The 288,358-nt window shown below is 39.5% G+C and overlaps 1 protein-coding gene and 1 pseudogene across 2 annotated transcripts; both read right to left on the bottom strand.

The window, feature by feature from the left end:
- Positions 1-14,850, bottom strand: part of LOC103122506 (uncharacterized) — a 17,858-nt pseudogene extending 3,008 nt beyond the window's left edge.
- A 16,825-nt stretch (positions 14,851-31,675) lies between these two features.
- Positions 31,676-236,027, bottom strand: PELI2 (pellino E3 ubiquitin protein ligase family member 2). 2 transcript variants are annotated; one of them, XM_007533119.2, is made up of 6 exons: positions 235,297-236,027; positions 169,096-169,225; positions 50,722-50,823; positions 42,900-43,097; positions 40,206-40,394; positions 31,676-32,315 (listed from the first exon to the last, which is right to left on the bottom strand). In XM_007533119.2, the coding sequence occupies exons 1-6, from the start codon at positions 235,371-235,373 to the stop codon at positions 31,749-31,751; spliced, it is 1,263 nt and encodes a 420-aa protein (XP_007533181.2). In that variant the 5' UTR covers positions 235,374-236,027; the 3' UTR covers positions 31,676-31,748. The 2 variants fall into 2 exon arrangements, with proteins under 2 accessions (XP_007533181.2, XP_060030908.1); XM_060174925.1 differs by lacking the exon at positions 169,096-169,225 and having other exon boundaries at positions 235,297-235,315.
- Positions 236,028-288,358: the final 52,331 nt, after the last annotated feature.

Consider the following 288,358-nt stretch of genomic DNA (forward strand, 5'->3'; position numbering starts at 1 on the left):
ATGAGACCCACAAGGAAAATACTAACTACATTGAGGTAATTAGAGAACTGAAAGCTGAAATAGCTGAACTGAAGAAAGTAGGTGAGGGAAGGGAAAGAAGACTAACAGAAGCAGAAAACAGAATTAGCCAGACAGAGGATGAGCTAGTGGAAACTAAGAAAGAGGTGAAAGAGCTCAAAAAGAGATTGAGAGACACTGACAACAACAACAGAAACATATGGGATGATCTCAAAAGGAGTAACATTCTTATAATTGGCCTGCCAGAGGAAGAAAGAGAGGAAGGGGAAGTAAACATTCTAGAGGAAATTATAAAAGAAAACTTCCCATACCTGAACAACAGAAAGGACATTAATATTCAAGAGTCCCAGTGAGTCCCAAACAGAGTCAATCTAGACCTGAAGACACCAAGACACATCATAGTTACAAGGAAAAGAAGTGAGGATAAAGAAAGGATCCTAAATGCTGCAAGAGAGAAACAAAAAATCACATAAAGCGGAAAACCCATAAGACTATCAGCAGACTCTTCACTCAAACTCTAAAAGCCAGAAGAGAATGGCAAGCTATCTATAGAGCCCTGAATGAAAAAGGATTTCAACCATGGATAATATATCCTGCTAGACTATCATTCAAACTAGATGGAGGGATCAAAACCTTCTTAGACAGACAACAGTTAAAGGAGGCAACCATTACCAAGCCTGCCCTGAAAGAGATTCTAAAAGACCTCCTATAAACAAGAACATCACTATAATAGTTGCAATATATCAGAACAAATAAAAAACTGTTTAATAATGGCACTACAATACATTAAATCAATAATAACAGTAAATGTCAATGGCTTAAACTCACTCATCAAAAGGCACAGAGTGGGAGGATGAATCAGAAAACATAACCCAAATACTTAGAGGAAAACATTGGTGGAACACTTTCCCACCTAAACCTCTAGGGCATCATTGATGAAACAAACCCAATTGCAAGGAAGAATAAAGCAGAAACAAACCAATGGGACTACAACAAATAGAAAAACTTCTGCACAGCCAAAGAAACTGTCACACAGAGACCCCTCACAGAATGGTAGAAGATCTTCACATGCCATACATCAGACAAGAGACTAATCACCAAAATATACAAAGAGCTCAGCAAACTTAGCACCAACAAAGCAAATGACCCCATCCAAAAATGGGCAGAGGATATGAACAAAACATTCACCTCAGAGGAGATCCAAAAGGCTAACAAACATATGAAAAATTGATCCAGGTCGCTGATTGTCAGAGAAATGCAAATTAAGATAACACTGAGACACCACCTCACTCCTGTGAGAATGGCATACATCAAAAAGAACAGCAGCAACAAATGTTGGAGAGGCTGTGGGGACAGAGGAACCCTTCTGCACTGCTGGTGGGAATGGAAATTGCTCCAGCCTCTGTGGAGAGCAGTCTGGAGAACTCTCAGAAGGCTAGACATGGACCTTCCATATGATCCAGTAATTCCTCTCCTGGGGATATACCTCAAGGATTCCATAATGCCCAATCAAAAAGATATGTGTACCTATGTTAATAGCAGCACAATTCATAATAACTAAAACCTGGAAGCAACCCAGATGCCCAACAACAGATGAGTGGCTGAGAAAGCTGTGGTATATATACACAATGGAATACTATGCAGCTATTAAGAACAATGAACCCACCTTAGCTGACCCATCTTGGATGGAGCTAGAAGGAATTATGTTAAGTGAGCTAAATCAGAAAGATAAGGATTAGTATGAGATGATCCCACTTATCAACAGAAGTTGAGAAAGAAGAACAGAAAGGGAAACTAAAAGCAAGATCTGATTAAATCAAGTGTAGGGCACCAAAGTAAAAACCCTGTGGTGAGGGGGAGGGTGGACATTCGGCTTCCCGGGGCTGTAGGGGGTGGTGGTGGTAGGGATGGGTGGGTGGGATTGGATTGGGATTTTGGTGGTGGGAATGGTGTTTATGTACACTCCTATTAAAGTGTAGTCATATAAATCATTAATTAATATGAGAGGGGAAAAATAGATTGTATGTCTCAAACTTTTTAAAACACAGAATGAGTCTTTTTAATACATAGGCTGAGTCTTTGACATGCTGACTCTCTCAAAAGTCTAGACCAGGTAGAACAGAAGCCACCAGTGGCACAGCTATATACAGGATGGTGGGTATTATACAGCAAATCCTAACAAAGGGACTTCTCAAAGTTAACCCAATTACCAAATAATGTGATAATAACAATAACTATCCATTGTCTTCTTGAACCCTAAAACAACAGGAACCTCACATTTCCACTATAGAGCCTATATTTCCCCCAGTCCTGGAACCTTAAGGTGGGGTGCAGTTTCCTGCATGCTTCTCTCAATTCATATCAAATATTGCATCCAATAATCACAACCTAATCAACCCAATGAGTGCCACCCCAGCATGCTTCATTTCAGACTGTGTCCGGAGACTTCAGGTGTGGAATGACAACCCTTCAGCTTCATCACTCGGGTGAGACCTTTCCTTTCATAGTATTCTCTAATTCCATTCCAGGTGGTCCACTTCCTAATAAAGTCCCCAAACCTAGACATAGACCAGGTACCCTGAGATAGAGCATATGTTCACACGTGTCCATAAACCAGGGCAAAATATATACCTGAAAGCAGAAATACATAATAGTCTGCAGTGACTACCCCCCAATATTTCATCTGTACTATTCCAGCCTTTAGGTCCATGATTGTTCAACAATTTGTTTGGCTTTGTATGTTAACTCTCTTTTCAGCCACCAGGTTCCAGATGCCAGCGTGATGCCAACCAGACTTCCCTGGACTGATGACCCCACCAATGTGTCCTGGAGCTCAGCTTCCCCAGAGACCTACCCTACTAAGGAAAGAGAGAGGCAGACTGGGAGTGTGGATTGACCAGTCAATGCCCATGTTCAGTGGGAAAGCAATTACAGAAGCCAGACCTTCCACCTTCCGCAACTGACAACGACCCTGGGTCCATACTCCCAGAGGGATAGAGAATGGGAAAGTTATCAGGGGAGGGGATGGCATATGGAGATCGGGTGGTGGGAACTGTGTTGTACCCCTCCTATCCTACGGTTTTGTTAATGTCTCCTTTCTTAAATAAATAAATAAATAAAATAAGTCTTAAGGATATTCTTAATGGCGGGTATCTAAGTCACTTAGCTTTTAATTATTCCAAAATTCCTAGCTTTCTTCTACCCTAAAATCCCTAATTTCATCTGCTCTAATTCTACTTTTTGGTTCCTGTTCACTAACCATTTTTGTCTCCTATTAGGTCATGGACAGCTTCCAGACACCAACTTACAGATGCTACCAAGCATGACTCCATCCCAACTTCTCTGGGCAGACAACCTCACTAATGTGTCCTGGACCCTTGCATCTCCAGAGCTCTGGTCCACTAGGGGGAGATAGAAACGGACTGGGGGTTGGGATCAACCTGTCAAGACCCATGCTCAGTGGAGAAGCAGCTACAGAAGCCTCCCCATAAACAACCTTGATCCATACTCCCAGCAGGGGAGAAGTGATAGGATAAAGAATATAAGAAGGCTCTGAACTTCAGCTCCAACAGCACCCAGAGAGAGAGAAGGAAGAGAGGGACATATGTAGGTAACTACAATGTTATAAATGGCTTAAAGGAGAAGAGAGGATTGAGTCAGAAAAAGGGGTAACTATGTATAAATGTGGACAGATAGTTGTAGAGAAGATGGTTGGCCCATGTCTATAACTTTAGAGGAACTGCGGTGGATTGCAGTGAGGAGAGTGAAGATTCAGAACTCTAGTGGTGGGAATGGTATGGATTAAACCCTTGTTGACATGTAATTCTGTAATATAAAAAAATTAATAAGTAGATTAAAATATTTTTAGAAAAGTTATGTGAAAAAATATTTTTTAAAAAATTCCAAAAGGTTGGGAACAAGACATCAGTTGTCTAATCATTGTCAACAGCTCCTGATGACTATTTATTTATTGCTTGAAGGGATGGAACATTTTTTTCCCAGAGCACTACTCAGCTCTGGTGTGTTGGGTATTGACCCTAAGGTATTTGGTGTCTCAGACATAAAACTCTTTTTGCATAACCATTATGCTATCTCTTCAGCCCAGGAATGGGCCTCTTAGGCAGACTCAGTGACTAAGAAATGTGACAAGTGTGGAAAATAGAATGGGGTTTCCTCTTAGATGATCTAAGGGTGATGAATTTGTCTAGAATGCAATTGCAGAAGCACACTGGCAAATAAATAATTTCCTAATTGCCAAGGCAATTCCAATTTAACTGGGGTTACATAAAAGAAAGTTTAATTTATTAGGAGTTGACTGACAAGAGAAATTTATTTAACTTCCTAATTGCACTGGGGAACAGTTACTTATGTGTTGTTTAAGTTTCGGGGGCACCGGCAGGCCAGGCTAGCTTCACAGTGGTGAACAGAGACCCGCGGACACACGGCTGGGCCGGGAAGCTGTATTTCTTTATTCACAAACAACGATTCATAAACTAACCAAAACTAATCACCACACAGATCTCTCCTGCATCCTTCTCCTCACGTGGCTGCGCCAAGAACTCTGGAACTCTGTAGGGGTTCCGGGGGCGGGGACAAGACAGCCTGCGAAACTAGCAGGGCTAAACCACAATCTCCTAGAGGTGGGGGGAAGGGGACCAAACCAATATGAAGAATACCAACATATTCCCCCTTTTCTTTTTAACTAAATGACCACAGTATCAGGGGTGTGGGGTGAACAGAAACCTATATCGTACAGGCATTTTCAAAAAAGAAACTGGCACAAACATGGAGGAACATGTAAGCAAGCAACAAGAAACAGTGTGCTGCCAAGGGAAGGCCTGAGGGGGGCGTTTTTGCCTCTGTGGGCAAAGCTGTATCAGCTAAAGAACCTTTGCTGAAAATTAATCCAGGCTGGAAAGGGACCTCTATACTATTAAAGATCTCTAAAACTATCTAACTGGGCAACACTGAATCAAAGTTCAGGACAGTCTACTTCTGAACACAAACCAACAATTTGAGTGGTGATGAAAGCAGTGCTACTCTAAAATTAGCATTGTCAATTACTACAGTGTGCCAAGAAAAGGTACAGCTAGTAGAGCCTAGGGTACTGGGTATAGGTGTACACATGTCCATAAACAAGGGACTATCATGTACCTCAAAGTAAAGTGCTTAATAGCCCTCTGTGATTAGACTTAAACCTAATAAGTCTGGGATCCTAGTAGAAGGGTCTGAAGAAGGCATCATAAATTCTCTAAACAATTAGACTTAGACCTAATAAGCTTGGAAATGTAGTAGAAAGGCCCAAAGAAGGCAGAACATATAAACCTAATACCAGGTTGGATACAACAAATGACAATCAATATTTTAACAACTGGGAGAAATTCTAAGCTCATCAGATAAAGAAAGGACCACAAAAGCTAGATTAGGGCAAGAGACTGCCCCACTTAGTATTGGTCTTTTTGGTTAATACCAGACCACTCCATCATCTGGGGCTCTAGTTAGAAAAATCCTTGTATTCTCACATAAATATAATGGACCTAGACCTCAAATAAATCCTTCTCTCCACATCACTGGTCACTTCCATGAAGAACGTCAGCATAGGCCCTCTTGTGGGCCACTCTAAGAACTTATCCTCACTATAAAGTTGCAATGGTAGGGATTACATCACTCTTCAAAGGGAGGCTGGGTCATCCTACGCTGCCACATAGGAACACTGGTCCTGAAATAAGGGCATCTAGAATATTCCTAGCTGTGACCATAAACTGTGAATTCAGAATGACAGGGATTCAGAGGTTAAACAGGCTCCTATACTAAATATGAATATATATGGGTCCTGGGTCAGGTTGATGAGGTAAACAGTTACTTTTATTTATAAATTTTCTTCAAGTTTTGAAACTACTTTCTGCCTTAATCCAACTATATAGCCTTATTCTCAACTCTGAAACCATCTTCCCAGACAATATTTTTTGTCTACCTCCATGCTAGATATCAAACTCAAGCAAAAACTACAAAAGTCATGGGCCCCTAAATAGACTTTCTCACTTCTTTCCACCCAAAGACCCCTATTATCATCTGCTCTATTCCTGCTTTTTGGTTCCTGTTCATTAATCATTTTGTCCTGTTTTATATCTTACTACCTTTCATCCACCAAGTTGCAGATGCTATTATGATTCCATCCTGACTTCCTTAGGCAGATGACCTCACCAATATGTCTTGGAACCTCACTTCTCCAGAACCCTAACCAACTAGGGAAAGATAGAAACAGGCTGGAGTTTTGGATGTACCTGCCAATGCAATGTCTAGTGGAGAAGCAATTAAAGAAGCCAGACTTTCCACTCTGCAACCCATAAAGATCTTTGGTCCATACTCTCAGAAGGAGAGAAATGATAGGGAAGATGGCCGGAGAGCTCTGAACTCCAATTCTCTCAGGACCTAAAGAAAAAAAAGGAAGGACATTCAGAAGTAGTAATAGGTGTAGGTATGACTTAGAAAGGAAGAGAGGGCAGGACCATAGTAAAAATGGGAAAACGTGTTAAATTATAGACAGTTACAGATATAATAGTCAACTCATATGTGCAACCTTGGGAGAACTATTATAGTTTCCAATGGAAGGAATAAGAATACAGAACTCTGGTGATGGGAAAAATGCAGAATTATGCCCCTGTTATCTCATAATTTTGTAAATCAATATTAAATCACTAAAAAAATTTTTTAAAGGGGGGCTGGGTGGTGATGCACCTGGTGAAAGCACACATTACAGTGTACAAAGACCCAGGTTCAAGCTCCTGGTCTCCACTGCAGGAGAGAAACTTCATGAGTAGTGGAGCAGGGATGCAGGTGTCTCTCTGTCTCTTTCTCTCCCCTACCCTTATCAATTTTTATGTTTCTAATAAATAAATAAATATTAAAAATAAATAAATTATTTTTTTTTAAGTAAGAAAAGGTACAGTCAAATATTTTATAGATCACTTTCCACACTAACACAAAATTACCTCTAAATCCCCTTTGCCCACATTCACCACATTCAGTTTTGACTGATATTAGCTTAATTAAGAAAGATGTGATGGTTATACAACACTGCAACCATATTAATGTACACTCAAAAATGGCTAACTGGTAAACACTGTGTTAGGTTTATTTTATTATGATATAAGCAAAGAATGAATGTTAAGGGCTAGGAAGATAACATAGTGTAACACATAAGCTATGCACATGAGAGTTCCCAGGGTCAACTTCCCTGAAAGGTATTATGGCCATTAAAAGGAAAAAAATAGTAATAGGAAAAAAATAGTAACAGGAAAAAAGTAGTGGTGTATCCAGTTGAGCATGTAAGTTATTATGTTCAAGGACTTGGGTTCAAACTCCCGATCCCTACCTATATGGAAAAGCTTCACAAATGGTGAAGAAGGTCCACAGATATTTCTCTTTCTATCTCACTCTCTATTTCCAATTCAATTTCCTTCGGTCCTTTCAGATAAAATAAAAAGGAGAAAGTGGTCACTGGAGCACAGAATCATCATGCAAGTCCTTAGCCCCAGTGATAACCCTGCTGTCAATAAAAATATAGTTAAGATAAAGGAGTGGTATATATATGATATATTTTGATGCACTGAATTTTACACTTGTACAGGTACAATGGTATCTCATTATTTGCTATTAATTGTTTCCAAAAGGCAGAAAGAGTGAGAGACACAAATGCCAAGTACTGATTTTTTTTTTTTAATATGGAAAGTCTTTTAAAAATGAAATAGTCTGTTTCTGAACCCACAGATTTTATTTGGGCTACATCTCAGGCTGGGCTCATCCTTGGGGAGACTGCTACCTTATCAATGTTGCCCTGGAAACAGTGGGTATGCACCAGGGAGACATGTTCCTATGTCTTTCTTTTTCTTTTCTTTCCATTTCTTTATTGGGGAATTAATGTTTTACATTTGACAGTAAATACAATAGTTTGTGCATGCATAACATTTCAGCTCTTAGTGTCTAATCCTTAACCAGCTCCACTTGGGTCCAGGTACTATGCCCACAGCACTTCACAGTGCCCAGTCTGCTACCCCGTGCCACCCTGGTGTCACCACCTAGAGAGAAAAAGGGGACTCCCCACCCAAGTGACAAGCAAGCATCAGGTCTACAGAAGCATTTTTCCATGTTGAAATGTATCAGTCACTGAATTTGATGAGTTTTGAAGCTGACAAGGGCCAAAGTATGACAGTATATCAAATATATAATTATTTTTAATATGATGCATACATATACAAATAAAAATATAAGTATATATAAATGTACAATAATTTAACCCATAAACTTATTAAATATGAAATGCTTTAATTCCATTTGTTTATTATACAAACTAAAAAAAAAAAGTGAGAGAAACAGGGAGTCGGGCTGTAGCGCAGAGGGTTAAGCACAGGTGGTGCCACACAAAGCATAAGGACCGGCGTAAGGATCCCGGTTCGAGTCCACCTGCAGGGGAATCGCTTCACAAGTGGTGAAGCAGGTCTGCAGGTGTCTGTCTTTCTCTCCCCCTCTGTCTTCCCCTCCTCTTTCCGTTTCTCTCTGTCCTATCCAACAACAACAATAATAACTACAACAATAAAACAAGGGCAATGAAAGGGAATAAATAAATAAATTTAAAGAAAAAGAGAGAAACAGAGACCAGAATGCTTTGAATGGTGTGGAAGGAATTACCTGAGCAGACAAGAATATAATATGCTACAAGAGACTTCTGAAGTGCTTGGCCTAGCATGTGAACACACTTGTTTTTATCTAGAGAAGAGACAGAGGTGCAGAGAGAGTGAAATATATCACAATACTGAAGCTCCCTTCGATCTGGTGGTAGGGGATAAGCTTGAACCTGTGGTGCATACATGGCAAAGCAACACACTATCCAGGTGAATTATTTCACCAGTTCGTGAGTGCATTTTTATTCTGGGGGATTCTCAAGATGAATGCTGAAGGAACAGTGGTAGGTACACCCTCATCTACTCTCTGACATTCAGAAAATTGACTCAAATTCATGCAGTAAAATGTTCATATCCAAAAGCCTAATTTTTTATTAGTGATTTAATAATGATTAACAAGATTGTAGCATAAGAGCAGTACAATTCCATACAATTCCCACCCCCAGAGTTCAGTGTCCCATCCCCTCCATTAGAAACTTCCTTATTCTTTATCCCTCAAGGATATGGACCAACATTCTTTCTGGTATGCAGAAGGCAGGAGGTCAGACTTCTGTAATTACTTCTCCACTGAACATGGATATTGTCATGTCAGTCCATACTCCCAAACTGTTTCTATTTTTCCCTCATGGGATAGGACTCTGGAGAGGTGAGGCTCCAGGACACAGTGGTGAGGTCATTTGCCCAGGGAAGTCAGGTTGGCATCATGGTAGCATTTGCTATTTTGTGGCTGAAAAGCATTAAGATATAAAGCAGAACAAATTGTTTAGTAATCAGGAACCTAAAGGTACAAATAGAGCAGATGAGACTAAAAGTCTTTGTGTGGAAAGAAGCTAGGAAGTCTACTTTAGGTATATTATAAGGGGCCCATGACCTCACTAATTTTTGTCTAAGCCCAACAGCTAATATGCAGGTGGGCTAAAAGTATAGTCTGGGAAGATGGTATCAGAATTGAGAATATGACTTGAAAGATGGGTCAGGGCAGAAAGCAGCTCTCAAATAACGGGAAAGTATATAAATATTGTGAACTGTAAATCCCACTGATGTGCCACCCTATGGCCCATATCCATTCATATTTAGTACAGGAGCCTGTGTAACCTCAGCAGCCCTGTCAGTCTGAGCTCCCATTGCATGGTCATAGCTGGGAACATTCTAAGCTGCACTCATTTCAGGACCAGTCTTCCTAAAGTGGCAGAGTATGTTGACCCAGTCTCCCTTTGGAGAGTGGGGCAGTTCCTACCATTATTGTTCCACATTGAGGGCAAGGTCCTATAGAGGCCCACAAAAGGATTTATGATGTTGTTCCTGTTGGAGATAACCAGTGATGGAGGCGAGAGGGACCTATGAGAGGTCTAGGCCTATCATGTCTATGTGAGAATCCCAGGATTCCCTCACTAGGGCCTTGGGTGATGGGGTGGCCTACTAGTAACAAAGAGAACTATTATTAAAGTATATTGGTCTCTTGCCCTTACTCAGCTTTTGTAGTCCTTACTTTATCTGACAATGTTAGCCTTAGAGTGATTGAGATATGTGCATTAAGAAGTAGGAAAGAGGGGTATCTATCTCTAAGTAGAAACTATTTGATTAGGTACTTTATGGTGTCTTTTTTTTAGGTCTTTCTATTTGCTTGCTGCACTTATTGAGTCTAAGTCTACTCACTGCAGACTATTGTGCACTTTCACTTTAAGGTATATGTTTTCTTTTATGGACAGATGTGCATATGTGCCCTATCTTTTGGGCCCTGGTCTATACCTAGGTTCTGTGGTTTTGTTAGGAAGTGCACCACCTGAATTGTAATTAAGGAGTCATATGAGCTAAAAAGTTCTCACCAGAGTATTGGAGCTGAAGGGTTGACATCCCAGGCCTGGCATCTCTGGACACAGTCCAAACTGAAACAAGTTGAGGTGGCAATGTTGCATTGATTTGGCTGAGATCAGCAGATGCAGTACCAAATAGTATGGATCAAGAGAAGCATGAAGAAAAATGAGCAAAGCCCCAGAGGATTTCTAGGATTAAGAAATATGGATTTTACAGAGAGTGAGAAAGGCTCCTTGCTGCGTTAGAGTTTAAGATGATAATAGATAAGTATTATTATAACCAAGTTATTTGGGAACTTGGTTTAGTTTGAAGATCCCATGGTTAGGTTTTACTGTATCACACATGACCTTACCTCTTTAGGGAGGAACCCAAAGATGTAGATACAGCTAGAGTCACTCTTCAAGGATCAGCCACACAGAAATGGAACTGCTAGATCATAAGGTATTTCTATGTGTTTTTTTTTTAGGAAGTTCCATATTGTTTCTGTTTTCCACACTAGCTGAACTAACTTCCATTCCTACCAACACAAGTGTTTATTTTTCTCAGCAACCACACCAGCACTTGCTATAACATGTCTTTGATGACAACCATTCTTTTTTAAAATTTTTATTTATAAAATGGAAATATTGATAAGGCAATAGGATAAGAGGGGTACATTTCTACACAGTTCCCACCACCAGAACTCCGTATCCAGTCCCTTCCCTTGATAGCGTGCCTATTCTTTATCCCACTGATGACAGCCATTCTAACAGGTGAGGTGATTGTTCATTGTGGTTGTCCCTGATTACAAGTAAAATTAAGCAACTTTCTCATGTGCCTGTTGGCCATTTCTTTAAAAAATATTTTTATTATATTATATACTTTAGATAGACAAACAAATTAAGAGGCAAAAGGGAAGATACAGAGGGAGATAGAGTGAGTTGCAAGACCACTTGTGAAGCTTCCCACCTGCAGCTGTGGACCGGGGGCTGGAGTCAGGGTCCTGTGCATTGTAATGCATACACTCTACCAGACTGCCACCACCATCCTCTGCTTGTTGACTATTTGTTTTTTTTTAAGTTCTATTTTAATAACCTCTAATTTTCTTTTTAATATTTATTTTCCCTTTTGTTACCCTTTTTGTTTTCTTAATTGTTGTAGTTATTACTATTGTTGTTATTGACGATGTTGTTGTTGGATAGGACAGAGAAAAATGGAGAGAGGATAGGAAGACAGAAAAGGGGAGAGAAAGACAGACACCTGCAGACCTGATTCACTGCCTGTGAAGTGACCCCCCTGCAGGTGGGGAGCCGGGGGCTTGAACCAGGATCCTTCTGCCGGTCCTTGCACTTTGGGCCACATGCACTTAACCCGCTGTGCTACTGCCAAACTCCCAATATCCTCTAATTTTTAAAATTATCTTTTATTTACTTATTGGCTAGAGACAGAAATCAGAGGGGAGTGAGAAACAGAGAGGAAGAGAGACAGAGAAACACCTGCAGCCCTGCTTCACCACTCACAAAGATATCCCCCTGCAGGTGAGGACCAGGGCCTCAAATGTGGGTCCTTGTGCATTGTAACATGTGCACTCAGCCAGGTGCACCACCACCTGCTCTCCTGTGGACCATTTGTATATCTTCTTGGAATACTGTCTATCCAGTTCCTCTGCCCATTTTTAAAATCAATTGTTGATCTGCTTGCTTGTTATTGCATTGTGTGAATTCCTTATATCGATATATATTTTGAAAATACTTTCCCTTACTAGGTAGGTTAATTTTCATTTTACTGATGGTTTTAAGGGATAATCTTGGGAGTAGGGCAATAGCACAGTGGCTTAAGTGCATGTTGCGCAAAGCACAAAAACCGGAGTAAGGATCCTGGTTTGAGGCCCTGGCTCCCCACCTTCAGGGGAGTCACTTCATAAGCAGTGAAGTAGGTCTGCAAGTGTCTCTCTTTCTCTCTCCCTCTCTGTCTTCCCCTCCTCTCTCCATTTCTCTCTCTCCTATCCAACAATGACAACAACAATAAAACAACAAGGGCAACAAAAGAGAATAAATATTTTTAAAAAGAGATAATCGTAACATAATTTGTAGCATAGATTTTCTTTTGTTGTTGCAAAATCATGGAACTCTAGCACTTTTCAAGCAATCTGGGACTTAAATGAATAAGGTATCGTGTTCTCTACTGTCACAAAACACAAATTCCCTGATGATCAGGACTGGTTTTATATGCTGTTTTTAGTTTTTCTTCTTGTTATGGCTGCTTCAAGGGTTGTGGTACAAATTCTTAATAGAGAAACTATATTTTTCCCCCTAAAAACTCAACAGCAAGGATTAAGAATCAGAATTGTTACTGCAGCTAACTCTGGGTTTATTCTTCAAGTGAGACAAATGAGTCTCACCTGGACTGATTAGGACGCACGATCCAAAAAGCAAATCACAGAACCAGGTGCTAAAAAAGGATCTAATTCCTGCTCCAGAGAGCTGCAGGTTGGTTTCTCTTTTATCACAAGATCTAGCAGCAAGATCTTTAATCTTCCTTTAATGCATCCTTAGTACACAAGAGAATTACAAGGAAACTGTGGGGACCAGAAGAGAAAACTAATGTCTCTGTAGCTGAGGCTCAGGCTGTTAAGTGACCAGAGAGTTGTATCTGCTTACTCATTTCCTCTCCCTTGACCCTGGATATATGGCCACATGGGTCAGAAATGAACAGTAAGTGTACACCCTAAGAGGATGTTCTGGTTTCTGGGACAGAGATTTACATTATAGCAGCTTCTACTTCCAAGTCCACATTGCTGCCACACAGTGGAAATAAGGAGACCTGGTCAGTTCTGGATCTCACCACCTCACCTGTTGAGGTACCTCTGTTACCTCAACACACCCCACAGCTAGGATGTTGTAAAGACTGGGGAGAAAAAGGGTGGGAGTATATTGAGCAGTGCAAAGTGCTTTCTAAACATAATTAGTTTTATCTGACACGAGAAAAATGTGAAACTTAAAATGTGAAGGGCCAGGAGAGAGCTCAGCCACAGAGAACAAGATTGTCATATCTGAGGCCCCAGGTTCACTATCTGGCACTACACATGCCAGAGTTGAATGCTACTCTGCTTCTTTCATACAAAAATGTACATGTTAGAGAAACATGAGCGATTGAGATATGAACTAACTACCCCTTGTGAGAAGTTTGAAATGTACCTCAACTTACAAATCACCTTAATTTTGTATAACAGAGATTTTCTTTCTACAAGGGGTTATGAATGCCAGGACTTTATATCTAACTTCATTGATTTGTTTTCCTTTGCCTAACTATTCTATTGGGGGAAATTATATGGGATATCAGAAAGAAAAGAAAAAAGATCTAATACCACTACTTAGCAGGTTGTTAACTAAACCAAGGCTGTGATAATGAAGGAAAACAGCATAAAGAAAAATATATAATGATGTGTAACTAGAGTAAAAAGATTTTATTGGCAAGTCAGTCTGAGTCTACTAAGACCTTGGCACTATCTTTCATCAAGATGTCACACTATTTTCAATGACTTTTTATGGACTTTCCCCAAATTAAAATAGCAATAAAAGTTACATTAATGCCTACACAGACATGTAAATATTGTTTAGTGATATTATAATATTTTAAGTCTTTTGCATAATCGGATTAAGTGACATGAACATGTAACTCCAGAGCTACTGTCATCCCAGGAAAGAGACCAACATTAGCAAACAAATTAATTCCTGGGTAAACCAGAGAGAAAGGAGTTAAGGCTTTGATCTGAGACTTATGTTCACACCATCTCCCAGTTAAGTTAAAGTAATATCCTCCTGAAGTGAAACCAGGATGTACATTACATTACACCCCTTGCATTACTGATAACTGTTCTTTCGAAGGAGACATGCTCTTGAAGTTGCTGGCCTGCTTTGAGAGGAAAAGCACATTGAGCGAGTGTGGGGAAAACTTGGCACTCCATTTTAAAGCAGTCTGCCACTTCCCCTTCATGACTTTCAGAAAATGACTTCAGCACCTTGAGCAGGGGGCTACCTTTCCTACTGTAATAATGGCTATTATGTCTATCAGTCATGCAGAGGTGTCATGAAATTTAATTTATTAGTTAATGTTTGTGTAACACTCTGCACCTCTTAGATGAAAGGTGTTACAGAAATGCTAAGCAGCTATATATTATCTAAACATCTGCCTCCTCAACACAGCTATCTGGAAAGTATGCATTGCTTCAGCACAAATGTTTTCTCCAAAAATGGATAGTATTGCCCAGGTCTTTCTCAGTTTATAAATCATGGCCTTCATCTTCAAGTATAGGGGATCTCAGTGAAGAACTTACCTGTACAGTTTTCTTTTCCATCTTGTCCCTATAATTGTCACTGCAAGTGTTACTCGTGTGTGTTACATGCAACTACCAACAGATCTTGCCCTTTTTCTTCCCATACCTGCCTCCTTCATTATTTATTCCAAAAAGTCACTGTAGTTTTACTTTTCCTTTGATGCTTAATTTTATGCATTAGCATGTTACATCTGATCTAATGAATTATGTTTTAAAATTGGCAATAAAACCAAGAGAAGGGAGCCGGGCGGTAGCACAGCGGGCTAAGTGCATGTGGTGCAAAGAGCAAGGACCGATGTAAGGATCCCGGTTTGAGCCCCCGGCTCCCCACCTGCAGGGGGGGGGGTCGCTTCACAGGCGGTGAAGCAGGTCTGTAGGTGTCTTTCTCTCCCCCTCTGTCTTCCCCTCCTATTTCTATCTCTCTCTGTCCTATCTAACAACGACAAATGACAACAACAACAATAATAAAGACAACAACGAAAACAAGGGCAACAAAAGGGAAAATTAATTAATTAATTAATTTAAAAAAACCAAAAGAAATCATTTGAAGTGTTCCTGAAAATAAAGAAAATGCAAAAGCAAGACTGGTGCAAGTTTGAACTTGTTTTAATGAGATTAAATTAACAGCTGAACTGCTAAAGGAGAAAACAGTGTTTTTTTTGTTTAAATCGGTATTAATGCTGTTAAAATTTTTGTTAAAATGCAGGCAAGTACAACATACCAAATTTGTCCCTGCAGAAATATCATAGTTATAAGATGTATTTGCTTGGATTTTGGTAACTTCTTCAAATACATCTAAAGAAATATAGTAAAAAGCACAGTTTATTGACATACTATATTCAAAGATTTTTGTTTCCTTATTTTCACTTCTACTTCAATTTTGAGAATATTATTTCTCTTGGCATATTTTCTCCAGTTCTATTGTTTGTGGCTATGGGACTGTCTTAAAATACATCTGGGATATGTTCAGCCATAATAAGACAAGTTGACATAATAAGACATAATGACTTCTAAAGGAGAATTCACTACTTATAATTCCCAAGAAAAAAGGAATATTGTGCCTGGGTGGGTACCTGGAGAGGCACCACTCAGGGGGCAGAAGGAGTGACAGGGAGATGCATGGCTCTTAGTGATTTCTGAGGGGGGGGGTGGGTTTTGAGAAAACTTAAACTGTATTTTTTGAATGATTTTGGCAGAACCTGAGCTTTCTGAGTGATTTATAACTGTTCAGTACTTGGCTTTGGGGAGACTCAAATTGAAGAAGTAGTGACTTGATGATAAAGGAAGTAGTTGGGGATGTGGATTTTGGATTGGACAGTTTGCTTATGAAAGGTGTGCTTACAGGTAAACTGTTTCCCTCATCTTTAAGAATTAGCTGTGTGTACAAAGTCTCCAAGACATCAAAGCTTAAAATATGGAAAAATTTTAAAATATGAGTGAAACAGTGATATTGTCCAGGAAAATCTCTAAAATAAGAGATCGGCTAAAATCTCTAAAATAAGAGATCTCAACTTTCATTTTGTGATACAATAGGTGCTTTCATTTGGGGGCAGGGTCTAGTACATGCTTTATATCACTACTGAATGGCCTCCCTCAGGTCAATTTCTTCATTCTTTATTTCAGACACACACACACACACACACACACACACACACACACACACACACACACACACACACGACACCATAGCAGTGCTCCATCATCCATGGTGCTCCCTTGCTGTCATCCAGGTGTTGGCTTAAGACCAGAAAGTCTCTCCTTGTACAATGTCCTTTTTATGAGCAAGGGTTCTTAAACTGGAATCACCAGTCCCAAAATCATGCTCATGAAAGTTATTGTTTTGTTTGATAAGGATACAACGTCATCTTTCTCAACACACTATTTTAGGAACTCAAACTATTGTGCACTTTTGCTTTAAGGTATATATTTCCCCCTAACTTATGGATACATGTACATATGACTTATTTCATGGGCCCTGGTCTATATCTAGGTTTTGAGGCTTTGTTAGGAAGTGCACCTGACTTCCCTGAGCAGATGACCTCACCAATGTGTCCTGGAACCTCACCTCTCCAGAGCCCTGTCCCACTAGCGAAAGATAGAAACAGGCTGAGGGTATGGATCCACCTGCCAAGATCCATGTTCAGTAGAGAAGCAATTATAGAAGCCAGACCTTTCACCTTCTGCACCCCATAAAGAATGTTGGTCCATACTCCCAGAGGGATAAGAATAGGGGAGTTTCTGGGGCCAGGTGGTGGTGCACCTGGTTAAGCCCACACACTACAGTGCGCAAGGACCCAGGTTCAAGCTCCTGATCCCCACCTTCAAGGGGGGAATCCTCACAAGTGGTGAAGCAGAGCTGAAGGTGTCTCTATGTCTCTCACCTTATCTCCTCCTCCCCTCTCAATTTCTGTTTCTATCCAATAATAAAATAAATAAAAATTTTGAAAAATAGGGGAGTTTCCAACGGAGGGGATGGAACATGGAACTCTGGTGATGGGAACTCTGTAGTTGCATGCCTGTTACCTTATAATCTTGTTAATCATTATTAAATCGCTAGTAAAAAATTTTTTAAAAAGAATAAAGAGGCTCTGTTCATAGTTATAATTTTGAGTGCTATAGAAGTGTAAATAATAGATTAGTTATTAACTAAAGAAAAATCAACACATATATTTTGTGTTTGTAACTAATAAATATTTGTCTTATAAAATAATCATTGCAGATAGCTAGTTTAGCCAGTTTCCCAGTTAACTTCAGGTGGACATTAGTTACTTGGGCTAGCACGCTATCCGAAGTGCCATTTTTCACTCATAGCAGAATATTTTTCCCCCAAGATTCTAAGAGGTATAGTTATAATAGGGATGTAATTCCACACAGTTCTGTAATTCCACCAGAGTTCTGTGTCCCATCCACTTCATTGCAAACTTCCCTATTCTTTATCCCTCTGGAAGTATGGACCATAATTCTTTTTGGGGTAAAGCAGGTGGGAGTTCTGACTTTTGTAACTGCTTCTCCACTGGACATGGCCATCGGCAGGTTGAGCCATACCTCCAGCCTGTTTCTTTCTTCTGCTTCTCCTTCTCCTCCTCCTTTCTTCTTCCTCTTCTTCTTCTCCTCCTCCTTCTTTCTCATTTTCTTCTACTTCTCCTTTTCTTCTTCTCCTCCTCCTCCTTCGTCTCTTTCCTCTCCTTCCACTCCTTCTCCTTCCTCTCCTTCTCGTTCTCCTATTCCACCTCCTCCTCCTTGTCCTCCTCATCCTCCTCTTCCTTGTCCTCTTCCTCTTCCTCCTCCTTCTTCTCCTCCTCTTTCTCCTCCTCCTCCTTCCTCTCCTTCTTCTCCTTCCTCTCCTTCCACTCCTCCTTCTCTTCTTCCACCTCCTCCTCCTCATTCTCTTCTTCTTCCTCCTCCTCCTCCTCCTCCTCTTCTTCTTTTTCTAATTCCCCCCCTCTCATTTTTAAAAAGGAAACACCAACAAAAACATAGGATAAGAGGGGTACAACTCCACACAATTCCCACCACCAGAACTCAGTATCCAGATCCCCTCCCCTGATAGCTTTCCCATTCTTTACTCCTCTGGGAGTATGGACCCAAGGTCATTGTCTGGTGCAGAAGGCGGAAGGTCTGGCTTCTGTAATTGCTTCCCCACTGAACACGGGCTTTGACAGGTCAATTCATACTCCCAGCTTGCCTCTCTCTTTCCCTAGTAGAGTGGGGTTCTGGGGAACCGAAGCTCCAGGACACATTGGTAGGGTTGTCTGTCCAGGGAAGTCTGGCAGACTTTCCCAAGCCTGTTTCTATCTTTTTCTAATGGGTAAGGGCTCTGAAGAGGTGAGGTTCCAGGAAGCATTGGTGAGGTGACTTCCCAGGGAAGTCAGGATGGAATCATAGTAGGATGGAATCATCTGAAACTTGGTGGCTGAAATGCAGTAAGATGGAAAACAGGACATGTTTAATAAACAGGAACCATAAAGTAGGAATAGAGCAGATTAAAGTAGGGACCTTAGGGTAGAAGTATGCTAGGAAGTCTATTTTAGGAATGTTCCTAGAAGCCTATGAGAGACACCATGTATTCATAGTCAAAAGATATAAAGAGATAGCGACCTTAGATCCTAGTATTTCTGCCCTTCCTTCCTCCCTCTTTGTTCCTCCTTTCCTTCTCCTTCCTTCCTTCCATCCATCCACCCTTCCCTCCCTCCCTCCCTCCCTTCCACCCTTTCTTCCTTCTCCCCTTTTTTTTTTCTCTGTTTCTTTCTTTTTTAGCTAGGACATGGATTAATTGAGAGTGGAGAATGGGAGATACAGAGGAAAAGAGAGACACCTGCAGCCCTGCTTCATCATCATGAAGCTCTGTCTCCTGCAGGTGGAGAGCAGGGGCTCAAACCCAAGTGTTTTCACATGGTAACATGTGTACTCAATCTGGTTTGCCACCACGCACCCCCCCCCCAGCCTCCTGTTTTTGAAACTAGATGTACCACTGGATTTCCAACTGATAAGAGGCAGTATATTCATTTTTTTGTCGTTTTTCTTGTTAACCTAGTTTAACAAGAACAACAACTAACAGAGTTTTAACTAATACAGTGTTATTTTTTAAATACCAAAGGAATATTTTTGCTCTGTGGTGCTATATTTCTGGCACTGAAATTGTTGGTTAATTGTTTAATATTAAATAGTGCAGTGATGAGGTAACATTTACTGACTGTACTTTGTGTTACATATTGTTCTCAGCACTTTCAATGAGGTGAGTCATTTATTTGTCATAAATTTATTTTATGTAGCATTACTAGCACTGATAAATGCAAAAAATGGGTCACTGAATGACTGTGACACTTGTCTCACATTACACAGGCCATAGGTGGTATAGCTGGGATCTGAACCAGGCAGACTGACTTGAATTTGTGTTTCTAGCTGCTATACTAATATTTCTCTGGCCTATCAACAGAAAAGCATTTTACAAATAAATCTAATAGCAAAAAACAAAACAAACAAACAAAAGAACAGGGGATAGTGTCTCTTATCTTTTAGGCCCTTTTGGTTCCAGATGCTATTATTTTATTATTTCTGTTTATCTTAACTTTATTGACAGATCAATAGATTACAGTACAGTTACTGTATAGGTATAGATTCTCATCTCCCTGTGATAGGTATTTGCAAAATACTCTCACTTCCAATTCAAGTCCTTTTCAACCATTATGCACAAGGACCACAGAACCCTGCCTCAAACCCCTCTAACCTTCAAAGAAAACCAAGAAAGTCCCTTTATATGAAAATCTGAGAATTTTCATCCATTAGGCTTGGGAGAAACACTTTAGAAGAAAGAGAATCAGTGGCTGGGTGGTAGCACAGCGGGTTAAGCTCACATGGCACGAAGCACAAAGATTGGTGCAAGGGTCCCAGTTCAAACCCCCCACCTCCCTGCCTGCGGGGGGGGGGGGTCACTTCATAGGCAGTGAAGGAGGTCTGCAAAAAAAAAAGAAGAAAGAGAATCCATGACTCTCAGCCTATATAGACAAATTTCTCCTTGTAATTGTATTTAAATTCATTGAAAAATGTTATTGAGTAAGTGATTAACACAAATACGTAGAGGAACTGTAATGTATAAAATAGTATACATATACTCTTACACACTCATGTATACATACAAACTCAATATTATAAGATGATAGAGGTATTAAAGCATCCCTGCTGCACATGGATTGAAGTCAACTTCAGGAAAATCTGCTGTGTGTAACGAGGTAAAGTCTTGGCTTTACATTTTTGTTGATAACTAGGCAACTGTCCCAGTCCCCAGTAGAATTGTCAAATCCTGCTTTTGACACTTATTTACTTGATTACTTGCTGAACTCCTGCAATTGCCACAGCTGTTGCTATTTTATCTCCTTGGATTTATGAGCACCAGTGTAGCTCCCTTGCATCTGCTTTGACTGTTGCTTTTTGAAATGAGCAATAGCACAGGAAAGGGAGGGGCTGCAGCTGGGGTGGTTCTGCAGGGCCAAAGGCAGCCAGGGAAAAGAACAATTATTTATTTTGCGATTAGAAAAGTAGCACAACTAAATGTGTACATCTTTTCCTAGAAATGTCAAGCATTTTTAAAAAGAGAGAATTCTGACTCAGAGCAGAAAAGCACAAGGAGATATACTAAAAATAGTGGCGGGGTTTATAACCTCTATAATTCTGCAGGAGAGGTGATGAGAGGTTTGTGTCTCAAATAGAGGAGTAAACTATGGAGAGAATACAGTGAGTGGTTTTCTCTCTAAAGAATACAGTTATTCTCTAGAATAACTGGGGATGGAACACAGTCTTTTGGTGATGGGAATGGTGTTTATGTACACCCCTATTAATTTGTAGTCATATAAATCATTATTTAATATGAGAGGGGAAAACCTGACTGAATGTCTCAAACTTAAAAAAAATTATTTATTTTCCCTTTTGTTGCCCCTGTTGTTTTTCATTGTTGTTGTAGTTGTTATCGATGTCGTCATTGTTGGATAGGACAGAGAGAAATGGAGAGAGAAGGGGAAGACAGAGAGGGGAAGAGAAAGACAGACACCTGCAGACCTGCTTCACCGCCTGTGAAGCAACTTCCCTGCAGGTGGGGAGCTGGGGGCTTGAACCAGGATCCTTACACCAGTCCACATGTGCTTTGTGTCACATGTGCTTTTCCTGCTGCGCTACCGCCTGACTCCGTCTCAAACTTTTTAATGCACAGACCATAGGCTGAGTCTTTGATATGTTGACTGTCTTAAAAGCTTAGACCAGGGAGAACAGAAGCAACCAGTGGCACAGCTATATAAAAATAATATCAAAGGAGATAAATTATGGTGATATTGTATATGATACAGCAAATCCTAATAAAGGGATATTTCACACTTTACCCAATTGACAAATAATGTGATTATAGCAATAACTATCTATTGCCTTCTTAAACTGTAACCAAACGTAAAAAAAAGTTTTTGATTGATAAAGCTGAAGTAAAGTCATTTTCATTAAGCCTGTTTTGTAATGTTTTTCAATTTAAACAATTTTACCCATTTAAGTTTAGGGATCAATTAACTGTCCATCTCCCCATCTCCCTGGACCCTAGTCACCATTCCAGACTGGTTTTTATGAATTCGACAATTTTAGATATTTAAGAAATTGAAATCATGCGGTTGCTTGAATTTGTGTTGGGTTTACTGAACCTGGCATCCTCAAAATACAAAATCACATATTGCACAATTCTCTGCTTTCTAAAGATGCATATTCCATTGTATGTATACATCATGTTTTCTTTCCATTGTATGGATATGTTGTATATGCATAGATATGGGTATTGTATTGATGTTATTGTTGAGTTGTATGCATTTCCTTTTTAAAATTTATTTATTTATAAAATGGAAACACTGATAAGACCATAGGATAAGAGGGGTACAATTCCCACCACCGGAGTTCCGTATCCTATCCTCTCCCCTGATAGTTTTCCTATTCTTTATCCCTCTGGTAGTATGAACCCAGGGTCATTATGGGGTGCAGAAGGTGGAAGGTCTGGCTTCTGTAATTGCTTAACCGCTGAACATGGATGTTGACAGGTCAATTTATACTCTTTACACATTTTAGGGATGTTATAACTCTTATCACATATGATCCGCAAATATATTTTTCCAACCCATAGGTTCACTTTTCACTTTGTTGATACTTCCTCTGCTGTGTAAAACCATTTTTAGATTAGTGTAGTCCCAATTATTTATGTTTCCCTGTGTTTGGGTGTCACATCTATGAAATCTTTCTGAAACCAATGTCATAAACCTCTCACCTCAGGCCTGGCAAAATAGCTAACCTAGTGTGTTTGCTTTGCCAAGCATGCAATTCAAGTTAGATCTTGGTCCCCACTGCTTTAGAAGTTTCTGATGCTGTGATGCCCTCCACACCCCCCCCCCCCCCCCCAGCAAAAAATGTTGGGCCAGAGCAATGAGGTCTTGGGGATGACAACATACAAAAACTTTTCCCCTGGGGCTGGATGGTGGTTCACCAGGCTGAGTGCACACATTACCACCCACAAAGGACCTGTGTTTAAGTCCTGGTCCCAACCTGGAGGAGTTCCAAAAACGGTAAAGTAATACTGTAAGTGTCTTTGTTCATCTTTCCATACCCTCAGCCTGTTTCTATCTTTCCCTAGTTTGGTAGGGTTCTGGAGAAGTGAGGTTCTGGGACACATTGGTGAGGTCGTCTGCCCAGGGAAGTCAGGATAGAATCATGATAGTATCTGCAACTTGATGGCTGAAAGATGGCAAGATAAAAAGCGAGACAAAATGGCTAATGAACAGGAACCAAAAAGTAGGAACAGGGATGGTGAGAATAGGGATCTTAAGGTGGAAAGAAACTAGGAAGTCCATTTTAGGCATGTTCCTAGGGGTCCATGGCTAGAGTAGTTTTTGCTTGCATTTGATAGCTAACATCGAGTTGGAAAAAAATATTGTCTGAGAAGATGGTGTCAGAATAGAGAAAAGGGCTAGAAAGTATGGTTAGGACAGAGAGTAGCTGCCTTCCTTAAAAAAAAGTATATGAGGGGAGTCGGGCTGTAGCGCAGCGGGTTAAGCGCAGTTGGTGCAAAGCACAAGGATCGGCATAAGGATCCCGGTTCAAACCCCGGCTCCCCACCTGCAGGGGAGTCGCTTCACAGGCGGTGAAGCAGGTCTGCAGGTGTCTATCTTTCTCTCCTCCTCTCTGTCTTCCCCTCCTCTCTCCATTTCTCTCTGTCCTATCCAAAACGACAACAATAATAACTACAACAATAAAAAAACAAGGGCAACAAAAGAGAATAAATAAATTAAATAAATATTTAAAAAAGTATATGAATAAAATTGTTTACCCCATCCACTGGACTCAAGAGCCACATATATATATGTACTTATATTTAGCACAGGATCCTGTGTAACCTAAGTCCCTGCTGATCTTTTCAGAGACTGGGACAGTCCCTACCACTGCTGCTTTATGGTGAGGGTAAGGTCCTGGGAAGCTCCACAAGAGGTTTTATGATGCATGTCCAGTTTCTCTGACTAGGACTTCTAGTACATCAAATATAAGCGAGGATATCCTCATCTTTGCATTGTTCTTGATGTAAAAGAAAACACATTCAGCTTTTCACAACTGTATATGTTATTAACTATGCACTTTTAAAAATACACAACTTTATGAACCCTCCTGCACTGCTGGTGGGAATGTAAATTGGTCCAACCTCTGTGGAGAACAGTCTGAACTCACAGAAGGCTAGAAATGGACCTACCCTATGATCCTGCAATTCCTCTCCTGGGGATATATCCTAAGGAACCCAACACACCCATCCAAAAAGATTTGTGTACACATATGTTCATAGCAGCACAATTTGGAATAGCCAAAACCTGGAAGCAACCCAGGTGTCCAACAACAGGTGAGTGGCTGAGCAAGTTGTGGTATATATACACAACGGAATACTACTCAGCTATTAAAAATGGTGATTTCACTGTTTTCAGCTGATCTTGGATAGACCTTGAAAAATTCATGTTAAGTGAAATAAGTCAGAAACAGAAGGATGAATATGGGATGATCTCACTCTCAGGTCGAAGTTGAAAAACAAGATCAGAAGAGAAAATACAAGTAAAACCTGAACTGAATTGGCATATTGCACCAATTGTCATCCAAAAAGGATGACAGAGGACCTAGTGGGGGTTGTATTGTTATATAGAAAACTGGGAAATGTTATGCATGTACAAACTATTGTATTTACTGTCGAATGTAAAACATTAATTCCCCAATAAATTAAAAAAAATACACACCTTTATAATGTTGAAGTATTTCCTTCTTTTCCTAGTGTGGGAAAAGGTTTTTAATAAGAATGAATGTTGAATTTGATCTAATTCTGTATCTGTGGAGATGTGACTTTAATCCTTTATTCTTATTTCACGCCAACTGATTTTTGTATATTGAAGCATTTTTATATCCCAGGTATAAATCCCATCTGGTTGTGGTGTATGATCCTCTCAATGTACTATTAGATTCGGTTTGCAAGTATTTTATTAAGTATTTTTTAAAGCTAGGCTCCTCAGAGATACTGGCCTACAATGTTATTTTCTTTGCTATCTTTCACTTTGGTTTTGTTGGTGGGGGTTAGTAAGAGCCTGAGAAGATTGGCATTAGTTCTTAATAAATTTTTAGTAGAATTCACTAGTGAAGGCATCTGATCCTACACTTTCTGTTTGAAGATTTCAGATTTCTGATTCATTCTCTGCAACAACTGACTTTATTTGGCTTCCTACTTCTTTATGACTTCACTGTGTTGATCTCTGTTTCTAGTAATTTGTTTATTTCTGGTAGGTTACTTATTTTCAGATGACTATTGTATATAGTAGTCTCAAGATTTTAAAAATATCTGCATCATCAATCTTTTAAAAAAATTATTAGTGATTTAGTAATGATTAACAAGATTGTATAATAACAGGGGTATAATTTCATACAGTTCCTACCACTAGAGTTTCATGTCCCATCCCTTCCATTGGAAACTTCCCTATTCTTTATCCCCCTGGGAGTATGGACCAAAATTCTTTATGGGGTGCATCATCAGTCTTAATGTCTCATTTCATCTCTGACATTAGTGAATTTTTTTTCTTAGAAATTTGACAAGTTAATCATTTTCAAAAATGATTCTTAGTTTGTTGATATTTTATAGCTTAATTAAAAATTTCACTTATTTCTGCTCTAATCTCGTATCTTAGTCATTTCCTTACTTCTTGCTCTTTTCCTGCTTCCTTAAGGTGCACAGTTAGGGGGGGTCGGGCGAGAGCGCAGCTGGCACAAAGCACAAGGACCGGCGTAAGGATCCCAGTTCGAGCCCCCAGCTCCCCACCTGCAGGGGAGTCGCTTCACAAGCGGTGAAGCAGGTCTGCAGGTGTCTGTCTTTCTCTCCCGTCTTCCCCTCCTCTCTCCATTTCTCTCTGTCCTATCCAAGAACAAACGACATCAACAACAACAATAATAACTACAACAAGGCTACAACAACAAGGGCAACAAAGGGGGAAAAATGGCCTCCAGGAGCAGTGGATTCATGCTGCGGGCACTGAGCCCAGCAATAGCCTTGGAGGCAAAAGAAAGAAAGACAGACAGACAGACAGACAGACAGAAAGAAAAAAAATGCAGTTAGGTTATCTGTGATCATTTTTCCTTTTTCAATGTGTCTACTACTGTGAATTTCTCTCTTGGTCAACTTTGGTATATTACATTTTTGAGAGATATTTTCTAATTTTCTCTTTAAAACCAATATAGCTGAAAAGTGTTTAGTTTCCACATTTGGTCTTTTGTTTTTTTGTGTTGTATTTTATCACTGACTAATTCAAGATTTCAAAGGTTAACTCTATTTTAAGAGTTCTAGTTTTAGCTCTTTGATCCATTTCTAGCTAATATTCTATGGGGATGGGATTCAAGTTTTATATGACTATCCAGTTGCCCCAACTCTGCTAATTGAAAACACTACTCTTTTTCCATGAATAATCTTGGCACCTCTGTTAAGATGTGAGATGCATCTTATAATTGTAACTCCTTCTGTTTTCCCACAATAACCTATCTTAAAAATTATGGCATTGAAAATTCAATAAAGCCTTGAACACTTAAGTGAAATAAAAGCCTAGAAAAATGTGTATTTTCTTTCTTTTGTTTTTGGGAAATGAAAAAATCTATTTTCTTCAACAATACTAAGACTCCTTGAATATCAATGTGGTGAGAAAAAGGTGTTATAATTACATGAATTTCTTATGAAAGACATGCTAGTTTAATGCTTAACGGCTTATAGATAATACTTGTGTTGTTAAAAATAAACAGATTATCACAGAGGCACGTATGACTGTAATAATAATGAGGAAAATCCATTAATTCTATGAGCCAGGTGAAATTATATCCTGGAAGTCTGATTTATTTGACAGTGATTGCAAGAAATAGTAATATAAGTGCCAATGGACTTTTTAAAAGCAAAATAAGGTTTACAGAATCTGGATTTAAATATGCACTGTGTAGAAAATAAAATAATAAAGTCAATTGTTTACGATCAATTTGGAAGTCTAGGAAATGCAAAAATCAAGTAGGCTTTTTATTCCACTTCCTAGTCAATGCCCTGACAAACCCAATGCCAACCAGAAACTGAACACAGTGATTCACAAACATACTGAGATCCTTTTAATATTTTTTCAAAGATTTTCCTGGAAAATGGCTTGTATTTCCGCAGGTATAACAGTGAAGAAATAAACTTTTCCATTTGACATGAAATATAAAAGAACAGTTTTACAAATATATCCATAAAATTTAACTGCTCAGAACACTATACATGGTAAATATCACAACCCCCTTCATCTCTAGACTATTTAATACAAAGAAGAAATCTGCCTGCCATCTGAGCTAAAAAGAAACAACTACGGTTTCATCAGGTTTATTTTTGTGTGTTTAGAAGCAGTTAAGTAGAATTGGAAAACATAGTTGCTTTTCCCCATCTCCCTCCAGGGATTCTCCATGAAGACGAAACTTACTTCAGAGGTCATAGGCTTGACTGAAAAGAAGTACTGAATTTTCTTTTGTTTTAGTGCTTTAGTAGTGCTTACATTCTTTTAAAAAGATTCTGCAATTGTCTCATTGGCCTTTGACTGAGTGTCAAAAATCAGTAAAAGGGTGGTACTCAATTTATTGCCCTGAAGGAAGGACTTCCTATCCTTAGACAAGGAGAAACTATGGGGAAATAAGATACAGCCAATGGAAAAGAGCCAATGGATCTGGCTTTAAATCAAGATCTGTAGTTTGTCTATTCAGAAATTTCACTGTTAGGAGGCAGAATTACAGAAGGATAACTAGATTTTAGCCAGCATTAATAATGGTTGATCACACACCCCCTTTCATGCAAATTCAAAGAATAGAATGGCTTTTAAAAAGAAATTTATCAAAATCATCTGGAATCTAAGTTACATTTAAATTGAGAAGGCAAAACATGCTCTGTCAACTATGCAAAGTGTCCAGAAACAATATTGAACTCCCAATAACAGGGGTTTGAGTTTTCCAACATAAGCAAAAATAAAGCATTGATGTTTTATGAAGAGTTCTCTTCCAAGTTTCCTAATACAGCATATGAAATAACTTAAAATAATTTCCCTATTGACACTGGAAATAAATTTTATTACAATCATGTGTATGCCAGTTCTTGGCATATTTCTGCATCCAGATTCAATAGTCTCCTTAATGGAGCCCATCGTTTTCCTAATGGCTTTCTCCTTTCTTTAAACCCTAACCCTGAAATTCTATAACCAGTTATATCACATGGCTTCCCTGAGGCACAAAGGTACCAAACTCTATAATTAACTATTGAGGAATGATAAATATGCTTTCTACTTATATTAAAAGATTTTAATTATTTTGGGCTACAAAAAAAAAGATCAAACCCAGAAAGCTTAGTAATTAATTACTCTGCAGTGTGAACTGTAGCCCTTTTTGCAAAGAGTGGAACCAAGTAAAGGAAATGTTAACAGTTGTGGCATGCTTGACCCGGCAGCACCAATTAGTAATAAAAAAAGAGTCTGGACTAGAAAATTATTCAGAGTTGTATCCCACCCACTCTGAATTTTGTTTGCAGTAAACTGACATAAACAACTGGAAAAAAAAAACCAACACCAAAAACTATGGGTATACATTACTAGGAGTTTACTAAACCTGTTCTTAAAAAGGCATTCTGGTCAGGCCGAGGTCAAGGATTTCCTATGTGCACAACTAGGGGAGTGGGGCCAATCTTTTAAAGTGATGGCAAGTAAGACATAAAAATAGAAATGAACTTTGAGAAGGGCCTTTTTGGAACTGTATTACTCTACAGTTGGTGAGCTAGAGTTCTTTACTCTCACCATTTTTCTCTCAACTCTGAAAAAGAAATCTCATTAGCCAAAATTGTGAGGGGATCTTAGGAAGAGGCCAAGATTAACTGGGTTTCCTTTTTTTGCAGACTTCCGATCTATGTAGGGTCCCTTCAGCAGAGTGGAAGGGAGAAAAATCACTTGAAAAATCAAAGGAAAAAGACATGATGCTAATTGTAGGCAGCTCACTGTTATCCCTTCTAAGACGTTGGAATTTATTATCTGAATTACAACTTAGATTTAACATCTGAGTCTTGTAAAAGTCAGAAATTTTTCAGGTTAGAAAATATTTTTATTCAGGGGGCATCTGTTGCATGTAAAACTGTTAGGCTTACACATAGTTGAAGCTTGAACAACAGAGGTTAGGGACACTGTCCAAACAGGAATCTTACTTTTTCCTTTGATGATTAGCATCATGTGTATGATGTTTGTTTTATCAGAGCAAACTGGTTTATGCTAGTATTGGGAATTGAACCTGGGACCTTTGGTGCCTTAGGCATCAAAGCTTTTTACATAACAGTCATACTATCTCCCCAGCACACCATCATGTGTGTTCTAATAGGATATTCTCACGTTTATGCTCATCACAATAGCAAGAGGAGGTGGCTATGAAATCACTCCAGTTGAATAGTATACATTACAGCAACATTTTATGCAGTTATTATGAATTTTTGCATCTTATGGTCTAAGTTGTTAATAAATTTAAACTTTTTATAACAGATGTGTTCATTCAGTGTAGTAGACAATAAAATAGATTACTGGCTGCAAATATTTTATGTAGTCAGGTCACACCTAGTTTTTATTTAGTCTGAATATTTCTAGGCTATGCAATTCATCTTCAAGATTTTCCAAACTGTTGCAAATCTCAAAAAAAATTTCCAATACATATTATTGGAGAAAAAAAATTGTACATATGTGGACCTGGACAGTTCAAACCCATGTTGTTCAAGAGTCAACTGCATGGTCCTTGAGATGGAAAATCAAGAGCCCAAACTTCTAGAGAAAAGTTATTTTGATAGGCAAATCCAGCACTTCTGGATGTAAGAGGATCTTATAAGATGCTTTTAGGATATCATGACTTTTCAAATCACCTTCAAACCATTAAGCAAGAACAGGAACCATGTGCCTCCTTTATCATCCTATAGAACCTAAAGAATCACAGACTAAAAAGACACTATCATTAAAATCTAAGCACTGGAGACCGGCTAAAGCAACAACATTCAATATGTTATTCTGGGAAATTCTATTTTTTTTTTTTTTACTTTCTTCAGGTCGAGTAAGTTGTACAGAATAGGGTATGCTATCAATAAGAGCACTACTGTGGATGCCCATTTAAACATTACCAGGAAAAAGTGTCCCATTTTAAACATTAATCTTCACAGAAATGTAAAGCTATTTTACAACTGAGAGTGAAATTTTAGGATAGTAAGTCAAATTAAGCAGCAGAAATCAAGAGTAAGACATTCAGATGGGTTAGAGTAATTGAAAACAGGTATGCAAAACACAGAAAAACCAATTCAATGGGTGCAGTACATTAGAACCATATAAATTAAAAATCTTTACAAAGCTAAAAAAAATTAGCACACATCTAAAATGGTCAATTTAAGAGGATGTTAGTTTAAATAAATACTTGCTTCATGTGGCAGGGAACCACTTTCTCTCGGCCAGCTCTGCCAGTCTCTTGTCCTAATGGATCTTTCCATGTTCTGGGAGCAGCAATATAACTGGTGCCCAGCACACAGAATGAGCATCCAAGAATTATTATTCAAAGTGAAATGAAACTAACAGAGAGGGATGGTGAAGCTCATATGAAATTCTGATTTAATTATTCTTCAGTAAACACTCATTTGCTCTCTCTAAATCAGGAACTTCAAATTATCTCTGCAGATGTACCACTTGGTGTTGTGTATATCTAATGATCACATTTAAATTTAGTTTGATTTGCAAACATTTTCAAAACTTACAGGGCTCTATATGCTGCAGGGGAAGGGGACAGATGGTAGAAAGGGAGTGAACAAAAATGACTGTATTGTGTTATGTTCATTTTAGGCTCCCAGAATTTTGGCTTCATAAAGAAAACAAAAGCTTACGGAACCCCAACAAGTGGTTTTAAAAAGCAAAAATCTTAGTTTCAATCTCTCACAGGACTTGAAATGTTCATAAAGCAAATAAGCTTAGTGGTCGAGTACTTTAGCCACGTTGACTGCTGCAATAATCGTCCTAAGTTAGTGCATTTTAAAAGCTCCCTACATTTTAGTCAATCAAACAGTTATGGCCATGCAAATTGCCTATTAGGGACACATCAATTTAGAAATAACAAAGGGTAGACTAAAAAGTTATGGAAAATTCTTTAAAGTGTCAAGTTATCTTATCAAAGTGTATATAAAGCAATTAAATTCAACCAAGTTCAAAAAATGTCAACATATGAGTATTTCCTCTTCCTCCAAATAAGAAAAGTAAATCAGAAAAATCTCAAGATTTTAAAGCAACCATCTGTGCCTAACTAAGGCCTCCTCTTGTCCACCAGCAATATTTTACAGAGCTGTCCCTTTGGTATCTGGTCAGATTCTTGTCTGTGCCAAGTACTTCCAGATACTGCCTATCTGTCAGTTATTATCTACCCTCTGCAGCCTGCAAGATAGGATGTACGAGCCAACAACTTTTGAATACATTTCTCCTACATTTGTAAAATATGATTTAAAGTCTTGTCTGTGTTTAGAAATGAAAAGACCTGCTTAGAGACCGCAGAGATCCAAGGTTAAAACATAGCATGATGTTTCAAATCCAATTATTAAAAGAGGATAGCATGGTTTACTAACACAGACTTCAATGATAATGCTGCTGTTCTGAGCATGCAACACACTGCAGATATCTGTTAAGTTCCTGGCATGTTTCATCAGTATGTACCCTCTTTTTACCTCAACCACAGGCCCCGCCCCTCCCCTTATTAAACAGTATTGTTTAAAAAAAAAGGTAAAATCTAGAGTTAGTGGCAAAATTTTCACAGTAACTTTTTAATAAAGATGCTGTCGGGGGGTATCAGTCAACTGGACCTTGGAAAATTAATTTGATGCAGTTCTGTTCCCCAACCAGCTGCGTGGCACAGAAAGGGCAGGCGGCATGAAATGCGTGAGTTCCGTGAGGCAGTGGGATCTGAGACCAGTATTTTGCAGACTTCTCTGAGCAGACGTGTCCACAGGGGGTGAAAGCATGAGTTGGTGGTCCTGCGTCTACATAAAATCCTGCCTCACAGCCAAGCCAGAGAGGTACGTAGGGGCCCACAGTCCTGCACATGGGACACTCCCTCTCATTGGCCTCTGTGTCGCTTCGATGGCCCCAGTTATGGTACCCATGTACGTGGCCGCAGCTGAGATATGCCCAAGGCTGCTTTTCCTCCACTACCTCTTTCCTGTTGATGCTGGGGAAGGCCAAGGTGTTGAGCCCCACAGGGCACTGGGGTCGGGCAGCATTGATTTCCTGCCGGAGAGCTTCTATGTGCTTCTGAGTTGGGGCATGAAAAAGGCCATCTGCTGTTCTCCAGAGAAGAGTGGCCCCACACAGGTCAATGAGGGAGCCATCCTGGAGGATGTTGGTCTCACTTTCCACCTACAACAAATTGAACAATTTTTTTTAAATGCAAAGTTCAACAAGTTGTTCTAGCATTCTTTTCTTTCAAACAGAAAAACACAAATATCATCTTAGAAGTAAATATAAAAAGGCAGTTCACGCCACTAAAAATAGGAAGGAGGGGTGGGGGGTTAGCTTATCTTCCAGAAGCCTCAGTTTCCTCATTTGAACACAGGGAGTAATAACATACATACCATATTTGAAAAGCCCCAGGAATAACATACCGAGCTTTACATGAGTATTGCACTTGCTTCAGTGAGCTACACACTGCCTCAGATTTTAATTTTTTCCTTAAGTTGACAAGACACTTGGGATGTCTATCACTCCATCCAGTAAAGATACACTTATTTTGATCAGATCAATCCATAAGACCCTTGTGGGGCCCTGTGACAATTAGTACAGGGTCCACAGGATTCTTGGCACTTTTTAGCTTTCTCCAGCATTCCCAATGGGTATTCCCTTGGGTAGTGACTTAAGCACCTCGTGTTTTAGTTTTCTTTTCTGTAAAATGTAGATCAGGCGATTCACTAACTTATCAGAGAGTTCTTAGACTAATGTTTGGAAACTGTGCTGTGACAAAGATAGCTATGCTTTGCACCAACTGCTTCCCAGACTGTTCAAAAGCTGACAGAAAGCCCAGGTAGACATGGTCAGTAGGAATTTGACTGCTGCTTCCCTGTGCGTCATGTGCTCCAAGCCCAGAGGACGCAAAGACCAGTAAGGCCTCTCTTCATCCTGAAGAGATGTGTCTTTAGTATCGAAGAAAGACATGGCAGAAGCAGAAGTCAGCAAAAGACAATATAGTGATCAAAGTGTCACATGGAATTCTTTAAAAAAATTTTTTTAAATGTTTATTTATTTATTCCCTTTTGTTGTCCCTGTTGGTTTACTGTTGTAGTTACTATTGTCATTGTTGTTGGATAGGACAGAGAGAAATGGAGAGAGGAGAGGCAGACAGAAGGGGGAGAGAAAGACACTTGCAGACCTGCTTCACCACTTGTGAAGTGAATCTCCTGCAGGTGGGTAGCCGGGGGCTCGAACCAGGATCCTTACAATGGTCTTTGCGCTTTGCGCCACGTGTGCTTAACCCGTTGTGCTACTGCCCAACTCTCCACATGGAATTCTGATGGGCTGGGATCTTGGTGCTTTTGCTCTCTATTTTTGTGACCTTGGGAAGCTGCTTTAAAGTTCATGTGATTCAGCTTCCTCTTTTATAAAATGAGGACTCTCTATGTTAACAACAGAGTTCTTAGAACAATCACTGCTATGAAGAAATCTCTGTGTAAATGTTTGCTCTTATTTACTGTGACAATGATAGGTCTAACCTGTTTAACTAATAAGCTAATAACTAATTAATTGACTGATTAATTACTTAATTAAAAGAGACAGAGACACAGAAAAAGACCACAGCACTGAAGCTTCATTCAAGTATGAGAACCTGGGTCGCATACTCGGCAAACTAACACATTATCCAAGCAAGCTATTTTGCCAGTCCAAGATATGTTTTTAATTTTATCTTTAACATTCTTTTAACCAGAACAGTTCAGCTTGGCTTTTATGGTAGTACTGGAAACACAACTTGAGACTTCAGAGCCTCAGGCATGAAAGTTTATTACATAGACTGTTGTGATATTTCCCCAGCCCTGAGAAATGGTTTTTAAAAGATTTTCCTAGAGATCTGCTGTTGTCAGTAGTCAGTGGGTGGGACAGATGACAGCAGGCAGGTGTGTGGAAAGGTCAAACAGCATGTGTGTTGAGAAAACAACACAGAGTTCTACAAGGTTCAGCCAACAGGGAAGCAGGGCCAGGTGGAGTCAGGGTGATGGGCTGGATAAGAGACCTCAGCTGGAGAGGTTAGTCCACCTCACATGCCCAAAGGGAGTCCCTGGGGAGTTCAAGGCAGCTATGAAAGAACAGCTCAGCCTTTCCAAAAGGTCACTTCCTGAAGGGTGGAGAGTTGATTTGATGGGTATAGGAGATGGTGGGGTTCTCCCTCCAGGCAAAGAGCAGCTCAAACAAAGCCAAGAGGCACACATACTGAATGCTGAAGATTCAGGCTCAACAGCCCTTAACTCCTGAGCTTAGGAAGAATCCAATAAATAAATAAAAATTTTAAAAACATTATTAAAATCTTTTACATGTCTGGCATGACTATCTACAGAAAACAAGTTTTTCCAAGTGCAGGGGAAGGGAGGGTAACGGATGGCAAATTTGGGAGAAGATCATAAATTCAGTTTACAGTTTATAGAGTGCTGAATTGGAGGGCTATGTTGAGTTTCTGCAGTGGTAATACACAGAAGGGACACTGACTACAGCTTGCGGAAGTACAATTGGGATCTACGTGCATCTAGAAGAAAGCCTAGGAGTAAATGAGACCAGGCAGGTCCTTAGACTGACAGAGAGGCTGAGGACTGAACCAGCTGCTCACCCCATCAAGGCTGGAACAGAGAAAAACTATTGTTCTTTGCCTCAAAGGACTTTGCGAGCTCTGCAGTAGATGAGGCCCAAGCTTCTTAAAAAAGAAAGATTATTTATTATTATTATTATTTTTTAATGGAAGGTGGTGCCAGGGATAGGACCTGGGCCTTCATACTTGTCAAGTCCTGAATTCTACTGCAGAAGGTTGGATTTCTTAATGTCAGCTAAAGCTGAAAGGTCATTCACCCTGCAAATACTTGAGGGCTGCACACAGGGCAGTGCACTGAATAGGTGCTTATGCACTAAGGAAGCTTGCCCTCAAGCAGCACCTCAATTTCCCATCCCAGGGTGGCCCACTCCAGGTACAGTCCTGGGTCTAGCAAACTCCTCTCATCATTCAGGTCTCACTGGGATGTTACTCTGTCCTGAAAGCTTTTCTTTAATAAGAGACAAAGCATCCACTCTAATAAATTATCAATCAGGAGTAGTCAGAAAAGGTTCAAGTTAAACAGAATGATATTTCTGTGTAGGACAGACACCATGCCCACCCTTTTATGAACCCTGGCATGCTGCTGCCCCATTGAGTATCTCTTCCCCCCTGCTGCTGACCTCAGGGAGGAGGTCCCATCTCAACTTTTAGCTGCATTCTGAGGTTGGAATCTGGAAGACAACATAATGGCTATGCAAAAAGACTCATGCCTGAGACCAAAGGTCTCAGGCTGAATTTCCCTCCCCACTACCAGAGCTGAGCTGTGTTCAAAAAAACAAAATTTCAGGCCAGGCAGTGCCGCATCTGGTTAAGCACACACATTACAGAGCGCAAGGACCTGGGTTTAAGCCCCTGGTCCCCACCTGCAGTGGGATAGCTTCATGAGTGGTGAAGCAGGGCTGCAGGTGTCTCTCTGTCTCTCTCTCTCTCTCTCTATCCCTCTCTGTCGCCCCCACGACTCTCAATTTCTCTCTGTCACTATCCAGTAAACAAATAAAATAAAATAAAATAAACAAATTTTATGGGTTGAGCAGATAGCATAATGTTTATGCAAGAAGACTTTCATGTTCAAGGCATGAAAGATCTCAGATCTCAGAGTCTGTACCACCATAAGTCAGAGTTGAACAGTGCTCTGGTAATGAATGAATGAATGAATGAATAAATGAATGAATGAATGAATGAGGAAAAAAGAAAAGAAAGAAAAGGAAAAAGAGAGGGAAGAATAGGGGATGAAAAGGGAAGGAGAGAGAAAGAAAAAAGAGAAAAGAAGAAGAAAGAGAGAAAAAATGGGCAAGTAGGGGGTAAGAAGGAAGCAGAGAAAGAGAAGGAAGGAAAGGATGAAAAAAAAGAAACAGGGTTGGTGGTGACCAACATGTTGAACAATCTCCTTTCTTTTTTTGCAGGGAAGTTCTTGTATAAAAATGACAGGTGGCGCACCTGGTTGAGTGCACATGTTATAATATGCAAGGACCCAGGTTCAAGCCCCCCAGTCCCCACCAGCAGGGGGAAAGTTTTACAAGTGGTGAAGCAGGGCTGCAATTGTCTGTCTTTCTCCCTTTTTAAAAAGATTTTATTTATTTATTAATGAGAAATATAGGAGAGAGAAAGAACCAGACATCACTCTGATACATGTGGTGCCAGGGATTGAACTCAGGATCTCATGCTTGAGAGTCCAATGCTTTCCCCACTGCGCCACCTCCTGGACCACTGTCTCTCTCCCTATCAACCCTTCCCTCTTTCTGGCTGTCTCTATCCAATAAATAAATAAAGACAATAAAAATTTTTTTTTTTAATGACAGGTTACCATAAATTGAGTTCATGGTCTTTATTTTCCATACACTTTGCACATCTAGGAGAAATGTTTCTCTGAAGGATTCTTGAACCTTGCAATATTTTCTAGCTGTATTCATCACACAATATTCTGACGATTCACTGCCTTCTCCTGACCACACAATCTGAGAAGTCCTGGACATCCTACTCACTATCACATCCCCTCGAACCTGCTCAGCTACCATAGCAGCTACCCAGTTGTATACGGTTTCTGTGTACAAGCCCTCCCCAGTTCTGACTGAGTTCTCACAACAATGCTGTGACACACACACTAGCATTACTCTAAATAAGTACATTTGATCCAGGCACTGAGAGGTCAAGTTCCTGTTGCAAGACTGCAGAGCTACTAAGTGGTAGAACTTGGACTTAGGGTCTAACTCTGGAACTGGTAACCTGCAGTGTGGCTGCTGAAACACTTGTCTATTCTAACTACTCTTTCTGTGTGTTGTTGCTGAGAACAAAATTATAACTTTCTTCTAGAACAGAGTATATAGGAGGCAGTACTACTGCGTAGAGGCAAGGATTCAGGTTTTATTATTATTTTTTTAATTTTTATTTTTTTTTTTAGAGAGAGAGGGGGCTGACAGCAGACCTATTCATCCGGAACTTAATGGACAATATAAGGGAACAATTCATCTAATAGAAGTCCAAAATATGTTGCATATAGTTGCTTCCTGTCCTCAGTGTGCATGTAGTCTGGCAAGTTTTGTCTGAATATCAAGCTCAGCATATAACTAAATCAGTAGACTAGTTTGTTTTTTTTTAACAAAAGCTCACCAGGGTTTCACATCAGTATAGCAAATGATGGAGGCTTGGCATTTTGTACTTAGTCCTTATTGTTAATCAAAATGTGTGGAGAAAAAAAAATTTCAGAAACTTAATTCCCTGATAAATAAATCAATAGACAGAATTGTACCCTACTCATATACCTAGTTAATAGACTGCATATGGTGACATTCATTTATAACATCACCCGAGTAGACTTTTCAGGCATTTCATTGTACTATATTGGCTTTATGTAAAACTAAATGAGGTCAATTTGCTTACTTATTTTAGGTGAAGTTTTGGACTAGTTTGGTGTATTGCACCAAAGCAAGAGACTCTGGGGAAGGAGGAGAGAAAGAGGGGTGGGTGTTGGGGGCTGCTCTGGGATCCTGGCACCAATCACTGATCTCATCTCCACAATATCAAATGCTTCCAATAGCAAAAACAGGACCATGGACTTAGAAGCTTAAACAGAAGCCCAGAGAATTAGTAGTTTTTTTGTTTGTTTGTTTGTTTTTTGCCTCCAGGGTTATCACTGGGGCTTGGTGCCTGCACTAGGAATCCGCTGCTCCTGGAGGCTAATTTTTCCCTTTTGTTGCCCTTGTTGTTTATCGCTCTTGTTATTATTGTTGCCGTCGTTGTTGGATAAGACAGAGAAAAATCGAAAGAGAAGGGGAAGACAGAGAGGGGGAGAGAAAGATAGACACCTGCAGACCTGCTTCACCGCCTGTGAAGTGAACCCCCTGCAGGTGGGGAGCCAGTGGCTTGAACCAGGATCCTTATGCCGGTCTTTGCGCTTTGCGCCATGTGCACTTAACCCGCTGTGCCACCATCCGGCTCCCTTGTTTTGTTTTTTAATCTTAGAGACAAAGTGTTCTCTATTTTAAGAAGATGGGATTACAGGGAGGCTGAGACCTTTATTCCCCACAAGGTCTCCCATAAACCCAAGATTATTCAGACAGACCTGGAACTTTTATTGTTAGCCATGTCGACTGTACACTATCATGCAGTACATGATGACCATGTACAGGTAGGTCTAAAGGTCACTTAAGGAACCAAACTTAAAATTTGCCCATATTTAATATCAACTAGGAATACAAACAATTCTTTTTCTTTTTTTTAAATTTATCTATTTATAAAATGTAAAAACTGATAAGACCATAGGATAAGAGGGGACAAACAATTTCTGGAGTTAAACACTTGTTAGCACATGAAGTGACCTGAGGTGGGGCACTGTATAAAAAAACAGAATGGGCAAGCAATTCATCTTGTAATGTACCCTCTGTGTCACACCCACCCTCTGTGATGCTCTGGTGTAAGCCATCTTGGGTGACAGTAGGTTTAGTTCCCCACAAGAGTACTGAGTCCAGACTTCCAGGGAGGCCAGAATTCAATTCCATCTGCTACTACTTCCCCATGGCACCATTAGCTTCTCTGGGCCACACCTTCCTCATGTTTGTCTCTAAATGTCACCACAGCACCTAAATCCAGCAGCCATTTGTATCTTATTGTTGTGGTTACAATGATTACTATCCAGTTGGGCCAACCTTCATCACTTTTGTGTAAAATTATTTGATGATCAAAAGTTAAAAAGTTATTTAAACAAACTGCATTCACAGTAGTGCTCTTCTTTATCTACAGTCTCTTGAAACGTGTTTAAACAATGTTTACTGAATTAGCTTGGCTCCTCTTAGAAAATGCTTCTCATATTTACTCAGCCATGATGCTCTTAGATAGGGCTTTATTGTAAAACACAGAAGCTGTACTTGTAATTAAACAATGACATAGCACAGGAATAAAAAAAAATCAGCTTTTAAAAAAGAACAATTCCATTTTAAGCAAATATTCAGTAGAGAACAGCAAACCAGGCTAGTAAAACAGCCCCCTCCCCAACCTGTCCTCCATCTTAGACTATCCAGAGGTCATTTTTTTTCCTGGAAAAAAAATGCTAGGTCTTCTATTCCCTCTATGTTCTTCTATAGAAGTTTGGAAACACACATCTGTTTCTCTTTTACCTAACAAATCATTAAAAGTATCCAATGAGGAGAAAGTTTACTAAGAATCTTTGGCAGTCTGCCACAAAGTTGGTAAGATAAGAAACCCAGAATTTCTCATTTTGATATTACTATTACTCTTCATAGAAAAAAAGGTTTTTTTTTTTTTTTTAAATAGAATAAAAGAAAAATCCTTTTAGGGCTGGCAAAATAACTCACTTGGATATTACACTGCTTTGGCATGCATTCAAGTCTGTCCAACACCTCAATGAAGAACTTTTGGAGCTGGGGTTTCCCAGCCCTTACCCCACCACCCCACCTTGATCTATCTGAAAAACAGCCTGGAGTGGTGAAGCCTGTGACCAAAACAAACAAACAAACAAACAAACAACAACAACAACAAAAACATACACCTGCTTTAAACATTTTAATAAGTAATATTTACAGGAATATATTAACATGCCAAGTCAATGCACTATGTGAATTACTTCAAGTAAAAATCTATAACTCTGACTTTGCTGAATTATGTAGGAAGTTATATTTTAACTTCTTTTTATATACTGGAAGGAAAAAAAAAGTTACTTCAGTAACTTCATGGTTCCAGAAAGTCTAGTAAATACATTACAGAATACTTTGCTCATAAGGTAGTAAGAAACAAAAGACAAATTTCCTCTTCAGTGGCCAAAGCTTAATCACTAAAGGAAATAAGGTCGTTTCCCTCTAACTTTCAGGGCTTAGAGACTTTTCAGTCTCCAAGGAAACAGTACACAGCACTTGAAACTGTACAAAGTTAGGAGTTTGGGGATGTGTGTTGATGGTCCTCCAGCTAGTGTCTGTAGCACGGTGCATTTTTTTAGGGTGAAGTCCACTCACCAGCTTTCCCCTTTGTTGAGCCGACCTGGTTTCTCGCAAGGTGTACACATCTCCACAGACAGAGATCTCACGCCAGACCCCAGGTTGGGACTCCTCAGTAAAACCACCTCTTGGATGCATCACCAGGACTCCATTTGTGGTGAGTCCATCCATGTGGCCATCAGGGTTTTTCCATTTTGCTGCCTTTTCCTGGAGAGCATGGAGCAGAAAAGACAAGCTAAGAATATTTTCACAGTGAAGGGATACCAGAATCTCTAAAACAGTGGGAGGGGCAGGGGAGTGCAAAGGGATGACTTTTCATTTCCCCTACTTAAAGCTGATAATCAGAACAACATATGCAACTACCCAACAAAAGGAAAGAAGTGGTTAAAAAAGATGAATGACTTATCACTAGATACACATTACATTCATCCTCAGGAACTTAAAACAATTAAACAAGAGTCTTATATCTTGACCTAAGAGATTTACTTTAAACCTCTCAGGGGATTCCACAAATCTAGTCTGTGTCCTTTAGCTCTATTTGTGAAGCCCTTTTATCCTACTATCCAAATATGCTTTGTGTGCATCCACACCCTGCGAAGTGTACAGAGTAGCAATGGAGAGAAAAGAATATCGAAAAACAGGGGCAGGGCAGGGTGGTGGCACACCTGGTAGAGTGCTCACAACATCATGCTTAAGAACCCATATTCAAGTCCTGGGCCCCAACCTGCTGGGGGGAAGCTTCAGGAGCAGTGGTGTAATTTGCAACTATCTCTCCTTTTCTTTCTCTCTGACTTTATCTCACCCTCTAACCCCAACAATACACATTTAAAATGTGCTTTTTACCCCACCTGCAGGGGGAAAGCTTTGCGAGTAGTAAAGCAGGGCTGCAGGTATCTCTCTCCCTACCCTCTTGATTTATGGCTGTTTCTACCCAATAAATAAAGATGATTTTTAAAAAAGTGCTTTTTATTTAAAGAAAAAAAAGCTTATCTAATAAACATACAAAATCAAGCTAGTGGGTTGCAGTTGCTATATTTTCACATTAATCCCTGTTGATATCCTCAGAGGTGGAAAGCACAAGCAGCTTATACATTTGTTTTTGGTTGGAACCTATAATTTCGTGGGTGGGTGGAAATGTGATCAATGAGAAGACTTTGCTCTAAAAAGAAGTAAGAGGGGTTGGGCAATGGCACAACCAGTAAAGAACACACATTACCATGCCAGAGGACCAAGGTTTAAGCTCTTGAACCTCACCTGTAGGGAGTAAGTTTTACCAGTGGTGGAGCAGGCTGTAGGTATCTCCTCTCTCATTTCTCTCTTTCTCTATCATTAAAAAAAAAAAAAAGAATGAAAGAAAGAAAAGAAAGGAAAGGGAACAATGGCTACCAGGAGTCATGGATTCACTTTGTAGGCATTGAGGCCCAGAAATAACCCTAATGGCAAAAAAAAAAAAAAAAAGAAAGAAAGGGGGGCGCCAGGTAGTGGCACACCTGGTTAAATGCATGTATATGGTTCAAGCCCCTGGTCCCCACTTTCCGGGGGAAAGCTTCATGAGTTGTGAAGCAGGACTGCAGGTGTCTCTCTCCTTCTATCTCCCTCTTCCCTCTCAACTTCTGGCTGTCTCTGGCCAATAGATAAAGATAATAAAAATTTTTTTAAAGAAAAAGAAAGGAAGAAAATATAAAATAAATATGTAACTATAAAAAAAGATGAAGAAGAAATGTTATCTTTTACTACTTCTTTGGCCGGAAGCTGTCATTTTGTGGGTGGATGTGTGGAAGTATGGAGCCATCAATTAGAAGACTTTGCCTGAGGAAATCAATGTTGTACAGGAAGGCACAGGCAGGACAGAAAGAACCTGGCTCACTGCACCAGAGGAATGCAAAAATTCATCAACCCTGGAGAGGGACTCCCTTGGTGCTTTTCTTGTGAGGTGTGATACGACATTTAAAAAAATACTGACCACTCTTGAGTGTTTATTTTTTCCCCCCATGCAATAATATCCTGACTCAGAAAGCGAACTCTATTAACACTAGATATTTACAAAATTTTTGGGTTTCATGAACGTGGACCTAAAGGCGGCTAAGACTTTTAATCACTTTTGTTTTCTGTAAGACCCAACAGGCAACACAGAAAATGTGCAATAATATTTCGTTTTGGAATAAGTAACTACCATTTTCCTTTGTGCACTGATTGTCTACATTTGACCATATGGTTTTCCTTTTGAAGTACCCCCATCCCATTAATTCTACTATTTATACAATATATGCAGTTAATATAGTCATGTGTTACTTAATGTTTCAGTCCATGATGGAAAGTGGGTATGATGGTAGTTCCCTTATTTCTTGGCTTGTGCCATTCCACCTCTATGACATCACACAGTGCTATTGTTACCAAATGCTTCATAGCATTTTTTTGCCATTAAGCAACAAAGAAGTGCATTATGTGTTCTGAATGGAATCACTGTACATGTTATAATATATAGTAAGGAGTGACTCTTTTTTATAATATATAGTAAGGAGTGACTCATTTATACTAAAAATGTCAACATTTTTGGGTAAAAGCTTGTCAAACTAGCTACCTGAAAGCTAAAATCTCAAGAATCTAGTGAGAGGCAGCATATTAAGCTACTGGGGGTGGACGGGGCAAAACTGAATCTTACACATGATAATGAGGTTTTCTCCAAACAGTGTACTTATAAATAGTACTTACGCCGAGAAATATGTTTTTGGAAGAGTCAAATCCAGCTGCAAATATCCGTGCTGTGTAAGGTTCATTCCTGTCACAGACAATCCTGCAGGCAAACCTGGAGATGGTGCTTTGTGTGATCTGGGCTTCGTCATTGTTCTGACTGCCTGAGATTGTGTCTGTCACAACGAAGTCAATAGGACTTTCTGTGGATCTGCCCACCTAAACAAACCAAACAAGATCATGACTCAACTGAAATGCTCACGTTACTGTATTGTTGTTCATATGGACAGAGTGACTCAGGATGTCTTAGACATTCTCTCTGTCCCAAAGACCAAAATTTAATAAAAGCATTTTAGTTCTAGTCCTCTTCTTGTTTAACTAGCTCAGCTTTTCTTTTTTATAATAAGGGGCACATTACAGTAACCAACCAGCAGATTTCACATATTTGAAAGAGGCTGAATTTTCTATTCTGGAGAAAACATTCTACATTTTGCACTGCCCCAAACAAATTTTATCTCTGAGCTCAGGAAGAAACTTTATTCTTGCAGCAAATCCTTCCTTTGTTTTTCTTCCTATTTCTCAGAGAAAAGAAAATAGGCAAGCTTTTTTTAAAAAGGAAGTCAATAAACAAAAGAATTCTCACCCAGTTCCAGGGAATGTCTCCCCCCACCCCTGCCACTAAGTAAATCTATCAGTGACTCACAGCACAGAGCAAGAAAAGTATCTATCTCACTAAAATGAAATAAATATATATTAAAAAAAAAGAAAGGAAAAAAGTTGCCAACCTGTCTGAGACTTTGAGAAAACTATGCTGGTTATTACTGGGGGCATAAAGGTGGTGTTGCAGTACAGAACTATGCCCTTGTAATATTACAGTTTTATCATTATTAAATCACTTATAATTATTTATTTACTTTTTTTTTTTTAACCAGAGCACTGCTCAGCTCTGGTTTATGGTAGTTTGAGGGGTTGAACCTAGAACCGCGGAGCCTCAGGCATGAGAGTCTCTTTGCAAAACCATTATGCTATCTACCCCCACCTACAAAATTTTTTTAAAAAGAAAAAAGTCAGCATTTCAAAGCTGATTTTCCAAAAACCTTCGGCAAGTCTAAAAAAATATGAATAATATCATACTGACTTACTTTCCATGGTAAATTTAAATGCCATCAGAAAGAATACATTTCATTATCAAGATCTTTGGTTCTATTTATTGAAGTTTTTCATATTCTGTAAATTCAAATGAGAAAAGTAATGCTCTGTCCTGTGAACTAGGAAGAGCAGTCTTTAAGTATATATTAAAAATAAAGAAGTCGTGGTGACAGAATAGAAAAATGTTTACTAATAATGTTCTATGAATAAGTAAAAAAAAAAGTAAATGTCATATATGCCATAGACTTCTGAAAATCATTTATATGTCTATGGATAATTTATTATTAACTATATTAATGTTCTCCTATAACAGTAGTAATTCTGATTCAGAAACTGCCAGTGAGAGGACTATACAGAGCCCCCAGATGTGTAAGTATAAGGCCACCCCAAAAGACAATTCCCCAGTGATCTATATCTATATCCTGATCTCAGAATCCTATCTAAAATATAACTGAAGGGATACACTTTTTATTCAAATGAATACAAGTGAAAAATAGACATCTTGTGTTATTTTCCTCTGTGTGCTTCCTGGAACAGTATCATTAAATTTCTTTTGTAAATCTCACAGACACTCTGATGCATAGATTATCTCTGTAAAAGGAGCAGGCAGCAGACCTCTATTTTCTCTCTTTTTTTATAACCCTTAATTTCTTGTGTCTGAAATGTGTCTGGAATAAAATAAACCACTTGGTTCACCGAAACTCATCAACTTAAATAGATGTATATAGCCTGAGTGTTTGCATTTCAGGTTTAGAAAACATACAACTTGCTAAAAAAAAAAAAAAAGGAACATAAAATCTAAATTAGAGATGTTATAAAATCATATCATATAGTTCATGTTTCTAAAGTTGCAGCAGTGTCCCTTTGCTAGATTCATTTAAAAGCTGGGTGAATAATTCAGAAGTTCTAGTGACTGATTCAGACTGCTTCAATTTTTATTTGTTTTCACCACTGGGGGTTTTCACTGAAGCTTTGTTCCTAACAAGATTCCATCACTTCTGGCAGATTGTGTTGTAGTAGTACTCCCACTACAGTATAGGGTGAGAAGGGGTGGGGGTGGGGGAAGCAAGAGAAGGAGAGGACAGAGGCCACAGCACAGCTGCAATGTTCACGAAGCTTCTTCCCCTTTGCATGATGCTCCCATGTAGTGGTCAGGGGCTTGAACTCGCGTTCTTGTACATGATCAGGTGTGTGCTCTACTGGTTGAGCTATCTTCTGGCTCCAGCTTCAAGTTATTTATTTATTTTTTACTCTTTTTTTTTTTTTTTCCTCCAGGGTCATTGCTGGGCTCGGTGCCTGCACCATGAATCCACCGCTCCTGGAGGCCATTTTTTCCCCTTTTTGTTGCCCTTGTTGTTGTAGCCTCCTTGTGGCTATTATTATTGCCATTGTTGATGTTGTTCTCGTTGTTGGATAGGACAGAGAGAAATGGAGAGAGGAGGGGAAGACAGAGAGGGGGAGAGAAAGATAGACACCTGCAGACCTGCTTCACCGCCTGTGAAGCGACTCCCCTGCAGGTGGGGAGCTGGGGGCTCGAACCGGGATCCTTATGCTGGTCCTTGTGCTTTGCGCCACATGCGCTTAACCCACTGCACCACCGCCCGATCCCCGCTTCAAGTTATTTTTAAGCCTTTAAAAAAATAGCTCTTAGCTACTTTCAAGTGTATAATTTAGTATTACTAACTATAATCATCATGGTAATCATAACGTTCTCAGAACTTAGCTGGAAACTGGTACCCTTTGATCAGTATCTGTCAATATCCTCACACCCAGGTCTTAGTAAATAGTGTTCTAGTCTTTAAGATAGATTAAAAAAAAAATCCTACATAAGTTTGGTATTGTGCCATAATTGTCTTTTTCTTTAACTTATTTTGCTTTAAAAAGATTAGAAAAATAACATTGTAAAAATATCTTATAAATATAGGATAGTATACAAAAAAAAAATAAAGGCTACTTCAAACTCAGGAGCACACCTGCAGTGATTTCCAAGAAGCTTAGGACTGAAGCAGAAGCTACGGAAGTGCTGGGCTACTCCACAAAACTTAAGAGCTCCCAATCACAGTCTCAATCTTATTACTGGCAACCTCATGGAAGGGGGCAAAACACTTTTTCAAGCGCTAAAACAAGTATTCCCTGATAACTAGAAGTAGAATGTTCCTATTTGATATGATTTGGTAGCTATTTTAGGGATCTGGTAGAGCCAGTTTTCTTTCCATATAAGAACTGGACTGTCAGAAAAGTCCTGCTGTATTTTTCTGTGCTGTTCTTTTCTGACAACCCAATAGATGGTAATAATATTCCCAGATTCACCAATTAATCTATCAAATCCCCACCTATATATGCTTAAACTAAAATCACAGTCTAAAACAATGTCACTGAAGTGCTTCTTGGCTACAGAGATCCCATCATGATAAATTAGTGTCTTGATGAATTACTGAAGTTGACTATAAAACATGACATTTCATTCCAACTGGAACATACTGCCAGGATCAGTTAACTGAAATCATGATACTTATTTGACTGGTCATAAAATTTGTTTACCAACCAGTTCATTTCCACTTAAATGTAACCTGTAGAGTGCTAGTATAATTTTTAATTTGGGACACAAGTTATTTTGTTGCTTTTGCTAGGAAAAAAAAATTTCAATCCTACAGAAAATGTACCTAACTTGGAAATTTGGGAGTTTGTCTTTTATTTTTTTAACTATTAGGTCAACTTTAAATTGTTTAAATTCAACCATGTAGGTAAACCAAGGTATTTCAGATTTTCATCTGATGCTCACCTACTGCTATAGTCAAGAGAGTCTTGTAGGGAAAATTTTACTCCCTCCTACTGTCATACATTCAGCATCATCTGGCACTTTAAAATTTATAAGTAGGGAGTCAGGAGGTAGCGCAGTGGGTTAAGTGTAGGTGCGCAAAGCACAAGGACCGGTGTAAGGATCCCGTTTCCAGTCCCTGACTCCTCACCTGCAGGGGAGTTGATTCACAAGCGGTGACGCAGGTCTGAAGGTGTCTATCTTTCTCTCCCCCTCCTCTCTCATTTTTCTCTGTCCTATCCAACAACAAAGACATCAATAACAACAAAAACAATAACTATAAGGGCAACAAAAGGGAATAAACAAATATTTAAAAAATTAGAAATAATGAAGAGCCTTGATTTGCTTGAGGCCTTAGTTACAATCACTATAGGTCATATGTTACTGAAATATATGGAAGGGCCTTCTTCACCTTTCTTGCACTGTTCTATCCATTGTCCTGCACTTATAATCTTTTTTCTAACTTCCCTCTTATGGAAAAAAAAAAGTTTCTGCTCTTATCCAAGAGAAGTTTCTCCAGTAAAGCTTGAGATCCCAAACACCCTGCCTTTCCCAAAGATTTTATTCCTGATGCTGCCCCCCACAACCTGTCTTTCCCAAGTCATCTCTCTTTTCAGATTAGATTATGCCATAAGCTCTCAAATTCTCTGACTCTGTGGTATGGACTTTTTTTTTTAATTTCAACTAGTCACTGATACTTAAAAAAAAATGCAATGGGGGCCAGGCAGTGGCATACCTGGTTAAGCACAGAATCCAGGTTCAAGCCCTTGGTTCCCACCTGCAGGGTGAAAGCTTTTCTAGTGGTGAAATAAGGCTGCAAGCAACTGTCTCTTTCCCTCTCTATCTCCCCTACCCCTCTCAATTTCTCTCTGTCTCTATCCAATAAATAAATAAATAAATAAATAATAAAATGTAAAAAAAAGGACAATGAAAATGAGTTTTTAGAAAAATGATTAACTCTTTGGATGTTTTAGTAATACCCAACTGCTATAAAGTTTCCAAATGCCGGCTCTTGATGTTTTTTTTCAACTCATTCTGTGTGATAAACAGCGACTCAGTTGGAGTAGCGCTGTTCCAGACTTGTCTCCTTTCTGTACAATTGCTTATCTTTGCCTGCAAGCTACAGTCTCATTTTCCTGAAGCCCTTAATGGTAACATTTTTTGAAGAACCTGCCATTGATTACTAGCTTCATTTCCTTACCCATCTCCTTAACTTTCTTCTTAACCTTTTCAAACTGAACTGTTCTTCCCACTGCTCTACTGAACCATTCTTTTCCAGGTTCCCAGGTCTTAAAATCAACAAGGCTAGAAATGGACCTACCCTATGACCCTGCAGTCTTCCTGAAGATACATCCTAAGGAACCAAACACACCCATCCAAAAAGATCTATGTATACCTATGTTCATAGCAGCACAATTTATAATAGCCAAGAGCTGGAAGCAACCCAGATGTCCAACAACAGATGAATGGCCAAGAAAGTTGTGGTATATATACACAATGGAACACTACTGAGCTATTAAAAATGGTGAATTCACCTTCTTTACCTCATCTTGGATGGGGTTTGAAGAAAGCATGTTAAGTGTGATAAGCCAGAAAGAGAAGAATGAGTATAAGATGATCCCACTGATAGAGCTAAGTTTAGAATAAGAACCGAAAGGGAAACATAAAGCAGAACTTGGACTGGGTTTGGTGTATTGCACTGAAGTAAGGATTCTAGGGGATTAGGGGGTTTTCAGGTCCTGGTGCACTATGGTGGAGGAAGAACTGGCCTGGTGGTGATTGTGCTTTATTGAAAACTGAGATATTTTATACATGTACCCATAATTGTATTTACTGTAAACTAATAATACCTAACAATTTAAAAAAAAAAAAAAAAAAGAAAAGGGGAAAAGAAAACACTTCATAATTAGTGTAGCATTGCTATGGTATCTTTCCTTTTTTTTTTTTTAAGATTTCATTTATTTATTTATTTTAATTTGTTATTGGATAGACACAGAGAGAAACTTAGAGAGAAGGGGAGATAAAGAGGAAGAGAGACAAAGCAGACCTGCTTCACTGCCTGTGAAGCGACTCCCTTGCAGGTGGGGAGCCGGGGGTATCTTTCCTTATCTCTGTGCCTCATCCCTTCTATGTAGGAAAAAACAGACCTCTGGGAGCATTGGATTTGTATAGAAAACCACTGAAAACCTTGATGGTAATAAATAATTATTAAAATAAAAGAATTTGTATGTGTTCTTTTTTTGTGTCTGTCGAGTGTTACTCTATCTTTCCTTGTCATAATACTTTATTACAATAAAAAAACCCTGAGTAGTTCTTCATATTCCATCTTCAGTTATAGTAACGTATCATCTCAAGAGTGTGTATTTTAAGAAACTGAAATGCAAAGAGAAAAGAAAATGCAGTTCCTCATAATAGTCACATATCCCTTTGCAATCCTAAAAATTTCCCTGTAGAGCAAATTACTCTCTTTCTTTCTCTCACTAACATATGTGAGTGTTTATTATGTACATGCTTACTATCCCTGAAGATCATTTTCATTATCTGTCTTTGTGGCTATATACATAGTACTTGGAGAACTAAATGCATTAATTGTGAAATTCAAATATGCTACAGGGCAAGAGGAAAAAGCACCATGCGAATGACAGTCTTGGGGTAAACAACCCAAACATCTATCTTACTAAATCAACTCCTTTTTTTTTGGTCACTGTTAGGGCTTTCCTTTTTGGGTTACAACTGAACAACTAATCTTTGTGAACTGCATGTCCTTTGTGCTATAAAGATGAGTTGCTAATCTTAGTCTCAGATTTATTGTTAGAACTAAATGAAACCTGCTAAAGGGTTTTATATGCAAAGAACCATGTAACTATCATAATTGGGCTGTTTCATAATACTGTGCCTAGTGGTGTATGAATTAGAATGGTTAAATATTGTTAAAATTAAATGCAAAAGGAAACAGAATTTGAATTATTCTGAGCAAAGAAAAAACTAGGTCATATAAACAAAACTTAATTTTGCTTATTTTATAAACATAAATAAAATTTATTTTTTGTAAATGCCTCTGATAATCATCAAAAAAGTTTTATCATCTTCCTAAAAATTGTATGATGATCACTTTTAACCAATCCCTTACAGTCTGGAAACTCCCACTGTGATAATTGATGATTGCAAAGTTTAAACAACTTCCTCATTTGAAGTGATGTGATCCAATAGTCTCATGTCTTTGAACTTTGTATCAGATTCGAATGTGGAAACTCCCTGTTTAAAAAAAAAAAGTTCTGTGGTGGAGGAGGAGGATGGGATGTAGGTGGGGAGTTAGAGTATTATGCAGAAAACTGAGAAATGTATTTTTTTTTGCCTCCAGGGTTATCACTGGGGCTCAGTGCCTGTCCTATGAATCCACTGCTCCTGGAGGCCATTTCCCCCATTTTGTTGCCCTTGTTCTTACCCTTGTTGTTGTCGTTATTAATATTTTTGTCACTGCTGTTGTTGTTGGATAGGACAGAGAGAAACTGAGAGAGAAGGGGATACAGAGATGGGGAGAGAAAGACAGGCACCTGCAGACCTGCTTCCTTACACTGTTCCTTGTGCTTTGCGCCATGTACATTTAACCCGCTGTGCTGCCACCCGACTCCCCAACTACTGTATTTAACTGTCTACTGTAAATCATTAATCCCCCAATAAAGAAAAAGTTGTTATATGCACAATAAACTCTTACTACTTGGTCTTTCAGTAAGAAAAAACAAAGAAAGAAAGAAGGAAAGAAAGGAAGGGAAGGAAGGAGGGAAGAAAGAGAGAGAGAGAGGAGAGAGAGAGAGAGAGGATGGGAGGGAGGAAGGGAGGGAGAGAGGGAGGAAGGTTAAGAAAGGAAGGCATTACCTGAAACATATCTGTGTCTTTATCATGCGTGTACTCAACAACCACAGTCTGGTTTCTTGACAGAGTGTACGATATACTGTGTTGACCTTTGCAGCTGATAGCCTACAAAAGAAATATAAAGGTAAAAAGGATGTATTAGAATTTCATTTTACCACTTAGCTACAATTCTGTTTGTGGTTAAGAGAGAGCACTCCACCAGGAAAACTGAATGCAAGCAGTATTTCTCTAAGTCAAAGCCTATCACTGTGCCATTCTCTGAATACCAAGAGTCACAAGTCTGGTTTTACCTTAATTTAAACAGAACTCTAATTCAAATTACCAAATTTTTACTAGTTTCGAGACTTGATATAATTGTTATTTCTAGGAAAAACATGTATTTTTTCTGTTACCTTAACCTAGCAGGAGGATATTTAATTTGATTATTATTTTTTTAATTCTTACACTATAACATCTAAGTTATTGATTTCCTCCCTCCCCCCCATTTTCTTTGCCAGAGCACTGCTCAGCTCTGGCTAATGGTGGTGTGGAGAATTGAACCTTAGTCCTCTTTGGAGCCTCAGGCATGAGAGTTTCTTTGCATAACTACTGTGGTATCTATCTCTGTCTCAAATGATATTTTCTTGTAGCATGTTTTCTTACGTGGAAGATCATTTATCAAAGACAGTCAAAGATTCACTGAGAATACTGCAAATATTCTATAAGTATTTCTATATAATATGTATTGTTTTAGGTAATAAAATATCTTATTTAAATTTTGCACAAGCAGTTGCTTAACTCAGATACTTATTGAATTGATACATATGGCAGCTAAGTTAGTTTTATCTTTTTAGTATATTTGCTGCTGAAGTGAGCACAGTTTTATCTTTTTTACACTTAGACTCAATTAATTCTTTTTTTTTTTTTAACCAGAGCACTGTTCAGCTCTGGCTTATGGTGATGTGGGGGACTGAATCTGGGACTCAGACATCTCAGGGATGAGAGTCTTTCTGCATAACCATTATGCTCTTTCCCCACCCCATCTATTTTTATTTTTTTTTGCCACTAGGGTTATTGCTGGGTCTCAATACGTGCACAGCAAATCCACTTCTGGTGGCCATTTTCTTTCTCTTTTTTGACAGATAACAGAGAGAAATAGTTACAGGGGAAACTGAGAGATAGATACCAACAGCACTGCTTCCCACTTATGAAGCTTCCCTAGACAACTCCTCAGGTGGGACTGGTAGCTTGAACCCAGGTCTTTGAGCATGGTAACAAATGCATGTTGCCAGGTGTGCCACTGGCCCCTTAATCAAATCTAATAATTTTTGCAATGTATGTAGACACCAATAACAGAGTATTTCTTATGGCCTTCTATAATCATAACCTGTGACCATATATTCATTGCCTCAAATTTTCCAAATTGATAAAGAAACTTAAATTGCACTCTAAATTATTTCAATTAAATTTTATTCATTCTACATTAACTTATTTTACTGTTTAAACACTGTTTAAGACCAAGGTAACATTGGGAATTAACTGGACATATATGGCACACTGGTGAAAATGTACTCTGACCATTTATGTCTGACTTCGAGTAAGAAAGCCCCTGCTGTGTTTTGGATGCCTCTGGACTTGGAGAAGATGAGGGCATGAGCAAGAAGCTAAAGGAGAAATGAATCCCAGAAGAGGTGCTGGTCTAGGTCAGCAGGTGATCCTCTCCCTTACAGCAGGGGTGGCCGAGGTACTTCAAAGTTTGAGTTTTAAGTCCTGGCAGTGATTTCACTGTTAACTCTGTCAGTCAACAGCCCTAAGTGCTAGAACCATGAAGCTCAAACAGGCTGTATCTGCATGGAGAGGAAGGAAGCATGAGATGAGATGACCATGGAAGACTGTGGCTTAAGCCAGCACTGGGGTTTGGAGTGAAAAGTGACAGACAAAACCAGGACATCATACTGAGAGTCTCAGAAATAAATGGAGAGGAGCCCGCTTCACCAGACGACTTAAATTTGGGCTCACACGGTCTTGCTGGCACATCAAAGTCTGGAATAAGGTCACATTTGGGTGGCTGAAGAAAGTCAGAGTTTAAGCATGAAATCAGTTTTTGTTTTCTTTCTGGCAGGTCTAAAAGCCATTACTTGTGTTAGAAACATCAATTCTTCAACAGTACTTTTTAACATTTAAAATATCACTTTCAGAAATGCAACCTTTAGCAAATTACAGATTCGCTGGCTTGAGTTGATCATTTCATTCATTTTAGAAATAAAACAAAAGCCCTCCCACGTTACCAAGTTATTTGGAAATTGAATTAGGAAGAGTAGGTAGGGGCTTCTCTTGGTTGAGACTTAGTTCAAACATGGTAACTGCTATATAATGTAATTTTAGTATCGTAACTCAAGACTGGAAATTAAAAACCTGGAAACTGTAAGAAAAACCAGCCCAACCAGCTTGCCTGGTAGGACAACACTGAGGGTAGGGCAAATAAACCCTTTAGAAGCTTTGAGTGCCTCAAAGGCAGGTCTGATTTTACCAGCTTCTCCATCTCCTCCAGAACTGAGGGAATGACCAGTATCCACTAAGTTTCAGATAAACAAAAGGATGAACTGCAACATATTTAAGAAGAAATTTAGGACTTAATTCTTCAGCTTCCTCTTCTATCCCTGTGCTTCATGCTATCAATAATGACACTTTCGGTTTGAATTTACTACAAGTGTGAATCCTGCTGGTTTCAAAATGTCACAACAGACAACCAAAGATTAGATGATTATGGAGCCACAGAATATAAGATTCCAACTTTAGCCTCAGAAGTTAAATACAATTATGCAATCACAGACATCCAAACTAGAGTCTTTCTGAATTAATGCAGTTATTAATTTGATGAGAACATATAACCTGTATTTCAGTCAAAAAGAAAAAGAAATTTGAGAAATTAAATGGTTTCTAGAAATTACATTTATTTATTTATTTATTTATTTATTTTTGTGGAGTCAGGGTCTCACACATGTACACTCTCATCATTTCACTGGGCTGACTTTTTCATTTAGAGAAAACACACACACACACACACACACACACACACACACACACACACACACTCACCCCTGAACTTTCTGTAGTGCCACAACATCTCTCAAGTGGTGCTGGAGCTCAAATCTAAGCAAGCAACATACATAGTGAAGCGCATATAAGCGAGGCAGTGAGTTTCAACCCATTTACTCCAAGTTTTATAAGGATCCTAAGTGAGGTTTAATTTATTGGATAGTGAGAAAAAACTAAAATCCATCAACTGGGCAGACACTGCTGGTCACCTAGTTTATTTTTCCCTACGAGCTAGACTAGCTTCCCATGGAAGAGCCTGAAAATGCTAACACAAGCAACCTAAATCTCCACTAAAGTTAATGTACTGAAATGGGACCCAATCTCCTAGTGGGAGTTAGGAGATATATGGGGTGATGCTCTTGGGATGGGAGACATCAAGACGTATTCTTTGCCTTTCTCTCTTAGTAGAAATAATCATACTCTTTGGAGCAGAGATGGCTATCATGCAACTTGAGAGGAAGGTTGAAGACTTCCTGAGAAGTGCATAGGGTACTGACATCTTTGAATTAAACATAATCTAGAATCCCTCCCTCCCACTTCTATAAGAAAAATGAGGGGCCAAGGCTGCTTTTAGTTTGATAGCTTGCTACTTCCAGTCTAAAGCATCATTGTATTTTTGACCTCAAGTGGTTTTTTTTTCTTCTTCTCCTGGGTATCTTATTTCAGTCCACAGCAAAATCATATTCCCAATTACTCATACAGAAAAGCCTCATGTCACCTCTGAGACCTCTCCTGCCACTGCTGTCCATACATGATTAGCATTAATACTATCATAATTAATCCAGCAGGGAGTCAAAGCTATGCTCAGTGATTCTGCTGCAACGAGTCAAAAATCAAATACAAAGTAGAACAAGGCATAACACTGCATTTTTCCTCCTCAAATACATAGTAGTTGTTAGGCAACTGGTGATTACAAATCTAATTTATCTCCCAAAGGAGTTTTACAATCAGCTCCCTTATAGTGTATAACTTTCTGCCCTGGAGATTATTAGGTGTAATCGAATTCATCTTCCCTCTGATCTCAGATGCATTTGGTAACTTGCCTGAACAACAGAACGGAGCAGAAGTGACATATGGGAGTTTGAAGGCTAGGCCAGAAGCCTTGCAACTGCCCCTTGCTGTACATCAACACTTGCTCTTAAGAGTCCTGAACGACAGGGCCGGGTGTTGGCACACTTGGTTGAGTGCACATGTTACAATGCGTAAGGACCCAGGTTCGAGTCTCCGGTCCCCACCTGCAGGAGGAAAGCTTCACGAGTGGTGAAGCAATGCTCAGGCGTCTCTCTGTCTCTCTTTCTCTCTATCCCCCCTTCCCTTTCGATTTCTGGCTGTTTCTATCCAATAAATAAACACAATAAAAAGATTAAAAAAAAAAAAAAGAGTCCTGAACGTCCACAGAAGTCTAGCTACGCAGAGGCAGCCACAGCATTAAAAGCTCAAACTATGTGGAGAGGCCCTAGAGACTGAAATACTTTGCACAGATCACTGATTCTATTCTTTCTTATGTTATTACTTTTTAATTATTAATTATTTTTATTTATTATTGGGTAGAGACAGAGAAACTGAGGGTGGGAGTGATAGAGAGGGGAAGAGACAGAGAGACACCTGCAGCCCTGCTTAACCAGGTGCGCCACCGTCTAGCCTCGCACTGGTTCTAGTCCTACTGTTGTAGACATGAGGAGGTGGGTACGGCACATATGAATTTTTATTGTGATAATCTTCCGCTGTTGAATGCATGAGTTGCAAAGGAAATATTCCACTATATATAGCATTTAAGGTTAATACAGAAAAGGAACCTGTAAAGCATCCAAAGCATTCTCCCAGGAGGCAAAAGTCCCCATGTATGCCATGCGGACAACATTTGGCCCTTAGTTTTAGCAGAAATAAAAGGGATACTGGGCAAGGCCAGGTCATAGCACACCTAGTTAAGCTCACACACTACCATGTATAAGGACCTGGGTTCAAGCTGCTGGTCACAACCTACGACAGGGGCGGGTGTGTAACCCTACCTTCATGAGCAGTGAAGTAGGGCTACAGATGTCTCTTTTATCTTCCCCTCTTCTCTCCGTTTTTCTCTATCCTATCATGTAAAAGTGAAAGAAAAAAATAGCTGCTGGAAGCAGTGGATTTGCAGTGTAGGTAGCCCCAGCAATAATTCTGGTGGCAATAGAAAAAGGGAGGGGGTATACTAGGTGGGCAGGGGAAAAGGGTTGTCAGTAAAGTCATGATGTGGGGCCAGGTGGTGGTGCACCTGGTTGAGCGCACATGTTATAGTGCAAAGGATGCAGGTTTGAGCCCCTGGTCTCCACCTGCATGGGGAAAGCTTCACAAGTGGTGAAGCAGTGCTGCAAGTGTCTCTGTCTCTCTCCCTGTCTATCATCCCTTTCCCTGTCTCTGACTGTCTCTATCCAACAAATAAAGATTAAAAAAATTAAAAACTCATTAAAAAAAAGCCATGATGTGTTTTTCTATGTAAAAATGTGTCTTTTTTTTTTTTTTTTTTTTTTTTGACAACACAATAGTTAAGTTAGAAATGATGAAGCCAAACTTTGGCCAACCACAGGTACCAGGTATACCAAGTGGGAGACACCTTATTAAATTGGAGTCTATCTTTTAAGGGGTTGCAGTAGTCATATAATTTGAGTGTGCAGGTGAATTCAAAATGTCAAATGAACCAAACTTCCTTTTCTTCTTCAAACCCACATATTTCTGTATTACTGTGTGTTTCTTAGAATCAATGACTCAAAAGTTTAATAATCCCACTTGTCTAGACATCCTGGATGCCAACTACTAGAGAACCAAGGTCACTGCAGCTGTTGGCAGTGTCTGATGAAGTCTAATGAATGGACTTTCAGAAACGGCAGCATCATGATAGTTTCTCTCCTGTGTGAATAGATATAATTAGTGCATTTTCTTTTTCCTTCTCAAAAGAAAGGTCCTACCACCTTGTGTAGCTTGTACTTGAAGCAGTCTTTCTCATATTAATACCAAGTTTTCACAGAGCTCTTCTGAAGAGCGCTGCATTGTGTACAGGAATGCAGATGTACTCTGATTAGTATATCTTGTCTTTCTGTATGCTACAAAACTTGTTGAACAAACGCCATACCACATCCTGTCCAACTGGAGTAGTCCTAGGAAATGTCCTGCAAGCTCTCCTGGGGGGGGGGGGGGAGTCAGTGGCTCCTTTATCTTTAGGATTCCACCAAGAAACAGAATATAATCTTGTGTTCTCAACAGCCTTTGACATAATGCCTACAACTGGCACTCTTGACACAGGTAAACAGAGGTTCCCTAGATGATTAACTTGTATGTTTCAGTTTATTTTCAGTCTCTTTGCTAATTTTGTAATATACCAGTCTACCATATAATTTAAACAAAGCACTTTCCCAAATGATTTCTGCTGAAAGGATCTAACACCATGGGAAAATAGCTTCTATTACCTCTTGTTGCAGTTTATTCACTAAATATAAGCATCTGATGTCAGTGTGTATCGTGAGAGAAAGAGAAAGAGTGACTTTAATCAATGTGGTAAAACATAACTAACAGTAATGCAATCTAGGAAAAGGATTTAATGGAACTCCCATATCTTTACTTTTTTGTTTTAAAACAACTTCTAGTATTTATGTTTACGGCAGAAAAGTGCACATTTATGATCAAATGGATAAATTTGCTGTAAAGTATACAGCACCTTGAAAATAACTGCTGAGCGATCTCACTATCTGGAGTATATGTACATGGAGATGCTGGGACATGATGGGGGTCAGAGGACACAGCATACACACCCGGGCACACGGCAGCTGCCCTATGAGGTCACTGGCAGTAAACACCCTGGCCAGTATCCACTGGTAATGCAGCACATGTCTGAACACAAAATAGAAGGAAAGATTCGTACCATTGAGGAGTTGCCTACTGGCTGCATCCCGCTGAGGTCTCACGCTTACCGTACTTTGCGAAAGGAGAATGAGACCACGTGTAGGCATTGCAGAGCTCAACTTGGCTAATGGGTTGATAGTGGACTGCAGGTCTGAATCCTAGTGTAGCCACTCACTAAATGTACCCAAGTCATGCATTACCTCTCTGAGTCTTCAGCTTTATCAGTAGAGGAAGTTAATGCCAGTAGCCCTGATTTCACTGTATTCAAAGCAGAGGAAATCCTATACACCTATGGTATCATCTCTCAACTGCAAACTTGTACTTAGAGCCCTGCTCCAGGACCCTATGAGTTTACCATCAGCTGATCACAGACCATAACATACACTTCACAGATTACTATTCTGTTTGGCATTAAATATATGTTAGCCATTGACTGTATTAATTAGAGATAATCCCAATATGACAAACATGTTTTTCCAGAACTAATGATTTTATGTCAGGCTGACAAGTATAATTAGGCAATAAATCCTCAATCAATCTGGTTCAAATTGCTACAGGGAAGATGCGGTCTCTGCCATCCTTGTCAATTTATGTATAAAATATGTATGAGTGCTATTTCTAAAGAGAGGAAGTGGCTAAAGGAATTCATAATTTATTTTGCCTGAACACACTCTTGAAATTTTTCTCTCTTTCAAGGAGTTATATTTTAAACAAGTGCCTAAGCCATGACTATGATTAGAAAGTCACAATGTTCCGACTTGGATTTCATTAACAATCAACAAGTGTTTTGCTCAATAAATAAATCAAAATGATAAGTCTATTTGTTAGAGGCAATGACTTTGAATTTGGCATCGGGCCACTCCCACAGCCATCTGGAATTAGCTAACTGAACTATACACCTTGGCAGAGAATCAACTGTAGGCATCCTGCTGGACTCAGGTTGGGGTAGAGAGGTCAGTTAATTCAGCAAAGACAGATGTGAGAGAGGATCAGAACATTTGAGAAGAACTATTACTGCTCATTGGAGTCACTCCTAATTACAGTGAAGCTGGATATGGCCAGTGGTTACAGTTATAAGAGATGACTTCACTTCTTCTTCTAGCGTTTGCCCTTCTTCCGTAGCCAGTTAATGGCTTTGAAAGTGACTGGGATCCATGTGGATTCAGTCGGCTAGGAAGGATCGTCAGTTTCCCCAATGAATGGGTACTCATGGGATGACTTCACTTAGAAAGAGTATAGGAAAGGGACCAGGTGGTGGTGCACCTGGCTAAGCGCACACATTACAGTGAACAAAGCTTCACGAGGGGTGAAGCAGGGCTGCAGGTGTCTCTCTGTCTCTTTCCCTATCTCTTCCACCCCCCTCAATATTTTTCTGTCTCTATCCAATAACAATTTTTTTTTTTAAAAAAAGAAAAAGTATAAGAAATATAAAGCATCAAGGGCTATAGTTGGAAATTTGGGCAAGAAATTCTTTGCATGCTTTAGATATGAAGATATCTCTCCACAAGAACTTTACCACCTATACCAGATGAAGCTCTTTGAGGGCAAGAATGCATATTTATTTATTTATTCATTATTTTTCACTAGTGATTTAATAATGCTTTACAAGATCATAAAAATAGGGGTATAGTTCCACACTGCACCCACCACCAACATTCTGTACCCCCAACACCCACCAACATTAACTGCCATAGTTCAAAGGAAGCCTTGGAGATAAGTCTGGTCACTTTTTAATTTTTTAAGTTTGTGTATGTATTTCATTCTTCTATATTCCATAGGTGAACAAAACCATCCAGTAGTTGTCTTTTCATCCTTCCTCTTTCTCTTTGTTACTTGAGTGCTCAGGTACTGTCTCTAAAACCAATCACGTAGGTACAGTTTTCCACCTTTCTGCAATAGGTTCAAAATAGAACCAATACAAGAAAACTGGAAATGGGGCTTTGAGGAAGCAGAAGGAAACAAGTACAGAAAATGCACTGAGAAAATAAAGGAGCAAACTAATAGAGACAGATGGAAGACTAAGAAGGAATTTGGACTTTCTGGAAGCTAGTAGTTGGGAGTGGACTGTATTAAAAAATAAAAATAAATGATCAAAAAACATGATGGGAAGCCAGGTGGTAGCACACCTAGTTGAGTGCACATGTTGCAGTGCGTGGGGACCAGAGTCCGGGCCCTTCATCCCCACCTGCAGGGGGAGGGCTTTGGGTGGTGGAGCGGGGCTATAGGTATCTCTCTGCCTCTCTCCTTCTCTGTCACCCCTCCCCTCTTGATTTCTGGGTGTCTCTATCCAGTAAATAAAGATAATAAAAAATTTAATAAAAAAACACATGGGATGCACATACAGCAAAGAAGCAAATTATCCAAGTGAACTATTTTGTCAATCCTGTCCCATAACATCTTTTAAAAACTATGTATTATTTATTTTTTGGATAAGCACAGAGAGAAACTGAGAAACTGAGGGAAGGGAAAGACAGAGTGGGAGAGAGATAAAAGACACATTCACCACCAGTTTCTTTCCCTTACCAGGGGTCTGAACCCAGGTCCTTGCACATGATAATGTGTATGCTTAACTGGGTGTGCCACGGCCTGGCCCGGCTGATTTCTGTCATCTCACTTACAGGTATTGGTCCTGTATCCATGAAGATCACTGCTGTTTAAAGGGCCAATACACTTCAGCTACTTCTCTATCCACCTAGTTTACCATGAAGCACTGAACAAAGTCTACGGTTCACAATCAAATGAGCATAGATCATTATATTTCACTTTTAAAACACTCGAAGCTAATCTAGTGCAAATCTCTTTTAAAAAGTAGGGGTGAAATACTATTTTGCCACAGAGAAGTGCTGTGACTGGCACCTGTATCTATATACAAAAATCATACTAGTAATTGCATTCTGTTAACTAGTCACCATACATGACAGTCTATTTCAGAAGGTGACATTGAAAGGACATGCTAAAATGTAGACCATGGAGAAATTTTTTCCATGCTGACTCGGTATGGAACAAAGCAAGGAGGAGTGAGGAAGGAACACAGTCCTGAGCACAAGGTGCTTTGAAACCTCAATGCACTCACAGCAGATATTCTTTGCTGGCTCTGCCAGGGTCTCTAACCCCATAGTAATGACCATGCACTGTCACCTGAAGAAGGATTTGGAGGCCAGGGAGCAGTGGTGGTGGGTAAGAGGTGAGGGAACTGACTTCTAATAAATTCATTCTTCAAATAGACTTCTTCAAAAAAGCATCTGCTTTTGACTAGCTTATGGCTATAGACATGAACAAGGACATGGGAAGAACTGAAGATAAGATTCTTACCAAATTTCATTATTTCAGTAAAAATCAACTCATATATTTGAAGTGGGGAAGAGAGAGTTAACTGCACTCCAATAATAACAAACTGGAGAAGTTTATGGGAAGAGGTAATAGACAATGCTCTAAAGGAAATGTGTGAATCTGTCTGCTGCAACATCTTCTATTTACATATTTGAATACTTAGGCATTTGCATACATATGAGCCACTTGAAATAGGCAGCTCACTGAAATAATAAACTCAAATAAATATGAACTATAAAATACATTTTTTAAAATGACTATGTTAAAAAAAGTAAAATATGTTGTTGTTTAGCAGTTCATTTTATGGACTTCTTTTAAAACAATGCACTTGTTTTTATAAAACAACATGTATCTTGTGTCTAAAGAGCACAGGAATCCACCATACACTGCATGCTACAGGAAATCAATTGTAAATACAACTCCTCACTTGTCGTCATGAGCCGGCAAACTTCCAGATGCTATAAACGGAATTCGACATAAATCATTTTATACTAAAGACACCCAAAGAGCTGTTATATAATTATTTTAATACATAGGCCAGTTAATCAGCTGTCAAAAAGCTCCCTTGAGTACTGAAGAATAAAACAACAGAAATTTAGCCTGGTTTAAAATGAAACAAAGTACAAAGTGGTATTTCTAGCAACAAAAGCAAAAGTCTTCATTCAAAAGATATGAAGATGGGGGATAATTTTCAATTTTTCCACTTTGTTTTACTTGGTTTTTTTTTTTTTTTGGTTTTTTTTTTTACTTTCAAGGCTTTGGCCTAGATTTAAAATCTACCCATCTGCTGAAGAATCTAATTTTCTTAATGGAATAAAACCAGTTCAGTAAGGCCAAACTATAGTTACATGAAAACATAAAAATATTTATTCTCCAAAGATGTTTATCTTGGCAGCTAGTATTTTTAAGATGTTGAGCCAATGCTGAAGACACAAACTACAATCCTAACACACAGTATGGTAAGAAATGGGCATGTTTCCTCAGGGGCAAAAGGGAACATACATGTACCTGCTGTACACAGACTACAGTATTCAGAAAGTGTTTGGTAGCGACTTAGATATATATATGAATGTCACTCCTCAACAGTTATTAAACAGCTTTATAAAAAGTCTCTTACTATTTTGGGTCACATTCTAAATCTCTCATTAAAATATTTTCATGGGGAGAGAATGGAGAAGGGAAGGAGGGGGGATATGAGAACAATGATTAGTTCTGGCACATGGCAGTGGCTCTGGTGATTGAGATGGGAATTTCTAGCACCCCAGGCATGCAAATCTGATGCAGCCTTGAATCTATTCATTTTTTCTTAAAGATTTCTTTTTTCTTTAAATTTTATTTATTTATTTATTTATTTGCCTGCAGGGTTATTGCTGGGGCTTGCTACCTGCACTACGAATCCACTGATCCTGGAGGCTATTTTCCCCATTCTGTTGCCCTTGTTGTTGTCATTATTATTGTTGTTGTCATTGCTGTTGTTGTTGGGTAGGACAGAGAGAAATCAAGAGAAGAGGGGAGACAAGAGAGGAGGAAAGAAAGACAGACACCTGTAGACCAGTTTCACCACCTGTGAAGCGACTTCCCTGCAGGTGGGGAGCTGGGGGCTAGAACTGGGATCCTTATGCCGCTTTGCACCACCTGTGCTTAACCAGCTGCACTACCGCCCGACTCCTAAAAATGTATTTTTCTATGCGATCCAGTTCTTAATATGTGAGTTCAGAATACTAACATTGACTGATAGGCATAAAAACATAAAATAGTTACTGCTTGTATTGCTATAATATCTTATTAAAAAAGCTTCACTGAAGTTTATCTGAGACACAATACACTGCATCGATTTAAAATGCACAATTTAATGTTTTGACATATTTATCCTCCTATGAAACCGTCGTCATAATATAAATGATGTACTTATCTCATGTATTTGTTTCTCACCCATGTCTCCTTTTTTTTTTCTTTTTCTTATTAGTGATTTAATGATGGCTAGGGAGATTATAAGGTTATAGGGGGTATAATTCCATACTGTACCAATCACCAAGTTCTATGCCCCCTCCCCATAATACCATAGTTCTCACAAAGTCTCAGAGGTAGTAGCACTTTTTTTCCCCCTAAACATATTGTGAGTAGTTCTATGGACACTGGGGTGCATATGGTCCTTTGAATTAGTGCTTGGGTCTTCTGGTCATCTGCCCTGGAGCAGTATTTCGGGATTACAAGGTGATCCGTGCCTCTGGTGACAAGCACCATCGTACCTTTGTGTAATTCCCCTTCCAGACTCTTCTTATGTCTAGGCAGTCACTGATTTGTTTCCTGTCACTGTTAAGAAATACATTTTAGGGAGTCGGGCTGTAGCGCAGCGGGTTAAGCGCAGGTGGCACAAAGCACAAGGACCAGCATAAGGATCCCGGTTCGAGCCCCCAGCTCCCCACCTGCAGGGGAGTCGCTTCACAGGCGGTGAAGCAGGTCTGCAGGTGTCTATCTTTCTCTCCTCCTCTCTGTCTTCCCCTCCTCTCTCCATTTCTCTCTGTCCTATCCATCAACGACAACAATAATAACTACAACAATAAAAAAAAAACAACAAGGGCAACAAAAGGGAATAAATAAATAAAATAAATATTAAAAAAATTAAAAAAAAAAGAAATACATTTTAGAGAACTGTACAGTAATGGAGTCCTGCACTATGTATTATGTTTTTCAGTGTGGCTTATTTTACCTAGCATCGTTATTGGAGGTTCATCATATATTGCTTGTATCAATAGTTCATTTTTTACTAGTATGTAGTAAGGATATGTCACTTTTTTTTCATTCACCTACTTATGAACATCAAGTTAGTTACAGTGTTTGGTGACAGTACAAAAAGACCTGTAAGAACACTTATGTACAGTGAGTTTCACAGATATGCTTTCATTTTTTTTCTGGGGGGGTAAATCAATACCTAGGAGTGAAATAACTACACATAGGTGTATACCTAACATTTGTTTATTCTTTTTTCCTCAGAGAGAGGAGGGAGGAGACCAACCATAGCACCAAAGCTTTCTTCAATGCTGTGGGGGCTGGGCTTGAACTTGGGTTCACTCATAGCAAAGCAGTACGCTACTTAAGTGAGCTATTTCACCAGCCCTGTATGCCCAAGTTTTAAAGAACCTATTAAACCATTTCCCAATGTGACTGCACATTTTATATTTTCATTAACAACAAATGTGAGTTCCAATGGCTATACATTCTGCTAATCCTTGGCATTGTCATTTTTTAATTCTAGCCAGTTATAGTAATATAAAACATCAGTCAGCCATGGTCTTACTTGTATTTCCCTAAAGACTAAATAACTTGAGAATTTCTGTATGTCTTCTTTTTGAAATTGAGGTACAGTTAGTTTTTAAGACTTTATCTATTTTAATTTAAAAAATTAAAACAAAAACAGAATACTGTTTAGCTCTGGCTTATGGTGGTGCGGGGAATTGAACTGGAGACATTGGAGCCAACCTCAGGCTTGAGAGTCTCTTTGCATAGCCATTATGCTATCTACCCCTGCCCACTCTATCTGTTTTAAGTGGAACATTTCACCTCTCTTCAAACTGTGTGTCATACCAACACTACCAGCAAAGAGTGAATGCCCCTCCAACACTAGTCCTAGTTTACTGAGTCCCCTGCTTCCTCTACTCCCATCCCTTTAGGCAACTTCAGTTCTGCTTCAAAGTTTCAGTACTTGCTTTCATCTAACTTGGTTTCTTTGTTTTATAAATATCTCTTATGAGAAAAGTCATCTACTTTTTTTAAACTTCCCTTTGACATATTTCACTTAGTAATTATCCTCTATGGCTCCACCCATATTGTAGCAAAAGGCATGATCTCCTTTCTTACAAGTCAGTAGGAATCCTCTGCAGAGATATTTTCTTTGGTAAAGCATCTGTTCAAATATTTTGCCCATTTTTAGGTTTTCTTATTAATTAAATTTGAGGATTCTTTATATATTCTGAAAACAAGCACTTCATCAGCAATATGTTGGAAATATTTTCTTTGGGATGGTAGCTCTTCATTTTCGAACAATTTATTTGAAAGAACAGATGATATTTTTATGACTAAATTATCAATTTGTTCTTTTATGAATCATGTTATTTTGGTGTTACATCTAAAATATCTTTGTATAACCCAAAATCACAAAGATTTTTCTCCTACATTTCCTTTTGGAAATTTTTAAAATTTATTTATTTTCCCTTTTGCTGCCCTTGTTGTTTAACATTGCTGTGGTTATTGATGTCGTTGTTGTTGGATAGGGCAGAGAGAAATCGAGAGAGGAAGGGAAGACGGAGGGGGGGAGAGAAAGATAGACACCTGCAGACCTGCTTCACCGCTTGTGAAGTGACTCCCTGTAGGTGGGGGGGGGGGTAAACCGGCAACTTTACGCCAGTTTGCGCCACGTGCGCTTAACCTGCGGCACCGCCCGACTCCCTCCTTTGGGAAATTATTTAGTTATATGATTCATTCTGAACTCATTTTCGTAAACAGTGAAAGGTATGGATCAAAGTTTGTACTTCTGCATATGGATATGCAAAGTGTTCAACACCATCTGTTTAACAGGCTATAGTTTTCAACAGAATTTCCTTTAGACTTTAGTTGAGACTCAATTGTCCACCTATCTGTGGCTATATTTCTGGATTCTATTCTGCTAATCTATATATCTTTACATCATTAATGTACGTATCTTTACTGTCTTGATTATTGTAGTTTATTAAAATAAGTCATAAAGTCATACATTCCCATTCTGCTCTTTTTCAGAACTGTTATGGTTTCTTGGGGGTCGGGTTTCTTTATTTTCAAAGGAATTTCGATAGTAGCTTATGAACTTCTTTTACAGTCCCCACCCCCAACCTCCACTCATCCCAAAAGCACTGTTCTGCTCTGGCTTATGGTGGTATAGGGGATAAAACCTGGGAACTCTGATGCTTTAGACTTGAAAGGTGTTTGCATAACCATTATGCTATCTTCCCCACCCACTGTCAACTTAAAAAAAAAAGGAAAAGAAAAGCTTACTAGAATTTCAATTGGGATTGTGCTGAATTTACAGGCTAATTTGGAAGGAACTGAAATTGTACTACTTTTTCTAATCTGTAAACAAGGTATGTATCTCTTTGTGTATCTGGAGATATGGTAAACCTCTCGGCAAAATGTTGTACAGTGTCTTTACACAAAGGTACCAGTCACACACATCTTTTGTTTGATGCATCTCTAAATGTAGTTGGTTCTTGGATTCACAATAGTTACATTCTACATAGTTACTGTGATTGTCCTGAACACATAGAAGAAAGATAGCACTAGATTTTTTAGTGTCTTCACATTTTTGTAAAGCACAAATGGTTGCCAATCAATGTGTGTTTCAGTTTAGGACTATACAGATAACTGTTTATAGTGTAAGAAATGAAACAAAAAGACAGCATAATGCCTTATTGTACCTCAAAATTCTCACCATGAAGCTTATCCTCACAAACAACACAGAAAATATCATGACTATTTAGGGGCTACAAATAATGTTCAGTAAATAAGTACATGAGGAGGAGGAGGGGGCAGGGAGCAGACCTTTGGTGGCGATTATGATGTGGAACTTTACCCTCATAATTTTATGATCCTGTAAATCATTATCATATCATTAATAAAAAATAAGTGAAAAATGTATATATTTAACCTGAAAATAATGATCACCTGTGTTTTATATTTTATGAAAAATAATATTGCAAAATTTTAACTTCATAGTTTCTGTAGTATCTTTAAGCATCTTTAAACTTTCTTTGCCTTATATTCTATACATGGTCACTCAGGAGAGTTAGGTTTCTATTCTTGTGGCTATTTTTATATATACGAATACAAAAACATGGTCATGTTCATTAACTCTCTAATAAGAGCAATAACAAGTGAGAATATTTTCACATTCCCTCTACCATACTCCCACACACTTTTAATTATTTTATTATACTGCAGTTTGCTTTTTAAAAAAAACTGTTAAATATTTTAAAATATGATAATCTCTGTCTCTGAGCTATGAAATTGTTAGACATTATTATACACACACTACCTCCTTCCTATTCTATGTTTGTCTCACCTTTTACTATTATTTCTGTTGGGTTGATGGAAAAGTAATGACACATTTTTTTGCAGAGAAATATATGTCATGATCTTTCTGACAACCCAATACATTATTGGCGAAGCCTACAAATAACATTTGTGTTTTACTCTCTGGAAATCTCTTTCTCATTTGCTCTGTTCCCACAATGAATGAGCACAATGCACTTAGTGCTCGAATGCCAGTCTTTCTGTCACAGACTCTCCAACATCAGCTGCTTGGTTGAATTTTACCTTGTAATTTCTAAGTATGGGTTCATAAAATTCTACAGCCTGAATTCTTACATGTTTTGCCAACACTATGTGGTAACTATTTTAAATAAACTTGGAATTTTGTTTAAAAAAAAATCTTGAGTCCACAGATGCTGAAATCCTAAGGCAAAGTAATTATGGTATCTAACATAGGACAACCCACAGGTCAACAGGCTGTATACAAAAATATTTTCCTCTTTGTGTATCCTTTTTAAAAACTTTCATATTCCAGCTTTATCTGGTGAGAATACCACTCAAAGATTATCAAAAATATCATGTAACATAAGAATCAATGAGCTTAGCATCAGTACTAGAGCTTCTTCCTGTTGTCACAGAGCTTCCATGTGGTGCTATGGGGCTCAAACCTGGGTTGCACATAAGCACAGTAGTCATTCTACCTTGTAAGCTATCTTTCTGGCTGTTTTATTGTGTGTGTGTGTGTGTGTGTGTGTGTGTGTGTGTGTGTGTGTGTGTGTGTGTCAGGGAGGGGGGAAAGGAGAGGGAGAGAGAAAGGAAGAGGGAGCAGTGTTCCATCATATGTAGTGTTGGGGACTGAACCTGGATCGTCCTGTTTGCAATTAAGCACTTTATCATCCGCGTCACATCCCTGGCTGCCATTTCTGGTCATTTTGGCAAATACTCTAACCTTGAGTACCCTCAGCTACTGCTAATTTTTGACTGGATGCCAGGTATGGTTAATTTTATGTTTTAGGGGTGCTGCATTTTGTTAAATATTCTGGCAGGCAATTAAGTTGCTTTGGATCAGTTTTCTCTCAAGGCTTATTTATAAGTTTTGTTAGGGAAAGTCCACAGCCGGCTTTGATTCAGGGATAATTTAGCTTCATTACTGAGGCAATACTCTTCTGTGGGCTCTATCCTGTTTCCTTTGCATTATGAGATCTTTCCACTCTGCAGGTGGAAACACTAATCCCCAGCTTTTTGTGAGGCACTGAAATCACTCGGCCTCCTACTTCTAGTAGTTCTTTTCTCTGCCTTGTGGAGTTTTACCCCACAATGAGGAAAGCAGTTTTCTGCAAAGTGCTCAGGAGACACTATCTTTAGTTAATCAACTTGAGTGTTTTCTGCCTAAGAATCCCACTCCCCATTCCATCACTCCCAACCTCCTCTGCCATCTCTGGCACTGCCTTCACGAACTCTCAACTGCCCTAACTGAAATCGTTCTCTCTTCAACTCCATGTCAGAGCTCTGTGTGGTTTCTGATCCGTGTGTGTGGGCCTATAAACTGCTGTGAGGCAATAAATGGATGTGAGGGCACCTCATTTATATCCTTTCACTTAAGGATTACAGTCCTGAGCTGCCTGTTGGCCAATGCCTGCCAAAAGTTATTTAATATATTTTGTCCAATGTTCCAGTTGTTTACAGCAGGAGAAGGAAAGAATTTTCTGTAGCAGCTAGTTCTTTACGATTAGAAGGAAAACTTTATTTTGTAAGAAAATCTCTCTGGAGTAGGTGGGTAAGAAGGGAGTAATGGAGGGAAGAGGAAAGAGAATCTAGTCTTTAAGTGATGACAAGTTTAAACTGAACACTGAGATATAACACTTTAAATAACATCAAGTATTTGGCATTCCTATAAGTTCTCTCTAATAGTATTTTCTTTTCTTCTGAGCACTTAATAGGAGTGGATATCTGTTTATATTACTTGCTTACTGTTCCAGCTCACACTGGGAAGCAAGCTCTCTGAGCGTAGAGACTTTTCCTACGATTATGCTTTTGTACAATTTTACAACGCACTTGGCTGCACCCATTCTTTAACTTGTTAGATGCTTGTCCCATAGTAGAAAACCCACTTGTTATAAAAATCACTTTTGGTAAAATCATAAATTATTTTCCATTGGTGCCCACTATGTATTACTGAAACAGAGCCCTACTTATGTATACCACAGACACATATTATGAAAGAGAAACATTTAAATTCCTATTTTGAAAGAGAAACAGAACTGTACACTTTGAAGTTTACCAGTGCCACTAACATGTAATTGTGCAGGGCAACTTATGTAGCTACTTGGGCATCTGGGAGTTGGAGCAACACTGAGTGTGAATCAGAAAGGGCAAAGGCTACAGAGGACAGAATGTATGTTTTCAAAAGCTGCTGTTAAAAAAGTATGATCTGGGAGTTGGGCTGTAGCGCAGCGGGTTAAGCGCAGGTGGCGCAAAGCACAAGGACCGGCATAAGGATCCCGGTTCGAACCCCGGCTCCCCACCTGCAGGGGAGTCACTTCACAGGCGGTGAAGCAGGTCTGCAGGTGTCTATCTTTCTCTCCTCCTCTCTGTCTTCCCCTCCTCTCTCCATTTCTCTCTGTCTTATTCAACAACGACAACAACAATAATAACTACAACAATAAAACAACAAAGGCAACAAAAGGGAATAAATAAATTTAAAAAAATTAAAAAAAAAGTATGATCTATAGTAATCAGTATGGGAAGAAAGGTATCTCAACTCTACCTGAGAATTTTGTTGCTATTATTATTTAAAAAGTTGTATCTAGTTAAATAGTGGCTTTATTCATCTGTTTATCAATCAGTTACTTCCCAAGAGTTCTGGACTACCATTTACAATGAGTAAGAAAAACCATATAAACATAAAAATTTTGCTAAAAGATCTAGGAATACATTAAGCCCATACATATTTCAATTGGGGCTTTTTGGGTAACCCTTTTCTCCAGAATTTAACTGATTTCTGATATTTTCAACTAACTTTTAAAGTGAAATTATATATATATATATATATATATATATATATTTGTTTTTTCTAATCCAAAATGACGTGACCCAAATTATCAATATACACCTCATAATAGGACTCATGTTAGATTTGTTTTCATGGAAAAGGTTACCAATATTATTTTCCAAAATTTCACTGAATGCTTGTTGATCTGGCGTAAGATGCAATAATGGATTACAGCAATTTACACACAAAAGGTGTTACAATAAAGACTTCACCATGTTAATGAACACAGCCTAGGAAAGTCTTTGCTTTGAGCAATCTTCCTCTAAATCAGGGCTATGTTACCTTAAGTAAGAAAAAAAAAATTAAAGACTTAACTGCCATCTTTTCAAGTGTACTGTTAAAGCACTTTACCCTGTGACTATTAACTAATCTATAAATTGTTAGCTCCTTACTGTCCTGGTATAGAGTGCACTTATTAAGTGTTTGCTAAGTGAATAAATTATTGAACCAGAACACCCTATCCTCTCAAGCATTCTAGCTGTCTGAGATATTATTAGTCTGTGTTATCCTCAAGTCAAATTAATTTAAAAAAAATTCTCAAAGCTCTATCACATAATCCACTTATGTGTCATAAGGAAAAGAACCAAAACGATTATGGTACACATACTTGGAGTCTCAAGCTGTCATGTCAATATAGACAGAAATACAAGATGAATATGAATTAAAGAAATAGAATATCACATATGTGGCTACTTTGGTTGTTGAAATGCCCAGAGCTTTAACAACTCATTCTGGTATGCTAAGTATGCTAGCTTTATACAATTAGCACATTTCAAATTTTGCATCTAATGCTCCCTGTTATTTAGACTTAGAGGCCTCTTTCCAAAAGTTGTAAGTGTCAAAAATTTGGGTTTTTGGCATTGGTTTTGCCAGACACTTGCAGAGGATATTAGGTGGGGTGGGACTAAAGGAATTAAATGGAGAGTCATCACTACAAGTCCACACTTACCCACTCTGGGTAGATAGACAGGTCACACCATCACTGTGTCACAACTGTCTGCCCAGGATAACAATAGTTAGAACTGTGGCATGGATGAAGCAGAGAGGCTAGTGGAAATGACTGCTACCTGGCCAGGGTCACTTAACTCCCATATATTCCAATGTCCACTACTATAAAGCACAGATAATGTTCTTTCTTAGCTTACATGGTTTTTAAGGCATGGAACAAAATAATAAGACAAATCTGACTTTTAAGTTTGTAGCACAACAAAAATATGATGCCACTCTCTTCTCAAGATGGTGGTTCCATTTGTGAGTGGAAACGGGACAAACATCTGTGTATGAGAGGACCTCTGTCAGTGAGGGGACCTTCACAAGGCGGGGTACACTCAGTCCCCTGTTGTGTGGGTAAGGGCAGCACAGTGTTGGCTATTAACAGTTTAAAATGGAATTTTTCTGGGGAAGGTCTTTGGATTAACTAGTTTGGAAATGCCTGGTAGAGTACAATGTTCTTTCCCTAAGAACATCACACACCCTCTGTCTAATGAAGAAAGGTAAGAAAGGCAAAAGCCAGCCTTGAACAAAAGATGCACTTTCTCAGCTTCTTCTCTGGCTCTGTCCTCTTCCTCTCACTTCTTTACTAGTTTCTCCCGACAACAGTTTCTCAAGCGCGCACACACACACACACACCACACACACACACACACACACACACACACACACACACACACACACACACACACACACACACACACACACACACACACACACACACACTTTGCTCTAGAAAACCTAATCATGGCTACCTCCCAACACTGATCTGTTTCGTTAATGATGGACAGGTGGAAATGTTTCCTGGATGATCCAACTTTCATCAGGGCCTAAGATTACATCAGAACAGCATTTCTAAGATCAGTCAATGCTTTCCTTAACTCAAAAGCATTTTGGGGCTGGGTGGTGGCATCACAAGTTACCAGATTCAAGTCTTCGGTCCCTACCTGCAAGGGGAAACATCACATGTGGTGGAACAGCGACTTCTCCCTCCTTCCTATTTATATCAATATCTATCTCTCAGAAAAGAAAAGTAAATGGCCTCCAAGAATGCTGGCAATGTGTATGCACCAAGTCCGAGCAATAACCTTGGTGGCAAAAAATTAGCAACAATAACAAACATTTAAGAGCATTTAAATAACATCAAGATCCACATAGCCACATGACACAGAACAGTTGTTAACTGCAACAGGCACTCAATAACCTTGGTTGAAGGAGCCAATGTACACATCTGACCGGGACAGAGCAGGTGGGGACACTTGCATCCTTTCCTAGTCTCTGTTCTCTCTGACTTCCCAAAGAACTGAACATACAAACTTACTTTTTGTCACTTATGCTATTCTAAGTGCTCTGTGAGTCTGGTGAAGGCAGCATGAACTCTTACTTCCTTAAAAGACATACCAGCAGCCCCTGTCCTGAGCCCAGTGTCATGTACAGCAAAGGGACTATTAAGATTGAGTCCTTCACCCTAGATCATTCAAATAGCACCAGTGTGTCATACCAGTTGTTGTAGTAAACCAACTATGACTTGGAATTGCTGCATAAAGATCCTGAGAGAAGGTGGTCCTTGAGAAGAAAGCCAAGATAGCAGGATTTAGAAAGAATGGAGAAGGGAAAAAATTATCTTGAGAGAGATGAGCGCAATTACAGTGATGGAGATAGGATCTGTGAATAAGAATAACCAAACAGTGTGATTGAGGCTATAGAAAAATGTGTAAGGGTGGTCTGGGAGGTGGCACAGTGACTAAAGCATTGGACTCTCAAGCATGAGGTCCTGAGTTCAATCCCTGACAGCACGTGTACCAGAGTGATGTTTGGTTCTTTCTCTCTCTCCTCCTATCTTTCTAATTAATAAATAAATAAAAATCTTTAAAAAATGTGTAAGGTAAGCAGATTATGCCAAATAACTGAACTACCTGGGGACTTGGTCTGACTTTTCTGTCCTCTCCAATAGGTATCTCAAATAGAGTAAATGCTTAATATTTTTAAATCTTAGTGTGTGGTAGTTTCTTTTTTTATATGTAAAATTTTATTATACAGATGAACATGAGAGAGAGAGACAGGGGACACAGAGATGGGAGGCATGTAAGCAAATTAAGGACCTCATGAATACAAGTCCTATGCCCTACTACTGAGATGTCTCCTTGGCAGACATTAATTTCTTAAACTTAGAATTCTCATATGTGAATTTCTGGGAAGTAAAAGACACCCAGATCAATCTTTTGAAACCAATAAACATTTCTGAGCATCAAATAATCCATTTCCTATACCTTACACTTTAAGTCCTCAACTATTGATGTGGAAGATCTAATGAAAATACAGTAACAGAAGTCAAGGAAACACTTGGAAGAGAAGACAGTGTATTTTATTTTTGAATTAGCAGTTGACCATGCTGAAGAGGTTTTATTTAGAGGAAAACTGCCCAAACAAACAAATGAACAAACAAAAGGGTGAGGGTGTGGGAAAGGGTGGGGGTATAGGGAAGGATGAGGAGCACAGTAGTTGTATACGAAGACATTTTTCATGCCTAAGACCTGAGATCCCAGGTTCAATCCCTGGGACCACCATAAACCAGAACTGAGCAGTGTACTGGAGTCTCAGTCTCTCTCTCTCTTTCTTTCTCCCCCACCCCTCTCACTCTCTTCTTTCCTCCCCCTCTCACTAAAGTAAAACATTTCTTTTTTAAAGGTTTGGGGCACAAAGAAAACTAAGGGATGATTTTTCTTCAACATGGGCACTTAACACTTTGCAAACAGCTGAACCAGTAGAAGAAACAACCTTCTTGGGTCTCTTCTCTGGTCCTAACCCCAACCAGAGGCATTTATTCCCCTTTAATCTTCTCAAATGGCTCCTCACGATTATAAATTCAAACCCAAATCCCTGAATTTGGCTTCAAAAATGTCCTCACATTACCCTCTTGGACCAGTCCCCAATGTCTGCCAGCCTCATACCTTCCCTCTACTTCCCACACCTTCCTCCTCAGCCTGGAAGCACATTTTCACAGTCAAGGTTAAATACAATGTTAAGCACTGGTCAAGGTCACCTCCGTGAGAAGTTTTACTTGACTCTCCTGTTGATAAGAAGAAAGCAATACTTTGATTTGGAAGTTATTTGATTGTTCTGTCCATCAATGGGGGGGGGGGAAGTAACTATGCCTACATTCTATTACTTCAGAGTTCTTCAAAGGCTCAAATGAGGTGATAAGAGTAGTTGCTCTAATCTCTTAAGTCTTAAAAAGTTGAAAGCTGAATATAAATGTGCATAAAACTTAATGTCCTCATTGTTTACTACACTGAATTGCCACATAGTTAGTAAGCTCATATGGGATGCTCAGTGCATAACAACATAGACACTGAAATTATTTTTGTACTCTAGAAAAAACCCACTTTTAATGGTCTGAATCAACTCAATGTCCTGAAAATACATCTTAACAAATTACATTAAATTTCATCTTGCTAAAAAAGATTTCCAAATGGAGCATCAGCACTTATGCCAGTTATTTGACAGCTAGCCTGAGAGGATTAAAATAGCACCAATTGTGTGTGTGTGTGTGTGTGTGTGTGTGTGTAATACAACTACAGGCATTTTAAGACATTTCACAAGTTATAGACAATCTGTTGTTTATATATTTCAAAATTTCCCAAATATACAGTAAAGTATTACCCTTCAAGACTGGGTAGTAAAAATCATGCACTAAGTGACTACTGTCTTAACAAAATTCTATGAAGGCATCTAACAAGGGCTGTCATGACATTTTTGTGAATATAATATAGAAATACAGCTAGAACGGCCAGGTGGTGGTGGTGGTGGTATACCTAGTTGAGCACACATTACAATGTGCAAGGACCTGTCTGGGTCTCAGCCTCTCATCCCCAACTGCAGGGGGGAAGCTTCATGAGCAGTGATGCAGGTATGCAGATATCTCTTTTTTGCTTCCTCTTCCCTCTCAATTTATCTCAATTTTAATTTAAAAAAAAAGAAAGGAAGGGAGAGAGGGAGAGAAGGAAGGAAGGAAAGAAGGAAGGGAGAAAGAAAGAAAAAAAAGGAAAAATGCCTATAAGGAGTAGGGAATTCTTTGTGCAGGCATCAAACCCCAGTGATAACCTTGGTAGTAAGAATAAAGGAAAGAAAGAAGAGAGGGACAGAAGGAAGGAAGAAGAGAGAAAGGAAGAGAGAAAGAAAGAAGACAACTAGAAGATATTTATCTTAAGCATGTTTTTTTTTCTTTTAACCAGAGCACTGCTCAGCTCTGGCTCATGGTGGTGCGGCGGAACGACCGTGGGGCTTTGGAGCTTCAGGCGTAAGAGTCTCTCTGCATAATTATTATGCTATCTACCCCCCCCCCACCTTAAGTAAATTTCTTATCTCGGTAAATAAATGTACATTAAAGATCTGTGTCAACCTCATAAAAAAATCTGATGGAAAATAAGAATTTTGTTCTAAACTCTACCAAATATAACCTTTGCAATCCAAGATTTTCAGATGTCAAAGAGAGTAACTTGATCCTAGTTTCAAAGATAGTGAGTCCACAAAAAGATTGAGTCAAATCTATGCAGTAAATAATAAAAATAGGCCAAGGTAAAACATTTTAAAAGATAAAAATGCAATTTTTAAAATATTTATTTATTTATTCACTTTTGTTGCCCTTGTTGTTTTATTATTGTAATTATTATTGTTGTTATTATTGTTGCTGTCGTTGTTGGATAAGACAGAGAAAAATCGAAAGAGGAGGGGAAGACAGAGAGGAGGAGAGAAAGATAAGACACCTGCAGACCTGCTTCACCGCCTGTGAAGTGAACCCCCTGCAGGTGGGAAGCCGGGGGCTCGAACCGAGATCCTTTCCCCAGTCCTTGTGCTTCATGCCATGTGTGCTTAACCCGCTGCACTACTGCACGACTCCCTAAAAATGTAAATTTCTATATGTAGGTTCAGACAATGGAGTCTCATGAATAAAAAGAGTAATAATAATAATAAGACTATTTCCTATATCATACCTTGAAATAGCATGGAGACAATCTATATATTCATAAGCAAGAGAAAAGCTAAATAAATTAACTGGGTTGAGGATACCCTGGGGCTATAAAAAAGAAACCTATAGGGGTCGGGCGGTGGCGCAGTGGGTTAAGCGCATGTGGCACAAAGCACAGGGACTGGTGTAAGGATACCGGTTTGAGCCCCCGGCTCCCCACCTGCAAGGGAGTCGCTTCACAGGCGGTGAAGCAGGTCTGCAGGTGTCTTTCTCTCCCCCTCTCTGTCTCCCCTCCTCTCTCCATTTCTCTCTGTACTATCGAACAACCAACAACATCAACAATGGCGATAATAATAACCACAACGAGGCTACAACAACAAGGGCAACAAAAAAGGGAAAAAATGGCCTCCAGGAGTGGTGGATTCATGGTGCAGGCACCAAGCCCAGCAATAACTCTGGAGGAATAAAAAAAAATAGAAACCTATAGTATATATAAGTAAAATTATATATAAGAAGGAAAACTCTAAACTCTGAGTGATAAAGGCAGGGTGAGGATATTACAGTCAGACTATTTACAATCTAACTGTTTTCTAAAGAATTCCATACATAGGTATGTTTTCTTTTAAAAGAATTGGAACATCTACACAACTGCCATTTATAACTTAAACACCGGTGTGTTTTATTTACCATGTTACTCCTCATTTTTGCATTTTTCCTATTTGAGGTACATTCTTGTTTTAAGCTTCACTTTGCTATCCAAAGGTGTTGCTTTCAACTTACTCTATTGTTTAATTCTGCATATTTTCCGCGAATCTACTCACCTGTCTCTAAATTACTGTTAACTTCATCTAAGCTGCTTTTATTAGCCTAGTGTAAGAACTTATTTCTCCCACAGTTTTACTGAGATATAAGTGGTATCTAATATTGTATAAGTTTATGAATATATAATGTATTGATTTGTGCAATGTAGTCTGAGATAGCTACCAATATCATACCCATACCTTATGTACTTATTCATTCTTTTGTGGTGGTAACACAAAGAACTGTTTTATTATTATTTTTTTGTTAACCAGAGTACTGTTCAACTCTGGCTTATGGTGGTGCAAGGGATTGAATCTGGGACTCTGGAGCCTCAGGGATGAAAGTCTCTTTGTATAACCATCATGCTATCTACCCCTGCCCAATTTTCATGTATATAATATAATATGAACAACAGTCATCATGCTGTATGCTAGATACTGGCTCCCCAGAACTTATTCATATTATACTGGGAATTTGTACCTATTCACCAGCATCTCTCCATTTTCTGTGTCCAGAAGTCACCATTAGCTTTACATCATTTCAGCTTTTAAAAATGCCACAGAGTATTTATCTCTCTGTGTCTGATGTGTTTCACCTAGTGTTACACCCTCAAGGTCCATTCATACTGCTTCATACTGTATTTCCTTCCCTTTATATGGCTGAATAATATTCCCGTGTGTGTGTGTGTGTGTGTGTGTGTCTATGTGACACTTGTCAACAGACATGGATTGTTGTATTTTGACTACTGTAAATAATGCATGGCATGAGAATGCAGATATCTCTTCACATTAGTGAGTTTGTTCCCCTTGGATATCACCCAGAAGTGATATTTCTAAATCATATGGAAGTTTTGCTTATTTGTTTACTTTCTAAGGAATATCCTATTGTGTTCCCATAGTGGTTGTACCAATTTACATTACCACCAACAGTACATAAGGCTTTTCTTCACATCCTCACCAATATTTGTTATCTCTTAAAATTTTGATGAGAAACATTTTAACCACTGAGAGATGATAAGTCAAGGACAGTGGTTTCAATTTTCATTTCCCTGATAATCTGTGATGTTGACAACCCACTGACTATCTATGTCTTCTTTGGAAATATATCTATTCAGTGCCCTTTGCATTTTTAAACTGAATTATCCCCTGACTTGATATATGGTTTGCAAATATTCTCCACCATTCTGTACATTTCTTTTATTGTGCAGAAGCAAGTTAGTTAGACGGAGTCCCACTTGCTAGCTTTTATGGCTTGCGTTTTTGTTGCCATATTGAAATATATGACCAATGTTGAGGACTTTCCTCAAGAAGTCTTATGGTTTCAGGCCTCACCGTTAAGTCTTCAATCTTTTCCAAGTTAATAGTTGTGAATGATGTAAAATCAGGTGCAGCTTCATTGTTTTGCAAATAAATATCCAGTTTTCCCTGTACTATTTATTGAAAAAATTATCTTTACCACATTAAGCAGAATTGGCTTCCTTGTCAAACATTAGCTGATCAGATATGTATAGTTTAATTTTATGTACACACATATGCAAATAAATATATGAATAGGCATATGTGTATTTTGGGTTGTAGGAAAAGTCATGAAGCTCTTTTGCATAGAAAAACATAGAGGAGATAGGAAGATACCATAATGGTTATGGAAAAAAAAAACTCACATGTCTAAGGTTCTGAAGTCCTATGTTCGAAACTACACCCCATCACCATAAACCAAAGATGAGTAATGTTCTGGTTAAACAAACAAACAAAATTCTATTTTCATGAACACATACTCTACTAAGGTTAATGGACCTGTTTCCTTTATTTCTACAAATGTGTTACAGAAAAACACATTATGACTTTTCTGACAACTGATTGCATATATGAGCAGTTAACATATGAGTGCTTGCTACATATGATATACTAGTCTATAGATGTTAATATAAATTAACTTGCTCTGTCTTTACAATGAAAGGAACATAGTCACATCTACATTTTATAGGGTAAACTGTACTTCAATGATGCAAATGGACAATCATATGTCACACTACTGACAGTGACTGGAGTGGCTTTCTTCCTATGTTTTTATACAATTTAAAGGTGTTCATAAAGCATGCAATACTTTTGTTTAATTCACAAAAGGAAGTGTCACTGAGGCAGTGAGTGTGAGGAAAGTGTCTAATATGAGTAAATGGTAAGATAACGAAGAATTTGGAGTAGGAGACACAGCTCTGTTACTTTCTGGGCAAAGCACCTTAAGCAAATTTACTTAACATCTGAGTCTCGGTTTCTTTTATCAGTGAACTGTAGTTAATCAAGTGTCCTTCCAAAGTTAACAGGTTAAATAACAGGGCTGAGCCAAGTCTACACTTTCTAACACAGAGCTGGTCACCCGCATTAAATAAACATTTCTTCGGTAACAAAAAGTCACTTACGTCAAAATACAGATAGGCCACAACAGATCTGAAGCATACTCAGATAAAGAAACACAGAGGGCTAGAATGAACAAGATGAGAAACAGACATAAGCAGATGAAAGAACTAGAGAAATCAGACTTAGACACTATTTCTTAAAGATAATTTGGAGGGTCATCAGAGAGATAACTCAGCAACAGAGGGCATGCTTTGAATGCCTGAGGTCCTGTGCTTAGTCTTTAGCACATCATAAAAACAAGAAACAAACAAACAGACCATCATAAATGGCAGACTGGTGCTCCAGTCTCAGTATTCTTCCTTCTCCTTCTGTTACACACACACACACACACACACACACGTGCGCGCAAAGAGAGAGAGAGAGAGAGAGAGAGAGAGAATATGGAATTTTGACTTTTTACTCTTATTTGGTTTTGATGCATGGAACCAAAACCTAAGAGTAGCAGCTGCTGAGAATGGAACCCACAGTGCAGCAATGAATGGACCTGCCATTCTTTGCAGTTCACAACCAGCTCCCTTTCTCTCTTCTTCCCACTACTGGAAGTTCCAAGAAGAGTGTGTCAGGTATGTTACAGAGGAAACTTGTAGCTAACGGGAAAGAATGACTAGAAACTCCTCAAGTTCTTGTTACTTTAATATTATAACATCTATGACATTCAAAGGTGCTATTCTCAATTTAAAAAGCCTATCAGCTTAGTAAGTGCCGATAATTTCTTTTTTTTTTTTTTAAGAAAAAGATTTTATTTATTCATGAGAAAGACAGGAGGAGAGAGAGAAAGAACCAGACATCACTCAGGTTTCCTTAGCAGGCTAGTTCAGTGTTGATGACCTACTGGAATATTCTTTTCTAATTGCATGTTAGTTTTTAAAAAGTTGTTTTTTAATTTATGAGGAAAAGACATATAGATAGACAGGCAGACAGGCAGACACACACTAGAGTAACACTCTGGCATATGCAGTGCCAGGAGTGGAACCTACAGTCTCACCATGCACACACACCTTGCGCTCTAGCTGCTGAATGCCAGGTTTCCCAGCTCCAAGTTCATTAGTTCTGACTTCTTGTTTTGCATAAGAAGGTTTCTATCTTTCTCATGCAGATCTCCTTCCCCATCTTATTAATACAAAATAATTTTATTAAATGATATTCACTGTTTTCATGGTGGTGACTATACATTATTCACAGTTGACTCTGTAGTGTGCTATGAGTATATTTCTTAGGAATTTTGTCTCTCCTGAAATTAATTAGCATTCTCTTTATCTTTAATTTTTTCTTTTTCAATCACAACTTCATCTCCAAATATTATAAAGTGACCAACACATGAAACTCTCCTCTACACAGAAAGTCATCAAGTGATATATATTGGTGATTCCTCCAGATGCCCATAGCCCTCACACAGTCACTCTGCCCAGAGACCAGTGCCACCTACCTGGGCAAGCTGGTAGCCAGAAGCCTTAAATCCATGCTCTCTCACCAGCTTGAGAATCTCCTTGCTTTCTTCCTTTTATCCTCCTAATTTTACTCCCTCATTTGTGAAGAGAATATTCACAGGGAAAAGGTAAATTTTGGTCTTTGTATATCACAACATGCCTTATTTCTGTTTTCATGCCCAGTGGATTGGCTGGGTATAGAACTGCAAGTTGGTACTCATTTCACTTTGTAAATAGGGTATCACTTTACTAATGAAAAGTTCATTGCTACCCAAGTACAAATGGGCTAAATATAACTTGTTTTCATCTACCTGTTATGCATTTTTATCATCTCTCTTTATCTTTGGTATCCTAAAACCTCACATTATTGTTTCTTGGTTGGATATATATATATCTGATTCCAACAGAATGTAAACTCCATGATGACAGATATTGGTTTTCCCTTTTCTATTCCTGTACATCTGTTTAATATTAATAACATGCCTGCTATAGATCAGATAGGTGATTAACAAAATCCAGGAAGAGTGAAAGAGTAAGATAACATACTTTGGGATGAATCTCATGATATGCTACTTACAAAGGGGAATGAATGCCAACCTGAAAGACCTTTACAGGAAAAATTATAGGACACTACTTTATTTCATTTTATTGGGGATGGGATTCAACAGTATACAGTACAGTCTTTAACCCATATGCACAACCTCTCATCTCCCCTTGATAGATGTCTAGGAGACACACAAGGACCCCAATGTTCCTTCATCTTATAAACAGAGAATGATACAGAGACATGGAAGAACATTCCTAGTTTTTGGACTGAAAGAATAAACATTGGTAAAATGCTCATTCTACAGACTCAATGCAATCCTTATCAAGATCCCAATGACATTTTTTCAAGGAAACTGAATAACTTGTTGAAAAAATTATGTGGAGCCACAAACACACACAACCCACAAACAGCCAAAGCACTTCTGAGGGAAAAAAAAAAGGAAAAATGTCAAAGCATCATGCTCCCCAATTTCAGTTTATACTACAAAGAAACTAATTAAAACAGTGTGGTACTGGAATAAAAATGGACACTTGGATCAATGGAGCAGAATCAAGAGCACAGAAATGAGCCAGTACATGTACAGCATACTAATATATGACAAAGGGGCCAAAACCATTCAATGGGCTAAAAAAGGTCTCTTCAACAAATAGTCCTGGGGAAATTGGACAGTAATATGTAGAAACGTGAAACTAGACCACCACTTAATACCATACACCAAAATCAGATAAAAATGGATCAAAGACTTGGATGTTAGACCAGAAACGTTAAAAGTTTATAGGAGAAAACATCAGTGAAATATTGCAGAGCCTTCACATCAAAGATGTATTTAGAGGTTCAATCCCATAAGCATGGAAAATAAAAACAAGAGTAAATAAATGAGATTATATTAAACTAAAAAGCTTTTACAAGTTGACAGCAAACTACAAAATAATAACCAGACAACTTAGTAAATAGAAGATATTTTCTTACATGTCATACATCTGATTTTTTTTTAAATAGGACTTTCCAAGCCACAGGTACTGGAAAAAGCAGTTTCAGAATTATAAAGCCCAAGAGTTGGTAATTAAGTGGTGTACAGATATCTATCAAGGGGAGATAAACATTGCATTTATGTATCAATACCTGTCTTGAAACTATTATTTCCCCAGTAAAACTATTTGAAAAAAAATACAAAAAAACTGGTCAAGATTTAAAGATAATTCAAGATTCTAATCACTGAAGAAACCATTTTCACCATTAAAAATAAAGCATGTTTAATTTGCTGCTTGAGTTGCTTTAATCACTTCAAGGAAATTTCAGCTACCTATATAAGTTGTTACTTTCTAAAACTCTTATCTCTAGACAAGGATTTTCGTTTCTAGTTCAATAAACAAATCATCTCATATGAACTTAAGAATAACTTTAATCTGCAAATTCTACCGTTAATATCACTGTCAAATATATTCACATGAACTTTAATAGCCACTTACCTTGCCTTTAGACAAAACATATGTATCTCATATATATCTCATAGGGATAGTTTCATGAATCACCTATGTAACTGATTAATTAGATATCAAATTCATTGTCTTAAATTTAGAACAAACCTTGTCATAAATGTAATCACAAATCTACACTGAACCTCATAGTCAAAAGTCAGGAAATTACAACAGGAAAAAGGAGGTGAGGGATGGGTAAGGTTTTATTTGGGGGTGAATAAAATCATTGTAGAGATGAATTAAGAATGCTAAATACCTTTCACTGTTGCTACCACTGCCAAAAGAGTCTTCTACAATATTTATGACAAGAATCTAAATTATAACTAACAGATTTGTTGATGTATTATGTACTACAAGACTGAAATCAGCAGGAAATCTAATTAATGCAGTCAATATAAAATGGCAAATGACATAAAATGTTGTATAAAATGAGAATTTAAGAACTTTAATCTCTTCCCTTAAATTAAGAATAGTAAATGAAGTTCCTCTATCAAATATCTTTTAAGAGTCACTATAACTACAAGAGACATATTAATATAGTAGATTTAGTTGTTATTAATTAGAAGTAAAAGACTACCAGATTTTCAAGACAGAATTGATCGACAACAAATAAACTGAAAGTGTTAGGCTTTTATACCACAATTCAGGAGTTACTGTGAGTCTACAGTCTTTCTCTATTCTTTTATTTTTGCCACCAGGGTTAACTCTGGGATTTGTGCTGTCACAATGAATCCACCGCTCCTGGCGGCCATTTTTTCCCTTTTTTTTTTTCCTTTCTATTTTTATTTGAGAGAAATTGAAAGGTGGAGGGGAAGACAGAGAAAGAGAGAGAGGGAGAGGGAGAGGGAGAGGGAGAGGGAGAGAGATGGAGACCTCCTTTACTGCTTGTGAAGTGTCCTCCACTGCAGGTGGGAACCAGGGGGCTCAAACCTGGATGATGGCTTATCCAGGTGCACCATCACCCAAACCCTAGATTCTTTCTTCCCTCTCTCTTCTCATTTTTTATAGTCATTCATGTGCAGTTTTATTACTCAGGACTCTTTTCATTTATATAGAAAGAAACAAAAAGAGACAGAGAGAGGGAGACACACCAAATAGCACCTCCCTTGTGGACCCAGGGCTCAACTCTGGACCACACACATGTCCTACCTGGGGAGCTGTCACTCTGGTCAGATTGTTTTCTATTTTAATTGAAAGCGACCAACCAGAGCACTGTCCAACCATCTTATGCACTATCAGGAATCAAATCCAGACAGTTTTTATACACGCAAGCCATGCTCTCCACCACTGAACAACCTCCATGACTCCAGGAAAAGTGTTCTGAAGCATAAATAGGGACAAAGGAGGAAAGAGCTGACCATTAGCTCAGTAATGAGCAGTGTGATAGAGGTACCAGAGAAAGCCACAAGCACTGGAAGGAGTGTCCTGGCAGTTCATCCACACTAACATTATCAGGTGATGGTTAGCATGTCCAATGCAGTTTTGAAGATGCCAGGATCAAGGTGCTAACAAATCAGACACCCCAAAGAAGGAAAGCAGCAGCAATCCTGATGCATGGGGATAGGGTGGTGGAGGCCTGAGATCTTAAATCCTTTTGAGCAAAACTGGAGAGCTACCTTGTGCTGCTTCAAGGAGCAACAAACAAGAAAAATTAAAGGGAGTTAGAATTATCCCCATGGGGTTCGGGGAAGGATATAAAATCAGATCTATCTACCTGGAATGGAATCCTGGATAAGCAGTGAGCACCACTACTGAAGAGGGCTCTGACGTGAATTCCAGGTTGAAAGTTGGAGGCACATGGGCTAAACAGAAAGATATAAAGCAATCATACAATTAACTGGGGGACCTTTCATTTTGCAAATTTGACTAAGTAGGTATTCTAACTAACCCACAAATATCAATAACGTTAGGTGAAATGTTTAAAATGCAGTCGGTGAGTTAGCTCACCTGGGAGAGTATCTGTTTTGCCATGCAGTCCATCCAGGTTCAAGTCTGGCCACCCCTGCTATAGGGGAAGCTTTGGTGCTAGGATGTCTTGCCTTCACAGCTGAGAGCTGTGAAGCTTTGGCCATGACAAAAAAAAAAAAATTAAAATAGCTAGCCAGATGACCTGGGTGGTTAGCAAGAAACAGTAAAAGTCAGAGGTTAAGTGAAGGCAAGAATCCCAAGAGATGATTAAAAATAGTTTCTGTCTTAAAGGTGTTTGCTGGACCAGGTCAACTTCAGCTAATGTGTTCACAGTCTCATAGAGATGCTTAGAGGCAGGAGAGAAAGAATTCTATAGCCTGCCCAAAATACAGTATCTAGCAGGACATACCAAAAGACCCACACATATCCTCAGTGTTCCAAAAGAATGAGGATTAAATGAACATCTCAGAGTTATAAAGAATTGTCTCTGTCTCAAACTTGGTGAGGAGTCCTATAAGCCCAAGAATTCAGATCAACAAGTAAGTTCTTAAAACAAACTTTAACTAGAAAGAAACATGAGGTCCCCCAAAAACCTCAATTTGAGAGGAGTTGCCAGTGGAGTTCTGGAATTATTCCAGTCAACTGGGAAGAGCAAAGATGATTCTTCTCTGGGGACCCATCAACAACCCTCTAAGGGCAAGTCCAGGTAAAATGCTAGTAAGTGTGAACTCATGGTGAGAAATACAATAGCAGCAACAATAACCACACACACACACACACACACACACACACACACAATATCATGTATAAGAGTCAGTAAAAACAAGATGCAGAACTAGAACAGAAAAAAAAAAACTTACTGACTACACTTATCAAAACCAGAATTTCAACAGAAGGCATGGCTAATGAACATGTAGCACACACCCAGTACCCAAAAGCTGGCTAGGACTCTGGATATACTGAAATCTCATTTATTCCTCCAAAGCATATTATGATTTGAGCTCCTGGAAAGTAACTACATAAAGTGTAATTAAAAGGTGAGATTTAATCTCCTCCTGGTATTCACTAGACACAGCTTATCTCCACAAAGTGTTGTAGCTAGAACAATACTATGTTAAGTATGTGTAGCTACATGTCTCTGTACATGTGTTTTAAATCAATACCAAGTGTGCTTCTCTTGTGTGGAGAGATTGAGCTCAGAGGTTCACACATGTGGACTACTGCAAATTCGCCTCCAAAGCCCAATTAAAAAAAACAAAAAAACAACTCATTTCTTTATAAAGGCCGTGTGTGTGGAAGGGATATAGAGCACCATTTCACCCACCCATGTGGTTCTGACTCTGCTGCCCTCATGAATGCTGGGCACTGAAGCCAGGGTCTCAAGCATACAAGGCAGTTAGTTGCTCTACATCTGAGCCACCTCCCAGATCCCAGCATGTTTATTCTCTTTTTTAAAAAAAATATTTATTTATTTATTATTGGGTAGGCACAGAGAGAAATTGAAAGGGTAGATAGAGGGGAAAAGACAGAGACACCTGCAGCTCTGCTTTACCACTTGTGAAGCTTTCCTCCTGTAAGTAGAGATCAGGGGCTTGACGCCGATGACATCTGCTGTGCAACTCAGGCATCCAAGTTTGACATCCTCGAGGAAACACTCATGAAAGACATGTCTCTGATATCTGATTACTGTAAAAAATGGCGACTAATCCCTAGCACTGCAAAAACAGTATCATCTGTTTTCCATCTACACCATGCCTCGGCCTCATGTGAGCTTAATGTGCAGCTTGACAATACGAGAATCCGGCATGAAGCCCAGCCAGTCTATCTTGGCGTTACTCTCGATCGCACCCTGTCATTTCACGAACATCTCATAAAAACTGCAGCAAAGGTGGGCACGAGGAATAACATCATTGCAAGACTAGCCAGCTCCTCATGGGGCGCGAGTGCTTCCACACTACGATCATCCTCTCTGGCATTATGCTATTCCACTGCAGAATACTGTGCCCCAGTATGGTTCCGTAGCCCCCATGTCCACTTGGTCGATTCCAAATTATATTCCTCCATGAGGATAATTTCTGGAACCATCCGTTCCACCCGGGTTCCATGGCTGCCAGTTCTTAGCAACATCGCCCTGCCAGATACTCGTCGGGATGCGGCATCATCTAAGTTCATTTCCCACGTCTACGCTCGACCGGACCTGCCAATATACGCGGATATCTTCGCCCACCCTGTCCAACGCTTGACGTCTCGTCACCCAATCTGGTCCCCTACGCCTACACTGAACTTCTCTGTTCCAGTCTCTTGGAAACAGAGTTGGCAGTCAGCTGAGGTCAAGAACAAACACCTCATCACAGACCCCTGCAAGCGTCAACCCGGCTTTGACCTAGCATGTTATGATTGGGCCCTCCTCAATCACTATCGAACAGGCCATGGCCGGTGCACTGCTATGTTCCATCGCTGGGGAGCCAGAGACGACCTGAACTGCCCCTGCGGCTACAGACAGACTATGACCCACATAGTCAACGACTGCCACCTCTCCAGATTCAAAGGAGGTCTCGAAACTTTAATCAGGCTCAACCTGACGCTGTAGACTGGCTACGGAAGAAGGGCAAACGCTAGAAGAAGAAGGGGCTTGACCCTGGGGTCTTGGGCACTATTACGTATGTGCTTAACCAGGTGCACCACCACTTGCCCCCTGAGTATTCTTAAATACAAAAGCATATTTAGAGTGGCCAAATTTATAGACTCTAACATTTCAGTTATGTCAACCTCACAAGAAGCTGACTGAAGAGAGGTGGAGCCAAGGTGGCAACTTAGAGACAATACCTAGTGTGAGCTCTGCAAGGAGTCTGCTTCAAACCTGGGAGGATCAGGTGGGGGTAGGAGTCCTGGGCCAGTGGTGGACCAGGAGTGCAGGTGGGGTTCAGGGTTGTGCCAAGTAAGAGCCCCAAAAGCCATACTTGGGCTGGCAAACAGAGGCCAAAAAGGACAAAGGAAACAGGGATTCCCTGGGAGTCTTCAGTGTTGCTATTTTGCTCTGCACTCCCCCCCCTCCCCACCTTGGGGCCACTCCTGGTAGGCCTACTGTGGAGTTAATTTCTTTATAAAGATTCCTGGATCAGCAAGGGTATCATCCAAAGGAGGGAGATATTTCCCCCAAAGGCTTTAAAAAAAAAAAAACTTTTTGAAGGGAGCTGGAGCTCTGAGTGAAAGAATACCTGACCAATCAGGGCCTTGGTCTTGCCTGGATTAGATTACCTGTCTTCCTAGCCTCTACCCCTTGAGTTTGTCTGACAGTTGCTTCTTATAATTGCTTGGTTTGGCTTGGTTTAGGAAGGGGACTAGGCTTGTGCAGTTAATCTGGAATGGTTTAATCTGCAGACTGACTGTTAGGGAAAACAAAAAACCCTATTATTATAATTACTTGTGCCTATCTCTTTTCCTTCCATTCCAGGTTGACCAAAATTAACTGTTGCTGCTCTTTCCACGGATAGGTGATTGTGTATGCTACCCATTGTGAACTTGCTTCTCTCTCTTTTCTCCAATCTTTTTTTCTTTCCTCCTAGTTGATCTGAAAAATATCTTTCCTTTTGCTGCTTTTTATTCTTTTTCTTTTTCTTTCTATATTCACTGGCATTCATTCATTAATTATCTTGTGGAAGAAGTCTGACTCAGAGTGGACTTCCTCTCTCTCTCTTCTCCTTTCTTTTCTCTCCCCACTATGTCTAAAATTTATAGTTGACAGTTTACTTTTATATTTGTCTATTCTTGCTTTTTCCTTTTTCATTCTTTTTGTTTCTCTTTCATTTTGTTTTGTTTGTTTTCGTTTCTGGAGAAGAAGTGTTGCTTGGATAACTGGTTTTGGTTGAACTGTATTAATCTTTGCTTCAATTACTATTGTTGTACTTTCTGAGGTTTGTGACTTCATGTGTGAGAAGACTTTAGTGTGGCTTATACTCACACAACACAACTAAAGGATGACAGGACAGAAAAATAAAAACCACACAAATAAAAAAATGGTTAAATTGAAAGCAAATAAAACTGCTACCACAGTGAATCAGGACAGGGACCCAGAAGAAATTCCAAATAAACCAGAAGCAACTATAAATAAGGAAAGTATCCAAACAATAATTGATGTATTAATCACAGAAATGAAGACAGCTATTGACAAAAAGGCTATCAGAAATAGGAAAACAACAGATGAGACCCTCAGGGAAAATACTAGTTACCTCAAGGTAATTAGAGAACTGAAAGCTGAAATAACTGAGCTAAAAGGACAAGTAGCAGAACAAGCTAATACTGTAACTGAGCAAGGTTTAAAAAAAAAGCTAAACTGAAGAAGGAAGTTGAGGAAAGGGAAATCAGATTAACAGAAGCAAAAAACAGAATTAGCCAGACAGAGAATAAGTTAGAGAAAACTAAGAAGGAGGTAAAAAAAAAAATATATATATATACAGAGAGAGAGATACACTGACTGAGACAAATGGGGTGATCTAAAAGAAGTGACATTCACATAATTGGCCTACCAGAGAATGTGGGGGTCATAGCACAGCAAGTTAAGCACACATGGTGCAAAGTGCAAGGACCAGCATAAGGATCCTGGCTCAAGCCCCCAGCTCCCCACTTGCAGGGGGACACTTCAAAAGCAGTGAAGCAGGTCTGCAGGTGTCTAGCTCTCCTCCTCTCTGTCTTCCCCATCTCTCTCAAATTCTCTCTGTCCTATCCAACGACAGCAGTAACAATAACAACAATAGCAATAAACAAGAAGGGCAACAAAGGGAAAAAATGGCCTCCAGAAGCAGTGGATACTTAGTGCAGGAACCGAGTCCCAGTAATAACCCTTGGGGGGGGGGCATCCTAGAGAAAATAATAGAAGAAAACTTCCCAGCCCTAAACAATAGAAAGAACATCAAGATTCAAGAGGCCTAGAGAGTCCCAAACAGAATCAACCCAGACCTGTAGACACCAAGACACATCATATTTACAATGAAAAGAAGTAAGGGGGGCTGGGTGGTGGTTCACCTGGTTGAGCGCATATGTTACAATGCACAAGTGATGAAGCAGTGCTGCAGGTGTCTCTCTGTCTCTCTTCCTCTCTATCCCTCCCTCTTCCCTCTTGATTTCTGGCTGTCTCTATCCAATAAATAAAGATAATAAAAAAATTTAAAAAAACAGAACCAAGGATAAAGAAAGAATCCTAAAGGCTGCAAGAGAAAAACAAAAAGTCATGTACAGGGCAAAACCCATAAGACTATCAGCAGACTTCTCCACTCATACTCTAAAAGCCAGAAAAGAATGACAAAATATCTACAGAGCTCTGAATGAAAAAGGGTTTCAACCAACTATCATACAGGCTAAAGAATCACAAAAAAATGTCAGGAATAGCTATTCTCATCTCCAACACAATAGACTTTAAATTAAATAAATAAAAATTAGGCAAGGTCACAGTGATCAGAGGAACAATCAATCAAGAAAATTTAAGTTATTAACATCTATGCAGTCAATGAGGTCCCTTCTAAATACATCAAATACTTAAAGAGCTACAAAAATAAATCAACAGCAATAAAAATAATAGTAGGAGACTTCAACACCCCACTCTCACACTTTGATCAACTAAGCAGAAAATCAACAAAGAAACAAGACAATTAATCAAAGAGATGGATAGACAAGACCTCCTGGACATTTTCAGAGTTCTTCACCCCAAAAAATTGTAATACACATTCTTTTCAAATCCACATAAACACATCTTCAAGGAGAGAGCACATGATAGGCTACAAAGACAGTATGGACAAATTCAAGAGCATTGAAACCATCCCAAGCACAGGTGAGTAAAGCTAACACTCAACAACAAACAAAGAATTATTAAAAGTCACAAAATTTGGGACTCAACAACATACTTCTTAATAACCACTGGGTCAAAGAGGAACTCAGCAAGTAGTTCAAATGTTTCTAGAAACAAGGGGAAATAAAGGCACAAACTATCAGAATATGTGGAACACAACATAGTATTGGAAGTTCTCACCATAGCAATTAGGCAAGAGAAAGGAATCAAAGGAATACAGATTGGAAGGGAAGATAAGCTCTCACTACTTGCAGATGATATGATAGTATACATAAAAAGACCTAAAGAATACAGCAGAAAGCTACTGGAAGTTATTAAGCAATATAGCAAGGTGTCAGGCAAAAAAAAAAAATCAATGCACAAAAATCTATGGTATTTCACTATGCAAACACTTAAGCCCAAAGAAGAAAATTCCCAGAAATCAATCCCATTCACTATCTCAGCAAAATCAGTAAAATATCTAGGAATAAACCTGACCAAAGAAAGACTTGTATACTGAAAACTATGAGAAATAAATAAATAAATAAATAAAATAAAAAACAAAAAGAAAGAAATAGAAAATGACACCAAGAGATGGAAAGACATCCCATGCTCATAGACTGGAAGAATAATATCATCAAAATGAATATTCTACCCAGAGCCATATACAAATTTAATGTTATACCCATCAAAGTCCCAACAAGTTTCTTTAAGAGAATAGAACAAAAATTACAATCATTTATGTGGAACCAAAAAACACCTAGAATCACCAATACAATCTTGAGGAAAAGAAACAGAAATGGAAGCATCACACTCCCAGATTTCAAACTATATTATAAGGCCATCACAATAAAAACAGCCTTGTACTGGAAGAAAAATAGGCACACAGACCAGTGGAACAGAATTGAAAGCCCAGAACTAAACCCCCACAACTATGGACATCTAATCTTTGATAAGGGGGCCCAAATTATTAACTGAAGGAAGGAGGCTCTCTTCAATAAATGGTGCTAAGAAAACTGGGTTGAAACATGCAGAAGAATGAAACTGAACCACTTGATCTCACCAGAAACAAAAGTTAACTCCAAATGGATCGAAGACCTGAATATTAAACCAGACTATCAAATATTTAAAGGAAGATTTCAATTGACAAATGTTTCCCACCTAAACCTCAGGGACATCTTTGATGATACAAACCCCAACTGCAAGGAAGACTAAAACAAAAACAAATCAATGGGACTACATCAAATTGAAAAGCTTCTGCACAGCAAAAGAAACCATCACCCAAACAAAGAGACCCCTCACAGAGTGGGAGAAGATCGTCACATGCCACTCATCAGACAAGAGACTAATCACCAAAATATATAAAGAGTTCAGCAAACTTAGCAACAAAAAAGCAAATGATCCCATCCAAAAATGGGCAGAGGATATGAACAGAACATTCACTACAGAAGAGATCCAAAAGGCTAACAGACACATGAAAAATTGCCCCAGGTCACTAATTATCAGAGAAATGCAAATAAAGAAGACATAGAGATACCACCTCACTCCTGTGAGAATGGCATACATCAAAAATGACAGCAGCAACAAGTGCTGGAGAGGTTATGGGGATAAAGGAAACCTCCAACACTTCTGGTGGGAATGTATGTAAATTGGTTCAACCTCTGTGGAGAGCAGTTTGGGAACCCTCACAAGACTAGAAATAGATCTCCCATATGACACAATAATTTCTCTCCTAGGGATATATCCTAAGGATTCCATAACATCCAACCAAAAAGATATGTGTACACCTATGTTCATAGCAGCACAGTTTGTAATAGCTAAAACCTGGAAGCAACCCAGGTGCCCACCAACAGATGAATGGCTGAGAAAGCTACGGTATATTTACACAATGAAATAATACGCAGCTATTAAGAACAATGAACCCACCTTCTCTGACCCATCTTGGATGGAGCTAGAAGGAATTATGTTAAGTGAGATCAGTCAGGAAAGACAAAGGCGAGTATGGGATGATCCCACTCATAGAAATTGCAAAAGAATAACAGAAAGAGAAACTCAAAGCAGAATCTGAGTTTGGAGTAGGGCACCAAAGTAAAAATTTCTGGGTGGATGGTGAGGGTAGATGTTAAGCTCCTGGGGAGGAGGGGGGATGACACAGAACTTTAGTGATGGGAATGGTGTTAATAAACACACCTATTAATTTATAGTCTCATAAATCAGTAATTAATATGAGAGGGGAAAAATAGATCGAATGTCTCAAACTTTTTGATGAATAGACCATAGTTCTGGTCTATTCAATCTGGTTCCTTCAATCTAAGCACTTAAAAACTTCAAGTTGATAGTCAAATTGAATTTTAACAGTGGGCTCAAATTGATAGTACATTTCTAATAATGACATGTTGCTTGAAATATTAAATCTTTTAAAAGCTTAGACCAGGGAGAACAGAAGCAACTAGCGGTATTACTTTATAAGATACAGCTATATGTAAATAGCATAAAAGTTCATAAATTATGGTGAGGTCTAATATGATACAGAAAATGCTAACAAAGGGATTTTCAAAGTGAACCCAATTGCCGAATAATTTGGTTATAACAATAACTATCTATTGCCTTCTTAAACCCTTAAACAGCAGGAACCTTCCCCTTTCTCTATAAAGCCCTTATTTCTCCCAGGCCTGCAATCTCTGGGTGTTGCTCACTTTTCTGCATGCTTCTTTCAATTCATACTGATTGATATAGCATCTGCTGATGCCTACCTAAGCAATGTGCAAGCAGTACCACCTCGGCTTGTTACACTTCGGACTGTGTCCAGAGATGTCAGGCGTGAAGTGTCAACCCTTCAACTTCATTATTCTGGTTAGACCTTTCCTAGCTCGTAGGGCTCCTTAGTTCTGTTTCAGGTGGCACATCTCTTAACAAAATCTCAAAACCTATGAGATTAGGGCATATGTATATATATCATTATGGGAAAATATATACCTTAAAGCAAAAGTGCACAATAGTTTGCAGTGAGTCGATAAATGAAGCAAGCAAGTAGAAAGTCCTAAAAAGACACCTTAAAGTACCTAATGAAACAGTTTCTACTTAGACCTAGATACCCTCCTCACCTACTTCCTATTACACATCCCTCAATCACTCCAAAACTAACGTTGTCAGACAAAGTAAAGACTACAAAAGCTGAATAAGGGCAGGAGACTGGCACACTTATAATTAGGACTCTTTAGTCACTACTAGGCCACCCCCATCACCTGAGGCTCTATTCAGGGAGTCCTGGGAATCCCACACAGACAAGATGGGCCTAGACCTCTAACAGATCCTTCTCACCACTGTCACTATTCCTCTTCATCAAGAACAAAATAATGGACCTCGTTGAGGGCCCCTATAGGACCTTGACCTCAATGTGGATCAACAATGGTAGGGAATGTTCCATTCTCTGAAGGGAGGTTGGACAACATACTTTACCCGAGGAAGACGGGTCTTGAAATAAGTGCAGACTGGAACGTTCCTAGCCATGACCACAATATGTGAGCTCAGACCTACAGGTATGCAGAGGTTACACAGGCCTCTGTGCTGAACATGGGACCCAGACCAGATTGATGGGGTTTACAGTGAACAGTATTTATATACTTTTCCCATATTTGCAAGCTACTCTCTTCTCTGATCCAGCTTTCTAGCCTTTTCCAGCCATGACACCATCCCCTCAAACAATAGCTTAGGTCACCTGCACCTTAGATGTCAGGCACATGGGTCATAGGCCCCTTGGAATATACCTAAGATAGACCTACTAGCTTTATCCAAAACGAAGACCCCAAATCTCTATCCATAATATTCTTACCTTTAGGTTCATAATTAGTCAATAATTTGTTCTGCTGTGTATCTTGGCTTTTTTTCAGACACCTGGTTCCTGATGATACCATGAAGCCAACCTGACTTCCCTGGGCAGAGGACCCCATCAATGTGTCCTGGAGCCCCGCCTCCCCAGACCCCTCCCCCACTAGGGAAAGAGAGAGACAGGCTGGAGTATGGATCAACCTGCCAACACCCATGATCAGCAGGGAAGAAATTACAGAAGCCAGACCTTCCACTTTCTGCACCCCATGATGATTCTGGGGGTCCATACTCCCAGAGGAATAAAGAATAGGGAAGCTATCAAGGAAGGGGAGTAGATACAGAGTTCTGGAGGGGGGGTTGTGTGGAATTGTACCCCTCTTAACCTATAGTCTTGTTAATATTTCCATTTTATAAGTAATTAAAAATAATTTGACTGAAAATAAGAATCACAACAAACATAACATTTATTAAAGTAATGCATGAATGGTACAGCAGATACAATGACTTGGAAGTTGTTATGTTCTTCTCTGAACTCTTTCACTGCAAAAAGTAATGGAGGAAACTTAAGGAAATGGTATTGTTGATACAGCTACTAAGTCAGCAAATCTTTTGCCAATTGAATGTGGAACTAAATCAAAGTTAAACACTGAAAAAAAATCAGTACAAGATGGAGAAGTTAACCAAGTCTCAAAATATTAATTTAAATTCTTTTTTCTTAGACACTTTTTTATCCAATGGTCTTCCCTTGGTTTCAGACCTTAGTGCTAATGGGTTTCTGTGACACATGTCAGATTAAACCATCTATGAAAAAAAATAATGAAAGCATCATTTCTCATTTTGCTGGTTTCAATGACCCCAATGACATGACTCAAACACTATTATAACATTGCTACTGATGCAAGGGCGTAGGTAGAGAGGGTATTGCTGTCCTAGTACATGATGCTGGAAAAGGACCTCAGTTGAGGCTGAGAGTGTTTTGCAGACACCTATCAGGGGAGATGAGAAATTGTACCCATGTGTCAACAAATGAGCTATACACCATTAACCCCTCCCCCAATAAAATGATTAAAAATTTAAAAGGAGAAAAAAAACCACTACTACTAACTCAGTTTACTGTGATGAGTCAGAGGAGTGAATAAAGGTTGTCTTATTAGACTATTTGTATGATGCAGTATACATGGAAACAAACATTAAACTCGAGCCTGACAAAGTGTCTAATTGAGTTTAAAAGGTTATTCAGCTGTAACTTCAAATGCAACCTTTCTAATAAATATATTTAAAAACACAGAAGAAGAGGTATGGTTGGGTCTCTCCTCCCCTTTTCTCCCCTCTCCTCTCTCTGCACCACCCCCACTGTGTGTGTGTGTGTGTGTGTGTGTGTGTGTGTGTAGGGTGGGCACGTGTAAGATACATAGAAGATGATTATGTATTTATAAATGCTATGGAAAAATCATTATTTTTCCATAAAAGTGAAGAATGAAACTATGAAGAATTAGCTGCTACAGAAGATTCCTTCCCTCTGCTGCTGTATACAATTAGAACTAGAAGATTTAGATCTGCCATGAAATTATAGTTCAGGGAATAGTAATGCTTACATCACTACTGGGTAGCCAGACGCAGACTATATGTCCTAGTCAGGCCAGCAGCTTGAGTCAAGGGCAACCAGTCTACAGGCTGGATAGTGACACTAGGTCTGGCTCTAAGATGTCACATCATAGGTCATGCAGATAAGACAACTTGGTATGGGATTGAATTGGTATGAGCAATGACATATAGTAAAGGACACTTGAATGATTTACAAAAAAATCATCATGAAGTACAGAAAGGACTACCTGTACCTACCTGACTTCTTCCAAATCCCCTGTGACATCTTTACCACAACCCTTGATCCCCTGACAACTCCACCTGATCTAGTTCCAGTGAGTTCCTTCTAGGAAAACAAAATAACAACAACAACAAAAGACAACAAAAACCTAACTATAGCATAACAGTCATCTCTAGACTCTGGACCTGGATCTGCAGCCATCACAAGCCCAAGATCACCATCAACCAATATGCTGGTGATATAAAGAGTATTCTATTCAAGGAAGGTAAGAGAGGGGTCAGAATAAACACTTTTAGGGATCAGCTAATGTTTCATTCAGAGAATGCAGGAAATTATCAACTGCCTGGAAACAAAAGCAAATAGTCTTGTTATCTATTGGCAAAGATAGGACAGTTTATTTTGGGGAGAGTTCTTTAAAAACACATGAGATGGCTATGTAAATAATACTAAGCAATATCTTATCAAAGGTACCACAGCACCACTAAAGAGAGATGATGATTGGGGGTCGGGCGATGACACAGTGGGTTAAGCGCATGTGGCACAAAGCGCAGGGACCGGCATAAGAATCCTGGTTCGAGCCCCCGGCTCCCCACCTGCAGGGGAGTCGCTTCACAGGCGGTGAAGCAGGTCTGCGGGTGTCTATCTTTCTCTCCCCTTTTCTGTCTTCCCCTCCTCTCTCCATTTCTCTCTGTCCTATCCAACAACGAATTGCGTCAACAAGGGCAATAATAATAGCCACAACGAAGCTACAACAAGGGCAACAAAAGGGGGAAAAAAATGGCCTCCAGGAGCGGTGGATTCATGGTGCAGGCACCGAGCCCAGCAATAACCCTGGAGGAGGAAAAAAAAAAAAAAGAGAGATGATGATTGTATAGATCATATTAAGTTATCTCAGTCGTCTTCTTCTTTTTATTGCCTAGAGGGTTATCACTAGGGCTCAGTTGTCTGCAAAAGGAATCCACTACTCCTGGTAGCTACTTCCCCCCCCCCTTTTTTTTTTACCCTTTTCTTTTTATTATTAGGACAGAGAGAATGAGAGAAATTGAAAAGAAAGAGGCAGAGAGAAAGAGAGGCACCTTCAGAATTGATTCACTGTATATTTTCATGTAAGATTGTTTATACTGTCCCACTGTTCTGTAGGTTATAGAATCAAGAACATTAATTCAACCACTTTGCCTATTCACATTTGCCAAAATGAAGGGTGCCGGTGGAAGAAAATATATTGCATAAAACAAACTAGAAAACATTTACTTCTTCTGACATTAGATAAATGATTCCCAAATACAACACAAAAATAAAAACCTTACTCTCATCCTTCTGTAACCTTACCAAGTTATTACATATTGCACTGAAGTTTGCATCCAGTCCTCAATGAACTTATTATTTTATCCAACTAAATAAAACTCAGGCTCTTTAACAACTAGATTCCCCTTTCTCTACATCTAATCTATGGTTGTTTCCATATCTTGTTTTCCCATTACTGGGACTGCATTTAACCCACAATTGTGGCTTTTCTTCGCACATCTGCAATCCACAGGGTACAAAATAATATGGGAGTAGTGTCCAGGCCAGTCTTCAAAGACCTACAGGCCAGCTCTAGCTATCTCTGGGATGAAGAAAACTCAGCAACAGGGAATTCGCTGGTTAAGGAGATTTCTACAGAATCAAGGGAAGTCTGTAAAGCTCTAAAGCACTCACACCATCCCTCTAGGGTCTCTAATTCTTTTGCCTCCAAAAGCCCTGGGAGTCTAATGATAAGCTCTGCAAGCAAGCTCTGTAGTTAGAGAATTAAAGACCAGTGAAGACAGAAAGAGTAAGGGAAGAAGAATTTTCTGAGTGGGAAGGAGGCAGTAAGAATTGTGTAACTCAGAATCTAGATATACACCAGGGCCCATGAGATACAGCACATTACACATGTATCTATCTGTAAGTTAGGGGAAAACATACACCTTAAAGTCAAAGTGCACAATAGTTTACAGTGACTTAATAAGTACAGCATGCAAGAAGACTTTAAAAAGGCACCATAACAGTATTTAATCTAATAGTTTTTACTTACACCTAGATGCTCTCCTCACTTACTTCCTATTTCATTTCCCTCAATTACTCTAAAGCTAACCTTGACAGATAAAGTAAGGACTACAAAAGCTGGATAAAGGACAGAAACCGGCATGCATTAATGATGACTCTTCAGTCATTAGCAGACCACCCCATCATTCAGGGCCCTGGTCAGGGAATCCTGGAATTCCCACATAGATATGATGGGCCTAGACCTCTAACAGATCCCTCTCTCCAACATCACTGGCCACCTCCATCAGAAACAACATCATAAACCCTCTTGTGGGCCTCTACAGGACCTTACCCTCAATGTGGATCAACAATGACAGGGACTGCCCACTCTCCAAAAGGAGGCTGGGTCAACATACTCTGCCACTCCAGGAAGACAGGTCCTGAAATGAGTACAGCCTAAAATGTTCCTAGCTATGACCACAGAATGCAAGCTCCGACCAACAGGAATGCAGAGGGGTTATACAGGCTCCTGTGCTGAATATGGGACCCAGATCAGATCAATGGGGTTCACAGTTAACAGTACTTAAATACTTTTCCCGTATCTGGGAGCTACTCTCTTCCTTGATTCAGCTTTCTAGTCCTATTTCCATTCTGACACCATCTCCACCTGCATGTTAGCTTTAGCCCACCTGCAAGTTAGCTGTCGAGCTCAGGCAAAATTAGTAAAGCCATGGGTCCCTTTGAATACACCTAAAATAGACTTGTTAGCTTTTTCCAAAATGGAGACTTCATATCTCACCTGCTATACTTTTACCTTTAGGTTCCTGGAGCCCGGCTAGCTCAGTCGGTAAAGCATGAGACTCTTAATCTCAGGGTCGTGGGTTCGTGCCCCACGCTGGACGCCAGATTTCGGGGTGTCTCTCTCCTTCTCCGGCAGGGTGACCTCCAGGGGAAAGGTAACGGGTTGGTTCTTTCTCACTCACGACAGGGGTGACACGAAGTAAAAGACACCAGGGGACTCTTAGCGTGAATCTAGAATCTGAGTCCTAGAGTCCCAGAATCCTAGAGTCCGTTTATTAGCAAAATTGACATGAGTTAAATAGAAAAGCAATGGAGGTAATTATTGTTGAAATATGTCAGAAATTACAGGTTTCTTAACAGTCAGCATGCCCCTAAGGTAGGGGGCTGGTATGACAGGAATTGATGAGATACAAGACAGTTATTCTCCATAACACAAGCAACTTAATTATCCAAAGGTATTTGAGAGAAGCATAGGGGTTAAACCTGTAGGGTGAGACAGAAAGAAGATGGATATCAAAAGGCCATATAGTTTGGAATTTCTCTTGTCTGGGGTCTGAGGTGTGTGATGAAGTGTGTGATAAGGTGTGTTCTTCTGTGATCAGAAGGTAACTTTGAATAAGTGAATCTGTGGCCTGCAGTTAATGGAGGGAAGTACTGGGGTATCTGTGGGCCTGAGAGTCAAGAAGGAAAGAACCAAGTCTGAGTTTCCCCCCTTATGCTCACCTCGGTTGAGAGAGACTTACCAAGAGGTTATCTTCTCAGACCTCCATCCAAAGATGGGGGTGAAGCTAAGCTCTATCAGGCTTACACATGTTCCCAACACCTGATTATTAAGCAATTTGTTCTGCTTTATATATTAATGCTTTTCAGCCACCAAGTTACAGGTGCTACCATGACACCAACTTGACTTCCCTGGGCAAGCAACCTCATCAATGTGTCCTGGAACCCCACATCTACAGAGTCCTGCCCCACTGGGGAAAGATAGAAACAAGCTAGGAGTGTGGATCGACCTGCCAATGCCCATGTCCAGCAGAGAAGCAATTATAGAAGCCAGACCTTCTACCTTCTGCACACCATAATGAACCTGGGCCCATATTCCCAGAGGGATAAAGCTTCCAATGGAGGGGATGGGATATGACCCATCCCCTCCATTTGACCATGGGAATTGTGTGGAACTGTACCCCTCTTATCCTACAGTCTTGTTGATCATTATTAAATCAATCAATATATATATATATATATTTTTTTTTAATTATGTAACTTTCCCAGTTTTGCAGTCCTCCTCTGGCTTTTGGTCACAGAATACAGAGTTGAATGGGACCAGGAGGATCAGGGCTCAGGGGCAAGGCTGTAGCACCTTACATATTTTAAGCAAATGTGCTCTATAGTTATCTCTTTCACCACACACACACACACACACACACACACACACACACACACACACACACACACACACACACTTATAATTTCATTCTTCTGACTGTTCACTAGTTCCTAATTTCTCATACTTAACTGGCATGTGTTTTCCTCTCCTACACATATATTCTCTACCTTTACTCCATCAAGTTATCTTTGTCTTCCTCCACACTCCAAACACATATATCTGAGCTTTTGGTATAGTATTGGGCGAAATTATACAGTGTACAAGACACAAAGACTATGGCTAGTTCAGCCTGGCTTCAGCTCCCTAAGTCACACATCCAGCTGGTGTGCTGTGGTCACCCAGAGAAAGGAAGATTTTCTGTTATGCACAAAATCACCATCCATTCAGTCTCAAACCTGAGCAGGAGCATCTTCCCAGAAACAGTCCCATTTTCCTATCTGTATGGACTAGACTAGCCTGACTGCCTCTTATGGCATCACTGTGAACTGAAAAGACAGTGCTTCCATCAAGCTACTTTTTAAAATTTTCTTTGATAAAAGTATTTTTCATTTTAAGGCATATCACATTATTTCTCTTCCTCTAGACAAAGAGTTCTTCTTTAAGTCAAATAGAGTTGTTTTAACTGAAATAGATGAACAAATAAAGGATTTTAAATAGTACCTGGCACAAAGTCACAGGGTGAATGCCAGAATAAATATTAGATGTTACTGTTATTGTCTTTTCAAATGCAACCAGCAAGTCAAATAATTTTAATGGTTAGTTTAGGGAAATCTACCTTTAAAAAATGAAAGAATAAAACTTTTCTTGTGTCTGATCCATTTTCAGTCGAACAATTCTTGGAATTGGGGGGGGGGTATCACAGCTACTACCAGATAGGCAGACCAACAAAAAGGACACCTTGCTATGAAGATTACATGAGGTAACACACATATAACCTTCTAGCATAATACAATGGGAGCTCAGTAACTTTTTTTTTTCTGGAAAGTTAAATAGAGAAGGAAGAAATTCAAAAACAATCCAGACCTAAAAAAAAAAGAAGAGCAATTCAGAGCCATTAGTCACAGAGGAAATATAGCTGAATACCATATTGCTGTTATTTCAGTCCATGACTTCTGTTCTGCATTCTTATTGCGGGAAGAATCAGGCAAGGAAAGTATCTTTTTTTTTTAATTGAGGGGGTTAATGCTTTACAATACAGCCACTGTAACTAAGTATATTTCATAATGTACCAAATTCCCAAAGTTTTCTTCCATCCCTTGCCCTCCCTCCTTTCCCAGAGTTCCTTGCTATGATGACATACATGGATGTCCAGTTCCCATTTCACTTTCTTTTCTCCTTCTGTGTCTCCTTCCTACTTAAAAGTAAGATCATTCAGTATTTGTCCTTCTCTTTCTGGCTTATCTCACTTTACATGATGTCTTCGAGTTCAATCCAAGATGATGCAAAGGAAATGACTTTACCATTTTTAATAGTCAAGTAGTATTCCATGGTGTACATATATAACAGTTAGTTTAGCCACTCATTTGGACAACTGGGTTATTTCCAAGTTTTGGCTATTATAAACTGTGTTGCTATGAACACAGATCACTTCTGATAACAGTTTTTGCTTCCTTGGGATAAATCCCCAGAAGAGGAATTGCTGAGTCATAGGTTAGGTCTATTTCTAGTGCTTTGAGAAATCTCCAGACTGCTTTCCACAAGGGCTGGACCACTTTACATTCCCATCAGCAGTGTAAGAGTGTTGAAAAGAAGTCTTCGTTACTGACTCCCTCTGGAGGTTGCCATTTGCTATCAAATTGCATCCATTATACTTCTTTTAAAAAATTTATTTATTATTTATTCCCTTTTGTTGTCCTTATTGTTTTATTGTTGTAGTTATTATTGATGTCGTTGTTGATGGATAGGACAGAGAGAAATGGAAAGAAGAGGGGAAGACAGAGAGGGGGAGAGAAAGAGAGACACCTGCAGACCTGCTTCACCACCTGTGAATTGACTCCCCTGCAGGTGGGGAGTTGCAGATTTGAACTAGGATCCTTAAGCCAGTCCTTGTGTATTGCTCCACCTGCACTTAACCTGCTGCACTACCACCCAATTCCCCATTATAATTTGATGAGCAGAGAACCACCAGTCCTTTTCCTTGGCAAACAAAAAAACCAAGAATGAGGATGGTTTCAAGTGAGAATAGTCACCTAAAAGAAGGTTAAAATAAAGCTCAATGCTTACATGATTAGTTATTTATAAAACACATCTGTATAGAATCAGTCATTGATGGTTTTGTTGCTGAAAGCTTACTTTAGTGAAATTTTCTTTACTCATGGAAAAAAGAAAGGAGAGAAAATTCTTAAAACACTATCCCTGGAACCTATGGGTTTGTGCTTTAGTCTTTCTTTCCTCTTTGGTAGCGAACGGTCACATTATCTTGGCAGCTGGAGATGTTGTAGAAAAATACTCAATCTCAGTTTGGGATCTGGCAAACAAAAGTATTTTACTGTAATCTGTGTTAAAGTCTCCTTAGGTGGACTTACCCTTTCCTTCTTAGTTACCTAAGTTAAGTGTTAAATGCATGGCATTTTATTTTTTCAGTAGCAGACATTGGCAACTCCTAGGATTAGTCTAAAAAATGCTGCCTCAGCTTCCCTGGAAGCATAGTCAGTTGTGAGAACAGGCTTTGTTTAGGGTCAGTTTCTTCTGTCCATGAAAAAGAATATTCACAGTTGATTTCTGAACTAGGATATGGTGTACCCATCTCCTTCACAGCACTATTATAAGAACAGGGTCTCATGTTTCTGAAAAGTCTAACTAGATACAATAGATGTAGAGGTTAAACACTGCAGATATGCATGTTTTCCTAGAAACTCCAGATGCCTGAGTTTTGGTCATCAAGACTGGCACCACCTATTGACATTTAGTCCTTCTTAAGCCCTATGTTCATGCTTGTTCCTTTTAATTCCTGTTAACTCAAAGGTGGTTGTCTGGTAATTATTTACAGAAATACATGGATTTTCAAACCAAGCCACCACTTATCTTTTTCAATTACAAAGCAGATTTCTTCTTTATTCCCTTTATTTTTGAGTTGTCATACTCATAAACATTTCAATCCAAAGCACAAGCACTGTGACTGTTATAACTCATGGCTTTAAAAAAAACAAATCAGCAAGTCCTAGTGGAATTATTTCATACAACACTATCCTTCATTACAATCTGCCTAAACACAGAGAAGGAATTTCTTGGTGTCTGGGTATTCTCAGGGTGAAAATTTGGACCCCCCCAAAGAAAGCTGTAAATGTATGTTATCTTATAACCACATTGTTCTAGGATCTTGTTTTCAGTTCTCTCTCCATCCCCAAATGCTAGATTCCAGTCAGATTGTCATTTGTGTAACAGATTTGTGTAAAAGATTTGTGTAAAAGATTGTCATTTGTGTAAAATGCCTCCCCTTTTAAAGTGCTTCTGTGCAACATACTTTAATCTGATTTTAGAGCTGCAGAAAGTGAATAATTATTCCCACAGTATGGACCACTGTAGTCACCTGATGCTGTGGGCTGTGCTCTCACAGAGATTTAGTATCTGGAACATGTATGTTGGTATGCCTCCTGTTCAGCACCTTATGAAGAGAGCAGAAGCAAGGAAAAAGCTTGAGTTAAATGTCTGCAGCCTGAAGATAAGAAACAGTCTTAGTTAAAGAGGAAAAGTCTCATTGTCTTTTGTCAGTGTACTGTTTACTTAGACTACCTGTGATAGGATTCCCATGGCCAGTATTAATAGAATAATAAAAAGTGCTAGCAGAGTCCTTCAGTTATCTATTCTGCAGCATGAATTATTTCCATCCAGAATTTCTTTAAGGAGCCTTTATCCATTAAAGACACAACAAGGGAATCTTTCTGTAAGGATGTCAGTTGCTCAAATCCTTTCTGGAATGGAGCATGTAGAAATAAACAAATGAATCTAACTGAATACAATGAATGTGTGTAATGTCACTTTTTAGTCTATCAACCTACAATTTTTTACCATCAAATTTTCTTCTTTAAATTGGCTCCAGAAATGGAAATGAAATAATCAGTCAGTTCAGAATTGTCTATAAACAAAAATGAATCTGAATCTTGGGAGTGGGGCCAAGGACCTGGAAGCTCAGAGATCCTTGGGTTGACACCCAGGCTGAAGCTAGCGCCAACATATTCCAGATTAATGGAGAGGTCACATTAGAAGGTGAGATATGGCCATAGATCTGAGCACTAAGGGGTAAAACAAATCACCTACAGTTTCTGGAGAGGAATAGATGATAAAAGAGTTGGGACATGAGCATTAAAACAAACTAGATTGTCAGTGTTTCCTTTTTATAAATAAAAATTTTAAAAAAACTAGAAAGCTAAAAGGTAAAAAGTTTTTCACTTTAGACAAGTCATCACTAATAAAAAGAAAAAAAAAAGCTACAAAGAGACAAGGATATTCCAAATGGACTGTATTTGATGCTATCATCACTTCTTAGAAATCTGTTAACTATTAGGAGAAAGGTAGATGGTGAAGGAAAATAATGAGAAATGGACCTGGTCATAGCATAGCTAGCATACACATATAGCACCATAGGGTCAACCCTGCCTTATCAACTTTAAGAATTAACCTCTCATCACATTTAATTTCAACCAACATTTTTTTTTCTGTGTCTGTGAACTATATTGTTAAACAGAGACATGCAGTTTTAAACCAATAGCTCTTTGTGGCTTAGTCCATAATCTTGGAAATTCTAATCTTCTCTCCTTTTCTCTCTCTCTCTCTCTCTCTCTCTCTCTCTCTATATATATATATATATATATATATATATATATACAAAGACAAAGCAGAATAACATTTCTATCTTTTGGTGAGAATAAAGAAAATTTCTGGGAGTTAGAAGAATAGTTAGAAGAATAGGCCTTAAGTATTATTAGCCTTAAGTATAGAAAAAAAAAGTATTAACACCTACATAGTAGTTTTCTACACACTCCTTGAAAATGTCCAAATTGACAATAACTGAAGTATTGATGCAGGTTTCAGAAGTAATTATTTTTATTATCACAAGATCCATCTGAAATCATTTCTCTGCTCTGTCATAAAAGTATTCAAATAAGAAGAAAAATAAATACTTGGTTTATACTTTAAACATTAGACCATTTCTGATTTATTGAACAACAGAACAGAAAAAATGAAATATTTGGGGGCGGAAAGGCTATTAGCTATTAAAACAAAACAGATTACTTTCTTGTCAGTGACAAGAGATGTCCTGGAAAATAAAGAGAGATAATAGCTTCTGAAAATTCCAAAGCCAGGGACAAAAATCAGTCTGTTTAAGTCTCAGTCCTCTGGCTCTGGAGTCAGACAAATTATGGCTCAACCCCAGCTTTGCCACTGATTGGCTATGGAACAGTGATATAGTTCCTCACTGCATTCGCTTTTTTTATCTATAAAATAAGAATAGCTGTAATATTAACTGGTAGGATGGCTGGGAGGAAAACTGCATGAGATACTGTATAAATAGTGCTTAGCAAAGTGCTCCCTTAATAAACAGTAGCTCTTTATTAGCTAGCTGAGCATGAGTCTGAGTACACAAACAAGAGTTTGCTAAAAGAAAGGCGAGATGGTAACTTGTAAAGAGCAAACCCTAGAGCAAGGTAAATCTACCAAGAGGAATAACCCTACACTGGCCCAAAACAACAATAAGAGACAAGCAAGGTGCATGACAAAATGCTAAAAAAAAGAACAAACTCCAAAGAATATATATTAATTAAGAAGAAGAAAAAATTATGGGGCTGGGATAGAGCTTAGCTGTTACAGCACACATTTTGCCATGTGTTGAAGACCTAGGTTCAAACCCCTGCACCATATGGGAGAACCATGTACAACACTAGGGCAAGCTCTATAAAAGGTGTAGTACTATGATTCTCTATAAAAGGTGTAGTACTATGATTCTCTCTCGCCCACTCCTCTGTCTCTGTCTGAAACTAAATGGGAGAAATAAAAGTCTGCTGGGAGGAAAGAAATCTTGTAGGCATGAAGCCCTAGTGCACCTTGTTCCCCCAAATGCCTTTTTTTTTTGATAGGACAAAGAAAAATGGGGGAATGGTAGTGCACCAGGTTAAGCGCACATAGTAGGAAGCACAAGGACCCGAGCACGGATCCTGGTTCAAGATCCTGGCTCCTCACCTGTAGGACAGTCATTTCACGAGCAGTTAAGCAGTGTTACAGGTATCATTCTATTCCTCTCTCTCTCAATTTTTCTCTGTCCTATCCAATAAAAAAAAATGGGGAAAAAAAAGGCCTCCAGGAGCAGCGGATTCGTAGTATAGGTATTGAGCCCCAGTAATCTCCTGAGGCAAAAAAGAATAAAAAAGAAAAAAGAAAAATTAAGAGGGGAGTGGGAGAGAGAGCGAGAGAGAAAAAAAGAAAAGTAGACATCTGCAGCCCTACTTCACCATGAAGCATTCCCCCTGTGGGGAACAGAGACTCAGAGCCAGGTCCTTCTGCTTGGTAATGTGTGTATTTAACAGGGTGAGCCACAGCCTGCCCCACTCCCAACTGTCTGTTTTAAAAAATATTTTTATTTTATTTTACTTATTATGTATTGGATGAGACAGAGAGAAATCAAGAGGGAAGGGGAAGACAGAGGGAGAAGAGAGACACCTGCAGCACTCGGTCTTTGCACACTGTAACCGCTGTCTGTTTTTAATAATTGCATTTTTTCCCCTGTAATGAAATGTGTGTCTAGAATTTAGTATGAGGCAGAAAAAAGTATCAAATTTTTTGTCTAACAAAATATCAAAAGTGGCATTGTGAGTGACTTCCTGAAGTGGGGGTCCTGGCTTTGACTCTCACTCAGAAAGGGCCACTGGTAGATATCAAAGCCCAGCAGGATGCCCTTCCCCAGACTCAGAAGAATCCTTCCACAGCAACAACTCAACACTAACTTCACAAAGAGCTAGCAGCTGACAAGGTATGTGGCTTTGTGCAAATCCCTCACCTTCTCCAGGTCTGTTTTCTCATGTGTGTGCAAGGGAGATGAGACGCTAGTATTTTTGCATCACAGTACTGTCATTACAGTCGAATGAAATCAAATGAGACACTTAGGAAGCCACAAAGCAGCAAAAAAAAAAAAAAAAAAAAAAGCTATTATTAGAAACAACCTCTGAAAACATTTTCCATAGTGTATTTAACACTCAATTATGCCCACTGTGAATGTTAAAAAAAAAAAAAATTAAAAAGCAGCTTCTTGGACTGAATAGAGATGCTGACAAAGGACTGAATAACTTAGGACATGTTTGGAAATGATTAAATTCCTAAATTATTATATAGGTAAGCAAAATTATTCTTGGGGACATTGTAACACTGCATGCTAATGAGACTCAGGAGAAGCAGTAACTGTCAACAGCTCTTGGCAATGAGCCAACTGTTTGCCAGTTAAGTAAACGTCTAAAGAAACTGAGTGAGTTTTTTCAGAAGCCAGAAACTGCATCTTGATGACATAAAGCCTGATAGCAACGGACTGCTGAACATGGCCCCTGCCTGAGGTTTCCTTTCTTCCCTCAGAAGACTGTGTGAAAACAATCAAAATCACTGTTAAACAGCCTAGCAGTGTTCACTGAAAAACCATCATAATATGTATAAAAACTCAGACAAGAGGATAGACAGCATAATGGTTATGCAAAGAGACTCTCATGCCTGAGGCTCTAAAGTCACAGGTTCATTCCCTAGCACCATAATCTAGAGCTAAGTAGTGCTCTGGTTATGAGGAAGAAAAAAAAAAAAAAGTTGAAAAGTCAGACACTGCAATAAAGGCAGAATTATACATATGACAAAAATTATATAAATAATGTCAAATGTCTGCTGCTAGGAGCTGCTCTTTTTTTTTACCCCCAGCAGAAAGCAACCTATTCTTGTTGGGTATGAATATGTGTATTTCACAAAATAACACCCCTGCCTTGATATAGAACTACACTAGCCCATACTCTGTAGAACAAGTAGTTTAATATACTTTTGGGCACAGGTAGATAGCATAATGGTTATGCAGACTCTCATGCCTGAGGCTGTAAAGTCCCAGGTTCAATCCCCTGCACTACCATAAGCCAGAGCTGAGCAGTGCTCTGGTAAAAAAAAAAAAAAAATATATATATATATATATATATATATATATATATATATATATATATATATATACTGTTGCAATAAACTTGGAAATGAGTCTAAAAAACAAGACTGAGCACAGCACTACTCCACAGGTAGCTTAAAAGAAAAAAAGACAGAGAAATCTAACAAATAACACCACAGCCAAACAAGTCAACTTGAGTGTGACTCCACCCCACCTCAGTCATGAACCCACATAATAAAAGCAAACCAAGTCAAATACAAGATGAGTTTTTTCATAGGCACATGCAAAGTAAGTGCACCAGCAACTGCATACAGGAGTCCCCGTCTCCAATAATACTACCTTGAAAACTTAGAACTGCTATTTTTTGCAAAATATAATAGCAAGGAGGAGTTCCCAAATAAAGTAGACATGTTTCTCACATAAAAATAAAACTACAGGGGGCTGGGCAGTAGCACAGCAGGTTAAGCGTACATGGTGCAAAGTGCAAGGATACCGGATAGAGCCCCTGGTTCCCCCCCTGCAGTGGGGAGAGGGGGTTGCTTCACAAGCTATGAAGCAAGTCTACTGGTATCTTTCTCTCCCCCTCTCTGTCTTCCTGTGCTTTCTCGATTTCTCTCGGTCCTATCAAACTATGACAGCAGTAACAACAACGAGTATAAACAAAGGCAATAAAAGGGAAAAAATAGCCTCCAGGAGCAGTAGATTCGTACCCCAGCAATAACCCTGGAGGCGGGAGGCGGGCGGTAGCGCAGCAAGTTAAGCGCAGGTGGTGCAAAGTGCAAGGACCAGTGTAAGGATCCCAGTTCGAGCCCCCGGCTCCCCACATGCAGGGTAGTCACTTCACAGGCGGTGAAGCAGGTCTGCAGGTGTCTATCTTTCTCTCCCTTTCTGTCTTCCCCTCCTCTCTCCATTTCTCTCTGTCCTATCCAACAATGACATCAGTAATAGCTACAACAATAAAAATAAATAAATAAAGCAATAACCCTGGAGGCAAATAAATAATAAAGTAAGGCTACAACATTAACATAATATTAGCAACAGCAAGAAATCTGACTATAAAATACAACTGCATGATTTTGAAAAGCCATTGTAGTGTTGTTACCTTGTGAACGCCCTATGGACCTGATGTTCATGTGTGTGTTAGATACCTAAATTCCACATCACTGGTGATGGTGATTAAGACTTGACAAGTGTAATCAGACAACCATGAGTTCAATTAAACATTATATTTGTGACACTGGTCTACATTTCAAGATTCTCATTCTTCAGACCTGGGTAATTTTGAAAAGAAAATGCTTCTTAGCTCATGTGTTCTTCAAAGTGTAGATGTAAATCAAAAGAACTGAACTCCAAATATGAATTTCCAACAAGTAATTTATTTGATTTCTGGTCAATCTCTTAGTCTTGCTTCATAAATTAAAGATATATGTATGTGTGCATATATTTATACCTAACAAAGAGTATAAAAATTTACAGATTATTTTTTTATTATAGAAATGATACATCAAGAAGACCTTTCTACTCTCTTTCCTTTTCCTAGTCCCTCTAATATCCAACAAAGTTTTCAGTCTTTCTAAGATTAGAGTCAGTGTGAAGAACTGATGTGGGACCTCTATACATACTAACTCCACCATGCTGAATGTTTCCTTTAAGATCATGCTAACTTCAGACCCACAGTTGCCTTGCAAAGTACTTTGTGTTCCTTAAAGTACACTTCTCACAACAGTCTTAAAAGTTTGTAGCAAGTTCCTAAAGCAAAAATTCAATTACGACCAGTGGTGGAGTAGGAATAAATTCTGCATAGATGAATGGGATGTTTTTCGAAAGCCTGGTCTAGAACTGCAAATCTCCAAGAGATTGTGTTGGAAGTTGCTAATACCTGTTACCTGCCAGTACCTGTTACTCTTTCAGAGTAAATACCGGTACTACTGTGAAAAGAATCAGCTTGACTATTATCATTTTTGCAAGTGTGTTTTAGTTATATTCTGCAAATGAAAAACTATCTTTCACTTCCTTATTCCACACAAAATAATCATTTTTCTATCCATTTTGTCCCTAATGACACAGTATCATCGTTTTAATGATAGAGCAGCATTCCATTGAGTATACAAGCACAACTTGCTTATCCAGTCATTTACTGACAGGAATTCAGGTTGATTCCTTACTTTAGCTACTATGGGTAGCACTGCTATGACTATGCTTTGTTTGTTGTAGCAATGTAGCTACTACGCATAGACTACAATTATTTTTATAAAGTTAAAAGTCTTAAATCAATGGAACAATGATCATTTCCTTCTATCTGCCTATTTGAGAAGCCTAAAATGTGTGGGAGACAAAGTACGAAGGCATATTCACCAACAGTGTAATAAATGACATTTCCCTTCAGTCAGTTTTGTCACAACCATTTTATGGGAAGATAGTTACCATCCAAACTCCAGGCTATAGTGCCCACCAACCCCCTCCAAGGCTGTCCTTGATGCACAAGTGCAGTTGATTAAGGCCATCGCTGGGGAGCCAGAGATGACCCGAACTGCCCCTGCGGCTACAGACAGACTATGATTCACATAGTCAACGACTGCCACCTCTCCAGATTTAAAGGGGGTCTCAAAACTTTACATCAGGCTCAACCTGATGCTGTTGACTGGCTACGGAAGAAGGGCAAACGCTAGAAGAAGAAAAGGCCAATTCCCTCAAGGGCATGTGGGAATGTATCTTTTTCCTATCAAGAGAATAAACCAAGAAGGTATTTGGTAAAATTCATCCCACTGAACCTGTCCAAGAGGAGCACCAAAAAAGGGGAGAAAGACAAAAAAATGAAGGGATTTCACAATGGATATGGATATGTTATTGCTTTTTTTTTGGATATTCAAGAAAATGCTCCTCAAATTCAATCAATTTAACAAAGTTCAAAAGTAATTTTTAAGAAAAATTGGTATCCTGTCCCATTCAGTCTTATCCCAGCACCTGTCATTAACTTGTTTGTTTTATAATGAACTGAGGAGATCTTTATGGACCAAGGAATGTTTATGCTTTATGCTCATCTAATGGTTCAGCTGATCTTCCTTGTATGGATGAAACTACACCTTTCTCTCTCTCTCTCTCTCTTTCCCTCTCTCTCCTTCCCTCATTCACTCACTCACTCATACCACTGCATAAGGCACCTAGTGTCATTTTAAAACCGTCCCTCAGTTTTATTGGCATCATACTATCCATTAACAACAATACCAACTTTAAGCCTCTTTCTTGATGAAGAATGGGCCCACTGTCCCAGAAAGTCCAGGCCTTTGTTTCCATGAGATTCAAGCAGGGTGACCCCCAACTCTCCCTTCAGGTCGAGAGAAGGGCTGGTTCCCCCGTCTCTGGAATTTATGACAGCTGGACCTCCGGACATGGGCGCCTTTCTACACATGCCACCTCCCCCTCTCTTTCCTTCTTTAATTAAAAGCCATGGATTACTGTGTTAACTTTAAAACCCCAGCAAACATCCTGATTGCTTAGCTTTTTCTCTCTCCTGCTGCCCTAAAGTGCCTGCAATTTACCTCTGGAAAAATGTACACTGTAAAGCTTGTGACCAAACCTTATATGGTAACCTTTTACTTATGATCAAACTGTCAGTCAAAATTTAACTATGCACTGTCTTGCTCTGTGTTTGGCCCCAAGTTATGGCCTTTATCTACCTGCTTTTTCTTTCAATAAATGAATTGTCCTCCGAGGCTTTTCCCAGAGCTGACTGTCCTGTCTCTCTGTGCACTTCGCCCTTGACATGCTGAGCTACCCCAGGACCCCTGGGGGCTGCTTCTGACCGCCATCTCCCAACGGGAAGACAGACAGGCGGACCCAGAGTGAGCCTGCACTTTCTTGCTTCTTCAAGCCCCCTCTCTACCACTAGAACTCATAAACCTCACCCTAGAACTTAATCTGTGCTTCCTTTACCACCCAAACTGTCAAACTTCATAGGGTCAAGGATCCACCCACTATTCCAGCCCTGGCTCTAACTCATTCTCTATCATCTGGTCTTTGCTCCCTCCTTCTTATGAGAGGTCTGCATTGCCTTGTGAATCTATCTGGCCAAGCTTGCAAGCTCTGAATACACCTTCTTTGGCCCTAGGAATAAGTAGGCCCCTGCTACCTGAGTTTCCAACAAGCTAATTTCTTTCTGGATCTTCTTTAGTTTCTGCTACAACAAACTTCTGGATCCCAAAGGTTGGATGCACAACAGGAATAAAAGGAATTCGTAATGACACAAGTGTAAATTGATCCACACATGATGAAGAAGAAAGGCTACCTATCATTACTCTGGCTGTTCCCCTACTTCCTAAGAAAGTAATAAGAATGTCCCCTGTGGTCAGCGCTGGTGTGCTGCATAACTGCATACTGTAGGCAGTCTGCCTGCACTGTCACTTTCCAGTTCTAGGAGTAACTTTTAAAGCTTAAGTAACTGCATTATAATTTCACGTGTGCAACATTCAAAGTCAACATTTGTATCGACTATGTTAATTCCACCATTCTTTATGAGATAAGACTGACTTTTTATCCAATTTATTCATGTCCTTTTCCTTCTCCCTTTTGGAACCTACATGAGCTTTGTCTATATTTGACCCTATATTCCAAAGCCAGATCCTCCTCCTGCAAAGACTGATAGAGAACGCAGTGCTGAGGAGCTTCAGTTGTCCACAGGAAGTCAGAGAACCACCACCCTCTCCTAAACCTTCCAACTTCCATGCAGCAACTCATTTAAACCTTGAGTGGTTCTGAAACTCAGGGATGAACTTCTCTCCCCACAGGACAGGGTCCCGGACTATCAGGGACAAGAGGAGGCTCTGCCCAAAATGAAGAGTTAGGGTTTCTTACGGAGCAGAGAATGTAGGTCTGTTATCTACAGTAAGTCAGGCGTGGGAAGAGAATCCAAGGGCAAATGAGAACTTCCTAAATGAGAAACACATGTATTAAAGCACAGTTATACCTCTGCAAAGCAAAGTGATGTTGAACAGAATCTGATAAATCAGTTGTACCCAAGAACCAAACATGTAAAAGGGAACAGAGCTTCTATTTTAGCATGTGCGTGCCTGCGGTTGTACACTTCAGCTACAGGCTTTCAGCTTGTTCTGAACACATATTTAATGTCCTAAGAAAACTGTGACTGTGCACTTTCACTGTCTTGATTTTTGTTGATAACTATCACTGGGTCTTTGAAACTCTTGTTGCCAGAGACTGACCACAGGGCTAGTTCTAGCATGTGACAGGATTGTAACTCACTGTTATGGACTAAACAAAAATTCTCTTCAATTATTTGACTTGGGAGGTTTTATTTCAGTGTTTACAGAATTACATTTCTAATCTTGGGAAAAGTCAACATGTATTGCATTTGTATGGGTTCTCATTTTGGGAATACAGACTCTTTTCCTCTTCCAAAAATGAAAAGTGACTTAAATATACAATCTGAAAAATTACAGAGATTTTTAATACTATCCTCAGCACACCTCCAGCTTGGGATTTAGTCATCTAAAAATAATAAATGCAAAATGATATTTGTTCAATTCTCTTCTAACAAAAAGCTCTCAAAAACTTCTATGTAAGTCAAATGCCTCTTATTTATATTCACCCATCCATCTACCCAAAACAGTTTGCCTCTCACTAGATGCCAAGCACAGCATTATGATTAGAGTTGAAGATAGAGATGTCAATTAAAAAAAAAAACACATTATTTACGGGACCAGGAAGGCTCCAGTGTGGAGCCCAGGATTTACAACTCATGAGGAAAGACCAATACTGAAAAGGAGCAGAGGATCCCTCAGAGGAGACAGAATACCTGAGATTTTTATTGTGGCTTCTCCTGGTTGTGTTCCAAGATAAAGAGTCACAGGTGGAGCAGACCAGAAGATGGAGCAGTGGTTAGAGTATTGGGCCTAAAAGCATATGGTTCCAGGTTTGATACCTGGCATCTCATGCTAGAGTTCTCCCTTTCTAGTTGTCTCCCAGGTCCCACCTATTGTGGAGTTATCCTATATTCAATCCTCTATTCCTTACAATGTGCACTTAACCCAGTGTGTTATCGCCCAACCCCCAACCCTCTATTTCTCACTCATCCCACCCAACACTCTTCCTTCTCCTTGCAGTGAAGATGGAACAAAGATTGAGATTTAAGACTTTCTGTTCTGATGTCTAGGTCTTGGATAGTTGGCCTGGGTTCACCAACACTGACCATATCACTCTGTCCTTTCTGTTTCTCCTTTTCCTATATGTTTGTTCCTTTTGTTGCTTCTGTTTAGTGCCCATTTCTATTCTGCTACAGATTACCTCCTTCATAGGCTGGATTAAAAGAGCTTTTGAATGACTTAGAAAAACGGCAATGTTTTCCGTGTAAACTGCACTTATTTACATAAGAAAAGGGAAATGAGCAATACAATATGTACCATCAAAGACAACATTAAAGTAATTTAATTAAATTATTTGTAATTTTTCAGATACAAATTTTAAAAAATTAATTATTTGTGAGGGCCTCGGACTTGCCTAGGCCACCAGGTTCCAGATGCTACCATGATGTCAACCTGACTTTCTTGAACAGGTAATCCCACCAATGTGTCCTGGAGCTCCACTTCGTCAGAGCCCTGCCCCACTAGGGAAAGAGAGAGGTAGGCTGGGAGTATGGATCGACCTGTCAATGCCCATGTTCAGCAGGGAAGCAATTACAGAAGCCAGACCATCCACCTTTGGCATCCCATAATGACCTTGGGTCCATACTCCCAGAGGGATAAAGAATAGGAAAGCTATCAGGGGAGGGGATGTGATACAGACCTCTATGGTGGGAACTGTACCCCTCTTATCTTATGGCCTTGTCAGTGTTTCCATTTTATAAAGAAATAAATTAAAATAAATAAATATGTATATGGCGGGAAAACTCTGAAGGTCAGAAACAGTTTACCCTTCTATTTTATTTTATTTGATAGGACAGAAAGAAACTGAGAGGGGAAGAAGAGACAGAATGGGAGAGAGAGACATCTATGGCACTGCTTCACTTATCTTAAAGCTCACATTTTGCAGGTGGAGGCTGGGGCTTGAACCCATGTCCTTACATATAGTAACATGCATGCTCAACTGCATATACCACGGTCCATTCTGTTAAATTTCACTTTTTTTTTTAACTTTGTTAACTACAAAGACTTTTCCACTCTATTCACTGTTAACATTACAAAAATTTTAAATGCAATGATGGGGGATGAACTGCATGCTTGACACCACTGAGTTCTCACCTGGCTCGATGTTTTTTTTTGTATTTTTTTAATTGAGATAGAGAAAGACAGGCAGAGAGAATACAAAGGCAACCACAGCACCAAAGCTTCTTTCCATGCAGCAGGGGCTGGGCACACATAGAAAATATGCAGCAGGTATAAAATCAGTAATAAAAGAGAAGTTACAACATGCAATACAGACATGCAAAGGGTCATAGGACAGTACTATGGACATCTATAGGGCAATAAATTGGACACTATGAACAAGTTTTTTAAGGACATATAACATTCCAAGATTGAAGTTTTCTCAAATCTTACTTCTTGACTGAAACCCTGAACTATCTTGCTAGTCTTCAATTTTTATCCTATAATTTGGGGGTGGGGGAATACTAAGAATAAGCCATCAATCATCTGTTCCATCATCCAGGGCCTGAGGTTTGGTAAACCATGGGTTCTACCAATTCATCTACCACTTAGGATCACTAGATGATTGTGATTATAATACCAATAATATTCAAAGCTGAGCCCTATAGTGAATTACTGTTACATTTCCTTCTTGTTCAAATTGCTTTTCCTGGAGCTTTATCTTTTGATTCATTTGTTTTGTATCAATCATTAATTAAACCCTAGACTCTGCCACAGAAGCACGAATCTCTCAGAATGCAATCATATTCCTAATTTATTGGGTCCTTTCCCACCCCACCCCCCTTTGATAGGAACCTCTTGTAAACTTTCAGATTCCTGCTCTAATTTAAATACAATGTGACTTGGGTCTTCTCTGTAGCTGTCATTCTGCGGAATCTCTCTGCCTTTCTCTTCCATTGGGTATTACCTATGTCTACTCTCTCATTTACATAAACTTCAAAGAGTACAGGATAGTGGGGGTTTTGCAGGGTTTCATATTTGAAGACAGTCCCAAACATCTAGTTGACTGTTAGGGATGAAACGGAATTTTATGTTGGGAACTGTTTTTGTACATAATTCTAGAGGTATTATGTTTCTAATTCCCTGAACTTTGCATGTGATATTTTTCTGTAGGAGATGTTGAGAGTTCTTCTTTATTTCTGATATTCTAAATTTCTCAGTAATATGACTTGATGTGGTTCTTCCATCACTGTGTTGGGAACCTAGTATGGGTTTTCAATCTAGAAATGCAACTCATCAATTCTGGGATATTTTATTCCATTACTCCTTTGCAGGTGTCTTTCCTTCTGTAAACTTTCTCTTTTTAAGATTAGTGTTAATTGAGCACTATACATCTAGGACACAAATCTCATTTTCCCATTCTTTTCTTAACTCCCCGTTTTATTGTTCACTCTATTTACTAGGAGATATTTTTACTTCCCAATCTTTTGATTGATTTTATACTGTTTATCTTTTTTCTCACTTAAATTTGAAGAGGCTTCAAAATGACATGGGTGTTGGAAAAGTCATGACATATTTTTCTATGCAAAAGCACATCATAACTTTTCCAACAACCTAACAGCTTTGAAGAATGGTACAATAAATATATATGTATACCTGCCACTTTCATTCATCAATTTTTAGTACTTCGCCTTGTGTCTGCTTTTTATATGTGCATTCTTTCTTTAGTCAGTTTGAAATGTGACATTTCTCCCTTACATTTTTTAGAATGTTTTTTTTTAAACAGAAACATTTATCCCACATAAACCACAATATTAGTATCACACTAATTTTTAATTTTGATTAGTATCACAATTTTTGTGATGTGACACAAAAATTGACAACCGGTCATTTCCTAAAAGTCAACTGCAATGTGGAGTCTGAAGTCATATCAATGAGCTTTGTTCCCTTCTACATAAAAATCGCTAGTCTAGCATACTTCCAATGGATCCTTTAACTATGTCTGAGTAATATAAAGCAGTGTGAATTATGTATGCAGCATCACGCATTGGTCATTTGGTAAATATTGGTTCACTAAATTGTGTAGCTCTTCCAAATGTTGACATATTTCATTATATATATTTAAAAATCACATTTGTTAAAAATCACCACTAGGTTCATCAGAAATGTCTTACATTACAGAACTGTCAAGTCTTTGAAGCAGATATAAGATCAGTAATAAAAGAGAAATTATTACATGCAATCCAGAAATACAAAGGATCATAAGAGAGTACTATGGACATCTACAGGACAATAAATTGGACATTCTGAACAAATTTTTAAGAAGATATAGCATTCCAGGACTGAAGTTTTCTCAGACTTACTTTTTGACTGAAACCTTGAATTTTAAATAGCGCCCCCCCCCAAAAAAAAAACTTCTCCATGGTTTTCCTTTAAATAATGAATGTTCAATATCAAATCTAGACAACCATTTTAGATGCTGTTATTTTATATTAAAACAGAACAAATGCACAAATGATTTTCCTAGAGATAACTTTCATACTGTGACATATGACAATGTTTCATATGCACCTCCCATTTCTTCTTGCATAAAAAAAAGGTGTGTGAACTGGAGACTAGAAGGTGGAATACCTGGTCGAGCGTGTTACGGGTTGTAAGGACCAGGGTTCAAGTTCCCATTCCCCATCTTAAGGGGGAGGGTAGCTTAGTTCAAGAATGGTGAAGCAGGTCTGCCAGTGACTTTCTCTCTCCCTCCCCCTCTCAATTTGTCTCCGTCCTATTAAATAAAATAGAAAGAAAAAAAGGGAAAACTTGATCACTGAGGAGCAGTGCATTTTTTGTAGTGCTGGCATCGAGCCCCAGTGATAACCCTAGTGGCAATTTAAAAAAGGAAAGAAAAAAATACTGTATGAACTAAAGGGTCAGATTTAAAAATCATGTTGTCTGTTTCAACAAGTGAAACTGTAAGTGTTTTGCTGCAATGAAGAATAAAACAACTATAGTTTGAAGTCACTACTTTGCTCAACTTGGCTAAGGTGCCAAGTTTTATCCATGGTTGTTTAACAGTAAAGTGCAAATGTCAATAAAGGAGGCAGAATGAGAGGTGGGGTGGGGACACAACAGCATCCGAACATCCCCTCCCTCTCTTCTATACCTTTCAGCCAAATGGAAATAAATAATCCTCATTCTCAAAGCAGATTTTGCCATATATTTTTGGTGGGCATTTTCTCTCTCTTCCCTACCCCTCACCCCAGTTTATTTTTCAGGCCTCGGATGTCATCTGCTCTGGAAAGCCCTAACTGGGCTATCTTTCTTAGCATTGTCACATCAGTCATATATATGTATGGGGAGGGAACTGTAATAATGAAGTCCCAAAAATCCCCCTCTCTACTAGCACCTGTCCCTTATCCTGATCAACACTTGAGAATGATTCTTACTTCACCAGACAGTCTTCTAGACTGTTAAGTTTCTCTATCTGTAAGTCAATGTGCAAGCCGATAATGCATCACTTTAAAAATAAGCACCAATGGAAGGCCTGACATGTGAGAGTTGTCTGGCTTTTGGTGAGATAAGTCTGAAAAAATTGAGTTTCATGTTTGCCCTGTGAGACCCAGTCTCGAACTCCTGACAGTTCCTAGGCAGTGTTTGTTATCTAGATTAAGGTCCTGATTCCATTCAGATAAAGTATACAGGCCAGCTCCACAGGATAGCTGAAGCATCAGGGTCCACTCAAGGTCAAGGCCATTGGTCCATGCGAGCTGAGTCTGATAAATGCAGGCACCCTCACTTTCTGATCACCCAAGAAAGCCTCAACTGTCTTGATGGCTGCCTTTTTTCAGTTGTGAGCAAGAGCTGAAATCCACTGAAAAGATGGCACAGCAGTCTAGTTCTTATCAGTTCTGTTGCTATCAATTGCATCGACCCTTCCCTCTAATGGGTATAGATGACTGTGAAGCTTAATTGTTTCATTCATAATATGTGATACTTTGTTCCCATTGAGACATCATCCATCTACTGAAGGAAAAGACACCTGCTAAAGTCAGTCCCTATCCCCTAATATGTTCCACTGAGATCTCCTGATTTTCTTGCTGAGATTTTCTGTTAATCTATAAATTGCTGGGGGACAGTGATATAACTACCCCTGTACCTCCCATAGTGCCTAAAATATAGTGGGTGCCTGAAATATATATACATGCTAAACTGTTCAATATTCTTAGCACAGTGACTGGGACACAGTCACTAACCTGCAGTGGAAGTTGTTCTGGTTTGGGCATGATGACAATGACATGAACACTGAAGTTTAAACAGAGATGAATCAGTAACAATATGTGTTCCTATTTTTGCCGGCAAAGTGCAAAGACTATGAGGATGTAGTAATCTCAGCATGTGAGTAAGAGCAGTAGGAAATGGGGCAGCTTCTGAATCTTAAAAATCTACAATCATTCTGCCATTGGGTGGCACTTTTTGTTATTAATTTCCATTATCGTCCTAGGATTTCACTGTGGACTCATGAACCAATAGCCATTCAATCACTGAAAACCAAAGATCCTTACCTGATAACTTGTTGGGCATATTTTGATTAGGCACAAACAAATGCTTTCAGGCAGGAAAAGTTATTCTTACATGACATGCAGCAAATCCCACTGAGAACAGTGATGATAAATTTAGTAAAAGGGGTGGCAATGATCTTGGAATTTCAGAAAACACTTGTCAGAGTTCCATATCAAAGGCTAAGAGCCAGTGTGTGAGAGCCAAAAACTACAAGGGAAATTGGTACTATACTGATAAAACACTGAACAGTAGGAAACAAAGAAAACATTCAGCAATGAAAAAGAAATGTCACAAAACGCTATACAGACTGTGATTAATTCCAGGAATTTTATGTTAGTTTAGACCATCTGAAGGGAAACATCTTTATTCTAGACATGTAAAACCATTAGAAAACAAAGTGGGCTTTAATGGAATACTGGAAACTCAAATATCAGATCAGCCCAGTACTTTTTTTTTTTTTTTTAAAAAAAAAGTCATTTACTGAACACAGAAATGGCAACTTACTGGAGCACTTGACAGAACCAGAACAGTGACATTAAACTGGAAGGAATTCTTAAAAAGGTTTACAAAGCAAAATTCATTTGCTGGAGAACAGTGAAGAGATCATTTCATCAACTGAGATTATGCTTGAAAAATATTTTACTTGAAAGGGCAATGGGAAAGTGATGTGTAAGCTCACATTTGAATGTAACTTTCATGTTTTACAGATTAACACTGGTAACAAGTCACAAATAATCCATTTCTACTTAATAAAGGGAAGTAATTTAAAGCATTGGCCTTATAATCAGAAGGCTAGAAAGTTCCTGATGTTACCATTTGTTCTAATTAGGACACCTATACCTACCGCAATACCCTAGCAAATGAGGTGTGTCATTTCAGTACTCTAGCTTTGTAGAGGAGAGTCAGCTTCTGAATAGCTGCCATGCTTCCTGCTGAGGGACATTTGCTTGAAAGAGAACCTCTATCTGATAGGGCTTTTCATGCATCAAAATAATGATTACTGAGTAGTGCACAGGAAAATACAATTCTCAAATTACCCCTGTAAACACCCATGATTCTTAGTACAGCCTTTTATATCAACAGAATTTAATTATCTTCTTCCATCCCTCTTCCAACTATTATTCCTTACAGCCCAGACTCAGCCTTCAACATTGGGGGAGTCCCTAAGATGATGCCCTCCAACAGCCACCAGAAATCCTAGTTGAGCAGTGCTGTTTTCAATAAGGGTATCAGCTCCATCTAGTTACACATGGGTACTATTGCAAGGTACAACATCTCACTGACTTTCAAAAGCACTGAATGGTTTTGCTTTTAAAATATTCATTTTAATCTTCTGGTGAGTCTTACTATCAACATTATCTGTCCTTCCCAGTATTCTTCCTTCCTCTTGGTTAAATGGAAGTGTGTAAGTATAAGCCACTCCATCTGCCTTCTCTAAGATCTTGCCCAATGTACATTGCTCCTCTCCCCACCCCATTTTCAATCTTTTCTCCCCATAGGCTCATAACTTTTAGCATTTAACCATGTTCAAGGCTCCTGAATGTCAGGAAGGAAGGAAGGAAGGAAGGAAGGAAGGAAGGAAGGAAGGAAGGAAGGAAGGGAGAGAGGGAAGGGAGGGAGGGAGGGAGGGAGGAAAGAAAGGAAGGAAGGAAGGAAGGAAGGAAGGAAGGTAGGAAGGAATGAAGGAAAAAGAAAGTAACTGAACTTTTCCTTGACTTCATTGCCTCATCAATATCACACCTCCAGTTTACAGCCAAACTATGTTTGCTGTGTATCATTACCTCCCCAAACCAACCTCACAATCCATTTGGGTTACTGTGTCCTACCATGTTTACAGCAATCCACGTTCCAGAGAATATCCATTTTCATCCCCTCATAAAGATAATCTCATGTTTGTCGTTTGTTTTTTCAGTCTTCTCTTGAGGTTTTTTGTAACTTCAAAATTTGCTGTCTGTTTCCCGGTCTTGCACCTGTCAGCTACTCTACCTACCATCTAAACACTTCCTCACTTATCCCTCTCTGTATATCTGGGCCTTCAGGTAAACCCAGACTTCTTTTCCTACCAGTCCAAAAGTTCTCCATAGGAGGAACACAGTCTTTCTACAAATACCAGCTTTATGCCAACAATTCTGTAATATTGTCTAAGTCTTCTTAACTCCAGACCCATATACCTTCAGCCATCTGAATACCAGCACCTGCAGATTTCACAAAGGCATGAATTTACAAATCCACGTTCAAAACTGAAATCATTTTCTCCAAGGCTCCCCTCAACGTTACCCTCTCCCTCCCAATTTCCATCCACATTACTTCTCCATGTCAGTCAGAAGCTCCAGTCATCCCAGTCTTCTCAGCTCTAGCTGACCACATCCAGCCCTAAGGGTAATTCTAAGTGTCTATTAATCTCTTGAGTGATATGCACTCAAAGCTGTCCACACCTCTGTAGATATCACTGCTACCAGCTCAGTCTAAAGTTAATACTTTCTTCCTGCTTGGACTGCTACATCATCTTCTACTTGAACTCCCAATGGTAAGGCAACTACAAATCTCTGACTGCTATAAGATCAAAGTTTGAGCCCATCCATGGCCTACTCAAAGTCCTCTAGAGCCTGTGATTTTCAGGGTCCACAGACCTTTCGGGAGCTCAATTCTAATGACAGCTCAGGTTTCTCAACCTAACTCCTCCCAGAGACAGCAACTTCCACTGTTCTCCTGTGCTGGCTAGTTCTATTTACTCTGTACCTTCACCATTTTCTTCTATTTAGTTTCCCATTTAAATGAATCAACTCTAGTTTTTCTCCAGAAGATTCATTGGAAAAGTCACACCCCACACTCCCCACCCCCCCACACACACATGCACAAAACAACACACACAATTATTCCTATGGTCTTACATCAGACTGCAAGGTCGATTAGGATGAGGACTAGATGTATCCTAAGCAACTGGCACTGTGTGAGTTCCCTAGCAGAGGCACAATAGATTTTTGTGAAATAAATTATAAAGTCAGCAAGTAGTCCCATTAACATCATGTTTCATGCTGCATTTGGAATCATTGCTTTGTCCTTCACTGTCCAACTCTGAGAAATAGATATTCAAGTTTTATAATAAGATGCTTTCCAAGAAAAAAATGTATATAGATATTGAGGATATCTGTAAGTGCATTATCACACGTGTTATATAACATACATGTAAACAAATATATACTAAACTATTGATCTGTAAAGCCACTGAACTGTTCTTTTTTTTTTCTTCAATTAGAAAAAACATTATCATTCTTTCCTTAGTTAGAGGCTAAGGCTCTTTTCAGCAGCTCCCAAGCCCCATCTTACTAATAAAAAATAATAATAAAAAAAATCATTTATTCATTGAAATAACCTCAGCTCTATGAAGCCAAAACAAAACTACTGAAACATCAATAACTAGTACCAGACTGACCTGCCAATGCCCGTGTCCAGTGGAGAAGAAATTACAGAAGCCAATCCTCTGATCTCCTGTGCCCCTTTGGTCCATACTCCCAAAGGGTAAGAACAGAGAACCTTCCAATGGAGGGATGGGGTGTGGCACACTGGTGGTGGGAATTGTATGAATCGTACTCCTATTATCCCACAATCTTGTCGATCAATATTAAATCATCAATAATAAATTTTTATAAAAAGTTAAAAAATAAAGAAACACAAAGCAGAACTTGGGGTTTGTTGTACTGCACCAAAGTAAAGGACTCTGGGGTGGGGAAGGGAAGGTTGAGGTCCTAGAACATGATGTCAGAGGTCTTAGAGGTTGAATTGTTATGTAGAAAACTGAGAAATGTTATACATGTTATACAAACTATTTTATTTTTGTTTTTGGATTTTATTGTTGACTATAAACCATTAATCCCCCAATAAAACAACTGATACCAAGGTTTTAGTTTAATAACATGATTCCCTTAATAACAAATGGATGTAAGAAAGTTTAACCTACAATTTTAGTTTAGTAATAATTCTGACAGATTATGCTCATCACACTTCATTTATCAATAAATATTACTAATTACTTTATGGTAAAAAAAAGCTTATAGCACATAAAAGTCAACATATATCACTCATTAATTTGAACTCATTAATTTAGAGTTTCTGCTGTGCATCAGACACTAGTATCAAGCCTCAGTAGTACATCACCACAAATTACAGTTCCCACCCAATTCTGTCATCTACAAAAATCAGGTCTTCAACTCAACACTATATTCTAAATTTAATTACAGTATTTACTATAGGGCATAGTACAAGTCAATGTAGAATTAAAATATAAAGCAACAAAAGAAATGTTAAGATAATACAACACAATTTTAATATGCTATGTACTATAAAATAATATTTTAGTTCCAAACATGATAAAATGTGTAAACTATTTACTAGAATCAATAAAATCTGTTTTTAAATCTCAGGTGACAGTCTCTTTTAAATTTTAAAGAGCAAATCATGATTTGATTTCCTTCACAACTGTGTTTTGCCATGAAGACACAGTTTTAATTTCAAAACTGACTCTCTAGGGCATAAATCCTGTGACTTAACAAAAAGATAAGTCAATTCGCCACCCCAGAATGTTTACTCTGAAACATTAAAGCAAAAAAGTTTAAACAATCATTTATAAACAGTTTTGAGTTCTTTGCTTGAGTTTATAGTTAATTTTTGGGGCAGATTTTTTGTTTTGTTCTCTATCTCTGTCTCTGAATACATTGGCAACAACACATTTTTTGACAGTACTATTTCAAAGTAGCAAGCACAAAGATACATTCCTCTTAAGTGTTTCACCAACTTCCTATGCAATCACAATACCATTGCCACTCCCAGCATTAACCTTCATAAAATAATTATCTCCTTTATATCTAAGTTTCTCCAGTATTTCAAACCCATGCATCAACAGCATTCTTTTTCTTTCCTTCCTTCCCTTCCTTCCTTCCTTCCTTCCTTCCTTCCTTCCTTCCTTTCTTTCTCTCTCTCTTTCTTTTTTTTTCTTAAATTTCCAGGATCCAAAAAAGATTACAAAGCATTTGGCTATCTTCCTCTTAAGTCTCCTTTAATAAAGCAGAGCTCCCACTTCTGGGAGGCGTGGCCATGGAATAACTGACACCAAATTGCCTTTCCTTCCAAAACAACAAATAAAAACAACCAGAGACCCAAATGAAGTCATAATCTACAGCTGAAAGTTCCGCAGCCTCAGGTGGGTGCTCACATGTGGTTGGAGCAAAAAGGGGCAAGGGCACAGGTTGAAGAACAGCTAAGTCAAATCAGAGTACTTGAACTGCAACTGCGCCATTTCTGGCAAACTTCACTTTAAGTGCAGCAAGCAAGTTAACACTGTTCCTAGTGCCGGAAGAAAACAGACAGGAGCTTAAAACCTCACTGTCTTTAAGGAAAGGACACAACATAAAACAGGGCATTTGTGACCACAAGACAGCCCAAAGTCACCACCCTCTACAGATCATACAAACAAGAGAAACCTAGAGATCACAATAGTACCACCTGCTGGACATCAATAACCAGCACAAAAAATGCACAAGCAAAGAAACAGAACTAAACAGCCAACTATGCCGTATCAGCCAGACAGAAATGAAACAGAGGAAATCCAAGGAATTAGATTTAGAGAGACTCTCAGAGACAGACTACACAGAGCTCATTATGAGCACTCTCCAAGAAATTAAGCAAGAATTAAAAGGGCATGTTACTATGGAATTAAAATACATGAGAGAGGAACTTATAACAGAGATCACTAAGAACCTTCAAATCTTGAAAGAAGAACTTCAGTCCACCCATACCAGGTAGAAGGCTTAGGAAGTAGAGCCACACATTCAGAAAAAATAATCTCCAATCTAGAAGATACGGCCAGCCCACTCTTTCAATTCAAAGATGAGGGAGAGGAATGGTTCAGAAAGACTGAAGCAACTCTCTGTGAAATTGCAGACTCCATCAAAAGATCAAATATAAGAGTGATAGGTATATCTGAGGAGGAAGACAAGGCCAAAGGCCAGAGTCCATTTTCAGAGCAATTTTAGCTGAGACCTTCCCTCATTTAGAAAACCATCAAAACATTCTCATTCAAGAGGCAGAACAATCACCTAGATTTACAAATACAAAAAGACCAATGCCAAGGCATATTACTGTAAAACTATCAAAGGTCAGTGACAAAGAAAAAGTTTGCTGGCTTCTAGAGGAAGGAAAGAAGTTACATACAAACGCAGAGCTATAAGACTTTCTCAGATTCTCTTCACAAACTCTAGAGGCAAGGAGAGAGTGGAATGATATATTCAAAGTTCTAAAGGAGAGGGAATTCCAGCCAAATATTGTATCCTGCAAAATTATCCTTCAAATACGAGGGAGAAATAAAGGTTTTCTCAAATATTCAAAAACTAAAGGAATTTGCCACAATCAACCCCACCTCCAAGAACTACTGAACCAAGTCCCACAAGAAAAGAGGAAGCAAAGGAATACACATTCCAAACACCAAGATGTTACCATGATGTCAACCTGACTCGTCTCTGCCTGGAGAGACGACCTCACCAATATACCCTGGAACCCAACCTCTCCAGAGCACTGCTCCAGTAGGGAAAGATAGGGACAGGCTAGGAGTAAGGATTAACCCATCAATGCCCATGTTCAGTGGAGAAGAAACTACAGAAACCAGACTTCCCACCTTCTGCACCCCATAATGGCCCTGGGTCCATACTCCCAGAGAGATAAAGAACAGGGAAGCTTCCAATGAAGGGGATGGGATATGGAATTCTGGTGGTGGGAAGTGTGTGGAATTTCACCCCTTTTATTCTATGGTTTTGTCGATATTTTCTATTTTTTATTTTATATATAAATTAAATTTTAAAAAAAGAAAAGAAAGGAACAGAGGCAGGCCCATTGAAAAAAATTGCCAAAAATATTTCACTAGAGATAGATAGCTATAGAAATAGTAGTTAGCCTATATCTGTAACCTTGGGAGAACTGCTGTAGTTTCCAATGAAGGGAATGGTGACACAAAATTTTGGTGGTGGGAATGGTGTGGAATTATACCCATGTTATCTCATAATTTTGTAAATCAATAATAAATCATTAATAAAATTTAAAAAAAAAACTCACTAAACCACAGACAAAAAAAAAAAGTAGAGCTCCCTTGCCCTTTTATTTTTTAGTTTCAAAGTCTTCCATGACATGACAGATAATCTTGATAAGACCAGACCAGATATCATGGAAGATGTTCTATCACCTAGATTTATCTGGCTTTGTGTTAACATTCAGATTCAAGACACCTCCGAGGACATGTCTCAGATGGTGTGTTGTGTGTTTCTCCTGTACATCTGCCCGATGACATAGCTGAGACCCCACTCAGATGAGCTGCCGTTAGGTACATATTACAGAAGTGCCCACCCTTGCCCCATATCCAACCTTACGTAAGAACAGGCAATCTGCTATCATCATTCATTTTGGGAATACTCTTAGGAGAGGGAGTCCAAGTATAGTGCTAGTAGTAAACAAGTCTTGAGAGCATCAAGTTCTAAATAAGTTCTAGGTAGGTTTCTTCACTAAAAATAAATAAATAAATAAATAAATAAATAAATAAATAAATAAATAAATTCCAGGTAGCTGAAGAGTCAGACGAAGCTCAAGGTAGATGTATGGTACACAGCTGTCAGAAGAGCATGAAACCACTAGAGAAAAACTGAAAATTTGGCAGAAGGGGGGTGGGGGAGAGGAGAAGCAAGTACTATCTGTAGGAATCAATACTTAAGGTAAATTTTACAAAGTAATTTTCCTTTTGTTTTTCAATCATCCCCACTGTTATTAGGTGATAATAAGAGTATTTTTTAATTTAACATTGTACAGAGAAAGAGAGGGGAGTGGGAGATAGAGAAGGAGAGAGACAGAGAGAGACACCTGCAAGCCCTGTTTCACCAGTTGCAAAGCTTCCCCCCTTCTTCTTCTTCTAGCGTTTGCCCAGCTTCCCCCATGCAAGTGGGGACCAGAGGCTTGAACCCAGGTCCTTGCACACTATAATGGGAGCTCTTAACCAGGTGTGTCACCACCTGGCCCCCCAAATAAGAGTATTTTTGCATAGAAAACCTTGTATGGGCCCAAGTGAGTTATTTTATGATGGTTAAGAGTGTGTACTTTGGAGGTCTGTCATTGTCATGTGCTAGCTGGATGACCCTGGTAGATTACCTCAAGCATTTCTGTGATCCATTGTTGGTCTGCTTCTAAATTCTGCTTCTAAGACCGCTTCTGTTTCATTGGTTTAATCCCCCCTGCTTAACACTGTATTCTATTTACATAACCACTGGCAGCTAAGCACCGACCTGCCTCCAGGGCATTGGTTTAATCCTCACTGTTTTGCACACTTTTTCCTTCTCCCCACCCCCTATCCTATGTACATCCTCTTCGGACCTGACTCTTCTGCCTCAGGATATATAAGGACAAGATTGTGATTAGAGATAGCTTAGACTGTGCTGCGTTCCACATGAATAAAGACTGAACTGCTTACCACTCAGCCATGAGTCCCTGGTTGTCTCTCTCTCCCGCCCTCGAAGCTAGCCCGACAGTCCATTCCTTCATCTACATAAGTGGAGGAAACTTACTTCATTGGGTTGTGAGAATAATTTATGTTAACACACCAGTATTGCTCAGAGCCATGCTTAGCCTATTGAAAATGCTCAGTAGATTTTTGCCATCAAACAGTACTATTAGTACTACTATAATACTGAGGTCAAGAAACTTGTCACAATTTTAAAATGACTCAGCTACGAAGGCTCAATCTTCTTTGAATGGAAAAAGTATATAAGATAAGACTATGGGTTTATAGAGTTATTGAAAATAATTAGCTAGCTGAATTTTTGGCTAAACACCCCTTACTCAATCTCAGTAAACCAGAGTGCAACTGAGCCACCCCCTGCAACAGCAGACACATTCTGCAGTTTTAAAGTGTCACTTCACTTCTTCATACTTTACAATTTAAGATGACAGCCCATGAGAATCAAATGGACTCAAGTGGAGCCTAGCAATACAATGCAACCAAATTACAGAGGGAGACGTGAGAGGAGGGAGAGGGAAAAAAAAAACAACACCTATGGAGTAGGACTTTACTAAAATTGTGACTGGATACAAGCAAACTTGACTATACACAGGAAGGAGAGTTAAAAAGCAGTGTCACTGCTACACTTCTAAACATACCTATGCCTTTCCTGGGCAACTATTACCAATGGGTACATTACTGCCCTAGACTCCAGGGTGAAGGACCTAGAAAGTACCTTATGCAAGTCAGATGAAAGAAAAGTGAAAATATCCACCACAGGCCCCAGCTTCTCTCTCCATATCTCAACATTTTGTCTAAGTAAAGTGCATATGGAAAGAAGCCAGCAAGTCTAGAATCATCCTTTGACAGAATAATGAAATGTGAAGAAGTGCACAGACACAGCACTTAGATACAATTTTATTTTACCATTTCCTCACTCAGGCTCTGAGAGAGGGAACAATTTCTTTGGAGTCCCAAGCAAGAAGCAAATGCCAGGACTACAAATTCATAGGTCCATGCTCTCCCCTGGGCTAATATTTAAAGACTGGAGCTTAATGTTATTGTAATTAACATTTTATCTCTAGATCAAAAGTATTTTAATATTAAAGATGATTATATGTACATTTTTCATGTAAAAAAAGACCTATGAAATCCAAACATACTTGTGAAATCCTTAGGCAGTTTCATTTAATAAGACCAGCAATAGCCTCGAGATCAGGCAAAATCTGTGAACAAAACAATCAGAATATTTGAAATGCAAATGTGTGATAATAAATGAAAATGTTTATAGTTCTGCTAAAGCTCATATGATTTAAAAAAAAAAAACAAACAACCCTAGTCTAAGGAAAACTTTAATAAGAAGAGCCCTTAAAAAAAAAAACTACGCTTTTTCTTTCTAAGAGTCATCTTTGCTTGGATTGTAAGGCTATTCACCAATATTTATCAACATTCCAAAAAAGCTTAATCCAACATCTAAGTGCATAAGAGTGTATTTTTGGCTGAATGGTAGATATAGTAATTATTTCATCTTCTTTAATAAGATTTTCTTCCTCCCAGTCCTGGGATGTACTTCATATGTTGAGAATATGGTGTCACAATGAAAACTGACTTGGCCTTAAGACAGAACAGGTGTGAATCTTCACTCTTGGTCATCTATCTGACTTAGGGTAAATTACTTAATCATTCTGTGCCTCAGATTATTCAACCAAAAAAACAGAGATGATGAAATCCCTACCATGTAAAACTGCTGAAAGAACAAGTTTCTTTCTTTCTTTATTTATTATTATTATTTTTTTTAATATTTATTTTATTTATTTATTCCCTTTTGTTGCCCTTGTTGTATTATTGTTGTAGTTATTATTGTTGTTGTTGTTGTTGGATAGGACAGAGAAATGGAGAGAGGAGGGGAAGACAGAAAGGAGGAGAGAAAGACAGACACCTGCAGACCTGCTTCACCGCCTGTGAAGCTACTCCCCTGTAGGTGGGGAGCCGGGGTTCGAACCGGGATCCTTATGCAGGTCCTTGTGCTTTGCACCACCTGAAGAACAAGTTTCAAAATGTGTAAGAAGCTCTTGGCACAATATCTTACAGACAGAAATCTATATTTGATTTCTCATTATTATTATTTTACCAATATGATACAACAGTAGTAAAGGAAAACAAGCCAGTTGGACATCCTGTTTTCTGTAAGTAACAATAGAAAGAACAAATATTTGTAAAATGATGTATGAGGTAGATTACAAGGAACAGCAATACTTAGACTGAGGTCTTGAATTTCTGGCTTTAAATCACAGCTCTCAGTTTTGCATTGAATCTTTGTTAATCACTTAAACTGATGTCTGTCTGAAAAGCTAAACTCCAGAGAAATATGTTATCCACCAGGTAAATATACCAAGTGTTACACACATAGAGGATTCTATATAGTGAAGGTACAGGTGCAGTCAACATCGAGTCAGCAAAGATTTACTAAGCACCACCTGCGTGTGTAGCATGACCATAAACTGAACCTGAACTATAGCAGAATTAAACCCCTGGGTCCCAGTATGCTGAAGGCAAATGATATCTAGTGAAAGATAACTGAGACACTGGTTTATCATGTGTGCACGTGTATTTTAAGTTAATGAAATAGTGTCTTATCTTTCTATATAACAAAAAGAGTTTGGGCTTAATAAGAATAAATGTGTCAGACTGGTGAATAAACCTTCCTCTTTGTGGTAAGACTGCTTTACTGCTAACCACACCCTAAGAGATCTACAGGAAGAACCACCACAAAGCACTGGATGGGTTTAATTAACATGCTATTTTAATATATAACCTTCCATAGTAATATTCCTAATATAATGGCATAGATTCAGAATGATAGAATAAGATGATGGTCTGGTTGAGGGTGAAATATACTAATACAAATCTGGGAAAAATGTTGAGAATTTTATCCTTATAACAATAACATCCTGTAAATAAACACTTTCTCAAAAAAATACATATTCCTGATGACAAAGGATGGTTTTAGTTCAGTTTGGAAATCTACCACCTGTGATAAGTTGGACTTTCTCACTCTCACAGTTCTACAACTGGATTTGCCTAAGCTGTCAACAAATGAAGAGAAGAAATGACCCAGACTAAATTGCCTTTAGTATAAATACAAAAGCAAAAGAGAAGTAAACAGCTTTTATATAGAGTCCAAGCAGCACTGAGACACTTAGCTTCCAAACATGGATATGGGACACATTCAGAATGATCTCTAAAGATGATTCAGAAGCATCGTGTGATTACTCCCATGAGAAAGGCCTTGAGAAACAAGATAAAAAGGACTTGGCACACACATGGTAGCAATAAATTTTGTTGCTGTTTATAGCATTACTGGAAAAGATGAGAAAGATCTGAGCTAAAATTAATATTTATAAGTAATAATAGAAAAAAGTCAAGTTCAAGTCTGGCCCTTAGAAAAAGTAAGTAAAGCAAAAGATTACTAAAAACAATTATTAAAATAATTGTTTTAAATGTAAATTTTAAAACAATAATATTATTTTAGTAGTACATTCAATATTACAAATAAATATTAAAATAATAAAGTATTAATATTACTAGGGGTAGGAAATAGCTCAATCAGTACAGTACACTTCACTATGTGCAAGGATAAGGATTCAAACCCGGCCATCCTACCCCAACTGCAAAATGGAGTACCATGCACTACACCAAGGGAGGCTCTGTGAAAGGTGGAGTAGTGCTGTGATGCTTCTACTTTTCTCTAAAGTTGGGGGGGCATTAAAAGTCTGTCAGAAACAACAGCATTGTGAAAAAATCACTACTGTGGTAAAAAAAAGGATTTTTAACTTTTTTTTTAATATTTATTTTATTTATTTATTCCCTTTTGTTGCCCTTGTTGTTTTATTGTTGTAGTTATTATTGTTGTTGTCATTGTTGGATAGGACAGAGAGAAATGGAGAGAGGAGGGGAAGACAGAGAGGAGGTGAGAAAGATAGACACCTGCAGACCTGCTTCACCACCTGTGAAGCGACTCCCCTGCAGGTGGGGAGCCGGGGTTCGAACCGGGATCCTTATGCAGGTCCTTGTGCTTTGCGCCACCTGCGCTTAACCCACTGTGCTACAGCCCGACTCCCCAATTTTTAACTTTTATCTAGCAAATAAAGGAGGAGAAAGAAAAAAATAAAGACAATATTGAGAAGGGGGGAAAACTTAATTATGGACAAAAATGTTTAAAAGAGACGGGGTTCCCGGAAGATGGCGAACTGAGAAGCTGCTAGTGACTGAGATCTGACCACATCTCCTGGAAACGGTAGGATTTTCTGCATTTAGTAGGCCAGCCATTAAGGGGTCCTAGCGGTGACACCAAGGAGGTGACTATAACTTAATTTGGGTTAAGAATTAGGGTAGAAAAAAGGGAAAAAAATTTTTTTTCTTCCTTTTAATTTCTAAGCATACCTCCTTTCCCGCCCCCCCATAACCCTTCTTTGGGGACCAGCTCCTAGCAGGGGAACTAGCAGGATCCCCTGCTAGGAGCTCCTATTCTTTACCAAATTCTTGTCCCACCAGGAAGTATCATTAATTCTAAATCTATACCCTTCTGAAACCTCTGGTCTTTTTTCTTTCTAAGTAGCCAATCCCCCCACCTCACCCCGCAAAGCTACGTAAATAATTAAAAATAAATACATAAAAAAACCCTTTCCTTTCACTACCCTTTTATGACTGTTCTTTTTCTTATCTTTTTCTTTTTTCTCTCTCTCTCTTTCTTTTTTTCTTTTTCTCGTAATTGTCATCCTTTCTTCCTTAATCCTACAGCTTCCAAAGTCACAGCCCCCAGCCCCCACACCACCAAACAGTGTGCTTTTTTGAATTCACTGATACACATTTGGGAATTTCCTTTCACTGCTCTTTAATTACAGCTCTTTTTCTTATCTTTTCCCTTTTCTCTCTCTTGGCTCTTTTTTTTTTTTTATCTTGTCATACACTTCTTCCTTGTTCTTTGCCTTTCTGAATTTGTGAATTATTTGGGGGAAGAAATCTGAATCAAGGTTGACTCTCTATGTGTGGATCTCTGCTCTAGTTCCCTTTCCCCTCTTGTTACCCCTAGAATATGCAGTGGATAGTAGATTTGCATAACTGTCTATTCTTGCTATCCTTTCTTTTCTCTTTCTTCTTCACTGGAATTTGGTTACTATTTATTCACGGACTGGAGAAATTATTTGGCTAACTGGTAACGATTAAACTGCTTCAATACTTGCTTCAGTTGCTACTGTAATTCCTGAGGTTAGTGAGTGCAATTGTCATAAAGGTATTTAGTACAGTGTTACTTGTACTCAAGACACAACAACTGAGGAACAACAGAGCATAAAAAAAAGAAACACATAAATAAAAAAAATGGGTAGATCAAAAATAAAACTGCTACTCCAATGAATGAAGACAAGAGCCCAGAAGAAACTACAAATCAGCCAGAAGTAACCATAGATAAGAAAAGTATGCAAGCAATAATAAACTTATTAATCACAGAAATGAAAACAACATTGGAGGAAAGGAATGGCAGTATTAGGGAAACAACAGTTGAGACCACCAAGGAAAATACTGATTATCTTGAGGCAATTAGAGAACTGAAAGCTGAAATAGCTGTAATGAAGAAAGAAGCTGAGGCAAGGGAAAGCAGACTAACAGAAGCAGAAAACAGAATTAGTCAGACAAAGGATGAGTTAGAGAAAACGAAGAAAGAGGTGAAAGAGCTTAAAAAGAGATTGAGAGACACTGAAAACAACAACAGAGACATATGGGATGATCTCAAAAGAAGTAACATTCGTATAATTGGCCTGCCAGAGGAAGAAAGAGTGGAAGGGGAAGCAAACATTCTAGAGGAAATAATAGAAGAAAACTTCCCTGACCTGAATAACAGAAAGGACATCAAGATACAAGAGGCCCGGGAGTCGGGCTGTAGCGCAGCGGGTTAAGCGCAGGTGGCGCAAAGCACAAGGAACGGCATAAGGATCCCGGTTCGAACGCCGGCTCCCCACCTACAGGGGAGTCGCTTCACAGGCGGTGAAGCAGGTCTGCAGGTGTCTATCTTTCTCTCCTCCTCTCTGTCTTCCCCTCCTCTCTCCATTTCTCTCTGTCCTATCCAACAACAACAACAACAATAACTACAACAATAAAACAACAAGGGCAACAAAAGGGAATAAATAAATTAAATAAATATAAAAATTTTTTTTAAAAAGTTAAAAAAAAAAGATTCAAGAGGCCCAGAGAGTACCAAACAGAATCAAGAAGACACCAAGACACATCATAGTCACAATGAGAAGAAGTAAGGATAAAGAAAGGATCCTAAAGGCTGCAAGAGAGAAACAAAAAGTCACATACAAGGGAAAACCCATAAGATTATCTGCAGACTTCTCCACTCAAACTCTAAAAGCCAGAAGGGAGTGGCAAGATATCTATGGAGCCCTGAATGAAAAAGGGTTTCAACCAAGTATAATATATCCTGCTAGACTTTCATTCAAACTAGATGGAGGGATCAAAACCTTCTTAGACAAACAACAGTTAAAGGAGTCAACCATCACCAAGCCGGCCCTGAAAGAGGTTCTAAAAGACCTCTTATAAACAAGAACATCACTATAATACTTGCAATATATCAGAGCAAACAAAAAAAATTTTTTTGAACAATGGCAATACAATACATTAAATCCATAATATCAATAAACGTCAATGGCTTAAACTCACCCATCAAAAGGCACAGGGTCAGGGGATAGGTCAGAAAACATAACCCAACCATATGCTGCTTGCAAGAATCCAATCTGTCACAACAAGATAAACACAGACGTAAAGTGATAGGATGGAAAACTATCATACAGGCTAATGGACCACAAAAAAGGGCAGGAACAGCCATTCTCATCTCAGACACGATGGATTTTAAATTAAATAAAGTAATAAAAGATAGGAAAGGACATTACATAATGAATAGAGGATCAATAAGCCAAGAAGATTTAACAATTATTAACATCTATGCACCCAATGAGGGACCATCTAAATACATCAAGCACCTACTGAAAGAATTTCAAAAATACATCAATAGTAATACAATAATAGTGGGAGACTTCAATACCCCACTCTCACACTTAGACAGATCATCAAAGCAGAGAACCAATAAAGGTACAAGAGAATTGAATGAAGAGATTGACAGACTAGACCTCTTGGACATTTTCAGAGTCCTTCACCCCAAAAAACTGGAATATATCTTCTTTTCAAATCCACATAACACATACTCAAGGATAGACCACGTTAGGCCACAAAGACAGCATCAATAAATTCAAGAGCATTGAAATCATCCCAAGTATCTTCTCAGACCACAGTAAAACTAACATTTAACAACAAACAGAAAATTATTAAAAGTCACAGAATTTGGAAACGAAACAACATACTCCTTAAAAACCACTGGGTCAGAGACTCACTCAAGCAGGAAATTCAAATTTTCCTGGAAACTAATAAAAATGAAGACAAAAGCTATCAAAATATTTGGGACACAGCTAAAGCAGTACTGAGAGGAAAACTTATAGCCATACAATCACATATTAAACACCAAGAAGAAGCTCAAATGAACGACCTTACTACACACCTCAAGGACTTAGAGGAAGAGGAACAAAGGAACCCTAAAGCAACCAGAAGGACAGAAATCACTAAAATTAGAGCAGTAATAAACAACATCGAAAATAAAAGAACCATACAAAAGATCAATGAAGCCAAATGTTGGTTCTTTGAAAGATTAAACAAAATTGACAAACCCATAGCCAGACTCAACAAACAAAAAATAGAGAAGACTCAAATTAATAGAATTGTAAACGATGCAAGAGATATCACAACTGACACCACAGAAATCCAGAGAATTCTGCGAAACTTCTATAAAGAACTATATGCCACCAAGCTAGAGAATCTGGAAGAAATGGAACAATTCCTAGAAACCTATGCACTTCCAAAACTGAACCAAGAAGAACTACAAAATCTAAATGCACCAATCACAGACAAAGAAATTGAAACCGTTATTAAGAATCTCCCCAACAACAAAAGTCCTGGACCAGATGGCTTCACAAACAAATTCTACAAAACTTTCAGGAAACAGTTAATACCCATACTTCTTAAGCTATTCCATAAGATTGAAGAAACAGGAATATTCCCTTCCACCTTCTATGAAGCCAACATCACCCTGATACCAAAAGCTGATAGGGACACAACAAAAAAGGAAAACTACAAGTCAATATCTCTGATGAACATAGATGCCAAAATATTAAACAAGATCTTGGCCAACTGGATACAGCAACACATCAAAAAGATTGTTCATCATGACCAAGTGGGATTCATCCCAGGAATGCAAGGCTGATTCAACATCCGTAAGTCAATCAATGTCATTCACCACATCAATAAAAGCAAAGCCAAAAACCACATGATTATCTCAATAGATGCAGAGAAAGCCTTTGACAAAATCCAAGACCCATTCATGCTCAAAACCCTACAAAAAATGGGAATAGATGGGAAATTCCTCAAGATAGTGGAGTCTGTATATAGCAAACCTACAGCCAACATCATACTCAATGGACAGAAGCTGAAAGCATTCCCCCTCAGATCGGGGACTAGACAAGGCTGTCCACTGTCACCATTACTCTTCAACATAGTATTGGAAGTTCTTGCCATAGCAATCAGGCAAGAGAAAGAAATCAAAGGAATACAGATTGGAAGGGAAGAAGTCAAGCTCTCACTATTTGCAGATGATATGATAGTATACATAGAAAGACCTAAAGAATCCAGCAGAAAATTACTGGAAGTTATTAGGCAATATAGCAAGGTATCAGGCTACAAAATCAATGTACAAAAATCAGTGGCATTTCTTTATGCAAACACTAAATCTGAAGAAGACATCCAGAAATCACTCCCGTTTACTGTTTCAGCAAAATCAATCAAATACCTAGGAATAAAGTTGACCAAAGAAGTGAAAGACTTGTATGCTGAAAACTATGAGTCGCTACTCAAGGAAATAGAAACTGCTACCAAGAAATGGAAAGATATCCCATGCTCATGGATTGGAAGAATAAATATCATCAAAATGAATATTCTCCCCAGAGCCATATACAAATTTAATGCAATGCCCATCAAAGTTCCACCAAGCTTCTTTAAGAGAATAGAACAAACACTACAATCATTTATCTGGAACTTGAAAACACCTAGAATTGCCAAAACCATCTTGAGGAAAAGAAACAGAAATGGAGGCATCACACTCCCAGACCATAAAGTATATTATAAAGCCATCATCAAAACATAAAGTATATTATAAAGCCATCATCAAAACAGCATGGTACTGGAACAAAAATAGGCACACAGACCAGTGGAACAGAATTGAAAGCCCAGAAATAAATCCCCACACCTATGGACATCTAATCTTTGATAAGGGGGCCCCAAGTATTAAATGGAAAAAGGAGGCTCTCATTCACTAAATGGTGCTGGGAAAACTGGGTTGTAACATGTAGAAGAATGAAATTGAACCACTTTATCTCACCAGAAACAAAAATCAACTCCAAATGGATCAAAGACCTAGATGTCAAACCAGAAACAATTAAATACTTAGAAGAAACATTGGTAAAACATTTTCCCACCTACACCTCAGGGACATCTTTGATGAATCAAACCCAATTGCAAGGAAGACTAAAGCAGAAACAAACCAATGGGACTACATCAAATTGAAAAGCTTCTGCACATCCAAAGAAACTATTAAACAAACAGAGAGACCCCTCACAGAATGGGAGATCTTCACATGCCAAACATCAGACAAGAAACTAATCACCAAAATATATAAAGAGCTCAGCAAACTTAGCACCAAAAAAGCAAATGACCCCATCCAAAAATGGGCATAGGATATGAACAAAACATTCACTACAGAGGAGATCCAAAGGACTAACAAACATATGAAAAACTGCTCTAGGTCACTGATTGTCAGAGAAATGCAAATTAAGACAACACTAAGATACCACCTCACTCCTGTAAGAATGGCATACATCAAAAAGGACAGCAGCAACAAATGCTGGAGAGGATGAGGGGACAGAGGAACCCTTTTACATTGCTGGTGGGAATGTAAATTGGTCCAGCCTCTGTGGAGAGCAGTCTGGAAAACTCTCAGAAGGCTAGACATGGACCTTCCATATGATCCAGTAATTCCTCTCCTGGGGTTATACCCCAAGGACTCCATAACACCCAACCAAAAAGAGGTGTGTACTCCTATGTTCATAGCAGCACAATTCATAATAGCTAAAACCTGGAAGCAACCCAGGTGCCCAACAACAGATGAGTGGCTGAGAAAGCTGTGGTATATATACACAATGGAATACTATGCAGCTATCAAGAACAATGAACCCACCTTCTCTGACCCATCTTGGTCAGAGCTAGAAGGAATTATGTTAAGTGAGCTAAGTCAGAAAGATAAAGATGAGTATGGGATGATCCCACTCATCAACAGAAGTTGAGTAAGAAGATTGAAAGGGAAACTAAAAGCAGGACCTGACCAAATTGTAAGTAGGGCACCAAAGTAAAAGCCCTGTGGTGAGGGGTAGACATGCAGCTTCCTGGGCCAGTCGGGGGTGGGACTGGATGGGAGGGATGGGTCACAGTCTTTTGGTGGTGGGAATGGTGTTTATGTACACTCCTAGCAAAATGTACACATATAAATCACTAGTTAATTAATATGAGAGACGGAAAATCAATTGTATGTCTCAAAGTTTTTCAAAACACAAACTGAATCTTTTTAATATATAGGCTGTGTAACTGATATGCGGACTCTCTCAAAAGCCTAGACCAAGTAGATTAGAAGCATCCAATAGCACAGCTATATACAAGATACTGGGTACAGTACAGCAAACCATAACAAAAGGACTTTTCAAAGTTAACCCAATTACCAATTAATGTGATGATAACATTAACTATCGATTGTCTTTTTGAACCCCAAGACAGCAGGAACCTCACATCTCCACTATAGAGCCCCTACTTCCCCCAGTCCTGGAACCCTTGGATAGGGCCCACTTTCCCATATGCCTCTCCCAATCCATATCAAATAATATTGCATCCGCCAATCACAACCTAACCAACGCAATGATTGCCACCTCAACATGCTTCACCTCAGACTGTGTCCAGAGACTTCACCTGTGGAATGAAAACCCTTCAGCTTCATTACTCGGGTGAGACCTTTCCTTTTATAGTACACTCTAATTTCATCTCAGGTGGTTCACTTTCTAACAAAGTCCCAAAACCTAGATATACACCAGTTTCTGTGAGAGAGAGCTTATGTTCACACGTATCCATAAACTACTACAAAATATATACCTGAAAGCAGAAGTACACTAGAGTTTGAGTGAGTACCTCCCTAACACTTCCTCTCCACTATTCCAAGCTTTGGGTCCATGATTGCTCAACAATTTGTTTGGCTTTGTATGTTAACTCTCTTTTCAGTCACCAGGTTCCAGATGTCATCAGGATGCCGGCCAGGCTTCCCTGGACTGAAGACCCCACCAATGTGTCCTGGAGCTCTGCTTCCCCAGAGACACACCCTACTAGGGAAAGAGAGAGGCAGACTGAGAGTATGGACTGATCAGTCAACGCCCATGTTCAGCAGGGAAGCAATTACAGAAGCCAGACCTTCTACCTTCTGCAACCCTCAATGACCCTGGGTCCATGCTCCCAGAGGGCTAGAGAATGGGAAAGCTATCAGGGGAGGGGGTGGGATATGGAGATTGGGTGGTGGGAATTGTGTGGAGTTTTACCCCTTCTACCCTATGGTTTTGTTAATAACCCTTTCTTAAATAAAAAAAAAATTTTTTAAATGTTTAAAAGAAATTTATATTATATAAAAGTTTGATGGTAAAACCTGAGCAATGGGTTGATTTTCAAACAGAATAGAAGTTACTAAAATGGACCAAAGAATAGTCAGACCACTGCTGAAGTTCAAGGTGAATGGGACTTACCTTACCAGAGGCAAGGATTTGTTATAAAGGTTCAGTTATTAAATATCATGTTATTAGTACAATCAATAGAAGAGAACAGTGATACCAATGTGATTCCACAAGGTAATGTAAAAGTTGAGTTAAAAGAGTAAAGAAGTTAATGTGGGAAAGCGTGAACAAAATTGGTTATCTACTTGGAAAAACAAATTTGGATCTCTTAGTTTACAGTCTGCAGAAAATAAATTCCAGATGGCTGAAAGTTCTGTGAAAAGCAAAATCTTTTAAACATGTTAAAAGATAATAACCAGAATTAATGTCTACAACATTAACATAGTGGAAGGTTATTTAAATAAGACAGAAAAGCAATCACAGAAAGAAAGGAGAGACATCTTCCTCTAGCTTAAAATGTTAAACCTTGAATCTTCTGACTTACAGCATGAGGGAATGAGTTAAACAAAATACTCTCCCTAAAATACAACTATCAAGTTTTATAGCATCAATATTTCTAAGAACATAAAGGAAAACAAACTCATATATTGCTGGAAGTAATATAAAATGCTACAAACATGGACAGTAGTATGGCAATAGTTAATGCCATGGTGGATGACATTATGTCTTCTTACTATGTAATTCCATTCCAAGTGGTAGGTTTGTAGTAAGTACAGTATGTGAGTCTGAAGAACCCTGTGCAGTCCCAGAGTAAAACTGTATGTGCCTACACAGCAAATAACAGGAGATCTGGGGAACAGAAAGGAAAGCCCAAGAAGGCTCCAAACATACAAAAACATAATTTATGGGAACAGTGACAGTAAAGTCAGCAAAGAAAGAATACACTATTCTAAAAGAGAAGGGAACAACCACTTCTGAAAAATGAAATACAATTGAACCCCGCACCTCATACCACATATTTCTTGCTCAAATTCCTTCACTTCAATAGTTTAATGTCTCTAATTTTCCACCAATTATCTTCTTTGTCAGGCTTAAATTCTGTCCATTATTTCATCATGCCGAGAACAGCCCTTCCTTTCTGTCCTGTTTGTCTCTATCTTACCCCAGTTTTCTTTCTCTGCAGATGCAACCAAGCAGCATAATCTTCACACTAGGAAAACACAGATAGACTTGTGTCACCTTAAATAAGCCTCAATTCATAACAATATCCTGGCTTTTTAATCAATTTTCCCCTAGTCTGTCACCTCTATCTTCCTACAACTTCATTCCCTCTAACAAATATAAGAACATTACTCATAAGATGGGAGCTCCCCTGCCCTCTCCAGCAGCAAATATGCCTGTCTGCCTACAGTCAGCTCTTTTTTTTTTCCCCCACAGGAATGTTTTTTTTAATTAGTGATTTAATAATGATTAACGATTGTAGGATAAAAGGGGCACAATTCCACACAATTCCCACCACCAGAGTTCCATATCCCACTCCCTCCATTGGAAGATTCCCTATTCTTTATCCCTCTCGGAGTATGGAAGATCTTTATGGGGTGCAGAAGGTGGGAGGCCTGGCGTCTATAATTGCTTCTCTGTTGAATTAGGACATTGGCATGTTGAGCAATACCCCCAGCCTGCTTCTATCTTTCTTTGATGGGATAGGACTCTGGGGAGGTGAGGTTCCAGGACATACTGGTGAGGTTGTCTGCCCAGGGATGTCAGGTTGGCATCATAGTGACTTCTGCAGCCTCTGGATCACAGGGAAAGTCTGCACACTGTCATCATACTGAATTTCCATTAGTGATATGAGTTTTTTGGAACATGTATTCAGTATTTCTTTTTATTTTGCTATTATGAGATTATGGTCTGGAAACTTTTCCACATGTCATGGAGAGACACTTCTCAGGGGGTAGCCTTAAACTACCAGCTCTTTTTCTTCTCTCTCTTTTTCAGTATTTTGTAACTCTTATCTACAATCACACATATTCTGTGACTCAGTTTTCAATTTTCCAAAATCCGTTCCTTCAGATATGCCTCAGTCTTCCCCTATACAGGGTCCACATTTATCAGTACGTGAGCATGTCATCTTTCAACCATCAGAAAGGAAATACCTCTCCTGAAAACCAAACCCTCAGTGACATTATCCCAGTCTTGCTGTTCCCGATTAATCACAACACTTCTTCACCAAAGAGCTGTCACAGGTGTGTTCTTCACTTCACCTCCCATTCATTCCTCAACTCGATTGTCTTCCTCAAAATATATCATTTTGGGAGTTGGGCGGTAGCGCAGCAGGTTAAGCACACATGGCGCAAAGCTCAAAGACTGGCCTAAGGATCCGGGTTCAAGCCCCGGCCTCCCACCTGCAGGGGAATCACTTCACAAGTGGTGAAGCAGGTCTGCAGGTGTCTTTCTCTCCCCCTCTCTGTCTTCCCCGCCTCTCTCCATTTCTCTCTGTCCTATCCAACAACAATGACATCAATAACAACAATAACTAAAACAAGGGCAATAAAAGGGAATAAATAAATAAATATTAATATATATATCATTTCTCTATATTTTCATGTCCGTCGCTTCTCTTGCATTAGTCAGGGTTCTCCAGAGAATCATAATAATATGATGTCTGTCCATATAAAAGGAATTTTGTAAGGTAATTGTTAACAATAAAGGCTGATAAGTCCAAGCTCTACTGTGTGGGTCAGCAAGCTGGAGACAATGAGATGGGAATATCATCAAGTCCCAAGACCTGCTAATTCCTTCTTGCTTAAGGAAGAGATTTTCATTCTATTCAGGCTTTCAGTTGGCTAGATAAGACTCACAGTGAAGTGACAATCTACTCAGTAAACCCTGATAAAAATGTTAATCTCATTTAAAAATATCCTCCAAGAAACATCCAGAATGTTTGACTGGGTATCTGGGCTTTGGAGCATAAGCAAGTTAAGAGGTAAAATTAACCAAAATGCTAGTCTAAGTCACTTCATGTATGGTTGAACCTATCACAGACTTCCTATATAGTATCTCCGCTTACATCTTTACCCTCCATATCAAAGTCAAAAAACTCTCCTTTTCCAATACATCTTTCATTAAACAGTCCAATAACATCCTATTACACTTCAATTAAAAACCTGGGTCACTTGGCAAGGGTATATTACTTCTGAACTCTCACTTCATCTCAGGATCCACTGTCCACTAACCAAAGCTCACGTAGGCCTCATAGTCTTGAAAATGCAGCTGGTTCCACTCCACCCCACCCATTAGCCAGACTAAATTCTGTATAGTCCTTTATGACTCTATAACTTTATGTCCCTGAACTACACAATGTTTTCCATCATTTTTTATCTCCTTGACAGCACTGGGCACAGATGAAAATTAAATATGCATTTGCTTGGTTGTTTATTTACTGCCTGCCTCTGTCACTAAAACCTTTATTAGTGCAGGAACTGTGTCTGCTTTACTCTTTTACTCTTTGCAAAGCACAGAGTCTCTTATACATAAGATAATTAGTATCAATTTAAAATTTTTTCAAATGGAAAAATATCTAAATATAAAAATAGAATTGTTTTTAAAACAGAGGATATAAAAACTTGGGATAAATGAACGGTTCAGGGCAGGGGTAGATAGCATAATGGTTATGCAAACAGACTCTCCTGCCTGAGGCTACAAGATCCCAGGTTCAATCCCCTTTACCACCATAAATCAGAGCTAAGCAGTGCTCTGGTAAAATAAATAAATAAATTAGTTAATAAATAAATGTTCAAAAGTGAAACAAAACTTACAAATCATAGCTAAAAAACAGATCTGATTATATCAAGGTTAAAAAATACTTAAATATGGGATTAGATACTGTGGACAGTTAAAAGACAAAGAAAACATATACAACATATGTACAGAGAGATCTTACATATTTACAAAAAGTTAAACAATACAATTCAAAAATCAGGCAAGACATTTAAACACTAGTACAGGAAGCTAAGATCATGATTCTATCCTGACTTCCCTAGGCTGACAACCTCACCAATGTGTCTCGGAATTTCATCACTTCAGAGCCCGGACCCACTAGGAAAAAATGGAAAAAGGATGAGGCTATGGATAGACCTACCAACGCCCATGTCCAGTGGAGAAGCAATTACAGAAACCACACCTTCCACCTTCTGCACCCCCAAAACAATACTGATCCATAATGATAGGAAATATATGACCAGAGGGCTCTGAATTCCAACTCCATCAGGAACCAGAGAGAGAATAGAAAAAAGGGAAGGACATTTGGATCTAATAATAGGTTTCCAATGGAGGGGATGGGACACAGAACTCTGGTGGTGCGAGCTGTGTGGAATTTACCTCTGTTACCTTATAATTTTGTAAATCAAAATTAAATCACTAATAAAAAAATGACCAAGGAAAATTTTTACTTGGCATATTAACTCAATCTGTATAATCACTATAGTCCTATAAATTGTATTTTTAAAAATTATTATTATTTTAAAATCACTATTATATTCTGTACATTTATGTAGAGCTACTTTATTCATCTTGTAATATGAATACACTTCTGGAAATAGGGATCTCCTGTCAGAAATAACAACCACATTCTGTTCTGCCTGACAACTACACATACAAGCCACAGTTAACATCAGTCCTCAGTCTCTAAGATCATGCCCAATACTGTCAGCTGCATAAAAAGACATATAGAGAATAGAATCCATAAAGATATTTGTGAATATACAGTCAACTGATTTGTATCAAAGGATCTAGGAATATGCAATGGAAAAAGATAGAAAATGTTGCTAGAAAAAATATTTGGTCAGACTGACTTACAGACCTACTAATAGTGCACAGACACCACCCCTCCCCCCTGCCTTTTCCTTTTTTTTTTTCTGCTGACCTGATTAATATTTATGTTTTTGATGACAGTGATTCCTACAAGTGTAATATGACCTCTCATTTTTTTCATGATTTGATAATTACAGATGCTAAACATACTTATGTTTGCCTGTTAGTCATTTATATATCTTCTTCGAGGAAATACCCAGTTTCTTTATCTATTTTATCATCAAATTTTTTTGGCTACTGAGTTGTGTGTGGGTTTTATGTATTTTGGATATTAACACCTTGTCAGATAAATGATTTGTTAATACTCCTCTCCTTTTCATAGGCTGCTTTTTGATTCTGTTAACAGTTTCCTTTACTGGACAGCTTTAAGTCTATTTTTGTGCTTAGTATCAAATCCAATAATCACTGCCAAGATCAATGTCAAAGAGCTCATCTAACATTTCTGTTTTCTTCTCAGGGCTTTGTGGTTTCAGGTTTTAGAACCTTTCACTTTTAAAGTTGGATTTTGTAAGTGGTAAATGATACAGAGCCAGTTATGCTCTTTGCATGCAACTGTCTAGTTTCTCCAACACCATTTGTTGAAGAATTCCCAAGGCATACTCCTGGATCCTCTATTGAAAATCAATTGACCATATATGCATGAGTTTATTTATGGGTTCTCTATTTTGTTCTATTGATCTATACATCTGTTTTTATGCCAACACCATAAATGCTCTGGTTATTATAACTGTGTAACCTAATTTAAAGTCTGGGAGTACAGTGCCTTCAGCTTTGTTCTCCTTTCTTATGACTACTTTGGTTACTTGGAGTGTTTTGTGGTGAAATGTAAATTTTAGGATTGTTCTATTTCTGTGAAAAAAAAAATCATTGAACTTTTAATAGTGATTTCACTGAATCTATAGATTGTTCTGGACCTGATTATAACCAAAATAACCAAAACTTCTCTGTGGGACCCCTCCAAAAATCTAAGAAACAGTTTAATATCAGCAAAACCAGCAAAGCTGGGAATTTTTCTTCTAATGAGCAGTCTGCAGTGTTTTAATACAGAAAGTGGTGGCAAAAACAACAAGGGCAACAACAGGGGGGAAAAAGTGATGGCAATTAGAGGAAAGGTATCCCCACATGCTTAATTAATGCCAATTTCTGTAACTGAAATATCTCTGGTGCCTTTAAAACTTTTTGCTAAATTGCTGAAATATCCTTCACACTCTAATTCTGTTTTATGGTCATTAAAACACCCAACTAGCTTCAGAACTGCCTTGATGAACAGATGCTTAGGAAACGGCTTCAGCTTCCACCAGCTGCAAGTTGAGAATGAATGGATGATGGCATCATGGGAGCACCAGAGACAAAGGAATAGACTCCTCATGGGCCCCTCAGAGAGCATGCCATGTGGGAGGGAGACACTCCTCTCTCGCCTGATAGCTCAGGTCTGTCTCTCCATACCAACAGCCCCAGTAGCTAAAGATATATGAAAACAGTATCAGAAATTCAATAAAAAGCCAAAGGGATACCAGCTGCTAACATATTTGCAGTTAATCCATGTGGATTATTTTTAAACCTATAAACTGAGCGCAATTTAACTGCACGTAGCATCAGAGGAGATACCCTGCTGATTGCAAGTCTCTTCTGATATGTCTATATTTCATATATAAATGGTTGTCACACTGCACTGGCCATTATGCAACTCCTCTTCCTTTCTTTTTTTTTTCTTCCCTCCAGGGTTATTGCTGGGCTCGGTGCCTGCACCATGAATCCACCGCTCCTGGAGGCCATTTTTTCCCCTTTTGTTGCCTTGTTGTTGTAGCCTCACTGTGGTCATTATTATTGCCATTGTTGATGTTGTTCGTTGTTGGATAGGACAGAGAGAAATGGAGAGAGGAGGGGAAGACAGAGAGGGGGAGAGAAAGATAGACACCTGCAGAACTGCTTCACTGCCTGTGAAGCAACTCCCCTGCAGGTGGGGAGCTGGGGGCTCAAACCGGGATCCTTACTTACGCTGGTCCCTGTGCTTTGCACCACATGTGCTTAACCCACTGCACCAACGCCCGACCCCCCCCCTTCTCTTCCTTTCTTTTCCATTCTCAGAGAGAAAAATTTCTACCTTCACAAAAAAAAAAAAAGTCCTTGCTGCTTCTTTTTTACTTTACTCCTGAGCCAAGCCTCAATGTACAACACCACCTCATCCAATTCTGCTGCTGTTTTTGTTGCTGTTGTTATTCTATAAAAGCAGCAAACATAGCTATAATCTAGACTTCAGAAGAATGAATTTGACCTTGTCAGATTGGATAATGTGGGATCATAGAGAAAAGTAGCATTCCTTCCAGCCCACATGCTCCTCTGGTTGTGAGAACCCCTGCTACCCTCAGTCCTGGACTAGGGACTGAAGGCTGTCTATATGCCTCCAAGCCTGGGAAGAGAGAAGTACAGAGAACTAAGACAAGAGCTGAGACCAGTTTTTCTTGATCCAGGTCAAAGACAGATTAACCCCAGATGGAAAGCCAATTTGTAAGGTATTCCCCCTCTACTGCCACAAAGCTGGATTTTGAATAACCATTTCTGCTAAGCAGCAGAATTCACTGGAGAAAAGGGAAATTGTCGCAAGACTGTAAAATCAAGTCACTTAGCCTCAATACCTACCAAAGTATGCTGCAGTGTAGTTTTATAAACGAGGATAAATTTACTGAAAACCTTCCTCAATTATGATTAACCACTTAGGTCTCCATCCAATGACATAAGGGCTATAGAGGAAGAAAGTGGGTGAGAAGTAGTAGTAGAAGGAGGAAGACAAGGAGGGGTAGGGAAGGGGGAAGGAGAGGAAGAGGAGAAGGAAGAGAAAAAACACAGGATCACCAAAACAGCTCACCTGGATTGTTGGGCTGAGCTTCACTGACGCGAGACAGACGACCAGGGACTCATGGTTGAGCTGTATGCAGTATCTCTTTATTCATGCGGAACGCAGCACAATCTAAGCCAAGCTAAGCTAAAACTAAACTAATATACTTACCAAGTAGGGTATGAACAGGATGTAATGTAGAGAGGGTGGAGCGGAAAAGTAACTGGTGAAAATCAGGGTGTGACAAGGAGAGGGGGCGGAACAGGCAAGAATTCTACCACTGAACCACCAATGCCCTGGAAGGAGGGTGGTGCTTAGTTAACAGTGGTTATGTAAATAGAATACAGTGTTAAGCAGGGGGGATGAAACAGAAGGGGTTTTTAGAAGCATACAACACTGGATAGTATGCTTGCTTTGTCATGCATACAATTCAGGTTCAAGCCCCAACCCCCACCAAACTGAGGGAAGTCTCAATGCTGTGGTGTCTTTCCCTCTATCTCTCTTAAAAAGCAGACCAGCTGGGATGCCAAGCCTCAAGCACCAATACTCTAATAAGACCTTTTTTCAGCTCACAGGGCTCCTCAGTTCCACTTTGGGTGGCACACTTCCTAACAAAGTTACAGAACCCAGATATAGACCAGGGCCCATGAGATAGAGCACATGTGTACATGTATCCATACGTTAGGGGAAAATATATACCTTAAAGTAAAAGGGTGCAACAGTTTGCAGTGACTCAGTAAGTGCAGCAAGAAAGACCTAAAAGGGACACCATAAAATACTTAATCAAATAGTTTGTACTTAGACCTAGATATTCTCCTCAGCTACTTCCTATTTCACTTCTGGCAATCACTCTAAATCTAATCTTGTCAGGTAAAGTAAGGACTACAAAACCTGGATTAGGGCAAAAGACCAGCACACTTTATAAGGCCCTTTTGGTCACTGCCAGACCACCCCATTACCCAGAGCCCTCGTCAGGGAATCTGAGATACCCACACAGATAATGATGGGCCTAGACCTCTAACAGATTCCTCTCTCTACCATTATGGGTCATCTCCAACAGGAACAACATCATAAACCTTCTTGTGGGCCTCTACAGGACCTTGTCCTCAACGTAGAACAACAATGGTAGGACTGCCCCACTCTCCAAAGGGAGACTGGATCAATATACTCTGCCACTCAAAGAAGACTGGTCCTGTGACCAGGGACTCAAAGGTCAGACTGACAGAGGCACAAAGGTTGCACAGATATGAACATATATGAGCCTTGGGGGCAGATCAATGGAGTTTACAGTTATTGGTTTTTATATATTTTTGCCATATTTGGGAGCTACTCTCTGCCCTAACCCAGCTTTCTAGTCCTATTCCCAACTCTAACACCATCTTCCCAGACAATACTTTCAGCCCACCTGCATGTTAGCTATTGGGCTCAAGCAAAAATTAGTAAGTCATGGGCCCCTTGGAATATACCTAAAATAGACTTCCTAGCTTCTTCCAAAATGAAGACCCCAAATCTCAACTGCTATATTCTTATCTTTAGGTTCCTAATTATTAAACTATTTGTTCTGCTTTGTATCTTAATGCTTTTCAGCCACCAAGTTGCAGATGCTACCATGATGCCAACCTGACTTTCCTGGGCCGTCACCCTCACTAATGAGTCCTAGAACCCCACCTTCTCAGAGTCCTACCCCACTAGGGAAAGACAGGAACAGGCTGGGGGTATGAGTCAACCTACCAATGTCCATATCCAGAAGAGAAGCAATTACATAAGCCAGACCTCCCACTTTCTGCACCCCATAAAGATCTTTGGCCCATACTCCCAGAGGGATAAGGAATTGGGAAGATTCCAATGGAGGAGGTGGGATATGAAACTCTAGCAGTGGGAACTGTATGGAACTGTAGCCCTCTTATCTCACATTCTTGATTATTATTAAATAATTAATAATAAAAAAGCAGGCCTAGCAAACAACCAAACAAAATCCAAAACAGTGAAAGATGAAATGATATTCAATATTTTTATAAGCAGTAAGAACAATCATGATTAACATTTATTGAAAATTTACAATGTTATAGACATCTAAAAGCTAAGAACTTTATATGTATATATATATATTAACTCATGTATTCCAATCTATAAGTTGAATAATATTATTTTCCATCACTTGAGATATAAGAAAACTGAAGGATGAAATAACTGTCATTTGCTAAAAGAAGAGGTGTGGTTTCAGTCTTGGAAATCTGACCTCAGAGCCTGCAACAGATTCCATGCAGATTAGAGTTGGATTCTAAATGAGTGAGCTGAGCGAGAGCTGTTGTTGTTGTTGCTGTTGTTGTATGTTTGGGACTGTGAAGCCTCAGGTATGACAATCTCTTTACATAACCATTATGCTATCTCCTCTACCCATTAAATTAATAGTGTGTGTTTGTTTACTAGGCTCATTCTATTCCCACAGGGCATTTCATTCATCAGTACCTGGAGAGAGTTTTTTTTTTTTAATATTTATTTATTCCCTTTTGTTACCCTTGTTTTATTGTTGTAGTTATTATTGATGTCATCATTGTTGGGTAGGACAGAGAGAAATGGAGAGAGGAGGGGAAGACAAAGAGGGGGAGAGAAAGACAGACACCTGCAGACCTGCTTCACCGCTTGTGAAGCGACTCCCCTGCAGGTGGGGAGCTGAGGGCTCAAACTGGGATCCTTATGGGAGAGAAGTTTGCCAATCAGTATTAAATGCTTTACTCAATATTTCTTAAAGAATAATGTTTTTTTAAATATGTATTTATTTGCAAGAGAGAGACCAGAACATTACAGCTCTAGCATATGGTGATGCCAGGGACTGAATCTGAGATCTCTAGGGCCTCAGGCATGCCAAACTAGTGTTCTAACACTGAGTTATCTCCCTGATCTTTATCTAATTTTTCAAAAACAAACAAAAATGCCTTCTCATTCAACAGAAATAAATGTACTGTATTTTAAAAAAAAAAGGTAACAACCAGAGTCAAACCTCTTTTTTAAAAACTGACATATGTACAAATGCTCAAAACAGAAAATTTCTCAAAATTACAGCTTAGTTTGCTAAACTGTGAAGATTACAGTGAGGAAACAACTCCACCAAAGGAATTCATATAGTCTATGCTTAATCTCACAGTCAGTCACAAAAATAGCCTAAGGGAAGAGAGGATCCCCCCACAGGTACTAGCAAGACCCTCAGGTAAAGGGTGGTCTACCAGTTGGCTGCAGACAACCTGGTCCAAATGTTAGATTTCACTGTTCTTTTTTACTGCAAACTCTCCCCATCATACTTTTGCGCTAGATTAAGTCCTTTGATACCATAATCCCACTACCCCACCTCCACCCCTTACTTCATCCCCACAGTCCCCAACCCACCCTCTTAGCCCCACACGATACACTGCTATCAACCAACAGCACTTCATAACCCATGTGAAGATCCCATCTGGGTATCAAGTATAATAGATCAGTTGTCATAGCAATAAAACATTTCAACTACTATGACTATATGAAATGCTGAAATGTATTTTCCGATAAGAGTGTGTATTTGTGGGCAAAAAAAGTCATTGAACACTTAGTTTTTTCATGGAAACATGGAAATTAACCAGGATGCAACTGAATCTAAATGTCACTGATGGCTACTGTTCTTTTCCTCATATACTCAAGTCTCCCTGTGCCTCTGTCTGTCAGGCTGGTCCTGCTCTGGGGGGAACAGACAGTGCCTAGAAACAGACTCATGGAACAAGGTAGATGCAGCCACTCCAGCACAGACTTGGCAGGGGAAGAGACATCTGGACACAAAGGATGGGTGTGTGTGTGTTTTCCTTAAAATAAAGAAAAGTCTAGACTGTGGCTTTCAAAAGATGATATAATTCTACTATATCTTCATAACTTCTTGTGAGGTAACTAAAAACTGTTGCTTATTCCAAATAGGCTAGAAAGTGTATATGCATTTTCACATAAAATTCCCATCACAATGTTCTAATTCATAAATACATTCACCAGTGAGGAAATACAGTGATTTCAAAGCTGGTAGATTCAACAATTTAGAAACTATTCATTGTTAAACCTCCAATATTATTAAGGAAAATTATGAATTTAAATAATAAAGTCTACTGAGGAAAGAAACCTTCTTCTACTCATTAAGACTCCCACTTAACATTTTAATTTATAAGTGCATTTTACGTAAATGTTTTTATGAAAAAGGGAAACTGCCAAAAGTAAGGATGTTAAGTTTCATCATATCCTGACTCCACTGTAATTTTCCAGCAGATAGTACTGGGTTGTCAGAAAAGTCATGACTCATTTTTGCTTTGAAAAACATAGGAAAACACAGGCCCTTTGGAATATAACTAAAATATGCCTACTAGCTATCTACAAAATGGAGGACCAGGCCCCCCCCCCCAACTCTTCATCTGCACTATTCCAGCCTTTAGGTTCATGATTGTTCAACAATTTGGCTTTGTATGTTACCTCTCTTTTTAGCCACCAGGTTCTAGATGATAGCATGATGCCAACCAGACTTCCCTGGACAGATAACCCCACCAATGTGTTCTGGAGCTCCGCTTCCCCAGAGTCCCACTCTACCAGGGTAAGAGAGAGGCAGGCTGGGAGTATCGATAGACCTGTCAATGCCCATGTTCAGCAGGGAAGCAATTACAGAAGCCAGACCTTCCTTCTGCATCCCACAATGACCTTGGGTCCATACTCCCAGAGGGTCAAAGAGTAGGAAAGCTATCAGGGGAGGGGATGGATACGGAGATCTGGTGGTGGGAATTGTGTGGACTTGTACCCCATTTATTCTATGGTTTTGTCAATGTTTCCTTTTTATAAATAAAGAAATAAAATAAAATAAAATAAAATACATAGAAAGATATGCCATAACATTTTCAACTGGTTTTCCAAGAAACCAAGCACTAATAATATTAGCTAACATAAATCAATTGGTGCCATGAACTAGGCACGTGTTTCCCTTTATGAGTCACTATGTGCAACAGGCTATTCTATTTTGCAGATATTTGATGCCTATTCCAACAAAAGGATCACACACTTCAATCTTTTATATCAGCCAAAAGGCTACCCTTTAGGCAGTGAAATACAAGTAGCCACTTCCAGGCAGCTTTAGCAGCTGAATTCCTTCTCTTAGTTCTCTCTCCATGATCTTTGAAATACAGATGTGCCTTTCATTTGTGTGCCTGAATTTCTATGATAAACATGGACTCATGCTAATTCATAGTGGGCATGAAATGTGAGTAATAAGTAGGTTGTTATAATAAACCCACAAAGATTTGGGAATTGTTTGCTACTGTAGCATAATCTGGTCAACATGAACTGAAAGAAATTGCTGTTTAAAAAAAAATGAGCCACAGAAAGTTGTTTTGCTTCTGAGTCTACAGTCAGTATACAAGAGAAACTAAGAACTTGTGAAAAAAAAGGATCAGAAGTTCACATAAGCTTTTGCACTTCATATTGCACAATGTTCTTTACAAAAGAGGAAATATGAAAACATGGCAGAAAGATTATTTTAATTTACCAGATATGCCTGAAATTATTAGATGTGCTTGAAAAAAAACTGACCTGTGGGGGTGGGTGGTGGCACATGTGCTTGTTGGCCAGCATGATAAAACTGTAATCCCAGAGCTTCATCAGTGCTGGGGAATTTGACAATTACAGATCTATGATCTTCAGGAGCAAACAAAAGGCCTTCTCAGAGAGGCTAGGAATAAGTGTCAGGGGTTTCCGTAGGAGGAATAACAACATCCAGGGTTGTTTTGCAGGACAGATTAGCATTATGGGACTGGAGGACATTCCCAGAAACAAGAATATCTCTATGGAGACAAGAGAAAACAAGGCTACATGGAAAATCTAACTGGAATTTCAGGCTGAAATTCAGAGAGCAGGAAATTCCTGCAGGGATCACCTAACAACAGAATAAGGAGAGATAGCACCTGCACCTGGGATCCACTCAGTTCCCATTAACTCTGCCCAGATAAACCCAAAGGTTCCTGATGCCACATTCTCATACCTTGCAAGAGACATGGGTGTCATCAATAGAGAGCTTGTAAATAGGTATTCCTGTGAATTAGCCAGCAGGGTTAGGAATTCAGAGAGGCTGAAGTCTCTACTTAGAAAAGATAAGGTCAATCCTGCACTTAAATGTGAGAGCTAAAGGTGGAACAAAAACCGGTCACAGCATACTCAAGTCAGTCAAAGGTACCACTCTGACCCTCTTTTGTGAGATGACTTCTTTTCAGCAGCACAGAAGTCATTTTGATGTACTTTCACCACCTGCTGTCACAACTGTCAGTGCAAATAAGCCAACTACTTAAATTCAAGTCTTTATCACCGTCCTTCTTACAGAAAAGGTTCTGCACAGCATCTGATTTCAGGCTGAACAGTTCATCTCACCTACTGCTACAAGTCCTTGAGTTCACAAGGAACTTACATCATTACTAACAAAAAGTATACTTTATCATTCCAGCAGCCTAAGTTTGGAAATGAATGGATTTTCCAAATCACACTCCTGGAAGGTGGGAGAATCAGGAGCAGAGCTCAGTTTGAGTTCCTTGCTTCAGAGCACCTTCCACCTGTTGCCTATAGCAATAGACCCATATACCTGGCAACACATCTGGCTTAGTAACCTGAGAATGTTCACTAGGCTTCTGAACTTCAAATCCTTCACATGTGAAAAAGAGGAGGCAAGCTATAATAATGAGTATCACAATAAAAATTATGTATACATAAGAAGATTTTTAGCATTCCTATTTATTCTCTAAATAAAATGAACCACACAGTGTAAAATTACCCAAGTGATGAAACCTAGAGCATCTATTATTCGTCAAAGCATGCCAGTATTTTCCAGGTCTTCAGCTCACTGTTACAAATTACAGGTATGTGATGCTATCACTCATGAAACTGTACTGCATAGTTGAAACTTGCTGAGAATAATTTTTACAAGTTCTCATGATATGTTTTCATAACTATGCTTAGTGATGAATATTCACCAGTTATTGTAATCATTTTACAAAATATCAGACCATTATATTGTACATCTAAAACAAGTAAATCATAATATCCATGATACATCAATAAAAACATATTAATAGGTGACACTTTTTTAAAAAGGAAATTACTAGTGTTCTCCTTTATTTGATCTATCTTTTACAAGCTAGGCAATATCTTAGTTATGATTTAATAAAAAGCACTTACAATAACTTCATATTTAGCTGAAGGACAATGGACAAACTAAGTCTTAATATGTACAGTTTTCCCACAATACAGTATTGCTTACAATAAATTCTACTTCCTAGTGAACTAATAGTGATTTAACTCTATTTTTTATAGTCCTAGTTATGCTGAAACTTTTGTATTCATTGCTTCTAGTACCCCTAAATTATGGAACTTATTTACTGCACTACAATATTTAACTTACTTTTATAAAACATACATAACTTATTTTTACAAAAATTTCCTCATCTTAAGACATATGGAAGTAGTAATGTAATACAGCAATAAAGATAGTAATGGAGGTAGTAATGAGTGGTTTGCCAGGGAAGAGATGACTGGATCAGGAAAAAAAAGGGGGGCAGTTATGTATAAATATAGACAGATAGTTGTAGAGATGATAGTTGGCCCATGTCTACAACCTTAAGGGAACTGTGGTCAATTGCAGTGGGGATAATGAAGATTCAGGACTCTGGTGGTGGGAATGGTATGGATTTAAACCCCTGTCAACAAATAATATTATAAAATAAATAAATAAATAAATTTTAAAAACTGGAAAAACCCCAAATTTTTTTCCTCATCTTCAATCTATAGTAACTTGAAAATAACTGACCAAATTTCATTAATCAAGAAATTTAAAATATAATGTTAAAAGTAATTATGTTCTCTGAATATGTCATAAAATAAGTGTATTTTCATGTAAGTTATTGTATGAATGAATGATTTTCTGGGGATATATTGCTTTATTTCACATTTGCCACTTCTTTTTTTTTTTTTGATTTCTTTATTGGGGAATTAATGTTTTACATTCAATAGTTAATACAATAGTTTGTACATGCATAACATTCCCCAGTTTCCCATATAACAATACAACCCTAGCTAGGTCCTCTATCATCCTTCATGGACCTGTATTCTCCCCACCCACCCACCCCAGAGTCTTTTACTTTGGTGCGATATGCCAATTCCATTTCAGGTTCTACTTGTGTTTCCTTTTCTGATCTTGTTTTTCAACTTCTGCCTGAGAGTGAGATCATCCCTTATTCATCCTTCTGTTTCTGACTTATTTCACTTAACATGAATTTTTCAAGGTCCATCCAAGATCGGCTGAAAATGGTGAAGTCACCATTTTTTACTGCTGAGTAGTATTCTATTGTGCATATATACCACAACTTGCTCAGCCACTCATCTGTTGTTGGACATCTGGGTTGCTTCCAGGTTTTGGCTATTACAAATTGTGCTGCTAAGAACATATGTGTACACAGATCTTTTTGGATGGATGTGTTGGGTTCCTTAGGATATATCCCCAGGAGAGGAATTGCAGGATCATAGCTACCAATTTACATTCCCACCAGCAGTGCAGGAGGGTTCCTTTGACCCCACACCCTCTCCAGCATTTGCTGCTGTTACCTTTTCTGATGTATGACATTCTCACAGGAGTGAAGTGATATCTATCTCATTGTTGTCTTTATTTGCATTTCAATCAGAGACTTGGAGCATTTTTTCATGTGTTTCTTAGCCTTTTGGATCTCTTCTGTGGTGAATATTCTGTCCAAGTCCTCCCACCATTTTTGGATTGGGTTATTTGTTGTCTTGTTGTTGAGTTTGACAAGCTCTTTTTATATGTTGGTTATTAAACTCTTATCTGATATATGGCATGTAAAGATCTTCTCTCATTCTGTGAGGGGTCTCTTGGTTTGGGTAGTGGTTTCTTCTGCTGTGCAGAAGCTTTCTAATTTGATGTAGTCCCATAGGTTTATACTTGCCTTAGTCTTCTTTGTAATTGGATTCCTTTCATTGAAGATGTCTTTAAAATGTATGTGGAAAAGAGTTCTGCCAATATTTTCCTCTAAGTATCTGATAGTTTCTGGTCTAACATCCAAGATCTTGATCCACTTGGAATTTACTTTTGTATTTGGTGAAATACAGTGATTCAGTTTCATTCTTCTGCATGTTTCAACCCATTGTTTCCAACACCATTTGTTGAAGAGACTCTGGTTTCCCCATTTAATAGTCTGGGCACCTTTGTCAAAGATTAGGTGTCCATAGGTGTGGGGCCTCACTTCTGGGCTCTCAATTCTATTCCACTGGTCAGAGTGTCTATTCATGTTCCAGTACCAAGCAGTTTTGATGACAATGGCCCTATAATACAGTTTGAAATCTGGGAGTGTGATGCCTTCAGTTCTGTTCTTTTTTTCTCAAGATTGTTTTGACAATTCTAGATCTTTTCTGGTTCCAGATAAACATTTGTAGCATTTATTCTCTTCTCCTAAAAAATGTGCTTGGGATCTTGATGGGGATAGCATTAAATCTGTATATGGCTCTGGGTAGTATATTCATTTTGATGATGTTAATTCTTCCAACCCATAAACATGGAATATCTTTCCACTTCTTTGTGTCTTTTTCAATTTCTTTGAGTAGTGACTCATAATTTTCAGTATACTTTCACTTCCTTGGTTAGATTTACTCCTAGATACTTTATTGTTTTTGTTGCTATCATAAAAGGAATTGATTTCTGGATTTCAATTTCTTCTAACTTATTATTTGCTTAGAGGAGTGCCACTGACTTTTGAATGTTAATTTTATAGCCTGATACCTTACTGTATTTCCTGATGATTTCCAAAAGCTTCTTGCTGGATTCCTTAGGTTTTTCCATGTATACTATCATGTCATCTGCAAAGGACGGTTTGACTTCTTCTCTTCCAATCTGTATGCCTTTAATTCCTTGCTCTTGCCTGATTGCTATGGCAAGAGCTTCCAACACTATGTTGAATAATAATAGTGATAGTGGGCAGCCCTGTCTAGTACCTCATCTGAGTGGAAATGCTTCCAGTTTTTCACCATTGAGTATGATGTTGGCTGTAGGTTTGCTATATATAGATTGCATTATCCTCAGGAATTTTCCATCTATTCCCATTTTTGTAGTGTTTTGATCATAAAGGGATGCTGGATTTTCATTTGCCCTTTATTTAATATTCTCTGCTTTACTGTTTCCAGTATGTGATTTCGGTTGCCAGTTAAATTTAAATTAAAAAAAAAATTCTTTCTTCTAAAACCAAAGAACTAAGATTAACTATAAAAGTCATAAGGTCAGGGGGTCGGGCGGTGGCGCAGTGGGTTAAGCGCATGTGGCACAGAGCGCAGGGACCGGCTTAAAGATCCCGGTTCGAGCCCCCGGCTCCCCACCTGCAGGGGAGTCGCTTCACAGGCGGTGAAGCAGGTCTGCGGGTGTCTATCTTTCTCTCCCCTTCTCTGTCTTCCCCTCCTCTCTCCATTTCTCTCTGTCCTATCCAACAACGAATTGCATCAACAAGGGCAATAATAATAACCACAACGAAGCTACAACAAGGGCAACAAAAGGGGGGGGGGAATAGCCTCCAGGAGCGGTGGATTCATGGTGCAGGCACCGAGCCCAGCAATAACCCTGGAGGAGGAAAATAAAAAAAAAATAAAAAAAAGTCATAAGGTCAAATCTCTAAAAACTCAATTGTCAAAATTTCACCTTACATTCCTATTAAAATGAATACTCAAAGTATTCATTTTAATTCTTTATATGCTTTTCAAACTGAGTTTATATCATCAGTACCAAAGATTGCCCAAGCAAAGTCAAACAATTTATTGTTGCAATTCCAAATGATTAGGTACATTATTTAACTACCTGGCATTTATTTGAGATAACAAGCATATAACAAGCATAAAAAGGTTAAAAAAAAAAGTTCAGTAGTTTGCTTGATTTTATCACTATTTAACATCATCCAGAGATAACTAAACATAACAAGAGAGCATCAAATAAAAAATCCAAGTTTTTCTAGAATTACTGCTGAGATTAACTTTTTCCCTTGTAATAAACCATCTGTACAAAATTCATAACATTTTCATGTAAATATTTCTCTTCGGAATAATTTTTCTTGAGTAGGACCATAATCTTTTATGTCCGTCAGATGTTTTTCCTTCCAGCTCCATGAAGTCAACAAAATCATCACGATCTTCAAAGTCTTGAATATTGCGGCTTAAGTAAAATATTAAATCATTTTAACATGAAATGCTTGTAACTTTGTCTATGACTGAATTTTACTGCCCTGATTTATAAGGTTTCTAAAGTTATTTTCTCTTTTCAGTAGATACAGTCAACAGTAATCAGGACCATAACTCTAAACTGTCACAAGATATTTATATTTAAAAGTGTACTTTTTGAAGTTTCAATAAGTAAGTCAAAGTTATTTTCAAACCATATAGTTCATTGTGTTGGTGTTTCATAAAAACCTTTTCCATGCAATTCTTTTTGATAAAATGTTTTTGGATATAAGCAGTGATTCATTTTTTTTAAAATGATTGTTTTTTCTAACTTTACTGAAAATAGTTAGAATGACAGGCATACGTGGCAATTTCATAAATGTACATAGTGCAAGAAGATGATTACCACATACTTAGCTGACACCTCCATCATGTCAAATCATTACCACTTCGTCTCTGTAGTGACAACATTTAAAACTTAATTCCTCAGTAATTTTCAAGTATCTAGTACAGTATTACTAATTATAATCACCAACTCATAGACGAGATCTCCAAAATTCCAACTGTAGCTGGAGGTTTACACTATTTGATGAAGATCTCCCTGTTCCCTAATCCTTAGTTGTTAGATAATAGTTTCTGTGCTTTTGAGTTCAGATTCTTTTAGGCTGCACATACAAGGAGGCTCATATGGTATTTATTTCTCTCTAGCTGACATTTCACTTAACATAATGCCCTCAGGGTCCATCTAGGTTGTATCAAATATTAAGATCTCTTCATTCTCAAGGCTGAATATTCCACTGTATATAATCATGCACCACATGACAATATTTCAGTCAGGAAGAGACCACACATAAGATGGTGGATCCTGTTCAGTCTCTATATGTAGTAGGCTATATACCCTCTAAGTTTAACAAATAAACACTATTTTTTTTTTAGACTGAGAAAGCCAGGAGTTGGGAGGGAAAGGGGAGATAGGGAGAGAGACAGAGAGACACCTTCAGCACTGCTTCACCACTTGTGAAGCTTTCCCTCTGCAGGTGGGGACCAGGGGCTTGGACCTGGCTTCGTAGGCATTGCAACATGTGTGCTCAACCAAGTGTGCCACCACCTGGCCCCCTAAATAAACATTATGTTAGTCACACAATGACAAAATCTTCAGATGACACATTTCTTGAAACATAACCCCATTTTTAAGTGATACATGTCTGTATATACCGCATCTTGATCCACTGAACCACAAGCAAACCTTTTGAGGTAGTTTTTATACCATGACAATTGTAATTAATGCTATGAGCACAAGAGTGCAGATATTTCTTCAAGATGTTATTTTTATGTCCTTAGGATATATTACCAGAAGTGGTATTGATGGATTCTGTGATAGTTCTATTTTTAAAGTTTTAAGAAAATGTACTATTTTCCTTAGTGAAGGTGCCAATTTACATCACCTTTTCTCCACCTCCTCTCCAATACGTTTCTCTTTATCTCTTTATAATAATAGTCATTCTAACAGATATGAGGTGTTATCTCATTATGATACTGATATACACTTCAAGATGACACGGGGCACTTTTTCATGAATTTCTGTGTGTCTTTTGGATGCTTTAAAAATGTTTATTCAGAAACTTTGCCTGTTTTTCTAACTGGATATTTATTTCTACTGGGTTTTAATATAATATGTAAGATCATTTGGGCTGGGAGGGATTAGTGGTTTAAAATATAGTATGGTTGCACACTGAGGGCAAGGTCTGGCAGAGGCCCACAAGAGAGCCCAGGATGCTGTTACTGATGGAGATGACCAGCAATGGTGGTTAGAAGTCTATGCCCATTGGGTCCTGAAATGAGTGCAGCCTAGAATGTTCCTAGCTATGACCACAGAATGCAAGCTCAGACCTACAGGGATGCAGAGATTACACAGGCTCCTATACTGAATATAGGCCCCAGATCAGATCGATAGGGTTTACAGTTGATGGTATATATGTACTTTTCCCATATTTGAGAGCTACTCTCTTCCCTGATCCAGATTTCTAGGATTTCCAACTCTGACACCATCTCCACAAACAATACCTTTAGCCTACCTGCATGTTAGCTATTGGTAAAGTCGGGAGTCGGGCTGTAGTGCAGACGGTTAAGCGCACGTGGCACAAAGCGCAAGGACCAGTGTAAGGATCCTGGTTCAAGCCCACCTGCAGAGGAGTGGCTTCACAGGTGGTGAAGCAGGTCTACAGGTGTCTATCTTTCTCTCCCCGTCTCTGTCTTCCCCTCCTCTCTCCATTTCTCTGTCCTATCCAACAATGATGACATCAATAACAACAACAATAACTACAACAACAATGAAAAACAAAGGCAACAAAAGGGAAATAAATATAAAAATTTTTTTTAAAAAAAACTGGTAAAATCATGGGCCCCTTGCAATATACCTAAAATAGATTTTCCAGCTTGTTCGAAAATGAAAAGCCCATATCACATCTGTTCTATTCTTACCTTTAGGTTTCTAATTATTAAACCATTTTTTTCTGCTTTATATATTAATACCTTTCAGCCACCAAGTTGCAGATGCTACTATGATGCCAACCTGACTTCCCTGAGCAGATAATCTCACCAATATGTCCTGGAACCCCACCTCTCCAGAGCCCTGTCCCACTAGGAAAAGTTAGAAACCGCCTGGGAATATGGATTAACCTGCCAATGTCCATGTCCAGCAGAGAAGCAATTACAGAACCCAGACCTCCCACCTTCTGCACTCCGTAAAGATCTTTGGTCCATACTCCCAGAAGGATAAAGAATATGGAAACTTTCAATGGAGGGTATGGGATATGGAACTCTGGTGTAAACTGTGTGGAATTGTACCCCTCTTGTCCTATGGTCTTGTCAGTCACTATTAAATCAATAAATAATAATAAAATATAGTATAATTATTGACACGTGGGTATAACTGTGAGAACTGTGTGGAATTATACCCATTATCTTACAACCTTGTAAATCATTAATAAAAAGAAATCAAGACAGAGAAAGAGACACAAAAGCACTGTTCCATCATCCATGGAATTTCACCAGCCACTGGGTTGGGAGCATCTGGGACTGAACTTACATATTTTGGGAAATTTTGATTACTTATCCAGTCTCATTACCAGTCTCATTTTCTTTTATTTTCTTCTATGATTCAGTCCTAGTAAGCTGTATATTTCTAGTAATGTACCCACTTTTCTAGCTTAAACAACTTGTATATAATTAATTGTTCATAACAGTCTCTTACAATCTTTCATACTTCCATGATATTGGCCTTAACATCTGTTTCATTTCTAATTTTATTTGAGATCTGTTTTCTTAATGAATCTTATTAAAGTCCTCTTTCTCGCTAATAAATGAGATTTTAAATAAAAAGAAAAATCCAAGTTTAATGATGAACACAGAAGACTCTAGCCTTACAGTGAATATGTAGTAGAGACAGGTCACCCATTGTCACTAAGACTCAGGTCTGACAGTGAGAACTCAAGAGAAGAACCCTTATAGTATTCAAAATTAGCTTGAATTGACGAGTTTATAGAGAAATTTACATTACTGGCTTTACCACCTTTCAAAAATGTTTATTCATTTTAAGAGCAAAAGCTATTCCCACCAGAGCATTGTTTTATTATATGTGCTGCTAAGACTATAACCCAGGTCACCACATAGTCAAGTCTATATACTGCAATACCTGCCTGCTCATGCAAGATTTATTTTTAGAGAGACGTTATGTATGTATGTGTATGTATGTATGTATGTATGTGTGTGTATGTGTTAACAGAGAGACACAGAGACCAGAGTACTACTCAGCTCTGGCATACGAAGGTGCTAGGAACTGAACCTGGTGCTTCAGGAACGCCTCAGGAGCCACAGACATTTGTTTATTTATGTATACATGTATGCTCTAACTCTAAGCTACCTTGCTGGTCCCGTTTATCACTTTTTCTTTTCTTTTTTTCTTTTTTTTTTTTTTTTTGCCTCCAGAGTTATTGCTGGGACTCTGGTGCCTGCACTATGAATCCACTGCTCCTGGAGGCTATTCTTTCCCTTTTGTTGCCCTTGTTATTGTTGTTGGATAGAACAGAGAGAAATCGAGAGAGGAGGGGAAGACAGGGAGAGAAAGATAGACACCTGCAGACCTGCTTCACTGACTGAGGCAAGCCCCCCTCCAGGTGGGGAGCTGGGGGCTCAAACTGGGATCCTTACACCAGTCCTTGTGCTTTGCGCCATGTGTGCTTAACCCTCTACACTACCACCTGGCCCCCGTTTTATCACTTCTTATAGTTACTACTGTATCATTCAACAGGTGATAGGGAAGAATTTAAGTATTTTATCAACTGGTAGAAAGCAGCTGAAGAGTAGCTTTGGTTGTAGTAATCACATTAAATAGCCTTAATTTTTCTTTAAACTATCCCTCTAATATCACTGATATTTCCCATTTCAAAATATGGCAACTGGAACAAAGTAACACCTAGTTACTTTAAAGAAAATTCTCATACAGCACAATCTGAAGGAAAGTCATCATGAAGAGTGTTCCACAGTAATTTTCCTAAATTTATGCCATGTTGCCAGCGTTAACAGTCATCTATCTGGTATCATCACCACTACCATACTACACAAGTTAAATATGAGCAAAACTGTTGTCTCACATATTAAAAAAGTAAAGAGACATGTATGAGTGGGCTTGAACTCTCAGACTGTGCCAATCCCTCTCATGATCATTCTTCATTGTCTCCCCTTAGGAACAAAATTGTGTTTCCCAACTAGACTGCAAGAACACTAGTTATCTCTCTGATCTCCCAGCTTAACTTCTCTTTACTCTTCAGCTTGCAGTTCACATGCCACTCTAGCCACCCTGTGCCCCTTTTCTCTTGCCACTTTTTGCTTTTCCCTCACTGCACTTTCACAATGTGCTATGAAAAATATACCACAAGGATAACTTCTGTGTGCCTTACTCATTAGACAATCTGTTCCATGTGAACAAGTTTTGCTCACTATAGTATATACCCAATGCCTGGCCACAGAAGGTGCTAGAAAAATATTTGTTAAATAAAGAAATGAGTGGATCAATTATTTGCTGCCCTTATAGCTGAACTTAAAAAAAAAAAGTGGGGGGGGGGATGTTAGAGCATTTCAAGGAATATTATAGAATGGAAGAAATATCTTTGTATAACTATTCCTAGAGCAAGTATGCATACAAATAGAGATTACATATACGGAGGAGGTCACACAAATAGAGACTATACAGTAGCAGTGTATACTTGCGATACTCATGTGATAGAACTTGGAATTAGCACTCAGACAACCAAGAGGACTCATTTGCCACTTGCACTACTAGGGGTGCCTTTTTGATCTGCCCCCAGATTATGACTGTGGCATAGTGAAGAAATAACAACTGTTCATAAGGTAAAGTGCATGAAATCAAAATAGGGTAAATGCATATGCCCTTCTAGGTCATACTTTTACAACTCCAACTAAAGATGACCATTAAAACTGACATTACCAATAATATAGAATTAGAAATTTCAGAGCAGAAAAACTACTGTTATTCCAGGGCAAGCAGCTTTTGCCCAGCATTCTGATATGCAACTAGAAGAAAAGGAAGGAAGAAGAGAGAAAACAAATAATAGCTAGCCAATTAAGATAGCTCACCAGGATAGTGCTTCGCTTTGTCATGTGCAATCCAGGTTCCAGCACAGATCTCAACACACTGGAGAAATTTTCAGCACTGTGTTATAATTTCCCTCTCTCCCTCTGTCTCTCTGTCTCTTTCTCTGTCTGGGGATGGGGGGATGGGAGGACAAGGGGGAGAATACTCAGTTCAGAGTAGTGAAGCCCTGGCAACAACAAAGACAAAAGAAAGAAAAACAACTCAGGGCCTGGGAAAGGCCCGGATTCAGGGACTCACAAAGAAGGGGTGCAAACAAATTTCAGAGAACAGGAATCTAGGATGAAGGCAACATATAACTGAGAAAGTCAAATATGCTCAGGACAGTGGCAAAGAAGAGCAGCCTAAAAGGTTGGCTGCCTTGAGGAGATTAGAAAAGAATGCATATGTACACAGAAGCAGAAAGAAATTGCAGTGGTCTCTTTAAAGTGACAAAGGGCTAGGGCATCAGTAGGAAATGTACACAGGGATCAGAGTCTCTGAAATTCAAAGCATCAAAACACTATGAAACAAAGATGTTCCCCTTAACAGGCACTGGGGAGAAATAGAGATTGGGCTAGATACTGAGTCACTGAAATATGCAGGAGAATGAACTGTTAGTCAGAGAGGTCAAAAGATGCAAGGAAAAGAAGAAATAAGTTAATAATGCAGGGGCTTAAGAAGGAGTAACTGAAATGGAAACAATTAAATCATTCTAGTTCCATGAACTGGAAGAGATAAGAGGAAAGAAAGCATTTTTAAAAGGATGTCGGTGAAAAAACAGGATTCAATTAAGGTAAGTGTGGTGTAAAACTCTTGGAAAAAATATTAAATGTCTCGAGCTTTTTAATGCATAGACTTCAGTTCTGAGTATATATCCCTTCAATCTAAGCACTTAAGGTTTCAAATGAGTAAACCGATTGAATTTAACAGTGGGCTTAAACTGTCAATGCATTTCTAATAATAACTTTTTTTGAAATATTAAATCACCTAAATTTTAGACCAAGGAGACCAAAAGTAACCAGTCTTGTCAGTACATAAGACGTATTTCTTTGTAAATAGCATTAAATGACACAAATCATGGCAAGGTCTAGTATAGACCTGTGAGCTTCTTGCTGTCTCTGCCCAGATATCATCATGTGAGTATCAACTCTAATTCTGTCTCTGTCTCTGTCTCTCTTTCTTTATCCCTCCCTCCCCCTCTCCCTCTCCTTCTCCCTCTCATGTTCTAACATGTCTATGTTCTCATTTTTCTCAAATAAAAGTAAAAATTCCTGAAAATCATGTTTTCTCCTCAATTCTTTGTTGAGATAATACATGATGAGTTTTTTAAATGTTGGGGAACTAAGTGTTGGCCCTCTTTCCCCAAAAAACACATCCAAGATGAGGGGAAGGTAACTTTATCATTTTTAGTAGCTGAGTTGTGTATATATTATATACTACAACTTTCTTAGCTACTCATCTATTGTTGGGCACCCAGGTTGCCTCCAAGTTTAGGCTAATATAAATTTTGCTGCTATGAACATATATATATTTTTTACTTTGTGTTTCATCTGATTAGAAGATGTTTTAAACACAGCTTGATATAGGCACCTAGCAAATTATTTTTATTTTTATTTTTTGCCTTTTTTCTTTCTTCTCTGACAGAGAGAGGGAGAAACAGTGGCATGCAAAGTGCTGTTCCAGTGCTCATGGTGCTTCTTTCCCTCCTGCAGTGGGGACCAGAGACTTGAACCCAGCACTTTGTACATAGTGCTTTGTACATAGCACTTTGTACATGTGCTCTCCTGGGTACACTACCACACTATCATCTAGTCCTATAAAAGATTTACAATCCAAATAACTTCTAGTAAAATGTAGTTACAAAGGTAAGACTAAAAGTCAAACAGATGGAGGAGGGTACTGAATAAGATCTTCCAATATGGGAGTCAGGCAGTAGAGCAGTGGGTACAAAGATCAAGGACTGAAGTAAGGGTCCTGGTTCGAGCCCCCACCTCCCTACCTGTACGGGAGTCCCTTCACAGGCAGTGAAGCAGGTCTGCAGGTGTCTATCTCTACCTCCCTCTTTGTCTTCCCCTCCTCTCTCCATTTCTCTGTTCTAACAACAACATCATCAATAACAACAACTACAACAATTAAAAAAAAAACAAGGGCAACAAAAAGGAAATAAATATTTTCTTAAATCTTCCAATATGATATGCTAACATAACATGAAACCTGAGTAATCAAAAATTTCTATAAAAAGTTTTTAATATCTGAAGACAATGTATTAACATAGGAGATTTCAAAATAAAAAGAAATGCAAGAAGGTACAGAGGCAGAAGAAAGAAAGAATACTGTTGAATTACCAGCAAATCATAGAACTACATTAATAGTATCAGAGCATTTTTAGTACTTATCACATAGGTACAAGCATTTGCTGGAGTGGCAAGATAGCTTACCTGGATTATGCACCTGCCATGATCCAGGTTTAAGCCTGGTCCCCACGACACTGGAGGAAACTTTAGTGCTATGGCATCTTGTGTTCTTGTTCTCATTCTCTCTCTCTCTTTCTCCACTCCCACCCCACCCCACTTCTGTGTATTTTTTTTTCTCTCCTTCCCCTTCCCCCCCATATATATATGTATATGTGTGTATATATATATATATATATATATATATATATATGAAAATAAGTTCAGAGCACGGAAGTTTTGGCAACAAAATCAAAATAATAATTGTCTTGATATTCTTCACCAAATATTTTTTAACTATACAGTGTTCTCATATCCCCTTGACCTTCCAAGATTCTGTGGCTAATTCACTTCCTCCTTTTGCCAGACTCTTTATAAGCCTGGTTTCCTTTGCTTTCCCTACAGAGTGTCCTTCCCTTACTAAAACTTCTATTTTATTTCCCTTTCTTAGTTAAAACCTGCCCATGAATTGTTAATCTTTCCTTTCCTGTTTCAGTGCTGTTTGATACTTTCTTCTCTATTATCACAAGCCAATAATAACTGGTATAGTCTAGAAAACTTTTTTTTTAATGGGCAGGCATCAGAATCAACAGGAGTTTTTATAACTAAAATATTAACAAAGGTGATCTGTTTCTAAGACTGAGTACAAATACCACATGTGCTTCCATGAAGCTATTCGTTTCTCTCTGATGGGTTTTCAGTAAAAATTGAGAATCAAGTTTCTTATTTATTCCAGATGGGCAAAACTCATTAAGATAAATAAACATTTAAAGTCAGTACCCTGCATGAAATACTTTATTGTAAATAAAATTATACTGGGGGAAAGGAGTCTATACTGACCATTAATAAATGTATGTAATTAAAAGGATAACAGTCATAAATCTAATAGGATCTCCAGAATGGAAAGTGTGATTCCCCCTACCCACCCATATACCTATACCCGAAACATATGAAGTAACTACAAAAGTTAACATTTTAATGACTTCTTATAAGAAATATGTACAGTAGACTTCTTACAGCACTTAGTTCTGTTTACTTCCCATCATTTTCATAATTATACAAATTTAATTCCATTTACAAGCAGACTAAGTGAAAATACTATATTTAATCAACAGAAAAGTATTACAAATCTTAATGAGGTTTTACACCAAGATTTAATGTAAAATCTCCTTAGGATAAGGAACATCATCTATCTTTGCAGCACACTACTTTAATCTAGGGTGCTTTCACCAGGTAGTTAAATAGCAAGCAGCTTGAGTAACTCATTATGAGGAGGGGATAGGGAGCGAGTTTTGCCACCCCACCACCAAAACATACACAGCAATGCCTGGAGACATTTTTTGTATTTTCACAATGGAAGTGACAGCTGGGGGTAGGACCTTGATCAAGTCCAGAGGCGCTTCTGGACATCCTATAATGCACAGGACAGCCCTTCCTAACAGATAAAAGTATCTGGTCTCAAATGGTTGAGGAATTCTATCCTACAGAGAAATAAGACTAAGAGGAAGTTGAAGAGGAGTAAACAGCACATACTTCCATTTGTCACCTCCAGCCCAACCCCAGCTCTAGCCCCAGCCCCCTACCTTGGATGCCTGAGGTGTGGATATCACATGGACAGTGCTGGGTTTGACACCATTAGCTTTGGGCTGTTTATAAAGAGCAAATCTGCTTTTTCTCCGTCCTCTGTCTCCATTAGGTAAAGCACCATTGTACCTAAAAAGAGAGAAGAAAGAAATCATTTATTTGCAGACTTCTTAAGTGAAAGATATAAGTTATAAGCACTAAAGTAAAAGACAAGGATGGTCATAAATCACCTTCCATACATCCTGCAAAAGCAAAGGGCTACAAAACCTGGCTTCAGCTGTAATGAGATTCAAATCACTTTCACAAACTTCATTTAAGAGTGATATACAGGGAGTCGGGCGGTAGCACAGTGGGTTAAGCGCACGTGGTGCGAAGCGCAGGGACCAACATAAGGATCCTGGTTCGAGCCCCCGGCTCCCCACCTGCAGGGGGGTCACTTCACAGGTGGTAAAGCAGGTCTGCAGGTTTCTATCTTTCTCTCAGCCTCTCTGTCTTCCTCTCCTCTTTCCATTTCTCTCTGTCCTATCTAACAATGACAACACCAATAACAACAACAATAACTACAACAACAACAAAAACAACAAGGGTTACAAAAGGGAAAATAAAATTTTTTTAAAAACTTTTAAAAAAAGAGTGATATACAAAGTAACTATAAGGTTGCCTGTTCTATAAAGTCAAATCTTCAAATCTTTTTGGAAAGAGAGCACAAATAAGCACATGAGAATTCTGCAGAGGCTGTATTAGCACTTGCTTAATCCAGCAAATGTTTTTCTAATGGACCTCTGAGAAACACTCAAGAAATATTTTTAAATGAACCAGTCAGAAAATAGTATACTAATTAAATCTCATCTCTCACTCTCAAATCCTATTAATGTTTGCAGTATCTTTATTTATAAGAGACCAAACCTAAATTGAAAACACTAAGCAGAACTTGGACTGGAGTGTCGGTGTATTGACCCAAAGTAAAAGACTCTGGGGTGGGGAGGGAAGAGTTTAGGTCCTGTATCATGATGGAAGAGGAGAACCTAATGACAGCTGAATTGTTATGTAGAAAACTGAGAAATGTTATGCCATGTACAACTACTGTCTTTAACTATCAACTGTAAACTATTAATCCCCCAATAAAGAAATTAAAAGAGACCAAATCTAGCTACCTGAACATAACAAGATCTTAATTCTCTGCACTCATCCCCTTTCCTTTGTGTATTCTTATTACTAGACTAGAAAAATACTACAAAAACAATACATAAATTGTGACTCTACAGGGCTATTCATAATCAGTTTCAGAAGCCATAAAGATGAGTCTTAGTTCAAAAATTGTCAAAAATACAGTAAGTACCTAAAATATTTTCTGTATTAATACTTTAAGCTAGGGGCCTGGGAAGTGGTGCAGTAGAAAAAGCACTGAACTCTCAAGCTGAGGTCCCAAGCTGGATCCCCAGAATTGCATGTGCCAGAGTGATACTCTGGTCCCCCCACTTAAATAAGTAGATGATTTAAGAAAAAAATATTTATCTTAAACTAATACTATTGTTTAAAAGATATGTAGGGATTCAGTGGGCAGTCCAGTGTTCAACTGTATTTTCATTTTGCTGTTGTTGTCACTAGTACTTCACCACTCTGGGCCAACTTTTTCAGACCGAAAAACAAAATGCAGAGAAAGACAAGACTTCACAGCACTGAAGCTCCCCACTCCCACCCCATGCATTTGGTGCCAAGCTCAAGCCTGAGTTGCACACAAAACAAAGGAGGCTCACTGCCCAGCTGAGTTCTCCTGCTGGCCCTCAACTGTATTATCTACCACTGGATAGAGATCACAGCATGTTATGACCACTGGCCCACAGTGTCACATCGACATCACTGTTCTCTACTCACGGACAGAGGCTTTTTTTCTAAAGAGCTGAAAGAAAGGACAGGGAATCACACAAAATTTCTAGGGATAAATATGAAGATCCAGGACTCCCAAAGACTACAGGAAGTCAAGGACTGCACACCTGGTAACTATTCCTCTCCTAACAGGCTAGTTTTTATCCCTTCTCTGGTCACACCCTGAAGCATGCTCCCTGTGGCAAAGAGGAGAGGCCCAACTGAAAGCAACAGAAGTTGAAACCAGTGAGTTTTGTGGATTTTCTGTGTTTGTTTTACAGTATTTACAGTATGACAGTAGTTACAGTATGACAATGGATTTAAAGTTTCACCGGAAGCTAGTCTTACTGTGTTTTCAAATATGTTCCCCTTGCCATCACACCAGAAAAGTCAGCCACACAGAAACGTCTCTGGAACCAGGGAGTGTATCTTTTTTTTTTTGTTTCCCTCTAATATTGTATTTATATACTTACTGGACACGGACAGAGAGAAATTGAATGAGAAGGGGGAGACAGAGATGTAGAGAGTAAACGAAACACCACAGCACTGCTTTGCCACTTGTGAAAGCTCCTCCCACCTCCCTGCAGGTCGGGACCAGGGACTTGAACATTGTAACATGCCTGCTCTACAGCATGCTACCACCTGGCCTCAAGCTAGTGTATTTCTTTTTTTTTTAATGTTTATTTATTTTTAATATTTATTTATTCCCTTTGTTGCCCTTGTTTTATTGTTGTAGTTATTATTGTTGTTATTGTTGTTGGATAGGAGAGAAATGGAGAGAAGAGGGGAAGATAAAAAAGGGGAGAGAAAGATAGACACCTGCAGACCTGCTTCACCACCTGTGAAGCGGTTCCCCTGCAGGTGGGGAGTCAGGGTTCGAACCGGGATTCTTATGCCGATCATTGTGCTTTGTGCCACCTGTGCTTACTTAGCCTGCTGCACTACAGCCTGACTCCCAAGACAGTGTATTTCAAGTCTTACTTATATGTCCTTTTTCTGAGCCAAGAGCAGGATAATTTACATGATTCTTCCCTCTTTTTTTTAAAGATTCTATTTATTTATTAATGAGAAACATAGGAGGAGAGAGAAAGAGCGAGACATCACTCTGGTACATGTGCTGCCAGGGATTGAACTCAGGACCTCATGCTTGAGAGTCCGATGCTTTATCTACTGCGCCACCTCCTGGACCATTACATGAGTTTTCTTAAACATATCTGTAACTGTCACTATGATAACAATGAACATGCCCAAAGTGTAAATAACCATTATAAACCCATTTTGTCTTAATGTATCACCCTATCACTTAAGTCAAATATTAAGAGAAATATGTAAATCAATTCCAGTCAGGGCTCTAAATGACTCAGAAATCTATCCTTCTCGGTGTGGTGTGGAGATCTAGCAAGGGTTCTTGTGCTGCTTGTGTTTGCACACTCTCCTTTGCACCCTTCTTTCTCTCAACTATGTGCTGCTAGTCAACAGGTTCTAAACTAGTAAACATTGCTCACAATGATACTTCTCAGATAATCCATTCCTCGGCTCCCTATAGTGAACTCTGGCGCCATCTTTTAATGAAATGGCCGTGCCAGCATCCTCCCCACCACCTGAATCTGAATAATCAGAGGTGGACATCAAGCCCAAGCTGACTGGTGACATTCTCAGTCTGAAACAGTCACACTGGGACTAAGACAACCAGTCTGTTCCTGCGGGTGGGGAGAGCTATAAAATGTAAGTGCAGGAACTTCGGGCATGTCATAATCTGTTACATGGCTGTAGAAGCAGAGAAAGTGAGGAATGAGGCAGATGAACAGAGACAAGCAGCAAAGGGAGCTGGAAAGAGGATACTTAAGGGTTTCTACTAGCCCAAATGTACTTTGATCCTTGATTATTGCATTCTTTTTAATTCTAGCTAACTCAGGTTGGTTTCTGCTCCTTACAACCCCAGAACCATACCTAATAAGGAAGAAAAACAAACAGAAATGTCACCCTCCACAGATGAAGATACAGTATAATTTAAATTGCCTGAACACAGATGCACAGATATTGCAGGTTACGTAAGCAGTATGTCAGTCTACTTACAGAGTTCACGCTTAGTACTTTTAAACGAAGATCCGTGAAATGCTCTATAGAAAATAATTAAGGTAACGACAGTGGAATAAACTGCGCCAGAAGACGACAGAATGTGAATTAGGTTAAGCTATAAGCTGATTCATTTAAAACTTACAGTGTCAGATACTAGGGGTACAATAAGGAGTAGCAACATCTCTGTCTTCACAGAGCTCTACTTGAAAGGAGAGAATGTTACAAAAGGAAGCATGATAAGACACATGCAACAAGATGCAGTAATAGTCCAAAGCATCTGGGACAGAAAGGACATCAGGGAAGACTTCGTAGAGGAGACATTGGGTGAACAATCTTAAAACCAAACAACAAAACTAAATGGGAAATGTAGGCAACAGTATGCATAAAAGCAATGAGTACAGCAGATCACTACTGGAGAACACAAAGTCAGGTGAGTGATAGAAAATTAAGGTAAGGGAGTCGGGCGGTAGCGCAGCGGGCTAAGCGCAGGTGGCGCAAAGCACAAGGACCGGCATAAGGATCCCTGTTCGAACCCCGGCTCCCCACCTGCAGGGGAGTCGCTTCACAGGTGGTGAAGCAGGTCTGCAGGTGTCTATCTTTCTCTCCTCCTCTCTGTCTTCCCCTCCCTCTCTCCATTTCTCTCTGTCCTATCCAACAACGACAACAACAATAATAACTACAACAATAAAACAACAAGGGCAACAAAAGGGAAAAAAAAAGAAAAGGGGGGTCGGGTGGTGGCGCAGTGGGTTAAGCGCATGTGGCGCAAAGCATAAGGATCGACCGGCATAAGGATCCCGGTTCGAGCCCCCGGCTCCCCACCTGCAGGGGAGTCGCTTCACGGCGGTGAAGCAGGTCTGCAGGTGTCTGTCTTTCTCTCCCTCTCTGTCTTCCCCACCTCTCTCCATTTCTCTCTGTCCTATCCAACAACAAGGATATCAACAACAATGATAACCACAGGGCTACAACAATAAGGGTAACAAAAGGAGGGAAAAAAAGGCCTCCAGGAGCGGTGGATTCATGGTGCAGGCACCGAGCCCAGCAATAACCCTGGAGGAGGAAAAAGAAAAAAAAAAAAAAAAAAGAAAAGAAAGAAAAGAAAGGTAAAGGATAGCGCACCTAGTTGAACGCACATGTTACAGTGTACAAAGACCCAGGTTGAAGCTCCCAGTCCCCACCTACAAGGCGAAAGCTTTGCAAGTGGTGAAGCAGTGTCGCAGCTGTCTCTCTGTCTCTCCCTCTCTATCATCCCCTTCCCTCTCAATTTCTGGCTGTCTCTATCCAGTAAATAAAATAAAGATAATAAAATTTTTTTAAAAAGAAAAGAAAGGTAAAGTTGGGCAGGGGCCAGATTAAAAGGTTAAAGCCTCCACAATAAGGGGCCTGACTTTCGACTCAAAGGGGCTTGGGGGGTTAGGCAAAAACTGTTTTCATTACTGTGTGAATATCAGAACCACCTGGGAAGCTTTATAAAAAACATGTAGGTTTAAGTCTCAAGGATTCTGAGATAGTAATTCTGGGACAGCAGAGCTCCACAGTTGAAAACTTAGGTTTTAGAGGCAAAAATCAATCAGTAGTACTTGATGACCTGTTTGGCAGCACAGAGTGAGGGACTGAGAAAGGGAACACCAAACAGGCTTCTGACCTAAGCAGGGAAATAGCATTATAATAAAGTGGTATGGGAATTAGATGGGTGTCCAGGGGAAGGCACAGGACGGACGGTAAGAGAAGTTGCAGAGTTGGGAGCATTCACCACCCAAGCAACAATTAAAATCTCAAAAAGACTGCCTGAGAAAAGGGTGAAGAATAAAAGAGCAGAGAAGACAAAAAACAGATGCTGGGAAAGACAATCACCTAATCACCTACAGAAGCAATACTTTTTTAGTCACAGGTGGAATGATGAAGACCAAGAAGAAAAAGCTGAATCAAAAGCAAGTGAAGAAGGAATTTCTACAGAGTTAATCAGTTAAGAGGTCAGTCAACAGAACAGAAATGCATGACCATGGTTGGGCAGGTCACGGGTGACCTCTACACTTCAAAACAGTAAAAGCCAGTACCTCGCCTTCCTCTGTACCTTCACCCTCATTCCCACTTTCTCCTTACAGTCAGTCACAGTTCTGAAAGAAGACCCTATGCTCAACTGCCCCGCTACCAACTCTACCTCTTCAGTTATGTGATCTTTTGAGTTTTGCCCTCAAATTCAAAGTACCTTTGGTCACGTGTCATTCATCCACAATACCTGATCTTCCCCCCAGGTCTCCCAATGGCTCTACTATTATGCAGCACAATATGTCAAATAGTGAGAGATAATCAGAAACTTGTATTACTTCTCTCATTGAGAGGGGGGTCAAATTCCCCTCCCAAAACCTAGAATGGACTTAGTGATGTGTTTTCCCACAGGATGAGTATAAAGCAATGTTCTGAGACTTCAAAACCAGGTTTGAAGAACTCTTGCAGCTTCTGCCTGGCTCTCTCTAGAGCCTCATGCTGCTGTTTAAAAAACCTTGGACACCTCTACCACCATCAATGCCACTATGCAGGAGAAGCCTCAGGGAGATGTCCCAGCCTTCCAACTATCAACTGAAGCACCAGACATATGACTACAGTGGTCCTGGGTCCTTTAACATCAGCCCACTCATCAGATGTTACTAACGAGTCACTTCAGTTGGTATCACATGGGGCAAGAGAATTGCCCAGCTGAGCACGACCCATGCCCCTGGCTAACAGAACCATACTACAAATGAAATAGTTGTTTTTAAGCCACTGGGTCTTAGTTACATGGGAACGAAGCTCCAGAAAACACATCAGTCTCTCAGTACCTGGTGCAAGGCACAGGACACAGGACACAGGAACAAAGATAGGAATGCCTCCAAGCAGCATAGGTGACAGATGGACTGTCTTTTGTCCAATGGAGTAGGACCCAGACACAGAGAAGAGATTCTGCTGGCAATGGCAAGAAGTTATTGTTGCACAAAAGGTCACATTGTTCTCCCTGGCCCAGCAAGCTTTTGAGCTGGTGAGTCCATAAAAATAAGATTTCTAAGTACTGCTGACACACCTGTTTCAGATGCTGAGTGGGGATATTTTGATTCAATCCTGCAAGTTGCCTTCAACTTCACACCTAAAAATGAAATTCTGGAGACTCAATAACAACCACTTATTTAGCGAATGTTTGATGAAAAAATAATTTCTTTATATATGCAGGTCCAATAGCTGATGGTTTAATAGTAAAGTTTTTTGAATTTGCAAAGGACAATGAAAAATCTGTATGAGAGCCCTCTTAAAGTAATAAAGGATTTTCAAAATCCACATATTATACTATTTTAGTAATGTTTGCTATGTACTTACTATGCTCCAAGAAACCTGTGAAACAGGTGTTTCCACTCCCTGTGGACAGATAAAAATGTTTTAAATGCTGAAATACACCCAAACATGAACTGTTCAGAAAGGGTAGGCAAAAACACACTTCGCTTTCTCTATTTCCAAATGTCATGCTCTTTCTAGTAGACAATATTGACATTTTAATTCAAGGCATTTTTTGATGTAAAACTCAAAGACACATTTTTATTTTTTCCCCTTTTGTTGCCCTTGTTGTTTTTTCATTGTTGTGGTAGTTATTATTGTTGTTGTTATTGATGTTGTTGTTAGAAATGGAGAGAGGAGGGGAAGACAGAGAGGGGAAATGAAAGATAAACACCTGCAGACCTGCTTCACTGCCTGTGAAGCAACTCCTCTGCAGATGAGGAGCCAGAGACATGAACCGGGATCCTTATGCCAGTCCTTGTGCTTCGCACCATGTGCGCTTAACCCACTGGGCTACCACCCGAAAATGTGTTTGTTGAGATGAATATCCTATAGAATACAACAGTAAAAGAGAGGGGTGCAGAGGCTCCCCATCATATTTTGGAGGCACCACATTTGATCTGAACTAGCTTGAACTCCCAGAGCAGCACACCCTTGGGTGGGAACAGAATGTGGGCTACAGAACAGGAGCTGTCATCGGCAACATGTTGCATATGCAGCCCTGTTACTCATTCTAGACTCAAGACCCTGCCCTTCCTTGAAAGCAACAGCTCTGTCATTTGCAAGATGAACCACAAGAAACTACCGTAAAAGTAGACTGTGTGCTGTAGATGCTTAATAACAGTGACACCAGAGATGCAAGTTGTGAAGACAGGATGCTATGTCTAATGAAGTCCTTCAATATGGCAACTGTCTTGAAGCAGTACACATGAACTCTCCATGCCAGCAAGTGCACTACTGCAGCTGTGTGCTAGGAAATGCATAGAAACCAGTGGTACTTGACACTGGCTTGCAACATTATAGTCGCAAGTTTGTATTAGCTAGCATATCATACAATCTGGACTTGCCCGGCACAAATGGACTTTTGCCCGGGCACAAATGGACTTTATATGGAAAGCTGGGGGAATACCACAAATATCTACTTTTCTGTGCCTAAAAAATGCTGCATATTACAGTCACATAAAATAAAGAGTATATTTTTGATTTCAAGCCTTAGAACTCACTACTGCAGCACCATAATAGGCCATCCCCATTTGCTGCAACTTTTTATAACCTCAATTCCTTTAGAAGACCCTCCTGGGCTTGGCTTTAAAATGAACGTTCACCACCTCACCTTTGGTTAGAAATGGTCTTTGTGGGAGTTGGGCAGTAGCGCAGCGGGTTAAGCGCAAAGACATGTGTAAGGACCCCGGTTTGAGCCCCTGCTCCCCACCTGCAGGGGAGTCACTTTACAGGCGGTGAAGCAGGTCTGCAGGTGTCTATCTTTCTCTCCCCTTCTCTGTCTTCCCCTCTTCTCTCCATTTCTCTCTGTCCTATCCAACAGTGACAACATTAGTAACAACAATAACTCAAACAATAAAACAACAAGGGCAACAAAAGGGAATAAATATTTTTTTAAAAATTAAAAAAAAAAAAAAGAAATGGTGTGGGTGTCGGGCTGTAGTACAGCGGGTTAAGCGCAGGTGGCGCAAAGCACAAGGACCGGCGTAAGGATCCCGGTTTGAACCCCGGCTCCCCACCTGTAGGGGAGTCGCTTCACAGGCAGTGAAGCAGGTCTGCAGGTGTCTATCTTTCTCTCCCCCTCTCTGTCTTCCCCTCCTCTCTCCATTTCTCTCTGTCCTATCCAACAACGACAACAACAATAATAACTACAACAATAAAACAACAAGGGCAACAAAAGGGAATAAATAAATAAAATAAATATTAAAAAAAAAGAAATGGTGTTTGTTCCACGTAGTTATTTAAGATTCACAAAATATGGGAAAAAAATACACTATGTGGGTTACATAAAATGAAGTAGGTCCCAGAGCTGGGTAGTATAGGGTTAAGGATAGGACTGGACATTTTGTCTCTTGAACTCAGTCATCTGGAGAAAACAGACAGGTAACAAATTATGAAACAATGCTGATAAGTGAGTGCTAGTACAGTGAATAATAAAACAACAGTAGACTCCACCTTAGAGTACATGCCTTCCATAGATGAATCCCTAGGTTTCAATTTTGGACACTAATGTATGAGGACCATGACCAGCACCAATAACAAAATATGGATGGAGCTCCATGTATATAGAGTGATGCTATATTATCTCCATCTTCTGCAAATAAGAATATAAATTGGGCCAGAAAAGCAGTCCAGTGATATTACATATTCACAACCTCGGTATGTTCTATGGCAGCACAGCAGTAGGAGGAAGAGGAGGAAGAGGAGGAGGAGGGGAGAGGGAGGGGAGGAGGGACAGGAGGGGGAGGAGAGGGTGCTAAGGAAGGGGAGAGGAGGGGAAGGGAGGGGAGTGAGGGGAGGGGGAAGGGAATGAGGGGAGGGGGAAGGGAATGAGGGGAGGGGAAGGGAATGAGGGGAGGGGAAGGGGGGGAGAGGAAGAGGGAGAAGAGGGAGAGGAGGAGGAGAGGAGGGGGAGAGGAGAGGGAGAGGAGAGGAAGGGGAGGAAGAGGAGGGGAGGAAGAATGGGAAGGAGAGGAGGGGGAGGAGGAAGGGGAGGGGAAGGAGGAAGGGGAGGGGGAGGAGGGGAGGGAGGAGGAAGGGGAGGGAGAGGAGGGGGGAGGGAGAGGAGGGGAAGAGGGGGAGGAGAAGAAGAAAAAGAAAGAGGGAAGAAAGGAAAAGAAAGGAGAAAGTCACAAAGCTTTTAAAAAATTAGGATAAAAAATCTTGATTTAGGACACATAGCTGGTATATTACCATGTCCTTTAATGCAATCTTCAAATCATGGAACCTTCATACTGGACCTGTATGGTAACACAGGTTATTCTTCTCTTTATCCTATACTATTTGAGTGAGACACTCTGAAAAGTTTTCTGTTTCTTGGCATACCTCCCATCACCTATAGATGATACCTTAAAACTGAGGAAGGAGTCAGTAACAGTCACAACATTTGAGTAGAGACAAGAGCAGAACAGAGTTCAAGTCTTCCTGGTGGTGCTGTGAACCTATGTAAGGTAAGCCTTGGTTTCTTCAGCTACAAAGTCAGCAACATGAAGCTCTAATTTAGCTCTAAACAGAGATCTTTGCATCTCTTCCAAAAATTTCAATTCAATATGAACTCAAGTGGTCTCTCATCCAATGAAATATCAGCATCCTGTTCAAGAAAGATGAAGGCTAGCATTATTACCCAGACTCCTTGCTTCCATATGATGCTACAATTCTAGTTAGATTCCAAATGTCAGTGGCAGTTGACTTTTAGACTTTAAGGCGACTGTTTTTTTGAGGCTCTCTAATTTCCCTAATATTTTAATCAAAAATACTCCCCAAAGTGAAACATTTTTTTTTTTAATTCTAGAGAGCTAGAAAGATGAATCAGTGGGTAGACCACATCCAAGTCTAAGGCCCTGGGGTTCAATCCTAGTATTACGAGAGCACCAAAGATTAAAAAAAAAAAGTCAAAACACTCCATGGATGGTAGAGCAGTGCTTTTGTGTCTCTTTCACAAAAAAAACAACATGGCTCAGCATACAGCATGTTCAGCGGATCCTAGGTTAGCTGTCAGCATGCATTAGAAGAAATGTTTTGGAGAGCAGGAACACAGTACTCTCCCGAAGCTCAGCAGATTTTGAGGTGTTCTTCCAGGGCCTCTAAACACACACTTACATCCAGTCCCCCAGCAGCACAAGTTCTGGTCTAGAGAGAGAATGGAGAACACATGCTGGGGATGTGCATTTAATCCAACTTGTGGCTTAGCAAAGTCCGGGACTTCTCATACTTTCACTCTCTTTCCCCATAAAGTAGGTATACACAGTCAACATCTATGACTTGGATTCTGCTTCAGTGTATGTAAAGAGAGGAGCAAAACTATCTAGCTCAGGAAAGGGCCCCACCCCTGCAAAGCCTAGCCCCAGTTACCCTCCACCCATGTTGACCCCTAGGCTACCACTCAATTCTACTATTTATTCTATTCCAAGTAGTCATTATAGAATCAAGCATTCTTTCCTATATCTTCCTCAAGCCAAGCCACACAAAAAAGGACAAAACAAATCCATCTACCTAAAAAGTAGAGACTTTTTATGAAAAGAATAATCTGTAACTATTTGCTTCTTTGATATCTTCCTCTTCCCCCCTTTTTTTCATTTCAAATTGGTACTGCCACTGAAATCAGACAAGATCAAAGTTTCTACTGTTCTGAAATATTTTTATTTTTCATTTTAAGACTGCTGAAAGGCCACAAACAAAGTACTTTCCCCTGAACACTCACAGTAGCCAACTTATCAGGGATTGGGAAGGCTATTTATGCTACTCTTAAAGCATTTCAAACTATCTCTTTTATTTTGACATAGGCTGCAACCATTTAAATATCCCCCATTAAAAAATGTATTGATATATTAGTGTTTTATGTATACAAATCTACTTTTACCCTAGAGGTGAAATTATTTTTAAAATATTATACTGCAGAATTTTATTATACCTAAAAGAAGAGAAAATATCACTTAAAGAGAAAAAAGGACTGTCAAGAAATGAATTTGATATAATACACGTTTTGTTGTATATTTTATGGGGGGGTATTACTGAATGATCACAGCACAGTTGCTGACATGTCTACAATTTCTCATCTCCCCATGACACGTGTCTGTAAAGCAGTCTTACCCCCAACTCGGGTCCTTTCCCACCAGGCCCACTGGGTTTCATACCTTTATGATTCTACCAATCCAATGGACTTGCCTTATGTTGTTTATCCTTTAAACTTTTTTCAGAGGAGAGAGACACAGAGAGGGAGATAAGTAGGAAGAGAGAGAGGAGACATTACTGCCCCAATCCACTGTTCATGAAGCTTCCCCTGGTGTAAGTGCTCCCAGGAGCTCAAACCTGAGTCCCTGACATGGTAAAGTATGTTCTTTAGAGGCTGAGTTATCTCCCAGTCTCAAGATTTGTACAATTTAAGGGCAAACAGAAAGCATGTATCATTTTATCTCATTCTCAAATGAGTGCCACCTTACATTCTGTACTTTTTCATGTGCTTCACTACTCTGTAATTTTGAAAAACAGGTTAAATGCCATATATTCCTGTCTCTCTCCCTAATACTTACTTGCTGGCTATCACGTGTTAAAATAGTCAGGTCCCTAAATGCTACATGGTAGTCTGAAAAAAAATGACCCCAGGGTTTTTACTCTTCCCTTAACATACTGCCTTTGCCATGATTCTCTAGTTCCAGGTACTTCCTTGCCTTTAGCTTTGAGGTGGCCATGTGTCTTACTTTGGCCAATGGGATGCTAACATGTGTGATGCTGCAGTAATGTGAACTGTGCTTAGCAGCTGGGGTTAACCCACTGGCACCTCTACCATGGCCATAGGAGAGTATGTCCCATCCACCCTGCCAAAGAGGATGAAAGTTACTTGGAAGAGACCCAAACCACAAAAATGCAGTATGAAGCAAAGTCACTCAATCACAGCCTGAAGCACAGCGACCTCAACCAACCCACAAACTCATAATAATAAATGATAGTAGCTTTAAGTCACTGAGTTTGCAAATGATTTGTTACCAGCATCATATAGCAAAAAGTAAACCATACTCTGCATATAGAAGCAAATTAATTTTAGTAGATTCCTCAGTATCTAAAAAATACTTTGGAGTATACACATAATATATATATATATATATATATATATATGTATATATGCAAAGGAAAGTCTTATAAATAAGCAATAACTTTTCATTCTGAAGGAAATTTAAAATCAGAGGCAATTTTAAATATTTCCCTTTTAAAGTTGTCTCAAAGAAAATTGAACCTTTAAAAATGTATATGTAAGATGGTGACAAAAATAGCAAAGCCAGCATCCTTTCTTCAATAAATTATCAACTGAAATCTTTGGTCCCTCAACTAAGCTTTGTAATGTGTGTATATAAAGAGCTTTATATCAGAAATCAAATCTACACATAAAAATTTGATTAAAAATTACTAACTTCTTGGCAAGGCTTTGATTCTTCTAAGCCTCTTTACAAACAATTTCTATTATAATGAGAAGTATTTAAAAATTGAATTTATTCAAAATTTTCTGAAGGCAGCATTTTAAACAAATACTGATTCCATCATTTAGTATGTTTTTTTTTCATATTATCTTTATTTATTTATTGGATAGAAACAGCCAGGAGTCAAGAGGGAGGGGGAGACAGAGAGGGAAAGAGACAGAGAGACACCTGCAGTCCTGCTTCACCACTTGCAAAGCTTTCCCCCTGCAGGTGGGGACCGGGGACTCGAACCTGGGTCCTTGTGCATTGTAACATGTGAGCTCAACCAGGTGCGCCACCACCCGGCCCCAATTTAGTATGTATTAAGCTCTGGACATTTCAAATAAAGAGCTTACAGTAAAAAGATACCTGGTCACTGGTCCAAAGTTTGAGTAAGTATTACAGTCAAACATTGAAACTAATATTGGAATCTCTTCTGTATCATAACTTTCTATAACTATTCTTAACTACTAATTATTTCCTCTCTCCTTTGCTTTTAAATGTCATGACATGCCTCTTTTACTACTCCCACTGATGTATCTCTTATTTTACTAATGAGCTTTTAGAATATTCGTAGGGAATTTATACAAATTCCTAGAAACATAGGCATGCCAGAGCAAGCAAATTTTAACTTTGGAACATTATGAATAATGCAATGACAAACTACTTACTAAAGACAAATACAGTTGGTATTGGTAAGCAACAATTGAGTTTTCAAGACAATTTGTCAAGCAATAAACAGCCATATACAGTGATAAGTTATATTGGTGTTTTTTTCTCAATTACCCATAATAGAATTTGGCAGGTCATACTGTATCAGATATAAATACTTTTTAATAAGCTACAAGACCGTTTATAGTTTTATAGGATATATATTATGTTACATGGATTCAATCCACTTCATAACTTTTTTCCCATCTTGGCTAATTCAATTCTCTTCCCTGGCTCCCTGGAGCCACTAGATTGATGCCAACTTAGTGCAGACACCAGAGACTGGTGTGGTACATTACTCCCCAGAACTCCAAGGCTCAAGATAATTCCGGTCTAAGCCTCCAGAGTAGCTAGGACTATAGACTCATATAACTATAAAATAGGTGACTCCCCATTCCCAGCCTTCAGCACTGCTCAGCTCTGGCTTAAGGTGGTACTAGGAATTGAACCTGGAGCCTCATGCATGAAAGTTGTTTGAATAACTATTATTTCATCTCCCCAGTTCTTTCCTTCTTTCCTTTTTATTTTTTGTGAAGAACTCCTATGTACAGCTAAAAGCTGAAAAGTAAAAATTAGTAAATATACTATGGATGAATAAAAATCAAATTTATTTCAAGAACTGGAAGCATTCTGTAAAACTACATTTTACAATGGCAAAGTAGATGAATCAGGTAAATTGACCATCCTCTGAGACTCTCTTTGGTAAATGATTTTTGTTAGCAACCAACCCCTTCAGTGCTACAGAAACATTATCTAGAAGTTGATTTTAATTTAGAGCATTAACCCACCATCTGCAAAAGTTTTTAAAAGGAAAAATGTTCATATTCAAGATGAAAATACATTAACCAGTCAATTACCACATATAATACATTATTTCTATGTAAGAGGAGTAAATTAATGGTTAGGTACCTAGTCTGAAGAAGTGGTATGCTATAAAGAATTCAAGATCAGAACACTCTAGAAGGTTTTACCTCTACCCCTCAAGTTGCTCAACTTATGAATTCTTAAAATATCTAAAGATACTTAGAGGATTTCTTGCAATATTCAGAATGGCACCAGTTTGAGAGCTACAAATATACCGATTCATTGTACAGATCCATGTTGTCCAATATGGTAGCTACTAGTCCTATGGGGCTGTTTAAAGTTTAATTAAAATTAAATAAAATTTAAAATTCAATATTTTTCATGCTAGCTACATTCCAACCATTCAACAGTCACATGCAATCAGTGGCCACCATACTAGATATCACAAAACTTTAAACTACACGGTACTAGTATAGATGTTCAAGCAAGTCAAATAAAGAAGCACCAAAAGATCACAAAGCCAATCGGTGTTAGGATCATATTCAGCAATTCTGTCCTTAGGATTTCTAGAATTTGATAGCTTTTGTATACTATGTTTCTGAAAGAGTTCCTTGGGATATCACTAGGGAGAATTAAGACATTCTCAACTTATCTCTCTGACTGATGATGCATGTGTATTTTGTTTTGTTTCTTTTCCAGTAATTAGGAAAATGCCCTACTTCCCTAAAAGGAAAGAAAACATCTTCACATCAATAAGTGTATTTTGCTTGCAGATATATCATCTTCTTTAGAGACATTCCAGAATTATTAACGTAAAATTAGTGGCAAATGCTTCATCTATAAAAATTTGCTCTTCAAAGAACCTCTAATTCAGACTTACTAAAGATCCTAAAAATTAATTTGACAAAATTTGTTCAACTCCTTTATTCATTCATAATTACTGATTTTAGGAGTGAAGAATGAGAGGAAATTTCTTTTCCATGTTATTTTATGGTGAATCAGTGAAAATGTTTACATGAAAGAATTAGAGAGGAGACAGGTGGTACAGCACCTGATAAACAGCACATATTACAATGCACAAGGAACCCAGTTCAAGTCCCTAGTCCTCAAAGCCAGGGGGAAAGCTTCACAAACACAAAGCAGTGCTACATGTCTCTCTCTTTCTCTTTACCTCTCTACTTCTCCCTTCCAATCCATTTCTGTCTCTATTCAATACGTGTTAAGCTATCAGAAAAGTCATGTTGCACTGTAAAACAGAGAGGGGGGGGAGAAAGGAAGGAAGGAAGGAAGGAAGGAAGGAAGGAAGGAAGGAAGGAAGGGAGGGAGGAAGGAAGGTGTTTCTCTCCTCTCCTCTCCCGAGTCAGGTAGGAAAACCAAAGGAGAACACCTGGGACTGCAACAAGACAGGACTACAACAACTTCAAGAACCCAACAAATCACTGATGAGTGCAAACACATGTGGCTGGAGGACAGAGAGGAGGCTAGGGAGAGAATAAGTGGCTGGTAACAGTCCAGCAGTTGACCAGTTGAGACACTCCCTTCAGTCTGTTTCACCAACAAAAAGAGTGCTGAAGGAGGAGAGCACTCCTCTAAGACTCACCAAATGCAACTGTGAGTCTCCACTGCTACTGCCCTCAAAATCTGGAGCAGCAGGCTGGGGGGGGGGGGGGGGGGCACTTGTGCTGACACCAGGAGACAGAGACCTAACCAGGAAACTCAGGAGAAGATCTATACCTCTGTGCCTAGCAGTGGGGATGTGAGGGTCTCTTTAGAAAACCTCTGAACGATCTCTGCACCATCAGCTTTATGTCCAGGTCAGGAGTCAGTGATTTAGCTAAGAAGCCTACTTATAGTTTAAAAGCCATCAGGCTCCCATAGCCTACAGGGAAGAAAAAGAACAAAAGAGGCTTTTAAGCCACTAAGCTCCAACTCAGGGATTAAAATAATATTGAAACAACTGCCAATTTCCACAAATGTGAACCCTTAAATTACCTTACTTAGACACAAGTCAATCCAGGCAAAAGTGATCAATAATTTGAAAAGCACTGGGAGTCAATAGCGCAGTGGGTTAAGCACACGTGGTGAAAAGCTCAAGGACTGGCAAAAGGATCCAGGTTCGAGCAACCAGCTCCCCACCTGCAAGGGAGTCACTTCACAGGCGGTGAAGTAGGTCTGCAGGTGTCTATCTTTCTCTTCCCCTTTCTGTCTTCTCCTCCCCTCTCCATTTCTCTCTGTCCTATCCAACAATGATGACATCAATAACAATAATAATGCCAACAACAATAAAAAGACAACAAGGGCAACAAAATGAAAAATAAATTTTAAAAAATTAAAAAAGACAAGTACTGAGAAAGGAAGCTCATAACATACTATATAAGATGGTTAAACCAACAAGAAGAAATATTAAAGAAATGAACCAGGACAAGAGTCCAGCTAAAAGCCTCCCAAAGGTTGAAACAGAATAATGAGGTCAACATCCAAACACTAGTTAAGGAAATAATCACAGGAATGAGTAAAAAGTTTGAAAGAATTGTCATCAGAAATGCTGAAACAACAAATGAGACTCTAGAAGAAAACACCAATTATCTCAAGGTTATTAGAGAGCTGAAAGCTGAAATAACTGAGCTAAGAACACAACTAGCTGAACAAGCTAAAACAGTATGAGAACAGGGTAACAAAACAGATGAACTCCAGAAACCAGTAGAGGGGAGAGAGAATAGAATGAATGAGGCTGAAGACAGAATTAGCAAGATCAAGGACAAATTAGAGACAACTAAAAAAGAAATAAGAGATCTCAAAAAGAGATTAAGAGATATGGAAAACAACAACAGAGACCTATGGGAAGACTTCAAAAGAAATAATATACATATTATTGGCTTATCAGAGGAAGAGAGGGAGGGGAAGAAAGCATTCTTCAGGACATAATAGTTGAGAACTTCTCTAGTCTAGACAACATCAAAGACATTAACAGTTCAAGAAGCCCAGAAGGTCCCAAACAGAATTAACCCAGACTTACAGACACCAAGACACATCATATTGAGAACAGAAAGGAATAAGGATAAAGAAAAGATGCTGAAGGCTGCAAGAGAAAAAGAGTCACCTACAGAGGAAAACCCATAACATTATCAACAGACTTCTCCACACAAGCACTACAGTCCAGAAGAGATGGCAAGATATCTACCGAGTGCTCAATGAAAAAGGCTTTCAACCAAGACTACTGAATCCTACTAGACTGTCATTCTGATTAGATGGAGGCATAAAAACCTTCTCAGACAAGCAACAGTTGAAAGAATCTCAACTGTCACCAAGCCTGCCCTGAAAGAAGTTCTGAAAGGTCTCCTATAAACAGTCATGAATATGCCATGTATCAGAACACTCTAAAAATCTACAAAAATGGCGTTAAAATATCTTCAATCTTTGATATCAGTAACTGTCAATGGCCGGAATTCACCTATTAAAAGGCACAGAGTAGGAAGATGAATCAGAAAACACAACCCAACAATATGCTGTCTACAGGAAACCCACCTAACTCAACAAGACACACACACAGACTCAAAGTGAAAGGATGGAAAACTATCATACAAGCCAATGGCCCACAAAAAGAGGCAGGAACAACTATTTTTGTATCTGATATGATAGACTCTAAAATAAATAAAATTTAAAAAGATAGGCATGGGCACTTAATGCTCAGTGGATCAGTTAACCAAGAGAACTTAACAATTATTAACATCTGTGCACCGAATGAGAAGGCATTTAATACATCAAACATCTACTAAAAGAGCTACAGCAACAGATAAACAGCAACACAGTCATAGTAGGGGATTTCAACACCCCACTCTCTCAACTTAACAGATCATCCAGGCAGAAAATAAAGAAAGACATAAGAGAGCTAAATGAGGAGATAAACTACAATTATTGGACATTTTCAGAATCATTCATCCCAAGAAATTGGAATGCACATTTTACTCAAATCCACATGGATTATTCTCAAGGATAGAATATATGTTAGTCACAAAGACAACATCAGCAAAGTCAAGAGCACTGAAATCATCCCAAGCATCTTCTTAGAACAGAGGGGAATTAAATTAACACTTAACAATCAACAAAAGATTAGTAATAGTCCCAAAATGTGGATGTTCAACAGAACACTCCTTAACAACTACTGGGTCAAAGAGGAAATAAAGGAGGAAATCAAAATGTTTTGAGAGTTCAATGAAAATGAAGACACAAGCTATCAAAATATTTGGGACACAACTAAGGTAATACTGAGAGGGAAGTTCATAGCCATAAAAGCACACATTAGGAAATAAGAAAAAGCACAAATAAACAGCCTGATTGCACATCTTAAAGACCGAGAAGAAGAAGGGCAAAGGAACCCTAAAGCAATAAGAAGGACAGAAATAACTAAATTTATGGTAGAAATAAATGACACTGAAAATAAAAAACACATAAAAAGATCAATGAAACTAAATGTTGGTTCTTCGAAAGAGTGAACAAAATCGACTAACCTTTACCCAGATTCACAAAAAAAAAAAAGGGAGAAGAGCCAAATAAGTAGGATTATAAATGAAAGAAGAGACATCACAATAGACACCGCAGAAATTCAACATATCATGCGAGGCTTCTATGAACAACTATATACCACCAAGCTAGAGAACCTGGAAGAAATGGAAGATTTCCTAGATACCTAAAAATTTCAGAAATTAAGGAAAGAGGAACTAGATAACATGAACAGGCCCATCACAGCTATGAAATTGGAACAGATATCAAAAACTTTCCCAAGAATAAAAGTCCTGGACCAGATGGTTTTACAAATGAATTCTACAAAACCTTCAAAGAAGAACTAATACCTCTACTTTTAAAAGTCTTCCAGAAGACTGAAATCACTGGAATACTCCTGTCCAGCTTCTATGAATACAACATCATTTTCATACCAAAAGCAGACAAGGACACAACCAAAAAAGAAAACTACAGACCAATATCTCTGATGACCATAGATGCTAAAATATCAACAAAATTATAGCCAACCGGATACAGCAGTATATTAAAATGATTGTTCATCATGACCAAGTGGGGTTTATCCCAGGCATGCAAGGTTGGTTTAATATACGTAAATAAATCAACAAGATCCACCACATCAACAAAAACAAGACCAAAATCCACATGGTCATATCAATAGATGCAGAGAAAGCATCTGAAAAATACAACAATCCTTTATGATCAAAACACTACAAAAAGTGGGAATAGATGGAAAATTCCTCAGGACTGTGGAGTCTATATATCGCAAACCTACAGCCACCATCATAATCAATGGTGAAAAACTGGAAGCATTTCCCCTCAGATCAGGTACTAGACAGGGCTGCCCACTATCACCATTATTATTCAACATAGTGATGGAAGTTATTGCCATAGCAATCAGGCAGGAGCAAGGAATTAAAGGCATACAGATTGGCAGAGAAGAAGTCAAACTCCCTATTTGCAGATGACATGATAGTATACATAGAAAAACCTAAGGAATCCAGCAAGAAGTTTTTGGAAACCATCAGGCAATGCAGTAAGGTGTCAGGCTACAAAAATAACATTCAAAAGTCAGTGGCATTCCTCTACATAACACTAAGTTAGAAGAAGATGAAACCCAGAAATCAGTTCCTTTTACTATAGCAACAAAAACAATAAAATATCTAGGAATAAACCTAACCAAAGAAGTGAAAGACTTGTATACTGAAAATTATGAGTCACTACTCAAGGAAACTGAAAAAGACACAAAGAAGTGGAACGATATCCCATGTTTATGGGTTGGAAGAATTAACATCATCAAAATGCATATACTACCCAGACCCATTTACAAATTTAATGCTATCCCCATCAAGATTCCAGTCACATTTTTTTGGAGAATAGAGCAAATGCTATAAATGTTTATGTGGAACCAGAAAAGACTTAGAATTGCCAAAACAGTCTTGAGAAGAAAGAACAGAACTGGAGGCATCACACTCCCAGATCTCAGATTGTAGGGCCGCTGTCATCAAAACTGCTTGGTACTGGAACATGAATAGACACACTGACCAGTGGAATAGAATTGAGAGCCCAGAAGTGAGCCCCCACACCTATGGACATCTAATCTTTGACAAAGGTACCCAGACTATTAAATGGGGAAAGAATCTCTTCAACAAATGGTGTTGGAAACAATGGGTTGAAACATGCAGAAGAATGAAACCGAACTAAATGAAACTGAACCACTGTATTTCACCAAATACAAAAGTAAATTCCAAGTGGATCAAGGACTTGGATGTCAGACCAGAAACTATCATATACTTAGAGGAAAATATTGGCAGAACTCTTTTCCACATAAACATTAAAGACATCTTCAATAAATCGAATCCAATTACAAAGAAGACTACAGCAAAAATAAAACAATGGGACTACATCAAATTAAAAAGCTTCTGCACAGCAAAAGAAACCACTAACCATCCAAAAATGGGGAGAGGACATGGACAGAAAATTCACCACAGAAGAAATCCAAAAAGCCAAAAAACACATGAAAAAATGCCCCAAGTCTTTGACTGTCAGAGAAATGCAAATACAGACAACAATGAGATACCACTTCACTCCTATGAGAATGTCACAGAAAAGGTAACAACAGCAAATGCTAGAGAGGTTGTGGGGTCAAAGGAACCCTCCTGCACTGCTGGTGGAAATGTCAATTGGTCCAACCTCTGTGGAGAACAGTCTGGAGAACTCTCAGAAGGCTAGAAATGGACCTACCCTATGATCCTGTAATTCCTCTCCTTGGGAATATATCCTAAGGAACCCAGCACACCCATCAAAAAAGGTCTGTGTACACATATGTTCTCAGCAGCACAATTTGTAGCAGCTAAAACCTGGAAGCAACAATAGATGAATGGCTGAGCAAGTTGTGTTATATATACACAACAAAATACTACTCAGCAGTAAAAAATGGTGACTTCACCGTTTTCAGCCGAACTTGGATGGACCTTGAAAAATTCATGTTAAGTGACATTAAGTCAGAAACAGAAGGATGAATATGGGATGATCTCACTCTCAGGCAGAAGTTGAAAAACAAGATCAGAAGAAAAAACACAAGTTGAACCTGAACTGGAATTGGCGTATTGCACCAAAGTAAAAGACTTTGGGGCGGGGGGGGGGGGGGGGGAGTACAGGTCCAAAAAAGATGACTGAGGACCTAGTGGGGGTTGTATTGTTATATGGGAAACTGGGAAACATTATGCATGTATAAACTATTGTATTTACTGTTAAATGTAAAACATTAAATCCCCAATAAAGAAATTAAAAAGAAAGAGAGAAAGAAAGGAAGAAAGAAAAGTAGGTAGGTCAGTGGGAAAAAATTCATCATAACCAACTATACTAATATTGTTCTAATGCCCCACACCTTAGAAAAGATGATATGAAACTAGTAGTACTGATAATTACAGAATGTGTTACTTGAGAACAAAAATCACAAAGCAGTAAACAAAAAGGATAGCCCAGAAATATATACTTACATTTCAAAAAAACTGATACAAGAAGAAAGGACCACCACCATTAGATAGGAAATAAATTAGGTTTTCAACCAACACCATAACTTTTTTTTTTGAATGAAAAAGACTGCTGACAGTTGCATTACATTCTACCACCAAAAAATTCCTATAGCTTTTGCATCACTATTCAAATACAAGCCTGTGAATCAAAATAGTCCTTTTTCAGAAGTTTGTCAAATGAACTGAAGAAAATTAAACAGATTTTTCTAGCATCCTCCTCACTGTTTTTTTTTTTTTAATAGGTTATTATGCCTACTAAAGATTAGGCTTATAACACTTCCCAGACTGACTTGATCTAGTATCCTACAGTAATGATACACACATAGCTCTTTCCTGAATAGTATTCTAAGTTGTAATGTGTGTAAACTGCCAAGGTAGATGCATATATTGACCCCTGTGTTACTATAAAGACAGCACATGGTGTCTTGAAAAAGCAGAAGTTAGAAATGACTGAATTGTATTTTGTTTGCCTTCTCCCTAATATTTTCTTATTGTCACTCACTGGAAATGGATTTCAATATGTAAAACTTCACTTTCTATAAGCCATCACCTTACTAATGTATCTACTAGGAGGAGTACTTGCTGTAATTAGAGACTAATAAATAGGGTTATAGAGAGAAGGACGCCTTTAATTTATTTCATTGGTATATTAATGACAAGCAACAGGGAAGGAAGAGTTAGAAATGAAAATTTAAGAGGTCAAAACCATAAACCCAGTTCATAAACCTTTCTTATACTGACCCAAGGGAGTACTAAGCAAGTGCTGTCTAGGATAGGTGCCTAAAATTTGTCGTTAACGTTCGGAGCTCCAGCAGGCCGGGCTAGCTTCACGGCAAAACAGAGACTCGAGGATACACGGCTGGGCAGAGAAGCTGTATTTCTTCATTCACGAACAACGATTCAAAAACTAACCCAAACCAATCACCACACAGATGTGTCCTGCATCCTTCTCCTCCTGCGGCAGCGGCAAGAACTCTGGAATTCCGTGGGGGCAGGGGGCGGGTAGAAGGGGGCACGCGAAACTAGCAGGGGCCAAACCACAATCTCCCAGAGGTGGGGGGGCGAGACCAAACCAATGTGAAGCATAGCAACAATTCCCCCTTTTCTTTTTAACTAAATGACCATAGTATCAGGGGTGTGGGGTGAACAGAAACCTTTATCGTACAGGCATTTTTAAAAAAGAAACTGGCACAAACATGGAGGAACATGTAAGCGAGCAACAAGAACCAGTGTGCTGCCAAGGGAAGGCCTGAGGGGGACCTTTTTTTGCCTCTGGGGGGCATTTCTTGCCTCGATGGGCATTTACTCGCATGGGGGGAGGATAAGGCCTAGAGTCTCAAGGCAGCTGGCTCCAGTCAGTCTTTGAGAAACCCAGCAGCATAAAGGGAAGCTGCTAGTTTTGTGCAAAGTGTCCAAGAGGTGTACCAGTGAGTCTGATAGAAGTGCGAGTCCAAAGCAGATGTCCACGGAAGAATGCCAGTGGGTGGAACATTATATGAGGAAGGTCAGCTGCTGGAATTCTGCTTTTCTGTAGAGAACTTGACAGCTGCAGTTTACTTACTATGAAACAAAACTTGTAGCAGGTTAGAAGTTTATCACAATTGATAACTCTATTACAACTGGAAGTCTTTTTTAGTATGATTTTAAGGTTGTTTAAAGTTTAAACAATAGAATGTGGAAAGGTAAACATAAGAACCATGGAAAGAAAAAAGCCTCAGGCATGAGAATCATTAGCATAACCATAGCGCAATCTAACATTTCTAATTGAGAAGAAATTTGAGAGTTTTACATATCAGTAAGTCTATTTAACCTTTTGTTACACCCATTCAAGATGGAGACACACCCTAGGTGTGCACAGGTTTTTTTTTTTAGACCAACTTAGTTAAAATATATCGATTTTTAACTAATTTTTACCTCAGACTTTAAATGTAAGTTAATTTTATCTTTATGAGAATTACATTGAAAACCTTTTTCATTTAACTCTGTCTGGTAAGAATATAGCCTTAAAGTTATATTTTTAACCTTAAAGTTAATGTTTACCAAACTTTAAACACACACGTAAAACATGGTCTTTAATACACAGGGAGAGAAGGCTTTGTTACGAAGACATGTCATTTTAAATATTTTTTTTAAATATTTATTTTATTTATTTATTCCCTTTGTTGCCCTTGTTGTTTTATTGTTGTAGTTATTGTTGTTGTTGTTGTTGTTGGATAGGACAGAGAGAAATGGAGAGAGGAGGGGAAGACAGAGAGGAGGAGAGAAAGATAGACACCTGCAGACCTGCTTCACTGCCTGTGAAGCAATTCCCCTGCAGGTGGGGAGCCGGGGCTCAAACGGGGATCCTTATGCCGGTCCTTGTGCTTTGCACCACCTGTGTTTAACCCTCTGCTCTACAGCCCGACTCCCGACATGTCATTTTAAACACGAATTTAGATCTGTACTGTCTTAGCCGTCCGGGGAGTGCATTGTCCAGCGGTGGCTTCTTGGGCAGCTTCACTTCTAGGAATTGTACGTAGCGATCTCTACAGTAATCTCTGTGTATGCTAGCTTTTCTGACTTCAGAGCTGAGTTGGGGATCTCGGCCAGTTTCGGCAGGGAACCGCGGTCTCCAGGTGGTCCAGGATCTGTCCAGACTTCATAGCAGGAGGGCGGGCGGGCTGGCCATGCAGAAGGTGCGGGCCAAGGTGGCCCGGGGTGGCGGCCATGATGGGCTACAGCCCTGCCCGCCATGCCTGCTGCCCTGCTCTCAGTGGCCGAGCAGCGTGGGGGGAGCCCACGCCCAATGCCCTGCGCCACGCGGCGGAAAGCCAGCTCATGCGGGCTGGCGTTGGGCTCCTGCAGGCTGGCATTGGGCGGAAACCACAGAGTGGTCCAGAGATAAATGTTCCAGAAACAGCGAAACAGTCTCATGAAGAAAGGGCAGAGGCCTTTGGAGATCTCTTCACAAGCAGAAGAGAAGGCCATAGTGCATAGGTAGCCAAATTGTCACTTATCTGGGGGATGCACAGGTCAGATCCCACGTGGGTGCCATTTGTCGTTAACGTTCGGGGCTCCAGCAGGCCGGGCTAGCTTCACGGCAGTAGACAGAGACTCAGAGACACATGGCTGGGCAGTGAAGCTGTATTTCTTTATTCACGAACAACGATTCAAAAACTAACCCAAACCAATCACCACACATTTGTGTCCTGCATCCTTCTCCTCCGGCAGCAGCGGCAAGAACTCTGGAAGTCTGTAGGGGCAGGGGGCGGGGAGAAGGGGGCGCGCAAAACTAGCAGGGGCCAAACCACAATCTCCCAGAGGTGGGGGGGGAAGACCAAAACAATGTGAAGCATAGCAATAGAAATTTCCTGGGGTCTTGAGCAATTACAGTAAAGTTGTAGTTATGCAGGAACCTCAAGAAGTAATAAAGGCTGGAGACACCCCCATATGCATGCCAGTCTCTGGTTTTCTTCCCATAAAAGAGATTGTTCTGGACTGGGAAGATGACATAATAATTGTGCTTTAATGTCTGTGTTCTGAGCCCCTAGGTTCAATTCCCCAGCACCACCAATCCAGAGCTGATCAGTGTTCTATCTCTTTCATTAAAATAGGAGAAGGGGAGGGGAAAAGAGGGTAAAGGAGGGGAAGAGAGGGAAGGGGAAGGGAAGGGAGGGGAAGGGAGGGGAGAGGAAGGAAAAGGAAGGGAGGGAAGGGAAGAGAGAGGACTGTTCACTGTCCCCTCACACTTATTCTCTCACCTTCCTTTCTAGTAAAATAATCATCACAATCACTGACATGCATCTGAAGTAAGAATTCCTATTTTCCATTTTAAGACCAAAAAAATAGGCAGAAGTTACACAACTTTGCCAAAATTTCACAGCCATTCTGTAGCAGAGCTCTTAACCTAACTAGTCCACCTGAGAGGAACCTTCTCACTATCTCTTACAAGTAGCAGCTATATGTGGACAATGGATAGGGCCAGTGATGGTGTGCAGGACTTCTGGCTCCACTCCTTAAGGTTAAAGCCACTTTCCTTCACCTTTCTCTTCCTCTTCCCTGAAGGCTAGAACAGATATTAGATAGGACAGCTTGTACCAAGTGACAGCAGCTCCCTGAGAACAGCAGCATGAACAGGACCTGGGTTCCCAAGTGTCTGCAGCAAGTATGGCATATTCAGTGTTCAGCTACTTCATGAGAGAGGAAGGAAGCATCTATTAAATTTCAGCTATACTCTGTTAAAAATTAAGTCGTCTCCTTCGCTTCATCTTGGATGGATCTTAAAGAAATCATGCTAAGTGAGATAAGCTGGAGAGAGAAAATGAATAATGGATGAGCTCACTTATAGGAGGAACTTAAGAAACAAAGACAGAGAGGGAAAACACAAAATAAAATTATGAACTGGTCTTTGTTGTGCAGATGTCCCATCACGCTAGTGCCAGTTCCCGTGAGAGTTGGAACATTTTCTTTAAAAACACTACTGAAAGCAGAGGGGTTAGACAGCAAGCAGGCTTAAGATATTTGGAGAGAGTGAGAGGGGAAGAGAGAAATGGTAGGGAGGTTTTGTTTTTGGGCTCTGTGAACTATTTTTTTTTTAGATTTTGCCATTTTGTATTAAGTCCCGGAGGATGTCCTGCCTCTGGGAAAAGTGGCAGGGGGAGGGGCCACAGAAGCTGTGGCGGTAGCCGAAGACGTGTCTGCCGAAATAGGAGCCTCTGGGCGACAGCCTCATGATTGGTTAGATTAGGGCTGTTTTTCAGGTTAGAGTCAGTGCTTCTTGCGGGAGACACACGAGGTGACCCCGAGCATCTCCCAAGCGCTACGATCACGGTCAAGAGAAACCAGAGCAAAATGTTCCAGAGACATGAGAAACTATCTCATGAAGAAAGAGTAGAGGCTTTGGGAAACCTCTTTATAAGTAGAAAGGCAGCCCATAGTGGATAGGTAGCCAAACGGCTTTACTTATCTGTGGGATGGGCCAGTTAGGCCCCATGTTGGGTGCCAGGCGTCATGCTATGACATGGAGGAGAGAGAGAGGAGATCCAGAGCGGAGAGGGAACACAATTCTTTATTCACGCGGGCACCTCAGAGTTGGGTGAGAGCACAGTGGTTCGGGCCATGTGGAGCTAGCCAAAATGGCTACTTTGCGCAGCACCCTTTTCTGTGTCTAACCACTGAGGTGAAAACCAGGCAAGAGAGAGAGGGACGGAAGAAGAAGGGCTTTATAGGGCAAAAACCGGGAGTGATGAGCCGGGACAGGATTATTTGGGAAGGGCACTTCGAGAATATCGTATTAACTCTCGTAGGAACTGGCACTAGCCTGAGCGGACAACATGGTGGAACAGGCACTCCGAAAATGTCCCAACACTCGCGGGAATTGACACTAGCCTGAGGAGACATCTGCACAGCAGGTCTTGGTGTATTGCACACCAAAGCAAAGGACTCTGGGAAAGGAGGGCAGGGAGAGGGCATTATAGTGGCAAAGGACCTAAGCTGGGAGGGAGTAAAAGTATTCTGCAAACACCTAACACCAGGAGATGGTAAGTTATACACCCATGCGTAAACAAATGTATTGTAGACCATTAACTCCACCAATAAAATTATTTTTATTAATCAGCTATATTGAGGTATATTTTGCATTATCTATGTTTAGAGAAACTTGACCTCATTTTGTTGTATCTAAAACTTGCTTTATCTTCTTAAACCAACTCTGCTGATGGCTTCTTAATAATTTGATTCTCAGCTTTGGTTCAGATAACATAATCTATTAAATGCTTAACTGACACTGTTCTAAGCATTTCATATATATTAACATTTTCATACTCTCTTTAACAGTGAGGGGGTGTTAGTATCTTCATTCAATAGACGAGAGACTGAGGCACTGATTAACAACTTGTGTGTCATCACTGAGCCAAAAAGTGGCAAGGCTGGGATGAAAATCCTTGTTCTAACTTCAAACCCTAGCTCAAGAAATACACCTCAATGGTTGAGGCATTACTGAGTTTATGCAAAATGTTTAGCAAGTTCAATCCCCTGAGAAATGTATATCACATACAACACAAAGTATGGCTCTTAAGACAGATCTGTGCAGAGTACTAAAGAAGCACCAAGCACAAAGTGCTGGGGAAGGCAGGGCATTGGGGGGTGGGGAGGGGAGGACAAACAAAGGTCAAAAGTGAGTTCACAGTAGAGAAAACTGTAGACCAGTGCACTGACTAGAAAGCACAAACTCACCAGGGAGTTACGACAAAGAGGCAGTGAGAAAGACAAAGGACTGTTGTTACAAAGGCCATTTAGTGCTGAACCCCTGCAATTGCTCCCAAAGTCACCAAAGATGCTTTAAAAGCTATACAGGGTACTGTGGGTTGGTAGGCTGACTAGAGTGTTAAAAAACTGGTAGGCAGCATCCAGTTCACCTTCTATGTCACTTTTCACTTTTTCTTTCTAAGCTCAGGCTTAGCATGAGAAAGCCAGAACTTTTTCCCTTAAGTTTTTGACATAAAAAGGCCAAGATCCTGCATCTCCTTGGGCTTCTGTTTTCTTATCTGCAAACTTTTATTCAACCTCTCAGAATGTAGGAAGAACCTTGGGCAACATCTGGCTTGATATCTTCACTGCTGCCTGGAGCTTTCTGCTGTCTGTGAGAGAGGACAGTCATTCACACATTCTAGAGCTGACCTGACAGCTTCATATATTTTGACAATGCATTTCACAACTGCAGCCATAGGGGATGCCGGCTTGTGGTGGGACCCATGTGTATGTTAAAGGTCTGTGAAGTTAAACTTGACTGATACCTACTGGCTTGTCTACCTATTGATTACAGCAAACCTTTTCAAGCACCACAAATGCATCTGCCCCCATTTTCTCCCTGACAGCCTTTCAAATATTTAGAATGACAGGAGTAAAAAAGGCTGTGAGATATTTTCCAAGTATAGTCAACGCCTCCAAATATATAAGCTAGTTAAATGTTAAGTAGAATATCTACTTGCTAAATGCATTAGTAAATAACCTTTCATTATTCAGTTTCAAATGGCAATTGAATATATTAAAAACTGATTAAAAAACCAAACAATGAAATTAATTTTAGGGGATTAGATTGGGATCAATCAACACACACAGCATTCAGTAAAATACACCTTTATTCTTAAACTTTGTTTAAATAAACTTCTTTATTTTAGCAATTTGTTGGGAAGTGGTTCTCTTCACTCAGTAGTTAGTGCTGGACACCTCAATGTCTTTGACAGAGACATAATCCCCTTACTATTTCCTCCTTAAACTGTTAGGCTTTTGAGATCAAAGCACTTCACCTTACCTGCCTTGAGAAGTAAGAAAGCAAGCATAGTTCTATAGGTCAAGTTACTAACGTTTCCCTATAATAATATTGGTAGTGTCTGTGTCACAGGTTTCTAGAAAAATCAATCAGTTCTATTATAGAGAAGCAAGACCTATTTAAGTATAAAACAGCGACCAAAAAAAAAGTGCTTTTTAAATATGAAAAGAAATTAATGTCCTTTTAAAATAGAGTAAGACGCCAATAATTGCACTGTATTATCTCTGATACTTAAGCTCTTAGGTGAGAACAGAAATACAGAATACACACTACTTTATACAGTGATCTTAGCACCTTATTCACAAATGCTGCCAAAGTTTAAGAAGTGATATAATCTGGAAGTGAACTGAGGCAATATGTTACAGTTCTGAAGGCCAGGGAAAATTAATCTAGCAGAGTGACAAAAAGATTCTTCAAATAGTGATTTTTTTTTTTCCTTTTCTTTCTTAAAGTACAAGGTAGGCTTCAATCTCCAAAGAGACAAACAATTGAAACCAAATGAAGAAATAACTTGGTGATGGGCCACGGGATTATAGGGAGAAAGATCAGAGTGGTAGTAAGGGAGAAAAATTTTTAAAACTTCGTGGCCAATGTCGGAAGTGATGGCAAGATCTAGATTGACTTTTCAGGGTCTGGTTTATAGGAACTATTGTAGTGTCAGTTACACCAGAGAAAATTGTGGGGGAGGGGGCCAAGTTAAAGAGGGAGAGAGATACTGACTTGGTGCTAAACTGCAAGATCAAAAATAAGAAATAACCAGAATTTCTCATGTAATGCTACACCTCTACCTGCCTGTTCCCAGGCTGTCTATGTCTCTGTTTCTTTCTCTCTCTCTCACTCACTCACTCACTCACTCACTCACTCACTGGATAGAGGCAGTCAGAAACTGAGTGGAAAGGGGGAGATGAGACAGAGAGATAAAGAGAGACACCAGCAGCACTGCTTCATCACTTGCAAAGCTTTCCCCCTGCAGGTGGACTGGGGGCTCAAACCCAGGTCCTTGCACTCTGTAGCATGTATACTCAACCAGGTGCACCACCACCTGTCCTCTCCAGACTATCTTTCCACAGAACATTCATTCTTCTGCTAAATCAGATTCTAAGACAACCTGGCAAACTAATGATGCTATGATCAAAATACTGCACGAGGAATAATTAGTGACACAAGATTCTCCTCTTCTACACAAACCAAAACACACTTAAAATATCATCATCCATACCTCAAAGGACCACTGAGAGGTCTCCCAGGTCCAATCTTCCATTGCTTAGAGAGAGAAGGAGAGAGAAGGGGAGGAGACATTATAGTATCACTTCCCCATCCATGGAGCTCCCTCCATAGCACTGAGCATCATGCTCTCTTGTCACACTGGGGTTAGAATTCAAAGTATCCTGCATAGCAGCAAATGCACTTTATGGGGTGAGCTTTCAACTTCTAATTTTTTTTAACTGAGATATAATTAACATATAACACAAGGTCCCGCTATTCAAGGTAATGATTCAACATTAATATGTAATGAATCAATGGCAACCTGTAAGCGTATTTGTGATTCCTCACATATGAAAAAATATATGTTCTATCTTTTTCCCAGTATCCCAGGTTGTACTGCATTTAAAATCAAGATACAGGGAGTCGGGTGGTGGCACACGTGGCGCAAAGCACAAGAACCAGCATAAGGATCCCGGTTCGAGCCCCCAGCTCCCCACCTGCAGGGGAGTCCCTTCACAGGTGGTGAAGCAGGTCTGCAGGTGTCTTTCTCTCCCCCTCTGTCTTCCCCTCCTCTTTCCAGCTCTCTCTGTCCTATCCAACAGCAAGATCAATAACAACAACAATAATAATTACAACAACAATTAAAAAACAAGGGCAACAAAAAAGGGAAAATAAATAAATAAATATAAAATTTTTTTTAAAAAAACAAGGGCAACAAAAGGGAAAATAAATAAATAAAAGCTTTAAATTTTTTTTTAAAAAATCAAGATACAGTATACTATTGCCCCTTTAGTGTCTGGAACTAACAAGAAATCAACAGAGGCAGACCTACTATGTGGATACTGCACCTGGGTCAACACATGGGCAAAAAAAAAACAAAAATCACATCATACTCAGTTCCAGAAAAAACTTACTGGTGGAAAAAGTCATTCCATTCAAGTGTATCAAACCAAAACAAGAAAAAATAGCTTGGCCCTCCTAAACCAATATTTTCTTTTGCAAATGGTACTTTTCTTTTTGGATATATATATATATATATACATATATATGTGTGTGTGTGTGTGTTACATTAAATTAATAAAGTTCATTTGAATTCCTGTGGCTTTGTAGTTTTATAGTTCTCTGAAAATTAACCCTGGTTTATAGCTGTAGAAGAGATAGAAACATCAAGTGTTTATTCCTCATCTATAGTTATGTGACATTATTAGAAAAGTAATGTAAGTCAACACTGGGAATGAAAGTTAGGAAAAGAATTCACTAGAGTAAATACTCATTTAAAGGTAGAGTTTATATCTTTTTCTCTCTATTTCTTCAAAAGAAGTTCAACATTCTGACTGAACAAACGACAGATTGCATTATGCTACTTCTCCCAAGCAGCAAAAACATGATTTCCTACTGTCTGGTGAGAGCTCCAACTAGCCTATGTGAAGCTCTAAATTACATCAACTTATTCCTTTCTTAAAGATAGAAATACTAACCATACAGAACTTGTAGACAGAGTGGGAGGAGGAAAAGAGGGAACTCAGACGTTCTGCAAAAAAGAATGGAATTCTGTCTTTTAGTCAACTGTTTCAACAGTAACCTAAAAGTAAAGAGAGTATCTGTAAGACATTTCTTTGGAATCCAGTTCTCCTACACTGTTTACAACATGGTCTTCGTCTCTCTCTTCATTCACCAGCTAGTCACTGTGCCAAGCACCAAAGCAAGTCCTGGGGGTGAGGACCTAACCAAACAGACTTCCAGTGAGGAAGATTAAACAATAACAAGGTCATAAAGCAGGGACAACTGGAGATTTTGACAAGTGCTTTATTATATTCACCCTCACATTGGGAAAATAAAGTGTTCTGAAACCAAACCAGGGCATCAGATCTGTTTCCTATGGAGTTTGGGGTTGGCAATTCAGTCAATTACTCCATGCATGCACATCTATTTGTTTTATGACAATAACCAGTTATTCAACCAAATGACAGCTATGAAAGGACTCTGCAGTTGTGCTTCAAGTTCATAATCAGCTGATTCTAAGTATGGGAGAGTATTCAAGAAAATCTACATGGGCCTGACTCAAATAATTGAAAGACCTCAGGAGCTAAGCAGAGGCTTCCCTAAAGAAGAAATCCAGCCTGGGGCTGGGCAGGAGCGCACCTGGTAGAGTACAAGTCCCCAGTCCGCTCCTGCAAAGGGATGAAGCAGTGTTACAGATGTCTCTCTCTAACTCCCCTTTCCCTGTAAAGTTCTCTCTGCTCTACCAAATAATTAATTAATTAAAAAAAGAGAAACACAGAAGAAACCAAGCCTGTGAGTGCAGTGTCACCCCATGCCTGGCAGTTTCAGCTCCCTTCTTCACAGCCTGCTCTATGAGTTCTGGACTTGCCTGGCCCACTCCTACAGTCACATGAGATGGTTCATGACTACAATTAATCCTTGCAATTAATTGTTTACTACACTCTACTGGTTCTGTTTAACTTCTCAAGAACATGATAGGATTAAAGAAATAAGTTGGTGTGTAGATAATAAACACCAAGTTTCTTTCTATAATTGTTATATTTATTAGTAACTTTATAGTGGTTTCTAAGATAAGAGTGCAGGGTTATAGCTCCAAACCACACCACCACAAAAGGTTAGGACAAATAAACAAAGTGGTCAGCTGTTGCATCAACTTCCACGTACCCTGCCAGCAACCTGCCAAGCACCTGCCCATATGCCTGAGCCTCCCTCCTGCAACTCCCATGAACTGTCGTCTCCTGCTACCAAGTCACTCCCCAGCCCCCACACTCATCTCCTAGATTCCATTGGCTCTTGTATGACTAATTTTCCTCCACTTTGGTTGAATCAAAGTTCAGACTTAAAACACTACTGAGTCCTTGGCATCAAGTTAAACTAAATTTAATTTTAAGCCCTGAACACAGTCTCTTCTCCCACGATTAGTCTCGAGTGAAGGCCCAAGATCTCACTGCTTGCATGTAGCTCTTTAATGTAACCATCTTGATTTGGAAACTTATAGGGAAGTCACTTCTTGTTGCCCAGGAAGTGAGGCAATGGATAAAGTACTCAACTCTCTGGCATAAAGGTTCTGTATTCAGTCCCTAGCACTGCATGTGTCAGAGCAACATTCTGGTTCTCTCTTGCACTTTCTCTCAAATAAATGAATAAATCTAAAAGCTCATTTCTTTTCAAAAGAGTCATTTTTCAAAAATAGCTTAAATTTATTGTTTGTTTCTTTTTAGATCTCACTATAAAAGCAAAATAAAAATTAAAAATCCATTACTGTATTTACTGTTGTTTTTTTCTACTTTTGAAAAATTACATGAATTTGTGTCTAACAAGAACTAACCAGACAAGGTTTGTTTCGTGTGTGTGTGTATGTGTGTGTGTGTGTATGTGTGTGTGTGCTTTAAATCTCCTTCGATGGGGCATCTAAGGCTGAAGAAATGAGATTTCCTGTTTGAATTTTAGAAGAACAAGATTGCTGTTAAAATTTTTCACTTTACTAATACAACTGAGACACTAAGTTCTAAAATACATTTGAGGCATGGTACAGTATTCTGCCTTTATCAACAGTGTTCCATTTTCATTTCAACCCTGCATACATGAAGTTATTAACTAGAAAGGACAAAAGAAGGATGAAGGAGAAAAGACCCATTTTCAGACAATCATTTGCTTCTGAGGAAAGTCAATTTAAGCAGCAATGAAATGCCCTATTTGTGACAAGCCTCACATACTAAAAGTTCACCTCTGCTTTTTAATAACAAAAGCTGGTTTGTACCATCCTTTCCAAGAAATTTGACCATGCTTTAAGCTTGCTAAATGGAGTGGTGTATGATATGATTATTATAGAGATTTCTCCTGGTCCTCGTTTTTCTATTCTGCAATTGTGCTAGGAGTCTCCCTGACTCCTAGAGTGTTATTTTTAGAAAATTAAGTTGAAGAAACAATTTGTAGCAAGAAAAACAAGAACAAAGGCAAGCTGAAACAGCAAAGTCATAAATGTCCTCAGATATCTGACTCAAGAAATAAAGCAAAGACTTAAAATATAAATGTGTCTGAAGAAAGGAAAGGAATAGTGATAGAAGGAGAAATACATGGCGTGGGGGGGGGCAGTTCAATGACAACTAAACTTCAGTAGCTATAAACAACAACAAAAAAGCAGCTGCATACAAAATACTGACAGCATGATTTTCATAGTTTCATAATTAATTAAATCTTGAAACTACCAGATACAAAGAAAATCTGTTATTTTTAAATTTCACCAAGGTCAGCAGTCCCACAAGTCTCTGTCTTAAAAGTCCTCCACTGCCCCCTTCACTGGCCCATCTGTCTCCATATCTTCCCTGGCCCAGCCAGCACCAAACCCAAGCAAATGACTAAGTATGGAAGGCCCTGTCATTTAGGGTGTCTGAGAATCAAGGAGGGCAGCTGGATAATTAAGAATTCTGTGACTTATCCAATGAATCTACCTCCACCCAGCTGTCCCTGCAACTGTGTCGCCTACATTCTGAAAAGCCCTCCCTCCGCCCTCCTGTGGGCAGGACCAGCTTGAATCACTTGTAACCCCCTCTGTTCCCACCGCCTCCCCACATGTCCATCCACTTTGTCAGCAAGAAGCAAGTGAAAGCCAGGCTGGGAAAAAGCACCTGAAAAAACAAGCATCCCAATAACACAGGAGAAATAATTGTTTCAACATGAGCTAAGCAATCCCATAACCATGCTACTGAGATTACAAACAAGTTCAATGAGTGAACAACAGAGGTTACTGGACTGACAAGATACTGAAAACAATTTGCTCGCTCTATCTTTTAGTTATGCCCACAAATCAATTGTTCTCTGAAATGAATGAGATGCCATGAGTGACTGGATGGATCAACCTTTAAAACTATAAGAGTCCATGATTATTCACACATCTCTGACAGTAAGACCTAGCTTTTTCTTAAATACATCAAACAGATTATTTTACAAAGTTTCTAAAGTCGGGGCTTAACAAAGTTAAATCAGGCAAATACCCTATTATAGGATATTCATGTTAAGCAGCTGCCATCTCCATCTTTATTCTATAAAGAAGATAAAGGAAATAATAATTCAAAAGCATCATCGTCTTTGCAACCAAAAAGATTCACAGAAGCACCTGAACTAAAAAAAAAAGAAGAAAAGAAAGAAATGCTCAAAATTTGAGAAACAAGATGCTTTTTCTAAACCCACATTATAACGATTACTCCAAACACATGGTGCTTTGTATCCAGACCTGTGTAAAAGTGCACTGTTTGGGGACTCAGCACCTTCTGCTAAATTACAATTTTCAAAGACTATTCCTGAAGTTACTTTTATCTTCTCATGAAAAATGACTAACCTAAACAAAAGCAGCCAGTTCCCAGGAGAAAGCAATTTTGTGAGCATTGTGATGCTCTGGTGGGCACATAACAGATTTAAGGGGGTGGTCTGGGGAGAAGCCAGGCAGGGGTGGGGCTATGGAAGTCACGTGACTATATGCTCCCACAGTCACAACACTCAGAGCACAGGGCAATCTCCTCCTAGGTTGTCTACACTCAAGGTAGCTGCCACAAGCTGCCTGCAGGACCGATGCATACTGGAGCCGCATCTACCTAGGACGGGAGCCACAGTGCAGAGGAGATCTTCTAGTCCTTTCCACTCCAAAGGAAACGTCTAGATCAAGTAACGCTTTTATGAGAATGTCCCAAGCATCACTGTGAGCTATTCCTCAACTCTTCTCAGAGGATGAATCTCTGTGTAACAACTTAAGGAACAACTTAAACTAGGAACTCTGAAAGACCTTAAACCCAAACCACCAGCCTCAAATTAGATCATGCAGTCTAGTTTCTTAAACAACTGATGATTAAGCCAGAAACGAGCAAGAATGTGATTAGTCCTGGTCTTACACCAGCTCTATAGTCACATACTTTTAAAAAGAGCTAAGTATTCACAAAGCCACCTTTTGAAAGCACATGCACCTAACCTTCAGCAAGAGGAATAAAACCTAAGGCACCTAGATAAGCAACTTCCAGAGGCAACAAGAAACCTAGGTAAGAGTTGGCTCCCTGGAGGGCAAATCTGCAGTACTGGCCACAGAGCAGTGTCCAAAAACTCACCATGCATAGGTTTTCATTCTTTTCACTCCATTTAAATCCAAATAAGCAGCTATTGGTTACATTACCCAAAATGTGTTTTTCCCTCTTTTATTACCCACTCTTAACTTCATTTGAGAAAGTCTTACTGCAAACACTCAGCAATCTCTCTCAAGAAGAAATTTCCTGGTGGGTTCCTCTGTTGATGAAAAGCAATAAGCCCCTTTGGCAAAGAGGGCAAGACCCTATGTTTGACTCCCCTGGAACTAAACATGAAAGCCATGCCCCAGCTGCAATAAAAATGAAGTCGACTTTCTAATGGAAGCGTAACTCACTTTAAAAAAAAAAAAAAAAGATTTATCTATTTAATTATTTATGAGAGAGAAAACCAAAGAGCACCACTCTGGCATATTTGATGCTAGGGATTGAACTTGGGACCTTGCTTATTTTCCCCACTATATCTCCTGGGCCATGTAATTCACTTAACACCTAGTCAACATTCCCAGCTGATACAGGATCAGACACCAGCCCAGCGTTAACACTGCCGTCGGAAAAATAGAGCAGCTTTTCAAAGAGGAGCTGGAACACAGACTAATTCTACACAGTCCGGTTCCTCTCCACATGAGACTCCTAGAGGAAGCTGCCAAAGGCAAACTGCCAAGTTTTCCTCAGAAAGAAATGATTTCAGGGTCACACCTACAACTTGAAGGGGGGGAAAAGAAGAAGAAGGAAAAGAAGAAAGACACCCATTCAACTTTAGAGTGAGATCATTGGCAAGCATCCCGTAATAAATTCCACGCTTTATACATCAATTAAAACACATGTCATGCAATAAATTACATCAGGGGATGTTACAATTAGCAAGGCCAGTGGGCTTGAAGCAGTCGATTATTATTTTTATTCTTATTTAAACAAAAGGCATCCCTCTATCGGAACAGCCATAGAGAATGATAACCTATGACATCTAGAGTTTTATATTCTGGTTCCAATTTATATTCTGGTTCCAATTCCTAAGGGGAAACCCTGACTTAATCTCATTTTCAACAGCCCAATGCATTAAGAGGAACCATCAATTTAAAAGGTTTTTAAATATATAATATGGAAGTTAGCAGTGATGCTCTGAATTATGTCCTACAGAAATAAATGTGTTTATATTTTGTTGCCACGATACCTAAATTCAGAGACTCAGAACATGACCAAAGGAACTGTGGTCCCCAACACTCTACCCTATCCCTGGAAGACAATGATAGAATTTGAATTTACTGAACTAAACTAAATGAGGCTATTTTAACCAACATATTGTGTTGTCAGAAAAGTTATGAAGTATTTTTTTCTGTTTTTCTATGCAAATATGCATCATGACTTTTCCAACAACCCAATAGAACCCATACCCCCAATCTGCTCTTAAGGAAGTCTAATTTACCAGGGCTGCCCACTATCACCATTATTATTCAACATAGTGTTGGAAGTTCTTGCCATAGCAATCAGGCAAGGAAGTAAAGGCATACAGATTGGAAGAAAAGAAGTCAAACTCTCCCTACTTGCAGATGACATGACAGTATACACAGAAAAACCTAAGGAATCCAGCAAGAAGCTTTTGGAAACCATCAGGCAATACAGTAAGGTGTCAGGCTACAAAATTAACATTCAAAAGTCAGTGGCATTCCTCTACATAACACTAAGTTAGAAGAAGATGAAACCCAGAAATCAGTTCCTTTTACTATAGCAACAAAAACAATCAAATATCTAGGAATAAACCTAACCAAAGAAGTGAAAGACTTGTATACTGAAAATTATGAGTCACTACTCAAGGAAATTGAAAAGGACACAAAGAAGTGGAAAGATATTCCATGTTCATGGGTTGGAAGAATTAACATCATCAAAATGTATATACTACCCAGAGCCATCTACAAATTTAATGCTATCCCCATCAAGATTCCAGTCACATTTTTTTGGAGAATAGAGCAAATGCTATAAATGTTTATGTGGAACCAGAAAAGACTTAGAATTGCCAAAACAATCTTGAGAAGAACAGAACTGGAGGCATCAAACTCCCAGATCTCAGATTGTATTATAGGGCCATTGTCATCAAAGCTGCATGATACTGGAACATGAATAGACACACTGACCAGTGGAATAGAAATGAGAGCCCAGAAGTAAGCCCCACACCTATGGACACCTAATCTTTGACAAAGGTGCCCAGACTATTAAATGGGGAAAGCAGAGTCTCTTCAACAAATGGTATTGGAAACAATGGGTTGAAACATGCAGAAGAATGAAACCAAACTAAATGAAACTGAACCACTATATTTCACCAAATACAAAAGTAAATTCCAAGTGGATCAAGGACTTGGATGTTAGATCAGAAACTATCAGATACTTAGAGAAAAATATTGGCAAAACTCTTTTCCACATAAATTTTAAAGACATCTCCAATGAAATGAATCCATTTACAAAGAAGACTAAGGCAAGTATAAACCTATGGGACTACATCAAATTAAAAAACTTCTGCACAACAAAAGAAACCACTACCCAAACTAAGAGACCCCTCACAGAATGGGAGAAGACGGCACACATCAGACAAGAGGCTAATAACCAAAATATAGAAAGAGCCTGCCAAACTCAACAACAAGAAAACAACCCCATCCTAAAATGGAGAGAGGACATGGACAAGACTATTCACCACAAAAGAGATCCAGAAAGCCAAGAAACACATGGAAAAAAAAAATGCTCCAAGTCTCTGACTGTCAGAGAAATGCAAATTAAGACAACAATGAGATACCACTTCACTCCTGTGAGAATGCCATACATCAGTAAAGATAACAGCAGCAAATGCTGGAGAGGGTGTGGGGTCAAAGGAACCCTCCTACACTGCTGGGAGGAACATCAATTGGTCCAGCCTCTGTGGAGAACAGTCTGGAGAACTCTCAGAAGGCTAGAAATGGACCTACCCTATGACCCTGCAATTCCTCTCCTGGGGATATATCCTAAGGAACCCAGCACACTCATCCAAAAAGGTCTGTGTACACATGTTCTTTGCAGCACAATTTGTAGCAGCCAAAACCAGGAAGCAACCCAGATGTCCAACAACAGATGAATAGCTGAGCAAGTTGTGGTATATATAAATACACAGTGGAATACTACTCATCTATTAAAAATTGTGGCTTCACTGTTTTCAGCCGAACTTGGATGGACCTTGAAAAATTCATGTTCGGGTTAAGTGCACGTGGTGCAAAGCACAAGGACCAGCATAAGGATCCCAGTTCGAGCCCCCGGCTCCCCACCTGCAGGGGAGTTGTTCCACGGGCAGTGAAGCAGGTCTGTAGGTGTCTATCTTTCTCTCTGACTTCCCCTCTTCTCTCCATTTCTCTCTGTCCTGTCTAACAACGACAATATCAATAACAAAGATAATAACTACGAAAACAAGGGCAACAAAAGGGAAAACAAATAAATAAAATTTAAAAAAAGAAAAATTCATGTTAAGTGAAACAAGTCAGAAACAGAAGAATGAATATGGGATGATCTGACTCTCAGGCAGAAGTTGAAAAACAAGATCAGAAGAGAAAACACAAGTAGAACCTGAACTGGAGTTGGTGTATTGCACCAAAGTAAAAGACTCTGGGGTGGGTGGGGGATAGAATACAGGTCCAAAAAGGATGACAGAGGACCTAGCAGGGGTTGTATTGTTATATGGAATACTGGGATATGTTATGCATGTACAGATTATTGTACTTACTGTCGAATATAAACATTTCCAATAAATAAATAACAATTCCCCAATAAAGAAACTAAAAAAAAAAAAAAGAAATTCTAATTCACCTTCAACCAATAGAATGTTTTTTATTATTATTTATAGAAATAAAATGCTTGAAAATAATTTTCGGAGGACTCTCTTAGGTCCCAGTTTTCTTTCAAAAATTTATGGTGCAGGGGGCTGGGTGGTGGTGCACCTTGCTGGGAGGACATATTGCAATATGAAAGAACATGGGTTCAAGCCTCCAGTCCCCACTTGCAGGGGGAGAAGTAGGAATGTAGGTGTTCCTCCTACCTCTCTCTGCCCTCTATTTCACCTTTTCATCTCAGTTTTTATCTCTATCCAATAATAAATGGGTGAAAATGTAATAAGATCTTTAAAAAATATATAGTGTTATCTAACAATTACTAATGATCAGAAAACTCCAAAGCAAGCTTAAGCACATAAAAGAGGGGCTTAAAAATACTCCACATGCTGTACTTAGAAAAATGGTATTATGAACTATAATTTTAAAAATCACGTTCTTAGATTTTTGCTAAATCATTGGTTAGCCTAAAATTTATTTAACAGGTATTTATAGTATAATGTTGAGGTTGTTAACTACTTGGCTAAATTTTCTTTTTCTTTTCTTTTTTTTTTTTTTTTGGCTAAATTTTCTTAATGAGCATAAGATGCAACAAATTGTTAAGTCATTTTTTTTTACCCTACTACTTCTGATTTTGTAGATTTAAAAGAGTTCCACCTTTTCAAATGTATTCTGCTCAAAAACTACTGGCTGTTTTCAATTTAATAAGTCACTATTTGTAGCTAATACACTTAACTCTGAAAGATGAAAATGTCAACTCTTGGAGAAGTTGCATTTTAGACAGATCTTCAGTAATAAATTTACTCATCTACCACCAATATTCCACCAAAGTCTCTGGTCTACCACTCCTGAACCTTATTTCTCATTTTGGGAAAACATCTGCAATTTCTAAATCCCTTTTTATTAAAAGCAGGTGTCCATAATATACCAGAAACAAAATCTCACAAGGCAGAAAACAACCAAATACTCACCACACAATCAGAACTAGATGAGCAAATTCATCAAGTCACTTTACATAAGTACAATTCATAAATCACAGGGATGACAATGTCCTCTCAGAGATGTGTTCACACACAGTGAGAGGCAAACCATTTCCCTTCTAGTCGCTGGCAAGTCCTGAAGCCAAGCACATGCTCAGAGAAACAGATTTGTGTGTTTTACAAGCAGAATATAGCTATGGGGTTCAGAAGCACCACAAAGAACAAGAACTCAATTCAGAATCAATCATGCCACCACACTGCTTTCCAATGCGTGCATAACTGTTTTATATCCCCACAATTCCTCTTTTATTTGTTAGAAATCCCAGGAAATATCTGAGTTTTAGATGTTTCTGTATCTATTACAGGCCCTAAAAAGCTGGACTGAGAATAGAGAAAGTAGACAAATATCCATTCAAGAATTCTACAAACTGGAGCCAGGCCAGATGGTGGCACAACCAGAAGAACTCACATATTACTAAGCAGGAGGACCTGGGCTCAAGTCCCTGGCCTCTACCTGCAGGAGTCATGAGCAGTGAAGCAATGCTGGAGGGGATGGGGGGGTGGTGAGGAAGGGAGAGAGTGTGTGAGTGTGTGTGTGAGTGTGTGAGTGTGTGAGTGTGTGTGTGTGTGTGTTTACCTTTTTCTCTCCTCTCCCCCTCCCTTTCCCTTCCCTCTACCCTTCTTCTCTTCCTCCTCTCTCTCCTTCTATCAGGAAAAAAAGAAAAAAAAATGGTCACCAGGAGTGTGCAGTCATAGTGTATACATTGAGACTCAATGTCCACTTTTTTTTTTTTGTCTCCAGGGTTATTGCTGGGGCTCAGTGCCTGTACTACGAATCCACTAATCCTGAAGGCCATTTTCCCCCTTTGTTGCCCTTGTTGTTTATTGGTGTTGTTGTTACTATTATTGCTGTGTTGTTGTTGGATAGGACAGAGAGAAATGGAGAGAGGAGGGGAAAACAGAGAGGGGGAGAGAAAGATTGACACCTGCAGACCTGCTTCACCACCTGTGAAGCAACTCCCCTGCAGGTGGGGAGCCTGGGCTCGAACTGTGATCCTCCCACCAGTCCTTGCGCTTAGTGCCACGTGTGCTTAACCCACTGTGCTACCACCCGGCCCCCAATGTTCACCTCTTTAACAAAAAAAAATTGTATAAGCTGAAGACAGGTGGCCAGGAAACCTGAATCAAAGAGGAGGAGCTAAAGAAAAGAAATGCAGGGAGGAAAAGATGAGTTATGTTCCCCTGCTATACACAACTCATTCCAACCAAAAAGTAACAGAATTTCATGACAAGATCTCTGGTTCATTGTGATAGTTTTTTCGTTTCTTTGTTTTCTTTTGTTTTTTTAAGAAAGGAAAGAAAATATAAAGTCAAGTTGGCTTCCAGAGTGCTCCAGCCGTCTTGCTTCAAAAATATAACAAAAGGGATGACACTCCACATAGTACGATGAAGGAAAATCCACAAGCAACAAGGAAACTTATAGGGACATGGGAAAAGAACATGTCAAAATTGGCTGAAGAACAAACTTCATATTTATAACAGAAACATAAAGCTGTCTAAAAATCAAAGGGAAGGAATTAGAGAGTAGGAGATGCAGTCAGCATACAAACATGAAAATTGTGATGACTAATATCTGAGACTTCGGAGTAAAAAAAGCCAGAACAACTAAATTTGAGTGAAAATATTTTTTTCCATCAAAACAGGAGGAGGGTGAGAAACATTAATGAATAATGTATATATGGGAGTGGGGGTGTAATAGGCACGAAGGCAGAGTAGGAAGGTACCTTGGGCTTGATTGAGCGATACCAGTGTAGAATTTAGTGTCCTAAGCTAACATGATGCCAGACTTCCCTGGGCAGACGACCCCACCAATGTGTCCTGGAGGCCACTTCCCAGAGACCCACCACACTAGGGAATGAAAAAGAGGCTGGGAGTATGGATCAAGCTGCCAATACCCATGTTCAGTGGGGAAGCAATTACAGATGCCAGACCTTCCACCTTCTGCACCCCATAATGACCCTGGGTCCATACTCCCAGAGGGATAAAGAATAGGGAAGCTATCAAGGAAGGGATGGGATACAGAGTTCTGGTGATGGGAATTGTGTGGAGTTGTACCCCTCTTAAACCTATGGTTTTGTCAGTGTTTCCTTTTTATAAATAAAAATTAAATAAATAAATACAACAACAACAACAAAGAATTTATAGTGTCCTAAAACTGTCCTTTTTCCTAAGTACCTAAGAGACTTATTTTCAGAAGCTATGCCCTTAGCACATATACTAATCTTCCAGAAATCATTCACAGTTGAATGTTTTATTTCTGGGGTACCATTTCTTCATCCACTCAATAAACATCCTTGATCACAAAAGCATCAAATCCCAAAGATATGTGCACTCCTATAAGTCATTACAGCACTGTTTACCATAGTCAGGATATGAAATCAATCCAACTGTGGTATACAGATACAGTGGAATACTGTTCAACTATGAGAAAAGATAAGTTTTTTGCCCTTTACAACAATATGAACAGAGCTGGAGGGGATTATACTAAATGAAGTAACCCAGAAGTAAAAGGGCAAATACTAGGTGCTCTTAGATATGGGATACAGAGAAACAAAGCAAGGGAACAGACAATGTAAAAGGGAAACAAGCTCTCAGGCTGCAGAACTGCAGGTCAGCAAAAGCGGGAAAGGAACAGCGATATAGCTGAAGGGGTTCAATAGACTTTGGTGAAGAGTTACTGGCACTTTAGTGGTTGACTGTAGCATGGTAGCATACATCAGGAAGAAGTATAAAATTATACCCCGAGGGTCAGCAAAATAGCATATTTGAAGAGTGTGCTGCTTTGCCATGTGTCTGACCCAAGTTGAAGCCCTGCCTCCACCACACTGGAGGAAGCTTCAGCGCTGCAGTTTCTCTCACTCTCTGTCTCTGCCTCTTCATCTCTGTCTCTATCTGAAAGAGTCATGCTGGAGCAGTGAGGCTCTATTGATAAGTAAATAAATAAATAATATAAAGAAGAAATTGTAGGGGGCAGGCAATGGTGCACATGGTTAAGGGCACATACCACCATGTGCAAGGACACAGGGGTTTGAACGCCCACTAACCACCTGCAGGCAGGGCATTTCATGATTGGTGAAGCAGTTCTGCAGGCATCTATCTTTCTCCCTATCTCCCTCTCCACTCTCAATCTCTGTTCTATCAAATAAAATAGAATGGGCAGGAAGTAAAAATGGCCACTGGGAGAGTAGGCACAAAGCCCTAGTAATAACCCTGGTGACAATAAAAATAAAAAGATGAAATTATGCCCCTAAAGCTACAACTCTATAACTCCTTATCTATAACTCTCTAACTTATCTACAACTCTATAACTCCTTATCCCAGCAGAAATTTAAAAGTTGAAAAATAAAATGGACAGCTAGCTAGCAGTTCAAAAAGGAACACATTATTCTGTATAAAATGAAATATAGGAAGTTGGGCAGTAGCACAGCGGGTTAAGCACAGGTGGCACAAAGCGCAAGGACCGCCGTAAGGATCCCAGTTTGAGCCCCTGGCTCTCCCCACCTGCAGGGGAGTTGCTTCACAGGCAGTGAAGCAGGTCTGCAAGTGTCTACCTTTCTCTCCCCCTCTCTGTCTTCCCCTCCTCTCTCCATTTCTCTCTGTGCTATCCAACAACAACAACGATATCAATAGCTACAACAATAAAACAAGGGTAACAAAAGAAAAAAATAAATATTTAAAAAATTTTTTAAAGTATATGAAATCACTTTTGCACATGGGTAATGATGAAGTGTGATATGCAAGCAATAAAAATTAGCAAAAAAAATAAGGGAGGCAGAAAAAATAAAATAACATTAGCACCATGGATAATTTCTTCTTCTGAAGTTTTCATTAATATCTTTTCTATATCATCTTTTCAGCAGACAGCATTTTAACATTAATACCACACTACCTGAACGCAAATGATATACCTTTTAATTTTACAAATTTACCAGACGAAGAAAGCTAATGATCAGTGTTAATGATTAGTACTAACATCTAAATATTTTAAGGCACTGTGACACATTAATTTAAAACTGGTTTAACCCTAGGAAAAACCGAAGTGAAATAACTTCATAAACAAAGTCAAAGAGAATATAATTTATGGTAATTAATATGGCCAGTATTCAAGTGGATTAAAAAAAAAAAAAAGACCAATTAGATCAGAGAAAGATTCACTTTAACTGAGCTTAAAGGGCCACGGGAAGCCTGCCTCCTGAAGCCTGTCTCCTAAGGGAATGGAACTCTACTGTGCAGATTTTATCTGAATGAAGGCAACAGGAAAAATCGGGGCAGGCATCCGCTGACCCTTTCCTTGGGCCAGAAGGAGAGGAACACAAAGGGAAGAATCAGCAGTCAAAACCGCCAGGCAGTGAGGGACAGCTCCCGTAGGGCTGTTGCCACACCATTGTCCATCCTTCCCAGTCCATTCATTGAGTGGGGAAATCACCAGAACTTCTATGAATAGAACCACAGCTGCAGAGCCTAATGCCAAACATAAAGCTACATCACTCAGATCGTCATCAAATGCCATTATTGGTGATGATGTAGGATCTGAGAAGTGGCATGTGCATTTTTGCTTTATAACCTAAGAGCTGAGTTCAAGTTCCCCCACCCCAACTTCCAGATCATCTCTAATAGTGCAGGCTCATGAGACACTCAGTGAGTGAGTGGCTGGCTCCTTTGTTTCCTCACTACTCAAAGACAGGCTGACACCTGAGCCTCTGAGGACTGCTGAAACTCAGCACCTGGTATATGGCTGGGACATCAGCCCCCTTATGAGACAAGGATACTGTACAAAGGACTCCTGAGTTCCTACTGCCTCCTAAAGTCAGTAAAATGACTGCAGCTTAGGGGCTGTAGGGGACAGTCCTCTACTCAGACTTCTTCACTACCTACAATGAGAGGGGCACCGGCACTCAGCTGCTCCCCAAGAGCAAGACTGCCAGCTGGCTACCACAACTAAATTGCACTCAGCACACTAGGAGAGTCATCTTACTTATTAAACAGCATGGAGTCTGTGCTCTTAATTATCCAGGGTAAGGTTTCCAATTGATAAACCCAAAGCATAACTTTTGACAGAGGTGAGGTGGACAAGGATGGGGTGGAAGCAGGAAGGAAAGCATTCACAGGATTAAGATGCCTTGTAGACTAGCTAAATTGTGCAGTTCCTGGAATTAAGTACTGTTAATGAGGAGATGGAGACAAGCTGTGAAGGTCTTTTCCCTCAATCAATACTAACAGGAAGATCAAGAGACAGGAAAGGAAACAATGATATCAGTATAAAGGGAAAGGTGAAAGAAAAAATTTTGAAGCCCCCTTTTCCAGGCTATAAAGAGTAATGTAAATGTTAGCCTAAAATAATACCAATGGCAAAAAGGAAGGAAGGAAGGAAGGAAGGAAGGAAGGAAGGAAAGAAGGAAGGAAGGAAGGAAAAGATTTCCAGAATCCAAGCCACAACTAATCAGATTAGAGACTGTCTCAAGGGGCTGGGGAGACAATATAATAGTTATGCAAATGACTTTCATGCCTGAGGCTCAAGAGGTCCCAGACTCAATCCCCAGCACCACCATAAACCAGAGCTGACTAGAGCTGATTTGTACAAAACGGAGGCCCCCCTCAACTCTTCATCTACACTACTCCAGCCTTTAGGTTCATGATAGTCAACAACTTGTTTGGCTTTATGTTAACTCTCTTTTCAGCCACCAGGTTCCAGATGCTAGCATGATGCCAACCAGACTTCCCTGGACAGACAACCCCACCAATGTGTACTGGAGCTCCACTTCCCCAGAGCCCAACCCTACTAGGGAAAGAGGCAGGCTGGGAGTATGGATCGACCTGTCAATGCCTATGTTCAGCAGGGAAGCAATTACAGATGTCAGACCTTCCACCTTCTGCATCCCACAATGACCTTGGGTCCATACTCCCAGAGGGTTAAAGAATAGGAAAGCTATCAAGGGAGGGGATGGGATACAGAGATCTGGTGGTGGGAATTGTGTGGAGTTGTACCTCTCTTATCCTATGGTATTGCCAGTGTTTCCTTTTTATAAATAAAATAAAACAAAACAAAACAAAATAAAATAAACAAGAGTTGAGTAGTACTCTGGTCTCGGGGTGTGTGTGTGTGTGTGTGTGTGTGTGTGTGTGTGTGTGTGTGTGTTCTCTCTGTATCTTTCATTATAAATAAATAAACAAATAAATTATTTAAAAAGAGAGAACATATCAAGGAAGAATTGCTCAGGAGACTGGTGAATAGGGAGTGGAGTGGGGGACTAGAAACTAGATTCAAAACTAGCTATGTGAAAATTGAATGGTTTTGGATTTTCAGGCCACGTCCTTCATCTAGCATTAATTCAGGTTTACAAGAGACAGATATAAGGAGGATTCATGTTTTTATTTCTTGAAGACTACAAATTTGATTTTTTGATAGCACACTATATGAATAGGCAAATGACAAGTGTGAGCAACCCTAAGAAAGGTTTTAAATGGTAACTATTTTTTTTTAATGATCTTATTGGCAACCTCAGTGAATAAGTGAAGTTTTGTAGCACAATGTTTAATGAGAATCTCTGATATAAAAATATTTGGATAAAGAAGTTGCAAAAAAAATTTAGATAAATAAATAAAACCTGGGCGCCTACACTGTATAGGTAAGATTTAAGAACAGGTGGATTGGTGTCTGCAAGAACAGGATTCAAATCACCTCCAGCAGATGACAGCTCTGTGATCCTGGGTTAGTGTATCAACCTCCATGGTTCAGGTTCCTGGAATGTAAGGTAAAAAAGAGTGATCACTCCGTGATCAGGACTTAGAGGCCAGGCAGGAGCAGCACAGTCCCACAGACTGACTGTGGGACTGTGTGTAGCACATGGTAAACATAAGTGATACTGGGGGCTGGGTTCCACCACATGGGAGCACCACACATGGTGAAACTTCATGAATGGTGCTGCGGTGCTCTCCTTATCTCACCTCTGTCTTTCACCCTCTATCAAAAGACAGAGACCACTTGGAATGGTAAAATCCTGTAAGAGAGAAACCCCAGCCAAAGCCCTGGGTGGGGGGGATGAGTAAGCAACAGGCAATATCTATACTAGATATTGAGACATTAGCAGAACCCTGAGGAAGCCCTCTGTACCCCCACCTCCAAAAAAAGAGGAAGAACGGGGCCTTTTTTTTTAATGTTTTTATTTATTTATTCCCTTTTCTTGCCCTTGTTGTTTTATTGTTGTAGTTATTGGTATCATCGTTGTTGGACAGGACAGAGAGAAATGGAGAGAGGAAAGGAAGACAGAGAGGGGGAGAGACAGATAGAGACCTGCAAACCTGCTTCACTGCCTGTGAAGTGACTCCCCTGCAGGTGGGGTGCCGGGGGCTCGAACCAGGATCCTTAGCAGGTCCTTGCGCTTTGCGCCACTTGCGCTTAACCTGCTGCGCTACTGCCCGACTCCCGAACAGGGCCTTTAAGCAGCAACAGCTGGAGGGAAAATTCTTACTCTTGCAAGGAGGGAAAAAAAAAAAAAAGAAGAAGAAAGAAAGAAAGAAAGAAAGAAAGAAAGAAAGAAAGAAAGAAAGAAAGAAAGAAAGAAAGAAAGAAAGAAAGAAAGAAAGCTAGTCTTAATACGGAACAACCTCCACTCACATTCACAAAGGTTGAGGGTCTAGAAGACAGAGAAGACATGCTGAGACGGGTACAGGGCAAGCAGAGGGGACAGTGATCAGAGAGACTTCTCTAGTCTATACATCACTAGGAAAGTATATCTGCCCTGCAAAATCCTCCAGCAACAGAATAAACACAACCACAAAAAGCTGCCCCATGGGCAGTGGTGCTACTATGTCCACAGTGTTAAATAAGTACAGCTCTGGGCTGCAATAACCCTCCAAAGAATAGTAGCCAGTAATCCTCCTGTAGTGATTCACTGGATGTGTCACTCACACTGGGGGCAGGGGAAGGAGAGTCACAGGGTGCCCCACTTCTGCCCAGTGGACAATGCTTATGGGGTACCATCAGTTCAGGAGTTCTCTGAGGGACAGCTGAGTCCATTGCACGAAGGAAAAGAGTTCTTGGCTGCCTGACTGCTCTGTCTGCTGGGTGGGGTTCAGGCCACAGAGATTCATCAGTTCCCTGTACAGATTTCCAAAGAAAAAGACTGACTATAGTTTTATCCCACCACTGCCCTCCCAGAGAGAGGGAGATATTATGAGCCATGGGCCCAGGGCCTGAGAAGAGAGGCAAAGGAGAAAGAAATGGATGGAAAAAAAGAGAAAAACTCAGATTCATGGAGAGATCTCAAACAAGCTCCATCCTGAGCCTGGCTTCTCAACCCAGAAAGCTGAATAGGGTATCTGCTACTGCTGGTGTGGAACTTCTGAAGATTTTTATCAAGACTCTTCAACCTCAAAGGCCTATAAACCTTCACAGAACTTTACCTTCAAGTCTCACCCATCACAATGGCCCTCCAGGCCCTCAACTTCCAAGTCTTTCAGGTCCCACATATGTAGATGTGCCTTCGGGGCCACTGCTCTCTTAGCTCCTTATCTCACTTCTCCAGCTTAAGTACAACTATTCCCTTCATGCAAAAAGCAAGCTGTGTCCCCTATAATAATGGCCCACAAAACTCTATTTCTTGGTAACACCCTCCTAGGCCGCATTTGTTTAAAGCCCTTCTTTCCTGCCAAAATAAAAGCTCCATGAATTCAGGGATGAGTGTTATTGCCCACAAAATCTATAACACTGTTGACTAGCTAACACTCCAGCTTCAAAACTGCCCCCCACACACACACCGCCCAGCACTTTGGCCTCTAGCTGAAGCCCTCTAGGTTCCCAAAATATTTCAGCTTTATACTACTGCCCTGAAAAAAAAACAAATTAGAGCACCCCTCCTACCCCCCCAAAAAAAAACACACCAAACAGTGCACCAGATTTGCCATACGTGCTTGAGCCCAGCCCCCAGCACATTGGAGAAACCTTCAGTGCTATTCTTTCTTTCTCCCTTCCCTCATCAATGGAAGAAGAAAAAAGAAAAACCCCACCTAGGTCACCCTTCAGAACTCTGTCTAAAGGTCACCTCCTCCAGGAAAACATTTCCAATCACCCAGAAATACCCCTGCTTCTAAAAAGAAGCAAGAATCAATGCAATATTTACTTTCCAATTAGATTCTGTCACTGACTGGGAGTAACCTGACCTGGAACCTCACTTCTGAAATAATAAAACTTAATTCCTGGGGTTGATCAGGTGAAGCGCTTAAAAGCATCTGGCAGAATACACCTGCAATAACAGTTTCCTTCATCTGCACCTCCTCGAATCCTAAACTATTGTTTTGTTGCTCAGTTACCACTCTGGACCTGTGATGGTATGCCCCAGAGAACATTTCCTTATGTAGGTTCCTAAATGTGAAGTTATCATCATCACCAAAACAGCCATAATAATAGCAACATCTCATAGGCTTTACTGGTCCATGCATAGCGTTTGTATTTAGATGATGCCTAATTTCTAGTAGATACAGTGGATCCCATTTTTAATTACATACATCCACCAAAAAAAAAAAAACACATGCAGTAGTATAAATAATTATTATCCCAAAAGTCTTAATGCAGTTTTAAGGTGTTGTAACTACAGAATTATGAAAGCTACAAGCTTACATAACACACCATTTGGAAGGGTACTTCCATGTCTTTTACTCTTAGTTTACAAATTTTGAATGCATAAGCTTTAATTTGGCATGTTTCGGTCTCTCTGATTAAAAGTGACACACAGGCCCAGGAGGGGACTCAGCAATGGAACACATGGTTTCCATGTGTGAAGCCCTGGGTTCAATCCCTGACACTGCATGGGAGCACCATGGACAGCACCAAACATGAAAATTGTTGAAGTTCCTTTTATAGTGGAGCTGTGCTTTGGTCTCCCTCTCTCAGAAGTAAAAATCAGGCTGAGGAGTAACTCAACAGTATTATAAATGTGTAAGGTCCTAGGTTCATTCCCCAGCACCATATTTAAATAATAATAATAATGATAAACAAAGTTTGGGGAGATTTAGAAAGTTACTTACATTCACTTTGACTACTATAGAAACACATTTTCTCTTTTTATGGCAATATGCTCAATTTGCAGGCTGTAAGTGGCTGGTTCTACACCTGTAGCTGTTTCTTTTCAACCCAACTACTGTGCAGATGGCTGATGGCTAGGCTGCTCTCATGTTTTTTTCTTTCTGCAGCAAATATACTGACCCAGCCTAGATGACACAATCTCTTGCTTTTCTGTTTTTTTTTTTCTTTCTTCTTTTTTTTTTTTTTTTGCCTCTAGGGTTATCGGTGGGGTTCAGTGCCTGCACTATGAACTCACTGCTCCTGGAGGCTATTTTTCCCTTTTGTTGCCCTTGTTTATCATTGCTGTTATGATTATTGTTGTCATTGTTGGATAGGACAGAGAGAAATCAAGAGAGGAGAGGAAGGGAAGACAGAGAGGGGGAGAGAAAGATAGACATGTGCAGACCTGCTTCACCATTTGTAAAGTGACCACCCTGCAGGTGGAGAGCCGGAGACTCGAACTGGGATCCTTGCCCCAGTCCTTGTGCCATGTGCACTTAACCCGCTGTGCTAGCACCAGGCCCCTTTCTGTGTTTCTTATGCACACTTCAGTAGTCTCCATCGTGTGAATGGGACCTGTAAAGTATTTTAGGACATGCATTTCACTTCCTTCTTCCTGCTGATGATCAGACAGGTACAACCTATATGAATGAGCTTTTCATCCTGTCATTTCACCACAAATGCAGTGCTGAAATATTCTTTCAGCCCATTCATCACCCAGACCTGTAGGATGCTAGTATATATAGTTTACTGTCCCTTACTCAGATCTGTTCTGTTAGTACAGTTATTTCACTTCAGGTGGTCAGTCAAAGTCTGAAAGTTTGTGCCATGCATTAGTTATCCTGTATGGTTCAGCTCTGCAGAAACATGGTTCTCAGCTAAGCTGGGCATTTTTTCAATTGTCAGGCTCTCAATCAATGTCAAAAGATAATATTAACCATGATGATTATCAAATGCAAAAAAGGCTCAGATAACTTGCATGTGCTAAAGTTATTCCATAAATGTTTATGTTAACTAAAATGTCCAGACCACACAGTATCTAATGTTTGGAATCACTCATCTTAAAAGTTGAAATTGTGCTTGTCAAAATTATTATTTGGAGCTGGTGAAAAAGTTCATTTGGATAGTGTGCTGTTTTGCTATGTGCACAACCCAGGTTTGAACTTGGCCCCCACCACACTGGGGATGCTGTGGGCTCTTTGGTGCTGTGAGCTTTCTTTCTTTCTTTCTCTCTCTCTCTCTCCCTCTCTCTTTCTCTCTCTCCTTCTCTGTCAGTACCTAAGATATAAATAATTATAGTAGTAGTAATACTAATCTGAAAGAAACAAGAGGACTGGAGTCAGAGAGAAAGCTTGCCATATAGGTCATGTGCCTTGCCATGAACACCACCCAGAGCCAAATCCCAGCACCACATGGGAGGTATTTTTCATTCTCTAACTGAATGAAAAGGCAGCCCAGAGCAGAGCTCATGTTCAAGGTCCTCACTCCACAAATAAACCAACTGACTACTGAGTTACATGCAAATGGTGTGTGAGGTTTTCAGCTGCTGTACAGCAAACCACCCACAAAACAGAATAGCTTAAAACAGTAACTGGCACTCTTTTTTATTTGGGCAGTGCTTGGTGCAGACATCTCAACTCTGCTCCACATAGTGTGGACTGGGGCAGCCTGATGGTTTCACTTTCCAGTTGGTAGGCCTTCCCGAGTGGGTGGTTGGAATGGCTGGGGGTTGAGGACTGGCTACTATATAATCTCTATAATCTCTCGCCTTCCTGAATCTGACTCTCCAGCAGGGTAGTCATACCTCCTTAGATGGCAACTATCTTTGGGGATGATTTTACAGAATGAATTTCTATTGAAGTCCAAACTGATAGCACCTCAGAATATAACTGCCTTCGGAGACAGGATTTTTTGTTTCTTTTAAGATTTCATGTTATTTATCATGCCTGAGACACCAAAGTTCTCAGGTTCAATCCCCAGTACCACCATGAGCAAAAGCTGAGCAGTACTCTGGTTAAAAAAAAAAAGTCTGTTAAGAACCTGAAGAACTTGGGATCAGGCAGTGGCACATCTGGTTAAGTGCACACATTACAATGCAAAGGACCCAGGTTCAAGCCTCTGTTCCCCACCTGCAGGGAGAAAGCTTCGCAAGTGGTGAAATAAGGCTGCAGCTCGCTCGCTCTCTCGCTCACTCACTCACTCACTCGCTCTCTATCTCCCCTACCCTCTCAGTTTCTCTCTATCTCTATCTAAAAAAATAAATAAATAAATAATTTTTTTAAAGAACTTGAAAAACTTGAATGCTTTTCTGAACTATCTGAGGAATGGATACTTATTTATCTTTGTGAAAAACAGATAATGGAGTTGGGGTGAATGATGCTGGTGTCTATTGCCATACTCCAACAACACTCACCTGAGGCATTCAATATACATAAGAAATAAAACAAATCATCCATCACTAATCTAACAAGATAGAATACTCCCAGATGTGTCAGACTTGGGAGGGGGCACTGGCATAACAGGGGTAGAATGAAAAAAATAGAGAAATGGTGGAAGTGTCAAATACAAGAAAAGTGGGGCCAAGGAGCTATTAATTAATTAACAATAATAAAGTTACTACTATATACACACACAAGAAAGAGTTTCTGTTATTTATCTGAGAAGGGAATAGGAAGGAGAGGAAGAGAGGAAAAGAGAAGGGACTGCTCCTTTCAAGCTTATAGTGGTTCTGGGGATTGAGCCTGGGCCCTCAGGCATGCAAGTGAGGTATCTAACAGGTTGAGTTATGCCTGGCCCTGAAAACAGGCTCTTTCAAGATGTATTAAGGATAAATTAAGTCATATGTGTGAGTCCTAATTCAACATGAAATCCTTATAACATGACCCCTTACAAAAGGAAATAACCATCAGGAATGGACACACAGAGAAAAGGGCCATCTAAGGACACATCAAGCTGAGCAGAGAGGCCTCAAGAGAGACCCTACATTATCCTGGACTTCATGCTTTCAGAACATCAATGAAATTAATTCCTGTTTATCTACACCACATAGTCTGTGGTATTTTCTTATGCCCAGCCCTAGCAAATGAATGCAGAGACATCCAAAAGTCACAAAGCATTGCTCTCATCATATGGGCTGGTCAAAGCAAATGACTAAACTCATCCAGATTCAAGGGTGGGGACGCATCTCCTACTGACAGACCCAGCACACACATACCACTGCTGGCAGTATCTGAAGAACCTGAGATGAAGTCAATGCTATGAGCTGTTACCTGACCATCAATGATAGATTGCATGAACAGCTTAGAACGATGGGTAACACCCACCTCATTACACTCAGTCCTCTCACTGGAAAGTTTACAGGATAAAACAGTAAAATACTTAGAAAGTAGAAATAGGCCAAATATGTAAGATACTATAGTGAGAAACACAAGCCATAAATGCAGTCTTCTATACTGTAGAAATATACTATAAATATTCTATACTGTAGTTTTCTCCTGTAAATCTTACATGTGGCTAGAGAGCAAAGACAGAGAAGCCATCTCGATTGTGACTGCTACCCAAGATCATGGAATAACAAAAGCACCCAAACTACAATGGAATCTCAAGTGTTACAGCAATGATCTAATCTGCATAATTTCCTGGGATCTGGCATGAAGCACAGACAGACTTCTATCTATGGTCCCTGTGCAAAAAAAAAAAAAGTCTTTCCTCAGGGTAATCAGTCAGTTAATCATCTGCTCCAGAAAACCTACCTGCTTGTTCATCACTAGTTTTGATTATAATGTGAGTGTTCTATAGCTGGGTAGCAGGAAGCAGGAAGCAGAAAGCCAGGTATAGAGGGAAATGGAGGAGGGGCCTCACAGGCTCCTCAGAGGCGCTTGGTAATAGTACACAGCCGTTTTATAAAAACAGCCTAGGAGCCAAACGCGCAACTGCCTGCTTTGGTTGGATTCTGTTAAGCCAGTGCTAATTAGAGTGGAAGTATAAAGCCTGAAATAATGATTCTTATCCTAAAAACAGATTCTGCGTGAGCAGAAAAAAAGCAGGGAACAAACAGAGCTAAGTGTTTGTGAGTGAGGAGCATTATGCGGATGGCTGGAAATAAAACCCCAACGGAGAATGACTTGCAATAGTCTTAAACCTGCTGCTGGAAATACCCCTGATGCATATTTATTAGGTTTGTCATCCAAGAGACTTGTACTCCATAGTATTTTCAACCATCATTAACAGCCACTAATGACCACAGCCTTTCAGTGCCACCGTGGTTGTGGTGCACTGCAACGTAGCTCCCAGCAGCTGGTGGAATGAAAGCAGATGGCCAGCTTCTCTGCAAGACACAACTTTTCTGCAGGTGACAAAATGACTGCTAGGTGAGTGACTTCAAGAAAAACAAACAAAAGTGGAAACTGGAATATCCGATGTCAGTAAAATAAGTGTTTGGTATTGCAAGGAGCCTTTAACTTCGGCCCTTGAGGTTGGCAGGAATGATGGCAAAATCACAGCTGTGCTGGCTACAGTGCTGAAATCGAGAAACATCCTTCGAGCCCCAGATACCTCAGAGTGAACGGAAATCCCTTCTTCCTTCAGGGCCATCTGCTAAGTACTTACTGTGTACCTAAAAAGGAATGCCCTACACTCCAAAGCAAAGAAAAACCTGGCAGTCAACATCCTTACCCTCAAGGGACACACTTGAGGGGAGCCCAGAGAATATGGGTAATCACTACTGGAATGCAGTTACCACCCAGAGCACAGAGGACTCAAGCATATTTATGTCTAAAGCTATTCAATTTGTGTCCTTCTCTGTGTTTACACTTCGAGTTCCCCTTCCATAAAGTGTTCATCTACTTTGTCTCCTTCACTATTAAAACACTCAGAATCCTTTGGCTGTTTGCAGTGGCACCCACTCAGGGCGGCTTAGACAGAAAAGAATAAACAAAAATTGAGTGAGGGCTCTTAGGTGGGCACAAGATAATTTTCTCTGAAGAGCTTTTCCTAATTATTCTGTCTAGAAGCCCCTCCTGCCCCAGCCCACAACTTAGCCCTAGCACTTCACCCATCCAGTGGCCCACCTGGGTTCACACAACCTTTCTCTTCCCCCAACCCTGCTTGACTTTCTGCATAGCATTGTCTGGAAGTAGATGCCAGCTAGCCAGCTAGCCTGTACTACTGCCTGTTTCTCCTACTAAATGTCACTGCAGGCAGGTGAGACAGTTCACCTGGGAAGACACCTGCTTGGCCACCTGCACACCCAGGCTCTAGCTCCTGCACCAAGGGGAATGTTGAGTGCTATGGTATCACTCCCTGGTTCATCTCTGTCTTGATCTGAAAGTCAGCCCTCAGAGCCCCGTGTAAATAAAAATAAATAAAAGTAAGGTCAGGCACTGACGCACTTGATTTGGCTTATACACATATTACCATACATGAAGACCTGGATTACAGACCCTGCTCCCCATCTATAATGGGGGTAAGCTTCTCAAGCAGTGTAGCAGGTCTGCAGGTATCTCTCTCTTTCCTTAATCTCCCCTCCCATCTCAATTTCTATCTGTCCTATCAAATTTTTTTTTTAATTTTTTTAAAGGAAAACTAGCCTCTAGGAGCGGCAGATTCTTCTTGCAGGCACTATGCCCCAGTGATAGTCCTAGTGGCAATGAAAATACTTGTTTAATATATTAACTGATAAAAATTTAACGTAGCCGATGACTGCACTCAGGCAGGGCCACTGTCTGTCCTGTATGTTTGTTCCTGAATGTTACACAGTGCCTATCTGCAGAAGTATTTTTGAGTCACTCAGTAAACTGCTAACTACACCAAACTAAGGAAAGATGGTGTGACTGTAACTCAAGAATAGGCACCAGCAACTGAGAGTATACTCCCTTCACTTCTTGGCTATCTCAGGGCTCCAAATTTAGCTTCTCCCACTTTTCTACAATCCTTGATCCAGGGATGAAGACCCTGTTGCAGTCTTCCACGTTCATGCCCTTAAGAGAAAGTCAAACCCTCCAGCAATGTGCAAACCCTTCAAGACGCCACCCCTATCTCTCGCATGATTGTATCTATGCACTCATTTCTAGGTAAGCAGGGTTTGCTCTGTTCCTCTATAGAGCACAAACTCACTTTAGGTCTCAGAATAGTGTTTCCTCTTCTTGGAGTCACTCCCCTCTTCCCTTGCTTACCCACTCCTGGAAAAGGGCGAGCTAGCCCTGCCAACAGGGCTCCTCCTACATCAGTCTGTACTCTGTAAATTCCTCTCTATCTGCCCAAGTGAACTTGTCTCTGCAGGCAGGGGCCTCCCTATCTACTCAACACTGCAGCCCTTAGTGTCATGCAAGCCTCTGACAAGTAGCAAGTGAGCATGAAGGTGTTGGGGGGAGGGTTTAAAAAGCTGCATATTGGCAATGGCTCTTTACTATGGGACTAAGTAAGTTGTATATTGGTAGGGCTGTGGGACTGTGACCAGAATAAGACAGCAGCTCACCAGGGCAAGCTATGTGTCTGCTTTGTGGAGCTGTATTCCAAGCCTGGAAGAGTAGACACCCAATAAATACTTGTTGAATGAATAAACTTCTGGCTTTATTTGATGTACCTCCACCCCTTACTCTCTCACTTGAGGAAATATATCAGAATGCAAGTGGATGAAAACTAGTATTATTTAAGGGACATCTCTGGGTTATTTGGAAGATCCACACTCTATGACTTGTCATAAATTACTGGCTTTGTACCTCAAAAGTGATCATCATATGAGATGGCTTAAACGGTGGTTGAGAATAGCTAGTTGAAACAAAACTGTGAAAGATGAAGCATTTTCTACTCTTATTTTTCAGGAAGAAGATAATTTCCCTAAAAACTAAAAACTGAAGGGCCAGAGAGATAGCACAATGGTTATGCAGAAGACTTTTGTGTCTGAGACTCTGAGCTTCCAGATTCAATCCTCTGCACTACCATAAACCAGAGCTAAACAATTCTCTGTATTGTGTGTGTGTGTTTAGCTTCCTCTCATAATAAATAAAACACCTTAATAAAAAAATATCAACCGAAGCATTCTTACCCTTATTTATAAGACAAATTTTGATATACCCCTGGAAAAACCATTAAATAAGACAGCTTAAAGTTCTATGCAGCTTTTTCCCTCCCAAACCAATGAAATCCACCAAGTTACTGTTGTATCCACTCAAAAGCCAATCTAAAAACTCCCTGCATACTTATTCCAGGAGGTCACGCTGTGGATTCTTGCAGAGCAGATACAAACCCACTGTCCCTATACTGGTAGCCTTCAAATAACTATATTTGGGGGTCTTAGGTATCTCCTGTATAAATATTTTACCTTTTGGATAAAATGTCTAGTAAAGTTGCTGGGATCTAAATCAAGTGGGTTTAGTTTCATTTACATAGAGTCTCTCAAATACTGACCATGTGATGAAATACAACCAAAAATTGAAAGTCTTAATGAAGTTTTTAGTCTTAGTATGACAGAGGAACAAACACTGAAAGCCAGAAAAGAAACCACACAGACAGCCACATGTCCCAAACAAGGCTAAAGTTAGTAAAGGAAAATATAGCAACCCAAAGCCAGTGACATCATAACCCTTAACAGCATACAGAATTAGACACTCAAATCCACACAAGCAGATCTGAGATATTCAGATCACCCTACATGCTGAGTGACAGTAAAGGTTTTGTTTTATTAAAGAAAAAAAAAGTCCAAAAACCTTTCAGTCTACAAAGGATAGGAGTACTTGATGTCTGTGTGCGCAATTTAGAGGAGGAAGAGACAGGAAAGGAAAAGCATTAGGTGTACTTTAAGGTTTCTTCCACCACCAAGAAGCCATAGCAGGTAGTCTAGGCAAAGGCCACAGTTAAAACAAAAACAACATATAGAAACTGGTGGCTGGTTGTGGGGGCAGATAGCATAATGGTTCTCATACCTGAAGCTCCAAAGTTACAGCCAATCCCCTACACTACCATAAACCAGAGCTGAGCAGTGCTCTGGTTATAGAAAGAAGGAAAAAAGAAAGGAAGAGAGGAAGAGAGGAAGAAAGGAAGAAAGAAAGAAAAGAAAAGAAAAGAAAAGAAAAGAAAAGAAAAGAAAAGAAAAAGAGAGAAAGGAAGAGAAAGGAAAGGAGAGGAGGGGGAAGAAGGGGAGGGGAGGGGAGGGACAGACAAGGAAGGAAGGGAGGGAGGGAGGGAGGGAGGGAGGGAGGGAGGGGAGAAAGGAAATAGAAAAAAGAAAAAGGAAAGAAATTGGCGGCTTGTCCAGAGAGGGCTCATCAGGTAAGGGGGATACGTACCTTGTCGTACATCCAGCACAAGCTCAAGTTCCAGCACTACATGGGATATACCAAAGAAGCAGTGGTGTTTCACCTTCTCCATCTCTCTTTCTGTGTGAATAAGAAAGTGCCCTGGGGGGGGGGGGGGCATATGTGCAAGGACCCAGGTTCATCTATATCAAGGATGCTTCGCAAGCAGTGAAGTAGGTCTGCAGGTGTCTTTTTCTATCCCTCTCTTATCTCTTGTCTTCTCTAAATTCCTTTCTGTCCTTTCAAATAAAATGGGGGGAAAAATGGCCACCAGGAGCAGTGGATTCGTAGTACTGACACAGAGCCCCAGTGATAACCCTGAAGGCAAAAATAAGCACATACATACAAATATATTTTAAAAAGTGCCCTTGGAATCCACAGTCCACATATACACAAAAACAGAAAAAGGTAACTAATTTTTTTTAAATTAGGAAGATAAACTCTTACACCAACAATTTTGTTTTTAGACCACCCAAAGGTATGGGAAGGGGGTAGAAAGGAAGCCAGCTCCCTGGCTTTTAGCCATTTTAAACCAAACCTAGATGAGCTCCAACTGAAACACTTCATTTCACTTTCCACTTTTCAGTCCAATCTGTAGAGGCTCCTAATTCATGTGTTTCCTGCCAGGGATTCTTTTGATAATCTGAGAAAGCCTAGTAAGTCCTTCTGGGGGTGGGGGTGGGAGGTGCTTTTAAATGTATAAAAAATAAAATAAAATTGCAAAGGATTACAAATAAAATCATCTTCTACTTAGCTATCAAGATAGGTTTAGATTATGATATAATGATATATGTGCTCCTGTTTTCACACATTAAGTAACAAATCTAGCAGCAGGTCTATTTGTCATCCATATTTAGGAATGAATAGAATGCTCTATTTCTATATGAAAATGAAGATTTATTTTTCCCCCAAGCTCAAGCTCAAGTCCTACCCTGTGAACCTAAGGTTAAAAATCTCTGGTTGAGGGGCCAGGCGGTGGCACATCCAGTTGAGCACACAAGTCAGCATGTGTAAGGACCCGACTTCAAGCCCCCAGCCCCAACCTGCAGGAAGGGAGGTTTTATGATTGGTGAAGCAGCGCTGCAGGTGTCTCCCTCCCTTTTGATCTGCCTCTCCTCTCTCAATTTCTATCCTATTAAATCAAATAAATAAATATTTTTAAAATCTTAAAAAAAAAACTGAGAAAATCAATAAAAAATACATTTAGTGAAGCATCAAGCGAAAATTAAGCCTCACAAAACACATTATCCACTCGACTATGAGGTGAGAGGAACTAAGAGAAGTAAGCAATATTTTTTCTAAAAAACTCTGATGGACCATTAATCAGCAAGAAAGCTGCATGCTGCAAATTGAATCCAGAAAGGGACTCGGTTTCCCTTAAACAAGTTGCAAAGAAATGAAGCTTTGAGGAACTAACAGTACCGCTGGACTCTCTGCCTACAGTGGAGAAAGAGGAACACAGAGGGCAGTGAACCAGTTCAGCACTGAACTTGAATAAATCTCCTTCCTTCCTAGAGCCACAGCTTTGACATCAAAAATGATTAAAAAACTGAACATGCATCAAAGCCTCTAAGACCCTCTCTAACCCTACAAATTTTATCATCAGATTATCTTCCTTATGGTGGCTATGTCAGTCTAATTGGAAAGCCTTGCTGCCTTTCTCAAGTTTCACCAAACTTGAATGTCCCATGAGTCAAGTCTATGTATACCACTACAATTTTTATCAAGAAGTCTCTTTTGCTTTGCTTTGAAGTTCACATAAAGCAATCACAGTTTTCATTTTCCTGTCTTTTTTTTTTTTTTTTTTTTTGGCTACAAAACACAGATCCCATTCTAATTCTAGCAACCAACACCTTAAGAATATGCAAAAATCACATGGGAAGTAGGCAGGTGGATTTACAAGCATGAGATCCTGAGTTCCATTCCTCTCAGTGCTATAGATGCCAAAGTGATTGGTTTCTTTCTCTCTCAACTGATCTTTTATGAAATAAAATAAATACTTAAGATATATATATGTGTGTGTGTGTGTGTGTTCAACATATGCAGACTATTGAAACTATTGGGTTGTCAAAAAAAGTCATGACACACTTTTACATAAAAAAAAAGAATATAGCAGGACTTGTTCAACAACCCAATAACTATACCCTTGAACTTATTACAGAATATAGAGGGAAGGCCCTTAAAGACTATTTAATGCAATCATACTACATTATTGTTAAAGGCACAGAGATATGGTGAGGGAGTTAGTCAAAAATCACAAAGCAATCAGCAAAAAAAAACAAAAATTTAATCCATATCTCCTGACTACACATTCAGGCTCTCTCCCCACCAAACCCTCAAACCTCAACACATTTTCCCAACTTTAACATTTCTACTAGGTTAAAAACTAACAGCAATGGGGGCCAGGTGGTGCAACATTGGGTATAAGCGCACATAGTATGAATCGCAGGAACCCATGCAAGGATCCCACTTTGACTCCTCACCTCCAGAGAGGTCGCCTCACAGGCAGTGAAACAGGTCTGCAGGTGTCTATCTTTCACTGCCCCTCTATCTTCCCCTCCCCCTCAATTTCTCTCTGTCCTATCCAATGGGGGAGGGGGGAATGGTCCCAAGGAGCAGTGGATTCGGAATGCCAGCACCGAGCCCGGAGCAATAACCCTGGAGGCAAAAATAAAACTTAAAATAAAATAATAGAGGGAGTCGGGTGGTAGCGTAGCAGGTTAAGCACACATGGTGCAAGGCGCAAGGGCCCCCGAGCCCCGGGCTCCCCACCTGCAGGGGAGTCACTTCACAGGCGGTGAAGCAGGTCTGCAGGTGTCTTTCTCTCCCCCTCTTTGCCTTCCCCTCCTCTCTCCATTTCTCTGTCCTATCCAACAACAACGACATCAATAATAACTACAACAATAAAACAACAAGGACAACAAAAGGGAATAAATCAATAAATATAAAAATTTTAAAAATAATAATAATAAAATAAAATAGCAAGAATAGACACAATGGTTGTACTAATCACTTCTCTTATCTTTAATTACATAATAGGTACAACAAAGAGGTGTGACTATGAAGCATTCACGAGTCAGAATCATGAAATAATTAAACTTCACTAATCTGCCAAGAAAATGATGACCCTACTAGAATCCTAACTACTTGGCAGTCCCCTTAATATTGTGTAACACATGGAAAGATGCAGAAGTAGCTGTGTGTGGATGCGGAAAAAGACATATGTATATGTAGTTACACACACAGAGTTCCTCAATCTGCTCTCCAGGATTTCTCAGGGACATTTTACTATGAAATTTTAGGGGTTGGGGGGGTGGACAATAACACAGCAGGGTTGTTTAGCATTGTATTTTATAAGCAAAGGCTTCTATCAGTATCAATACTGGGTTATTTCAGATCACAAGATTAAATCTTTCAAATAAAAAAACGCATTTGAAATCTTCTACCAATAATAATGTCCTGGATGACAGATGTGCAAAGTTGATTTCTATTTGATCATTTTTGTTATTTTAATGTTTTAACTGTTGCAAGTTCTAAAGGAAGGATAGGAATAAGGGTGTATTTAAGCTCTACTTACCTTCTCACTATTTCTCTATACTCTTTAATGTGTTCACTATTGCTGAAATGCTTAAAAACCTATTCCAAATAAAAAAAGACACATACACTCCAGGGTGCTAAAAAAATTAATAAACCAGAATAGCATCTTCTCAGAAATATGACCTAAAGTCGAATTTCACTTTCCTCAAAGGCCCTCCCTGACCTCCAGGCTAAAGAAATACATACCTACCTACAGCCAACACTGCCCAAGCAGAGCAACATTGGCTCCAAACTGGGCAGCACTTGAAAGTGTCATTCATTATGCATTTGTTTACATGATTCTTTTTATACCTTCCACTCCACACTAAAATGTTCACTGCTGGAGCTTCAATGCCTAAATGGTGCCCGGTACATAATAAGTGCACAAACAGCTGCTAAGTATCTAGTCCAATATATTCACATTGATGCCAACTATATTATGAGGAATTACTCCTGGAACTGCATTAGTAAAGCAAAGAACACTGATGACTGACCAAGTGTTTACACAGACTAGTACTTTACAATCAGCCTAGGAGACCAGGACAATCCAGAGTACAAATCCTTTTCATGCTTTTGGAATACGCTGCACTTCGAGCTATGAACAGGAGACCTCTCCAGGTCCTCTCACACAAGCCGATTTACTCAAACATCTTAGCTGCAATTTCCTCAAAAGGAAATTGTGAAATAAGTTCTGGCATCCTTCATCTTCCATGTCAGGTTCACAATGTTAAACATACTTTGAAGCCAGTCATACAAACAAAACCAAACTCCACAAAATTAAGTTGCACTGGGATTACATAAGACAGACCAAATTCGGGCCTTTTTTCCTGTCCTTCCATGTCTCCTCCTCAGAGAACCTTGACATTTGTCCTTTAAGTGTAACTACCTTTAAGGTGAAGGAGAGGCATGTCTGCATATAGCTTTGAAATACGTAGTAAGATTCCCAATAGTCTTCCATTAATACTGCAGCAACAAAGTAGAGGACCAGACAACTTTGTGTAGTTGTGTCTGCAAGCTTCTCTTTAAAATTCTTCCTTTAAACTTATTTGTATGCTGGTGCTCACTTCAAGGTACAGTATTCATTTACCGAAACTTTTTTTTCAGAGTTTCCTAAGCTTTTTCCATACCCGTGACTCCTCCTAAATGGACTAAGCCTACCTTTCAACGACTGTAACGTTCTCCATACAGGTCTTTCAAAATGAGGACAAAAGCACGGGTTCTAAGGAGTGACAAGTCCAAAGAGAAGAGGGGGTAAATACTCTTTTCTTCTCTGGCACTAAACCCAACTAGTAACTTCTCCAGAGTTTTCTGCACCTCCTCCTCCTCCTCCTCCTCCCCATTCCGCTCCCCTTTCACTGCCCACTTTATCCTGCTTTAAAGCCAGCAAAGCCTCTCTCCCGGTTTATTAAGGGTAAACAATAGAAATGTCACAGGGAAACTCAGGAAATAGATGAAGTCTCTAATTGCCGCCGTTTAACGATTGTAGATAATTAGTATCTTCAAATTTTCGTTTTCACAGGCGGAGAGGGAGCCAAGGCAGGCGAGCTGGCGAGCTCCCCAAGGCCGGGAGGACATCTGCGCGGCCGCATCCCGGGGACACAGAGCCGTGGGCCCGCCCGGGTCACAGACAGTTCACGGCCCCGGGCTGCGGCTGCCCGCGGCGGTCACCGTAACAATGTGCAAAGCGCAGCCCTCGGAAGTCCCCGCTGCAGATCCCGCTGCCCCGGGCGGCCAAGCCAGCACGCAGCTCTGAGTCCCGGAACCTCAGGGCTTGCAGCCTGCGGGCGTTAAGAGCCCCCCTCCACTCCAGGGGCCGGGCCCCGCACGACTCTCAGCTTCCCCAAGTTGGGGAGGGGTGGGGAAGTGAGAGAGTCTGTTATGGCACCGCCAAGCGCCAGCCAGCGACGCTGAAACCTCACCCCCCGCCCCCCACTTCAACCCGCCCTCCCCATCCCCGAGCGCCTGGAAGTCCGGCCCCTGCCCCCCGCCGCTGCGAAGGGACTCCGTCCCCGAGCCCTGCGACCAGCGCGGAGCTGGACCACCCCCGGCCCCGCCACCGGCCCGGGACCGCCCCGCTTCGCCACTTCCTCCGCCGCGTCCTCGGGGCGGATCGCACCCCGCGCGCGGATGGGGGACTCCCCGCTCTCGCGTCTGCCGTCGCGGGCCCCCAGCCGCTCTTGCTGCCCGAGCGCCCCCGAGTCACCCCGCTCGCCCCGCCGGGGACGTGGGCGCACAGCGCCCGCCCACCCACCTAGCCCGGAGCGCTGGCCGCCCGCCTCCAAGTCCCCCGGGGTCTGGGCTCCCCGGACTCACCCCAACACCACCAGCTCCCCGTATTTCACCGGCTCCTTATTGGGGGAGCTGGGCTCCTCCTGGCCCGAGGAAAACATGGAGCCCCGCTCGGCCGCCGCCGCGGGCGCCGCCTCCGCCGCGATCCCCGCCGAGTCCGCGCCGCCGCTACAATCCCATCCCGAGAACGGGGTGAGCGCGCCGGGGAAAGGCACCGCGGCGAAGGGGGCGCGGGGCGGCCAGTCCCGTGGCTGCTCCGTCGTGGCTGTGCGCTGCCCCACCGGGCTCCCCGGAGCTCTGGCGCTGCGACCGCCCCGAGCCGGACTCGGCAACAAATGGGACCGGGCAGCAGGGAAACCAGCCCGCGCGGAGTAGCAACGTCGTCGCCGCCGCAGCCGGAGCCCCGCGGGAGGGCGGGCGCGAGCCAGCAGGGACGGGGCGGGGGCAGCGGCGGAGGAGGGGCGGGGGCGGAACAGCCCAACCACCCGGCCGGCGCCCGCATGGGCAGGTGGGGCCTCCCCGCCCTCCGCGCAGAGCCCGGTGGCCCCTGCTGTCCCGCGGCCCCTTCCCGGCGCGTGGAGCCGCCCGCACCCACTCTCTGCCGCACTCGGGCAGCGGCAGATCGGCTCCCGTGTTATGTAAACATAGAGTAAAAGGGGAAGGAAGTTCTTAAAGGGGCAGCTCTGGGTTTGTCTTTTTCTTTTTCTTTTTCTTCTTCTATTCCTTCTCCCAAACTTAGGCAGCACGGGGTCTCGGGCCTTTGCCGCCCAGTCCTCCAGTCGCTGCAGACTTCGCTGCGAGCAGAAGATGCCAAAAGCAAAACGGTCAAGTTTCCCAAGTGCAACCTCGCTTCGCGGGGGTTGGATAGATGCTAACAAAAAAATTTTTTAAAAAAACTTCCAAGAGCCGCTTTGCCCAGGCATCTATCTATCTGTGGAAGTGCACCTGGGTGCCTCCTCTTCCAAAACCAAGTCCTTCAAGATGTCGAGGCTTTGCTAATAAGTGTGGACTAGAGGCAGCTTTTGAAGGCACTTGGGACACTCAACCACTGTACAGGTTATAGCTGCCCTATTTGTCGTCAGCAGAATTCCACATGGTTTAAAAAAATTCTTTTTTAAATCCAAATCGTTAACTTTTTCCCCATGCCTTCTAGCAATCACCTAAAGAATGCAAGAGGAAATTAAATGGATAAACTTTTCTTGTAACTGAAGTTCCTTTGTGTTCATAATTTTGTCAATGAACTATGCTTGTTTGTTGGGTTTTCCTAAAATTACTCCTACAGCTTTAGAATCCTTCACAGCATAATAGATTGCTGTTTTTCATCAAGCAGCGTTTGTTTTACCATTTATTAGGTACTCATAACATGCAGCAAATTCTACATGTTATTGCTAGACACTGCGTCTCGAGACTGTTAAATATTTAAAGAAATAAATACTTCAGAAGCTACCTTATGTATAAAGAGTGACTAACTGTGACCCTAAGGAAAATGCTGGGGGGGGGGGATAATTGCATCTATCTCCCTGTTCAACACCCTTTGTAACATTCTCTGAGGTTATTACTTACAGTGACAGTGATGCTTAAAGAGAATTTACTTGTGTTATTAACTGATGTTTTTAATTGGGGCTTTGGAATTAAGTTTTTCCAGCACTAAATTCACACAATTAATAAGTCAAGCTAAAAAAAAAATCGTGTACCATTAACTGATTTTAACTAAATATAAAAATTCTGTACAACTGAATACAGATATTCTGTATATTTTACATGTTCCTGTAGGTTTTTTTAAATATATATTCTGTTACAGCTTTAACTAATAATCTTTCAATAAAAATTTTATTCTAAAAAAACATTATATTCTTTCTCATCATCGGTGTCTTGGTGTAACTTGTCTGAATGTCTGCTTGACTAATGTTGTATTCATCTGTTTATTACATGGTCTTATATCCCACATAGATAGATGTGTGACCAGCAAAAGACTGTGTGACCAGCAAAAGACTATCAGAGTCATACCCCGGTTATTCAGTCCCCCATTATTATTGTACCTGGCTCTGTCATCTGAACTTCTCAAGACTTGTTCTGTTGCTGTTACTGCTCTCTAGGCTACAATTACCTCCTCCCTTCTCTCTTGGCATGCTGTGCTTTTGTGCATTGCATTACACTATTCTGGCTCCATTTCCTCCTTGCTGTGCTCTGCATCTGCTCTTAGGAAGATGGAAACAAATATGTATTAACCTCCTACTAGGTTCCAAAGACTAGGCTGAGAGTTTCCCATAGAACAAAGTCTTAGCCTCTAAAGGTCTTGCCTTCTAGCCGCTTGCCCATGGTGCCAGAAGGCCATCTCTATCTCTCTTTCTGCTCTCCCAGCATGTCTCTGGGCTTGTTTATAGTGCTTAATCAAGTCTGTCTGTATCAGAATTGCTTACAGGATGTGTTTCTTTGAATGTAGTTTTGTATCAATAGAGGCTTTCTATCCTAGGCAGCTTAGGGCCATGGTACCAGTTTTGCAAGAATCACTTTGGGCCCTGACAGCATCAGGTATGCATAGCAAGGGACCTGGAGTTGAAAATCCAAATGAGCAAGTAAGTGAACTGCATGAGGATTGTCACAAATGGCTGTGGCTGTGTCATAAAAGGAGGGCATCTGCCACTCATTTCCAACTGATTATTACCCTGTAACAAAGCCAGCTTACTGATAGTAAATTAATTTTAATTCCCTAATCCTAGTTTTATTTTAAGGTATATATGTATATATACATGCTGAGAGAAGGGGGGAAGACAAAGCAGCACTCAACTCTGGTATATGGTGGTGCTGGGGATGAAACTGAGGGCCTCTGTGGCCTCAAGCATGTAAGGCCTGTGCTCTAACGCTGGCCTATCTCCCTCGCCAAATTTCCATTTATTTCAAAATCTCTCAATTTTAAACTGTCCAGAACTCATTCAGGTTTTGTGTTTATCTGTTTGCTTGTTTGCTTTCAAGCACAATATAGTCCTAACCCAGTCATATTTTCCAGATGAGGCCCAAGTGGCCCAAATTTGCTTTCTCTAGTTTCAAGGAAACATACGTGCAAGAAAGAAAACACTTCTGAAGTGAGACTGAAGAATGTCTGGAAAAGAAATGGCAAGGCAGAAAGTTGATTCTCTCAGTTGGTGACTTGCATCCCTACAGAAGTCAGCTTGCATTTTCCTCTGTCCAACCCTCTTTTGAGTTATCTGCTCACAACTTAAGCCAATTAGACAGCCACCCCCACCTCCACTGTTAATACGAGGAATCGGATTATAGCATGAATTTATTTCTTCTTGAATGTAATTGTTTTAGTTAGGAGCTCCAGGCTGGTGGGACAATCTGGCAGTGCCATCTGCCAACCTGCTGCAAGCCAGGGTGGGTTTGGCTGACCTACCTGCCGGGACAGCCCCTTCTCAGCTCTCCCTGCTTGCCATTCCACTTAAGCCTCCCCTAAACTACTCTCCTGCAGAGCATGACCCACCCATGGCACCCCAGAAGGACAGTTGTTATTTCTTGGACTACCCAAAACCATATGTTTACTACTCAAGTAAAAGATATAAAGCTCTGTCTTGATATTTCCTCCTCTTTTCTTTGCCTCTACCTCCCCCTCAACATCTAACTCTTTCAGGTTAAGTTTAATTATTGAGTGAAAAAAAATTTTTTTTTGCTTATTGTAATCATACTTAAAAATAGATCTAAAAAATAGATCTCACGCTTTCTGATAAAATTCTAGATTTCTAAAGTCTAATTTCTGGCCACTATATTCTACCTGACATGTTTAGGATTACAAAAGCAGAATAAAATGAGGCTTTTTAGTATGTGTCAACAAACTGATTTTTTTTTTTTTATGATCACAGTTGATCTTTTAATTATGTCTTTTTCTCTCTCTGGGAGAGTAATATGAGATCTTTGTCAGAAGTGGAGAAAACATGAAAGGGGAGGATATTGCTTTTACTATTTTTATTTTTAATGAGAGAGTAGGAGAGACACAGAGAGAGAGAGAGAGAGGAAGAGAGAGAGAGGGAGGGAGAGAGAGAGAAAGAGAGAGAGAGAGACGATAACACTGCTCAGCTCTGACTTATGGTACTGTTGCAGATTGGACCTGAAACGTGGAATCCTCAAGTATGAAAGTATCTTGCACGAAAGTCTTGAGCATGAAAATGGCATGCCTGATTGAATGCATACATAACCACACACAAGGGCCTGGGTTCAAGACCCCAGTCCCCAACTGCAGGATTGAAACATCACAAGTGGTGGAGCAGTGCTACAGCTCTGTCTTTCTGCCTATATGTCTGTCTGTCCATCTATCTATCTATCTATCTATCTATCTATCATCTATATCTCCCTTTCCCCCCTCAATTTCTTTCTGTCCTAAAAATTAAAATAAATATTTTTAAAGGAAAGTCTCTGCAATAATCATTATGCTGTCTCCCCAGTCCAATCCTTTTGTTTTAATCTTCTTTTAAATCACCCATAGGCTCATTACACAGAAATAATCCTATGTAACATTTTTATATGTACCTTCATATCTTTTATCTTAAGTTGTATTGTAAGTGATAATATTGTATATAGTCACCATTTATACTGTTCCTATCCTACCCTTTACTATTTAATTTATATTGTCAGCAATTTGTCTTGTCACCACAATTCATAAACATTTTTGTGGTTTCATACTATGCATTAACACTTCTAACCATTCCCCTCTTCTGAAATATTTGTATGACTTATAATTTTTGGTCTCATAAATAATAAAAGTTTATACCTCTTATTATTATGTGATAAAAGATTCCTAGAAGTAAAATTAGTATTGTCAAAAGATATAAACATTTTGAAGATCCTTTGATACATATTTCCAAAGCATTTTTCAAAACGATAGTGTCTGCTGTTTTGTACTATAATTAGCAGTGAATGAGAACACCTGCCTCAGGGAACTCTCACTAGCATTTTTAACTCCTTACTAATTGACAGGTGATCATTTTTATTTGCATACCTTTGATTGTTATCTGAAGGTACGTTCTACTTCACTATGGGCAAAAAAATTAATAAAATAAGATCTACCTGTTTATGAAGCATATAGCACAGTGTCTTAAACTATAAACACATCATATAGCTATGCCCTATAACTTTTTCATCTTTCATGGTTGGAACTTTAAACGGTAGTTCCCCATTTCTCCCTCCCTCAAGCCACTGGCAACCACCATTGAACTGTCTATTTCTATAATTTTGACTACTTTATATAGTTCAAATAAGTGGCATTATTCAGTATTTGGTTTCATTATGGGACTAATTTATTTTTCAACTAATTGTACTCAAGGTTTATTTTTGCTGTAACATGACATGATTTCTTTACCATGATTACACCAGTTTTTAATCCATTAATTCAATATCACAATGCCTATTTTTAAAATATTATTTATTATTAAACAGAGATAAATTGAAAGGGAAGGGGAGAGGGAGAGGGAGAGAGACGCTTGCAGTCCTGCTTCACTACTTTGAAGATTTCCCCCCAGCAGGTAGGGGCCCAAGCCTTGAACCTGGGTCCTTACACGCTGTAATATGTGTGCTTAGCCAGGTGTGCCACCACACACAATGCCTATTGAAACAATTCGGCTTTTGTTCATATCTAGACTATTGTCATTAATGCTAGAATGAATGTGGTCATGCAGTATTCCTCTGTGGTTTTGCTCATTTTAATAAATACTCAGACATAATATTGCTAGATCATGTGGCAACTCTATTTTTAATTTTCTGAGGAACTCTCATTCTGTCTTCTATAGTAATGATGCTTGAGATTTTCTCTTTTTATCGTAGCTGGTCTAACTATAGACATCAATTTTGTTGTCTTTTCAAAAATGCAACTCTTAGTTTCATTGATTGTTTCTGGTGGCTTACTCTCCATTTTGTTTATTTCTGCTGTAATTATTTTCTTCCTTATGCTAATTTGGGTATTAGATGTGTTTTTTTTCTAGTTCCTTGAATTGTAGAATTAATTTACTTATTTGATATACTTCTTTTCAATAGTAGAAAAAATTTCACTATAAATTCCTCATAGCAGTCCTTTAGCTGCATCCCATTAGCTTTGGAATGTGTATTTTCAGTTTTTGTTTTGTTTTGTTTTGTTTTGTTACTAGAGCACTGTTCAGCTCTGGCTTACAGTGGTGCGGGGGATTGAACCTAGGACTTTGGAGCCTCAGGCTTGAGAGTCTATTTGCATAACCATTATGCTATCTATCCTTTGCACCCCCCCCTTTTTTTGTCTTAAGATATTTTCTAATTTCTTTATTTTCTTTCTGACTATTCACTGTTCAAGTGTGCCATTTAGAACTTTGGTGGTGGGAATGGTGTGGTACTATAACCCTAGTATCATATAATCTTGTAAATCACTATTAAGTCACTAGTAAATAAGTGAATAATAAATTTTAACGAGTATCATTTAATTTTCACTTGTGAATTTTTCTTACTGTTGATTTATGAGTTCATTCCATTATAATCAGAAAAGACACCTGGTATTACTTTTGTCATCTTAAAAGTGCTAAGGTTTGCTTTGTAAGCCAACATGTAATCTATGCTGGAGATTTTTTTTAATTTAAATTTTATTTATTTTATTTGATAGGGCAGAGAGAAATCAAGAGAAAGAGGAGATAGAAAGAGAGAAACAGAGAAAGACTTCACTGTTTGTGAAGCTTTCCCCTTGCAGGTGGAGGCCAGAGGCTTGAACCTAGGGGTTTTATTTTAAATGTTTTCTTTTTTAAAAAAATATTTATTTATTACTGGATAGACATAGAGAAAAACTGAGAGGGGAGAGAGACACCTATAGCTCTACTTCACCACTCGTGAAGCTTTCCCCCTGCAGGTGGGGACCAGGGGCTTGAACCTGAGTCCTTACACATTGCAATGTGTGCACTTAACCAGGTTTGCCACCACCTGGCCCCGAACCTGGGTTCTTAAGACATGCACTTAATCAAGTGTACCACCACCCACCCCCATCCTGGAGAATATTATAGGTATACTTGAAAATATATTGCGGATGCTGCTGGGTAGATGCAATCACTTCTAAATAGCCACAAGGTTGGCTAATATTGAACTTGTGGTCAGTAGACACTGAGGGTTTTGTCAGATGAACTGCTATTTTCAAGTAGAATCTACCTCTCAAGGACCTGTACAATTGAATTATTGAATCTAAGTGAAATATTAAATATTTATTCCTGTTATCTTTACAGTGCATTAGATTAGACAATCTGATGAGTTCTTCTGTTTCTTTTTTCACTCTTCTAAAGAGGCTGTAATTATTTCAACATTAATATCTATAAATGGAAAATAGTTCAAATAATACAAGAGTGAGAAGTCAAAAATGTCTTAGTCATACTATCATATCATGTCTCTCAACCAGGTGTGCCACCACCAGGCCCCTTAGCCCTCCACAGTGAGTCAGCAGTTTCATGTGTATCTTTTTAGTGTCCTTCTCTCTTTCTTTATATGTATGTATATACACACATTCAGATCTCTGTGAAATTTAATCCTTAAGAAAATACATAAAATGCCAGCATTTAGGTACACTGTTTTATACTTTATTCTTAAGGTCACTTATCAAAAAGACCTTTGAGCAGACAACTGAACAATGAGAGAGTCATGTGTATTTGTGAGGTAATGCAGAAACAAAGATATTCTACCCAGGTGGAATAAGGAGCTGACAAAATAGCTCACCCAGATAGTGAGTTTTCTTTGCCAAGCAGATGACCCAAGTTTGAGAGCAGTCCCCAATGCTTTGGTGCTGTCATATCTTTCTTTCCGTCTCTGTCATCTCACTTTTTCTGTCTTAAAAAAAAAGTTAGCCTGGAGTAGTGAAAACCAGATAACAATGAAAAGCAAGAAAGAAGGTACAGAAAGTGCAAATAATCTAAGGTAGAAGTTAGCAGGGAATATATTATGAATGGAAAGAAATTTACATTGCTGACCCTTACTGATTGTGTAAGGAGGCTTATAAAGTTGGGGGGGCTAGAAAGAAGCTAGAACATACAAGACAATAGGCTAATGAAGTTAACAAATAATAATTAATGCCATACATCAGACAAGAGACTAATCACCAAAGTATACAAAGAGCTCAGCAAACTTAGCACCAAAAAAGCAAATGACCCCATCCACAAATGGGCAGAGGATATGAACATAACATTCACTCCAGAGGAGATCCAAAAGGCTAACAAACATATGAAAAATTGCTCCAGGTCGCTGATTGTCAGAGAAATGCAAATAAAGACAACATTGAGATACTACCTCACTCCTGTGAGAATGGCATACATCAAAAAGGACAGCAGCAACAAATGCTGGAGAGGTATGGGGACAGAGGAACCCTTCTGCACTGCTGGTGGGAATAGAAATTGGTCCAGTCTCTCAGGAGAGCAGTCTGGAGAACTCTCACAAGGCTAGACATAGACCTTCCATATGAACCAGTAATTCCTCTCCTGGGGATATTCCCCAAGGATTTCACAATGCCCAACCAAAAAGATATGTGTACACCTATGTTCATAGCAGCACAATTCATAATAGCTAACCTGGAAGCAACCCAGGTTCCCAACAACAGATGAGTGGCTGAGATAGCTGTGGTATATATATACACAATGGAATACTATGCAGCTATTAAGAACAATGAACCCACCTTCTCTGACCCATCTTGGATGGAGCTAGTAGGAATTATGTTAAGTGAGCTAAATCAGAAAGATAAAGATGATTATGGGATGATCCCACTCATCAACAGAAGTTGAGAAAGAAGAACAGAAAGGGAAACTAAAAGCAGGATCTGACTAAATTGAGAGTAGGGCACCAAAGTAAAAACCCTGTGGTGAGGGGAAGGGTGGACATTCGGCTTCCCTGGGCGGAGGGGGTGGTGGTGGTAGGGGTGGGTGGGTGGTATGGGACACAGTCTTTTGGTAGTGTTAATGGCGTTTATGTACACTCCTATTAGATTGTAGTCATATAAATCACTATTTAATTAATATGAGAGGCGAAAAATTGATTGTATGTCTCAAACTTTTTAAAGCACAGATTGAGTCTTTTTAATACATAGGCTGAGTCTTTGATATGTTGACTCTCTCAAAAGCCTAGACCAGGGAGAACAGAAGCAACCGGTAGCACAGCTATATACATGATGTTGGGTATTATACAGCAAATCCCAACAACAGGACTTTTCAAAGTTAACCCAATTACCAAATAATATGATGATAACAATAACTATCCATTGTCTTCTTGAACCCTAAGACAGCAGGAACCTCACATTTCCACTATAGAGCCTATATTTCCCCTGGAACCTTAGGGTGGGGCACACTTTCCTGCATGCTTCTCACAATTCATATCAAATAATATTGCATCCGACAATCACAACCTAATCAGTGCTACGAGTGCCACCTCAGCATGCTTCACTTCAGACTGTGTCCAGAGACTTCAGGTGTGGAATGACAACCCTTCAGCTTCATTACTCAGGTGAGACCTTTCCTTTCATAGTATTCTCTAATTCCATTCCAGGTGGTTCACTTCCTAACAAAGTCCCAAAACCTAGATATAGACCAGATCCCCTGAGATAGAGCATATGTTCACAGGTATCCATAAACTAGGGCAAAATATATACCTTAAAGTAAAAGTACATAATAGTCTACAGTGAGTACATCCTAACAATTCATCTGCACTATTCCAGCAGTTAGGTCCATGAGTCTTCAACAATTTGTTTGGCTTTGTATGTTAACTCTCCTTTCAACCACCAGTTTCCAGATGCCAGCATGATGCCGACCAGACTTCCCTGGACTGATGACCCCACCAATGTGTCCTGGAGCTCAGCTTCCCCAGAGACCCACCCTACTAGGGTAATAGAGAGGCAGACTGGGAGTGTGGATCGAACAGTCAATGCCCATGTTCAGCTGAAGCAATTACAGAAGCCAGACCTTCCACCTTCTGCAATCCACAATGACCTTGGGTCCATACTCCCAGAGGGATAAAGACTAGGAAAGCTATTGTGGAAGGAATGGGATATAGAGATCTGGTGGTGGGAATTGTGTGGAGTTGTACCCCTCCTATCCTAGGGTTTTGTTAATGTTTCCTTTTTTAAATAAATAAATAAATAAATAATTTAAAAAACAAAACAAATAATAATTAACTTCTCATTGATACTGGGAATCAATAGAGAGTTGAGTATAATTGTTAAGATGATAAAAATTTAAATCAATAAATTTTCCTGCCTACATAGATGGACAACTAACTGTAAATTGTAAAATCAAGATACACATTTTATCTTATTTCTTTTTTTGTTGTTCATTTATTTACTCAGTGGAGCTAGGGCATCATACATGATTTCAGTATACTCATGCTAACTTTTTTTCTTTCTCTTTTTTTTTTCCCTTTCTGTCTCTCACTTTTTTTCCCCAATGGGGCGTGCCTGCATAGCAACTCTACTGTTCCTCGTGGCCACTTTTCTTCTTAATTTTTTGATAGAGACTAAGAGAAATTGAGAGAGAAGGGGAGACAGAGAGGGGGAGAGAAAGGGAGATACCTCAGGACTGCTTTACTGCTTATGAAGCTTCTCACCTGGCATGCAAAACCTGAGTCCTTAAGTATGATAATATGTGTGCTCTGCTGTGTGCACCACAGCCCAGATCCCCAATTATTTTACTCTTTCTTACTTCAGCAAGAGAAAGATATAAATGAAAAAGTGGAGAAAGGAAAAAGTAGAGAAGAGGAGAGGAGAAGAAAGGAGAGGAGAGGAGAGGAGAGGAGAGGAGAGGAGAGGAGAGGAGAGGAGAGGAGAGGAGAGGAGAGGAGAGAACAAAGAGCAGGAGAGCTTCTTTCTGTGTTGTGATATTCTTATGTAGTGCTGGGGCTTGAACCCAGGCCACACATGACAAGGTAAGTGCCCTATCCTTATCGTCTGTCCCCAGAAAGAACATGATAAATGATTTTTTTTAATTAAAGAATTCTTTTTTACATTTTAAAAAATATTTTATTTATTTATTAATGAGAAAGGTAGGAGTAGAGAGAAATAGCCAGACATCACTCTGGTACATGTGCTGCCAGGAATTGAACTTGGGATCTCCTGTTTGAGATTCCAGTGCTTTATCCACTGCGCCACCTCCTAGACCACTCATTTTTACATTCTTAACCCAAGTCCAGAGTTACTTCAAACCATGTAGGGGTTGTATAACACTGAGATAGTCCTGAAGAGGGCCTCCATATTCTCATTTGAATAAAATAGGACTCAAGGAAAGGCGGTAGACTGTGGCAGGAAGGACTAGGTTAAGAGGCAGAGAACTTACTTCTACAGCACCTAATTTCTTTACGTATGCCTTGATTATCCCATTTATGTATCAGGAAAAATGATTATCTGTCTATATACCTCACAAGGCTTTTGAGAAAATCAAATGAGACAATGTGCTTGTGATTTGTATCCTGAAAAATATTAGAACACAAATAGTATTGCTGTTGTATTTTTGCCAACAGAGTTATGATTGTAGTTCAATGTCTGTACATTGCCACCATTCCCAATGGCCCTTTCTCTTCCCTTTTTCCCTCCTTCCTTCCTCTATCTTTCTTTCCTTTTTAAAATAGAAATCGGGGAGGGAGATAGAGAAAGAGAAAGAGAATCAGAGACACTTGCAACATGATTCTATCACTTGTGAAATCCACCCCCTGCCCATGTAGAGGTCTTGAACCTGGATAGTAATGTGTGTGCTCTACTAAGTGAGATACCACCCAGTCCCAGTATTGCTATTTTTAAAAAAATATTTTAATATTTATTTATTTATTTACCCTTTTGTTGCCCTTGCTGTTTTTTTTTTTTTTTGCAGTTGTTATTGATGTTAGGACAGAGAGACATGGAGAGAGGAGGGGAAGACAGAGAAGGGGAGAGAAAGATAGACACCTGCAGACATGCTTCACAGCTTGTGAAGCGACTCCCCTACAGGTGGGGAGTCGGTAATCGAACCAGGATCCTTATGCCTGTCCTTGCGCTTTGCGTCACCTGTGCTTAACCCGTCGTGCTACCGCCTGACTCCCAGTATTGCTATTTTTAAATAAAACTACAAGAACAATGTAGGAGGGGTATGTGGACATATTAAATAATAATGAATCAATAAATATGTATTCACAGCTCCCTATACTTGTTATGTGTAGCCTTGTAACAAGTCAATTTGCTAAGTGTTTGTTTGTTTAGGACCCATTATTTTAAGACTCCAGGACAGAGACAGGAAGCAGCATAGCTACCAATCAGACAGCAGGAATCTAGGAATCCTGTGGCTCACACATTGAAAATGAAATCCCTGACCTTGCCTCCTCTCCCTCACATGCAGAACAAGGGAGAGCATGAGACTATTACTGAGGGCATTAACACAATCTGTAGCTTTCTTGCAAATTGTGAGATTTTCCTATTGCAACAATTAGGACCTTAGAATCTAAATAAGAAATAAGCACAAATAAGAAGACTTTCTAAAGTGTAGGGTGCTCTTCATTGGCGTAATTCTTCATTATGAAGGAGTATCGAACTGATATCAAGAAGTTCGTGCTAAACTTTTGATGAAATGCTTCAGCTATCTTCAGCTTGCTTTATGAATATCCATTTGACCTTCAGTTACACTGGATGCACATATTTCATTCCAACCACTTTCAAAATATTTTCAATTCAGCCACTACAATTGCACACATGAAGTAATTGGGTGTGCTTAGCTGCAAAATCAACACATCAAGTGGAGTGACCTAATCTCCATTACCACATGCCAGCTGACATGAAAAATCCAAGGGCACCATGATGCACACAGCTCTGCACAGATGGAGCTGACCCCCAGAGTCAGCAATTAAATTTGAGAGCCAGCACCAGAAAGCAAGTAGAATTTATAACAACAGCCCTAGTTAAGTTAATACACACACACACACACACACACACACAAACTTTTTTGTACCCACTTGGAAATATTTTTAACCAATGATGCAACTTCATCACAGTACAAGAGGAATGAACATTTTTTTTTATTTTGTTTATTTATTTTCCCTTTTGTTGCCCTTGTTGTCTTTTTTTAAATTGTTGTTGTAGTTATTATTATTATTGTTATTGATAGGACAGAGCGAAATGGAGAGAGGAGGGGAATACAGAGAGGGGGAGAGAAAGATAGACACCTGCAGACCTGCTTAACTGCCTATGAAGCAACTCCCCTGCAGGTGGGGGGAAATGAACACTTTTAAAACTCATGAAATAGAAAACATTCATTCGTAAAATGTCTACCTGCCTGAAGATGTTTAGTTCCTAACGGCCTGTTTCTGTGTTTAGCCACTGACCAATTGTATGAGGGGACTCTGTGCTTTTGCTCAGCCCTTTCACTGAAAATTGTCAAAATTAAGCAAGCAAGAAAGGAATGGCTCCCGACACAACAGGTGAGTTAAGAATCTTAAGGGGGGGGCCGTAGTTAGCATAATGGTATATGTAAAGAAACTCTCAAACCTGAGGTGCCAAGTCCCTAACCCTAACCCTAACCCTAACCCTAACCCTAACCCTAACCCTAACCCTAACCCTAACCCTAACCCTGTACCACCATAAACCAGAGCTGAGCAGTGCTCTGGCAAAACAAACAAATAAAGCTTGAGCAAATGAAATGTATTATATGAAATTTTGAACATTTTGTTAAATGGTAAACATTTATTAACTCTTTCCTGTATCTAAACCAACAGATGCTAATAACTTAAAAAAAAATCTCAGTAAACTCCTTGTCCATTTCCTTTTCCCCTTGGCATTTTAAAGTTCATAATCTTTCTGACATTTCTCACAGACTCGCCATATGTTTGGGACTATATATTTCATTCAACAGGGAAATTTCCTGCACTCTATAATCTTTTTATAATAAAATCATATAGACTTTTCTGACATTTCTATCACTCTAAGCGTATTTTTTCACTCACAATTAGGGAATGTTTTAAGCAATTTTTTAGCACCATGACTTTACCAGTTAGCAAAACAAAGTACTTCCAAACTTAGTGACTTAAAAAAAAAGGGCATCCTTAGTCTCATTAGTCAGCATCAACTGTCAAGGCCATAAAGTTCAAACATATCTTCTATGGGAGGAAATTTTGAAGAAGACAGGATGCGGGCTGGGAAAAAACCTCAAACTTTTCTCCTACAACTATAGCTCCAGTGGAGATAAGGCTGGAAAATGTGAGTGTAAACAAAATGTGAAAGTATAGAAGGAGTTGTATATAGTGCTACATTTAAGATAAAAATGAGTACAAGAGCATAGTCAAAGAAGACACATTAACTGAAGTAAGCAAGAAATAACGAAAGAGGCCAAGGAAGTTAAAGGAGATAAGGAAGCTAATCCAGGTAAGGTCACTGAAAGTTTGGGATATAGGATGAATAATTTAAACTTGAACAAGTGAGGCTGTGTGGAAGGTTTTGAGATAGGACAGGACAAGGTCATAAAAAAGCAGGAGGGAAACTGATCATCATTCACTTCAACTAAGTGAATGACAATGAGTGCCTCTATGTGCCTGGCCCTGTGCTGAGTCCTGAAGTGGTTTGGTGGTGAGATTCTAGGGTATTTGAAGGGTAGGCACTGCCTGGAGGGCTGCCAAGGAAGTCTGTTCCTGCACACTTATTGCTGGGAGAATATGCTAAGCAAAGAGGACAGTAACAAAGAATAGCTCAATGACCAAATTAGAGAGAGGCTTCACTTTTAATGTACAATTTCACCTTTTCCTGTTTAGTTTTTTTAACCCATAATTGAGAATAAATGTTGGGTAGCACTACACTTCTTTTACAGAAGTGTGAAAAATGGCAATTCTGGCTTATACAGAAAAGCATTAAGTGTCAAGCAGGCACTTTGTGACTGATCATCCCGTGGCCTTAAACAAGTCCATCTCTCTCTCTCTATGCCTTGTTGTTGAAATACAGTGAATAAGGACAATAATAATAATAATAATGACTAATTGCTTATTATGTGCCAGGAGGTTGTGCAGACTTTACAGAAATTGACACATTTAATCCTAAGTGACTAAATGAGGCATGTGCCATCATCATACCCATTCTATGGATAAGGAAATTGGGACATAGAACTTTAATGCCTTACCCAAGGTTATCCAGCTAGTAAGTGGTGGAGTTGGACTTCATATCTAAAAAAATAAGGTTCCAAAATCCAAGCAATATGCTACGGTGCCTCTTAATTACTTTTAATTTGGTTAATTTATGTAAATGTATGTATGAATTTTTATATGTATAAACATGTCTGACAGCAGTAATTTTTTTGTCATATATACACTTTAAGTATGTTGGATCTTAAATTTTTTTAATTTATTTTTTATTTAAGAAAGGATAAATTAACAAAACCATAGGGTAGGAGGGGTATAACTCCACACAATTCCCACCACCCAATCTCCATAGTCAATCCCTTCCCCTGATAGATTTCCCATTCTCTATCCCTCTGGGAGCATGGACCCAGGGTCGTTGTGGGTTGCAGAAGGTGGAAGGTCTGGCTTCTATAATTGCTTCCCCGCTGAACATGGACGTTGACTGGTCAGTCCATACTCCCAGTCTGCCTCTCTCTTTCCCTAGTAGGGTGGGTCTCTGGGGAAGCTGAGCTCCAGAGCACATTGGTGGAGTCTTCAGTCCAGGGAAGCCTGGCCGGCATCCTGATGGCATCTGGAACCTGGTGGCTAAAAAGCGAGTTAACACACAAAGCCAAACAAATTGTTGAGCAATCATGGTCCCAAAGGTTGGAATAGTGGAGAGGAAGTGTTAGGGGGGTACTCACTGCAAACTCTAGTGTACTTCTGCTTTCAGGTATATATTTTGCAGTAGTTTATGGATACGTGTGAACATATGCTCTCTCTCACAAAACCTGGTCTATATCTAGGTTTTGGGACTTTGTTAGAAAGTGAACCACCTGGGATGGAATTAGATCTTAAATTTAATTCATTTCATGTACCTCCCTGCTCCAAAGTGACTAGAAGCACAGCACCAAAGATATTGACAAGTCACAGTGTATTATGTGGGGGAATAATATGTGCTTTTGGCAGAGTCTCCAGTAAGAACTTGAAGCTTGAGGGGCTGGCAGTGCTGTACCAGGTTGAGTGCATGCAACACCATATGGAAGAACCTGAATTCGAGCCCCAGCTCCCTTCCTGTAGAGAGAGCACTTCATGAGCAGTGAAGCAGATCTGCATGTGTCTCTCTTTCTCTTTCTTTCTCTATCTCCTCTCCCCTCTCAATTTTTCTCTGTCCTACCAATACAGCAGGGAAAAAAAAGAGGGCGGGTGGGGGTGGCTGCTAGGAACAGTATATTTGTAGTGCTGGCACTGAATCCTAATGATAACCCTGGTGGCAATAAAAAAAAAAAAGAACTTGAAATTGCTGAGGTCATCCAACACTATCCCTGAGCATGTAATTGAGTCATTCTTCAACTAGATGGTGTTACTACTCCACCACCTCAGCACTACATGTATATGCATGCACACATATGCACACGAGTGGACACACAGGTACATGCAAGAACAGTGCACACACATACACAGGTGGACAAGTCATTCGGCCTCCTTGCTGTCATAGAAGGGCTGGTATATTCAGCTTCCCTCCACCACTGCAGTCCCAGATGTCAGAGTGACTACTCTACACAAGAAGAGCACAAACTTACTGCAATGTCATTGTCTAAATGTTCACTCTGATGGCAGGAGGTCATTGTTTTGCCAAGGAACTACCCTGCATGTTCAGGACAGGCAAGGCACTGCAAATCAATCCTCCATGCCCCCACTCCCATCCCAACCTCTGTGTTAATAGACCCTGGACTAGAAAGGGCTAAGGACCTTTGAACAACCCAAGTCTGCCATCCCTCTGTGGATGTTTGTGTCTTCTGTAGGTGGTTTCTTAGCCACAAAGCTTGCCTATGTCAGCATGGGGTGAGGGACAGGTCCAATTCATTGCTCTGGGGGAGCAGGCCAGCATGCAAATGCTCTCTATCCTTGCCAAGACCCAATTTTCTCAAATTTCAGTCCTGAAAGGATCAATGTCAGTATCATGAGTAGTAAAACATCATTTCATTGTCTAATGTAAGTTGACAGTCTGACCTTTTTACACAAATGCTGGATAAGATGGTGCTAAAGAAATACAGAGCCACTTGTGATACATTACAGGAGGCTTTCTTATTAGTCTCCAGTGGATTAAAACTTAAATACGGCAGCTCTAGGAACCACTGAATTCTCTGCCCTTCAGAGAATAGCTCTTTTCTTTTATGTTGTTGCAATTCTCTTTCTCATCTCTAGGCAAGTTTCCACTGTTCATCGATATATCAAAAATGCTTCAACTTCTCTCTCTCTTTCTCTCTCTCAGCCTGAGCACCACTCAAGTGCCAGAGACGGTGGTGCCAGGAATCAAACCTGGGATTCCTCTCATGTCAGTCCTGTGTACTATCACTGGGCTCTCCCCCTAGTCTTCAGTTTCAACTCCTTGTGGAAGAGAAGAGTTCCTTCTAGAATTTCTCAGTTTACATTCCTGAACGAAGGAGCATAGTTGGCTCAACATGTTCTTTTAATACTTTTATGTATTTACTATTGGATAGAGGCAGAGAGAAATTGAGAAGGGAAGGAGAGATGGAGAGAAAGAGACAGAGAAACACCTGCAGCCCTGCTTTCCTACTCATGAAGCTTCTTCCCTGCAGGTGGGGATGAGGGGCTTGAACCCGGATCCTTGTGCACTGTAATGTGTAGGTGCACCACTGCAGGGCCCTAGCTCAACATGTTTTAAGAGTATCAGGTAAAGGGGGTACCAGTTAGCCTTGGACTGGGCCATCTCTCCCAGTCCAGTCTGCTATGATGCTAAAGGGAGGGAAAAGAAAAGATGGCTGCCAATGTCTCTTTGCATTTCTGAAGTAGAGATTGCCTTGCTAGAAGCTATTAATGGACTAACAAGTACTATAAACTTGTCAAGGGTAGGCGGGTTATTTTCAGCCAGATTGAAGCAGGCTCTTAACAACAGGGTATTAACCTTACTGTATATTTTGTAATCAAATTAATATGGCATCATTAGACTTTTCAAACACTGAAAGTTATAGTCATTTCTACTAAGCTTTTATTTCAATCTTTGAAATGTAATATCCATATCTTGCAAATTTAATTCTTCAATACATTCATGTATTATTTTTGAAGACAGCAGATTTTCAAATGAGTGAATTATCAAAGAAAGACTCAAGAATACTTAAAATCACTCTCATCTTCTTAAACTTCAAAAGTATTCCCAGATTTTTCAATCTTTTCCCTGGAGTTTGATTTCCACTATTCAAACTTCACTTCAATTTAGGTCAAATAGTCATTAAAAATGAAACTCCCATAAGCAATAAGAAATATCTGAAGGACCTACAAGGTCAGGGTTCACAAAATTATCTTCTAAAGGTAATTTTTGGAGAGGAATAGCATATTCAAAAATGGAGATGTGTTTCAGTAAAAAGTGGAGTACTATGAAGTACAAAGCATGAGAATGAATTTTTATTATTTGTAATTTAATGGTCTCATGACAATTAATCTGAGCAAAAAGATCTTCCAAAGACAGAACTGGTATTTTTGAAGGTCTTTTTTTTTTTTTTCCTTTGTCCCATAACCCCCTTTTGGAGAACTTTTTCTGATAGTCCTGAAAGGGTATGAAACATCCCCATGGCAATTGGCTCAAGACTAACCCTATGAATCAAGATGAGTCCTCTAAATTACCTTCCCTACAAATTTTAGATCTTATACTTAGAAACTATATTAATTGGTGTTTTAGGCCAAGAGCCACAGGTCATATAGAATTAGTAATATAATTATTTTTTTGGTAAAATTAAAGATTTTACTAAATGCAAAGTTAAATGCAACTGTAATTATAGGGAAGGCTGGCAAAAAACTCATTTAGTGTACTGCTTTGCTGTGAATGCAGCCCAGGTTTAAACCTGGATTGAAGGAAGTTTTGGTGCTGTGGTTTCTCTCTCTCTCTCTTTCTCTCTCTCTCTCTCTTCCTTCCTCCCTCCCTCCCTCCTCCTCCCTCTGTCTCTATCTAGAAAGACAAAACCAAAACATGGGGCTGCGGAGGCTGCTCCATAGCATACCAGTATCACACATACATGAATCCCTAACTTCTTTCTACCCCACCAGGAAAAAAATTGCAGGGGCGTATTGCACCAAAATAAAAGACTTTGGGGTGGCAGGGGGTGGGGAGGTTCATGTCCTGGAACACTATGGAAGAGGAGGACCTAGTGGGGGGTGAATTGTTATGTGGAAGACTGCCAAGTGTTATGCATGTGCAAACTACTGTATTTTCCTGTCAAATATAAACCATTAATCCCCCAATAAAGAAATTTTAAAAATTGCAGGGAAGCATATCAAAAAAAGCCTACAGATGAAGCTGATTTCCATAGGGAAGATGGAGCTGACAGGTAAAGAGAAGTAAAGACAGTGCTCTGAGAAAGACCATGAGAAATTATCCACCTGAAGATGTTTGAGTTCCCTTAAATCCTCAGCTGAATCATAAAACTCAGCATATTTTTTGACCCCTATAACAAATTCCTCTTTGCTTCACCTAGTCTGAGTGTGTTTTATTTCCCTTGTAATGAGACTAAGATAATTCTGTTCCTTGTGTGTATGTTTAAAAATCTGGATCAAGACTGCATTTACTAAGTCTCAAAAGACAGAGGGAATGGCCTCCACCCTTTCCACTGCTCTCTGAAGAAAAATGAAGGCAAGCATCAACTCATGCATATCTTAAGTATTTGCAAAGAACAGCAGTTTCATCTTGAGTGGAATTTGGTGAATAACTTCTATGACCAAGATGGAACTTAATAGAAAAGCTTTTCCTAATAAAATGGATGATTCAGTCGTAATCATTCAGCAAATTATATTGAGTGTCCAGTGGATGTGTTAAGTACTATGAACAGTTCTGAAGCCCTCATGGAGATTAGGTGAGTTATAAATAAGGTTTCCAGTGCAACTGTGAGTAATTCATAGTTATTGTACAACATCTCTTAGTCCTTTGGATGCTAAGGATGATTTCAAATGGAAAGCACTGGCTGGAGAGTTTTAGGTTGAAGTCCTATAAGAAAATGTCAGCCATTTTGTGATTGAGTTTCACTGACAATGTACTTAAACTTGTAACAGTTTGGTGGACATGCTTTCTGAGATAATTCTGAATCAAAAAAAAAATCTGCTAAAAACGTACTATTTACTATGTACCAACTATATACTACAATGAAAGGGTTGGCTCCTAGTCAAGGAACTTTTGTACTAGCAGGTGAACTTAGGTAAACAAATTCAAATAAATATTATATTCTCACAAGAGATACTACACACTCACTAGATTCTTGTTTGTTCTGCTGCCTGGATGTTGCACTGGTGGATTCTGCAACTGTTTAAGACCTTTGTGACATCTTTTGTATCTCCTGTCTTTAGTTTAAATTCCATCTCATTAGAACAGATGTGATTCCAAATAATGTCATTAGAACTTGGTAAAAAACAAACAAATGAACAAACAAAAAACCACTAATGACTGAAACCCCTAACTTGCTTTGTGGATAGTTTTTAAAAGTTCACCAAAGTGTGCTTGGGAGATGGTGCAGTGGCTAAGGAACTAGACTTTCAAGCATGAGGTCCTGAGTTCAATTCCCGACAGCACATGTACCAGAGTGATGTCTGGCTCTTTCTCTTTCTCCTTCTACCTTTCTCATTGATAAAATAAATAAAATCTTTAAAAAAAATTCACCAAGGCTGGAAAGTATAGTGTCAGCCTTTAAGCAATGATGTATTTGGTACCATTTTTTGTTGCTGAAGGAAAGGACAGTGTGACCCTCTGAACTTTGAGTGAGTTAAAACGTTAGCTGTCAGTACAGGCAGCAAGTTAAAGGACAATCTGAGACTAAAGCTGAAGCTGTCAGTCACACTAATGGATTAAAGCAGAGTATACAAATATCTTTGGATTTCAAAATCAAACTGCCTCATTCTTCCATAGTAGCTTAAGAAACTCTCTTAGAAATCAGTTAAGAGTCTCAACATTGCTGGAGCTCAGGTTTAAAGGGAAAAGCAGAAGATGAGAAAATATTTAGAGAGCATCTTGCAGATACACAGTCCTCCCTAAGTGTTTCATAATCATAATGTCATGGTTGAATGCCTATCATATTGTAGCTGAAGACCAAGCAAAATACAGTTCTTTTCAGAATAGTTGCTGTACACTTAATGGTTGGAGTGAAGGATAAACTTTTTGAGAATTTCAGGTATTCAATAAGTCATATGAGAGAAAGGAGGAAGATCATTTCAGAATCCTGGCTTATTTCCTAAGATAAAAGTTATAGTTCGTGTCCAGTGGGAATTTACAAAGACAAACAAGAATATTGCAATATTTGTTCCCAAAACTCCATAATCAAGCCAAGGGATTTTAGCTGCTCTGAATCATTCAACTATGCCCCTCAAATGCCATGCTACAGAGAAGTAAAAGACTTCCAGGGCAAATTATTTTAAATGGATCCTGACACAAAACCCTCCTGAGTAGGTAGACTGAAGCTATGGAAAGATGGAAAAAGCAGGTAAATTGAATAAATAAATTCATAAATCTGATTTTGAATTCCACGGCCTACCATTTTAAAGTTCTGTGACTTTGAGCAACTTGACCCTTCTGATCTCAATATTTTCTCATAACCACCTTGTAGGGTTACTATGGAAATTAAGAGAGATAACATGTGGCATTGGACACCAAACATATGGTAAATAACCAACAAGGTCCAGTATTCCCCAGTATAGCATAGAGACATTTTTAATTAATGGCTTTCTTTTCATTGTGTTATTCTATTTTTCCCACTGGACTGAAGAGACAGACTAGTGGAATGGTTAAAACACAGTATGAATGGAACTGAATAACCAACTCTTAAGACCTAGTTTTTTTTTTTCTTTCTAGCAGTAGAACTTTGGGCTCATTACTTAACTTCTTTGTAGCCTGCTTTCCTCTAAAGATAAATGGAATTAATACAGACACTTGAAGCAGTGCCTGGCACACAGAGAACAAGATAAGCTTTAGTTACAATTATTATTTCGCTGTTGTTAACTATATCCTGAAGAAGATACATATCCCTTCAAGGAGCTTGCTCCAATTAAGTTTTTCCCTCCAGCTGTCAACTTGTGTATATTTTTAACTATTTTGACTTTTCCCCCCTTCATTCTTATGGCAGATTGAGGGTTTTTTTTTTTTCTTTCTTTAATTTACTACAATGGTGAGGTCCCATTTCACATGTTCTTTTACTATGTGATCTGTCTTTTTTTTTTTTAATCTGTCATTTTCTTATCAGTAGATGGTGGATTTCATCCCAGGAATTTGGGTAGACTTTTTACTGTTTTGGGACAATTGAATGCAGTGGCAACACTACGAGTCCTTGACAGGTGGTTTTAGCTTAGGCTTTGCTTGCTGGAACACTTTAGAATCTAGAACCTCAAACATGTCATGTTGTAAGGAAGCCAAACCACATAGAAAGGTCACATGTACATGCTCAGGCCAGTAGTCTTCATTTTCTGTCATCTCAGCCCAGGTGCCAGAAATGGGAGGGAACCAGCCTCAGAGAATTCTACTCCTAACCTTTGTATCACTTTCTTCACAGCCTGTAAGACTTCCTAGCTAAGATTCCAGATATACAAAATCAGGATCAACAGGATCCTCCTTCCCTATCTAAATGTACAGAATCCACAAATATATTTAAAAATTGCTTGTTGTTTTTAAGCTGCTATATTTTAAAGCAGTATGTTATGTATCACTTTCTCTTAAGGAAATCCTTTTTTTAAAATTTTTTATTTAAGAAAGGATTAATGAACAAAAACATAAAGTAGGAGGGGTACAACTCCACACAATTCCCACCACCCAATCTCCATAACCCACCCCCTCCCATGATAGCTTTCCCAGTCTCTAGCCCTCTGGGAGTATGGACCCAGGGTCGTTGAGGGTTGCAGAAGGTAGAAGGTCTGGCTTCTGTAATTGCTTCCCCGCTGAACATGGGCGTTGACTGGTCGGTCCATACTCCCAGTCTGCCTCTCTCTTTCCCTAGTAAGGTGTGTCTCTGGGGAAGCTGAGCTCCAGGACACATTGGTGGGGTCTTCAATCCAGGGAAGCCTGGCCAGCATCCTGGTGGCATCTGGAACCTGGTGATTGAAAAGAGAGTTAACATACGAAGCCAAACAAATTGTTGAGCAATCATGGACCCAAAGCTTGGAATAGTGGAGAGGAAGTGTTAGGGAGGTACTCACTGCAAACTCTAGTGTACTTCTGCTTTCAGGTATATATTTTGCAGTAGTTTATGGATACATGTGCACATAAGCTCTCTCTCACAGAAACTGGTGTATATCTAGGTTATGGGACTTTGTTAGAAAGTGAACTACCTGAGATGAAATTAGAGTGTATTATAAAAGGAAAGGTCTCACCCGAGTAATGAAATCCCATTTTTTAAACTATTTTTGTAGTTAACACATTAAAAATATTCTGATAACCAGAAAATGTAGCTCTCTTCATAATCATTCATGGGGGTAACTTGAAAAAAAAAACATTTAATATTACATGAGTTGATGGGTATGATTTGGAAATGGTGTGTGCATGATTTTCCTCCTTCAACATGTGGACTATTATTTTGCTAGAAGTAGAGTTCCCCAAAATACATTTTTTTTAAATGGAGCATGAAAAGTCTCTTTGGTGTTTCCTAATTCTAAAATAGAAGTCATCTAGAAATATTCAAACAGCTGTATTTAGTTATCACTGAACATTTAAAATAGTGGTCTCAGATTCATAATTATTCACAGTCACTTGTTAAAGTGGTGAAAGGGTCTCTGTCAACCACTATTTATATATATTTGAAGTCCTGTTAGCCAGCATTGCCACTCTTTCCACAGCATCACTGTGAAGAACATATATTTCTTTTTTTTTTAATTTTTTTAATTTTTATTATTTTTCCCCTCTTTTGTTTCCCTTATTGTTTTTTATTATTGTTCTAGTTATTCTTGTTCTTGTTGTTGCTGTCATTGATGTTGGATAGGACAAAGAGAAATGGAAAGAGGAGGGGAAGATAGAGAGGGGGAGAGAAAGATAAGACACCTACAGACCTGCTTCACTGCCTGTGAAGTGAACCCCCTGCAGGTGAGGAGCCAGGGGTTCGAACTGGGATCCTTATGCTGGTCCTTGCCCTTCTCATTTAAGCCTCTGTGCCACTGCCTGGATCCCAGAACTTACATTTCTAAAGGTAGAATTCTTGTCTCTAGGTAAGGATGCAAGACACTCACAGCTAAGACTTACTCTGTGTTAAATAAGGACACAGAATCCCAATTCTTAAAGGAAATTTTCTTGAGAACAACCATCTGTCTTATGTTTCCCCTCCCCCTTCCTGACCCAGCTATCAGGATTCCAAAGCAAAAACTTAATAAGTGGTGACCTGAATTCTTTCCCTACTGTCAGCTCCTGGCACTTTCTAGCGGGAAGCTCCATTCCATGCCTTCAGTGCTTGAGAAAGGCTGTGTGCTAAACAGCAAAGGACGTGAGAGGGAGGCCAGGGAGCTGAGCAGTGACACAAGGTACCTGCCCCTGGACCTGAAAAATTTCCTTGCTCATTTAGATCTCTGAGCCCTCTCTCCTTGGGAGAAATTTCCTCTGGCCTAGTCCACCCTTTCCCAATACCAACACCACCCAACTTGTTTGGACTGTACAAAGTGCTTGCCCCAGGAACTCTCCTGGAAGTGAGGCATTTTGCTAAGCCTTAGCAGTTAGAGACACCTGCATTTAATTTCTGGATCCTTCATCATTGTCATCAGTTGGGTGAAGAATGTGGTGACTTCCCCACACCATGTGTGCCTGTGAAATTATATTACTGAAGTCTTGCAATTTTGCAATAACACTGTTAAGCGACTAATAAAATTCATTAAGTCTCAAAAATGAAACAAGTGCTTGTGAGCATTAGAGAAATAATGCATCATGAACACCTAGGAAAGTCTTTACTGCAAAACTGAATGTTTATTGCATATTATTATTTAAGGGATAATAAGGGATGCATTGGATCGACCTTCCCGTGGTGCATCTCGTGAGTACCCATTCATTGGGGAAACTGACGATCCTTCCTAGCCAACTGAATCCACATGGATCCCAGTCACTTTCAAAGCCAGCAACAAGCAGCTCCTGACAGCTTTCAATCTGTTGGTCCTGCTCTTCAAGTCCTCCAACTTAATGTTGAGGGGCTGTCCTTTGCCAAACGCGTTCTTATTGGTCAATTGGTGATACAGCATCAGGCAGATGTTATCTGCCTACAAGAAACACATATAGCAGTTGATGAAGCTGCTCGATTCACCATCAGTGGATTCGATTTAATATGCTATAATCTCCATCCTAAACACAGCTGAGCCATCTATGCCAAATCATGTCTTGCAGACGTTTACCATATGGCCTCTTCAACCTTCTACAACTCCATTACTATTGGAACTATTCAGCTCGTCAACGTATATAAGCCTCCCAGTGCCTCATGGGATAATGAGGTCCTGCCTAGCCCGAATCACCCAGCCGTTTACGTTGGAGACTTTAATAGTCATCACCAAGACTGGAGATATTCCTCCATTCGTGCTGACGGCTCTATCTTAGCCGACTGGGCTTCAGTGAATGACCTCTCCCTATTATACGATCCCAAACAGCCAGGCTCTTTTCACAGTGCTAGATGGAATAAAGACTCGTCACCCGACCTGTGCTGGATTAGCACAGTCAACGGCCAAGCCTTTCCCGCTACGAGACAAGTTTTCAAGATCTTCCCGCACAGTCATCACCGCCCAGCTATCATCCACATTGGTCTCCAGCTCCCACTGATTCTGTGCTCGGAGAAACTAAGATGGAACTTTCGGAAAGCAAACTGGCGTCTGTTCAGTGATCTTACCAACAAATCTATTCCTGCAATTCCAATTAACTCTATCCCCTCTGAAGATTCCTACAGGCGCTTCTGCCAAGCCATCTTCAAAGCAGCCTCCCAAGCCATTTCTCGTGGGAGACGTGCTAACTATACGCCTTGTCTTGATGCTGAATGCCAGCAACTACTAAAGCAGTATGATGAGTCGGGCGACCCAGATGTGGCTGACCATCTCATTGCCTCCCTGGATGCAGCACGCCAAGCCCGCTGGCAACAACTCACGGAAAGTCTGAACTTAACCCACTCAAGTAGGAAGGCCTGGAAGCTTCTTCACAGACTGGGTGCCTCCATGGGTGGCCAACACTATATCGTTTCTTCTCCAAAACAGAAGATTCCGGGTGCATCTGGGTGACAAGCCTAGCAGATGGAGACTTGTCTCAAGTGGCCTCCCCCAGGGCTTTGTTCTGGCTCCTACGCTATTTAATATTTACATCAGTGACCTCCCAGAAACTTCTTCAAGGAAGTTCATCTACGCCGATGACATCTGCTGTGCAACTCAGGCATCCAAGTTCGACATCCTCGAGGAAACACTCATGAAAGACATGTCTCTAATATCTGATTACTGTAAAAAATGGCAACTAATCCCTAGCACTGCAAAAACGGTATCATCTGTTTTCCATCTACACCATGCCTCGGCCTCGTGTGAGCTTAATGTGCAGCTTGGCCATACGAGAATCTGGCATGAAGCCCAGCCAGTCTATCTTGGCGTTACTCTCGATCGCACTCTGTCATTTCACGAACATCTCATAAAAACTGCAGCAAAGGTGGGCACGAGGAATCACATCATTGCAAGACTGGCCAGCTCCTCATGGGGCGCGAGCGCTTCCACACTATGATCATCATCTCTGGCATTATGCTATTCCACTGCAGAATACTGTGCCCCAGTATGGTTCCGTAGCCCCCATGTCCACTTGGTCGATTCCAAATTATATTCCTCCATGAGGATAATTTCTGGAACCATCCGTTCCACCCCGGTTCCATAGCTGCCAGTTCTTAGCAACATCGCCCCGCCAGATATTCGTTGGGATGCGGCATCATCTAAGTTCATTTCCCACGTCTACGCTCGACCGGACCTGCCAATGTACGCGGATATCTTCTCTTTGCCCACCCTGTTCAACGCTTGACGTCTCCTACGCCTACACTGAACTTCTCTGTTCCAGACTCTTGGAAACAGAGCTGGCAGTCAGCTGAGGTAAAGAACAAACACCTCATCACAGACCCCTGCAAGCGTCAACCCGGCTTTGACCTAGCACATTATGATTGGGTCCTCCTCAATCGCTATCGAACAGGCCATGGCCGGTGCGCCGCTATGTTCCATCACTGGGGAGCCAGAGATGACCCTAACTGCCCCTGTGGCTCCAGACAGACTATGACCCACATAGTCAACGACTGCCACCTCTCCAGATTCAAAGGAGGTCTCGAAACTTTACATCAGGCTCAACCTGACGCTGTTGACTGGCTACGGAAGAAGGGCAAACGCTAGAAGAATTTGAGGTGAATATATGTCTGTCACAAGTAATTAGAACACAAAAAAGCTTGAGAGTCCAGATTCTTCTTAACTGTGGTTTATATTTGTTTATTTATTTATTTTGATAGAGATAGAGACAATTAAGAAGGAAGGGGAGATAGAGAGCTAGAGAGGGGAAGAGAGAGAGAGAGAGGAAGGGAGAGGGGGAGAGAGAGGGAGAGAGAGACCTGGGGCACTGGGGGCTCATGAAACTTCCCTCCTTGATGTATGCTTTACATTGGTTTGCTCTAGCTCTCCCCCTGCCAGGAAAATTGGTTTAGTCCTGCTTGTTTTGCAGGCCAGCTTGTCCCTGCCCAAAAGAACCCTGACAGAGTTAGAGACTTCTTGGCACTGCCATGTGAGGATGCAGGAGAGTTCTGTTTGGTATTAGTTTGGGTTAGTTTATGAATCGTTGTTCGTGAATAAAGAAATACAGCTTCCCGGCCCAGCCTCTGGTCGTCTCTGTTACCACCCGTGAAGCCAGCCCGGATAAAACAACACCTCCTGAAGGTGGGGACATAGGTCTTGAGCCTGGATCCTTGCACCTGGCAATGTATGCACTCTGCCACCTGGCTCTTTTATGTCACGTTTAGGTAACAGACCTAGGATCTAGTTGAAACAAGTGAGCTAAATGAGCACTAAAATGATCTCTTGTGCCACACACAGCAGTAAATAGCAGGACTTGGAGTGGATGTAGAGAAAGCAGCATTTTAACTTTGATTTCCTATTCCCATGCATACTCTTCCTTGGTGCCTGAACAGAGTGTTCCTGATTCTATCAAGATCCTAATATACCACCCAGTAATACTCATCTTCCCTTATGATCCTCTAAAATGCTCCAAGTTCCAAGATGAAGTATCTTTACTTCTCAGCACAGCAACACTCTTTATTATCCTTTATATAAACTTGTTCTCTGATAAAAATCAACTTACAGTAAGCTATAAATGAACAGTTAAGTTTTTGGATTTAGAAAACCAGTGCAGTGAAATTGAATTGTGGACCCCTAAAATGTAAGTCCAAGTTCACTTCCTAGTGCCTATATGTGCAATTTTATTTGGGTGGGGGAAGAAAGAAAGAAAGAAAGAAAGAAAAAGAAAAAAGACCATTGTTAAAATTATTTAGTGAAGGATCTTGAGGTGGGATAAAATTGAATTAACTGGATGACCTCCCAATCAAAGGATAATGAGAAGACAGGGACAGGGAGGAAACATATGTGATGACAGAGACAGAGATTGGAGTAATGTGGTCATGAGTCAAAGAATGCTTGGAAGCCATCAGAAGCCAGAAGAGGCAAAGGATTCTCCCAGGGAGACTTCAGCAGGTATATATAGTTTGCTGACACCTCCATTTTGGACTTCTAGTACTGAAAAAGAAGATAATAGACTCTTTTTGTTGTTGTTGTTCATAGCCATCCAGTTTGTTATAGTTTCTTTTGACAGCTCTGGGAAATGAGTATACCAAGTAATCTCAGCCACCGTAATCCCAGGCACCGTGAACACAGAATACCCTCCCATAAATTATTTCAATACATCTGCCCAAGGGAAGCAGAGGTAAGAGACAGAAACCTGATCTTACTTTGGCAGTGAAAGAACTCCAAGTTCAGAAAGCTCCAGTAACTTGCGTAGGTTACAGAGCTAGAACTCAAATAGTTTCTCTGTGCCTTTCTTTCCTACCAGCTTCCCTTAAGCATGACTGCTATTGTTTTTATTTTCCCAGAGGAGTCTGTGGAAATGCATATTTGACTGGTAAAAACTTCCCCCTTATTCCTTCTATTTCCTTCAATCTGTTACCTTTTCTCCAGAGCTCACAGCCCCCAAGTGCCAACTTCCACACAACTGTAACTAACTCTGAGAGGAGAGAGGACTAACTACTCCAAACTATCATCAAATATAAAAGCATCATAGTATATATTTTAGACTTAACCCTTGGGTATAGTAAATGAAAACATGAGTAAATTAATAGATTTACATGAAACTAGAAAAAGCTTCTACACATCAAAAACGAACTACATAACTATGCAGCCAAGTAAACGAGAGAAGTTATTTGCACATCACACAGCAGAGACTGATATCAAACATCTATACAGAATTGGTACAGATCTCCAAAAAGAAGCAAAAGTAACCCAAGAAAAAAATTGGGCCAAAGAACTAAAGAGTTTTCTAAAGAGATGCACATGACCCACAGACACATGAAGAAATGTTTCACTTGTACAGGGCCACTGGTGTAATGCATATTGAGTTTGACTATGAGTCAGAAAAAATGCTCCACTTCACGTATCATTAGAGAAATGCAAATTAAAACTACATTGAAATACCATCTCACAAACTGAGAGAATGGCTTATGTCAGCAAGCCAGGAAATGACAGGTGTTGGAGAGGTGGTGGAGAAAAGGCAACTCTGCTTCACTGCTGGTGGGAATGCAAACTGGTACAACTCCTTTGGAAGACTATATGGACAGTCCTTAAACAAATAAAAAATGGAATTACCTTATGACCTAGCAATACCACTCTTGGGCATTTATCCAGTGGACACTCAAATACTAACTGGTGGAAGCATATGCACCCCTTTGTTCTTAGCCACATCTGAATATAGCCAGAGAACAGAAGCAGCCTAAGTGTCCATCATCAGATGACTGGCTACAGAAGCTATGGGGTATATCTTTCATGGACCACTACTCTGAAAAAAAAAAAAATGATAGTGTGTCCTTTGGGACAAAATGGGTGGAACTGGAAGTGATTATGCTTAGCACAGTAAGAGATGAAAGACAACTATCAGATGGTTTTACTTATGAACTTGCCAAAAAAAAAAAAAATCCAAACTAAACAGAAGTAAGAAAATTGCAAAACTTGTGAGAACTATGTTGGTTTTCTTTGGGAGGTGGGAGGTTGGAGATACAAAATTTTGGTGGTGGGTGTGGTGTGGAGCTATACATTGTAATTTTTACAATCTTGTAACAAATGATTAATTACAAGGAAATATTAGAAAATCAAAACATTTATGACAACTGACATTTAAGAAACAAGAACAGAAAGAAAACAAAGTTAAACTAGATTTGGTTTGGCTTACTGTACCAAAATGAAGGATTTTGGGAAAGGAGAGCAGAGAGGAGGATGGGGTGTGTGGGGGGTTAGAGTTCAGCAGCATGATGGTAGAAAAGGAAAAGAAAAATTGTACCCACTTGTCAACAACTGTTTTATAAGCATTAAGCCCCAATAAAATGACCAAAGAAAAGAAGAGAGAGAGAGAGACATCGTCCTGTGCTGTTTTCTATTTCATACTTCATCTCAACTGCATGGATACCACATACTAGTCCTTGTCCGTTTGTGAATGAATACTTTGCCGTTAATTCCATCCTTGTCATCTGTGTTGAAATATGCTTTTAAAATGAAGTGATATTATCAAATTTTGGTCACAGTCCCCATTCCTCTAATTCTCAATTATAATTCTGCTTCCAGTTATATACTTCAAAATGTTTCAGAAATATTTTCTCCCTGGAGAAAATCACTGGGATGTGTCTTAAATATTCTATAACAATCAGAAGCTGATATCAGCTTGTACACTCCTAAATTCTGGAGCTTCCCAGCAGCTAAGATCTCAGTAGCAATCCATCATTTTTCCCCCCTCAAATACTCATTCTCATCCACCTCTCTCTGAAGCTGCTCAAGCATTCCAGCATCTTCATAAGGCTGCGAGGTGCTGAAGTTGGCACAAGTGGTTCCCTGTATAGAGCACTATACAGCAGTTGCTATAGAAATAAGCCAGGGAATCTAACTCTGGTTCTTATGTCTCACATATTCAAATTTAGATGCACAGTGATGTGGTTACAAGAAAAAACTATGTCATCTTCTACAAGCTAGAAAACGCAAACCTGAAGTTTCATTTAGCTCTTGAAATTGATAAAGCTCTCTCATGAAGTCTGAAAACATAATTTCTCTGTTCCATTGAATTTTTCCCAAACTTCAGGGAGTTTTGTTTAGAGTGAAAACTTAGTTCTGGGCCTTTTAGTTGCTCTAAAACAATGAAAAGGTGATGGTGGGGGAAAGTGCTATAACAGATACCCTGGAGAATTCATGAATTTCTGACAACCGCCTTTTCTAGTGGTTGAGACAAATTACTTGCTTTTTCTAATATATTATATAAATAGAATTCATCTGAAGAATGACTGAGACTGAGATTGCTAAGGCTAAGGAATAGGACAAGTAAGGCCATGGTCCAAACTGTTTACCAAAGATACCAAGATGAGAAAACCTGAGGAACACAGACCCAGCACTGAGTGTTGAGAGAAAAATAGACATAATGTTTTGTTTTTTGATTGCCCTTCTTTTAAACAAAGCTTAGTTCTTTTTGAAAAGAAATTGAAAATCAACCAGAGCACATGGCTCTCTTCAGTTTTTGTTATAGTAGAGCACATGCTTAGTTTGAAAGTGATGTTGCTGAAGAAAAATCAAGGCTTGACTAGCTGAGGTGTGGGGAGACAAGAGAAAAAAATAAGAAAGCATAAAAAACAAACAATGGACCTTATAAAAGTAAAGCCTTTAACTAGTGATGACTGGGGAAATCTATACTTAAGAAAACACTTAAAACAACTAGGGCAACAAAAGGGAATAAATAAAAATTAAAAAAAAAAGAAAACACTTGAAGAAATTCTTGGTTGAATTACACATCCTGTATTACAATATTTGAAAGGAAATTGATTAGCATGAGAACAGTAAGAGAGGGCTCCCAATATCACTGCTCAAAATTTGTACCTTAGCATTTAAAATCACTTGACTCTTAGGTCTCCAGGTTGCTTGAGTTCTGAAAATCATGTATCTTAAACAAGAAGGTGCTTAAATGTTATGATGTGACAAGTCACACTGAATGCTGAATGGTTGCTTAGAGATGTTAACTAAGAAGGTACAGAGACCACAGTTAATTTTGTTTCTATTTTCTCTGAAGAAGGGAGAAGACCTAGTTGATTAAATTCAAAGTGACAACTAATAGTTTGAGAGAACAGTATGAGGAATTCTGCCTGGTTATTAAAGGGTTGGAGATATTATTTAAAAGCTCTTTGAATAACTGAATTCTTTATATGATAGAGCAACTGTGCTCTATCAAGAGGCAGGAAAAGATAATTGCCTATGGCTTTTACTTTGGAATCAAATAGATGGTGATTCAAGTCTCTTATTTACTACTTGACAACTAATTAAGTCAACCAAGTTATTTAGCCATGCTAAGATAAAGTTTCTCCAACAATATAATTATTATTAAATACTGAGAACCATCTAGGCTTCTGGTGAAACCTAAGTGAAATAATGTCTACTAAATGCTAAGCCTCATGTCTGAATCATAGCAAGTATTCAATAAATATTCACAGGTGTTGCTGCTATCACTATTATTCCTTCAACAGCAGCAAGGTAACAACCTAAACACTTCCCTCTTTTATCCACTTGTTATGCCAGTGGCATATAATAACTAATAATTATATTACTTAATATAATCTCTTGCCTAATATCCTGTTACTATTTTAAGTTCTTCAAGAATTCCAAATGTATGTCTCCCAAAGCTACCTGCACATTTTACATTTGGACTGATCTTTAACATAGTCCTACAATATTCACCTCCCCTGGCTCATTTTGTAACACTTCACTGGACCAATATCAGATTGGGTTTCACATCACCAGGAACATACCACCTTTTCACTGCTAATTTGCAGTTTTTCTCAGGTCTTAGGGCTTTCAAAATTGGATATGGTCAATTTCATTACTAGTAGTCTATAGAGTCAATTTTAAAATCATTAATCTTTGTAAACTCAAAGGTGCACCCATCAGCAAAGGTTCTTGCAGAGTTTTCATTATCCTGGGCTACAGAGTGGATGGGTATACAGGCAAAATCCTTCTCATAGCAATAAGATGATAATGACTTAATTAACAGAGAAATGGTTATCTGCTGCAAGTGATACAAGAGTCTGGCAATATTACTGGATTAAAAAATGTTTTGCTGAAAATGAGTTGCTGGGGGTTATTAGGAGCATCTAGATAATGAGGGTTATGCATGAAAGCTCCAACAAAAGTCAGGAAGAGATTAAGTCACACAAGAACAATTAAAAAAAAAAAAAGAGCTCAGTCCTTCCAGAAAAGAGAACATTTTTTTTTTTTTACAAGTTCTGTACCTTTGTTTACTGTTTTTTTGAAATCCAAAAAATATTTGAGAAAAGCCACATGGAGTTTTTGGCTATGTGTGTGTATGTACTTTCAGTTTATTTACTTTTTCTGGGTTTTAAATTCCAGGTAACTATAGTGAAATAGGCAAATGGGAGAAATTGCTATTAAAAATATAAACATTTATAGAAGGAAGAAGGAATGAGTTCCCAGTTCAGGAACTGCTTTAAAGAATAGAGAGGTGAGTCCTCTGATTTTTCTCCTATAAAAGTCAGTGCTCAAATAAAACAGGTTTTGGAGGTGTGCTTCCATCCACTGTGAAAGACAACGGTGTTAGAAAGAATAAAGGGAAACTACTTTAGCCAGCAGAGCTAAGTTTAGATCCCATTTCCTAAGATACATTTCTGCAGCTTTTGGTGCCTGAGGGCATTATCAGTTTAACAAAGGAAATAAAGAACTCAAGCTTGGGGGACTCTTTAACTAGCACCATGACAAAAACATTATGGAGGAATAGTCCGGGGTGCATCAAACTAAAGCGTGTGTGTGTGGGAGGGGAGACCCTGCAAAAATGAGAATAAAAACCTTCCTAGTTCATTTTCCTGTCAAAGACCAAACACCAGCCCCCCATGAGAGCAAAAACTTTGCTTGAAATTTGGTCATCATTATTTCCGCAGCAGATGGGGCCCGAGTCAGGCCTCCTCACGTGCAAACTCTAGCCAAGTTTGCCACTAATTAGCAATGCATCACACAGCTAAATGGCTTCTTGCCTCCTATTTTGCCAACTAAAGCCACAGTGACCTAGGATGCACTACCTGAGACCACAGCTCAACAATCATGGTCTATAAATCTTCCCACAGTGAGTGACCACTATTGGCTATTGTGAATGTGTGAGGTAGCAAAGGGAACCTGAGGAGGCTTTAGTTTTTACTTTTTTTTTTCCATTTTAACTCCTCCAGAGGAAACTACAACTACCCAAAGGAAATAAAATTATCTATTGCTTCACTTTGTATTTTCCCTACTTAATATTTCTTATGTCTCTTCTTCACAGAAAAGGGAGGTAAAAGGTATTTCTTCAAACTAAAAACAAGAGGAATATTTCATTAATTTTTTCTGTACCCATATGATAATTTTTTCAACAGTGGGTGTATGGATTTGTGTGTGAATATATATTGTTCATCTTTTTGTTGTTGTTGTTGTTATTGTCTCTAGGCTTTATTATATTGGCTTATGTTTTTCAGATAGAGAGAGGGAGATACCAGGACACCAAAGTTTCTGCTTTTGCTGTGGCACTCTCATGTTGTGTATTGAGGGCTGGAACCTGGGCCAGATGCATTACAAAGTGGTATTCTTCCAGGTAAGCTATATCTGGGTACGTGTATTTGTATTTTGCTTTTCACTTGTTTTATGCCATTTGATGGAAAGGATTTGCCAGGTAAAATGATTCCCTGGCACTTCTGCTTAGTGTTCCTCTCTTCACCTTCTTCACTGTTTGTTGGGGCCTTCATGGTTTCATCTCAACCAGGAGGGCCTGGCCCCTCCTTATATCCCTTGGTCTATGACTGGCTCAGACACAACTATGAAACAAAACTTTCATGTTTGTAAATCCCTTTCTCAAATGCAGCACTATTAAGAGAAACATTTCAACAGATAGATGCAATGCAAAGAGTAAGTGCTCAGGTCAAAGAAAAAAGTTACTTCTTTGAAATGTGTGTGTGTCTGTGTGTAGACGGGTAGTGAAAGTGATAATTAGGAAATTTTTCCATTCATATTTCATCTTCTCAGCTCTGCTCACAACAATTTAGAATCTCTTTCTATTACAACATATTTAGGGTAAAAGTAAATAACTAAGGATATGTTTCTTTAGGGTAATCACAGAACAAACCTTGTGCTAACTTATAAATTAAAATGTTTTACTATCTCAGATTGACTCTTTGTATTAAAACCAAGAGTTTCTAATATTTCAAAGATTAGATTAGTTGTCTTAATCTCTGAAAATATGAAGATGGGCCTAGAGGAATAGCTCACCTAGTTGTGTGCATGCTTGCTATCTGCATGGTCCAGGTTTGAGTTCCTATACTGCAGAGGAGCACCACAGTGCTGAAGGCATCTCTGGGCTGTGGTCTCCTTCTCTTTTCCTCTGTTCCTCCCTCTGAAGAAAAAAAGTGACCTGGAGGCAGAAAAATCATGCATGTGAGAGACTTTGACTCATCCAAGAAAAAAACATGAAGACAGGAGTCTTCCAACACTATTAAAGTTGTTTTATGCCTTTTTAGTCCTTAATTAATAGGAGTTAAAGCAAGTGTTGAAAATAGATCTAGTAAACATAATAGTTCCTATTTCTCTAAAACACTGAACATAAATCTGACAATATGCTGAGAACTTTATGCATAGGTGGTGAAGCAGGTCTGCAGTTGTCTGTCTTTCCCTCCCCCTCTCTGTCTTCCCCGCCTCTCTCCATTTCTGTCTGTCCTATCCAACAACAACAGCAATAATAACTACAACAATAAAGCAACAAGGGCAACAAAAGGGAATAAATACATAAATAAATAAATATATTTTTTAAAAGAGGCACCACAACAAGGTAGGGAAAAGACAAACTTATTTTGACACTGCAGACTAATATCTATTTCTAATACAAATTGTTGGAAAGAGCTGGATTTGGCTAACTAGAGCTCACTTAGTTATTTTTTCACAGATGTGAGATTTCTCCCAGAATTCTTGAGAAGCAGCTTTCTTCTTGTTCTCTCCTCAAATGCACAGAAAAATTAAGTCCCTGAAATAAGACAAAGATCATCACCCAGGCAGACTCAGGAATCTCTTTCCATTTCCCTTCAGGCAGCTAAATTTTTCCTTTTTTATTGAAATGTTGTGCTCAGTAGAGGTCTAAACAAATTGTAAGAGACCATTTATTTAACGGTCTGACAGCTTAACCAAATCTCCTTATAGCAAGGCTTCCATTATAAGATTCTGTTTTCATATGCCGCCGAGGGAAATTCATATTCATAGAAGAGTGTAATCTCATGTGAAAACCTGTCACATTGATGGTACATCCTCCAAAGCTAAACTGTTTACCGGGCTTGTAGTGGCACAGCTGCATTACCATATTCATGCTGAGTAGCCACCATCTCCTTCATCTTGGGAAATCTTAGCAGTGAATGCAATAATAGAGCTCATCCTTTATGCAAATACTTCCAGTGAATATGGACCACTTAGCACAGAGGCTTTTTCTTGCCATAAGGAGCATTAGTATTAGAAACAGTGCTTTTTGCCAAGAACTCCGTAGTCCTCCTGTCATGAACTATTAATTCAGAGATCAGTCTTCTTGTTGTTAGCTAACCACCAAAGCCACAAAATTGTGTTTAATTTGGTCTGGGAGGATAGACTGAGTTCTCTGCCTCCTGAACTGTGTGAGAGTGAGGTTGAAATGTGGTGCTTTAGAAAGCATCTGCTTGTACAAAGGTTTGTGACCAATATAACGACTTTTCATAGCTGTTAGTGGCATGACTGATTGGTCCCAGGCAGCTTTACCTGAAAAGTGAGTACAAGATAAATACAGCTGACTGTACAGACTCTTGAGGAAGAGTTGGCTTGACTCTACACATTCAGAGCTTTCTATTAACGAAAACTAATGTTTTTGTTAATGTTTTTTCTATTAACAAAAACTAATGTTTTTGTGTCTCGTTGGCACAGTAAAAGTACCAGCTGCTTTCTCAACAACTGGAAAGAGTGTATTACAGAAATGGCAAGAGCCCATATTTTTCTAAGGAAATATACATAGGTAGTGTGACTCCTCAGCAAGGACTTCTTGAATTGATGGCACAATTGTGTCTGGGGAATCCACTTCAAAAAATTATTAGTGACTTAATATTGATTTACAAAATTATGAGATTAACAGGGGTATAATTTTTTTTAATCTTTCAAAAATATTTATTTTATTTATTCCCTTTTGCTGCCCTTGTTGTTGTGCTGTTGTAGGTATTATTGTTGTTCTTATTGATGTAGTCATTGTTGGTTAGGACAAAGAGAAATGGAGAGAGAAGGGGAAGACAGAGGGGGAGAGAAAGATAGACACCTGCAGACCTGCTTCATTTCACCGCTTGAGGCAAATCCCCTGCAGGTGGGGAGCTGGGGGCTCAACCAGGATCCTTGTGCAGATCCTTGTGCTTCGCGCCACATGCGCTTAAGCCGCTGCACTACTGCCCCACTCCCAACAGGGGTATAATCCTGCACCATTCCCACAACCAGAGTTCTCTGTTCCCATTCCCTCCATTGGAAGCTACAGTAGTTGTCCCAAGGTTACAGATATGGATTGACTATATTTCTATAACTGTCTATATTTATGTATATTTGCCCACCTTTTTCTTTACAGTCCTGCACTCTCTTACCTTCCAAGCCATACCCACACCTATTACTACTTATGAGTGTCCTTCCTCTTTTCCTCTTCCCTCTCTGGGTCTTGATGGAGTTGGAGGTTAGAGCCCTCTGGTCATCTTCCTCTATCATTTCTCCCCCTCTGGGAGTATGGACCAAAATTCATTTTGGGGGTGCAGAAAGTGGGCAATTCTGGGTTCTTTAATTTCTTCTCCATTGGCTATAGGCATTGGAAAGTCAATCCATACTAAATCTTAGTCCAGGAAGGCTGTCCTTGGTCTCTACTTCAGACCCTAAAATAGAGCTTATACCCAGGCTTAAATGAATCAGGGTATTATATTTCTCCTGGTCACAGAAATTGTTTCATGGAGTTTTAATGTGAATCATGGGATTTTCCCTCATGCTGAATATACAGAATCATTGTTCTTTTCTATTGCATTTAAGCTCAGAAGGGAATAGCCATACAAGCTACTAGAGGATGGTATGACCCCATGAAGTCTAAGGTAAGACCTGGTTCTGGAGGAAGCCAATATAAAGAAAGGAGAGGAATCAGTATATGGTGAAATCTTTTAAGGCTGATCAATCCACAACTGAAGTTGACCTGTCTTGGGATTTTCATCTTTTATTCAAGTTTTTACATAGAATGGTTTGAGTTGTGTGCTCTGTCACATACAAACAAAACAGCCACAGTTCATATAGCTTTAAAAATTACTATCTTTAAAAAATATTCAAAATGCAATTCTCCAAGGGCCTTATGTATTAGCACAGCCAAATTTGCTCTACACTATAGGGTTATCTTCTCCTAAAAATTTATTTGGGGGCAGTAACATTATAAACACATCATTGCCGGGCTAGCTTCGCAGGCAGGAGACAGATGACCAGGGACTCATGGCTGAGCTGGGAACGTAGTTCAATCTTTATTGACGAGCGGGGATGCAGTTCAACAATCTAATCTCTTCTAATCTCTCTTCGATAGAAAGCCCTGTCTTTTGAATCTCCTGAGGTGTCAGGAAGAGGAAGTACATAGGATAGGGGGTGGGGAGAAGGAAAATAGCAAGCGAACCAGTGGGGATTAAACCAATGAAAAAAATGATTATGTAAATAGACTACAACGTCAAGCAATGCAACAGAAGGGGTCTTAGAAGCAGAATTTAGAAGCATACCAACACATTATCAGGCTAAGAGAGAACAGTATTTCATAAGCAAAATATGAGCTTTCTAGGACAGATTTTATTATCTTATAGGAAAAAAAGCTATATGATATCTTCCCAAAAGAATATTTGAGTCAAAATTAACCTTAGCAAATCATATGGCCCATCCTACCATTTTACAGAGGCAAATACTGTGGTTCCAAAGAGGCAAGAGGCTTATCAAATATCACACAGCTATTAATTTAATGAATATATTTTTAAAATTTCTTTATTGGGGAATTAATGTTTTACACTCGACAGTAAATATAATAGTTTGTATATGTATAAAATTTCCCAGTTTTCCATATAACAATACAACCCCCACTAGGTCCTCTGTCATCCTTCTTAGATCTGTATTCTCCCCATCCACCCACCCCAGAGTCTTTTAATTTGGTGCAATAGGCCAATTTCAGTTCAGTTTCTACTTGTGTTTTCTTTTCTGATCTGGTTTTTCAACTTCTGCCTGAGAGTGCGATCATCCCATATTCATCCTTCTGTTTCTGACTTACTTCATTGACATAATTTTTCAAGATTCATCCAAGATCATATGAAAACAGTAAAGTCACTATTTTTTATCCATTGAATATATATACCAAAACTTGCTCAGCCACTCATTGGACACCTGGGTTGCTTCCAGGTTATAGCTATTACAAATTGTGCTGCCAAGAACATATGTGTACACAGACCTTTTTGGATGAGTGTGTTGGGTTCCTTAGGATATATCCCCAGGAGAGGAATTGCAGGATCATAGGGTAGGTCCATTTCTAGACTTCTGAGAGTTCTCCAGACTGTTTTCCACAGAGGTTGGACCAAGTTACATTCTCACCAGCAGTGTAGGAGGTTTCCTTTGACCCCACAACCTCTCCAACATTTGCTGCTGTTACCTTTTCTGATGTATGACATTCTCACAGGAGCATAGTGGTATCTCATTGTTGTCTTTATTTGCATTTTTCTGACAATCAAAGACTTGGAGCATTTTTTCATGTGTTTCTCGGCTTTTTGGATCTCTTCTGTGGTGAATATTCTGTCCAAGTCCTCCCCCCATTTTTGGATGGGGTTATTTGTTGTCTTGTTTTTGAGGTTTACAAGTGCTTTATATATTCTGGTTATTAGCCTCTTGTCTGATGGATGGCATGTAAAGATCTTATATTCTGTGAGGGGGTCTCTTGGTTTGGGTAGTAGTTTCTTTTGCTGTGCAGAAGCTTTTTAATTTGATGTAGTACCATAGGTTTATGCTTGCCTTAGTCTTCTTTGTAATTGGAATCATTTCATTGAAGATGTCTTTAAAATGTATGCAGAAAAGAGTTCTGCCAATATATTCCTCTAAGTATCTGATAGTTTGTGGTCTAACATTCAAGTCCTTGATCCACTTGGAATTTACTTTTGTATTTGGTGAAATTCAGTGATTCAGTTACATTCTTCTGCATGTTTCAACCCATTGTTTCCAACAACATTTGGTGAAGAGACTTCTCTGTCCCCATTTAATAGTCTGGGCACCATTGTCAAAGATTAGATGTCCATAGGTGTGGGGCTTACTTCTGGGCTCTCAATTCTATTCCACTGGTCAGAGTGTCTATTCATGTTCCAGTACCAAGCAGTTTTGGTTACAGTGGCCCTATAATACAATTTGAGATCTGGGAGTGTGATGCCTCCAGTTATGTTCTTTCTTCTCAAGACTGTTTTGGCAATTCTAGGTCTTTTCTGGTTCCAGATAAAAATTTGTAACATTTGTTCTATTCTCCTAAAAAATATGGTTGGGATATTGATGGGGATAGCATTAAATCTGTATATGGCTCTGGGTAGTATATTCATTTTCATGATGTTAATTCTTCCAATCTATGAATGGAATATCTTTCCACTTCTTTGTGTCTTTTTCTATTTCCTTGAGTAGTGACTCATAATTTTCAGTATACAAGTCTTTCACTTCTTTGGTTAGGTTTATTCCTAGATATTTTATTGTTTTTGTTGCTATAGTAAAAAGAACCAATTTCTGGATTTCAACTTCTTCTAACTTAGTGTTTGCATAGAGGAATGCCACTGACTTTTAAATGTTAATCTTGTAGCCTGACACCTTACTGTATTGCCTGATGATTTCCAAAAGCTTCTTGCTGGATTCCTTAGGTTTTTCTATGTATACTATCATGTCATCTGCAAATAGGGAGAGTTTGACTTCTTCTCTTCCAATCTGTATCCCTTTAATTCCTTGCTCCTGCCTGATTGCTATGGCAAGAACTTCCAACACTATGTTGAGTAGTAATGGTGACAGTGGGCAGCCCTGTCTAGTACCTGATCTGAGGGGAAATGCTTCCAGTATTTCACCATTGAGTATGATGTTGGCTGTAGGTTTGCAATATGTAGACTCCACTATCTTCAGGAATTTTCCATCTATTCCCATTTTTTGTAGTGCTTTTATCATAAAGCGATGTTGTATTTTGTCAAAGGCATTCTCTGCATCTATTGATATGACCATGTGATTTTTTGTTTTGTTTTGTTTTTCTTTTTTATTTAAGAAAGGATTAATTAACAAAACCATCGGGTAGGAGGGGTACAATTCCACACAATTCCCACCACCAAATCTCCATATCCTACCCGCTCCCCTGATAGCTTTCCCATTCTCTATCCCTCTGGGAACATGGACCCAGGGTCATTGTGGGTTGTAGAAGGTAGAAGGTCTGGCTTCTGTAATTGCTTCCCCACTGAACATGGGCGTTGACTGGTCGTTCCATACTCCCAGTCTGCCTCTCTCTTTCCCTAGTAGGGTGGATCTCTGGGGAAGCGGAGCTGCAGGACACATTGGTGGGGTCTTCAGTCCAGGGAAGCCTGGCCAGCATCCTGATGGCATCTGGAACCTGGTGACTGAAAAGAGAGTTAACATACAAAGCCAAACAAATTGTTGAGCAATCATGGACCCAAAGCTTGGAATAGTGGAGAGGAAGTGTTAGGGGGATACTCACTGCAAACTCCAGTGTACTTCTGCTTTCAGGTATATATTTTGCAGTAGTTTATGGATACGTGTGAACATATGCTCTATCTCACAGAAACTGGTGTATATCTAGGTTTTGGGACTTTGTTAGAAAGTGAACCACCTGAGATGGAATTAGAGTATACTATGAAAGGAAAGGTCTCACCCGAGTAATGAAGCTGAAGGGTTGTCATTCCACACGTGAAGTCTCTGGACACAGTCTGAAGTGAAGCATGTTGAGGTGGCAATCGTTGTGTTGGTTAGGTTGTGATCGGCAGATGCAATATTATTTGATATGGATTGGGAGAGGCATATGGGAAAGTGGGCCCTATCCAAGGGTTCCAGGACTGGGGGAAGTAGAGGCTCTATAGTGGAGATGTGAGGTTCCTGCTGTCGTAGGGTTCAAAAAGACAATCGATAGTTAATGTTATCATCACATTATTTGGTAATTGGGTTAACTTTGAAAAGTCCTTTTGTTAGGGTTTGCTGTACAGTACCCAGTATCTTGTATATTGGTTGCTTCTGATCTACTTGGTCTAGGCTTTTGAGAGAGTCTGCATATCAGTTACACAGCCTATATATTAAAAAGATTCAGTTTGTGTTTTGAAAAACTTCGAGACATACAATTAATTTTTCCCCTCTCATATTAATTAACTAGTGATTTATATGACTACATTTTACTAGGAGTGTACATAAACACCATTCCCACCACCAAAAGACTGTGACCCATCCCTTCCACCCACTCCCACCCCCCACTGGCCCAGGAAGCTGCATGTCTACCCCTCACCACAGGGTTTTTACTTTGGTGCCCTACTTACAATTTGGTCAGGTCCTGCTTTTAGTTTCCCTTTCACATCTTCTTACTCAACTTCTGTTGATGAGTGGGATCATCCCATACTCATCTTTATCTTTCTGACTTAGCTCACTTAACATAATTCCTTCTAGCTCTGTCCAAGATGGGTCAGAGAAGGTGGGTTCATTGTTCTTGATAGCTGCATAGTATTCCATTGTGTATATATACCACAGCTTTCTCAGACACTCATCTGTGGTTGGGCACCTGGGTTGCTTCCAGGTTTTAGCTATTATGAATTGTGCTGCTATGAACATAGGAGTACACACCTCTTTTTGGTTGGGTGTTATGGAGTCCTTGGGGTATAACCCCAGGAGAGGAATTACTGGATCATATGGAAGGTCCAAGTCTAGCCTTCTGAGAGTTTTCCAGACTGCTCTCCACAGAGGCTGTACCAATTTACATTCCCACCAGCAATGTAAAAGGGTTCCTCTGTCCCCACAGCCTCTCCAGCATTTGTTGCTGCTGTCTTTTTTGATGTATGCCATTCTTACAGGAGTGAGGTGGTATCTTAGTGTTGTCTTAATTTGCATTTCTCTGACAATCAGTGACCTAGAGCAGTTTTTCATATGTTTGTTAGCCTTTTAGATCTCCTCTGAGGTGAATGTTTTGTTCATTTCCTCTGCCCATTTTTGGATGGGGTCATTTGCTTTTATGGTGCTAAGTTTGCTGAGCTCTTTATATATTTTGGTGATTAGTTTCTTGTCTGATGTATGGCATGTGAAGATCTTCTCCCATTCTGTGAGGGGTCTCTTTGTTTGTTTAATAGTTTCTTTGGATGTGCAGAAGCTTTTCAATTTGATGTAGTCCCATTGGTTTGTTTCTGCTTTAGTCTTCCTTGCAATTGGGTTTGATTCATCAAAGATGTCCTTGAGGTGTAGGTGGGAAATTGTTTTACCAATGTTTTCCTCTAAGTATTTGATTGTTTCTGGTCTTACATCTAGGTCTTTGATCCATTTGGAGTTGATTTTTGTTTCTGGTGAGATAAAGTGGTTCAATTTCATTCTTCTGCATGTTACAACCCAGTTTTCCCAGCACCATTTATTGAAGAGAGCCTCCTTTTTCCATTTAATCCTTTGTGCCCTCTTATCAAAGATTAGATGTCTGTAGGTGTGGGGACTTATTTCTGGGCTTTCAATTCTGTTCCACTGGTCTGTGTACCTATTTTAGTTCCAGTACCATGCTGTTTTGATGATGATGATGGCTGTATAATATAGTTTAAGGTCTGGGAGTGTGATGCCTCCACTTCTGTTTCTTTTCCTTAAGATGGTTTTGGCAATTCTAGGTGTTTTCAGGTTCCAGATAAATGATTGTAGTGTTTGTTCTATTCTCTTAAAGAAGCTTGGTGGAACTTTGATGGGTATTGCATTAAATTTGTATATGGCTCTGGGGAGAATATTCATTTTGATGATATTTATTCTTCCAATCCATGAGCAGACCATGTGATTTTTTTTTCCCGCTGTGGTGGATCACGTTGATTGATTTACGTATATTAAACCAACTTTGCATGCCTGGGATAAACCCTACTTGGTCATGATGAACAATCTTTTTAATATACTGCTCTATCTGGTTGGCTAGAGTCTTGTTCAATATTTTAGCATCTATGTTCATCAGAGATATTGGTCTGTAGTTTTCTTTTTTTGGTTGTATCTCTGTCTGCTTTTGGTATCAGAGTGATGTTGGCTTCATAGAAGCTGGATGGGAGTATTCCAGTGTCTTCAGTCTTCTGGAAGACTTTTAAAAGTAGAGGTATTAGTTCTTCTTTGAAGGTTTTGTAGAATTCATTTGTAAAACTTTCTGGTCCAGGACTTTTCTTTTTGGGAATGTTTTTGATAACTGTTTCAATTTTATTAGCTGTGATGGGCCTGTTCATGTTATTTACTTTCTCTTTACTTAGTTTTGGAAGTTGGTAGGTATCTAGGAAATCGTCCATTTCTTCCAGGTTCTGTAGCTTGATGGCATATAGTTGCTTATAAAAGTCTCTTATGATATGTTGAATTTCTATGGTGTCTGTTGTGATATCTCCTCTTTGATTTACTATCCGATTTATTTGGGTCTTCTCCTTTCTTTGTTTTGTGAGTCTGGCTAAAGGTTTGTTGATTTTGTTCACTCTTTCTAAGAACCAACAATTACTTTCATTGATCTTTTGAAGGTTATCTTATTTTCAGTTTTATTTATTTCTGCCTTAACTTCAGTGATTTCTGTCCTAGCTGTGTGAGGATTCCTTTGTTCTTCTTCTTTTAGATGTTTAAGATGTGCAATCAGGCTGTTTTCTTTTTTGTGCTTTTTCTTGTTTCCTAATGTGTGCTTGTATGGCTATGAACTTCCCTCTCAGTACTGCCTTAGTTGTGTCCCAAATATTTTCATAGTTTGTGTCTTCATTTTCATTGAACTCTTGAAACATTTTGATTTTTCCTTTATTTCCTCTTTGACACAGTAGTTGTCAAGTAGTGTACTGTTGAACATCCACATTTTGGGACTATTACTAATCTTTTGTTGATTGTTAAGTGTTAGTTTAATTCCACTGTGCTCTGAGAAGACGCTTGGGATGATTTCAGTGCTCTTAATTTGCTGATTCTATCTTTGTGGCCTAGCATATGGTCTAACCTTGAGAATGACCCATGTGGACTTCAGTAGAATGTGTATTCTATTTTCTTGGGGTGTATGACTCTGAAAATGTCCAATGGTTCTAGTTTATCTATCTCCTCATTTATTTCCCTCATTTCTATATTGATTTTCTGTCTGGCTGATCTGTCAAGTTGAGAGTTGGGTCTTGAAGTCCCCTACTATGACTGTGTTGCTGTTAATATATTGCTGTAGGTCTTTCAGTAGATGTTTGATGTATTTAGATGGATTCTCATTGAGTACACAGATGTTAATAATTGTTAAGCCCTCTTGATTGACTGATCCTCTGAGCATTAAATAGTGTCCATTCCTATCTTTTTAAATCTTATCTATTTTAAAGTCTATCGTGTCAGATATGAGAATAGCTGTCCGTGCCCTTTTTTGTGGTCCACTGGTTTGTATGAAAGATTTCCATCCTTTCACTTTGAGTCTGTGTTTGTCCTGTTGTGTTAGGTGTGTTTCCTGTAGACAGCATATTGTTGGGTTGTGCTTTCTGATCCATCTTCCTGCTCTGTGCCTTTTAATAGGTGAATTAAGTCCACTGACATTTACTGATATCAAAGATTGAAGATATTTTAATGCCATTCTTATAGAGTTTTAGAGTGTTCTGATATATGGCAATTCATGGTGGTCTGACTGTTTATAGGAGACCTTTCAGAACTTCTTCCAGGGCAGGCTTGGTGTTAATTGACTCTTTCAACTATTGCTTGTCTGAGAACGTTTTTATTCCTCCATCTAGTCTGACTGACAGTCTAGCCGGATACATTAGTCTTGGTTGAAAGCCTTTCTCATTGAGCACTCAATAGATATCTTGACATTCTCTTCTGGCTTGTTTGTTTATGTGAAGTCTGCTGCTAATGTTATGGGTTTTCCTCTGTGGGTGACTCTTTGTTTTTCTCTTGCAGCCTCCAGGATCCTTTCTTTATCCTTATTCTTTTCTGTTCTCAATATGATGTGTCTTGGTGTCTTTAAATCTGGGTTTATTCTGTTTGGGACCTTCTGGGCTTCTTGAACTGTTAATGTCTTTGATGTTGTCTACACTAGAGAAGTTCTCAACTATTATGTCCTGAAGATTGCTTTCTTCCCCTCCCTCTCTTTCTTCCTCTGATAAGCCAATAATACACATATTTTTTTTTGAAGTCATCCCATAGGGCTCTGTTGTTGTTTTCAGTATCTCTTAATCTCTTTTGGGGATCTCTTACTTCTTTTTTAGTTGTCTCTAATTCATCCTCAATTATGCTAATTCTGTCTTCAACCTCATTGATTCTATTCTCTCTGCCCTCTACTGTTTTCTGGAGTTCATCTGTTTTGTTACCTTGTTCTGATACTGTTTTAGCTTGTTCAGCTAGTTGTGTTCTTAGCTCAGCTATTTCAGCTTTCAGTTCTCCAATAACCTTGAGATAATTACTGTTTTCTTCCAGAGTCTCATTTATTGTTTCTGCATTTCTGGTGACAATTCTTTCAAACTCTTTACTCACTCCTGTGATTATTTTCTTAACTAGTGTTTGGATGTTGACCTCATTATTTTGTGCTTCACCCTTTGGGGGATTTTAGCTGGGCTCTTACCCTGGTTCACTTCTCCAATATTTTTTCTTGTTGGTTTAACCCTATTATATATTATGCTATGAGGTCCCTCTCTCAGTACTTTTCAAATTACTGATCACTATTGCCTGGATTGACTTGTGTCTAAGTAAGGTAAAGGGTTCACAGTTGTTGAAGTTAGTAGTTGTTTCAATAGTATTTTAATCCCTGATTTGGAACTCAGTGGTTTAGAAGTCTCTTTTTTCATTTTACTCTCTGTAAGCTATGGGAGCCTGAGGTTTTTTAAATTATAAGTAGGCTTCTTGGCTTAATCACTGCCTCCTGACCAAGAGACAAATCAGGGTGTGGCAGAGATAATCTAGTGGCTATGCAAAGAGTCTTTCACAACCCCACTGCTATGCCACCGAGGTATAGGTCTTCTGAGTTTCCTGCTTAGTTCTCCGACTCCTGTTGTCAACACAGGGCCTCCCTGCCACTGCTCCAGACTCTGAGGGCAATAGCAATGGAGACTCAGAGTTGCACTTCATGAGTCCCAGGGGAGTTTTCTCCTCCCCTTAATTGTCCCCTTCTTGGTGAAATAGACTGGAAGTGGTGCCTCAACTGATAAACTGCCAGACTGTTACCAGCCACTCAATCTCTCTAGGCTGCTTTCTATCCACCAGCCACACGTGTTTGCACTCACCGATGATCTGGTGGGTTCCTGAAGTAGTTCTAGTACTGTGTTGTTTCAGTCCCAAGTGGTCTCCTTTGGTATTCCTAGTTGATCAGGGATAGGAGAGGAGAGGAGAAGAGAGAAACATGTCTGCTGCTGCTTGTAGCCCTGGCTCCTGAAGTCTACTCTTAATGAATAAATATTAAGGGAAAAGGGTCTTTTTAATTTCTTTATAAGTTCAAGTGCTACATCATATTTATTACCCATAAATCTCTCCTTCATTGGTGCTTGAAATATAGTATTCTTCCTCAAAAAAGGCCATGCATTACTCCCATAAAAGAAACATTAAGTCAGATTCAGGTCACATTTCTTAGCCATGGGAATATAGCTGGGTCAACTGGGTCAATTTAGCAAAAACAGATTTTCCCATCCATAACCATAACTGTAACCATAACCGTAACCATAACCAAGAATAACATGGTGCCTATCCTCACTCTCCTAAAATACTATCTCATTACTTTGATCTTATAAATCATTAAGGAGTGGGTCCACTCTAGCCAGGATTCCTTGCTTGGTAAATATAGCCATCATGCCTTTTATTTGTTATATTAGAGTCACAAGGTTTTTTCTCTAATAGCAGTAGAAAATACTCTGACTAGAGCCCTGCCATCAATATACAGTGAGGAAAATTTAAGCCCTGACTATTTAATTCTTGATGAAACAAGAGTACCGTTGTTCCTGAGTGATAGCTTAACTTGGGTCTGGCATAAATTTATTTTTATTTTTAAAATATTTGTTTATTTTTTCTTTTATTTTGATAGAAGATGAGAGGCAAAGATAGGGAGAGAGAAAGAGAGAGAGAGAGACACCTACAATACTGCTTGTGAAGTTTCCCTCCTGCAGTTGGGGACTGGGGGCTTGAACCTCGATCCTTATAAATGGTAATTTGTACATTCTGCCTGGAGTACCACAGCTAAGGCCTTCTGGTATGAATTTAAATACTCCAGATCAGTAAAATTTTTTTCTATCTTTTCCTTTCAATACCTTTTTGTTAAAATTTCTTTGACTATTCAAATGCATTCAATTAACTGAATTCACTCATGAAGTTTTTCAACAAATACTATGTGACAAATACTGTTCCAAGTTCTATAGAAAAGCTGTAAAGAAAGCAGAATAATCTTTGATCCAGTTAGAATAAACCCTAGTGGAGGAAAAAATAAACAAGTTTAAGTGGGGCTGGGTGGTGGCGCACCTTGTTGAGCGCACATATTATAACGCGCAAGGACCCAAGTTCAAGGCCCCGGACCCCACCTGCAGGGGGAAAGCTTTGTGAGTGGTGAAGCAGTGCTGCAGGTATCTCTCTGTCTCTGTCTCTGTCTCTCTCTCTTTATCACCCCCTTCCCTCTTGATTTCTGGCTGTCCCTATCCAATCAATAAAAGATTTTTAAAAATTTAAAAAATAACAACAAAAAAGGAAACCTAGTTTAAGTAAACACTCTTTTGAAGGGACATATGCACTCCCATGTTCATGCTACATTATTCACAATAGCCAAAATATGGAAGCAATATAAATGCCCATGGACAGATGACTTAATAAAGAAATGGTTGGATATATACTCTATGGGCTACTGCTCTACAACTAAAAAAGATGATATTGTGTCTTTTGTGACAAAATGGATAAAACTAGAAGTGCTTATGCTTAGTAAGTAGAGAAGTGAAAGACAACTACCTGATGATTTCACTCATATGTGGAATATAGAGAATCAAAACACATGAACTTGCAAAACAAAACAAAACAAAACAAAACAAAAAAAGTAGTCAACCGATCTCTACAACTTTTAAGAGAATGATGGTTGTTATCCTTGGAGATATTAGGGCACAGAACTTTTGTGATGGGAGTGGTGTTGGGGCTCTACCCCTATTATCCTATAATCTTTTCAATCACCAACAAGTATTTAGAAGAAAAAAAGAGATGAGATCTGGAAAGCTACATTAGATCGAGCAATACTATTACTCATTGAAGACCTACAGCAGTGCCAATGGAGGGATGAGGGCCCAAACCTACCTTGAGAAGGGTCAGAAGAAAGAGAAGAAGTATGAGGTTGCAAGAAGAGGTACTTCTTTCTGGGGACTTTTCCTTAAAGGGGAAGAGTAAGATGTGGTTTGAGTAGAACATGAAGAAGAAGTGGAGACAGAGAATTATCTTTAAGATGATGGGCTAGGGACCAGGTGGTAGTGCACCTGGTTAAGCACACACATTATTACCATGCTCAGGGTCCAGACTTTGAGCTCCCAATAGCCATATATAGGGAGAGATGCTTCACAAGCTGTAAAGCAGGCCTGCAGGTGTCTATCTTTCTCTTTCTCTAACTCTATCTCCCTCTTCCCTCTATCCTCTCTACCCTATTAAACAAAATAAAAAGAAGAAAAAAAATGTCACCATGAGTGGTGGATCCATAATGCTGGCATTGAGCCTCAGTGATAACCCTGGTGGTAATAAAAGAAAGGAAAGAGAGATGAGAGAGAGATGAGAGAGAGAGAGAAAAGAAGAAGAAGAAAAAGAAGAAGAGCGAGAAGAAGAGGGAGAAGAAGAAGAAGAAAGGGAGGAGATAGAGGGGTCAGAGAGAGATAGAGAGAGAAAGAGAAATGGAAGGGGGAAATGACTGCCAAGGGTGGTAGATTTGTAGTGCCAGCCCCAAGCCTCAGCAATAACCATGGTGACAAAGAAAGGAAAGAAGAGCAGGTGAGAGAAGGAGATAGCAAAAAAGGGAGGAAGGAGGGGAAGTGAGAGGAAAAATGGCCACCGGTACTGGTGGATTTGTAGCACTGGCACCAAGCCCTAGCAATAGAAATAATAATAAATTAAATTAATAAAAAAGATAATGGATGTATCAGCATGTTTGCTGATGCATGGGAATGATCTTGTGGACAGGGAACTGGTATGCACAGAAGAGAAGGGCAGGGGGAATTGCCAGAACATTTTTTGGTGGGATTAAGGATGGGATAGTGTCCTAGTAGAGGGAGTCACAGGCAGGGGCAGGTCATCACAGGACAGAGGTAGTGATCAGGCCACAAGCAGGTGGGTTGGTTGATTTAAGATAGAACCAAAGATTATAGCTCAACATTTTTGCAAAACTAAGGAGTCTCAAGAATTGTATGAGTGGGAAACATGACAAGAGTTGTGCTGCTATAGTTGGTTTTGTACCAAGCTTAAAATACCCTGAAGAGTAGATTGGATTGGGTTGTCTCTCTATAAACACATTGCTGACACCCAGATTCGATGGCTTGAAGCTGTCTTACATATCCGATTCTGTCACTCCTGGGAGGAAGAAACACCAGAGCTCCAATTATCTTTATGTGATGAGTACTTGCCTTTTTTTTTTTTTAATCTTTTCCATGAGGTTTCCTTTTTTGTTAAACTTTTTTTTGCAGATGCTCAGGAGAGCATGTTCTGGAGGCAGTGGGAGGGAATAACAAATAGTGGACTTACAAGAAACCCCAGGGAATTCCAGGCAGGGATGCTTCCATTTAGTAAACTTTTCATATTTACACAAAGCAGAAACAGATGGTGTCTTGCCTGCACATGCTTTCCTTACTCCATGCAGTTTCCTGCACTTCTTTTCAAAGACCTGCTTCAGACTGGAGAGATAGCTCACTGGGAAGGGTACATGCCTTGCCATGTGAATAGCCTTGAGCCCTAGCTAGCATCATGCAAGAAGTGTCATGGCACCAGGGCAAGGAAGCTCCAGTGTTCATGAGAAAAAATTTGACCCAGAAGTGATGAAATCATGCAGGGTGAGGTCCTGGCTCAACAATAAATAAACAAATGTATAAATAAATATATATTTAAAAATTAGAGAAAAAAACTATATGAAATTATGATATAAAACATACATACTTTCCCATAATGTAGTGTCTAATATTTTTGGTGTCTAATCAGGTTGGTAAAGGAACGAAAGGAAATTTGTTACTTCATCTGATTTTATGTATAGATATTATCTCCACTTCATTGATGACATTCAGGAAGAGTATGTACTTGCCCAAAGTGATGCACTAATGAGTAGAGGCATTACTGTTGAAGGCTGGGTTCTTAAAACTCAGGACTATGATCGTTTTGCACTTTTCTTTATGGTCTGTTAGCAAGGGCTAACATGTCAGAACATGATAAAGGATTTTCCTGCCCTGTGCCTAAACTGGCTCTCCAGGTAATTCAGGAGCTTTAACTTTGAGCCCTTGCTCTGTGGAATTTATGCTACAAAGAATCTTTTGTTAAACTGTGGGCATTTAGAACATTGCTTTCTGCCAAGGTGACTTTTAATTTATCTGAGGTCTCCCTGATAGATGCCAAAGCTATTTGATTACTGTTTTCTTAGCCAAAAAATCAGTAAGAGAAATCTAGGCACTTAGCTGGAATGTGGATTTAATTAATTAATTAATTACCAGAGCATTGCTCAGTTTTGGTTTATGATAGTGGTGTGATGACTGAACCTGAAACTGTGGAGCCTCAGGCATAAGAGTATCTTTGCATAACCATTATGCTATCTACCCATGCCCTCTGGATTTTTTTTAAATGGTATTCTTGACTTTCAAAAATAACTTCCATTTACCCCACCATGGCTTTCTTGATTTGTATTCTGTGTCCGGATGATTTACTTTAGGCATTTCAGGAAAGCATTTACTGCATTGGCCGGATTTTTCCAAGCAGGTGTCAACTGTAATCTCTCTATTTTCAGAGTTCCTGGTCTCTTTAACCCACAATTGTCAGTGAGAATATGAGAGCAGTCCAAGTGCCCCATCTCTTCTCCCCCTTACAGATTTATTCAGTGTTCATATTATTGTTTTTCTTATCTCTGAGGCAGGAAGCAGGTTCTCTTCATTTTCAGGATAAACTTTTTATGTATATCCTTGATCCCATTTCCTTCCTTCTCCTTGGGAATCACTTCTCACATTTCAAGTTCCTATTCAACCTAAATGTCTAAATAGCTCTTACATGTTATTTTAAAATTTTTATTGGTGATTTACAAGATAATATGATATTAGGGGTAGGGTTTCACACCATGCCCATCACCAAAGTTCTGTGCTCTCATGCCTCCCAAGGATAATCACCAGAGTTCTCGAAGTCTTGGAGACCAGTTGGCCTTCTATTTGCTTCTTGTCCTTCCTTTTTCCTTTTCTTTCTTTTCTTCTGCAATTTCATCTGCAATTTAAATTCCCTATATTCTGCATATGAGAGAGACTTACTTAGTTACTTCACTAAGCAGAATCACTCCCAGTTCCATCCATTTTGTCCCAGGTGACACAATATCATCTCTTGTAATTGT

Source organism: Erinaceus europaeus, chromosome 16 (genome assembly GCF_950295315.1).
Source record: "Erinaceus europaeus chromosome 16, mEriEur2.1, whole genome shotgun sequence".
In the NCBI taxonomy this organism is placed as follows: Eukaryota; Metazoa; Chordata; class Mammalia; order Eulipotyphla; family Erinaceidae; genus Erinaceus; species Erinaceus europaeus.

Coding starts and splice junctions, on each gene's coding strand:
- PELI2 (XM_007533119.2), bottom strand. CDS start 235,373: ATGTTTTCCTCGGGCCAGGAGGAGCCCAGCTCCCCCAATAAGGAGCCG. Junction 50,824..169,095: donor CCACACCTCAGGCATCCAAG/GTAGGGGGCTGG, acceptor TTTCTTTTGTAG/GCTATCAGCTGCAAAGGTCA. Junction 32,316..40,205: donor CTCAACAAAGGGGAAAGCTG/GTGAGTGGACTT, acceptor AATTTGTTGTAG/GTGGAAAGTGAGACCAACAT.